The sequence below is a fragment of the Punica granatum genome, chromosome 8 (genome assembly GCF_007655135.1).
Source record: "Punica granatum isolate Tunisia-2019 chromosome 8, ASM765513v2, whole genome shotgun sequence".
In the NCBI taxonomy this organism is placed as follows: Eukaryota; Viridiplantae; Streptophyta; class Magnoliopsida; order Myrtales; family Lythraceae; genus Punica; species Punica granatum.
The window spans coordinates 8021402-8283144 of record NC_045134.1 but is presented as its reverse complement, the minus strand read 5'-3'; the positions used below and the strand labels follow the sequence as shown (position 1 = coordinate 8283144).

Here is a 261743-nt window from a genome sequence, read left to right as displayed (position 1 = left end):
AAGTTATCAGATGAAGGCCGGTAAAATCAGTGATAATATGATGAAAGATAAAGATCGATAATATATATATATATATCTTTCATCATATAGAACAATAGGAGGTGTGTTGAAAGGAGTTTGGTATCGTTTGCATCGAGTTACAGTAATTTCACATTTTTGAGGAAGTCCTGGAAGGTGAATTGGTACCGACTTGGTGGCTCTTTTCCTCCCTTTGATTAGTCCAATATATTGCCGTAAGTAGAAGCTGCTGAAAACTTCACAAGTAAATTGAAGTTTCAAGCCTCGAGCTTGGACTAATTATTTCTGGCCATATATTCTTTTTCTTAAATAAAATGAGACTTTTCAATGATTTCATCTTTTGGTGGAATTGCTGAGACAGTATTTAAGCTTTTGGCAAATACGGCCCCCAACATTCACTTCGAACTTCCTTAATCTCCGGCAAGTTTGACCTTACCTGTTTTTTTGTCCCATTATAAGTCTTCTTTTTTTTTTTGGGTTGACCCCAGTATAAGTTTACCCTTTGTTATTGTTGAACACATTTCGATGAAAAAATAGACGCGATGCTAACGTTGATTGAGTCAGATAATTCGACATTTATTTCCTTTGAAGAAAGTCTCGGATTAGAATCTTACTATTGAGAAAATTCACACAATTAGAAAAGTTTCAATGCTTAGTAAACCGACCACGAGGATAATTAAACTTTTGTATATCACATGGTGCACTAAAAATAAAATAAGACATGCTCTTTTTGAAAGTTTTGGAAAATAATTCTTGTGAAGGTGCTAGGCCTGGTATAGAAATGGGTTTTACCAGATTCCTAAATTTCCCCCGTCATAATATAACCAAATGGTACCAACCGATTCGACGCTTGTTCCGTTTAAAAAATGTCTTAGCTTTGAGTCCTTATTAATGCATAAAATCTATACTGTGAAAACTTTACCTCTTAGTTGGCCAACCCGACTCGACCGGATTAGTCGGAATCCAATTAAGATTTTGGATATCAAGATTTATGCAAAAATAAAAAATAAAATAACCAAATGGTGTAATGTTAGGTGTGAAGTTGACAATTTCTTTAAAAAAAAAACGAAATTTACATCCAACCAAACAAAACAGCCTCTATGCTCAAGATGAATATTCCTCAAGTATACATAAAATCCCAATGACCAATTAAGGGCAAGGTTTGCAAGCTAAATCGCTCGGGAATTATCGTAACCAGCTACATGTTGAAATCCTGACATGCCAGTCTTTATGAGCAAATTCTCAATCCCAGCAGAAAGCATTATTCAACAGTGTCAAGTCATAAACTGTCGCGAGTACGATACATGACCCAATTAAGTGCAGAAATCTCTGACAATTTCGCGAGTACCAAATTATTTATGGTAAACCGATTTTCTAGTATTGGAAAGGGAATTTGCGTGTCTCGACCACAATTTGGAGCCGGCAATGTCACGATACGATGTGAGAATCAATTTCGTGGACGTGAGGGTGTACAAGTCAGCAAGCATCGTGTATTTAGATTGAGTGCATTCACTGCTTGTCCACTCTGTTCCCCACGTTCATCAGCCAAATTGAATTAACCCTCTCGCTTTGGACCCCCAATGGAAGAGAAATATTTTTGGTGTTGTATTCCGTTATTCAAAATTTCAACCGGTCTTGATTTATTCAGTTTGAATCGGATCAGCTTACTACGGGATAAATCTCTCTCATCGTGAATTTTTTTTCATTCATAAGATTCGAACGTCCCGAGACCTTATTCAAATGAAAGAAGTGACGAATCGCTTATAGTGTATTTGGTTTTAGAATTGAGTTGAGTTGAGTTTTGATTTTAATTGGATTGTAATGATTGTATTGTTGAATTATGAAAAAAAAAGTGTAAAAAAATAATGAATAATTGAGAGAATTTAGTGTTAAAAATTGAATTGAGTATAATAAAGTTGTATGTGAGTTTATGTATTGGCTCACCTATTTTTTTTTTTCACCTTTTCCATGTACTACACTGAAAATTTGGTCAACCACGTACGAGATACGATATATGTGGGCAATTATATCCTGTGTGGGTAAGTTAAACATGTATTGTACAAATTTGGAACTTATTGAAATTATTATTGTTGTGAAAGGCCGAGGGCTAATTTGACGTTCAAGTGAGAATTAGTCCGATCAATAGATAGATTAGGGACATTTTTTCACCTCACTGAAAAAGTAAAAGAAAAACCCCAGCATGCATCATGCTCTTTGCTTCCAGCTCTAATCTTGAATTTATCATCGTTAAATTACTGATAACAAAATATTTCATAGGGGCAGAACCAAAGATTGCCAGATTTTGACAAAGTATAACCATTGCTGAAATTCATGTTTTTTCGATGATCCTGCGACTCACATACACCTATTCCGCTAAAATATATGCAATAATTGAGAGTCAAGCCCGTAAAAGCAAGTGCCAAATCAAAGCAAAAAAGGATGGGACATTGAAAAAAAACAAATCAAGAGAGGCCGAGAAATATATTTGGGTACAATACCAAAAATCCTCGAGGGACACAATTGGTACCACTTATATTCAATCGATTAATGGATTGGAACTCACAAACATTATCTTCTAGCTTGTAAATTTCAACTGATTAGTGGCTTAGGAAATGTCACTTTCTTTGTTCCATCTATGTTTGTCTCTGGGGACATTGGTCTCTTTTTCAGTTCAAAACATGACATGTGTTTATTAATATGATCTTCCCTAAAACAGCTGGCAAAAGAAAAAGAAAAAAAAAATGTGTCTAATAATTAATAGCCAATCCTGACCTGCAAATTGCTCCTTCATGCGTATCTAATTCTTTTTATTTTTCCTCCCCTTACAACCTAATATCCGAAAGTTAAGTGAATCCGAAGTAATTCAGTACGGGTCAAATCGGTCTATGAAAGGGCGACATTCTCTCACTCATTGATTTTTTTCATTCACAAGGCTAAAACCCAAATTCCTAATTAAGGGAACCAAGTATCGACAGCTTGAATCAATAGTTGTTTTTTAGAGTAAATTGAATATTTATTTATTTATTTTACAAAAGAGGCACATGATTAGTATACGATAAAATAAAAATTATAATAACTAATAAAAAAGCACGAGTAATATCGATATGAGAATTAAGTCTGAAACATCTTAGTTGACATACAAAAACGTACGCGGTTGCGCTATATGAATTGTTATTTTTTTGTCCCATTAAAATCCGAACCCACCGTCATTTTAAGAAACAAATCAGAAAACCATCAAAATCGATTTGACAACTATTTTGCAGAAACTCTATATATGAGGAGTTAGATGAGATTGAGGCTGTGAGAAGTAATTGATAGACATGTCATGGCCCGGCCGGTTCCTTAAAGATCTCATAACAATTGATCGTTTTAAGCAACGATAGCCATGTCTTTAGCATTATCAATCCACCTCATAAATCAATTCCTTTGTTTCAGACACGATTTAATTCTTTGTGTTGTGAGTCCGCTCTATTTAATTTGCCAACTGGCTTTTACAATCGTGTACGTGTGAGGTACAAGTCTCTTGTACTTGTATTGCACCGCCCCCATCGAAATATAGATATGGTTCTAAATCAACACACATATATATATAGAGAGAGAGAAACACTTCTCTGTTTGGAATCCAATCAGTAGAGAGTCGATGCGCGATCGATGTGAAGTTGAGCTATGAATTATGTTACCCTCCATTTTGATCGAGGAAATGAATGCAAAGAAAAGAAAGAAAAAGTTGTACGAATTTTTTTTTTCTCTCTCATAGAACTTCCTCCCCAATCCTCCCTTTTCCCTCCAATCTATATAAACAGGAACCAAAACGAACTTTTCGAAATACAGGAGTTCAGAAAAGAAATTTAAACAAAAAACTTTTGATGTAATATTGAGTACAAAAAATATTGGCCTAGTGGTGGTGCGAGATTCTCATTCTGTTAGTAAGCTAATCCGATTCGAATTAAATTAGTCGATACCCGTTAAGCTTCTAGCTAGATACTAGGGTACACACGGAAAAAATATGCCATATGCTTGTCATGTGAATATCGTGTGAATTAGTCGGAAAAAGTCGAGATATTCCTCGTAACATATATATATATATATAATTATTGAGAAAAAACTGTAGTGTATTTGTTTTTTTAAAAAAATTTAACTTAACTCCACTTATTTTCAATTCAACAACGTAATTATTACTTTTTAAATTTTAAATTTTTTTTAATCATTCAATTCAATTTTTAATATTAAATTCTCTCGACTATTTATTACTTTTTCACAATTCAACAACACAATCATTATTTTTTCTTAATTATTCATTACTTTTTCATACTTTTTCTTATAATTCAACAATACAATCATTACAAACTAATTAAAAGTAAAACTCAAGTCAACTCAACTCTAAATCCAAACGCACTCGTAATATGTGTCCCGAACTACGACTTGTATTTATTCTGTCTTTTGCCCCAGATCATTAATTGATGAAGTCAATCGTGTTAACCAGTATGTGCGGAAGTCCTCTTGGACCAAGTTGATTATAATTTCTACTTTTGAAGAAACCAAAAAATTTAAAGATAAAAAGATTTCGCAGATTAAGCTTTTTCATATATATATATAATTACGAGGGAGGCTCTTGATCTAATACAAAATTACAGAACACTTAATAAATGAGTATGGATAATCTCATCATGAGAATCAAATATGAAACTTTTACATTACGAAATAAGGACGAGAGTCCAATTTTGTGATTCATACATATCACTACGAATAAGGTCATTAGTTAATTGATTAAGTACTTATTAGATGGATCAGCAAGAATTTAAGTCATAATTGACTCGATTTATTTCTTAATTAATGTCATAATCAAGCCTTTCTCATAACCAAAAAAGTCGTTTACCCATAACAATACTTCAGCTACAAATATATGTACCGTGTCAAAGTCAGTACATCTTATAATATGAATCAATTAACGTAATCAAATTCCCAACCCAGTCAAAAGATTTTATCCTTAGATAAAGGTTATATGTTGCAGCAACATAGGAAGCAGCAGATAATTTACTAATCAAGATCTTGAGTCATCAGTGGACCCAGTCAGATTAAACAGTTATATGCTCATAGGAGATGGCATAAGAACAAAAATAATAATAAATAAATAAATAAATGCATGTACAGCCCCTCCAAATTTCATTGAAAATGGGGTCATAATGGATGTAATTTTCTGCCTCATAAATCAGATAGCATTCTTACAAATCATACCAAAAAAAAAGTCAAAATACAAGGCTGCTAATTGAAAGTCATCCATTAATTACAAGCGAGGTTAGACCCTATAAGATATATAATATGGGAAGTAAATGAATGCGAAATCTCCTCTAATAAGTATCGAATTTTAGAACTATCTTCTTTTTTCTTTTTAATTCTAAGTCGAGAGCAAGTGTTTTTGCAGTGATCTTTTTATCGACTGAATCAATATGTATAACTTACTCGAGTAACTATATCAGAAAATTAAGCGGGCTGGTTAATTAATTCCTATTATAAGCTTGATCCACATATAGTAGAAAGTACGATCGTCATGAGAAGTAGTACGAAGGAGAAATATTAAACATTGCAATCATCGTTATGTCATCAATGCCTATAAGACCAAGTGGCCCCAGTACTTATTTTCTTTGTCGAATGATGCCTCGTTTTGCCTTCCCAAGAACCGGCCACAATATTAATGTTAATTGAAAATGAAAACTATTTAATGGTCCCCGTACTGTACGCAATACGGTATATCTAACCAATTGTAAGAACAGAATTGAGGACACGAGTCTTTTCAGTGATCAAATAAAAGTCTAACATGTTTTAATGTATCGTAGTACTTCGTGATATCCGTCGACTTTAAGACACTTTCTTTTTTATGGATTGATCAGTTTACCAGTATGCGTCTAGAAACACCTCGAGACGTGATTAGGAGAGCTGAGAGGCCATAAAAGGCCTAAGGATATGATCGGAGCACGTACAAGTAGCGATGAAATCAATCGGTCACTTATCTCGATGTGGAAACAACCCGAATTTATCCGCCATTGTTGTATATTTCTGTCTCCCACAAGAGGCAAACTGACATTCTCACCCTTAATCCCGCCCTAAATCAGTTCAATTGTGAGAATGGAGTCTTTAGGGCAGTGGCATAGAATGCCGACTCAGAATCAAGAAGCTCGTGAGTTTAAATATAGTCAATAAAATTTATATGTATTTTTATTTTGCTCTATTTTCTATTCATAATCATGTACCAATGACTTCATAGAATTTTCTTATAACAAAAAAAAACAATTACAGGGAAAGTGCGACCCACAATTACAAGAACGAATGATAGAAAGAACATAGAAAGCCTTACTAAGAATTTCAACATCCCAAATTGAAAAAAGGAACAAAATGAAAAGAAAAAAGAGACCAAAGTCTTGATGGAAATTATGAATCGAAGTGGTTGCATGGATTATTTGTTTATTAGTATGATTCCAAGGGGAAGCTCATAAGGAATAAGAAGAGAGAGGCCCACCCATGTGCCATGATTCTTAAAGACTTCCATCGATCCTACCCCCTTAACTAATCCTTCCCCTTTACACTTCATATCCAATTCGTGAGGGCCTACCAAACAAAATCACTTTGGATTATCTTCCTACCAAAAATCATATATTAATTAGCTTGAGAGGTTAATATCATCATCATCATCAATATTATTTCTCATGCATATCTCCCTTTCAACAATCATTTTCTCTTCTTTCTTTCCCTGCAACACTAAAAAGGGGGTGCATAATTCCATATTAAAGTTCGTTCGTAGTGCGATATATACTCTCCATCTGCAGGAGAGTAATTGCGTGCTAATTAGGAAGTCGTTATCGTTCCACATGTTCGAACAGACTCTTCTAACCCGCTTGCCGCCACCAGTGGCATTGCCCTTTTCGATCCCCAATGTGAGATTCCGAATATCGTCGGCCAGTTCATGGCACCGGTACCATTGTTAGCCACCTTAAAGTGGAAGTAACAGCCACCATCCGATGTTTGGGTGCGTCCAAACTAATCGCCATAACATCCCACGTGAATGCCCTACAAGTTTAGAAGGCAAATGAATCTGTTTAAAAATTGTTATCGATCAAGTCATTTAACAAAGAGTATTTTCTTATATGACTTTACATTGATTCGAATTTGAGTGTGTACTAACCGTCATTTCAGCTACCAAACCAACCATATTGTATTTCAAAGAGGACCATTTCAACGAGCTAAATATTAAGAATAATTAAATATTATAAAAATATTAGTAGATAATGTAATTCCATTGTAGCTAGCTTAGATAAGGGAGTGAACTTGCTGGCTTTGGCATATTATTTAGGACACTTGTCGCATTCATCCGTATGATAAGGCAGATCCTAAACCCTTGCAATAGACGATAAATATATACAACCTAATTCATCGGGGCAACTCTGATCCTCCGCTATTTGGTGATGATTTGTCTTCTCGTGTCTAGCTGGTCAATATTTTTCAATATTAAAAAGAAAAGAAGAAAATCAATCACCAACAACAAAAATTAGGAAAAAAATTTAAGTTAAAACCTGCGTGATTGATGATCCCTCAAGTCTCCCGATTATCTGAGGTTTATTATGTCGATTAGACTTTGGAAAACGCGTGTTGGTGAACGTAAAATTAGGACAAAGATACTTGGAATGATTGATCATATCATCGTACAGCTATACAGCAGTTATAGCTAGCAAAGTAGACCAGCCTGACCCTTTGAAAAAATGGCAAGGCATTCGATCTGGAGCCTTCCTATTTTTCGATAATTTTTTTTTTATAATTGGTGCTGCTTTTCTCCCGGTCCAACTCAAACGAGAAGAATCCGAGGAAATTCATCGTATTGGATAACTTATTCGTATGACGAAACTGGAACATTAATGGAAAGAAACTGTCGTCTAAAACGGTCCAAATTCATCCTGCAGTTCTATTACATTTCGGTCCTTTTTTTTTTTTTTATAATGGAAGTAGTCATAATACAAGTGCCTCAATAGGACCAATATGAGCCGTTTATTAATTATGAATTTGTTGAGTTATGGAGCCTGAAGTACTGTAAATCCGGATCGAGATTGTTGAGTTACGGCCCGGAATTTTCAAAAAAAAAAATTAGAGAAAAGAGAGAAGAGATCTGTGATGGCCCTACGCTAGCCGCAACTGCCCCAATCGACTTCGCTGGGGCAGTGGTGGTCTCCGTCGGGCCACCACCGCCACCCTATGGGTTAGCCATGGCTGCTACTATGTAAATGGCATGATTTCAAAATTTGAAGACAACCCAAGGGGATTTTGTCCTTTCGTTTGAATTATAATCTCAATCCATCTTTATCCCATCCCTTAATGGAATAACTCCCTTAATCTTTATCCCACCTTATACCAAACTCAATCCCAACCTTAGTATGTCCAAATATAAGATAAAGATTTTTAAAATCTTATCCCACCTCATATCCCGACCGTCAATCATGGCCTTTTGGTTTTAGGATATCAAGTGGCGCATGTCAAAAATTGGACCTAAAATTATACGCTAACCAGATTGGTCCCATTTGGGATAAATGTTGAAGGACCAGAACCAGATGGGACACTTTCGGGATCGGACAAACAGACAGAATCAACAAAATAATTAAATGTAACATGTACATCTATATCTATATCCATTATACGAAACTATGGAAGTATTTCCTAAAAGAATAAAATAAATAAAAAGAATGAGCTTTTTGAGGGGGGGGGGGGGGGGGGGGGGGGGGGGGGGGGGGGGGGCGTGGGCAGTAGCTAGCAATCTGCCCTCCAGCTTGCTTTGCTAAATTTGTGCCGTGATAACAGCCTCCCAGCAATGCCACAAACATCTGTCTTTCCATCTCAAAAAGCATAGGGGAATGACTTAAAGAAAGGTTCGTGTATGTACACTTGAATTGAATAAGGAGTTCCCCGACAGTACTAGCCGGTGACCGTGTCTCTTTCACTGACCGGCTGTTTAATCGGAACTTCTGAATGAAGCACCCAATTTGTTTCAATAATGGCGGCATTCCGACGAGCCTTACTACCATTTGTTATGTAATCAAAAAGAAGAGGAAGAATCTACATTGGTCTTTCTTGACTGACCATTTCTGTGAGAGTCTTCAAAAGGAATGAAGGCTGCTCTATCATTTCAAGTCAACTGTCAAAGTAAACCCCCTATGGACTTACCACATTGGGCATAAAACCATACGCATTGAATAAATCCAGTTGAGATTTGAGGATCCCGGATCGAAAAATTAATGAAAAGAAAAATACTTCTGTATATAAGATAATTGGATTTGTTATCTACCAGTTTAGACTTTTGAGTCATACATAGGCAATGGAATCCATTAGAGTCGGCCTAAGAAATGAGAATTTATGCAGCGTCCCTCTGCTCTATGATATGCTTCATATCCATAACTTATCTCTAATGAATTATTCCATTTCTTATTAGATTCATGAACCTCAGTTATACAGAGAATCGTCAGAGTTAATCTAATTAGTAACGTATACACGGCTCGACATTTTGAAATTCCTTTGTGTTCCACTCGGAAGATTCTTTTCTTTCTCTTGTTCTTGCTTTTGAGCCTTTTGACATTTTTATGTTTTCATTAATCGACGTCTCTTACCAACAAAAGCATAGGTTCTTCATCAGAGAAACTTCAAGCAGGAAAAGACTTTGAATTGTCATGGCGCCATTGTCCTTTACTACACGTTAGATTTGGCCCGTTAATTTCAAAATTGCCACATCACGTGAATCTTTTTGGTCCGTGTTGAATCCGCAAAATCTCTTTAACTGGGACTCATCCCCCGATTAAAAACAGGGTAATTATTAATTACGGCTCAAATCTTGTCAAAATGTACACACTTCGTGGCTACAAAACTCCTAATTATACTTCGTATGTTCACACCCCCTTTTGTTTGCTTAATGTAAGCACGTTCATGGATAGATTGTTTTTAGTGGTTCGACGCTTATTCTACTGCAAAGTTACGAGTTCGAGTCTTGTGAATAAAAAAAATCTACGTTGAAAAAAGTTTACCCCTTAGTGAACCGACCCGACTCGAACTGAATTAGTCGAAATCCAATGAGCTTTTGGACACATCGAAATATATGTATAATGTTAATCAATTATTAACTAGTTCCAAACCCATGTTTGAGCGGGCCTTAGTTTCTTTTTATAGTTATTTTCTTGTAAATATGTTTAAGAAATACTTGATAATCATGGTTGATTATATAGTTCATATACTATAGTGTAGATTAGTTAATTTATTATTAGTAAAGGTCATGCAATTAGCATTTTTTATTTATTTATGTTTATATGTTGTATACATTATTTAATATAGGAAACGAAAAAGACAAACAACCAAAACCGCATAAAATTGGCATTAAATTTAATTACATGATAGTTTTTTCACACAAATGAAGGTCTCTCATCGCAAAAACCGATGGAGTCTATTTTAATTACTTATAATTGATCGATATAGTTATAGATTTAAGTATATAAATAAATCAATTCAATTTGCAGCTTTAACCTATCATGTAGGTTATATTTATACTAGAGAAAGACTCTTGCGACGCACAGTATTAAACACAATTTCATCTTATGTTTGAATTACTGGCATATGCTCGCTCTATGTCTCACATATAGTATTTATCGTTTTCTTTATAAGGATTAAAAAGCTCTTCATTTGGAGTAATTAGACTTTAAATAATTTCAATCATAAAGAGGAAAAGAATTAAAGAAAATATCTATATTTTGTTCAAATCCACGGGAGAGTAAAGGGAAGAAACGAGAGAGGGGGGAAGATAGGAATAAGAGGGAGAGAAGAAATGGAAAGGGAAGAGATAATAGGAGAAGTGGTGGGGAAAGTAGTTAGAAATCATATAAGTTTACCTTTTACCCTTTACTACCTTCTAATCTAATGATTTACAAATTTGCTATTTTATTTTTTAAAGGGTAATTTTAGAATTATGAAAATTATATAAATTGCTTCCTTCTACTATATAGAGTAGTCTAGGTAGATAGATAAAATATTAGAATCTTTAAATACAATGAAGACCACGAAAAATGAGAAAAATCCATAATTGGTTCATTATTTCAATTATCTTTATATGTAACCCTCATTTCCTACTTATTATCCAAGTGAAAAATCCTCTAGAATCCTCAAATTATAAATGATATCTCTTTAGATAATTTTCTTCCGATAAAATTTTACGGAATTAGAGGTAATTGTAAATGTAAACCTATTTAATTATCACCTCACAAAAAAGTTCCACATAAAGTAAACAAATAAAATTCAATAACCTACAAACAAAAATTGACTCAAGCACAAAAAAAATATACAAGACGGATCTCTCTCTGCACATGATCACATAAATAGTCTTATAAATGGATCGGGTAAAAGAGTTTCTTAAATTTCCCCATTTTGTAGGCTTTTCTATTTAAATTCCCTAAGACTAATCATATTTAACAAGAAAGGACAATTAAAAGAGATGAAAAAGGATTTTTAAATTCTTTTAATGTTTCATAATCTGGGACTAATTAATTTAGAGGACATAAAAGGGACAATGAACCATGAGTTGATATTTTAATTAAATATCCTATGAAAACTTCTTCTCGCACCAACGAAAGGCTCTCATTATTAATATATATATATATATATACACACACTGGATTTTGGCGCAATGTGTACTTTTTTCTCAAAATGAATTTCAAACTACAATAGGATTTTGTTTTTGTCAGCCTAAAGCTTTGTTTTTTTTAAAAATAAAAAGTTCATTTAATTCTGTTTTGTCATATTCCATGCACAATTCACGCCAGCAAAATTCCAAAAGTTTTTAAATACCAAGACACTAATCATTGTGGTAAGTAGCTCATAAAAGTAATAACAATAGAATCTAAAAGGTTTTTTTTTTATCGTTTTCTTGGTCAGCTTTCTCGGTGTTCAAACCAATATATTCTATCATTTTCCATCTTCATGTCAAAAAATTTGGGAACTAGTAATTTCTTTTTGTCAAAGTTAGGTTCTTAATACACGCTAACTAATCTAGTAGGGCCTCCTATAAAGCAAGCCGAAAAGCATTAAGCTACAATATGCTAAATGGCTCTTCCAAAGGCTATATATTTAAACCACTATACATATATATATGTATACATATTATATAAACCTTAGCTATGATTAAATCTTGGATGTCATGCGGCCTCTAATATCATACAATAACATTGGGGGAACAAACATTAATTTTTACGTTGAAACTATTCACAGTTGACTACATTAGAGTTGGAATATTAGACCCCTCCCCAACCATAAATTTAGGGAATTCACGGTATATCTCGACTTCTCCACATCGTCCATAGGATTTAGTAGTATGTTGTCGAGGGAGCATTTTCCCGATTAACTCGATCTTCTAGCAAGGACACAGATCATAGTTCCACCGAGTAAACACCAATTCGGTCCAGTGGATGTCTATGGGCTGGCTGCAAGGCTTACCATAAAGGAAGCCCATGAGAGCTAGTGATGATGAGAAGCAAAGCCCAGTGGGCTGCCCCCATCGCCCCTAATTTTCCTCTTTGGGCCAGTCAGTTTTCATTTATTTAATTTGTTACATTGTATTGTAAACATTGATCTGCTTAATTAATTACAATGATGATCTGATTGCTTTCTAGGAACTTTTGGGCCTCTATCTTGGTTTTGTTTTGTATAACGTCAACTAGGCCTAGACTGAACCTATTAGATTGAAGGGTCTTTTTCTTTTAATAGGCAAAAGGCACTTTTTCGTTTTTTATATCAGTCTATCTACATATACCATCAAGAGAAAAAATAGAAAACACTAAATTAGTTCCTAAATCGACTTTAAATGTATCCTCTCTTTCGTTTTGGAGATGTCTCGACGAATGTGGACCACATTATCATATTATTTATATGATATTTATATCAGACATGTCAAATAAAATCAAATTTCACATTTGTCTTGGTTATGTCAGATCACATAAAAATTTCATATATGCTAGAGAATTCAAACTACTAACATCGAGTTGTACACGCATATGCCTAGCCGTTGTTCTTTAGGAGATTTCTTTTAGTTAAAAAGTTCCTGCTTCACTTATGCTTGTAGATTGGGAGTTGAACAAAAAGCCTTTTGATGCCTATACTCTTTCTTACCAACCGATACTCATATGTAGACATTGCAAATCAATCCGAACTGATAACGACTCAAATTGCGTACTTTGATCTCCTTTATCTCCATTAATGTGACAGAACCATTTGCTTTGGTTATAAGTGAAGTACTTGGCCTAGTAGGTTAGAAGAATGAAAATAGAGCTGGGAACATTGGGCGAAGTTTCACATATGAGAATCGTACTAAATAAACCTCTTATAATCTAGACGGGACACTAAATAATGTCCCATAGTGAAATACTAATCCAATCCATTCGATACTCCAACGTGAAATTTTAGTCATTCATAATTTACATATTTTGACCCTCAAATTATAGTCCCTCAACTATTCATGTAGCGATTTTTACCCACACTAATTTGTACTCGTCCCTCACTCATCCGACATATGACCCAATCACATCGTCACACATGTCCACATTTGGGACAATATGCAATCGGGTAATGGGTGTAACCCGACCCTAATTAATCGAACTAATACCGAACCGATAGATTTTTTGCAAATTCCGTTTGGTCTTATTTATTCAACCAACTGTTTGCTTTTTCATTGGTTCATTATACCACTTTTTAACCAGTTTCTTCGATTCGTTCATTCTATCAATTTTCAATTCTGATCACCATGTTCGATCATCATCTAGCAATTTATACAGAGATTTCTGCATTTTCGATCATCAAATTGTTTCCACAAACAACCAATTTTCGCATTACTTTGTACTTAGTTGAAAATTTTGTTAACCGAAATTGAAACTTCAACTCCCTCATTAATTTCGCGATGCATTCAATATGAAAAGAGCCCGACACTAGACGTCCCAATGTTGCAACGAGAAATTGGTTTTAATTACGAAGAATTCCTGTCGACATGTTTTGCTTCATTTCGTCAAAGCTTGTCATGGCCCAAAGCTTCACTTAGTATTCTAGGAGAGTTCGCCGAAGGCCGGCCATGTTCATCTTTCTATTTTTTTTGGGGCTCCGATTAGTATTTTTGGCTATGATGATTTTCTTATTTTATTCTCGGATATTAAGGGATATTTTGCGATATTTTTCCAGTGACTTAATATTTTCCAAGGATATTTCGTTCGTTTATTGAGTTAATTTTTCTTTCTAAAATTGTTTGTATTATTCGGTCAAGTTAAATATGCATATTACGTTCGGGCTAACACTGGGTAACTTGTAGAATAATCGTATATATCATTATCACATTATTATTTACCTTGGTGGTTTAAATGATTGGTTTAAGCCAATATTGTATATCTATAACATGCTATGGCCCTCCGTGAATTTTCTTTTTCCACTTTCCCATGATATAACTTCTCGGTTATATTCCCTAAAATCAAGAGATATCTTCACGAAATACATTGCACGACATCTTTGTTTCCTCTCATGATTTTATTCCTAAAATCAAGGGTTGATTTATGATTCTCTCTGATATTAAGGGATACTGTGAGTTGATATTTTCAAAGGATATTTCGTTCGTTTATTGAGTTAAGTTTTCTTTCTAAAACTATTTTGCTTTATTCGCTCAAACTAATATGCATAATACGTTCGGGCTAACACTGGGTGACTTGGATAATAACCGAATGTATTATTATCACAGTATCATTTGCATTGGTGGTTTAAATGACTGGCTCGAGCTAATATTATATATCTATGACACGTGATAGCCATCAATGAATTTTTTTTCAATTTCCCAACATGTAACTTCCCGATTATATTCAGCTGGAGGTGGATTCCCTGAAGAACCTCATCGAAGAGTCTAAACAATTCATCCGAAATCTAAAGAAAAAGGAGGCTATCTCCCTTGGTTTTCTCAGTTCAATGACAAGGGAGGGGATATGATAGTTCAAGAGTTTAATTATGTCTTAGGTGCGATAGTTTCTTCTTATTTTGTACTGCATGTTGTTCACAAAAGTAGCAATGAAGAAGACCCTGATAAAAACTAAAAATATTGGAATGAATATGAATTATTTATATTTATATTGGTGTCAATTTATCAATACACCCAAGCCAATATTAATTATTGTCAGACCGGTTTCAGTATGCACCAGTTATGGATCTAAATTGCTTTAGTTGGAGAGAGTAAAATTTAATCTTAAAGATTTCAAGCAATACTGATTTTGATTGAGAATGACTTGTCAAAGCTGGTCTTCATATTTTGATCGTGTTTATAGTCTTAGTTGTTTATGAATACAACAATGATGACCACCATCTGATAGAAACAAATATTTGGAATAAAACTATATTTTATTTTGTTTATTTATATTGGCTCAAGCGAATTGTAATGTCTACTGGAGCTCATTTGGGTTATAAATAGTCTTAGGAATATAAATTTCTTTAGGAGGGAAAACAAAAGCATCATTGAATAAGACCCTGATGAAAAATTGACGAGTTCGTACATTTATATATAGGCTCTAGCCAATTTTTTAATCCGCTTAAGATATTATAAGGACCTTGATGAAAAACTGATAAGTTCATGTATTTATACATTGGCTCTGGCCAATTGTATTCTCTACTTATGCAATTTTTAGGACCCTGATGAAAAACTGATAGGTTCATATATTTATATATTGGCATTGACCTATTCTATAATCCGCTTAAGCAATTCTAGTTAAAGGGATAACATCGAGTAATTGTAAAATGGCAGTTAGAGGTAAATCTCGGTTTACAAGAACCGTATTTTTCATTATTATTATTTTTGCATTTTTTCCTAAACTTAATTTGCTTTTTTTAATTCCATAATTTTAGGGATAGTGATTCCCATAAAAAAATAACAGTCAATATTTTCAGGAAGTTAAATTGGGGAAGTTATTTTATCCTCGAAACTCTTTTTCGCGAACAACTGCAAAAAAAAAAAAACACAGCCGTCCGTTCACCGAAAGCTACCATCAACAACGACATTCGTCATCTTTAAAATATGTTAAACCTTATTGCAACAATCTCATTTCCCTTCCACAATCTTATTTCCGTTTAATAAATTTGCGTCATGTCGTGCTGTGTTCGTCCAATTCCGATCTCCGTCCACTTGCACGACAAGACAACCGCCAATGGTTGTCGTTAGCAAGTAGGAGCATGACCAGACATAAACCATTCATGAAACTTAATCATAATATGACTAAATTCATTCATTTGATCCACTCGATTATGTATTGTTTCATTCAGTTGTAATTCTCCAAGGAAAACCTCAGTCTGTCTTTCTATTCTCTGGAGATGGTAGAAGTCATGGCTGACGATGGTGTTTCATAATAATAACTAAATGTTCAAACCAAGTCTACGAATTGGACCAATAAATCCAAGCCGATTTAATTATGAACGGCCTTATATTACACCGATTTTCTTGAAAGCCGTTTAGTCCCCCCCCCCCAAAAAAAAAGTTGGGTCTGGTCAGGTTTGTCTTAGTACGGGTAGGAACAGTTAAAGAGTTGGGTAGTAATTGTGACGCGTGTTGGCGTTTACATGCGACACATCATCATTCTCAACATATTTGATTGTTTTGGAATGTGACCCGATGATATTATAAAGACGTTGAAAAAACTATGGGTTAAAGTATAAGTTTTAATACTTAAAGGATGAAAAAAAATATATATGTCCCACCATAGGACATTATTTAGTATCCCATGCTAAAAATTTTCTAATTATTTTCACGTTGAGGGTAAGCGTTATCGCATGAAACGCCCTTTCTCAAATTTCAAATATATACTGTTTGTGCGTATATATCTGCATATTAACTATGAGTAGTATAAGCCATAATTAGGAGTTTATATGGGTACTGTGTCCCGATAATTTTTTATTAACATTAGGGGAAATGCATTTGACCAATTAATAATAGCCCACGCCTTTTTTTCTACTCCTTATGATTTACACTTTATGTAAAGGCACTCTGTTGATGATTATCCGATCTATGCAAAATTGAGACATTGCTATGATTGCAACACAGCACATAAAAGTTCAGGCTGATTGATAAAGCGGGTACCGGGCAACTTTCAATTAATTCCCAAGGGTGAATCTATGAAATTTATTTAGTATGGTAAGACAGCAAAAAGAATGGGGGACCGCGGCACTTTCTTGAAAATGGATCTCCCAATTCTCAAAGGTTTGTAATTCCCGCAAACACAATTCCTCGGTTTAAAATTTTTCATCCAATTTATATGAATATGTTCATGTAGTTGCGCCGTTTCTAACGTAGAAAGCTGGTTTTAAACTTATTAAATTTTCACTTGACTTATAAATAACTAGACATTTCTCTAAATAGAAAATTATAAGTTAATAGGTGCAGTGAAATTCGAATCTTATCATGAGATCAACCTCTTAACAAGTCTCTTTGCGCTCTGTGATCACCATTCACAAGGAATATGTGTGGCTTCCATGCTAAATTAATTTCCTAAGCAAGTTTCATGTGCTCATTTTACTTGAATCTCGACCACATATAGTGTAGGAACCACGTATCTTACCTAATCAATTTATCCCTGGCATCTGTTTCTCGCATGCTTCAGACTTATCCCGATGCCTTATCAATCCTTAACTACGTCGCACAAATGGAAAATGTGTAAGGGGTTGATCATCCCTTAAGCCCTAACCTCATTTGTCTACATCAAATGAATATGAACATCAGCTGATGTTCGTATATGCATTCGATGGACTTAGTAACTATCCGAAGGTATATGGTATAACTTTAAATCAAGATATGAAGATTTTTCTAGAGGGAGGGACAAGGACTCCCTAACAAATTTGTCTCCATATATTACAAGGATTGAGGAGTGGTTAGACCCATGTGTGGACGATAGCATGCACATGCTCATTCCATGTGAAGGGATGGTCCGAATAGAACCTGAAGGAGAAAAAACATAAATAGAGAAGTGCCATGAACCCAAACAACTCTATGTAGCTTCCACATAAATATATATAAATATATGATAAAAAGACAGGACTAGTTAAGTCTTTCTCTATAGAAAAATATCTACTGCTCAACTAAAGAAACAACACAAAAGTTTAAGTTCTTCATTTTTAAGAAGATGAATGTAATATAATGACAGATACTTTCATAAAAAAATCAAGAGATTTCATATATAGTTTTTATTAGTTAAACTTCTAATGCTCTTATATATTCCATTCTTTTTTATTACTATTATTATTATTAGGTTCATGAAATTTACCATTAACGAATTTCGTTTTTTTTTTTTGTTGATGCTATTATGTTTACGATCTTATTTGTATTGGTGGGGCTACCTGAAAGGGGTTGAAAGTTTTTTGGCTTTTTCCAGGGGATTAGGCCACCAACCTTTTCTTTGTCCTTTTGGATTCTTGCATGCCTCTCCATCTCTTGATCCAAGGCATCTAAAAACCAAATGATGAGTCCCATTAAAAGGACACAAACTACTATTTAGTTTCATGTTCTGTGAAAGAAATTAAAGAAAGTAAAAAAAATACACCCGTTTCATTTTATAATTAAGTTTTTAAAATTTTAACTATACTTACTACACAACAAAAATCAACAACACAATTATTACTTTTCCTTTATTCTTTAATTTTTTTAACCATTTAATTAAATTTTTAATACTAAATTAGCTCAACTATCCATTATTTTTTTCGCAATTCAACAACACAATCATTATTTCTCTCAACTATTTACTATTTTTTCATACTTTTTTCTCATAATTCAACAACACAATCATTACAACCCAATTAAAATCAAAACTCAACTCTACTTAATTCTAAAATCAAACACACCAAACATCGATTAGCTTGCTTTTGGTTTTCGAGTTGGATAAATTATCCAACTCAACTTGATTTTATGCAATAATTGCAAGTGTTGATCAATATATTGATATATGATAATATATATATATGTATGTATGTATGTATAGATGTGAAAGTTGATGAAAAAATTATTATTAAAGAATTAATTTTAAAAATGGTTAGAAAAAAGTACGATTGAGAACTTATTATTAAATAGAAAAAAAGATAAAATAATTATTATTATAATATTAAATTTGAGGAAGAATAGAGTTGAGTTGAATAAAGTTAGATTATAATTCAAAGGGTCCTTCTAGCATGACATCGAGTCACCATAACATTTTTGGTGCTTTAAATTCAAGCGTCTAGTACTTTAGTTTAAGTGTTTACTACTTTAATCGTGATTAGTACATGTATTTTTTACTTTTGCTTTCAATTTAAATGTTTAGTATTATGGTTGAAGTGTTTAGTATTTTGTATATCCATCACAAACAGTAAAAGTACTAAATACTTGAACTGAAATATTAAATATTTGAATTAAAGTACTAAGTGTGTCACCGTAACTCAATATCATATTAGAATTTCCCTAATCGAAAAACCAAACGAACCCTTACTTGTCTTGTCCCTCCTTCCCAACATTTCCACATGAAATTCTATACACCATGATTGGGTTTGACTGCTTTTTTTTTTTCCCCCTCTGAGGAGGATCATGGAGATCCCTCCTTTGACTCCCATCCCGTGCTAGCTTTTGCTTTCTTCTTAAACTCAGTAAAGTGTATTCCGTTGTTAAGGGGAATAGATTTACTATGCATTTTTGTGCCAAAATGGTGAAAACTCCCCATTTATAACTAGTGTACAAGATAATCAGAAAATTCCATGATACAATTATTTCAAATGAGAGTATGATAAATACCTTTTTCCAAGCGATCTTCTAAATTTTCATGTAAAGTTTTATTGGCTGAGGTTTAATATAAGAATTTTAACAGAGGCGATTTACTGGTAAGGCACATTTACTTTCCAAATGGTTGTGTTGTCAACCGTTCTGAGACTGCTCTCTAATGACAAACCAAATATCTTTAGTGTTCAATAAGGAACTCCGGGTGAATACGATTGCTTATAGTCAACTATTTAATTTCATGCATTTTAGATCTCAATAGCTAGAGAGAGAGAGAATACTTGTGATAATAAGTATTTCAGGGAACCCTGTAGGAATGTCGAGTTTTATGAACTCTTGATTGGTTGCCAAATGCGGGCTAGTTAATTTCGTTGAGTGTAAATCTGTCGAGAAAAGTTGAGAATAAGTTAATTGAACATATAACAATGGAGGAGTTAGAGAATCCTAATCATAAACAGTTGTGATTCCCTAATTCCTAAATCTCCAAGCAATTGAGAGGAAGGGGCAAAGATACTCCTTGGGATGAGGGAAGTGGTTGGTCAGGTGAATTTTGGCAGTCCCCTCTGTATTCAAATTCCTAATGATAGTAAACTCACTAAGATGCCATATGATTTTTAACCCTCCCCTTTGCTGAATAAAAAGGTAACACAAAATGATGAGGTTTAAAGCAACTTTAACCCTTTGATGGTTGTGGGGAACAAAATCAATTCCCAAACAGGCGAGCAATTAATCATGCGTACTCCATTGAAAGAGATGGGCCACCAATGCCCAAAGAGCAAAGAAACATATATATTATGTTTAATATTTGTATAGGGAAGAGGGGCCAAATTCGATTAACATACTGATTGACTCTTATTAAGGTCAAAAACATAAACCTTATAAAAAAACCTTGGAACTCGATTCCCCGGGCATGTTGTTTAATTGAAGATATACCCCTCCACAATTCAAGAAGTTAATTTGTCTCGACAATTGGTATCGAATATCGGCTGATATGAATCATATGATACAGTTAAGATCGAATAATATGATAAGAACAATGCTCAAGTAAATGCCCGACCTTTTTATTGAGGTTTAAAAATCCATAATTAGAAGATTAAAAAAAAAGTTTCTGCCCAAAATTGGAACGATAAAACTCCTAATGGTAAGACAAGAGTGTTGATTTTTAGGTGTAAATCCTGGTATTCGAAAGCCCAATTAAACCCCGACTAATTCAATCGAGCCGAGTCGCCCCACTAAGAGTAAAACTCTCCCAATATAGATTTTCTGCATTCACAAGGAAGAGTGTTGATTTTTCAATAATGCTCTTCAAAAATGAATTATAATGAGCATCACATATATATTTATATGTGTGCACATGTCACTCTCAAGCAAAAGTATTTATTGTTCAATTTGAAGATAGGATTACCGAAGAAGCTTTCGAAAGATAGGCATCAATTCACTAATTACTGATAAACATATAAATGGAAGGGACAAGCAAAACATTTTTAACCAACTTTACCAGTCAATCCCCAAGATTATCCACATCTTGGTGAAAAAAGAACATAGTAATATATGTAGCTTCCTACTGGACCAATCATATGCATCATAGTACCAACGGAAGTAATATCGGGCTAATACAATCATGATAATGATTGTTCTGAAAACTCACTTGATGCATGTAAAGATGGTGAAATCGTCAGTATAATGAGCAATTGAGTAAAAGCGACCGCAGATTGTATGATTATCAGAGCTGTAGAGATTCTACATTATGTGAAAATCAAATTGACGGTCTCTATCTAAGGTATCGAAAGGAGAGGCAAAGAAAATTCCTAAAACTACACCCAAAAGCCACTGCATGACATATAGGGGACCAAATTTCGAATCTTGCAGGGAAAATAATATGAAAGGAAACTGCTTGAAGCCTTGGATGTCAACTTCTGAAACAGTAATCTTGTGACTAAATCTCTTTTTTTTTTTTTCCTGTTTTTATCTTTTTGGGATCACAACTTGGACCTTAGTATCCATTGATAGGGCCATAATTTATTCCCCTTCTGTCATGGAGGAAAAATATGTCAGTACGCGCTACAAAAGCGTATAGTCTATTTTAATCGATATCAGTATCATGTCATGTTAATTTTTCAGATATGTAACTTGTGTGCGGCTCAAAGAAACATCGTTTGTCTGTATCCAACTGGAATTCATATTGTCCATGTCATTTTTGGCCAGTCTTCTCATGTGCACCCTTCTCAATTTTCAACCTTGTTTGAAAATTTATGCAGCCAACATTACTTATGTAGCCAATAAAGCTCATGATGATAAATATTATAAATAATTTTCATAATAATAGTACAACTATACATATATATTATAAATTATACAGCATCTTCCAAAATATTCAACCTAGGAGAATTTGTGACTCTACCCTTCTAGGAAATGGCCTTCTTGTGGGAAAAAGCAGGACACTTGCTCTGGAAATGGTCAGGTGAAGAAATTGGTGGTGACTGGTGGGGGTTAAATGGGTAATTAGGGGGTAATTTTACCAAGAAAAATGCAGAGACAGAACTCATCTTGAATCCTAATTAGGAAGCTACACTAGAGCACAGCTCAATCGACCCGTAATCGAGAAGCTCCTCGATCATTTGCTCGATGTGGTCGTCCTCGAGTGGCTTGAAGCTGAACTGCTGCTGGTGATACTGATAGCCTGTGACCTCCTCCTCTGCTTTTATCTCTTGAACAAATGGCACCATTTGCCTCCTCTGGTCGGGCAAGAACTTGACCTTTTCGTCCTCGAACTTTACTGGAGTTGCGAGATTGCTGCTCACTGATGATACGTGGGAGGCCGCGGGCTTCTGGGGCTCTACTTGGGGAGATGAGGACTTCGTCAGTTGCAGGGAGGCCATGTAGCATCTGTGGAGCTTAGCAGTTAGGGTTGCTGAGAGTAGCTTTGAGGTGGATGAATGTGTCGCATTGGGGTTGTACGGGAAGTTGGTCCGAGCCCGGGGCCCGCACATTAGCCGCGCCGCCTCGTCATAGGCTCGAGCTGCATCCTCTGCTGTCTCAAATGTCCCGAGCCAAATCCTAGTCTTCCTGAAGAACACGAAGCATTTCATTAGTAAGAAAATATTGCTTAAGATGGACTGGCAATCATGTGAGGTTCGACTTTCTTTCGGTTAATTTGGAAAGAGTGTTACTGTAACGCGAGTACCGATAACTGCTAGTTGCCGTTCGAGTCGCATTGTTAAACTGAATGAAATGTATAGTTTGGACAAATAAGAATAACGCACAATAGAGGGTGGCGGATCTCGGAGACCCAAGATCCCCAATGCCTCTGCCGAACGCCGCGATATCGCTGTTGTGGTCGGGCCATGCGGGCGCCTTTAGAGGATCTAAAGACAAAAGAAGAAAAACAAGAAAGGGGAGCAGTTGTGTTTGAGAAAGATTGTGTGTGGAAATGCTTGTGAAAGAGATGGAAGGAAATGGAGAGGCAAAGATATTGTTGCGATGAATGAAGAAAAGAGGGGTTTTGGGAGATGGATTTCAATTGGGATTTATAGGGGAAATTTTGGGACTCATTTGTCTTTGTCCTTTCTGTCAACCAATTTGGCAAATTTAAGGGAGTGGGTCCCATCCCTATGGAATTTTCAGTTCTTTCTTCCCCTTTAAATTACCCATTAAACCGGGATGAGATTATAATATAATAATACACGTAAGATTTTAAGTTTGATTCTTATTCGGAAATTACTTATATATCTTTATTTAACTTTCATGTCTATTTTTTGTACTAAACTCATTGAGAGAAATAGTCGATTTACTACTAGTTGGCCCATTGCAGCGCAAGTGATGATTAAATGAATATCGGATTAAGTTATTTATTATTGAGTTAACGAAGATGTAGGAATTATTCCAAGATTGTCTAAGTTCAGTTCATTCCTCATGATAAAATCATATCTTTCGTAATTTTCTGTATTTAAATAATTCTAGAGACGATTTTTCCTTGTTTTCTATTCTTGCTTCGAGCGTCTTATGGATCGATCCTTCATGTGAATGAAAACGACATCATCTCTTGCGTCTTTAAATAAAATTGATTTGAAGTCCTTGAAACATTTTAATAACAAAAGATATAGACCTAATAATTTTTTTTTTAAGACCATCCTCGTTATAATCTCAAGCTAGTGTTAAGAGAACGAGTCACATGCATAGAGCAGCTACGATATCGTCCGCTACCCGTGTGTTATATGGACTGGCATAATATACCTCAAGCTAGACACACTTAATATAAATTTTTTTATTTATTTGTGCGATATTAATATAGAATTTAAGTTATTAACAGAGGCTGCATTATTGAATTTGAGAAATCGCATCCTCATATTGAGATTCGGATACAACTTTCTCAATTCCTAAGAACCAGAGTCCAATAATGCCGTGTGTTGTTGGAAGGCAACAGTTCACGTTCATACCTTTAATCAGTAAAAGATAAACGCAAGTGTATCTGATTTACACAGGTTGATGTCTATTGTTAGGGGCATCAACTGGGTCTGAAAATGATTGACGGCAGTCCACAATAGGGGCTCTCGATTCAATATCCTAGGACCAATATAATAATTATCGCAATCATATCTTCTTCGCTATTAAGGTATCTCTCCGAACTCAAGAGCAATCACCCACTTGCAGTTCGTATCGCATCGATTACAGACGACAGAGAAATTACGTTGGCTTGCATTTTTGGGCCGTCAATGAAATGATATCGTCGTCGTGTTAATTCCCTCTGCAGACTACAGTTTCGTAACTCAAATATGCAGTAACCTATGAAAGAACTAAAGAGCGCATGTACTGAGATTTTCATATAATTTCCATGATAATAAGGGGTTCGAGGGTAGATCTTTCTACAAAATATGGTGGGCTAGCCTACTTTTTTAAGTGGTCGTGCTTACCCCTTTCATTATCATGAGGATCATACATGAGATTGGGTTTGAAATTTGATCTCACAACCTCATGTCATGTTGTGCTGTAGTGTGTGTTGGTGTTGGGGTCTTTTAATAATTTTTGTATGCATCCTTGATCTTGTGGGGGATATTGTGTTCACAGCCCCCACCCCCATATGGCTGCTCCCAACAGGAACACAACCATATGCCATAACATACAACAAGACACAAAAAGATGTCCTTTATCCTTTTTTTTTTTTTTTTAAAAATATTTTCCTTAACGCATTTTTTTTATTATTTGAAAAACAAAAAACAAAAAGAGACAATTTTCTGAAGTTTATGTCCCTTGCCCACGTTCACTGTTCTCCCACATGCCCATGAAGTAGACCTTGCCCTTCCACGCCATCCTTGGCACCCATGAAAGACCAAATGATCAATTCTAGCTCAAGACATACTCTTATTATGCTGGACAGAGTCCGCCACAGTGTAAAATTGCTTCGGTCTCACGGTTGCTCGCTCATCTGTTGTGCATGAAACGATAGATAAGTTCAGTCGACAGCTGGTATCATAATGAATTAAGATAGTGTTCTCTCGAGGAGTCTAATTAGATATGAATTGGATCGCATCAGTGGACACGTGGCGAGATATGGCGTCGAGTATGTGTGTGTGGGGATGAGGAATTCTTGTTTTTATGTCAAATTTTTGTTGGTTCTCGGCTGCTATTTCTGACTGACTGCTTCCTTAATTTGGGACGAATCCACATGGTATTATCTCCTCCCCCAAACATTTTGATCCTCTTCGATGCAAGTTCATTGAATAGATTATACTATTTCATTCCTCCCCGTCCCACATGCACGCACAAATATATGTCAGGTCTCTCTAGCTTATGTCCTTTTTAATGTGGGTCTGAAAGGTCAAGCGGGCTCTGCGTACACCAGATTTTTCAAAGGACATTGTTGAGGGAGCAGTAAATCAGACAGTTCACAAAACGTGCTGATTAAAATTGGTTGAGGATGACTATAGATTGATTGATACTACGTATGCCTAAAACGGGGAGAAACACGTAACATATATGCCATTGAACACATTGCGTTCCACGGGGACACAAAAGAGATTTATTGAATTTTACGAATTGACCAAGTCTTTGCTTAAGTTTCCCCCAATTTGTGGGTAATTTCCTCTGAAGCCAACTGGCTCTGCGAATAAAGAAAAAAAAGAGGATTAATTTATTCCGACGCTATAAAGAACGGTTAACTTCCAACTGCAAGGACTTTCGCACTGTAAAATTTGATTGTGTTGTTATTCAGAAAATAAAAATAAAAATAAAAAATAATTGTGTTACGACATTTTGGACCCTCAAAAATTTTAAAAAAATTCTGTCCTGGTGAGATCGAGGTATCCCGGTCTATTGAATGATATACTGCTCAACTGTCAGCTTACCCTGTTCATGAACTACTTCTAACAGGGTTTTGAACCTCTACGCTTTATGTATTGAACTTCTAGACTGCATCTAGAATCAGTTAATTGACAATTTAGTTTGTCCGCCAATAATAATTGTCAATTGCATCACATCTCATTTTTTTTTGCCTGTTAATTAACTTTTTCTTTCAAAAATGACAAAGTACTTTTAGCTTGTTGACTGAAACTGAGACAACCTCGATTGAACTATATTGCTCGTCTCAGTCAGGAAATGCTTCTTATTTGTTTCTAACCTCCCTCTAGGCTGCAGTTATAAGTCTGTGCACTAACTATATTGCATCTCGTGAATTTTGAACCGTAAAAGCGATTTATTCAGAAATAGCCCATCAAACCCAACAAAAAGGGCAATTTTTTTCCACAGCACTCGACACTGCATGGAAAGAAAACATGGAATTTGAAAAAAAAAAGTTCAGAATAATAATAATAATAGTAATAATAACGTCTTTGGACAGGAAATCAGTTATTAGGAGGGGTGAAAGTCTTTGCCTCTTCCCGTTGTAAATCGTTTCACTAATCAAAAAGCCATCAAGAAAGGAAGAAAAAAACAAAACAAAGAGGATGTTGTCGTGAGGAAACAGTTTGACACACAGAATTAGAATTTGATAGATTTTGTTTCACTAACGTTTGTCTGCAAACCTCTTCTTCTTGGATTACAGCTATAAGCAGCGTTAGGGCTGAGCTGATCTCATAAAATTTTTTTTTTTCTCAAAAAAGATAGGGAATGAGAGAGAGGTCAAAAGACGAGATATGAAGCTAACCAATTGATTAAGGGAAGAGTGTGTGGGCCCTAGTTCCCAATTTAAACGCGTGACAGTGGGCCCATCTACAACATGGGTGATGATACCTATGATCTAAGTACTTATGCAGTAGCTTCAAGATGTATTTATCTTGCCGCTCTCGAACCTGCCATTAAATTGACATGTCCGTTTCGATCTTACAATTATTTTAAAATTGATTAAAGAGTGCATTGGCAACGGTGTAAAATTTTCGCTTTGATTGAAGATATTTCCAATCCAATCCAAAATCTTGAGCCGATATTATAGACTCAATTCTCTTCCTTTATTATTCCAATGTGGGACTTGAGGAACCTGTTTCTAAAGCAAATCCTTCATTGCCATATAATCGCCATATTATTCAGAGGCATATTCAATTAAAAAAAAAAAAAGACCTACAACTTCAGTTATAATTTCTATTTTTTAGTCTCTGATTGGGTCCCACAATTTGAATTTAAGAAAAAAGTAAAAGGGATTGCAACTGCCGCGTTGGGACCCATAGCTACCACGCGGCAGCCACTAATTGGATCTCTCGCAAAGAGAGACGTCTTTGTGCGAAGAGACCAGTCTCTCTACAGAGAGACCCATCTTTCCCTGAGGGACGCACCTTAGCGGGGGTCTCTCTGACAGAAATGTCACATCAGCGTCTCACAAATGAGAGAGACCCCCGGTTGGACACAATTTAACACTCGCCCTTATGCGTAGCATGGATACAAGCCGGTCCATCTAGTGAATCAACATACTGGCACAGGCTGAATCTACATTTGATGTCATCTTGAAATTCTTCTTAGGGTCCATGCTTAACCCAAAAACTTAAGCTATCAGGTTATGGTACTTGATCGACTAAATATTTTTCCTTTATTTTTTCGATCTGAGATTTGAGGGTACTTAAATGAAAATGTTTATAGTACGATGACTTTAACATTATATACTAAGCTTACAAAATAAAGTAAATTAATAATTCTATCGAAAAGAAAAGTAAATTAATAACATAAAGTGCTTCAATTTGATGCGCATACTTAAAGAAACAACACTTATTTTATCTAAATTACTTAGATAGCTAGCAGTTTACTAATTAAGAAAAGAAATAAAATTATACGGATGTCAAAAATATTTAGTTAGTTTATCAGTAAATGAGACATTTAATTTGAGAGTTTTGTTTAGATTTTATTGGACTACTTAGTGGTACCATATATATAATCTCTTTTGTTATTAGCCCACATAAAATTTCTTATCAATTGCTAACACACATATCATTTTTAAGAACATTCACATTAATTCGACTAATCTTAATTAGTTCGGACTCAAATTATAATAAGAATTATGTACGCGTCTCTTAGCGATGTGGTATACGTCGTTCATAGTGGTCATTTTGATCTATTGAATCGAAAGTAGTTAACATATAATCTGCACAGTCCGATCGTGTCTGTTTTCCCTTGATTTCATGACGAAATATTGAAGCAGCGGTTATGAAAATGCAATCAATTAAGAAGATCATGTCAAAAATATCAATCGTTCTATAGAACGTGAAGTCTGGTGGGCCACATCCCACTTAAAACCTCGAGGAAATTTCTCGTCATTTTCTGGTCTTTCCTCGATGGGCACAATTGGGAAGTCACGTGCTCTTGAAGAATCCCCCTTGGATTTGTCGAAATCCTCAGTACAAATTGGTTAATTGTTACGAACATGCTTGCATTTGCAAGGAGGAAAAGAAATCACTGTCAAGACATCTCAATCATCAAAAATATTTCAGAGGACGTCACTCGCCACAATTTGTGCTTCACAGCTAATTGAACGAATACAGCGATATACACATATACCAATTCATAAGATACTTCCAAAGAGTCATCTAAAATGTTCCAAGTGGGACATACAATAAAACAAAAATAAAATGTTCTACTTGTTATTTGGCTCTACTTCGTACGTATCCGATTTAAGAACAATATAACTTTTAATTCTGCTTCTCAGATAAAGAATGGACATAGAAGTCGTGGATGATCGACACAGGAATACAGATAAAGCATTATTGTGAATTCAAAAAGGGGTAACAGATCGTATCAACTTCGTAATATCCTTTATGCAAAAGAAAAAGGGAGAATTGTCGATGCATATGCATGCGTCTTCAATTTTGCTTCGCGGTTCAATTTATGAAAATGACATGCAAACGTATGTTGTGCCTTCAAAAATTTCCATCCATAGTCTCATTAATTATTATTATTATATATGTTGGACTTTACTAATACGTCATATGATTAAAAAGTACATTTATATCTCTAATTGTTACTTTGCTGGAAATGAAAGAAATAAGAAGGTGACTCCACTGTTGTTTATCCAGGTAAATTCTTTATATATATATATATATATATATATTAGTTTCTACTTTCTAGGAAACTCTACGACGGATTATAATTGAAAAGCTGAAAATTATAACCACAGCAAAATTAAATTTAGTAAGAAATTAATTAATTGATTGGTTAACCATTTTTATTTATATATAAAGTCTAGAACGCGGTTTCGTTGCTAGCTAGGCAAGGAAAATCGAGGGTAGGGGTGAATTGATTTACATACATATATACATATACGTGTGTATATATAGGATATGATGATGGAAATGTCTTGTCTCTTTGAGAAGTCTGCCCCCGCAGTCCATGGGATTTTGCACACTGGCTTTTCTCCCTTCCATCTCTCCGTTCTTTTATTATTATTATTATTATTATTATTATTTGTCATTTGGTTTCATGTGTGACCACTGAAAAGGATATTTGCATGGATGGTCTTATATATGTGACATTATAATTTCCCATGTGCAAGCCCCTTCTTTGGCTCATACTACCTCATGCGTATAATTAGTAGGTAATAATGCAAGACCAAATACTCCAATCTGGAACCAAGAAATCAAAAACTTTGAAAATAGATGATATTTCTAATTACAAAATTATTCAATTATAATATATCAAAATCGAATTAACCTCTTTATGGTGAATTATGTCGTACCAATTAATAAATTATAATGTATAAAAGTCGAAGAGGTGTTATGAACACGCTATTTAAGCTAGATTAGCAAATTCTTAACTATGTAATGAGTATCATTATAATTTCATTAAACGAAATTTGCAAAATTTTTCATTTGGATCAAATTCAATCAATCGTTTCTAATTAGTCCATTTTATTGGTACAAAAATTACTTATTAATGTATTTTTGTAAACAAAATTAAAATATTACTTAATAATTGTAAAGGGCATCAAGAGATAGAGTAATTTTCTTATATAATTCAGTCATTTACGTACTAAAAATCCTTTAAATATACCTATCATTCACAAATTAAAAATTAATTTGTCCGTCATCTTTTCCTCCTAGAAAGTTCACCGTCCTTCCCGGCTGTACATATGGGAATACATAAGTTAAATATTTAGTTATACGAATACTGTTATTTTTATATGTGCTGGAGTGTTGTTTTATTCTTTCGAAGTTAATATGTAGTTAATTACGATGATTTATCTTTTTAGTTTGTACATGGTAGATGCTATCTTTTATTACTTATATATTTATAATATTAGTTTAAGTATCATGTTTTTTTTGGGTGAATAAGTATCACGTATTTTAAATAGATATACTTGTAATTTGTAAAGAATGGACAATTCTAGCTATAAGGTCAAATAATATACTTTGTTTGCACTTTTGATCTTGTTAATATCCTATAATTTTTTTAATACAATTCAACTTTATATTTACACCAAATATTCCATGCAAAACACACGGCTTATCATCTAGTTTTGTGTGAATCAATGAAGGCTTCTCAAAGTTACTTGTTGAGGGTGGGTATTCAAGAGCGCGTGGGACGTATAAGTAAGTGATATGCTAAGCCAAAGCGGGTGTTGAGACGTAAAGAAAAATCCAATGTCCCACCTCGGACGAACAAGGAAAAAGACTTGGGTTTACATAGATTTAAGTTTCGCATCTAAAAACTCGAGTTTTTTGTGTTGAAGATGAACGCAAGTCGGTATGAGTTCACTGAAATTTAAGAGACCGAGTGAGGATTAGTCTCAACTAATTGGCTGATCATATATCATATATCATCATCTCATCGGGAAACAATGATCAGTTCCAACAGTACAAAGTCGTTGAGTTAAATAATCGATCTCCGCTAGAGGGGGTGATGAGCAAAGATAAATTAATATGCGTGCATGTGGCTCAGTGTAGCTGAAGCATGAAACTATCATTTCGAAAAACAATACCATGAATTTGGCCGCATTAATATATCTTTCATTTTTAATCCATCATTGTGTTATAATTGTTATGACTTAAATCAATATATATTAGCTTGTTCCTTCTATCGGATATAACTAATATATATATATATATATATATATGTATGTATGTATGTATATAGAGGGAGAGGGAGATTGCTTATCACATCACGGCTAACCTGAAAACGTCAAGTTTCACTTTCAGGCCATATTTTATCCTAAAATAAATAACTCAAAGCCATGTGCGCATGGAATTAAAAACAAATTTTAAAATTTAATAAAAAAACTCACTAATTTTCTTCCAATTCCGCGTTCTGAATCTTATAAACAAATCTGCTAATCACCGGCTTTTTGTAAATAATTTCACGGCATTCATTAATTCGATAATATGATAATCTCTCTCTTTTTCTTTTCTTTTTTCTTTTTTTTTTTGGTAAACGATAATACGATAACTGAGAGAAGCATCATTGCACAAAATTATTCCCAGAGTTCACGATTTTGACAAATAATTTGTTATTTTGGAAAATAAAAATTAATTAATTAGTTGGGCGAAGCTAGCTAGGAAGAGAATAGTATACTTTCGCAATAAAATCGACCTAAGCATCTAGAAGCAGAACACAGTAAAGCTGAAAGCCTGAAAATATTGTAGAACCGTGAAAACTTATCACATCCACGATCGATCAACAGCGTGAACTCCTCGATGTTAATCGATCCAATCTCAGAGACAGGATGAGGAAAGTCCTCCTAGCAGGAATGATATGTGGAAATGGAAGTATTTCCAAAGACAAAAGAGAGGAATCATCTATGGGCTTAAGTATGAGGCCCAGGCCCATTTTCTGGAGGGACTCAATGGCTGTTGCAGTTGCCAGGTTCGATTAAGATGGGATCAAAGCCAATATGGGCCGGCCCAAGCAGTGCAAGAGTTGGGCCCAGTGCTCTCATGGACAGCAGCTCACATTGCTAAGATTATTATGAGCTGCGAAACTCTTTTCAACGTATACCTTGATATCCAGAAATCCAACAGACCGTGACTAATTTAATTTGAGTTGGATTGGCTCATTAAGGCGCCGAACTGCTTGAATCCACCCTTGTTGATTGAGCTACGAAACTCTCGCCCAATTTAGTATTTACAGGGGAGATTTTGTAATAAGAAGATAAAGAACATTTTCAGTGTGTACCATGTTATTTTGAAACCTGATAGATGGACTAATCCAATTCAAGCCGGGTCAATCCAATCGATTGAAACTTACCCAATGTAAATTTTCTTTATTCTTAAGACTTGAACTCGGGACTATCTTTAAGGGAAATAGGTGTCAAACTGCTTAAATTAACTCAAGTTGGTAAAGATAAAGATTTTTTTATCTCCTTGGATCAACGCCCAAAGGATCGGACCCAATCCCACGAGCCGAGTATGGATAGTAGGTGGACTAGTCGAGATATTCTTAAATTATCTTGGACATTACCTGATTACCGAACCAAAGAAAAGTGAGATTAGATCTACATTCATCAAATAAAATCATTAGGAGGTCGAATTACAACTTATTTTATCAAGATATTGGGAAAAAAAAAAAGATGCTACAGTTTATTGACTAACATTCCTCTTGGGAATTTGAATGAGCTTTCTTTAATTTTTAATTTTTTGACCTTTTGGTAGCCAGAATCAGGTGAATATTAAATGTACATAAAACAGTTGGAAGAATACTGCCATCCAATATTTAAGTGCCCATCTCAGAACAATGAAGAACCTAATATCTTGAAGAGCAAGTACAAATCATTTCTAAATGTCACTTGCACTGTATTTGCTATTTCCTCTTACTGGATACAGACTACATCCGCATTATATGTGACATCACAGTTTATGTTATATTTTAACGCAAAATGACATGATATTATTCTTATTAACCGTTAAAGAAATATCCTTAATTTATATCGTACATGTGTTATTTATCAGTATAAGATGGTTTCATTGCCGTTGTTGGATTTAAACTGAACCGAGAGATGATTTTAGAGATTTCTCGAATGAATGATAATTTGATAGAATTACATAAAGTGTCAACGATGAGAGTGAAGAGAAAAGGAAAAGATCTAGGACCAAACTGGAGTTATCCGAAATGTGAGTACTCCGCCGGTCATTCATAACAGACGAGGTCTCATCTCTCTACCCAACTTGGCGACAATTTTTAATCCTAGAACGCATCCTCGGACCGTCTCAAAAGTCAAATGGAACAAAAGGAGCGTGCGTTTTGCTGATGTATTAGTTTTTTCGACGTGCATCACCCAATATTCGAAAACTCAATAATCCCCGTTTATTCAAATCTTAGGCTGAGTTGATCCACAAATAGGACATAGCTCTTCCAACTGCAGTTATTCTCTATTCACAAGAATTAAATATAAAATTTTACTTAAAAAGATCAGACGTTGATTCGTCAACATTACTTACGGTTCAAATGCTTACGTTGCTTCCATTTGCAGAGAACCTTCCATTGCCTTACGTAGGGCAGGTACTTTCTTCGAATTTCATTTTTCCTATTCAATCTAGCTAGCTTAAGAATTCTTGGTGTCCCTCGTTTACGAAATTACTATGGGTACAAATCGATGGTTAGGATCTTTTTGGTAATATCAGCTGGTGAGTCTAGGACATCTGCGCCCGACAGTCGACACGAGCATCTAATTCAATTAAATTGAGTAGGTTCGCTTCGATTCAGTTGGGAACTCGTATTGACAATATCATCATCATTATATTATTGAGTCAAGATAAAACTATATGATAGTTGTATGGGACGGGCATTTCAACAGAAAGACAAGTGACGGGATAGTTAGTTGAGACCAGAAAGGGTTCATATATTGAAGGACTTACAGTTAGTTTCCCAGCCCTTTTTTTTTTTTTTCTTTTTTCACTTGCTTTACTATTGTCTCCTGTGAATTTACGGGCGGCGAGTCGATCTTTCTAACTGAAACTCCGATAATGACATGCCTCCCATAATCCGAAACACGGTAGATCCAACCATTGAAGAGAAGTTAGCTAATATGTTTTGATATACATGGCTGAAAATACTTGACAAGAAGAATTCAATGGCTCACTTACATTATTTCAATGTTTGGGACTATTGACGTGAGGCATTTCAATTATTTACATGGATTGGTTATTTACAAACACGTGAATAAATTACCCCGTCAGAACCTCGGATCGCCCTAAGGATGCAAGGGTTGCGGACCGACCACAGAATATGTTCAATACCATCAACTAAAAGTCTCAAATTGAAATTTCTTTCTCGTGTATTGATATTTTTTTAGGGTGAATATGTATTAATATTTTGGTTAAAATAGAAATACAACATAAATGAAACTCATATATATAACGAGAGATCTCGGATTTCACCGAAATAATTCTCATGGTTTACCTAAATATCTTGCAAGTTCTCGGATGAGGCTAGTCTAATACACATATCATACATATGACCGAATAGAAAGTATTATCTTATATAATTTATAAAGTGACTTAGCTTTAGGTTTTTTAGAAAAATTTATTCTATTTAACAACCATACCAATTTTATTGGTCAAAAGTCACATATATTATTTTTCTTCTTCTCTTTTTTTATTTTGTAAGTTTATGTGGTCTCGCCATATACGGTCCGGGAAAAGGCCCAAATGAACACTGTGAATTGAAGTCAAAATATAATCGACTGTATTCTTTTAGACTTCGGATAAACCCGCCTTTTTCACACTTGTTAAAAGGCCATGCGGGCAGATGGATGGATGGATGGGTCAGGGAGAGACTGACCAACAGGTGCCTGTAAAATTACTGATACTGACAGACGAGAAAGTAATCTTATCTTATAAACATAAAACAAGTAAAACTCTTGTTTATAAAGGGATATAGGTGGCGAGTAGGGTGGGTTTTTCCAACCCCAGCCATCCCTCCCTCTTTTACTTTTTCTTTAAATTTTGAATAAAATTTTTAAAACTTTTATTTAATTTAAACTACTTGATATTTGGAAATTAAGATTAGACTTATCTAGGTTAAGATCTAACTGATCTAGTTTCGAGCAAAATCAACTCATTGAGAGATAAATTCTTCATGATCGTGAATTTTTTTCAATCATAAGACTCGCTCTTGATGTTGTACTTGAAAATAACAAGTTGTCACCCACGTTAACAAAATGTTTATTTCAATTCGTGATGAATTTTAATAGTCACTTTTTATTTCAATTTTTTTTTGTGTACCACTTGATATTCAGAAATCTCACCCTCGACTACTCATATTCTTTTTTTTTCTTTTTAAGAAATTTTAATATTTTTAAATTTTCTTTGAATTTCAATATGAGAATTTCTTTTTTAGCTTTGAATTTCTTTTTTCGGTGCGCACTACTTGATATTCGGAGTCCAACGGGTCCAATTGATCTACACTCGACCGAGATCGATGCTTAGGGATAAAACTCTCCCAAACAAGAATTTTTTTCAATCACAAGACACTTGAGGTTGATCCCCTAAGGAATAAACCTCTCACGATCATGAATTTTCTTCAATTACGTAACTTACACCTAAGGCTTTACCTAAGAATAACAAGCGCCGACTCATTCAAAATCAACTCACATTGATTAAAAAAACCTATTTTAATTTATCACCAAATTAAATAGCCTCTTTTAGTTTGTGAAGTTAAAAAATTTGTTATTTTTACAATGAAGTGTAACATTAAACTAACATATTGACTAGACTAATTCTCACTTGTTATTAATAAAAATTAAAACGAATCCATGAATAACACGATGTTATCAAAATCAATTTTGTACCGCCTTGAAACAATAAATACTTCATTTTCATATATAAAAAATATTATATATCCATATTAATTGGACAATTAGTTTAATACTTCTGCATATATTTTTCATAACGATAAATAAAAAGTACATAAATTAATTTGTTATTTTCTTCCAAATTTATTTATTAAAATTTATGTTTCAAAAATAATAAAGATAAGGGACCAAAACAAAGGGCGGGCCCTTTCGCTAGTTAAATGCATGAATGATAAATATCCACGTGGCATCAATTTAGCATGGGATTTCAACGTATATTTTCCATTTCCAACTGATAAATGTATGTACATCCTAGAGGCCATCGATCCTAACAAAACTAAGGGAAATAAAAAATATTATGGTAGTAAAACCCTAAAAGCCTGAGGTGAATTTCATTAGAATATATAATCATATATAATGTTTTATGTATGGAAATTGTTTATACATTACTAAAATACATTATTTGTATAAGGTAAGCTATAATGACGAATATTTCTAGAATACAAGATATGCTAATCTTCTCTATTATGTGGGTTTGGTGCAGCGATAGCCTGTTCTTCAACCTTTATCGAGATCCAAAGGGTTTGTGTTTTCCGACATGTTAAAGTCGATTACTAAGCTCGCATGAGCATTAACAAAGACTGTTGATCTTATTGGAAATCAAAATTATTCTTTCTATTTTCGGGGCAATCTGCTAAATTTTTCGGATAGTTAGATCAACATTGAAACTAATATCAACCCTCTCAATTGCATGGAATTAAATTATATAATTATCTCTATGTACATATACTTGTACAATTATTTTTAAAAAAAACCATGTTTTTTTTAAGCATAGAAATATATTTAGCAAAGAAAAAAAATTAAGCATAGAAATTTAAAAAGAGAAAAATCCAACTACTACTTAACGATCAAACATTAACGATCTCCCATTTCTCGCCCGTATTGCTTCGATTACATCGTCATTTCACTCTCTCTCTCTCTCTCTCTCTCTCTCTCTCTCTCCCGTTTGATTGATTTCTTCTTCAAGCTCAAAGATCTCTCGCTGGGACACTGATCGCCATTGATATCCATCACTATCGCTGTCTAAAGCTCGAAGCTTTGTTGATTTCGCAGCCCAATCTTCGTTTAATTGGATCAGATGGCTTCGTCGATGCTCTCTCTGGCCTCCGCTTCCGCCTCCGCGTCGCCTTCACTCTCACTCCATGATAATCTTAAGGTGATTCCGCTCTCACTTTATTTCTCGCCGTATTCGATTGGTGCTGTTATCGTTTGAGCTCGTACATCTTCGCGTTGCTGCTGTGACGTGATATGTCTTTGGGTTGCATTAGTAGTTCCGGTGCTATTCGTTTTCAGAAATTTGTTTTGATTGGAGTCTTCCGAATCAGAAGATAGATTTGAGTCTCTTTTGCGGCTGTGACTTGACGAGAATGATATGAAAGTTTGGAACTGTATGATATAGAAAAATCGAGAGTAGTGTGATATGATTTGAAACTGTATGATATTGATATGAAAATGGAAAAATTAGAGAAGGGAAACAATTTTCCGCGTCTAGGAAGTACTGAGCAACCAAATGTTTCAATTTTTCGGTGTTCGTTGAAGGATTTCCTGTCTTTTTCCTTGAAGATCAAGCGGAGTGTAATTTTTGTTTTGTACAGGGGAGGGTGAAGCTCGGCAGTGTAAACTTCATTAGTTGTTTACCGGATAAAACAAGTTCCTCTGCCAAAGCAAAGGTGAGTTTTTCTGAAGGTCGACTTTCTGCAATCAGGGCTTCAGCTTTCCTGTTATTTATCTGTTTGGCTATGCATTTGATAGTTTCACGATGTCAACTATGACTTGGGTCATGTTTCGTTTGCTCAATTCTGTTCCTGGGTTGAAACTAGAATTTTTTTATTTGATTTCCTGATTTCAGTTCTTGAGTACTTTCCATTCTTTTCTGCAGCCTTCTGGTCGGATCTCTATGACTGTCGGGGTTAATGTTTCTCGTTTTGAGGGTATAGCAATGGCTCCTCCCGACCCAATTCTTGGAGTCTCTGAAGCTTTTAGAGCAGACACTAATGAGAAGAAGCTCAACCTTGGAGTTGGGGCCTACCGAACTGAGGAGCTACAACCATATGTTTTGAAAGTTGTCAAGAAGGTGCTTTTTTCCTTAACCTTCTCCATGAGATTGCCCTTCCATCTTATGGTGATGATCGAATTTGAAATTATTGATATTCTATCATTGGCTTAAGCTTTGATTTTCTTCAAGTGTTGTGAAATTAAAATAATACTCAGTGGAAATGAAAAATACTTACATTAATAGCTAATCCTTTATCATGCTGTAGGCTGAAAACCTGATGCTGGAAAGGGGTGAAAACAAAGAGGTATCACGCTGTGGTCCATTCTGTCGATCATCTGGATATCTTAGCTAATAACTTATGTATTACTCATTGCACTGTTACTTTGATCTGCAGTACCTGCCCATCGAAGGTTTGGCTGCTTTTAATAAAGCAACTGCGGAATTACTACTGGGAGCAGATAATCCAGTGATGAAGGAGGGCCGGGTATGTGGTCCTCATGGCGCTTGAATTATACGTGCTTTATTTTACGTCTTCCAAGAGCAAGAGGAAATTGAAGTTTGTTGCCTTTATACCCTTTCAGATTGCAACCGTTCAGGGTCTTTCAGGAACTGGCTCCCTTCGACTTGCTTCTGCTCTCATCGAGAGGTACTTTCCTGGCGCGAAGGTGTTGATATCATCTCCTACTTGGGGTGTGTGCTACTAACTGACAAATCCCTAATAAGAATGTGCTTTAGGGTGCTCAGATATTACATTAATAGTTGACTTCCATTGTGCAGGAAACCACAAGAATATTTTCAATGATGCAAGAGTCCCATGGTCCGAGTATCGATACTATGACCCAAAAACCGTTGGCTTGGATTTTGAGGGGATGGTTGCCGACGTTAAGGTTAAGTATCATCTATGAAAACAACTCTGATGACAGCAAAGACCATTTGTAGTTTAAATGCTTGCTGTATTATTCCTAGGAGGTATTGAGTGAAGCCTTAGTAACATCTCATAGTGGCTTTGTTTTTTCAGGCTGCCCCTGAAGGATCTTTCATATTGCTCCACGGCTGTGCTCACAACCCAACTGGTATTGATCCAACCCCTGAGCAGTGGGAAAAGATTGCTGATGTTATTCAAGAGAAGAATCATATTCCTTTCTTTGATGTTGCATACCAGGTATCATGCTGCAAACTTATGAAGTCCCCTTGCATTTCACGTCTTAATCCTCTCAATTTACAGATTTCAATATTCTTGAAGATTTTCAAACTTGTGGGAATATTTAGAAGCAGAGTGACCAATGCGTTGATTTGGCTATTCAGAATATCAATTATCCTCTGTTCAAAATGTCCCATTGTGAAGAACTTCTCCCTGATGTGCTTTCTGTAGGGATTCGCAAGTGGCAGCCTCGACCAAGATGCAGCATCTGTGAGGTTGTTTGCTGCACGAGGGATGGAGATTCTGGTGGCTCAATCTTATAGTAAGAATTTGGGTCTCTATGCAGAAAGAATCGGAGCAATTAACGTGGTCTGTTCGTCGGCAGATGCAGCAGCCAGGTCGGGCTTTGATCTATTTCAGATCATAAATAATAAGAGAACCTGCTTTCCTAGTTTTTGCCTTATAAGTTGGCCATATATATATATGTATGTATGTATGTATGTATGTATAGTTTGTGGATAAGTAAACGGTCCATATATATGCGAGAAACAAAATCAAGGTTATCTATAATTTTTCATAGATTTTAACCAGAATCTATCTGAAGAAAAGCTAATGTTTGACTCTGCTAATTCTCAGGGTTAAGAGCCAGCTGAAGAGGCTAGCCCGACCTATGTATTCGAATCCTCCAGTCCATGGTGCTAGGATCGTGGCAAACGTGGTTGGTGACCCAGCTCTATTTGGTGAGTGGAAAGCAGAGATGGAACTGATGGCTGGAAGGATTAAGAACGTTAGGCAAAAGTTGTACGATAGCCTGATGGCCAAGGACAAGAGCGGGAAAGATTGGTCCTTCATACTTAAGCAGATCGGAATGTTCTCTTTCACAGGCTTGAACAAAGCTCAGGTCTTTCCCTTTAACTTCCTCTCATTATAGCACTCAAAACCGAAACCTGGTCTTTGATTGTTCATGATAGTACTCGCATCACAATGTCTTTTCTTTTTTTCTGCTTGTCTGGACAGAGTGAGAATATGACCAACAAGTGGCATGTCTACATGACGAAGGATGGAAGAATATCATTGGCCGGACTGTCTTTGGCCAAATGCGAGTATCTCGCCGATGCCATTATTGATTCGTACCACAATGTGAGTTAAGTTTGCACGGCTGAGCTGAGAAGAACGAAATAGGAGTTCTGGTGAGCCAGTATCACCTTTACAATCGAAAATAAATATTCGGGGAATTTTTGGAAATAAATGTATTTTTAGCCTAAATCTATCGATCCCTTGAGCTCGATCCGAACACATTTTGTGCCTCGAATTATGACAGAATGGATGTTTGTACTTTGTAGTTCTCAGGGTGCAACGAAATTGCACAAATGAGTGGGTTTTTCTTTGTAGTGACTTTATGCTTAGCTTGTTTCCTACTTCAAATGTGTCACTGGCACAACTCTAGTTGTTGATCAGTTATTGTATTTCCATTTGACAGTCTCCAGAATGTTGGGGAATTCGAGAAGAGGTCTCAAGGCACCAATTTTACTCATTCAGATAAGTGTTACATAATCTGTACCCACTCAACGAGCAAATCGAATGTGAATCGAAAACTGAAACTGCAAATATTTTCCTATATTCTGCAAGATAATTGGTGTAAAGAAGGCAAGGTGCTAATTAATTATTTCCATTTCACAACTAAATATATATACATATAAATATCATCAATCGGGAACATATCTCATCCCGATCAAACCACTTTACAGAAAATGACCGACATGACACACTTCTCTTCCACCAAGAGTGGGTAAATTCGTGTGAGTGAAAAATTGGTCAAGAAGGCGGTCTTCAAGGATCTGATGCAGGATTGGTTGCCGGTGATTAGGCACTAAAAAGAGCCCCGGGTCATTTAGGTGTCCAGCTCTGAGTTTTATACATGATCAGAAGGTACAGTTTCCGAAAGGTCCAGGGTTCCGCCGAGCTCAATGGACACGAGAGGAACGAGCGAGTGCAGAACATCGGCTATGAGCGGTCGATAGCTCGGTTCTGGTTGCAGGCACAATAAAGCTACAGCAGCAACCTGTTGATACGATGCATCTCTAAGTTCTGTCAGCAACAGAGCATTCCATATAGTCGAAAGGAAAATTGATAATAATTTCACCAGTGAGACAATAGAATTTCTCTTTCAAATTAATAAGAGCTTAAAACAGCCCTCGAGCGGGAAATAATGAATATTTAGCCAACGTACCTGATACAAGTGCTTGATATCAATTTTATCCTTTATTGAAGGATCCAAGATATTTGGAAGTTTGGATCTGTCAGTAAGCTGAGGCAAGGCCTGCAAAATACAAATGGATAGAATATCAAATGTGGATCTAAAATCTCTCTTCGAGTGGAAAGAAATTCTTTACAGCACTAAGGTGGAAATACAATTGAAATTGGCCGTACCCAGGAGACGATAGATTGGCACTGACTTGGTGCCAGTTTCTCCATGGGCCTCCTCCCCAGTAGAAGTTCCAAAAGCACAACTCCGAAAGCATAAACGTCACTCTTATCAGTCAATTTACCTGTATAAGGTATATGATTTCAATTAGAACGCGAGCAAGATGATAAGCCAAATTTCATGTCAGTCCGCGGGCGAGGGGGTGGGGGGGGGGAATAGTAATGATCTTATCCTCATACATAGAAACTGCCCTTTGAGAAAATTTGATCTTAATCAGTCTCGATCCACTCAATCACAACATTATGGCAGTTTTTGAAGTTGCCAATGGGGAAAACCCAATGATAGCTAGAATATTTTTTTTAAGACAAAATGGCTATGTATTTCAGCTAAGAGTTGCCATACCGTCTAGCAAATATTCGGGTGCAACGTATCCCAAAGTGCCCGAGAGATCAGTTTTATCTATTTTCCTTCTCCCCTCAGTCACAGCAAGACCAAAATCTGAGAGCTGAAGCCCAACAAAATATGAGAGACAATTATTGCTTGTTTGGTACATTATTGGTTTTATCTTTTGTTTTTCCTTTAAAAGAAAGGGAAAACAAAGGAATTTATACTTGTCCAGAAAAAAAAAAATGAAAGCAATTAATGAATTTTCCGTGAAAGTAGATGTATTACTAGAGTTATTCTCCAAGATCGAGCAGATCCTTTTATCTTTACCTTGGCATTGAAGTTAGAGTCAAGAAGGATATTAGCGGATTTGAGATCTCTGTGAATGACTGGCGGTTTGCATTGTTCATGCAGATATTCAAGTCCTCTGTTGAACAATTCCAGTATTGCTTAATGCAGATTATGCGAACAAATTTAAAAAAAAAGGAAAGGGAAGGAAGAAAGCCCAGCCATGGGCAGTTAAAGCTCACCTTGCCGTATCTAGAGCTATCTTCATCCGCATATGCCATGTTAATGCGGATCCCAGAGAAGGTCCTGAAATGCAACATAAGGCAAACTCGTTTCTCTTTCATTCCATAACCATTCTTCCATTCTATTAAAGGAAAAGACACAAGAGCAAGATTCTGGGCTTCACCATGCAATTGAGTCTCCAAAGAGCCGTTTTGCATCAATTCATAGACAATAAAACTCGCCTGACCATTCGTACTATATCCCAAGAGGGAAATTATGTTTGGGTGCTGCATTCTCCTTAAGAATTTCACCTCAATCTGCAGTTTTGAATGGCCAAAAAGAACAGTTAGATGGCATCCGCAACAAAAGTACCTAAAAGAAATGGCAAAAGAGAGTGAGGAAAGAGCAGATAAAAGCATGGATCTTTCTGATTGATAGCACCTCGAATTCTCTGGACACATCTTTGGTTCCACGATTTAACTTCTTCACAGCGACTTGGGTATTATCTTCTAAACTACCCTCATAGACACATCCAAATCCGCCCTCCCCGAGCTTCTTGGCGGGGTCGAAATTGTTAGTTGCCTTCTCTAGGAGATTGTAATCGATGAATGGAACAGATTTCTTCTTGGTAACCGCCTTCAAGGACCCAAATTTGCTAGAAATTGAAGTCAGATAAAGCCCCTTCTGAGCTTCTTCAGGTAGTAAACCCACCAAACAACAGCAAAGATAGAGAGAGTATCTTAGAAACATTATCGAACCACATGAAAATAACAGAAAAGAGGATATATTAACCAGCAAACTTAAAAAGCAATACGAAAAATATCGGCATTTAAATTCTCATGCACATTCAGGCCTTTTAGTATCTGATTCTAACTCAGGATATCCAATTCTCAGCACTTCTCTTCTCCGAACAGCGGATAGTGCTCAAGACACTCAATTCTGATGCCTATTCATTTCCACTCATCCCCAATTAATTCCTTCATCCGTCCGTTCTATTCAGCATTAACCCAGACAAGTGGAAGTAGCATTTACGTATGGAGGAAAAATCGGGCACTTACCTAAGCTCTCAGTGCTGAAGCTGCTCGTATCAGTGCGAGCCCTACGTCTGCACCGGAAATGGTAAATCCAGAAGCACACGGAGAAGAACATGATTGCTCCCAGTGAAGAGCAAGCAACAATCAGTGCAATAACCAACTTTCCCCCAGAACTCATCCCCTTGCTCTCTTCAGCTAAATCCCCTGAATTCACCCGCATACAATCACCAATCAAAAACCCAAGGACAGAAAATTATATTCGTGCACAAGAATCCCACTTGCAGGGGTTGAAGTGCAACATAAGAATGACAACGACCCTCCTTTATTTTTTTTTTTTCTTTTGCCAGTTTTAGGGGTAAGAAACTACGACGAAATTGAAGAAAATGTAAACAAATAAATAAACAATAAACAAAATAAAATGTATGCGGCCATGACAGTGAATCTGGGCCAATTTGACAAATTGAGAATTGCAGAGGGAGCGAGTGTGTGCTGGTGGAGGCTAACCTGCGGAGAAAGGCGAGAACTTTGAGGAAGCCGCCGGCAATGGCGTCAGACCCAGCAAAGGGGTAGAAAAAGGGCGGAGGATTAGGAATGCTCTGCCTTCTTCTGCAGAGTTCTGACTGCAGCAATGAAACTGAAAAGGGGATTCTTTTTTCACAGCGAAGAGGAAAGAGAGAAGCTTTATGCTTCCTTTTGGGCCGTGGAAGGAAATCGAAAGCAAAAGGGGGATTAAGAGAGAAGAGGGAGGGAAGGCATTTAATGGAGGAAGTTGAGATGAGGGGCCTGGCCTAATTGCATAACTCAGCACTCTGTCTTTGTCGTGTGTTATAGACAGAGAAAGCAGAGAGAGAGAGAGAGAGAGAATCGGAGCAGAGCAGCTCCGGTCCGGTGGATAATTTAGAGCCCGAGAAGTTTGGTCGCATTCCTTGCCTACCCTTCACTGATCTAATTTGACTGTACAGGAGCAGCGATTTTAAATTTTAAAAACCGAACGGTCCATCGAACCGTGAAAGTAGTTGATCGCAATTGCAAACCGTGAAGTCGCCGTCATTCGACTTTGTACAACTGATTATACGAGTTATAATGTCATCGAAACGTAGAGCGATCCAGGAGCTTGCATCTACGGGAGTTCCACTCAGAGGTGTGTTTTCCAGAGTCGCCGGATCGCTCCAATGCAGCCAAGCCGGTCCTTTCTACCGGTGCCGGAGTAACTGAACTGTTTGTAGGAGTTTTGGCCCGGACCTCGCCCTAATTTGAGATCGGAGTGGTTCCGGTAGGTCCGACGACAACAAAATGCAGAAAGCGTGAGAATTATTTTTGAGGGTCGTTCGCACATTTACCATTTCAAACATCGAAAGATAATAATCGAGAGCGAATAGATAGAAGAAGTAAAGTTACATTAAGAGTGGAGTCCCATGGGCAATCTTTTGATGATTAGCTAAACCTAAAGAGATCAAAAGGAATTTTACCAAAAACAAAAGTCAATTCACTCCTTCCTTTTTATTTATTTATTCTTTGACTTTTTGGATTACTTTTGAATGGGATTAAATTATGTGTCCCATAAAGCCATTATTTGAGATTTTAGAAAAGTCATGCATTCATAGCTGACAAATTATTGCAATCTCATATGGCCAAATAGCAATAATATGAACTCGTGTTTTAATTTAACAAAGGATTGTGGAAATAATTATAAAAAATAATTTATGCATACCAATCTGTTTCATCTAACTCCCAGTGTGTCATCTTTTACCAACTTTTGAAGCCAAGAGTCACCTAATATCCAATTAGTGTCCCTTCACAAGAAAATTATGGGCCAATTTGATTCACATCAAAAGGGTATGCATTAATCATTTTATTTTTAAACCCCGAATAGCTCATTTTTTACATTTTCAATTTGTTGGTAGAAATTTATATTAACGATATTATAACTTACCCTTCACTACATAACTACTACATGAGACAGTAGTCACCCTGAATGTTTACATCAAATTATTGATATTGTTTTTTTTTATATAGGTAATTATTGATATTATTTGTTTGCCTTTCATGCCAAGGAAAGGGTTCATCAGATAGGTTGTGTTCTAAGAACTTATCAACCAATAATTTCTTATTTAATTTTAATTAATAAGGAAGCAATTAAAGTATGGTATCGTTAGGTGAGAAGGGGTTCGAGCAAACAAAATTGGGTGATTATCATATTCCATTTATTTCCATCAATTATGTATTCTCCAGATGCTTTGAACATAAGGCATTAAATTAATTTGCATTGTTTTTTTCGTGGGATGTATACAGCGTCAAAGATCTAATGGTCAGTATCGTGTCTCGTCAAGGCACAGGATAATCCGTTCTTTGAAAAAATATAATTAAAAGCACTGTGACGGCTTATCGGTATTTTATTAGGTGACCAAATACATGCTTCTACATACTCATTGGCAAGGTTTATTGTGATTTTGGTCATCTTACTCCACTGTATGTTTATTTATTGATATTATTATCATTATCTTTCCTATAAGGATAAGTTGTTTGGGATTCTCAAATTTGTACTTTTCTCGTTTTATTTTATGTACTATTGACGTGCTCGAGAATATTTTACAAAAATAGTCAATTTGGTCCTCCAAAAAATTTTAACGACAAATTGATCCTCAAAAGATCATTCTGTCAAACAAATTAGTCCCATCGTTAATGAGTCGCCCATGTTGTCATGGAAATTCGACGTGTAAAGCTGACATGGCACATACTTGAACAACAGACATTTAGAAATTCCTTTTTTTTTTTATTCCCAACCCGAAAATTATGTCGTTTCGACGTCTCCCCAATCAGTTTTGGGACATAGAAGGAGAGAGAGAAGGGGGGAAGAGATGGCGACGACCCAACAGGTGAGGAGGGCGATGGTGGCCAGGGCAGAGCGACGAGCTGACAAGCAAGGAGGGCAGTAGTGGCCTCTAAACTCGGTCCCACCACTCAAATCGAGGTTGAGGGATAGTTTATTTGATAATACAAAAGCAAATTGACTTGACTTAATGATTCAATCAAAAATGTGCTTAACGATTAAGTTGGTAGGGAGCTACCTTTTTTTTTTTAACTGACTCGCTCAGCTAGGGGCTTTTTATACCATATTTGCAACGAAACCCCTAAACTTTTACATGACTTTCAAATCAATCCACTGGGCTTTGGGACATAGAAGAAGAGAGAGAAGGGGGCAGGGGATGGCGACAACCTGATAGGTGAAGAGGGCGGTGGTGGCCCCAATCCCCACCCCACCACCCAAATCAAGGTCGTTGGAGACACTGAGGTGGTGATGGTCGAGATCCTAGCCACCATCGGCTTGGGATCGAACTAGCTTTCTCTCTTCGATCAAAGACAGGAAGCTCGATCCCGAGTGGCAGTGACCTGAGCAATCTCATTGAGCCCTTGGCCCTAGAAAGGACTCACAAGGCCCCTCCCTTCGATTATGGGTTTTGAGCCCTTAGCACGAGGGAGGGGCTTGTCAAGCCCTTGGCTCAGGAGAGGGGGGCTCGACGAGCCCCTTTCATTGTGGCCAGCGAGGGCCCTTGCTAAGTGGACTTGGGTTTTTGTGCCGTTACTGGGCCCAATTCCGCCAACCAATTGATTGGAGGCCTTCCCGAACTTCTCCAGTTTGGTTGAGGCGTGGGTTTGATCCAACCCGATATCAAGCTATCTTATCAATATTATACATATAATAAATCTACGATACCTTTTGTCTTTAACATTGATTAGATTCCTCTTGTTGGAAAGTGAAATAAAGGATACGTAAGTGATTGCCTGCGTAGGAACACGGCTCCTAAGGGCACTGTACAAGCTAGTTGTCGCAACCTCGCTCCTCTTGAGGTCGCTTTCCATGAAATATAAACAAAAAAAAAAACAAATAAATAGAAATAATAATAATACATATTATTAACCGAGCAAAACAAATAATAAATATTATTAAAATGTCCGACATAAATAAATAATAAAAGGCGAGGGCGGTTCACTTGAACCGGCATCAAGTTGACGGGCTAGCCTGTCCGGTCCAGCCACGCGTCCCCAGTTTGACGTCTACGCCACCGAACACGTCCTATGAGCTTGTCCCAGCTGTTTCCCCCCGCTTTATCATCTCCACCTTCGCACAATTTCACCCCCAGCTTCTACCCCTAATTACAAACCCACCCCTACATTATCAATATTACATGACCTAAGCTATAACAAATAAAATTACTCCACATTACCTCGGATTCCGAGGACCAGCCGTGACCTCTTTCGATCATCAGATCAATTTCTCTTGAGAAATGAATGGTCTAAAAACATGATCCGATCCTTACAGGAAGTCGGGAACCGATTCCGAGCTTGCGATAAGCAATTATTTGTTTTATTGCATTCAATTTTCCTATGACTTACCATTACTTGCCATAAGAGACTTTCATGTCTTTTTTCCCGAGGAAGAAAACGGGAAGGAAAATGGAAAGACATTCTGAGGTGGGGCCCTCCTTCCCTAGTCCTTGTCCTTATCGTCTTCTGGCCGCCTTCCGTGACCGACCAAAGAGAGTCTCCGTCTCCATCTTCGTTCTTCCTCCTTCCCCTATAAAACGCCGCTCCCATTCCCGACGCTCCTCTCCCATTTCAGATTCAAAAGCTATACATATACACACATATATTCTTTCGATTGGTTTCTTCAAGTTCAGAGCTTTTCGTGCTCTTTAGGTTCAACCCCTTCCTGATTCCTCCCCTCCTCTCTACAGAAATGGACGTTGCGGTTCTCCATCCTCGGGATTGCTTGAGCACCTTCCCTAACTCGAATCTGGGTCGAGCCAACCCGACCCGGGTCCGGCAGGGCCGCCGGAGACGGAGCCCCAGCAAGTCCCAGAGCACCTCCCCGCCTCCCCGTCCGTCGAAGACCCTCGTTATGGGCGAGGTCAAGCTCCTCAGACGCGGAGAGGAGCTGAAAGGTACAGCCCCGAAGTCTTCCCCAGCTGATGAGCCCGCCAAGCCTGACCGGATCCAGGCTGAGCCCAACCGCCGTGTCGTGGCCCCAGCTCGGAACCGGCTCGCCGGGCCAGCTCAGGAGCGGGTCGCTCGACTGCACAGAGCACCCGCCGAGCTTGCCCGAGCTGATGCCCCGGCTCAAAAGGCGGTCGCGATCCAGTCGAGCGAGTCTGCCGTGGGGCTCGCCAGCTTCTACGCGGGTTTTGCGTTCATAACGTCGCCGCCGCCCAGCTCACTTCCGGTGCCGGCGTTCTGCTCCAAGAAGACAGCACCACTGGACGCCGTGGACGCGACCAGTGACCTGAGGAAGCTCCTAAGGTTGGATTGAATCGATTGATAGCTAGCTAGGAAAAGTTGTCGGAGTTGTATCTACTACAGGGCTGACCTTGACAGCTGACAGAAATTAGTTTTCGTAAGATTGATCGAATTGACATCTTGGGGTTGCGAAAGTTTGGATCTTTTAGGGTTTCTCAGTCATTTCACGGTCGATTTCCGTTCCCCTATTTTTTCAACGGGAAGAATCGGTCGAGTCACTGACTCAGTCAGATCAGGTTTAAGCTATCTTGCGATCGAGTCTCTATGTATTTCCTTCGATATCGTAGTGGTGATTGTACTTGTGCTTTGTGTGTTGTAATCGGAAGCTTTAATTAGTCGAATAAAGATATGTCTGTTTTTCTCTTGTTTCTTCTTCTTCCATGTCTGGCCTTTTAGCAGAAGGTTGAGAAGGAAAGATCGGAGCTTTACTCTTCCGGGAGGAGGTTCCCCGGAAAATGATGGGGGCATCTCCGGGAATGATGATTGATTTCCGGGAAAATGGGGACTGAAATTCAGAAGAAAAGGAGAAATCTGGGAAAACGACAGCATCGAGTGGCGGAAGCATTCGGCAGGACAGAGAGAGAGAGAATCTACTTTCTGTTGAGGAGCAGATCTCTTGCCCCATTCGGGGAACATCTTTACACGGAAGATGAGCCATCGCAAAGAGCAATTTCCCAGTCCAAAAAAGAAAAGAAAAAAAAAAAGAAAAGAAAAGAGCAGAAGCTTTGGTTGTTGGATTTCATTAACTTCCGATATTCATTTCATTTCTCAGTTATTTATTTATAATAAAAGAAAAATTAAATTCATTTCTCAATTCAAACCCTCTTCCATAAATCTCTCCTTGGCTGCAGCAGATAAGTTTCAAAACTGGTGGAATCAACCTTAGCGCGTTTTGTAGCTGCTGTAGGCTCGACTACCTCTGGTTCGATGCAATCTCATTGATACTTCTTCACATAATTAGCAGAACACTAACGAGGCATTAGATAAGTGTTTTTTATTATATTTAAGCATATTAATCTTTTTTAGGTGCATATAAAGGTATTCGGATGGTTCCAACTAAGAATATCGATCTCTGGACTAACGATTATTTGATTAGGTCTTAACTTCAACTGTGGCAGTTACAAATACGACACTTTTCTGTGAATAAAGTGGTAACTAAATAATAACGTGCTACTATGCCGAATTTCAATACAGAGGTTCAAGAATTCTTTTGCTGGGGAATGAAAAAGTCATGTTAGTACCTCCAGGGCATTCTTGATAACATGAAACATGTTTTAGTGACATTGCCCGCAATGTGGTGCCACATGTTTGTACGTATAATTAGGATGTGTGGAGGCAAATATTAAATAGTGCATGGAATAAGCAACCTCTCCTCTCTAGAAAAGATAGATTTTGCACGTATTATTAAATGCACAATTTGAGGGACTAACTATTGTGTTTTTGGCATTATCATCCATTACTATTAGATCGCCCAATGGTGGCATTAGTAAAAGAGCTATTTATACTTGTTAAGCTGTTATCATAAGAATGCCTCCTGGGCCAAAAATTTGCTAATTAAGGAGAAATTTACATCCATGTTTAGTTGCTTGCTTGCACGGATAGTTCAATAGAGAATGTGGAGGGTATCGATATTTTCAGAGTTTTTAAATCCGTCGCGTATCCTAGACGGGTTATTGGATTAACCTGTTGAGCAATGAAATATGGAATTTAGATTTTAATAGAGAACAACTTAACGTTTAATTTCACATCTCTTCGTGATATTGAATTGTTCCCTTTATATTCGATTGGCTTTCAGCTTTTTATCTTTTTTTTTTAGGTCATGTTTGGTAGGGAGAAATGAAATATAATATAATGAAATAAAATGAAAGAGAAATGAAATGGATGGATTAAATTGAAATCAAGATTTTTAAATTTGAAATAGCATTTGAAAAGATGAGGTATTTGAAAATATGAGGGATTATAATTAAAAATTGGACAATTATATGTCGCTCCGAGAGAAAATTTTTCAAGACAGAGAGGTCAAAGTGTTATACATAGTATTTAAAGATCCAGTTTCTACATGAAAATGATTGTGGTTAGTCGATCATTGGTTAATAACCGGTCTCTGGTGACCACCAAATCCAAGGTTGAACGAGCTCGATACGACGTTCGCCGTATCTTATTTTGAGATCACACGGCCTCAAAGATGGCTACACCTCCAGAGCTAGTGACAATGATCGTAAGCTTAGATAATCTCAATTTCGGTCGTCCAAACTCCAGGCATTTGTGGTCTATGCGACCAGGATATGAGGCCCCCGAGCCTCTTGTTGAGGTTGTCAACTTTTGAGTTTGTGCAAGCTTAACTAGAGGTTGTCGGACCTAAGACGGAGATCATATCAAGTGGTGTCTTGTCGAGGTCATAATCGGACCATTTGATGCGTAGGATACTGTCAACAGTCTATGCCCAAAAGGGTGGTTATATCTTGTTTCAATTTATTCTTTCAATTTAACACACTTGATTAAATTTCATTTTTAAGAAAGATTTTTCTTTATCAATATATATATCATAAATATTGGAAAGATACCATTTTACCAATTTGAAATAAAAAGCATTTTCATTCCAGCTATAAAAATGTCATACCAAACTAGAGACACGAAAACAAGGCAGAAACGTACCATTCCGACTTACCAAACGTAGATGAAGTTAACTTAATTGGATATATGTAATAGAATGGATATGGAAGCCGGGGAAATGGAGAATATTGTCGTTGTTGTTGCGTCTTTTTTGCCCTCTTTGAATGATAGGAGAATTTTCGTCCTCTTTTCTTTGAATAAAGACATTCCTTGTGCATCTAAAAATGCATACAATGTATCAATGCACATACTGTCTAGACCACTCATACATATATATATAAATATATATAGTATAGCCTCATTACTTTATATAAATAATAAGCATTGAATTATAAAAAAAATATTTTTTTTCAAATAATAATTATACTCAACTTAACTTAATTTTATTCTTTCTCTAATTTAAAGATATAATCATTCATATTTTGTCATTTTCTATCATTTAATAATAATTTCTCGCTTATTTTTTTCTTAACTTTTTATAATTCATTTTTTAATCATTTACCTTTTTAATTAATTTTTTAATAATAAAATTTTCATTTACTTTTATATTTATATATTTGTACATATATATACTCTTATACATTAATATATTTATCAACAATTACAATTATTACATAAAATTAAGTTGAATTGGATCACTTATCCAACTCGAAAACCAAAGGCAAGCTAAGCAACTATTGTAGACATGCTTGATTCATAGGCTGAGAATCCAGCGGTTGAGCTTGTGGAGATATTGTTCCTAACGAGTTAGTCAGTATATTATATTATATCTTGGAGTTATATATATATATCATGTAATAGGTGATATGTGCAATGTTTTTAAACCCATCAGGTCTCGAACCATCTATAAATGACCAATTAGCTAATGGACTGGTTCAATTAAAATTAATAGTCATTTCATCCAAGCAACAAGGAATATAAATGATTCATGATAGTATGTTTGGTTTTAGAATTGAGTTGAGTTGAATTTTGATTTTAATTGGTTTGTAATGATTGTGATGTTGAATTATGAGAAAAAGTATGAAAAAGTAATCAATAGTTGAGAGAATTTATTATTAAAAATTGAATTGAATGGTTAAAAAAATTAAAGAAAAATGAAAAAGTAATGATTGTGTCGTTGACTTTTATTGTGTAATGAGTAGAGTTAAAATCTTAAAATCATATTGTGAAATCAAACGGACCAATCTCACAACATTGTAGTGAATAAGAACGAATAAAATTACTACAGATAACGACAATTAAGATAATTACTCAATTTATCGATGTCTATTTTTTTATTTGATGTTAGTTGATTGGTATTTTTTCACGTTATAATAATGAGAAGTAGTAAAATTTAATTTTTTTGGAATATGTTTTTTTTTGTCCTTTTCAGTTTTATCCATGGCATTAAGGAATTTCCATTATTGGGGGCGTTGCCCTTCAAGTTTCTACTTCCAAGGTAATAATTTTCAATACTACAATCTTTTAGTTTCTAGGGTGAAAAAAGCGATTGAAAGGGGCAACAGCTTTTTCCTTTTTCACTCATAGGCTATAACCTTTATTTTTATTACCACAGTTCAAAGCAGAAATTCACCTTTCCTAATCTCACTATTATAAGATGGAATCATTTAAGACTCTTCCATATTAAGAGAATCAATCAGGCTACTGTCCAATCGGCGAAACCCTTAGGTTATGTTTGGTGGCTGGTCAGGGATGAAATGAGATGAGATTTTATGTCTAGAATATAAAATATCGTAATTATATATTGGGTAAATTTAAAAAAAAATTCAAATTTTGTAAAATGTCACAATTTTGTCTTAAATTTTGTTTTGTAACAGAAAAAACTATAAGTTTTCTAAAATGTCTCAAAAATGACCTCCGTTATAACTTCCGTCAATTTTTGCCTACGTATGACCTATGTGGACTGTTAAAGGGACCCACCATTAGCAACAAAAATTGACGGAAGTTATAACGGATGTCATTTTTGAGACATTTTAGAAAACTTATGGTTTTTTTTGTTACAAAACAAAATTTATGACAAAACTGAGACTTTTTACAAAATTTGGATTTTTTTTAATATGCCCTTATATATTTGAGATATACCAAGGTTTAGGATTGAAATATAAAAAAGGAATTAAATAATCTATACACCCATAAATAATTATTTCAAATTTTTCTTAATTTTTTTAAAACTTGAAATTAAAAAAAAGAAGTCGAAGAGGAAGGAAATCTTCCTCCTGTGGCTGTTCATGGAGGGGGCGGTGGGGTCTCAACACAAGAAACCGCCGCCGCTGGTGAGATCATTGGTGGACCTAGGGCTCGCAGGTGATCTTTTTCCGGGGATGGTGGCCGGGTCCCAACTATCTTGATTGGGGCTGTGGTGGCCTGGTCCAAAAAAAAAAAAGTAATTCGAAAATTTGACGCAAAGCAAAAGGCGTCTCTGTCTTTTCATAAATAATTATATCTCAATTCACCTCTAACTCACCCCTTCCTAAGGATTAGTTGCTTAATACTTTTATCCAGGTATATTCCAATCCCAATCCAGTCGGTACCAAATGTAGGCTTAAGATTTTAAAAATTTCAATTCGACCTCTTATCCGGCCTACCAAACGTAGCCATAATTTTTTGGTTATCACAAAATTTTGTAGGTCCATCCAGCGCAATTATCTAGTTCAATCATATTCTTAAATATTGGATTCATGATATAATTGAAGGCACTGGGTAACATTGAGATAGTAATCATATTATTACGAAATTCATATATACGACTTCTAATATGATATCGAAATGTTTGGCAGATTCAGTCATTAATGATAATATGATTCTGATAAAATCCAATAGGGTTACCCTCGTGTTAAGGAGTGTGACTTCCCAAGAAAGTCACAAGTTCAAGTCATTTCATGAACCATGCAGAAGAATACCCCTATTGAGCCACATGCATGGCTTGTGTAGCTGGACTGGTTTGTTCCGTGGATTTGCAATGTGTTCATGTAAACCGTATGAATTATGGACAAAGTCTAGAACCCTCGTTATATAAAAAATAAAAGATTTTGATAGTTTAAATACTTAAAAAAAAATTTAGGACACACTTTCCATAATCTACGTTTACCCCTCATCGCCACCTCAAAAACCCCCTCCAACATCTTGCCACCACAACTTCGATGACGACTTTCCTCTATGCCTACCTCCGACATCTTCATCTTCCTCCTCTACTCATTGGGTCCTAATTGAGGGTTTTGATTGAAGCATCTGAGGTTCGAAAATCAAAGCTCGGAGGCTTCAATCAATGCCCCTAACTGGATCCTGAGATTACTCTTCTTATGGAGGCAAGAAATAAGAATAAGAAGATTAGGGCGTGACCATGGTGGCAATGTCTATGAAGGTGGAGGCGGTAGATGAAATGGTTGTGGCGATGCTGGCTAGGATGGCACTGGTGGTGGTTGGGACAGTACGTGCCTGATACTATGGTTAAGCTGGAGCGGTGTCATAAAGATAAGTGCAAATTCAGGATTTAATATTACTATGGTATGATAATCCACACACCCAGGCCTTAGAGGTTAATTCATATTACCACTTTGGCGGTAATGGATATTATTGAAGTAATCATAATTACCGATAATGCGTTTGAACTAAATAGTACAAAGTGTGAATCTTGAGAATTTAACAGCCACATTATTATTGATAATCCAAATAGATTGCAGCATACAAAAACCCGCTAAGAGGCTCTCATGAAGGAGTTCTAAACCCGTTCAAATAACGACATAATATTCTCTGGCTACATACTTATCCTCATCTCCTTGTTGGTTGATAAGGTAAGCAAGTCTAGCGAAAAATACTGAGTCGTGAGCCTAATCGAAGAGAAGGTCATTGCCTCCACAAAGATGGATCGGAGTTTCGATACAACAGCGGACTAGCTTAAACTCGATCCAACTTTAAAAGCCGATAATATTTTTACATTATCATACAACTTTTTCTAGATAGACACGTTTCGACTGATGGACTGAAGTTTCAAGACAATATAGCATACGCCATTACTTATAATTTCTAGAGATGGCCAAGTCAATCCGAGCTATGGCGATTTTCGGTCCCAATCTAACCCCAGCACTCCTGATCGCCTCCCATGCGAGCAAAGTGGGGTCCTCATGCCAACCTACATTAGAAATCGAGGGATCCCTCGAATTTTTTCTTTTATAAATAAATGTCGACAACGAGACCTTTACTATTCATTGTTTGGGCATACAATGGGGGGAAAAACAAAGAAAGAAAAGCTAAAGTGAAAAAAGGTCCAAGAAACACGTCGCATTTCTGCTTCTTAATTTTTTGACTAACCAGTTCCTCTTGATATTATATTAATTCTGACCTCAAAATTTTTTTATATCAATTTTGATCCTAATCTATTAAATGTACATCATATTATTTATTCCGTCTGGCCACCGTTAAAAACTCGACGGAACCTTTGACAGCGATATGATGTACATTTAACAGATGAACAATATAATGTATATTTAATAAGTTAATATCAAAATTAATGTAGAAAAAGTAAAAAATAATGCCATAGCAAATATTTTCGTCAACTATTCAACGACAGGTAGACGGAAGGAGTCATCTAATATATATTTAATTTGTCAGATTTAATTTGATGTAAAAAATTTCTTAAGGTCTGATTTGATATAATATCAATTTTTCAATAGGAAAATATTTTTTTTGGCTAATCCGGGATTTTTGGACTTCGCCCGATTAATTCTCGAGATTTTGTGAACTCCAGACGGTGCACGGAACGGGTAATCACGCCGAAAATATTCTGACGACTTCAAAATACTTAAACTCATCCTTATCACTTGATCAAATTTCTTGGAGTTAAATTGACAAATAGTTGGTTTACTCTAATTCCCCCTCCCCATTTATTTATTTTCCATCAATTAATAAATTTTATTTTGGTTATTTATAAATTGAGAAATCTTCAGCAAGCACTATTCAGCAAAAGCTCTTTCCTTTTCTTCCTTTTCATTTTTTTTTTTGAGACGGGCACTATTAATTGTCTTCCATCGTCACCATTAACTCCGTGCCATCTCTCTCATCCCTCTCCCGTATATAAACTCGTCCCCCCCTTATCTCCACACTCTCTCTCTCTCATTCTAACAATCAACCCTCCCACCCTCTTCGCCCCCCTCTCTCTCTCTCTCCTCCTTTCTCCCTCTACATTCCGCAGACAGCTCCGAATCAATTCATCCCTAAACCCATCTGATTCAGCTCATCTCTTCAGCTGCAACCCCCCGTTTCTCTCCGCGAGACGCTTTTGGGGGAGGAACCGTGGCGGCGATGGTGGTGAAGGACGACTGGGTGAGGGCGGCGATAACGGACGACACCGTCGTGGTGGAGCTCCTCGTGCGGTTGAAGCAGGCCCGCGCCTCCGCTCCGATCAAGACCGTGGCGGCGCCGGTGAGGGCGGCGGTGGCGGAGCTGCCACCTCCGAGGTGGGGGATCCGGCAGCCGAGGACTCGGCTTGCCTTCAGATGCGACACAGCTTCTCCCGTGAAAGGTGGAGATTCGAGGAGGAACAGCCCGACGACTCCGCTCTCCTGGAGCGCCGGCACGGCCTCATCCTCCGGCACCGCTGACGGCTACGAGGAGTCAGACTTGCCTGCGTGCGGCTCTTCCAGATCCAAGGTCTGTCTCTCTGTCTCTGTCTCTATCTCTATCTCTTCCTCCTCCCTCGTTCATCTCCCTCTGTTATTTCTTGACGGTGTAGCTCTGTGACTGCGTTCATCTAATTTTCGTGCTCCGTCCTTCTCTTTTCCTCTCTGTCCATATCTCTTTGCTGTGGTTGTGTCCATTTTCGGTCACCGGATGTTCTGCTCGTCGGTTTCGATTCTCAGTCCGACAAACACCGCTCACCGTACATCTTCCCATCTTATTCTCTCTCTCTTTTCATCTGTCTACGTCTTCCGGAGGTCCAGTCAGATTTCCGGTCACCGGAGCTCCCCGGTGTCAGATTCGGCGAACACCACTGCCGGTCTGACTCTTCGACTGGCGGCCGGTTCTTCCAGCCGCCGCTCTGATTTTGACTTAAATCTCGATTTTCAGCCTGCCTCCAGCTCCTTCCTCACCTCCCGTATTCCGTAACTGTCAGAGGTGTAACAGATGTTAAAACCACCTCCACTCCCGCTAGATTCTTCCTTTCATCGGTTTCGTCTCCCTCTCCCGCCCAAATGCTACTGCGATGAAGTTGACGATGACAAATCGGCCGTCCAGCCCCTCCGGTATTCTTCCACCCCCGCAGATCGGCCGCCCGATCTGGTGTCGGCGGCGGTTTTGTGTACTTTCCATATCAATCTCCGCCTTGCTATTGAGAAAACCCGCTTCACGTGATCTAAAGCCCATCCGATCGGCAAGAGGTTCACGCTTTCTGCTCGCCTCGCTCTCCGTCTATTTTTCTTTTTCTTTTTCTTTTCAATATTTACTTTCTTATTTTTTCTTTTTTGGATATAATAAATTTACAAAAAGTCAGAATCATTCATTCCTTTGTGTAGTTTTCATCTCCACTCTCGTTTTCCATATTTCTCCTACCTTTTTTGCGTTTTTTTTTGGTTATTATTAATTTTATAAGAGTATTTTTTAATTATTTGTGTATTTACCAGAATGGCCATCGGCCTTCTTGTTGTGTTCAATTAGATAGTAGTGAAATATGGGTCGGACGGTCTTTCCCTTCTTTCGTTCTATCCTTCGACGGTAAAGTACCATTTGGTTTTGGGGAGTCAGAACTTTCGCCATTTCCTTTTCTGGAGGTGCCCCTGGGGGTATTTAGGTCATTTCAGTGGATCCACCCCGCCCGGGGAGGCGGGGCATTACGGTCATTTAACAGGATCCGGTTATATCGGGCGGGTCCCGGACTTCGAGGCAGAGGGTCCAGAAGGAGAAGAAATTGGCAGCGTTTGGTTTGGTGGAGCGTTGTTAATGGATTCGGGTTTTTCTGCTTTTTTTTTTCCTTAAATTAATATTTTATAATTATTTTTCTCGCGGTGGGAGAGGTTTCTCTGTGTGCCGGTGCACGCTAGGGTTGGGGTGGACCCCGCCGCAGACACAGTTCCCTTTGGGTTGCTTTACCGATCACCAATGGACGCTTCAGATTTGTATTCTTTTCCTTGTCTTTCTTTGTGTATATTCTCCCCGAGGGGGAAAGTGGGGAGAAATGTGTTGGTTTTGGGCTTCAGCTCGATGGATGGCGGGACTGGGCCCCACCCATCCTCCGGAACGAGGCGTTGAATGGGAACAAAATCGGACGGTGGCGGTAGCTTGGGTGATCGACTCTCGTCATGGCCGCGTTAAGGAATCTTCCTCCTCCTTCTCCCCTCTCTCTCTCTATCTGTTTTGAATGGAGGTGGGGAAGCTGCAGGGCACGGGGGGACGGCAGCTGGTGGAGCCTTCCCTCATCTGCCTGGCCTTTGCTCTCATGTCAATCAATGTTGGGGAAGTCACGTGAGATTTTGAAAGGAGCCACTTTGTCATGTGATTCCACATGGTCTCCATGACGTGGCGATGTCCCATTGGCTCTGAGAACGACAAAGAAGTCATAGGTTCCTGCTTTGCTGCATGAAATTCGAACTTGAGATCAGTTCCATCCCATTATCCCAGATCTCTTCTTATTCAAAGATGAGCTTTTTTCTGACTATGTTTGACCTTTCCTGATTAGCTTTTCCTAACATTGTCTTTGTCTTCTTCCCTTCCCTCCCTGCCTCGAGCTCTGTCCTGGCGTTACCCGGGAAATGGATGATCGTGGAACCTTGCCGTCTGTGGGGGTTAGGGTTTCGATCTGGAATGTTGGATGCCTCATTTATTGGACGACGTGGGGGGTGAATTGGTTTAATTGCTCCCGCGATTCCCTTTGAGCCCAGTTGTCCCATTCCATTAATGCAATGACAATGAGGATTTGGACTTAATTTCAGCTTAAAAAAATAGTAGCTTGTGGATCAGAGGTTGGTCAGTTTTATTGCGATTTAGTGATCTGTCCGTAGCTTCGTCGAGTTTTATCGGTTATTGATTCAATTAAATATATATATATATATATATATATATATTCTATCCCATCTCGGTTGTTGTTGGGTCCCGGCACCACCATTAGTTGGACTTTGGGTCTTTCTTCCTTGTAACTATGGAATCAGCGGGCTCTCCTATGTTCTGATTATGGTGATTTTCCTTTTCAATTAAATATATTTGCAGCACAGATTTGATATCCATCTGTCCGTACTTTGAAATTCTGAGCTGATTTAAACTTGGTTTTTGATTTTTCTCAATGGTGATCATTGGTTTCTGTGGTTTATTGAGATCATTGATGGTTTCTAATGGGGAATCTTGACTCTCTCAGGGGATTGCGTCAAATGATTCTACAAGCTCGCTCAACAAGAAGTTGAAGAGAAAGAAGGTATTCGACATTTTCTTCTGACTGCTGATTTTGATCTCGAGGCACTTAAAAGGGAGAAAGTCTTGTATGTAACCTCTCATCTTGAACGCCAAATTTGATTTTTTTTTTTTTTTGTTATTTGTAGACATTTGCGGAGCTTAAAGAGGAGGAGAATCTGCTCTTGAAGGAAAGGATTCACTTGAATAAGGTCAGTATCAACTTAGCTCTCATTCAGCCCTTCTCCAAGTCTTTGCTTTCCTCTCCTCATATGATCTTTCCTCAATCTCCTGATCAGGAGTTGGCAACTTTGAATGCCACCTTCGAGGATGAGAAGGCAAGGAACGATAGCTTGAAGAGAATGAAGGTGATTGGAGCTCTCTATTTCTTAATTGACCAGCTCTAAGTGATTCCACGTAGTGATTATTTTTCTCTGACACTGGGTTTTGCTGTTTTGCAGCTCGATTTCAATACACATACATTAAAGAATGTGGCGGGTGCCACCAGTGAACAGCTCCACAAGGCTACCCATGGTCCACATGGTCACTTCGATAGGTATTCTCTTAAAAATGAGTCTACGAAGTTGCCAACTCAAGTGGGGCCCCATAATTATGCACCATCGGGTGTTTCCCAGGAGCCCGAGCCTGTTGAGAAACGAGACGCATCTTTCGTGCTGCCTGATCTTAACCTGATGCCATCTGAAGATGACTTCTGCTCGTAGAGACTGCGCCAGATTAGCTGGGAAGGAACAACAAAGTCTGCGTCTGCTCCGAGTTTGAAGCAAGGCATAGCAACTATTAAATGCTTGTATATGCTTTTTAAAGGGCCAGCTCTGATGTCGTCCGGGGTCACAATCAGGCGGAAATCTCCTGAAGCTTCTAGACTCAAGAGGCAAGCTCAGTAGTTCTCCGATTCCCGGAAGCAGATATCAGAGACTGTGCCTCGTAAATCCTCCAGAGATAGAAAGCCAAGTTCAGGAAGGGAAAATTCCGCAGGGGCCTGGTCTATGATCTCCTCCTGGGATTATATTAGGGTAACCCCTTGTTAATTCTCATGATGTTGACATGGAGGGTGACGAAGGATGGATCATTCTTTTTTTTTTTTCTTTTTCTTTTTTTTCTTTTAATTGTTCTTTTGTAGGCGGAGTTGTTGGAATTTTCCACAGCTATATTTTCAATCTAATCAATTTTTTGTTTCCTTTTCAATTTGTATATGTATAAATCTTTCAGTCCTCTACTTTGCCTAACTCTCCGACATGTCGATGTTGATGAAGTCAAATGTAGTTATCTTCGGTCAGATGGGCTTTGACAAAAACTTCACCTTAGGCGTCGGAAGAAATGTCAGTCGGTCAACAAATTTCTTATGCTCTATGCAAGGAAACTATATGGAGTGAAGTTATAATTTCGTTTGATTATAAAATTTTAAAAATTCCAAAATTCAAAATTTTAAGATCTTTCAAAATGTACCTACTCTGTCTCTCTTCCTTCTCCACTTTTTACCTCTTCTGCAAGTTCTCTCTTTTCATCTCACCGATTGATAATTCAAAGATCGAGGATGGTCACCCTTTAATAGCGATAGTGGAGTGAATTGAGGGTTTTAGGGTTAGTAACAGAGTGAGAGAAGAGATTCGAAGATCGAGGGTGGGGTCTTTGTCTTCTTCGCTGGTGGTGACGGCGACCTCCTCGAGCTTGACAATGGGGGTGACCTGAGCACTGATATCCTCCTCATCGTCGATGGCGGCGGTGACATCCTCTTCTTCCCTATGCTCATGTTCCGGTTATGTGCTAGCCATATTGAAGAATGATGGAGTGGACTCTATAGTGAGAAATGGGGTGTGAGAGAGCCAATCAAGGACTCGATTTGATCGAGAAAGATACAGAGAGAGGAGGGGGTAGGTTTGGGGAGGATCTTGCCGAGTTGAAGGAGGGGGTGTACTCAGGAACGATGAACAAGGGAGAAGAGAAGACATGAATAGCGAACATGAAGGAAGAGAGAGGAGCGGGGCAAATTGAAAACTTATAAAAATTTGGATCGTTTTGAAATTTTAAAAAGTTTATATTAAAGTTAAACGAACCGTAACTTCATTACCAAACAGGTCAGGATCGATTAAAATGCATGCCCTTTTTGGAGTAGTATAGTGATGATCTATTCGTAGTTTGCCACGCAAAATTGGCATTGCATTTCATGCAAGATCCCTACTCAATCTTAAACCGATAAAAAGTGGAGAAATACTCGAATATTGCACGGCATGGACTCTCGGACGCGGAGAGTCATTTTTATGTATCTTGCCTTATCAAGTGCCTATCATGGACTATACATTGCTTTGCGGTTGGGCTCCAGCTTATTTCCCATAAAGATTATTGAAAAACCAAAATAAATTTTTCTATTTTTCTATGGGACCGGTTCGGTTCTGTTCTGATCTTGAAGCATAACCGGATCAGGGAATGCTCACACCTGACTAAGACACAGTCCCTCCTGCAGCCAAACACCACCCTTCCTCTCCGCAGCTCGATCTCGGTTCAACACAGCTCAACTGAACTGACCGCAGAGAGACTCCCATCTTCTCTCTCTCTCTCTCTCTCTCTCTGCTCCAGAGCAAAGCTTCGCTCTTCCCCTTCATTTTCCCGGTCTCACTCCTAACCGCCCATCCGACATGGAGCCCGACGTCAGCATCGAGACGGGCGCCATGATCCGCGTCGCCGTCCTCCCGATCGGCCACATCCCCGCCCAGCTCCTCCGTGACTACACCGGCATGCTGCTCCGCCACCACACCATCGCCCTCTCCGCCGTCAGCTCCTTCTACACCGAGCACCAGAAGTCCCCCTTCGCCCACCAGCCCTGGGACTCCGGCTCCCTGCGCTTCCGCTTCGTAATCGGGGGGTGCCCTCCCAGCCCCTGGGAGGACTTCCAGTCCAACCGCAAGATCCTTGCCGTCATTGGGATCTGCCACTGCCCCTCATCCCCCGATCTCGACTCCGTGACCGACCAGTTCAGCTCCGCTTGCAAGGGATACTCCTCCGCGCTCGTCCAGCGGTGCTTCGCGTTCTGCCCCAGCGATTCTCAGGTCAGTGATTCTCGATGCGTTCTCTTTCCTATTCATCCTCAAAATTGGAGCTAAGCTGCTTGTACAGTAGCTTTAATTGCATTCCTTTTGCCGATCGGTGAAACTGATCTGCTCCTATATGTTGTCATTTCGGGTACATGTTCTAACTTTGTACTCAATGAGGAACATCTAATGATGTTGGATTGGAATTATTAGGTGTAAATCTGTATTTTTTGAATCAGGAATTGCACTGCTCCGTTACTTGGGGAGATTGATTTTTGCTTGGATCTTGTTCTTGTTTGTTTTGAATTTTCCCCGAGTTTCTCTCCAAGTTTTGTGAAATTAGGGTTGAATAATGTGCTGCATCTTGGCATTACTTGGAGCAACTTGATATTAAGTGCAATCCAAGGTACTGCCATTTAAATGAATTCCGGTTACAATTAATTGAAGATAAAAATTCATTCTTTATTTGATCAGAACTATTTGGAGATATAATCACTAATTCTAACAGTCTCATTATGATCAATACATGACACAACCGATGAAATATTTGGTGTAACTGAGTTTTCTTTGTTGCCACAGCTAGAGGATGGCAATAAAAAGGAGGGAAACCTTATATTGTTCCCTCCTGCTGACCACCAGACGCAGGAGTTCCATTTAAACACGATGATGCAAGATATCGCGGCGTCGCTGCTGATGGAATTTGAGAAATGGGTTCTTAAGGCCGAATCTGCTGGAACTATTCTTAAGACGCCTCTCGATTCTCAAGCCAGTCTCAGCTCAGAGGAGGTTTATTTTTAGGTGTCCTAAGAATTTCAAATTTGTGGGCTCTATAGTTGTTAATTAAGTTCTTCTGTGAAGTATTTGGCCATAATAATTGTTGGATTTCGTTGAAGGTGATTAAGGCAAAAAAGCGACGACTTGGCAGAGCACAGAAGACAATTGGTGATTATTGTTTGTTAGCTGGATCTCCTGTTGATGCCAATGCACATTATACTACCGCGTTAGAACTTGCTAGACTGACTGGAGATTACTTCTGGTATGCTGGAGCATTAGAAGGCAGTGTTTGTGCCTTGCTGGTACGTGTACATCCCATGTACATTTCAGGAAGTTACCTAAATTATTTATAAATCTACTTATGCTTTGATATGATGTAGTTTTGTCATCTTAATTTATTTTATTATTGTGCTTTGACCATTATGGAAAACGTAACTAGATAGCTTTGGTAGTTAGAGGGAACTTTTGGCCATTGTAGGCATTGTTAATAAGCACTAATTCCTTAGGTTGTTAGTTCTTTAATATCTCCATTGTGAAGTTAAATTTTTTTTACTCATGAGCTGTTAACAGCGAAAGAGTTTTTAGAAAGCAATTTTTCGAAGTGGTGGACGGTATATGGGGCTATATTGATTAGCTCAAATGTGTAAGCACTTCCAAAGAACATATCTTAAGATAGCTTCTTTGATATGATACTGATACTCAATTCTGGTTCCCTGTGTAAAAGATCGCAAAAGGTCATAAAAGGGATTGATCGTATTTGCATTGGGATATCTGGTGCTTGTTTTCTGGGGATAGTGGAATGAATTATCTTGGACATGAATTATCGTGGAAAGGTTTTGCAGCCAACTAATTTTTCTGTCTGTCTTCTCTTTTATCTATTAGTTGGACCGGATGGGCCACATAGATCCAGTGCTAATTGATGAGGTTAAGTATCGCTACAACAGTGTCATATTGCACTACAGAAAGTCCTCCATACAAGACAATACACAAAGGTAACTCCCTGCTTTTAGCTTAGCCGCACAATTTCTTTATGCACTTTTACAACAGTATAGAACATTTCTTTCATTTTTTACCTTCTTTCTTCTTTTATCGTTTTTTGAGTTGTGACAAATTACATAATAGAGTTGCTCATTAATGAGCGGCAACTAGCATTCCTCTGTGATCAAGCCTTGCAATTTCTCAACCTTGTTATGCATTAGATTATCATGACAGACAACTGTGGAGGCATTAAATTGCTGTTAATATCTGGGACTGGTCTGATTGCTGTCATATGAAGATGTTGGGTTACTGTGAATTGTATTGTTCAAAATCGAACCATTGGTTGACAGCATTATCATGAAAAGGAGACTGCTACAGGAAACTTAGTAGTTACTACTTGCCATCACGGAAATTTTGTAATTTCTTTAGAATTTAGAGAGCATATTCTGATAGTTTGATGGGAACTTAGGAGTAGAAGATCTAATTTTCGTACAATATCAGGGATTACTTAATTAACAGCATTTCTTTCGTATCTATAATGCCTAGACTTTTTATTATTCAATAGACTTCTCATTGTGGAATAACACTTTATGCAGAGTTTCCCCATTGAGCTTTGAACTTGAGGCCACCTTGAAACTGGCAAGATTCCTTTGCAGGTAACATTTTGTGGAACACTTTTTAGAGGTTCTCTGTTAAATTTGATTAGGTAGTCACTCTCTTTTCTTCATATCCTTCTTGAATTTGACAGGCATATTCAGTTTTAAGTTACAGAATTATTACCGTTTTACTCATGCTTTGTTGTGTTCTAAGTGCTGTTTCTTTTAAAGTTATTTTATGTTCATGATATTGCAGAAGGGAGCTACCGAAGGATGTTGTGGAGTTGTTGACTAATGCTGCAGATGGTGCAAGGTCTTTGATTGATGCAAGTGACAGGCTTGTTTTATATGTGGAGATAGCTCGTTTGTATGGGGCTATCGGTTACCATAGGAAGGCTGCCTTTTTTTCAAGGCAGGTAGCTCAGATGTATTTGCAGCAAGAAAATAGATTGAATGCAATTAGTGCCATGCAAGTTTTGGCCATGACAACCAAAGCATATCGCGTTCATACCAGGGCATCTGACTCCGAGCATTCCCAGAATGATGTGAGTACACCAAATGAAGCCAATTCAAATTTTAATACGTGATTCTACTTATTTTGCATCTGTTGCCCTTCAAGTTGATTGCAAATCAGCAAGGACGCTAGTGGTTTCCTTACAGTGTGCTCTCTAAAATTAATTTTTACTAGAAATTTTCTTCTTCTCAGGTACTGTGATTTTCAGGCTTGATTGTTTTAGATTGATTATTTGCTTCAAGATTCTGACACCTTCCATCAAGTCATATAAAATCCTAATGTGCCCTAACTCCATTTACAACCACCAAAAGCATGATTTTTTTTAGACTAGACATCATATGTAATTATGTAAATGCATTATTTGACGTACAACAAGATGACTACCAAACGAGTTTGTCTTCAACCTTTTTTTGTTTCTATATCATGTGACATGTATGCGTTATGTGGTTTCATGAATAATTGTCACTCTAATAGGAAGCTGGACCAAGCCCGGGAAATAGCGGGAAGGTGCATCACCATTCAGTGGTCTCACTCTTTGAGTGCCAATGGAGCACTTTGCAGATGGTTGTGCTTCGAGAGATACTTCTTTCTGCTGTTCGTGCAGGAGATCCTCTTGCTGCCTGGAGTGCAGCGGCTCGTCTGCTTAGATCATACTACCCTCTGATTACACCGGCTGGGCAAAATGGTCTTGCCAATGCACTCGCTAATTCTGCTGGGAGGCTGCCTTCTGGAACGCGTTGTGCAGATCCTGCCTTGCCTTTTATTAGGTATTACAACATCACATTGAGTGTATATATTACTTCAGCTTTATCTATTTCTTTTTGTAATCTAAGTCAAAGTCTTGTCTGCTCTAACTTAAAATCTGTTACCTTTTAAATAACTGGTCCATCTTCCATCTGCTCCATTTTGCCTTTCTAAAGAGGTTTAACTTAGATGATTTGGTAGGAGAAGATTACCAGCATGTGCCACTAGGGGATAGGAGATTTTGGGAAAACACTTTTGTAACTACAAACACGATCCATTGAGAACTAAATCTTTCTCGAACCAGCAGAGCCAGATGCAGCTGTTATTCACTTACCTGTTTTGCCAAAATTCCATCCATGTTTTCTCAGAGAAATTGATTTATATTCTTTTGTTCCTTATTTCAGGTTGTATTCTTTTCCTCTACTATCTTCACAAGCAGACATTGTAAAACGCAACCCAGCTAGAGAGGATTGGTGGATGGGATCAGCTCCCTCTGGACCATTCATCTATACACCATTTAGCAAGGGAGAGTCCAATGATAGCTCTAAGCAGGAGCTCATATGGGTTGTTGGTGAACCAGTTCAGGTCTTGGTTGAGCTGGCAAATCCTTGTGGCTTTGATTTGAGGGTCGATAGTATATACCTCTCTGTTCATTCTGAAAATTTTGATGCCTTCCCAGTCAGCGTTAATCTCCCTCCCAATTCATCAAAGGTGATAACCTTGTCAGGAATACCGACCTCAGTTGGGCAAGTAACAATCCCTGGGTGTACTGTTCATTGTTTTGGTGTTATCACCGAGCACCTCTTTAAGGATGTTGAAAATCTTCTTCTTGGGGCAGCACAGGGTCTTGTTCTCTCTGACCCGTTCCGAAGTTGCGGGTCCACTAAGTTGAGAAATATATCTGCTCCAAAAATATCTGTAGTACCCCAGCTTCCACTATTAGTGCCGCACATTGTGGGTGGTGACGGCTCCATCATTCTATATGAAGGTGAAATTCACGACGTGTGGATTAGTCTATCTAATGCCGGTACAGTCCCCGTCGAACAGGCACATATTTCCTTATCAGGAAAGAACCAAGATTCAGTTATTTCAATTGCATATGAGACGTTAAAATCCTCTCTTCCTCTTAAACCTGGGGCTCAAGTGACCGTACCTGTAACCTTGAAAGCTTGGCAACTTAGCATGTCAGATCCTGATACTGTTTCCGGTAGGAGCGGCTTGGGAAGCACAGGGAGGCATTTTAAGGATGGCAATAGTCCTACATTGGTGATACATTATGCAGGTCTCTGCCCCGCCCCGCCCCCCCCCCCCCCCCCCCCCCCCCCCTCTCTTGGCTGACCTTGAATTGCTTAAGGAAAACTTAAAGTTGATCAAATTTCATTTTTGGTATAATGCTCGTTATCTTTAATTGTTATAGTGGCATTTCTCCTCTCCACATCGATAAGGCAACTATTTTAGAAGTAGCTATTATAGCTATTGGCACTGGCTTAGTTAAGACATTTTCCTAATGTGTTAACTATAACTATGATAATAGCCTCTTTGAAGGAGATCTTGCAAGAATATTGTTTGGTTTGACTATTTATTTTGGTCTGTTGCTTCTCAGGGCCCGTTGCAGAGCCTGAAGATCCCACATCTGCTGGAACTATACCACCAGGAAGACGCCTTGTGGTTCCTTTACCAGTTTGTGTTTTCCAGGGCTTGTCCTTTGTGAAGGCTCGTTTGCTTTCTATGGAGATTCCTGCTTATGTTACCAAAAACAATCCCATACCAACTTTTGTGGAAAGCAACTCCCCTGAAGAAGTTGCTGGCTCGGAAATTACGATGGATAAGCTTGTTAAGATTGACCCTTTCCGAGGAAGTTGGGGGCTCCGATTCCTCGAGCTTGAGCTCTCTAATCCGACTGATGTGGTGTTTGAAATTAGCGTCTCTGTTCAGATTGAAAATTCTATGAGTGGAGATAACCAGGTGGCCAATCAAGATGCTGCTGAATTTTTTTATCCTAAGACAAGAATTGATCGGGATTACTCAGCACGGGTTCTAATACCACTTGAGCACTTCAAATTACCCGTCCTAGATGAGTCTTTCTTGCTAGGACATCCACAGGCTGATGGGGTTGGTAGCAATAGGAATGGGAGCTTCTCGGAGAAAAACGCCAAAGCTGAGCTGAATGCTTCCATTGAAAAGTTGATATCCAGAATAAAAGTAAGGTGGCGATCAGGACGGAACAGCTCTGGGGAACTGAACATAAAGGATGCTATACAGAAAGCCCTTCAAACTTCCGTGATGGATGTGTTGCTACCGGATCCATTGACATTCGGGTTCCGGCTTGTGAAGGCTGGCTTGGCAAATGCGGACGCCAAGGTAGAAACACCCACATCGAAGAGTTGTGTGGCGGCCAATGAGATTACTCCAATGGAGGTTATGGTACGCAATAACACGAAGGAGTTGATCAAGATGAGTCTTAATGTGACGTGCAGGGATGTTGCTGGAGAGAATTGTGTTGAAGGTTCTAATGCCACTGTCCTGTGGTCAGGTAATATTGATGACTCTTTCTTTTTGGTGGTTTTATTTTTATGTGTTCTCTGTGTGTGTGCGTGTGTTTTATTCATCCTGAAAAATGAAGAGAACAGAGTAATATATTTGGCTGTAGTCCATTTACGCAATCTGTTGCTTTGTTCGGAGGTTGACAAAATGCATTTTCAGATCGTTTTTCATTTTTCTTTCCTTTCAAGAAGATATAACTATCTGAAAAATCCAACTATAACTGAATTTGCTCGGAAACAAATATAAGGTCCTTGTAGAGATGCTTGTTTTGAACATTAAAGTGTTGATTGATTACGGTCATTTTTGTTCCAACATTTGCTCACAGGTGTACTGAGTGGAATCTCGTTGGAAGTTCCCCCGCTTCAAGAGACCAGGCATTCGTTCTCCTTGTATTTCCTTGTCCCTGGAGAATACACATTGGTAGCTGCTGCAGTGATTGAAGATGCCAATGACATTCTGAGGGCTCGGGCCAAGAGCGATTCTCCCGACGAGCCCATATTCTGCCGTGGGCCCCCATTCCACGTCCGCGTTGTTGGCACTGCTTAACTTATTTCTTCGTCATCTTTTATAATCAGTATAGGTCTCCCTCATCACTACTGTCCTCAATCTGCAAGAGGCTCAGAAGACGGCTATACCTCTGGAATTTGGTCATATTTGATAAAAGGTCGCGAACCTCATCCAAAGGCGTTACTCTCCACATATATATCTGGTGAAAGTAGGATTTCTTTTTTTCCATTTGATTGTAAATTCTGTACGGGAGTTCTGGGAGCGGCTATTTGTAACTTTCTCAATTGGGAAACACCGAGGAATATTAGTTATTCTAATGTAGTTGGGCCAACTTAGTGAAAGTCCGTGGAGCGAATCAATTTGGCAATTCTTTTGGTGATTTGTAATTAATACAAGTTGAGAAAGGCAGAGGCGAAGCAATTGTTATTCCATTTTGTTTCCTTCAATTTTCGTATTTCTACTGTTATAAAGGTCGAAAATCTCCTTCCATCTCACTTTTACCTGCCCATGACGCTCACATTATGCATAATTCAATTTATAAGAGCCATTAAATTGAAGAGGGGGATTTAAGAAGAGAAGTCCGAGTGCAAGAATAGTCAAGCTGATAAGTTCCCAGAATCCCAAGATGAGGAAGGGGAAGGAGGGTAATGGCACCATCAGCATGGCAGAAACCTGTAAGAGCCATGAAGATAAAATGCGACCGGGCCTGCGATAAGGAGAGATGTAAAGCTGGCATAGGAGTTAAAGCAAGGGACTTAGAAGGAGAGATTGTAAGAGGAGCTGCTTCGAGGATATGCGCGAGTGCCCTGCTGCAACTGAAGCCTTATCTCGGAGAGACAGGATCGAGCCAGCAAGGAGAAATGACTGGAGTAAGATCACATTAGATACTGAATCAGAAGTGATCTTTGACCTTCTGCAAAAGAAAGCAGAAGAAGTTCCATGGAGATTGAGGCCCTCCCCCCCCCCCCCCCCCCCCCCCCCCCCCGGTAATTCTGACGGGCTAGACCCGATTACATTAAAAAAAAAAGACTAGGAAACACAAAGGCGGGATATGGAAGTTCCAACAATATCGCCGAACAGCAGTGATCCAAGTTGGCCTTTACTGAGTGAGATTAGGGAGAGGAGATATTTCAGGCAGTTGAAGCTTGAGTAAAATAAGGAGACAAGCCAACCAATGTGCTGATTGGATCGAACAGAAAGCTCAAGAGGAGATGTGTCCAACTGATTGGGTGGTTCTCTGTCCGCCATCTCCTTTATTGTTTCTGTTAGATCATGATTGGTATATGGCTGATGTTAATAATAAGGTAAATAGAAATGGCTATAATGTAATTGATTCTTGCAATATATTTCAAAAGATGAAATGTTTTAGAAGATGTTTTGGTTTACAGGTAGAGCATAAGTTTTCTATCAATTTAATAAAACCGTTGCATAACGCTGGCATACATCCAATGTTTCCATATGCAATTGGCATTGAGAATTTGTATTCATTGCAGGATCTCAGTTTTACTAAATAGTAATAGATTATCTTTGAACTTTAATGTCTTTAAAATTTTAAATTTTCTGTCGGATACAAAAATTTGTAAATAAAAGAAAAATGAATGTTTAACGATTATACTCTAAAGTTAAACCTTTTAAATGAAGCTCAGAGACTCAGAAGAAATTGTGAATGGGCCTCCTTGAGATGGCCTAATGTAGTTATCAAGCCCATGGGCCCAAACTTACATGCTTTCCTTCAAGCCCATAATCCAACACATTGAATTTACAACTCGGCCCAGTTAATTGTCGAGAAAGATCTAAAGATCACCTAAAAATGATCGAAATCACTAGTAAACTTCATCGACAATGTTTCATGCTCTTCGTGAAGCGGAGGAGTCCGAATGAGATTGAAATTTATCTCTTGCAGGAACCCGAAACACGGCGGATCGATATCCCTTTTCTGCTTGGGTAGAAAATCTATTTTTTGGTTGAATGAATTATGGATCTAATTAGATCAGAGATACAAATTGGATTTCATGACACCTTTTCTATAATTTTACTTTGTTCAATTTTTTTTTTAAGAAATTATGCGACATATCAGATGTCACGAGATGTCAGGATCACTTTTCAAGATTAATGGTTATTCAATAAATTAGGTGGAGGGTAAGTTGTCGGTTGCTATAGAATGCGTATTTGGTTTTTGGCGTTCTGTTTCATATAATTATATCAATCGGAAAGTCGATTTTCGAACACACTTGGCTCTCGTATATACGACACAATCAATTTGCACATTGCATTTATCGTACTGAAATTTGTTATTCACTTTCATGATCGTATAATAGAAAGAACATGAAATGCATTGATCGATATTTCACACACGAGGGCACAGAGTTGACATCGATCGATTTTGGGTTCGGATTGAAAACAACAGACTAACATGCAATCATAACAATTGGCGACATCACATCCAACTATTTGCAATTCTTTGCATTTATTTTATTTACTATTGTATAAAAAATCATGTGTTTCTTATTTTATTGTTTGGTCCTATTCAATAATTTATGTTGATTTGAATGGATGGATTCGTGGCTTCGCCATTCTTGTTGATGAATCTGAATTACGAAAGTTTTCTTTTAGGTGAATTTTCGAAAATGAATTTCTTTTTTTTTTCTTTTAAATAAATTGCTAAGAAGCTTTGTAAATCTAGTCGAGACACCTGAAAATGAAAAAAGAAAAATGTAAGAGAATATGAGATATCCACCAAATGATGATTGAAACAAGATAAATCGAGGATGAGTGTCCTACAGCACTCAACCCCTTTTTTATTCTTCATCATATTAGTATTGCCAATATTTTAATATGATATATTTTCTTACATATGTATGAGTTCATTTTTCATTTCCTTGTAAATGTACCAGTCCGTTTTACATGCCAAGGGGGGGGGGGGGGGGGGGGGGGGGGGGGGGGGGGGGGGGGGGGGGGGGGGGAGGGAATAAAGACTAAAAAAAATAAAATAAACGGCTTACTTACATAATAATAAGACCTGATTTTTGTTTTTCTTTTGGGCTTTTTGCTTATAAGATAATTATGTCATTTCTTACTTCATTCAAAAAAAATAAATCAATGCGATGAATTTGCAAAGGTTTAACCTCTTGTGGGGAGGATGAAAGACATTATCTTCCCTAAGTGGGCCCAATGATGAAAGGGAGAGGGAACATCATCAGACCTTATAATTTGAAATGAAATGAACATTATAGAAGCTAAATAATAATATTAAATTAAATTTAACTAAATTTGCCAAAAAGAATTGGAAAAAGGGTGACAAGTGATTGTCCATAATATTTATTCAAGGTACGTAAATGGTATCATTTCAAAACCTTAAAAAACAGTGATAGTGATAAAAAGATAACCAGAAACTTTATTTTACTTCAATGATAATGTTTTAAGTCAAAGTTCACAAGGGTATAATTGATCTAATAATAACACATATATAATTTTCACACAGAGCGTGTCATATTATTGTTGTGAGATCATTTGAACGACATAGAGTAGCATGCATGCATTGAGATAAGAAGGGCGATATGACTCATTATAAAGCAGATAAAACCATACATGTAACTAACAGTAGAAGCTTGGCATGTTATATATATATATATATATATATATATATATATATATATTGATTCCCATGCCGATTGATGAATCAGCCCCGATTCCAATATTGTTACCGATTATGGTGTGTGTGTGTGTGTATATATATATTGATTCACATGCCGATCGATGAATCGGCCCTGGTTCCAATTCTGGCGTATCAAATTGATTGGCAATTTTGACAATTAGCACTTTTTGGCATATATCGTTTCATTTTACGACTTGACAAATGATCTTCTCATTTCAACGCATGCATGCTTTCCATCATTTCAGCCTTTCAATTTCAGCCTTTCGGAGCTATAAAGTTTCTCTACGATAAAACTCCTTACAAAACTCCAAAAAAACAATAGAAAACAATAAAATTGCTTATATAATCATAGATGAATAATCATAGACACACATACTGGATTCATGCATTGGTGATAATTCTAATCTCTGTACTTATAATGATTGGTGGAGATGAAACACACAAGACTGTTATATGTACCAGAGGCGTGTAAGAGAGTTTCAGATTCTGTGCTATTTACCAGTCAAAAGAAATACTGTAATTTTACTCAAAATTGTTCCCAAAAAAAAAACAATTAAAGAGGAAAAATTCAAAAAATTAATTAATAATAATAATAAAAAGTTTGAAAGAAAAGCATAAGCACAAGTCCTTATCTTTCACAGGAGTAGGGAAAGCTTTTATGTTGGGTGTGGGAATGGGGTGTGATGTACAATCAGTTTCATCCAACAGGAAATATGCTCCCATTTTTAGCTCTCTGTCCCCCCAAATTCTCAGTTTCCTTATCCATGTAACCAAAACATTATATATGTATGGGACGGGACATCCATCGATGCATGACTTCACCTATGAAATTATTAACTGATACCAATAAAAAAAACACAATTTACATTGTGTAAGTTACCTAAGTCTAACCATTGTGCATGCCAATTTGGTTAATTGCCAAAACTCGCACACACACACACACACACACACACACATATATATATCCTACATAGAAAGTCGATAGATCGATAATGCGAGCATATATAACAGTTAAATTGATCAGATGTATGAACGAGAAGATGGCATTTGTTATGTATATACACTTAGAGGCAAATGCAGACGGGTTCGTATGTATTGAGAAATATGATGCAGGATGATGATTCACCCCGCAATTTTATTTTAATTTTCCCCCGAGGGCGGGAGACCCATGCATGCACCCCTGGAAAGGGCATGAACATCTCAATCGACAATAGTTTTTGCAGCCTAATATTTTTCCTAGAAAAGAAGAGTCCTATTTTGGACCCACATGTTTGTGTTGTAGCATTTCCAAATTCACATTTTCCCGTTCTAACTCTTGGAAATCTATTCTAGGAATCGAGGGTTTACATAGCCATGAAAGTGAAAGGATGGAACATGCCCAAAATTACTATCTTCCTTCTTTCCATGCATCTGTATTTATTAAATCAAATTTCCCACAATCATAAATTATTTCATATAATTTCATCACCATCCAAACACATCTTCCCATGTATATCTTTAGTATGAATTTTCTCGTAGCAAGTTTTTAGGGTTTCTCGAGGCACAACCATATTTCTATTCTCCTAGATCCTCAATTCCGATTCTGAATACAAAACCAGCTTCACCTTGAGGTAAACACGTATGCACGCATTTCTTTTTGGTGCTTACTGCACATAGTTCGAATTCGGTTCGATTCGATTCATTAGGGTTTTCTAAATGTTTTTCTTTGGGCACAACACAACCCTATATGGCTTCAATGATGTAATGAATACTGTTGGAAAGGCTATGGAAAGCTGAATAGAGGGTTTGGGCACTGAGAGTTTTTAGGGCAATAATGGTGATTAAGTGGCAAGAAATAGTTTGTATATACACATAAATTAGAAAAAAAAAAAAAAAAAGGAAAAAGAGAGAGAGAGAGAAAATGAGAGGATGGTTCAGTTGCTGTTTGGAAACACAGCACCTTCCCCCAATAATTCCTTCTGACTTTTCTGATCAAAGCTAAGGGGATGAGGAGGAGAGAGGAGAGGAGTGTACTGCTAACATAACACCATAAGTGCGAAGGTGGTCCTTGAGAGAGAGGAGATTCTTTCTCCCGATATGTGTCTGTGGTCCATGAATCAAACAAAGCCTAATTTGAAGGTAAAGTGGAGATAGCAATTCATCAGAACATGAGATGTGTGTATTTATGTGTGTGTATGTATGTTAGTGTGCGCGCGCGCGCGTTTGGGGGTTGGGGGGAAGGAACAAACTAAGGGTGGAAGGATCTATGGCTCTTGTCGGAGTAATTATCGATCGGATATTCTCGGTTCTCGCTATTGCGTCCACCCTGTAATCCTCTATGATTTTGCCATAATAATTGAGGGGGCCGGTCTATGTTGAAGCTGTCTCGCGCTAGCTAGGGTTTGGTACATATGTTCCATGTTTGGAACATAATCTGGATCTTTATATCGACCGATGGGTCTTATATGCAGCTCATATATATCTATATGTAAATTCTTCATGAGCTAACCTGTCATCCAAATATAGATATTGCTAATACTATTCATGAAACCGATGGCAGAAGATCGTCAAATTTATATGGTCTGTGGAGATTCTAAAAAATTGTGAGTATCTCAGAGAGAAAACCTTAAAAATTCATACACATATTTTTAGAAGACTCTCAAAAGATTATGTTGGACTTAGAATTAATTAGGGACAAACTAATGGCATGGGGCATACATTAATAGTTCTTATCAACCACAAAAAGGGGCTCCAAAGTCCACCAACAACCCTTATCCAATAGTAAAGATTCCAAATTCCAAAAGGGAACATGAAATGAATTGAGATTGACATGGGGACTTTGAAGTCTATGAACAATATTAATTACTCATCTCTCCAGCAATTTCGGGGTTTGATTTGAGATTAACTTCGGAGCATCCCGTGATATGATAATAGCATACATCTTCAAACAAAGAAATGGAACGCCTCCATTGCACCTATATTAGAACATTTTTATCTAATGAAAATACTCACTTTTCCCCCTTAATTCCCTCCATAATTGTAGCCAGATCAGATACCTTCTTTCCTTCTATTTGCACAAGTCATTCTCACCCGTTCGCATCCGAAGAAGAAGCATAATACGAATCGCATTATCCCGTCGAATTGATCAACGCTCATCGAATCTCTCGAGGAGGGTATAATAAGGTGCTGATAGGCGGAAAGCGCAACATAAGGCTATACTCAGTGGTCGGGACTGATCACTTCGTCACAGCGAACCGATCATCTATATATATAATAGAATTCGATCCGCCTCTACAGATTCAAGAAAACGATAGGCTAAGTGTTCGGTTTACCGTGGATGAGGGGAAGGCCAATCCCATCATACGCTAGCCGACTGTGGAAGCTAGGGACAATGAATTACTCTTCATGTCACGCGTAATAGGACTCGGGCGATATATGCTGTGTGTCCTAACAAATATCACGTCCAAGATTTTGGGTGGTACAAACAAACAATCTAAGCTAAGTGGATTGGATTGGATTGGATTGGACTTGGATGGGAGTAATAAAAGCTTGAGAGGATTGCCCCCTATTTTGTCCAATTCCCCCCTCTCTTTTCGACTACTGTTGCATTATTATTAGAGTGAACCGTAAGCCAAAGACTTTGCCTTTGGTTCCCCCCTTTCCCCTTAGAGGGGTCCCCCCCCCCTTGACATGAAATCACGTCTGGTCAAGCCCTAGACAAAGCCAAAAATCACATTAGCTCGATCACTATCAAATTTCCCTTTTCTCAAAGGGAAAAAAAATAAAGAGAAGGGTAAAATCTCATATCGAATTGCCAGAGATAACAAATAGCTATTTATCTTTGTGCACGCGTGTGTATATCTGCCCACGACATACAAAAGATCGAGAGTACTTTTTACCAATATGCAAAGACGACTACGCAAGAATCAATTCATGACTCATGTATTTGATTATCTTTTGGAAGGACTCGAATCCTTATATACATTGTTGGGATAAAGAAGGAAAAAGAATTAATTGTGCAGTAACCACATGATATAATGCAACAAGCATTATAAATTTTTACTTTTTTAATAATTTATTATTAATTAGGTTAAACAATTAAAATACTATTTATAGAATGTTGACTCCTATGCCCCTTAAAACAATATATCAATTTGTAACTTGACCAAGTTTCTAATGAGAAATAGTTGCATCACTTATTTTTAAAGAATGATTTTTTTTTTCCAAATTAATACCAACCACCTAAATTTCTCGTTAAAAAACAAAGGAAGAAAAACAAACATATTATCAAGAAGAATTTACTCCTTTGAAAAATTCAAAATGGTCCCAAAGAAATGATTTGGGTCAATGCAATCAACTATAACTAAGCATTCACAGAGATGTCAAATATAATTCCTTCACACACACACACACACGTATATATTTATGAAAGTGACTGAAAATTGGGTTCTTATTTAGGGCTTTAATTCCCCCCCCCCCCCCCCCCCCCCCCCCCCCCCCCCCCCCCCCCATTCCTCAGTTTGCTACCTCGGGGACACCTTAATTGAACAAAACTCTTTGCCAAGACAATTGGTGCCCCACATTTTGCCCTTTCATAATTATGGCCCTTTCTGTCCTGCGACAGAGCGCCAGAGGAAATAGAACAGAACGGGTTAATTCATGAACCGTTAACACTATATGACAACATTATTTCATATCAATTTTCAATAGAAAAAACAGAGCCATCGGATCGTAATAATTAAACAAACATGATAAAATTCGCATATGCTGTTAAGTGTTAACTAAATGATATTTGAAAATTTATTATTTACCAAAGTTGATTTTTTTTGAGTAAATTGACAAATTGGTCCTCCATAGATGCATGTTATATCAAATCCGACCTCAAGAAATTTTTTACATCAAATTAAACCTTGAAAAATTAAGTGTACATCAAATCCGACTTCAAGAAATTTTAAAAATTTTGGGTTGTTTTGAAATTTTAAAAAGTTTAGAGTTGAGTTAAATGGAGTTTTACTCCATTGCCAAACAGGAGCTAAGTGTACATCAAATCCGACTTCAAGAAATTTTTTATATCAAATTGAACCCGAAGAAATTAAGTATACATCAAATTGGACCTTGAGAGGTTAAGTGTATATCAAATCTGACTTCAAGAAATTTTTTATATCAAATTGAACCTTGAGAGATTAAGTGTACATCAAATCCGACATTCCGTCAGAATGCCGTCCAAAATGAAAGAAAAAATCTGATTTGACATTCAACAGCTGACGTGTCATTGTTTGATTGTTTTCTTCTATTTTTTTTATTATTTCCCATTTGCGTCTTGTTTAAAAAAGTATTTCCTACCGTTCCCTCACTTTTCAATCGGAGGCGGGATTTGATGTACACTTAATCTCTCAAGATTCAATTTGATGTACACTTAATCTCTCAAGGTCCAATTTGATGTAAAAAATTTCTTGAGGTCAGATTTAATGTACACTTAATCTCTCAAGGTTCAATTTGATATAAAAAATTTCTTGAATTCAGATTTGATGTAACATAGCATATTTAATTTGTCAATTTACTCTTCTTCTTCTTTTTTTAAATATATGTTACCCATGATTGTTTAATTTTGGGTGCTACAAGCACACTACATCAGCATGAAATCATCCTTACAGACTAAACCCCTCATTAATGTTTCTCCTCTGACTTTTTCAGCAGCGATCCCTACTTATTGATTGATTTCCTAATTTAAATTTGCGATTATTTGTTTAATTAATAATAAATTCAATGATCCAAGAGATCAATGGGCATATCACCACAGTCATTCATTATTATGAGAGAGGACAAATCTCATATTGGACTCTTTGGGCATTTACATATTATTAAATTGGATTATCATATTTTTCTTCTTTTTTTAATTAATTCTAAAATGTAAAGTGGACCCTCTTTCTATTTGATATATATATATATATAATAAGAAAAATAATTAAATAAAAAAGGTAGACCCCACCATACCACACCCCAATTAAATCCTTACTATATGATAAATTACATTAATTAATTGACACAATTTTAGGCTAATCAAACTACTAAACAAATATTAAATTCGTAATTAGGTCACTAAAAGAGGGGACACGACGGGGCTTTCTATTGTTGGCTCGTGTAAAACTGGTGGGCCCCACGGAGCCCCCTCCCCTCCCATCCCAAAGGGAATATGTGTTAGGCGGGGGGGGCCATGATTGGGTGAGGGCGACGGCTCCGCTAATTGATCGAGGATCCAACCAGTAGTGGCGGATCTACCACGTAATCCGAACCGCGTCGTAGGTGATTAGGTCCCTGGCGTTCCCATGATACTTAAAAAACAGGACAAGTGTTGAAAACTTGAAATAGTTAACCACCACCAACTGCTGAGATATTTTCTTATTCTTAAAAAATTTGGTTTGGCAAAGGCAAAGTCATTCCCCATTCTCTATCAAAACCGCGTGAAACGCAATTCTCCTAGAGGTATTATTATTTTTATTTTATTTTTTTTTAAATAACGAGAGGTGTTTGTGCATTGCCCGACCAATCTTCACGATCGACATCTGTAAGATCACAGATTAAGCCGATCCGATCGCACATGTCGTACAAGTGGCACGATAGAAAGTATTCTCCTACGTACTTTCAAGAATGCCTCAATTTTGAGTTTTCAACAATAAAGTTGCATCTCTTCACCATAAAACGAACCCTATTATTGACTAAATTTATGATCATGACGTTATCTTTCCTTTTTAATGAGATTATGAGGCATTATCAGCCACAAAGTAATTCTCATTCTCAAGCTGCTTAGAACTTATCACGAGGTGCTTCTAATGGAATTCGATCCCCTACATTACATTTCAAATTCTACTGACATACGGTTCGGTTTAATTTCATCATAATAAATTTATTTTATGACCATTTTGTTTAGGAAAATTTGATCCTACAGTAGTTTTAAAAGTAACCTGGCTTTAAAATCCACTAGCTGACAGTGATATTTATATTTATATACATATTTTTAGTAAATCATAAGAGACTGGACATTTCTCGAATAACTCTTGTTGCTACAATTTGTCTTTTTTTTCAGATTTTATTTTAAATTGGATGCATTCTTAATGTATTTTGTTAAGGACTTGAAAAGGTTATCACGTAAATAAGTGTGAATTATTTTTTAACAACCTAACTATGAAAAATTAATGATAATAGGATGTGCATATTGGTAATTTGAATATGTTTAGGTGGGACTGGTGTATTATACTTAAAACTAGATATATAATACATGAACTATATATTTAGTTAGGGAATTTTAGATTAAATATACAATTATTCAAAAGTTCTAATCGAGATTATCCTCTTAAAATGGTATATGATCCCTCTGGTTAGGTTATTAGTGTCTATTATGCTATAAAAATAAGTATCATTTAAAAGATGCTTGTAAGCTAATCATGTTATTACGCTAAAATAAATTTCAGTAGTACGATAAAAATGAAAATCGACAGGGAACTGAAATTCGATGCAATTGGCACTTGTCCTCAATTTCAAACTAAGGGTTCCACAATTGGATTTTACCGGTGTGGTTTTTCTTCTTTTCTTATACTTCTCGTATTGTTACTGTCGATCAACCGTTTGTGAAAAAAAAAAAAGGGTGACTGCTTAGTTGGAGTGAAAGATTCCAAATATAAAAAAAAATGAATATCTTCCATGATATGAGCTTTCGTCTTAAAATTAAAAGGTTGCTGGTTCGATTCTTATTAATTGAACTATTTGGGCCTCTTTATTTGACATTTTGTTTTCTTATGTTAGATTAGTGGGGTTTCTTTACAACCAAAAAAATTCCAAATTAAAAAAACACTTGGTGAAGGAATTTGAGAGAGATAAGTTTCTTGTAGACACATGGTTAGATAAAAACAACAATAAATACACAAAAATGGAAAACTTTCCTGAAAAGGAAGAAGCTTCGAAAACTCCCAATTTTTTTTGGGATCCTCCAATTTAAGGCCTCAGTGAAAATATAAAAAATTTTAAAAGAAACCAAATATTAAAAGTTTTTTGGGGATCCTCGTTGCTGACATAAGGACAGGGGATCCAAAGCCTTCCAGTTTATTTACTACAATTTTGTAATAATATAAAAAATAAAAAGAAGCCAAAACAAACCTGTTTCTTTTATTTTATTATTAAAAGTATTTTTTACTATATTTTTTTGGCACGCGAGTCACGTGATTGACGGCGGTTCACTTTGAATGTTCAATAAAGACCGAAAAAGAAGACGACATTCACACGGGTAAGGAGACTGTTTAAACGGCGGCAACCAACGTTTAATTACCAGAAATATCATATTTTTCAATTAATATATTATGACAAGGGGTTATGAAAAAATATTTGGTATTTTCAATTCAAGAATTCAATACTTTAGTTTAAATATTCAGCATTTTGTGTCATCTATTACGTATACTACGAATACTAAATATTTGAACTGAAATATATAATACTTGAACTGAAAATACCAAATAGATGACCATGATTCGTTGTCTCTGGTAGAATATATTTTCCCCTTTTTTAGCTATAGACCAATATTTCCTTCGAGAGAGCCAATGAAAAATTCAAGAGACTCAATGACCGATTTTTCCAATAGAAAATGTAACTAGCATAGTCAAATCGGGTCTAATTATGAGCATGCAAATTGTAGAAAGAAAAACGATAGGTCAATATGAACCCGAAAATTGCTGAATTTTATGAATCATTAACTGGAATTTAAGTTTGAACTAGCTTTTCATCGCGATTCATGATGTTTATGTAACTCTCCATATTTGTGGAAGTAGTCCATGGAAATTGCATGAGGTCACAGCCAAAAATTTCAACAAAAATTTAATGTTGTGGTGGAGAAAAGATCTACTGTTTAGATTTAGGTAGTCTTGACTCTATCGTATTAATTAATATATAAGTAAATAAAAATTTTAAGTGAGACCACTGTAATTGGTGCATGATTAATTATGAGATAATGCCAAAGGATATATCGTAGTTTCCAATGCCTCCTAGTCATCATCTTTACAGAAACCTAAATGATGGACTAGAATATGCTTGAATTGGGTCAGCAATTTGTTTATGTCCGGACATATAATATTATTTTAAGAGAAATGAGAGTAATATAATGACGCGCGTCCTCTCCTATCAACCAAGATAATATAGATTCAGTTCTCGTTGTGAGACTATTCCTATATTTTTATTAGTTATTTAATATTTTTGATTTATATCTTGTTGTATTAATTTCATGTGCTTCCCTAGTAATTGAAAAAATATTTTTCTTAATCTATTCAATCTTCCCTTTCTTGTCTCCATTGCTTTGCCTTTTTGTCTTGTTTCGATTTGATATTTGCCGGCCCCACAAGGAGATGGTGCCAAATTAGTGGCATTTACATGAATAACTAATTACGATTTCTTTGTGTTTATGACAACTAAGATTAATTTCTGGACTTAAAAACTTAGATTAATTCCTTCCTAAATCAGTTCATGCTGATCATCTACACTGAGTCTAACAAACTCAATCACTCACGAAAATTAGCTTTGCCAGCCTTCTAATAAGATTAAGGCTTGGTTTGGGGAGTATTTTTGCTAATAAAAAAGTGCTAAAATAAAATTGCCGAAAATTAAATTTTGATTTCAAAAATTTAAGAATGCTTTGTGCCTAGGGCCACAATATTTCTTTGGCCACTTGCCCTCCTAATTCACCCAAAAGAGACTGTTGAAAGTAAAATAGGAGATTGTTTTCTACCAAAAGATAGATAACAAATTAATGCTGAAAATACAGAATAAAAAAAATAATTTCCATAAGCGCATGCAGGTTTGTTTATTTATAAAAACAAACTTTACTTAACTTAGTTTAACTTAATTTTTTTCTTAATTCATCATTACTTTTTTATTTTTTCTTTAAATTATCTCACATACTTTTTCTTATCTATTACTACAATTAAATTTTTAATACTAAATTCTCTCAATTGTTCAACACTTTTTCTCAATTTTAACACTTTTTTCTCATTTCAACAATACAATCATTACTTTTTTATCTTCTTTTTCAAATTTACTCATATACTTTTCCCAACTACTTTATCTTCATCTTCTCAAATCAAATTAAATCAAACTTAATTTCGTTACCAAACGTTATATTAGTAATATGCTGAAAAAGACCAAGCCTGCAATCGCCAAAACATAACCTAAACCATGATTTGCGAAATTCATACCAAATATTGCTTTTGCTTAAAAAACAATGAAAAAATGAATATTGGATCTCCAACCCTACTTCCAAACCAACACTAAATCAATACTTCATGTAAAGAAGCAAACTCCTTTTCCTTAACTCTTAGTTTGAATCAAGGAAAACGATGGAAAGGGAAGTGGAAGGAAGGGGATTTGGTATGAAAATCTTCTAAAATCAGATACAACTTTTCCTCCCCTCCCTTCTATTTCTCCCCTATACAAACAAATTCTAAGAGAAGCAAACATGCTCACCATCTAACCAGGATTTATTCTAATATGAGAAATTTAATTCCTTGGGAAATTATTTTATCTTATACATTTCTCTAGGTTGTTTTTTCTTGGCTGAAGATTGGTTCATCACTAGTAATTAAGATTCCTCTATAATTTTTTGAAATGTATATTTGAAAAACATTAATAAGGCCTTGTTTGAGAAATGTGTTGCTAATTTTTAAAGATTTTGAAATATAATTGATAAAAAATAAGCAATGAGTTTAGAATAAATTTAAATATTTGAAAGATAATAATTTGGTGCTGATGAAATAAAAATTATTGCTTGAATAAAGATTTTTTTTTAAAAAGGCACTAATTCTCATAAGCACCATTTTTTTCAATCAAATCTTGTTCTATTTTGGAATGGTTAAAATTATCCAAAGTCATGATTTAAAATATTTTATCAAATTCTTGTTATGTTTTAAAAAACTAATGAAAAAAAAAGCACTCGTTCAATTTCTTAAGTGCCATTTGATATCACAATAAAAATCTTACTCCACTCCATCTCTTCTTCCTTCAATTCAATAACATAATTACTATTCTTTTATCTTTTTCTTTCATTTAATAATAAATTTTCATATTTACTTTTTTCTAACAATTATTACAATCAATTTTTTAATAATAAACTCCCCATCTACTTATATATATATATATATGTATATGTATGTTTTTGTCTTTATTTCTCCTATTTAATAATAAATTCTCATATATACTTTTCCTAACTATTATTATAACTACTTTTTTAATAACAAATTCCTCATATATTATATACATATAATATCTACTTTTATTCCCATTATATCAGCCTAGAGTGGAGTATAATCCCAACTCTAATACCAAACGGACCTGCCCTCTCTCAAACAAAGCCAGGAAAAACACAAGCACTAGATTGCATATGGTCAAAACAGTATGTCATTGACTCATCCTATTAACTGTCGTATGACATTAAATGTAGTACATATTTTCTACGTACCTATGTGAAAAAGTGAGACGGTACATATTTTCTACGTACCTTTTACTAGGTTGTCTTAGATTTTCCAGTGTTTACATATATATATATATATACACACATTCATAAATATATATATATATATAGATAAATGAAAATTTGAAAAAGAAAATATAGTTCTCCAAATTAATTTGTCAAGAATTGAAAGCCTGCCCTCTCCCATTTGCTGCTTCACTGTTAACCTGCAACATTAGAGAGAGAAAGAGAGAGCAAGTAGGGTGGGGGACCAATTGGCTATATGGCCTTCTCATGAGCAGAAGACACTTTGCCATAAACACCAGACAATGCATGGCCCCTCCACACATACAATGGGTTACATGACTTAATGGGGTTGGCGTACGATATTAATTAAGTTACCAATTCATTGTTTCCGGCCATGAAAGAAACTAGTGATGAAGAGACCGGCCCTCGTAACTCTTCGAGGTGTTGAAAAAAGAAAGAAAAAAAAAAAGGCCGTAGAATTTTGTCGAGCATTGGAAAAATTAGGTACTACTTCTGTCATGTTTTCGTTGGATCCATTGAATCGGGAAAATACCTAGAAAAGACCTCATGAAGTATATACCTGCATTGGACTATCGTTGATTATTCTCAAATCATATAGCTTACTCTACCAGGACACTATATTATTGTCTCGCTCTTTTTTTCTGAATTTTTTAATGGTAGTCAGCAGTGATTGTAATATTGCCGTCCCCGCTACGCAATGTTCGAGCTCTCGTGTTCAACTGTGAACTTATTAGACGAACTGCAAACACTGACCCCGTCAACGTAGCACCAACAGAGACCTAGTACAGTTTACATAAGTCGTAGATAACCCCAAGTCCAAGCCAAAGAGCCCACCATTAGGGACCTCCAAATCACATGGGAGTAGTCTTAAAGCTACTAGATCATCACTTTTGATGGTTATTGTCTCGCTCTTCAGTACATAGTACCGCTCAACCAACCCCAAGAGATTTGACATTAGGGGTTGCATGAGTAGTCCCGCCAAAGTTCGAATCCTCTTGGAGCCATTCGCATAACCTTCCGTTGATTTATTCGTCCCAATTCGTATGAGTTCATAGTGTACTCACCAGATTAAAAATATTAGTTAGGGCAAAATCCAGATATCCCTTGTTAGGGAAAACAAAAAGTAACGCCCCACAAAAAATGAAAAACCGCTAGGTAAAATCAAAAGACAAAATGTTTAAGAGCACCATTTTTTCACCGATTTATACTGAAATAAGTTAAATTACATATCAACAATCAGTGAAAAATATTCGAAAATTTTGGTGACCTATAATCTATATATAATAAATTTGACTTGGAATGCAATATATAATATTTACCCTAGAAATAACTATTATAATTAATCTACAGATATAGATAAATACAAAATTGTAAAGTAATAATGGAATATAATTAATGGACCATACGTAGGGTTTTCAAAAACTATAAAATACAAGCGGTTGGTTCTGAGAAAACATGGTAATAAGAAAGCAAAAAGTAACTATTTCAAAGTAAGGATGTTGCAAAATATAACTTTCACAAGAATATGTGAAATCATATTTGCGTGAGAAATTTTCAAAGTGAAAATTTGTATGTAGCACTGATAATCAATGCACTGCATGTTAAATATAAGACAATTAATCGTAAAAGTTATTATTCGGTCGCTTAAAATTAGTCTAATTAAAAAATGAAAATTGATGGGGCATAGAGAGATAACCTTGGTCATGCTAGGGATAAAGACCCTATAAGGTCATGTTTGACTATCGGGGATATGGATTGAGATTAGGATTTTGAAATCCATATCCCGCATTTGGTGTTGATAGGATAGGGATAAGAATTGTGAGAAGGTGGGATATAATTACTAAGAGACTAATCCCATGTAAGGAGTGGGATAAGGGTGGATTGAGATTAGTATTTATATCGAAAGACAAAACTAACCTAGTCGTAACAACAAATTTTCCAAAATTACCACAACAATTTTTTTTAAGGGTTTGAAGCCAAAGATCAAGAGGGACGATAGTGGCCAACCACCGCCCCTGGCGAGGTTGCCGCCATACCTAGGGTTGGCAGCGTCCTCGCTTGGGGCAGTGTTGGCCAGCGTTGGGCCGCCACTATCCCAAATCCTCTCTTTCTCTCTCTTCACTCGAAAAAACAGAAAGAGAAGGTAAATCGCTCGATTTCGACCACTACAGCCTTGATCGAGAGTGCTGGTGCATCTGAAGAGATGGCGACCCAACAACGGCCACAACTGCCCCAAGTGAAGTCACCGATGAGAATGTCGACCACTATTGTCCCTCTTCTTTCTTCTAGATCTTTTTTAAAATTTTTAATTCTTTTGTTATAGTATTTGTATTTTATATTTTAATATTTCAAATACTTATTTTAAGGGATATGTTAGTCTTTTCGTGATAGATAAGGGATATGTTAATCATTTACCTAGAATAATCTAATCCTAAATCTAAACACATTCCAAACATTTGATTCGGATATTGTAATCCCATGGGATTTTAAATCCTAGCTCATCCTATCCCTAACCCGCTGGTCAAACGTAGCCTAAGATTACGAGTGGTTATTGGTTGATTAGATTTTAGCATAATACAAGTTTTGTCTCCTCTACATCTATTGAATTGTATGGAGTAAAATTGGGACTTCAGTTAGCCTAGTCTCTCGATCGAGATTTGACGACTAGTGTTTGAAGTGGACTTCGAGGTTGTTAGCGATTGGTGATTAGAAAGGGGTGTTGCCTTCGACTATTCACAAGTTGACCTTACGATATTAGAGAAATTCTTGCTCGAGATTGGAAGTGCTAGTGCGGCACAGTTATTGTGCAGGTAATGTTTGTACGGATTGGCTAACTCGAAGGCCAACTTGGGTCCTCTAGAGTTTCAAGTCTAGGCTCCGTTTTTTTTTTAATAATAATATAATTTTACTAAACTCAATTCTATTATTTTTCAAATTTAATAATATAATCATTACTGTTTTGTCTTTTTCTGTCATTTAATAATAATTTATCACTCATATTTTTTTCTAATTATTTTTATGATAAATTGTTTAATAATAAATTCACCATCTATTTCACACACACACAGACACATATATATATATATATATATTATGACACATCAATATATTTATCAACATTTGCAATTATTGCATAAAATTAAGTTGAGTTGGATCACGATCCAACTCGAAAACCAAATACAAGATAACTCTAATCTAATGACTTAGGCCATCTCTTGGTAAAAAAATATTATATGGTTTTTTATATTGAATTTGTATGGTTTCCGTCCATTTGTTTAAAAAAATCTCATTTTACTAAAGAAATAGATTATTAATATTTATATATAAGAAATAACTATAATAAGAGATACGTAAAGGAGAACGTGTGATGTAATGTTCGCACAAGAAATTTTAAAGGGAAAATAATTACGAGCTTTCGTTCTGTCGACATTCTTTAAGTCAAAATATATGATTTTTATGTGAACTATGGTATTAGGAAGTTGAACATGTTTCTAACTAATTCAATCGAGCATAATCGACTCACTAAAGAATAAAATTTTCTTAGTATGAATTTTCTTAATTTATAAGACTCAGATATGAAAATTTATTAAGGAATAAACGATAAATTATTTCAAACAATTCATATTGATATTTTATTTTATTTTATTTTTTATTAATAACTTTTTTGTTTTATAAGGTTCCTGTTTGCAGGAGGACATGGGACCCACCCTCTCTGCCTTTGTCTTTTTCACTATACGAACTCTAATATTAATAAATTCAATGAGTCTCGACCAATCAGATCGAATTAAGATGATTTATAGAAGATATAACTCTTTTAGTACGTTTCTTATCTATTCATAGTACTCGAATTCACGATACAAACGCTAAATAATTTGAACCAAATCGACTCAATTACCAATACTAGAGTTTACACCAAAATTAGATCACGTCGGTTCCTCCTCGTCTTTTTCAGCTCTCTCTGGCTCTATCCCCTTGGTGTGTGGGGCCCACCTATCTCTTGGGCGGGGACCACTCTACAACCTCGCAGTGATTAAGCCGGCGGCTGTCAGAAAGGAAAATTCCGGTGGTCCCCAGCGGCCTTTGCCTAAAACACTCCGGCCCACACCTCCCCACATGTACGGCCCTGATTCGATCGGACGTGGCGCGTGCTTCGATCTGGTCCCCTCCCTGCTGTGGTCCAACCCCCCTGTCCTGCTGACGCGTGTCCGTCTCATCGTCGTCCCGTGAGTGGCGGAGAGAGAAGCGACGTAATTTATGGTCCCCGTCCCCCCCCCCTCTCTCTCTCTCCTCCCATGTCCCTTTTTTCTTCTCTTCCCTTTCTCTCTGTCCTCACCGGCCGGTCACCGGAAGATAGCACGGGGCACGTGTCTAAACCAATAAACGTTAATCGTCGTCTAAATCATTTCTTCCCACTGTGATTTAGTGGAGATATTTTCAGTGAAATCACAACTTATTTTTGACTTATTGATTAAGATTAATTCCTATTAAGATGTCGATTTGTCTTCGGTCAGTGGACGCGTAAAATGCTTGTGATATTATTTGATATATTATTATGATATTATATCAAGTTGAAGCATAAGGTGATTCGGTATACAGTTAAAAAATCTGCACGCAACAGAATCACATTTTTGTCACGAAAAATAAGACTTCATCGGTACAATAAATTGACTTTCAAGGATGGTAATTGATTTTCTCCATTATAATATTTATGTGACGGCGGCGTGAGATTACAGCGAAAATGAACATAACCGTTAAAAGTTTTCTGCAAGTGAAAGTAGGAAGTTACTTCACGAAACTCGACAGTAGATGAATATATTCCTTGAAATTATCAATATAGAACTAAGGAAACAAAAAAACGAGACATTCTAAGGAAGAGATCGTAATGCAGTAGCATAAGGCGCTGACTCAGAACCAAGAGGTTTTGGGTTCGATCATCGTCAGTGGGATTTACGTGCCCCTTTATTCGCTTTATTTTCTATCTTACTAAACTTATAAGCCTCCCTAACAACCAAAAGGAAATGGACATTCTTCCGAAATCTTCATCCACAACCCCTAAAAACACCTATTATATATGTTTTAAGTGTGTTCCCTCAGTAAATTTGTCATAGCATAGTCGAGTATATAGAACAACGATCCAACGAGTACTCGAATTGAATGTTTTCGTTGCCTGTGGAGTTACGAGCAAAGTAATTACTGGTCAAGGCTAGCATCCAACCCGAACTAATAGGGCGCAATGGATCACCGCCCGTCCTGCCCTGGCCAACCCAATGAGGAAATTGCTAGAGCTGACATACGACATATTCGTGAAAAAATCGACATACATGTAAGATATTCAATCAATCTCATATTGTTTACAGAAGAATGAAAATTAGAAAGAAATCAATGTCGGATGGATATACATTTGATTAAGGGGAAGACAATGATAATTAAGGTTACGTGGGAGACATGGTCCAACGTTAGAGGAATGCAGTCCCTAATCGCACTCCCACCATTATCCAATTCCTGTGGAGTATAGTGCGTAGTGTTGTCGTAATAGTACTTTTTTCTCTTGCCAGTGTACTCTCCCTCTCGGTCGAAGATTTACGAGGATCTTGATAGACGTGAGCAGAGAGGGGCTGAACGACTGACACGTGTAGCTGTCACCCAATCCCATTGGCTTGAAGAACTTTCTGATGTGGTCCCCACCCAAAATTAATTAATTAATCAGTTCTTTTCTTTTCCTTTTTCTTTTCTTTTTTTAAATTTCTTACTCTAATGTCAACTTTGGTTCTAATGTATGTTTTGATGATCCATGACACTAGCGCGGAAGTTTTCAAAGCATGTAGTAATATTAATAATCTGTTCAGAAAAAATAGCAATATTAATTACGATAATTGCTTTGCTAAAAAAAAAAGAAGATTATTAAGGCTGCTCTCGTACGACTGTATCACTGACGGTATTTTGCATGAACAGTGCATCATGCATCGGCATGCAATTATTCCTTAACGATAGACCACAAGGTTATATCTAATATTAGCATAGTTGAGCTACAATAAAAGAACATCAATCGGACCAATGCAGATTAATTCATGTGATTTACGCATGTTCCTCTTAAATAAGGTATCACATTCGAGTTTTGTGAATAAAGAAATTAACAATTGGGAGAGATCTACATTTTTCCCTTAATATATGGATTGGCTAGAACTTTGACTAGTCGAGATTCGTTGACTTTTTGATATTAGATGGTGCACAAAAAAAAATCATTACTCTAGCAATCTTTGAAGGATAATAGAACAGTGCGTTTGAGTAGGGACGGAGTTAGTAATTTTGTTCACTGGGCAATATATAAAATCATGTCAAAAAATAAGATTTGTTTTTTTTTTGGGGGGGTGTTTAGTAAAAATTTCAATTGTCATAATTTTATGTATACATTCTCACTGCATTAGAGGTATCAATATGATCATATTGTTCAAAAAAATAAATTATATATATATATATATATATATATTTATATATATAGTTTCTAAAACTCCATACAATATGTCATGAATAGAACTTACATAGCATCTTCGGTTGAAGGAAGGAGAGGTGGTGCAGTCCGCACTAAGTGATAGTTCTTATCTAATTTTAATTGTCAATATTTTTTATAGATCTTTTTTCAATCATTAGAAAGATTCATGAGTCTAACACAAAGATAAGAAATAATACGAAATAAAAGGACATATAAATTATATTAATGAGAACCGAACCTAAAACTTCTTGATTCCGAGTCGGCACTTTGTGCTACTGCACCAAGCTTCGTTCATCCTATATATCGTATTACATAAACTAATTCAAGAAAAATAAATTCTTCATAAAGAGGATATTTTTCTTCTGGTTGAATAATTTTTTTTAGTGAAAAAGAGGATAATTCTTCTTCAGGGATTTCCTATGTTGCATTTGATTTTAAAGTAGAATTTTAGAATCAGATTTCCTTGTTTAAATAAAAGTTTTTCTTTTGGATAAGTAATAAAATTATCTTTTTCTTGTCAAGAGTAATGCAACATACCATTGATTAGTTTCTTAACTAATCTAGAGAGTACTCTGCACGCGCCTTGGGAGCGCGTCGATGGACGTCCTGGGAACTGCGTCTCCGGCAGTACGGCAACGTTGCGGCCCTACCCAACGCCCACGGTTGGTCGGAGCGTCAAAGAACTGTTCCCCACGCGCTCAAATATTTCTCCAACTAAAGACTATAGCCCCACGGGGCTCACCCGCCAGCAGTTGCCACGTGTGCGTCTCTTCTGCCGTCGGATTACCGGCAACGACCAATCAGACGTCCATTTTGGCTGAATAAAACAAATGAACTTCCGAAATGACCAATTGGCAATTACACGTTCCCCTGAAGTAAACCATGCTTTATTTCAACACCTTCCTCCCTTTTCTATTTTCCCTGCTTTACTTTTAATAAATAATAATAAAACTTTTATAAATAATGAAAATGACAAAATATATGAATAAGAATTTGTTCAAGCGATTTGGTATTTTTTTTTTCTTCAATAAAGTAGCTGGTTTCAGTCTTATGAATAGCAAAAATTTATACTGAAATCGAACTGCATTAATCCGGTCCGGTTGGGTTTTCAAAAATTAAGATACATGCAAAAAAAATTTAAAAGCTAAGAAAATAAAAATATGAGAAAAATATACTAATTTTTTCTTCTCTTATATAGATAATCGCTCTGGCCAAAAGAATGTATAGATGATCACAAGGAAAAAGTCGCGAAAAGAAAGTAAAGAAAAATACACCGCAAAAATAAGAAATTTCAATATATTTTTTTTATGTAAAAATTAATAACTTATTATAAGTGATATCAACTTAAATATACGTACATATATGTCATATTCATTGTACATATATGATCAGAAGTTACCCATTAGATTGTACCACGAATATAAAGCGACGACTAACGTTGATATAACTTGCTTGTGCATCTATTATGTATGTGACCGAAAGTTAACCGCCAGTTTATACTACGATAACATGACTATATAATGACATCACAAAAGCAAGGATTGCTTAAGTATTCGTATATATGTCATATTTACGATACTTTCTCAAGTTCATCGAATCAAAAGCAAGGATTGCGATATATATATATATATATATATATATATATTTGTAAAAGAGCATTCGTAAGTATTTCTACTCATAAACATTAGTAGGATCCTTAGGATAATTGGGATAAAAATATCTTCATTCTTTTTCGGTGTCGATAATCATGGGACGTGGAACATAATGTATATATCAATTGGAGGGCATGGTATTTTTCGATCGAACAAAAGAACAATCTCGATAACAGTCTTTTTTTTACCTTTATTTTATAGTTGTTGCCGTGGTTGATGTTATTATATGTGTGTTGTGGTAAGCATAGTGTGATTAGGCATTGCTAATTCCGGACAAATGATTAATTAATCAGACCAAAAAGAAAAATAGAAAATCAAAAAATAGAAAAAACCCCCAACGGCGCCCCACACCATCCCCCCAACCCACAACATAAAAAGCTGTTTCCCGATGGTCGTCTTCTTCCCCTGAAAACCACTTTCTCTTCCTTTCTCTCTGCTCTGCAACTCTTTCTCTCTCTAAAAACCTCCATTAGACCTTGTTATATATAAAGCTTGCGTAGAAGCCAATCCAATCTCCTCCCCCTTCTACCTCCCTCACCTAACCATGAATTCACCTTCTTAGTTCTTAATCATCTTCTTCTTCTTCTTCTTATTTTTCTTCCTTATCATCATTTCTTCTTCTTCTTCTGCAAGTGGTCTGTACTGCTCTCTGTTTCTCTCCGTGTTCTGTGTTTTTCGTACACATACATGGCCTTCCACAATCACCAGCTCACTGCCCAGGACCTCTCCTCCCTCCACCACTTCTCCGACCACCCCGAAACCCCAACCTCCGCCTCCGCAGCTGACCCGCACCACCCCGCCCCCAACTGGCTCAACTCTGCCCTCCTCCGCGCCCAGCAGACTCCCCACTCTGCCGCCCAGTTCTCCCCCTCCGCCCCTGCCCCTGCCCCCGCCGACGGCTCCTCTAACTTCCTCAACCTCCACACCGCCGCCGCCACCGGCGACTCTACCCCCACCCACCCCCATCCCCACCACCAATGGCTCTCCCGCCATCAGTCCCTCCAAGGCGTCCCGGCTCCCGCGGACTCGATCGTCTCCGGCGGCGGGGCCGAGCACCCCTCTAGCGACAACACCAAGAGCGAGGGGGCCGCCGCCGGGGTGGAGAGCGGAGGCGGCGGGGGGGCCGGCGCGGCCGCGGAAGGCCCGGTGAACTGGCAGAACGCGAGGTACAAGGCGGAGATTCTGGGGCACCCGCTGTACGGGCAGCTGCTGTCGGCGCACGTGGCGTGCCTGAGGATAGCTACGCCGGTGGACCAGCTCCCCAGGATAGACGCCCAGCTAGCTCAGTCGCAGCAGGTGGTGGCTAAGTACTCTGGCCTCGGTGGTGCTGGTCAGGGCATGGTCAGCGATGACGAGGAGCTCGATCAATTCATGGTAATAATAACATACAACGATAACAACAACGAACATAACGTTGAAATGGAAAAACAATAAACAAAGTTTGATTCTTTTGTCTCTTCGGAGACACCCGATGATATATCCGAAAGGATACAGAGAAAAACCGCTCAAATTTCGTTCCTCAATGTTTGGTTTGTCGGTTTTCCGCTCGCAGCAGCTAGTTGATGTTTCGTATGTTAATTTAATCGCGACTCCAATTGAAGGGTGGTCTTACTGAGAATTTAAATTGCTTAGATTTCGTGTCGGTTCTCGACAAACTCGGGCTGAAATGTAGAGTTTTCGATTCTGGGAAAGATTGGTAGCATCTCTTGCGCACGAAATCGAATAAAAGCGAAGATTATTTCATGCAAGAAGGACGATGTTGGAGTGCATGGGGGCAATTCTCTGATTCGGAGAAGAAAGTTTCTGTCTTTTACTGAGTTTCAGTTTCGGGAGGATATTAAATTGATCAAATTCAGATGTGTTCGTCTTTCGTTCCAAGTAAAAATCGCTCCTTTATACTCATGATGGATGAATCTATCATAAAAATCTATTTTCCTAATCAAATCTCAGCTCAAGAGGAAATCTGTTAACACGGTTATCAAGCATCTATATATGCTTGTAAAAGAATGAACTTCGCAGTTAATAGAGATCTGTTTTCGAGTTCTGCTTGGGTGCTACCAGATTTCGAACATTGGCCCTGCTAATAGTTGCCATCTATCTTCTTCTTCGATTGTTGAAATTACTTTTTTTTCGGTCCTGCTATGAATTTCCTTCGGTGATATAACTTGAAGGGGTAATTTTGTGGAAATCGAGTTATGCTATGTCCCTTATATGTTCTTGTTCATTGGCATGCAGACACATTACGTCCTGTTGCTCTGTTCTTTCAAAGAACAACTCCAGCAGCATGTTCGTGTCCACGCCATGGAAGCAGTCATGGCTTGCTGGGAGATCGAGCAATCTCTACAGAGCTTGACCGGTGATGTTTCGCTCTCTCTCTTCATCAATTTGCTTTAGTTGGTTCATAGATTGTAGCTATGAGCCTGTGATGAAAAGCAAGTTTTTCCCCAGTTTTTTAAAATCCTCTTATCGGCTAAGACATTAATCCTCTCAAGAGTTTTGGCGGAAGTTTTACATACATAAATTAATCTGTCGATTCAAGGATTGCCTTATCTTCGATTAGTCTTCTTTGAATGTTATTCAATGAATGCGCAATCATAACTTGATCAGTTGGGCGTAAGCAGGTGTTTCTCCTGGAGAAGGAACGGGGGCGACAATGTCCGATGACGAGGATGATCCAGTCGACAGTGATACAAATTTGTTCGATGGAAGTTTGGACGGAACGGACAGCTTGGGATTCGGTCCTCTTATCCCAACAGAGAGCGAGCGGTCACTAATGGAGCGTGTTAGACAAGAGCTAAAGCACGAACTGAAGCAGGTACTGAGAGAACTGGAAAATTGATGCAGTAAGAGCTAGCGCGAGCATCCAAGCAAAATTTGTAATATTTCCAAGTTTGATTGATCTGCAGGGCTACAAGGAGAAGATAGTTGATATAAGAGAGGAAATCCTGCGCAAAAGAAGAGCAGGAAAACTTCCTGGTGACACCACCTCTGTCTTAAAATCCTGGTGGCAAACTCATTCTAAGTGGCCTTATCCTACGGTAAGCTTTTCACGGGACAACTCCTCGAAAATTTCGACTTTCGAGTACTAGTAGCATAGTTTGAGACATCTTGGAATACTATCTACATTGTTTTGGAGATAGTGGAAACTGGCTGAGCAAAACTGCGCAAAAACATCATATGATGCCTCTGAAACATTGATAATAGTGTTCTCTTCTTCCGGGCATTTTGCAGGAGGAAGATAAAGCAAGATTAGTGCAGGAAACCGGTTTGCAGCTGAAGCAGATAAACAACTGGTTTATCAACCAGAGGAAGAGGAACTGGCACAGTAATCCTTCTTCTTCGACAGTCATGAAGAGCAAACGGAAGAGGTAAAATCTCAAACTTAAACAAGCATCTCATAATACCAGAATATCGTCTCTTCGAATCTTTTCACCAACCCCAGTCCAAATTAAAGTAATGCAGGTGAAAATAGCGGAGATCGGTTCATGTGAAGGAGATCAACGAGACACAGTCGCATCTTCAGCATAGTACGAGCTCCAACTACAGCAATATGAATGAACGCTCAGAGACAGTCCACTGAGTCGGTCAGTCAGATAGATGTAGAGAAACGAGAGACATGTACAAGCTTCTCGTTTTATGGGAGGAAGAGCAAAATGTGAAGGCAAGAAGTTGTCAATGTAAATCTCGAGCTGATATGGTTAGGAAATACGGCGGGAAGTTCGGGAGACGAATAACAATATGTGGGTTAGTAGGACTCTTAATATATTGGATGTATTTTTCCAACTCCATTTGGTGGATTGGTAAGTTTTGTTTACACTTATTCATATATGTGAAGAAGAATATATATATATATATATATATATATATAGTGAAGGAATTGTGGGTCTGTACAATACAATAATTTTTGTTAGGGTTTATTTATATACATATATAATGGTGTAGTAGATGTCCATGGCATGGTGATTTATTAGGTGTACATTTTGATGGGAATATATAGTTTTTATTAGAATTCTTACATCGTTAATTTAATTTGTTTGATATCCCTTATGACATGTTTAAATTTAAGCAGAGAATGAATACCTTTCCATCCTTAAGTCGTCGAATAGATTATTATCGGGTCGAGACTATAATCGCAGAATTAGAAATTAACAATCAAATTGAGTTGCATAAGCCTACGTACTTGTAATATTTTTGTTATCGACAAGATCCAAATTTTATCTTAAAATCAATAAATTTTGAAAATCACTAGATTTATATGAATCATATCTTGCAAAGTGCAAACCCACCCGTCCCACTCGTCTTGGGACTGATTAAACCTCAAGCTTGGCCTTGCTTCATGTACTTGTACGATTTTTATTATTGACATGACCCAAATTTTACCAAGAACCGATAAGTTCTGAAAATCACTAGATTCATATAATTCATGGATGATTCATGTCTTCTTGCAAGCGCCACCCAACTCATCTTTGGACTGGTTAAACCTCATGTTTGGCCTTGCTTCATGTACTCGTATGATTTTTATTATCGACAAGACCCAAATTTTACCAAGAATCGATAAATTTTGAAAATTGCTAGATTCATATGATTCATATCTTACAATTGCCACCAAACTCATCTTGGGACTGGTTAAACCTCAAGTTTGGCCGTGCTTCATGTATTTGTACGGTTTTTGTTATCGACAAGATCCAAATTTTAGCAAGAATCGATAAATTTTGAAGATCGCAAGATTCACATGGTTCATATCTTGCCAGTGCCACCCAACTCGTCCTAGGACTGATTAGACCTCAAGCTTGGCCTGGCTTCATGTACTTGTACGATTTTTGTTATTGACAAGGCCTAAATTTGACTAAAAACTGATAAATTTTGAAAATCTCTAGATTCATATGATTCATGGATGATTCACATCTTGCAAGCGCCACCTAACTCATCTTGGGATTGGTTAAACCTCAAGCTTGGTTGTGGTTCATGTGCTCGTACGATTTTTGTTATTGACAAGACCCAAATTTTTTAGCAAGAATCGATAAATTTTGAAAATCGCTAGATTCACACGATTCATATCTTGTAAGCGCCACCCAACTTGTCTTGGGACTCATTAGACCTCAAGCTTGGCCTTACTTCATGTACTCGTACGATTTTTGTTGTTGCCAAGATCAAAATTTTATCAAGAACCGAGAAATTTTGAAAATCGCTAGATTCATATGATTCATGGATAATTCATGTCTTGCAAGCACCATCCAACTCATATTGGGACTGGTTAAACCTTAAGCTTGGCCTCGCTTGAACCGCTATCGACCAGCCCGACCAATTCATCATCTGTGTATGATGATTTGGTTTCTTTTCCTATCGGTTTTTTGCGTAACAAACATGCCCATCGATGCCAGGCACAGCTAGAGCGGATCCGATTTCAATCACCAGGGCTGGTATTATATGGTACAAGGAAACATCAACTCGATCCTATCGTTTGGCCTAGCTCAGATCGAACACAATACAAGCATTAACATTAGTAATTTGATCAAAGCTTGGACTGATATTGTCTCATGCCTTCGATCAAAGCGATGTATCAAAATTACAACTTGCATACAAGACATTTTTCCGGTATAGAAAAACTGTGATCCTATTCCCTACCAAGATTGTACATCATAAAAGAATATTCAACAGAATGCCAAGCTTTGCGAAAGGAACGGTGAGGAGAGAATGCAGCTCGAGGCCCGATCAGCTATGATCCGAAACGTCTAACCAGCACTCATCCTGGGAGGAGCTGCATATCGACTCGAGAAGCTGAAATAGTATCCATCTTCTCTCTCGACCCCGTCATCGAAATTAAGCGCATAAGTCTTCGCATCGTAGTGAAACTTTGCTGTCCTCTTCTTTCTGCTCCCAAACCGGAACCTCCGGATGAACATCTTCCACTTAGGACTGCTCAGTCCGCCAGACCCTGGCCTCGCAACCTTCCCAACATCCTCTTCGATGAACCGACCTTCTGGAGCTTCTCCCGGGCGATGAGATAGCAGGTCGCCCAACAGCGCACTCCTCTTCCGCCGGGGCCATATCCTGATACATAATCCCCCGACGCATCTGCAACCTGAGAATGTGCCAGCCTCTTCAAAGTCCTCTTCACAGTCGAAACTTCTGTTTAATGGAAGAGACTCGCTAACGAAGCCCATGTTGTCGTTCTTCGCAGCCATGAGAGAGCGATACGAACAAAATTAAGTTTCGGGATGTTTTCGGAGATCGATGATGGGGGTTCAAGTAAGGATCTGCGGTAGATGGAAAACGTGATGGCCTTAATAGAATCCTATGATAGAGCTAGAGATAGGCTGTGATATGATTATCCTTTTTTTCTTTTTCTTGCCATGATATGATTAGAGATAAGGAGCCAAAATTCGAATAATATTTAATTCCAATTAGGATTGTATTATACAGGTGTCAATATTATAATGGCGGATTATCAGTAATTTGTGACATTTGGGCAGGAGGATTTTGAAGAGGACTAGAATATTGCTAAATATGCCGGCTAATTTCATATCAGATATGGCCAATGAGATAATATTGGTTTTTTATATTTTTGAATTTAAATTCTGAACCACGAAACTTCCCACAAAATTGAAAATCAAATACGAGAAAGACAAATAATATGTGATCAAAAAACCAGCAAACAGATCTAATTAGATCCTCGTCTCCAAAATGGTAGCCATACTCGTATAAATTAAAATTTGAAGAAGACCTTACAAGGACATCTTCAAAGAATATTAAACTTATCTAACACCGAACTCTTGATTGTGCCAAAGCTAACTCTTCGATATCGAGTAAGAGGATCGCAAAACTTGCCAGAAATCTACTCCTCAAATTGACAAATTAAGAGGATACTGTCATACAAAATCTTGATGCCGGACGGTGTTATGTCATTAGAAATACAATAGAGGGAAGCATCTGAACTGAAAATTGTTCAATCTAAGACATTACTCGAGATATAAGACCAAAAGAGGGGGAGGGGAAAAAAAAAGTGCGACACATTGAGCTCAGATTCCTGTGAATGCCTTCTTACCGCCTCCGCCTGACGACCCAGCTGGAATCACCTTCAGCACATTGAACCTCACGGTCTTCGACAATGGCCTAATTCATGACAAAGCATGTGCAGACCGCTTAGTTGGTGTCATGCGGCGAGTTTATAGGAGAGTAAAGACTCACTTGGGAATATGAATATTACCTGCACTGGCCGATAATAACATGATCCCCCTCCTTGACACGGAAGCACGGGGAGACGTGGGCTGCAATGTTCGAGTGCCGCTTCTCATACCTAGAGAGGCCAAAAAAGGAAAAGGAAAATAAAAATATATATATATATATATATCAATAGATTCTCCTATAAGGTCCATAACAACTTATTTAACGGTCTATGATATTATTATAACTAACCTCTGGTACTTCTTCACAAAGTGGAGGTAGTTTCGACGGACAATGATGGTCCTCATCATCTTAGCACTGTGGCAAGTACCGGCAAGGATACGACCCCTGATGGAAACATTGCCAGTGAATGGACACTTCTTGTCAATGTAAGTACCTGTAATTATACCCGCACAGATAAGAATAGATCTACTACAATTACATTTCATAAGGCATCCTTCCTACAATATGAACAGCATATATTCTACTCACAGAGCATGTATCCATTTCACTCAAATCGGTATGCGGAAATGTGCTATTATAGATCTAATGACCAAAGCAATTACTCATAGCTGGGAAAACACTGAAAGAAAGGATATGAATCTTAATAGGAATGAAATATACAAACGTGATGTGGGAAATAGGTAACATCTTGATCCAAAAAAATCATTGTCGATTGCAGATTGAGAAAACTTTCACCCACGATCGCATAAACATTAAGAAACAGATAGATAATAAAAAACAGAGGAAAGGCATATCGTAGGTAACCTTCAATAGCATCTCTGGGGGTCTTGAATCCCAAACCGACGCTCTTCCAGTATCGGTTTCCACCCTTTCCGGGTCTCTTACCCTTGCCCGACTTCTGCGAGCTACAAAATTTCGAAGAAGATATAGCATCATACTTCTAACAATTACTCGGAAAATAATACAAAAGGCTTTCATGAAGATAATCTAATCCAATAGCTCTGCATACAATTCCTATAATCCATGTGAAACAAACCTTCTACGACACGAGAAATTATACATAATCATATACAATGCCAAACAATCTGATCTAAATTAGCTCGAAGATGGCTCTTTGGCCGCGGCATTTTGCATAAGGTACCGCCCGCACAAAGAAACACTCCAAACCTCGACTTTATCTCCAATTCAAGGAAATAGATGCTTTACAATTTAAAGCCTAAAACTGTGAAGCAGGCAGGAGCACTCAGCCATGAAGTGCAATTATCGGTAGATCATTTGTACTTTCTCCGACATTTTTCTGGGTGACCAAACAGATCAAGGAATCAAATTGGATAGAGATGGTTGCCTGAGCTCACCAGATGAACACCTTCGGCTGCTTCAAAAATGCCTTCTCCGTCTGCACCAGAAACAAGATATCGTGAACGGATAGCTCAAGGAACAGAAAAGAGCGCGAATGAGAGAGAGAGCGAAAGGGCGAATTGAACCTGAGCGTCCATGGTGGCAAGTGCTGCAACCTCGCAGGCAGAGCTTCAGGCAGGTAGAGGGGGCTAACAGCAGCACCGGCGGGTGGAAGAGGAGCAAGACGGAGATTAGGGTATTAGAAGTGGAGTGGATTAGGGTTCGCGAGGGGTGATGATGAGTTGGGCCTGCTGCAATGGACTCTGCGTCGCTTTTGTGCTTTGGGCCCAGTACCACACCTACTCATGCTCACAATGACAATTTATTGGAAAGGAAGCGTAATTCTGGTACACGCTCTCGTCTAATAATTACGAAATTTTATGTTCGAATTTCACCGGTGAATGAAACAATCCGTGCCGCTTGATTTAAATTTTTATATCCTCAACCAACTTGTCTATGATTGCAATGAACTTAAAATCAACTAAATTGAAATAATTTCTTGCAATGAGGATTCGAGATGGGACAGTAATAAGATAAACCCTAAACTAATAATAAGATAACCCGAATGATCTAATTGAATGATGTTTGAAAAGATGTCCATGGGCCAAATTGTGAACCCAAACATCATCGATTAGAACATCCACAACGCGAGCTGCCTGCCCTGCTCAGGTCAGGCAGAGGAGCAAGGTGCTCTACTACGTCAATATCTCGGAAATGTCTCAGGGATTCGAGTCCTTCCTGATTATTCAGTCCTTCATCATCAAAAAACGACATATCTCGGAAATGTCTCGGGGATTCTAGTCGTTCCTGACTATTCAGTCCCTCATCATCAAAACATGACATTCAAACTCGAGATACTCCCCATTCCCAGCGACAATGATCAGATAGAAGATCGACCTGACGTGAATGAAGATATTGGTTTTCATGTCACAAGTTGATCCGGTTGGCTATGCCTTTATAAGGCACTTAGCTGATCAGAGAAATTTAAAGAGACTCCTAATAAGTATGATAAGAACAAACCATTTCTTGTTGAAAGCCCAGCTTGAAATCTTAGAAGCAAGTTGAAATTATCTATCCTGAATACAGTAATCAGTCGAGTTGAGAACATGCCACTTTGCCAGAGCTACACCGCGGGGTCAGTAGTACTCCTTGCAGATGTCATAGGAATTTGCAAGGAATTCGCAAGCAATTTGCTTTTCAAACTTTAATGAGATCAGAAATTGTACAAAATCTCAATTACAGAAATGTCATTCCAAGAGAGGGATAACAGAGGAATTAGCCAAATCCAAATTGTTAAACTAGGCATTACTATAAGAAGCAGCACCAAAAGTCGACAAACTACAGCATACAAAGCTTATATTCCCGTGAACGCCTTCTTCCCACCTCCACCTGATGACCCAGCTGGGATCACTTTAAGTACATTGAACCTAACAGTCTTCGACAATGGCCTGAGCAAGATTAAGCACATAGAATGCCTCAATTAAGAGCTGCACTGTGGCAAAATAGAAATTAAGTGAGACTAGGGAAAACAAAAATTACCTGCATTGGCCGATAATTACATGGTCCCCTTCTTTAACACGGAAGCATGGGGAGACGTGGGCAGCAATATTGGAGTGCCTCTTCTCATATCTAGAAGGGGAAAAAGATGAGCTTCTCAGATAAAGCTCATGAAAAGAAAGACTTAACAATAGTGAATGGTCATCTAACTAACCTCTGGTACTTCTTCACAAAGTGAAGGTAGTTTCGTCGGACGATGATGGTCCGCATCATTTTAGCACTGTGGCAAGTACCAGCAAGGATACGACCCCTAATGGAAACATTGCCAGTGAACGGGCACTTCATGTCAATATAAGTACCTGAAATCATGTTCAAGCAGATAACTATGAATCAAACGCCCTCCAAATGAGAAAACATACATTTTCTAAAGTGAATAGCTTTAATTCTACTAGAAGCATGCATTGAGTTCACCCAAGTAAATATCCAAAGCTCCCTTTCACGAATCAAATTATCAGAATGACAACTCATGGCCAAGAAGAAAATGCAGACAGACACGGGACCTTAATAGACACAATTTACAGAATCCAGTGTACTAAACGTACAGAAACAGAAACTTCATTTGCAAGTAATAACCATCAATCAACACCATATAATGGCATGCAGCTTCAGAAGCTGTTTATACCTTAAGGCAGACAGGTTGAGAAAATTAATGAAGCTCGTTTCCTCATAGCTAAAATAAACTATCTATCTCATGTACCTTCAATAGCATCTCTGGGGGTCTTGAATCCCAACCCAATGCTCTTCGAATATCTGTTTCCTCCCTTTCCGGGTCTCTTACCCTTGCCCGACTTCTTCGAGCTACAAAATTTCCCAGCAGATGCATAGAGTCAAACTACTAGCACTTATTCAAACATCAAAGCAAGGACTTTCACCAATACATAAGGGTTCATCCTTCATAAGCACCCATAAAAATCAAGTCTTTAGTAATAAATCATGAATGCAATCAGTCTGACAGCAAGAAGCTCAAACATGGTTCTTTCACCATGGCAATTGGCACAATGTAACCACAGACATATAGCAAATTAGCCTGCTCAGTGATGGAATGCAATTAATCAATCAAAGCTGAATCCTAAATGACTCTAATTCTCTCTATTTACTACATTTCCCCAGAGATGGAAAGAGATGAAGGAATCGAGACAGCTAGAGATTGAGTGCCAGAACACTCACCAGAGGAACACTTTCGGCTGCTTCAAGAAGGCCTTTTCCGTCTGCGACAAGAATCAGATCAACATGATCAGTGAGCTGAAGGAGAAAACCACAGAGACATAGAGAGGCAGAGATAGATCTCAACCTGAGCGTCCATGGTGATGAACGTCGCCCGCAGAGCTTCACAGAGGCAGCTATGCTCAAACGACGGAGGAAGAGAACGAAGATGGAGACTAGGGTTTATTACCGGCCCTCGAGCTGGGCCAGATATGGGCCTTGGGCCCAAGAACTCACAGCCCAATCAGATGGGCCGTCAGCATAATATGGGCCTGTTCCTGGAGTTTTCATTATGTTTGGTGGTTGTGTATATATATATATATATATATGTATAGAACCATGAATTTTTCTTTTTCTTCTCCTTAGGAGTTTCAAAGTTTAATAAGTTCGTAAAATCTTTTTTGGGCAATCAAATAAGTCAGTCGGGATGGATGGACATGGACGACTCAGGAGACTTCCAAGGCGTGCTTACTCGGCGAAGAAAATAGCCAGATTTCTTAATGGAATTTGCTGAAAGTGAAGTAATTATTAGGTATTTCCGTTATATCACATAAATAAATTTATCATTTTTTTATAAGATAACATCATTTAAATTAAGCTGTAAATCTACATGTACAATACAAATGCTACGCCAAAAGTAGTGACTCAGACGAGTTGAATGTCGAAATATACCCGATGATAATGTCCCTCTCTTACAAATATGTTTATCGAAGCATTGGGGATGAGTGTTTTCTCTATTGTTCTTTGTCCGGCCCATGTTTGGGCCCATTAACAAATTAAGGAGGTACTAAATAATAAATCAAATAGTAATAATAAAGAAATTGGCAAATTACAAAAAAAATCCTAATTTTGTAAAAAGTTTCAGTTTTATTTTAAATTTTGTTTTGTAACAAAAAAATCATAAATTTTTTAAAATGTCTCAAAAATGACCTCCGTTATAACTTCCGTCAATTTTTGCTGTTGATGGTGGGTCCCTTTAACAGTCCACGTAGGTCACACGTAAGAAAAAATTGACGGAAGTTATAACGGATGTCATTTTTTAGACATTTTAGAAAACTTATGATTTTTTTTATTACAAAACAAAATTTATGACAAAACTGAGATATTTTATAAAATTTGAATTTTTTTTTAAATTTTTCCTAAAGAAATTATATTATTAAAAAAGGCGGGAAATGGGAAGGCCATGACAAGAGCCGGAGATCGGGGCCGTTCACGGAGGGTGGGCCCATGCCTGTCATATGGTCCAGTGATCTAAAGTCAAAAAAAGGTTCAATTTTCCTTGGGCTTAGAACCATGAAAAGTAGAAATTACACGTTTTATGGGACCCATAATGCAGCACATTTTTTCACATTTTTATCCATCAAAAATTGATTATCACTAATCATTCTTATGCTTTTATACTTAAGATTTAGGTTAGAAAACTAAAAATTGCCGAGCAAATTCATTTTATTTTATTGAAACAACAACATTATGAAGAAGAAATTTGTATTACGATTATCGTGCTTCTTAGTCTATGTGATCGATTTGTCGCAATTGACGAACAATATGAATACTCGCGTCAGCTAATTCAACCGATTATCATATTTTACCTATTGTGTGTGGTTTAGGGGCTCTAAACATAGCACTTCGTAGACAAGATTAGTTGATATAAGGATATATTCAGTTAGTATCATAATCACGTGACTGTATAAAATTCAATCAGCAACTGACGCATGTGAAGATGAGAGAGAAATTTTATAAACTATAACTGTATCTTTTATGCGTGTACTGTCAGTTGTTAGCCGATTTTTTTTTATGCAGTAACTGTAATACTCACCGAATAATTTTTCTTGGGCCAATGCTCGAGCGACTAATATCAGTCGATAAAGAAATTTCATCGTTTTTGTGGCAATGGGAAATAAGAATTAAAATTATTGTCTAGAAAAACAATTTTTGTGAATTTTCATAGCTGCTGTTTGTCTGCTGCTGGGAGTGTGTTCCAGCTCTCGCCTCCTCCTTCACAGTATCCAAGCTCCAACCTCTAGCTTGGCTCTTCTCTCTCCATCTTCTCCAGCTAAAACAGTAGCAGTAACAGGGCAAAAGCAGAGCTCTCATTCTCTCTCTCTCTGTGTTTGTTAAGTTATAGCGCAATGCAACTCCCTGCCGTGGCTATCCTCTTGTTCCTGTTCTCTTCACCAACATTAACATCCTCGGAAGCATCATCTTCTTCTTCATTTCAGGCACCTTCAGCTCAAGGTAGCTTCATTCTCCCATGAATCTTCTGCTCCAGCCTCCATTCACATGGCTATGATAATAACAAAAGGAAAAATCAAAAGCTTTTCTTTTTTCTCCTTCTTTTTTTCTTTTTTCTGGCTTTTCGCGTGAGGGTTCATAAAGTTTTCTTTTTTCTGCGTTTTTAAGCTAAAGAAAATCTGTATAACAATGGTGTTTTTTTTTTTTCTCCCCTGGAACTATCAGGTTTGCAGAATAAGGTGAAGTTTGGTCTACACTTACATAGAGCTGAAGGGTTGTTTGGGGAAGCACCCATCAGTGAGCCGGTCGACAACGCTCTGCTCATCTTAGCTGCCCAACGAACTCGCCGAAAGGACCCTCTGAACGGGTTTGACAGATACACTGGAGGATGGAACATCGAGGACCGCCATTACTGGGCTGTAAGTAGATCGAAAACTCTTCTTCGTGTTTTACAATGATCTCGACAGTTTTTGCGCCTTTTACCTTGAAAGAATGGCAACTGATACTAATTGTATAAAACTGTTTCTCTATGGCCTGCAGTCTGTGGGATTCACTGGAGCTCCGTTGTTCGCCGCTGCAGCAATATGGTTCCTCGGCTTTGGAGTATTCTTGCTGGTCAATTTTATTTGCTATTTCTGCAGCGAAAGGGAGCCTAAAGAGTACTCTCGAGCCACCTATTCGCTATCCCTCACTTTGCTCGTGATCTTCGCCATTACCGCAGTGTAAATGCCGCTACATTGCTCTTTAGGAGAACAGTCTTTTTGCTGCTTAGAACAGAAAAGGTTGAAAACCGGAAACCTGTTGTTCGAGAAGTGATGCTTGAATCTGAAATATATTATTAAGATGGTACAAGACACAATTGGATGCTCTAAATACGTAACATGATCAGACATTAGTATAGTGGTAAGATGCCAATAGGTCATCAGTTAAGAGCACTGGATAATTTCGTGAGCGATCAGTTGCTCTTTTGAACCACTGATAAATTAAAACACGTGACTCGCGATTGCTCTCAAAACAATTCTAAGGACTTCCGAGAGAGAAGAGATTGTTGCAAAAATGCTTATGATGTGTTAACTAATGTCTTCACGGCCCTTAACAGAATTGGGTGCTTGATTCTTTACGCGGGTCAGGGGAGGTTCCGCAGGAGCACGGATAGAGCCCTAGAATACCTCGTGACTCAGGCAGATGCCACCGTAGGAAAGCTCCAACAAGTGTCGGACTATATTGGAGCAGCTAAGCAGACTGGAGTTGATCAAGTCTTTGTGCCTCCGAATGTACAGACTGATATTGATCAGATTGGGACGAAACTGAACTCTTCAGCTGGTGAAGTTGCTGCCCGAACGCAAGAGAGTTCCAATGACATCCGACATCTACTGGACTCAGTGTAATGATACATTTCCTCTTATATTATAAGCTTGTTTTCCTATCCTAGACTGTGGAATCTCACTCCCCCTGTATATTAACAAGAGACCTGAGTTTCTACTATTTTCGTGCAGGCGGTTGGCACTTATTGCAACCTCGGTGGTCATGCTTCTTTTGACATTTCTCGGACTTGGTAAGGCTCTATCCTTATGTGATATCATTTTTATAATCAACTTAACCGAGTGGCTTTCTGCTTATGAGATTACTATTTATTTCCTTGATCCAGCTTTTTCGCTGTTCGGGATGCAAGTTCTTGTGTACATGTGAGTAGTGGCACGCATTTTGCTTGTTTTTGCGCTTGCTGGTTCGATTTCTTGCGGCAGTCATCTTCTGATGTTGATGTTTTTATTTGTCCAATATATGGGTCCTGACAATTGCTTCTCGGGTCTTCTTCGGATCAAAATGTTTGCAGCTTGGTCGTAATCGGATGGATGCTTGTTGCTGGAACTTTCATTTTGTCAGGAACATTCCTCCTCCTCCACAAGTAAGTCTCTCAAATAATCAGATTCCAACCTAGTTTTATTTGTGAAGATCTTCGTCGAACTTTCAAGTTTGTGATCCTAACCGCAAGAGGATCTCATTTCCTATGATGATTGAACCGAACTCTCCTTAAATCAGCAAATTAATAGCAGCCTTAGAGATCACAATGTGGCACTTACGATAAGATCATCGAGCAAAACAGGACATGACAAATACTTTGAGTGCAGAATGCTGAATATTCATCATCTCATTGCCATTACTTGTTATCTGTGGCAGTGCTGCCGGGGACACTTGTGTGGCGATGGAAGAATGGGTCCAGAATCCGAGTGCTCACACGGCAATAGACGAGATACTCCCATGTGTGGACAGTGCGACAATCCAAGAGACCTTGACTCGCAGCAAGGAAGTGACCTACCAGCTCGTAGAGGTTGTCAACCAGGTGATCACCAATGTCTCAAACATCAACTTCTCACCCAACTTCCCAACGATGTACTTCAACCAGTCAGGCCCGCTCGTTCCGATCCTCTGCAACCCATTCCATGCTGACTTGACTGACCGAACCTGCTCCAACAGCGAGGTGGACTTGAACAATGCGACCCAGGTAAGCTACTCAAACTGTGTTTTTGTGCAACAGAAGGGCATTTGAATCACAGTTTCTCCCATAACCTGCGAATCTAATCGGTGCAGGTGTGGAGAAACTTCGTTTGTCAGGTCTCGCCAACGGGAATATGCACCAACACGGGACGTCTGACCCCAGCCTTCTACGGCCAGATGTCAGCGGTGGTGAACGTCAGCTACGGCCTCTACAACTACAGCCCTTACCTGATCGAGCTGCAAGACTGCACGGTCGCCCGACAGACCTTCACCGACATATACAAGAACCACTGCCCCAGCCTCACGAAATACAGCAGGTGGATCTATGTGGGGCTCGCAATCGTCTCTGCGGCCGTTATGATGTCCATAATCTTATGGATCATCTTTGGGAGAGAGCGGATGCAACGCTCTTACACGAAGCAATCGGAGGATGAAACAATGGATCAAGTCAATGAAGGTCGGCACAAGAATCCCGAAATTGAACAATGAAGAATAGTCAGTTGTTGTGTTAGTGTTAGTTGGATAATCTACGATGAGCTCAAGAGCGGCTGTCTGCGTGCAGTTAGGTACTTCATGATTGGGAGCTAGTCCACGTGAAGCCCTCAATCATTTTTAGGTAGCGCTCATGTTCAATCTTCTCCTAGAAAAGAATATTCCAATTAAATTATTTGACTAATTACAACTTAATTATGTGCTATGGCTATATATAATATGGTTCAAGACTACTAATTAACAATCAAATGGGGTTGTGCAGTGGCACACACTTTTACAGGTAATCAAGAAGTTTCATGTTCAATACTGAGATTATTCATATTCATTTATTTACTAATTGATTGAGATTTCCCTGGCCAAATACAGAAGGGTCTAGTTAGAAGACACCGATATCATGTACGTTTGACCTGTTATAAGAACTCCATGCCCTTCGAGCTTCCAAAGTCCATGCATCGTGTGTTTTTTGAAGCTTGAAAGATTACCAGTTCTCTCAGTTTCTCCACACGTCAATTTTGGTCGCATATGTATCGGCACGACGCAGTCCAAAATCGTAAGTAAATGTGTTTCGTGGTATGGTGGTTGGCTACTTGGCACCCACCCAACATGGCAATTTTGTATCAATATATTGCACTTTCAATGGAGCCTCCATATGGTGGCCGATTAGCTCAGATGTCTATTATGTCTGAAGATTTCTTTGGTCGGACTCGGCGCTTCTCTCTCTCTCTCGAAGAGTTGATTTCTCCCAAATAGTTTAAGAATGTCAATAGGAGCTTCTTTGACTGGGTGACCGGACTTAGTTGAAAAACGGGGGCTTCCACATAGCTCCAAGAGGAGAGTGACAGGTGCCAGAACTACGTCAAAATTCGCAGCAATCGGGTCCTTCAACTATATTAAAATGTAATAACCCATTGGAAACACGAAAAAAACTCTGGAGGCTCGAGTACATAATATAATAACCGGATAAAATGATACAAAAAAGAAAATCCATGTACTACCGTTCATCCTCGTACTAGCTTAAAAAAATGAGGTTTTTAGCGGACAATCACTTCTTCTGAAGCCTCGAAGTTTTATCTGACATAACCACTCTCATAGGGTGCAGCATCAGCCGAGACACTTAGTAGACGGCAAGAATAATTTACATGAGCTATCTTAATTTGTGTACGCTCCTCTATAAACATTCATTGTACATACAGAACTATTGCTTTAGAAGGACTGCAGAACTGTCCCAAATTATGTTTTGTACTAGCTTGATTCCATATCTTTGGTTTTTACCGGTAGGTGGCACCAAATCAATTTCATAAAGAAATTCTAGAAATTGTTGGTCCCAATATAAATTTCTTTCTTTTTTTTCTTTGTTTATATCAAAATAAAAAGTAAGATGTGCCAAATCACGAATCACCAGGTGTGCTAGTGTAGATGATGTCCATGGGAGAGGATAAGAGCTCTGCCGCCTGCGAGACATGGCATCGGCTTCATTATGGTTGAAATGTTGGGAGACAAGACAAGATCAAGAGATTTCTACATGAAACTTCGGGTGGATGATGTAAATGTGGGTCACTTTCGACTGTCACAGCTGTCGTTCGCCCGCACGCATTGATTCATAATTATATCGGCCTTCCTTCCTCGCCTAGTATGTTCCGACCGCCTGCTCGTCAAATCTAAAAAATCTCCGACATGAAATTTTAATTCAAAATTAATTAATGTTCGTGTTACGTATAGGTGAATTTTTTTATTAAAGTGATATGATTAAGGTAATTCGTATCGATAGAAAAGTAGGTAATACTTGCACTTCAGACAAAATAAATAATGTCAAGTTTGCATTAGTCATAATCTTATATAAATCATATATTTGAGATAATCAATAGATTTTGGATCATATATAATCAATTCCAGAAAGCGGTGGTTAAGAGAAGAAGAGATAGAAGAAAGAAAAAGGGGTTGAATGGTGAATGCATGGTTATTTTCTCCTTATTCAGTTCATCTAAATCCTTAAATCAAATGAATAATATTAGTGAAGAGTGTATCGAAAGGTTTCAGAAGTACTTCTTTCAGTATTTATTTATAGGCAAAATCATCAATGTTTGGTGATGAATTCTGGGACTACTTTCGTCTTAAGTGGTTGCAAATATAATTCTATCTACCAAATTGATATGTAATTGTAAAAGGTACTTTTGTTTATACAAAATCAATATATTATATATATAAAAATCGGACGCGCTAATGAGAAAGTATCATGAGACTCTTTTTTTAAAGCTCTCAGCTTGTAGTTATATGTCTTTTGAAATGCACGGCCTGATAAATATTTTCATGTATTTGTCATCGTAATGCATGCATGCATCCATTTGTTTATTTTCTTATTGTTTTTACTTTTTAGTAAGTACAACTCTTTGTAGAATTCATCTTCAATTAAGAAAATATCAACTATCTAAATTCTCTCAATTTATATATTATTTTATTTTTATTGCATAATTACACTAAATTATTACATCGGCAATCGTCAATAAACATTAAAAGATTTCTAAAAAAAATAAGAAACTCATCCAATTAATGAAATATATTAAATATATTCCTGAAAGACAAAAAGTCTTTTGGATAAATTACGTGATTTCTCCATTTGTAAACTATGTGATGCCATGGCCATCTAATTATGATATTTAATTATTATATAAAAATTAGAAACAGAAATAAAAGTCAATCAAATAAATTTTAAATTAAAAGGAAATCATGACTTAGAAAATATTTCGATAAATTAATATTTGAGATATGGGGTCAAAGCCCAATAAATTTGTAATATAGCCAACTGAAAATGCGAAAAACATATTTATAGAGAGTCGATACACCTGTAATATTGTGAACCCAATAGGTTTTGCATGTGTGGCCGAGTTACTTGTCCCATCAACTCGGAGGAATTTATGTGGGTCGTTAGAGATTAGTCGAATAAAACCTAAAAGCTCCGCGTTATTTAAAAATGAAAATTACAATATGCATTAGTGCAATGAAAAGTGGGAAATATCATTAAATGAGTTAGAGTATTGAAACATTTATAGCAGATAAAATGATCAAGAAAAAAAATAAGAATTTTCATTTAGTATTTACAGACCATTTGGCATATTAAACTTAAGAGTTCTTTTAATTTCTCAAGAAAATTTTTAAATTTTTCAAAAAAAATCTTATATTATATTATGTAAAATAATGTGAACAAATAACCAAAAAACATTTAATATGCTCAAAGAAAAATATAACAAACTTTATTGATTTGGGAATGAAAAATCAATTTTATATGGACTTAAAAGTTTCGCAATTTGACTACTCTTGGAGCTTCCTCCTCCCGTTCTCCGACTTTACATATATATTATATTATATAATTGATGAATAATGATCATTTATATTTGATTTCAAGGAAAGTCATTATGTTCCAAATAATTTACTTCTTATGATTTAAGTAACTTATTAATTTTCGGCAATTTTATTTCGGTATATTTTGCTCTGGCAATAACTTTCCCTAACTAAGCATTAATATGATATTTGAAATGGATAACATTTTAAATTTCACCGTATATATTGTTGGCTAGTACAGATACCGTATATCTGTCCCCTATTATTGATTTGTAACGAGAAAAGGGACATCCCCAATTCAATCTTTCACTGTCTACGAGAGCCAACATAATTCAAATACACAAATCATATTAGCCACCAAGTCGATGTCAAGGGAGAAAACAGGAAAACTAGATTTGAGTTGATTTGGGATTTAAATAATTTACTTTAGGAGGTTGATCTTCCAATTGAAGATTCAAGATATGTAAAATATTAAATTGAGAAAAGCTGCCAATGGATACCAATCAGGAGAATTGGGAAAATTCATCTACAAAAATGGGCCAATTAAGTTAATTGTCATGACGCGAGGGGGGTATACATTTTGCTGACACAAAATTAGCGTGAGCTGAGACATTATCATGATAAAAGATGACCACCACGCTGTGCATCACCTGTGCTCCGACTTAAATATTTCACCGGTATAAGTTTGTGCGGGATTAATGAGCATGAATGTCGCATCGCTAACGTCAAATTACCATAAAAGTAAGATACACCTAAAACGAGAAAGAGCACATAACCTTCAGAATCCACACCTTCAGACATAATCTTTCGGATCACTGAATCAATTTCCATTTCATCAGGACTGCGCTGTTCGTTGAAAACGACTATTGGCCTACTACTAGTATTTCGGGGATGGACCAAGGGCCACTAACTCTCGACAAATTACCCTCCTTTTTATCCCTCCCAAAGACTTGCCCTTCCCCCTTCGACTAAAATCCTGGATCAATTCCTGAGATCTACCAATTTAATGCGATTCTGCGTGAGCTAGATACAGTTATCGTATCAGCGGTGAGTATCGAGAGAAGGAGAGCGTGAGATTCTGACAACGGGGGCACACAGGATATTCCATCCTACTACCTCCTCGGATTCAGATGGTCGGGGGGACATTTTTTGCGCGTAAAATCGCAAAAATTATCAACCGCCACCTCTTACGTGGCAACCTCCGCCACATGCCAACACGAAACGGCAAGATCTCTTGTCGTCTCGGCCAGGTCCGCGACGAAACGTCCGTTGGACAACCCCCCACCCCAACCTGACCGTGGTTGAGTTAGTTTAACCCCCGGGTACTCCGGGCCGAAATGGCGATTCTGCCCTCGTCCCGTTCTATAAATTGGGGCTTTGATATACGCTAGGTTTGCCGAATCAACCAGCCGATCTGCCCCTTACGGGAGACGTGAAGCAGCTGAAGCAACCCCCCCCTACCCCCTCCTCTCTCTAGAATCTTCTTCTTCTCTCTCTCCTCCACTGAGGCCCATCAATGTCGACCTCGTCGAGAGCCAGATCCAGCGGGCCGGTCCTGCGGTCGGCCTCGCCGTCGAGGAGGCTAACCTCGCCGGCGTCCGACTCGTCGATCGCCGCGGCGGCGTCGGCCTTCGGATCGACCAGCTCCGGCTTCTCATCTCCGTCCTCCGCTTATTTCAACCACAGATCGACCTCCCCGACCCGCGTCAACATGTACACCTCGAAGCCCCTGTCTCCTTCCGTGCGTTTCTCCATTGACAGGCCGGTCTCCCCTAAGCGGTCAATTGCGGTGTCCTCCAGATATCCCGTCATCAACAACCGCGGCGGCTCCGTCAAGCGGACGTGCATGTGTTCCCCGACCTCCCACCCCGGCTCCTTCCGGTGCAGCCTGCACAAGAATTCCGGTGGAGGTAAGCACCAGGCGGTGTCGTCCCTTTCGAATCGGCTGAACATGCTTAGATCCGCGATGAAGAACTCCATCGTGAGGATCGGCGGCGTCGAGGGAGAGCTGATGAAGAGATCCCTGGCGGCCCTGATAAGGCCGTCCTCCCACCAGCAGAGGAGGCGGGCGGCCTTCCAGCCAAGGCCGAGCCGGCTCTCGGTGATGTCCAAGGCCGAGGATCTGTAAGCGGTAGGGTTGGCTGCACAGGTTGGTTCATGCTCTCCTTGTCAGTGTCGGTGCGTTGCGGTTGTCGGAAACGACGGCGGTGGTGGTTGTGGCTCTGATGCTGCGGGGGTGAGTCAACCCGTCCGATGCCGGGACAATTTTTTGGTTCGCGGTAACGGTGAGGCGAGTCAACTCAGCAAATCCCGGTGGACTCGAAGAGTACCCTTTTCGTTTCCGAATCGAACATGGAACAGGAGCTTTGAGAAGACATAGCATTTCTTGTACATACCACTATGCTATTGCTGGAAAATTTTTGGGCATTTGATCGAATTCGATACATCTTTGGACCAAAAAGTTAAAAACGGATTAACATTGAATCTATGGATTCTCGACGGAACCCTAATCGTAATCTGCATAGAGACACCCTCACCTACTCGAATTCGATTTCTGGATCATCCGTGTTTATGATTTGCGGCGTTCGGGTTTTCCGGTAGGGTTTGGTTTGACGGCTACGTCAGCCGTACGTTTGTGTCTGCCGCTGACGTTGCCGTTCTCCGTTTACAGCGTATCCGTTCCTTCCATCCAAAGCAAAGGTACATATTTATTCTCCGTTGTTTATTATTTACGTTATTATTATTTATTTATATTTATTTATATTTATTCAATTTTAATGGTTTACGTTGGTCTGGTTGCAGGTGAGGATTTATATCTGCCGGGAATAATTTAAAACTTGGAAGTTCCAAATTAATAAAAAACAGAAACAGAATTCATTTTCCGAGCTGGAAGGAGACGTGGCGGGGAGCCTTTGGACTTTTTACACAATATTGTGGAGAAATCAATAATTTTGTGGGGAGAATTAATAAATTGGGGAAATTGATATAATTAAATGGATATATTGATTATTAATGGTGGGAGAGGAGTGGAGCCAGCTAAGCTGAGGACTTTTCGAAATCTCAATGAAATGAAATGAATGGGGCAGAAGAATCTGGTTTCATGGGACCCACACATTTACGTTTGACTTGAACAAATGCATAGGCCTTCGGCTTTGCGTCCCCTGGACCCCGTTGAACGTGCATATGATAAATCAATTAATTTTAAGCAAAACAAATACAAATGATGAATCAATGATTATTTTATGAATGTGAAGGGCCATTAAAAGAGGTCAAATGTACTAATGAATTAATAAGAGCCGGCGGAATAGAGGAGGCAACGGGAAAGGCTTGGCTTGGAAGTTAAAGAAGTGTTTTTCGGAAACGGAAAAAGGCGGCCTGGCACGAGGTTGAATTGTTTGGGATGGACTGATTCGGACCGTATGATTACAATTGTGATCAAATCAAATGCCAAAAAAAAAAAACCTCTTATATATAAATAACTATTTCCTTTGGAAAATAGTGTAATTAGAGAATTTGCTACTGTGCTGTTAAGCGCACTCTTAATATATCTCGGAATTATTTTACGTTTAGTTTTAGAGTTGAATTTTGATTTTAATTGATTTATAATGATTGTGTTGTTGAATTATGAGAAAAAATGTGAGTAATTAATAATTGAGGGAAAGCAACGATTGTGTTGTTGAATTGTGGAAAAGTAATGAATAGTTGATAGAGTTTAGTATTAAAAATTGAATTGAATGGTTAAGAAAATTGAAGAAAAAGAGAAAAGTAATAATTATATTGTTGAATTGAAGATATGCGAAGTTAAGTAGAGTAAAGTTAAAATTAATTCGTAAAAACAAACGGGCGGGATATGTAGCTCGTGATGAATATGTGGAATTCGCATCTCGAAGGAAGCTCGTGATGAATATGCAGGGGCCTTTTGGTGATCAATAGGGGTGAATATGCAAGCGCCTTTAGGTGATCATCCTCCCAATTCAAATTTTGGTGTTATCATTGGATATCTTATTCGAATTGAATCGAAAGGGCTCGTCATGGGAAATTATACATGAATGTATATTTCTTTTTGATGAATTTATATATATATATATATATATATATATTGTGTAATGCTCGAGAGCTTTTCTATTTCTTTTTGAGTTTTAGGGAGGGACATGGAGATGTAGGCGCTAGAGCTGGCTAGTTGAGAAGGAATCAAGACTTCATATATACATATACATATATATATATATATTTAATGAATACAAGACTTTGTATTGTATTGGGAGTTTGGATCAGTTGAGGTCAACTGCGCAATCTCATGTTCAGCACAAGCACTACCTTTTGAAATTTGCATAGAGAACTTAGTCGGATCTTACAGCTGCTTAATGACGTAAAAATTAGCCAAATGCCGAATAATGCGTGGTGATCAGCTAGCTTCAAGTGACAATACATGCACAATAAGTTGATAGATAATTATTGATCAATTATTTACCGTTACGTGATTATGCATGACTGTAATTTGAAATTTGATTTTCAGAACTCTATTTTTCTGTTTTTCTTTTTTAATGAATTTGAAGTGCTCTACTTTGATATGCAGATTTTTCTTTTCTTTTTTTTTTCCCCTGAAGTACTTTGATATGCAGATGTTACATACATGATAATTGTAATTGAAAATGAAAATTATACATGATTTCGTACGTTGATATTCTACCCGTACATGTAGGCCGATGAATTCTAACGACGCCGTTTCGGATTGTCAGATGCCCCGACCAGAAAAGTCGTTTTAACTTCCTATCCGCCATCGACACAGTATCCTCTTTCCAAATCTGCGAAGTAAAGCCATGCGCGTTCTCAGCTCCCTCGATCGATCCCAACCGTCGTCTCTCGTCCTACGGTTCCCGTTTCGCCACGTGTCCACCCAGGCCCCGCCGGCGCTCTCCTCGTCCTTCCCCCTGCCTCCGCTCAACGCCGTCGCCGTGGCCTGCGACCGGCGCCAAGACCGAGGTACTTCTTCGCCTCTGCTGCGGTGGATCTCCGGCATTGTCCTCGGGTCCGGCCTCGGTCTGCTCTACTGGCGTTCCGAATTCGACTCCGCTGCGCCGTTTCTATCCTTCGCTGACTGGTCGACGACGCCGGCGGCTGACCCCGCGGTGGAGGATCGCCGCCGGTCGGGCTCCCAGTTCCGCAAGTTTGCTCTCCCTGGGTACAGCCCCAAGTTCATCGTCGGAGGTATCTGGGTACTGATTCACATCGTCCTTGTTTTGATCGTTTTCTTGATCGATCGTAACTGAACTTCTCGATGCTGCAGAAACCTTTAGGAGGAAGGTCTTCTTCAAGTATGAGAAACGGATCAGGTTGCGTAGTCCGCCCGAGAAGGTGACTTTCTGTGGCTTGGCTTTGCTAATACACTCCATTCTCGAAGAAGATTGAAGCTCATCACTTTGTTTTATCAAGTCCTTGAGCATTTGATTTTCATCTTTCTCATAGCATTGTGAATTGTGATGTTACCTGCTTTATCTCGGAATCGGAGTATTATCAGAAGTTTTGGATGTTAATTAGCTTGGTGCTCGATAAGCCTGGTCTGTTGGAGCGTTGGCTCTTTACACATCTGGTGTATAGAATGGTTAATTTCCATGGGGGCAGGGAATGAATTAGATATTCAAATTAGGTGGCAATTTCTCGAGCGTCAGAACCGAGCGGAATCAGTGAAGTGCAGGAGGGAGAGATATTGAGAAAATTCACCAAATCTCGGGCTCTTTTTGTGATTTTGGTTGTTAAACTAGTGGGAACAAGCCCATTTCAAAAACCACATCTTTATGTGAATTCATAAAAACTGTTGGGCAACGAGGAGATGTGGAGAAGCAGATACACTGTCATACTCTTCAGCTTTGTGGTCTTGACTACTCTTCTTGCTCTTAGGGATGGCTGATTCTATATTTATGGCTTCATTCGGTACATGTATTCTCCACAAGTCTATGGTTATCATGATGCTTGCGGTTACTCGACGGCTATATATGCACATCATCCAGTTTTTCAGAAAAGAGAGTGTCTTATATTGGACAATAATTCACCCTGCTACTTGCAGGTGTTCGAGTACTTTGCCTCCTTTCGAACCCCGGAAGGAGAGTTACTCATGCAGCCCGCAGATTTGATGCGTGCGGTTGTCCCTGTGTTCCCGCCTTCTGAATCGAACCTTGTACGAGAGGGCTATTTGATTGGGGAGAGGAATCCTGGTGACTTGAGATGTGAACCTTCGAAGTTGTTTATGCTTTTCGATGTCAACAATGATGGGCGTATATCATTTAAAGAGTGAGTTGCTAAAGCAACACTTCTCTGTGATTTCTAAATCGTACTTGGATGGCAATTTTTTTTGTTTAATATGTATCTGTGTTTCTATTAATGTCTTTCTTCAGTGTTTTTGCTTCTTCAAGTGATAATGTTACGAATTGATATTTCACCAGGTATATATTCTTTGTAACGCTGCTCAGCATCCCGGAATCAAGCTTTTCGGTGGCATTCAAAATGTTTGACCTCAACAATAATGGGTTTGTACATTCACATACTTTGCCTTATAGATTGTCGACATGATTTACGATTTTGATTTCTTGAACTAGATTTAGGGGTTGATCTGTGACCTGCAGAAGTTTAAGATAATTGAAATGAATAATATAGCGGCTACTTTTTCGGGGAAAAAAGGATCAAATTCTATTCTGTCCTCATTTGTTAGTGGAACACATAATTTAGACAATACACTTAAGTCAGACTCTATCTTAGATATTGAAAATTCATTTTCCAAAAAGCTGTTAATTGCAAATTACAGTTTTCAATGTTGTAATCAAAACTGACAGGATGTGTGTGTGTGTGTATGTGTGAGAGAGAGAGAGAGAGAGACAGAGATTCAACAGGATTCATTCTGCAGCTTTTTATTGTTTATTTTTTTTGCGACAATTCTTTCTGCAATTGGATGATTCTGTTTCTTAAACTGGGTTTGTCATAACTACAGGGAGATTGACAAGGAAGAATTTAAGAAAGTGATGGCTTTGATGCGAGCTCATACTCAACAGGGGTCCATCAACAGGGATGGAATTCGTCCAGGTTTGAAGTTCTGTGGCTCTGTTGAAGAAGGTGGTCTGGTGGAGTACTTCTTCGGCGAAGGTGGGAAGTCAGGCCTTCAGCATGATAAGTTCGTGCAGTTCATGAGAGATTTGCATGACGAGGTATATGACTAACATAGTGTTGTTTCATATAAATTCGGATCCTTCTTCACATAGTTTAAGCAAAAAGATTTTTGAAATGTTTGGAGTCCCTGCCTGTGAATAATCTGTGCATTTATATTGCTTTCATTTGTTCATGAGATGAAGCAAAGCCTTCACAATTTTGTCCCGAGGATTTCACTACAAGCTCTAAGTTATTTTCGCAAGAAAGGATTGAATAAATTAACCAAAGAACCTCGTTGTAATTAGGTTGAACCGATGTTAATTACGGGTTATTTAAGCAATTTGTATTAAATTGTTAAAAAGGGGACTTCCTAAAATTCTTTTCATCTGAAATGCTTTGGCTGCTGGCTGTCCGCTAACATAATGCGTATTGAAACAATTCTCTTTGTTATTTGGATAAAGCTGCAATGTTGGTGCCAGAAGCATATAGGTATACAATGCGTGCAATCATCGTTTACATTATCAGTTCATAATCTTTTCTCTAATGATAATAATAGTTATCAGAGTAGTGGAGGAATATTACCTATGTGTTCTTTTCTACTCATGATGCTTGTTATTTTCCCACTATTTTGAAATCTTGCTCTGCATTGTAGATGCTGAATCTGGAATTTGCTCATTATGACTTCAAAGCACGGGGAACCATATCTGCCAAAGATTTTGCCTTGTCCATGGTTGCTTCTGCTGACATAAGCCATATAAGCCGCTTGCTCGATCGAGTCGATGATCTAGACAATGAGGAGCATCTTAGAGATGTGCGCATTTCTCTGGAGGAATTTAAAAAATTTGCTGAGCTGAGGAAAAAGCTGCAGCCATTTTCTTTGGCCCTTTTCAGTTATGGGAAAGTAAATGGCTTGTTGACAAGAAAAGACTTCCAGCGAGCTGCATACAATGTAAGTTACCTTGTTTCCCAGCTATTCGTTCTTGTTGAAATATGTGTTTCTATTGTATGATGCACGATGGTTATGAAGCTTGACATACAACAGAGCGTACGTGCATGCCACATAATTTAAATTTAGGCATGTAATTGCCTTCATAATTTTGAGAAAAAATTGAGATTAGTATTAGTATGCCTTAGGTGCCTGCCTTTAGACTCCTGCTGCTCATGTTTCCATTGTATGCGATAATGTGCTTAATAGTTTCATCGACCGATGGCATCTCAGGTTTGTGGCGTGTTGCTTACTGACAATGTCACTGAGGTCATTTTCCACGTGTTCGACAATAATCGTGATGGGAGCTTAAGTGCAGACGAGTTTGTGAGGGTTCTCCACAGACGGGAGAGGGACATTGCTCAGCCTGTGGGCAAAGGCCTGATGGGGTACTTGTCATGTTGCCATTGCTGCGGGAATAAGTGGTCTCTTGAGAGTATACTTCGGCGAGTCTGATCAGATGACCTGCATTTGGATCGGGGAGGAATTTACTACTCCCCTTTCTTTTAGGACAAAGTCTATCATATTTGTACCATGCTGAACGTAGTAAAGTAGACAACAGAATTATAGATCAAAGTGTTGTGAGGTGGGTGATGAGAGGGGTCTATGTTCGTAGACTGTGCACGGAGTCCGGCTGCAGCAAATTCTAACTGCACCATCAGAAGAGTTAACTTCTGGAATCTCAGCTAGTTGTCCCTAACAACCGGAGTTCGTGAGTTGAAGGTGACGGTCATGAAGGCATGAACTAAGGAGAACAGGTTCTTGGAGTTGTGGCCTTATCTCAGAAAGAATACAGCAAGCAAGACAATATTAAGCCTTTGGGATCATGCCTCTGTATATAATCATGGTTTATTTTGTTCTTAAGAAACATCAACTCTCTATGAAAATACGACTTTTTCTTGACGGTCCAAGAGAAACTACGACTTATTTGGTGGATGTTTCATCTTAAATAAAAGTGAATAAAATAGAGCCACTGCAGTTTTTAACACACAATCTGATGAATCTGGTTGTAGCTATTTTCACAATGAACTTGAAAAGAATGATTGAACTAGTCATAAAGATTACAGATAGTGAATGAATCCTTATAGGAGACGTGCGTGGCATGTGAAAACCCGAAGCTGGAGTGCTTATGTTCATATAACTTAGTGGAAACTCAACTTTCTGTCTTGCTTCCTTAGGGTTTATTCTAAGGAATTCTTATGGAATCGTATTCCGGTAGCTGCAGTTTTCTGATATATTGATTTTGTGGATGGATGGATTAGGACTGTTGTAATTGAAAACTTGGTATCAGTTTCCAGACAACTTGCTGATTGAGGCGAGCAAGAAAGCATTTGTTTAAAGTTTGGTTGGAGGAAACTTTTTTTGTCCGTCATGGTCCTCCGAAGAATAATGTATTCTGGAACAGGAGGCTCCATGTTCCTATTCAAGCTTCCATGGTCATGGAGGTCTGTTGGTTATAAAATTGACCGTATTGTGGCTTTATACGCCGTTTCAACGAACTACACATCATTATCTCCAGTCAATCTGCTGTGCAGAAAACGTTCGCAAATGTCTCGCTTGAGTCATACCCATGATCCTGTCCCTTGACCCAGATGAGGCCAGTTAGTCGGACCAATGTTATTCAAGGCTAAGCAGAACGTCATCTGCCACCAAGTTAGAGCACGCTGAACAAGTTATGTTCGAGGTCCTCCGAGCAAGAACGATCTCCGTCCTTGAACCCAATGGAACTAACTCATAGTTCTCTCGGATGACAATAACTCTCCCGTAGGCTCTTGACGTGGACTTCTTGTATGTATGAGGCCCTACAGACGAGCTGAATGAAAATGAAACGCTTAAAGTTCGTTGGAGTCATTTCACAGTGGCTTGCTGCTAAGAATTGAAGCAAGGGAGGAAACTGGCAGTGCTTGGAATTAATATTATACGGTACAGCGAAGAGTCGTGTATGGCGTGTCATTTCTGCATGACCACTCCCAGTTCGTTGTTGCCGTTGTATGATACACGATATAAATGAGAAGATGATGAGAATGGTGTCAACACGCCTCTCAACCGGCTTCTGCTATTTAGTTCCAATGCGTTACTTTCACTCAGTTCTCGATTGACTACCTCTAATCTGCAGGATTCGTGTTGTTTCTCGTAAACAAATACGAACGGTTCCAAGTTAGTTTGTGTTTGTACAGCATCACAAGCTTTCTTCGGACTGATGGGATCTCAAGTTTGTGGCGTCTCGAGGGACATTGCCCAATCTACGTCCGAAGGCCTTCGAGGATTCTTGTCTTTGTGGCTGCAAGTGCAGGACTAAGTGGTCCCTCGGAAGTACTCTTCTTGATGCAATGATCCACATTGGATGTTGAGACGGATTCGTCGATCCCATCTCATCTAAGGACTTCAGCACATGGAGCTATGGACCAAACTTTCTGCGAAAGCAGTCTATGCCTTCGTGTAAGATTACTATATGAAGTCCCATTGTTTTATACGGGGCAAGAACTTTCGACTTTTGACACGAACTACACTTCAACCGGCCGAGGAAAGGAATGAAAATGACATGGAATATGCTTTTATTTTTATTGATGGACATGGTCCTATTCTCGAGTGATCGGATTTTGGCAAGATCCCATACTTTTTTCATCGAAGGATGACTGGAAAATCGAATATGAATGAGGATTTAACTGGGTCAAGTCTATTTTCTTCTCCTACTTAAGTTGATTTGACCGTACGCAAGGCAAGGCAGGAAATTCATAATTTTCCGGGATCTTGATGTGATAACACAAGGTGTTAGCTTTGAATAAACCGATTCGACCCTCATTATCAAAACTTATGTATTGCTTTATTTCATTTTATTTTTTATTCTTGTATTAACTTTATGGACCTCCATTATGACTAAAAGAATTTCTTTTTTTTTTCATTTTTTTTGTGGCTGTCTTTTTGAATTCAAATGGCCATAGACAGATCATTGCTAATACTGAGATCGGTCATTGATCGGGGTAGAAGAGATTGTCATGTGAAGATAAACGTTGTCGTTGAAGGGTTGCTTTCAGCCATATTGTGGGAAATATTAATAAGAGTAAATATTACTGAATTAAATTAGTTATGATAGAAAATAAAGGTGGTATTAAAGAGAGGAAGATTGGCTGTTTGCGGAAACATAATCCCCCACTTACAGCTAATCCAGTGGTCCACCTAAGAGAAACCAATCATAAGTGCACGCATTTGATAAGGTGAATCATAACTTGGTTAGCTGGGTCTCATTGCTTGGACCTTTATGCATATGGTCCTTAACCGGGCTACGGTTCGAGCTCCGGTCAACCGGATCGAGATATCGGAAATCATAGCAAGGCCAAGGTCAAATAACCTAATAATATCAAGCAGACTCTCCGTATATCTGCTTTATAGAAAGGACTTTTCTCGCGATTTTTCACTTCCATATCACTGCCAAGATTTAATTATATTCACAAATCTTAAATACTAGGACATCAAATGTATGATGTACATTTTTCATAACAACCATATGCTGAACAGTTTTATGTACAAAACTATTCGAGGCCAGGTGAGTATTGAAATGAATATTAACACATACAGTTGTAAAAATTATTATTTCTATGGTAAAATTGTGGCGTAAGAAGGTGCGATTATTATCGATACAACTATTTTTAAACGTGCGATAATCAATTATTCGATAAAAAGTCGAAAAAGGATAGGTTGTTCATCATTTTTCACCTTCTAAAGGACAAAAGGACCAAAGAATCCGGACAGCAAAGTTGGAACATTCTATTGCAGGAATATGACATACATGTACTTGGAAGTTTTTGATCGGATTACTCTAATTTCCCACTGCCAATAATAGCCCGTAATTTAATATTTTTTATATTTTGGTAAAATACTTAATTTGATATTTCCTAATCATACATGCACCATATCACTGACCACATAAAACAAAATAATATAAATTGCAATAAATAAAATATAAAATACAGCAAGTTCAGCCAGAAGTCGGTTTGGTACCCTCCTCCACCTTTCCAGCGATCTTGAGCACCGGCAATCGGCTCCTCCAGACGCGTCCCTCCACGCGCTATGGAGCAAAAAAAAACTGTAATTTTTCTAATGATTTGTTATGACTTATTTCATTAAATTAATTTTTTCATTCATTCATGAAGTGATTTTTAATTTAATGATTAAATAAATTACATCATCGTCTCTTAATTTTTGCTCTTCCTTCTATTCATCTGTTCATATTACTCATTAAAGGGTACACTCTTCACTAAGAGAAAAAAAATGTGGCAATGATGATGATAAGTTTTCAAGTGGCAAGTTAAATAGTGAGAGTGTGGTGAAAAGAAATACTAAGAGAGGCATATTTTGAATAATACACGAGACATGGAATTAGTGAAATTATGAGATGTAATGTAATTGGTAAATCATGCTCCAAATGTAACTTGTAGCATACGATTTCAATTCAAAATTTGGGAAATCCTAACATGTTTAGTATTTCAATTTAAATCTTTAGTACTTTTACTATTTGTGATAGAATGTACAGAATATTGAACATCTAAATTGAAATATTAAATATTTGAATTGAAGTATTTAATACTTTTACTAATTACGAGCAATAGAAATACTAATATTTCAATTGAAATACTAAATATTTCAATTGAAAGTACTAAATATATTAGCGTGAAAACATATCCATTAGACAAACCCAAAAACTTGCTAGAAGGTTTTGGAATATAGGATATCAGGTGGTAGTGAAGGGATTATTAGGGAGGTGGGGACACGCGCCAAAGCTGAAAGTGGGGGGAGATGGTGGCCTTTGCGCCCCCGCCAAAGTTGACCTGAGCTTTTTCCACTGCGTTGCATTTTCTTTCCGTCGAGAAAAGGAAAGAAGGAAAGCAATTATTTTTCCAATTAGCAAAAGGGAAAGGGGAAAGGTGGAAATGTCTGTTCTGGTGATTCGAGAACTGTTGTCTGTACGCATAAACGCTGTCAATGCTCTTCTTTAATTTGACATTAGCCCCTGAGATTCTGCATTAAAGCCCGTTTATAGTGGAAGGGAGGTGCAATTAACCAACAAATTTAGGATTTCCATTGTCCTGTTCGTCTGTCTTTAAGCCGGGGTTTGATGTGATTCCTGATTTTGACGAATTTTTACAAAATTCAGGGGTTCCCACGGTCCTGTTCGTCCGTCTTTAAGCTGGGTTTTGTTCGGATTTCAATCTTGGTTTCTCCGAACTGATTCTTTTATCGTATCTGTGTTAAAGTTCGGATTTTTTTTTCTTTCTTTTTTTTGGGGGGATGCTGAAGACAATTTGGTGAATTGGGTTCCTGATAGCAGCAAGATACAGCTCAAAAGCTTCAATTGAATCGTCAAGTTACGAAGTGGGGTTCGTGTTTTAGCCCCGCGGGAGGTTCGATTCTTCTCGCTTTCTGGGTTCTCTGTCCAGGAATCAATGGGGAAGCCCTCTGGGAAGAAGAAGCAGCAGGTGGTAGCTCAGAAGCCCGGCGACCCCACCGGTAAGGCTAGCAAGCCCTCGAAGGCCGCCTTCGATGAGGACACAGCCGTCTTCATCTCCATGTCCCAGGAGCTCAAGGAAGAAGGTAATAAGCTCTTCCAAAAGCATGACCATGAGGGCGCCATGTTGAAGTACGAAAAGGCCCTTAAGCTTTTGCCCAGGAATCACATCGATGTTGCTTACTTGAGAAGCAACATGGCCGCTTGCTATATGCAGCTGGGTCTCGGGGAGTACCCCCGGGCGATCAACCAGTGCAATTTAGCCCTCGAGGTTTCACCGAAATATAGCAAGGCTTTGCTGAAGAGAGCCAAGTGTTACGAGGCTCTGAATAGGTTGGATTTGGCCTTGAGGGATGTTAACAATGTGCTCAGCATGGAGCCCAACAATCTGACCGCTTTAGAGATTGCGGGCTCGGTGAAGAGGACTATGAGCGAAAGGGGTATCGTCATCGAGGACAAAGAGGTCGTCTTGGAGAGTGTGGAAACTCCGCCTGTGCGGAAATTGGCGAAGGAGAAGTCGAAAAAGAAGAGGAGCGGCGGAAAGGGTGAGGAGAAGAAAGCCGAGGACAAGGCGGTCCTGGAGGAGGAGATGAATGCAGTAAAAGTTAAGGAAGTCATCTTAAAGACTGTTGAGGAAGAGGAGGAGATAACCAAGTCGGTTAAGGAGGAGCATGTGGTTGTTACAAGGACGGCGAAGCTGGTCTTGGGAGAGGACATAAGATGGGCCCAGCTGCCTGTAAATTGCAGCATAAGGTTGGTGCGAGAAATTGTGGTGGACAGGTTTCCAAACTTGAAGGGTGTGCTTGTTAAGTACAAGGATCAGGAGGGCGATTTGATAACTATTACCACTACCAATGAGCTTAGAATGGCTGAAGCCATGAGTGATCATAATGGGTCCCTTAGGTTGTATATTGCAGAGGTTATGCCCGAGCAGGAACCTTCTTATGAGGGATTGGAGGGCGAGGAAGAACTTTACAGAAAATATGGGGCTGATGCTGTCGAGAATGGAGATGTGGAGGAGGAGAAAGATGGAAAGAATGACGAAAAGGGCAAGGCCGAGGGCTCTACTTGTATAGAGGACTGGATTCTGCAGTTTGCGCGTTTGTTCAAGAACCATGTTGGGTTCGATTCCGACTCATACTTGGATCTTCACGAGATAGGGATGAAACTTTACTCCGAGGCAATGGAGGATACTGTTACTACTGAGGATGCTCAGCAACTCTTTGATATTGCTTCCGAGAAGTTCCAGGAGATGGCCGCTCTGGCTCTATTCAACTGGGGAAATGTCCACTTGTCCCGAGCCAGGAAGCTGGTCTTTTTCTCAGAAGATATTTCCAGGGAAGCTGTCCTGGCAAAGATTCATGCGGCATATGAGTGGGCCCTGAAAGAATATGTGAAGGCAGGCTCAAGGTATGAGGAGGCTTTGAGAATTAAGCCTGACTTCTATGAAGGCCTGCTAGCTCTCGGACAGCAGCAGTTCGAGCAGGCAAAGTTGTGCTGGTACTACGCGATCGGGACCAAGGTTGAGCTCAATGATGGCCCTGCTTTGGAGGATGGTCCTGCCTCAGAGGTCCTGATGCTGTATAACAAGGCCGAGGATAGCATGGAGAAAGGGATGCAGATGTGGGAGGAGATGGAGGAGAGGCGCTTGAATGGGCTCTCAAAATCAGAGAAGTATAAGGCCCAGCTGGAGAAGATGGGATTGGATGGGCTTTTGAAGGAGATCTCTGCAGACGAAGCCTCAGAGCAGGCCTCAAACATGAGCTCTCAGATATACCTTTTGTGGGGCACTTTGCTTTATGAGAGATCAGTTGTAGAGTATAGATTGGAGCTCCCAACTTGGGAGGAGTGCTTAGAGGTTGCAGTTGAGAAGTTCGAACTTGCCGGAGCATCTCAGACTGATATTGCTGTCATGATCAAGAATCATTGCTCCAATGAAACTGCTATAGGAGGTAAACTTGCATATTACTGTCTGTTATTTTAATATGTGTAGGCTGCTAGCCATGGCTTTGCTCAGCTTAGGTCAGAATTGTGTTGTCTCATGAAGGAACCCACTTGCTTAGGCTTACATGGATGAAGTGGTTAAGGGGGTGATTGTTCTCTAGCATCAGAATTTAGATGGGACCAATTTACAGTCGATTCTTTTGGATATCATATAAGCCAATACGGGATCCATCACGAGTATTATCTGAATTGACTTTGTGTGAGAGAGTTATATTTAACTAGGAAAGGGCAATAGCATGGATCTTGGGTAGAACTCTCCTAGTTTGCATCTCCTGGCCCAAGTCTCATTTCCAGTCATGTTAGTCCAATGTCAGTGTGTTGAGACTGACCTGGTAGAGCTTGGACAAGAGACCTGTTAGATTACCATGCCTGTGTTTTCCAAGAGAATGCCTTTATGGATTATATGTTGTATTTGCATGTAGAGTCTTTTATAGGTGATCAACAATGGTTGAGAAAATCGTTGGGTATTTCTGGTGCACAGGATTCAAAATCGATGAGATTGTTCATGCTTGGAACGAGATGTATGATGCCAGGAGATGGCAAATCGGTGTTCCATCTTTTAGGCTCGAACCATTGTTCCGCAGGCAGGTGCCGAAGCTTCATTCAGTGCTGGAGCACATATGAAGGTGTTTGATGGTCATCTCATTAGAAGCATGCAGGTCTTTCCTCTATGTACGAGGGTTCGTTTTCCAGAATTCGCGTTGGGAAGCAGTCTTAAGATAGGTAATTAAATGTACATTTAAGAATTAACTTTTGTCTGCAAAATCACGTTATCTACATGTTTTATATGTTGATAAGATGTTGAAATGGTCATATGCAATATGCTTGAGGCCTCGATGAATTTATCTTGAATTAATTTTCTGCTTTTCCTTGTTTTGTTTGATGATTTGCAGGTGATTGATTTTCTGCATTTTGGTTTTGCTCGCTTGTTGTTTGCTTGGGGAGCAAAGAATGGGCAGTTCTTCCAGTGTCAGTTGTGGAGTGGCGCCGAATTTTTTGACGTGGCTGCAAAGATGGCCGGGTAAATTAATTTTTTGTTTTCATATTTTTGGAATTAGTTCATACATACATGAAGCAAAATTCATTGGGTGAATTGGAGTTTCACAGTTTGTGATGGTCATAGGGTATATGATTGGATTTGATTTGTTTGTTGAAGAACAATAATGCCTAAGCATTTTGTATGTCACAAATTTTTCAATACAGGCATTGTGATTTTCTCCATATCATTTGGTTGGCCAACTCTGTTTAGATTTCCAATTTGCGGAGTTCTATTTTTCGATGCGATGCTTGGTCGTGAATGCTTATACGACTTACTTTTTCTGCTATAATTCTTACTGTATTCGAGGAGAATTTGGTAACTCGTCTTTGGCTTCTGAAATGTGGAAACTGAGGTGCAAAAGCTTTAGAACCAGTAATGCACGTAATAGGAGTTAGATCTTGGAGGAATGAGTACTTGGAAGTGCTTCACGTAATGAGCAATGTTGCTCAATCCTTTTCCCGGAAAGTCGGACTCATGTACTTGTTTCTAGGATCGGAAGACGCGGACAAGTACGACCCGGTGGTTGCAAGTGATCCAGTATGAATGCGATGCTAGCAATCTAGTCGACAATTGGTTTGTGACAAGCAGCCTCATATAGACATAACACCAAAAAGATAAATGAGGCTGATAAGACTGATTTTTTTCGATCCGCATTTCCCAATATCCAAAAGTCCAATGGGCTTTGGCTAATTCAAGTTTGTGAATCGAGGGATAGACGGCTTCGATCGAAGCCGATCACAGGCTTGAGGGCTGTGATTCGAAGCACACGGCCTTCAACCGAAAGCCCTCTATGCCTTCAATTGCAGGAGCAAGGCTTCAATCGAAGCTTTGTTGCTTCGATTCGAGACACATTGAATCCCCTGTTCCTAGCCTCCGAGAGAGAAAGAGGAAGGGACGGGCCGATAGTGGAGGAGGAGCAGACTTATGGCTGAGGAGTTGGAGGAGACGGAGGGGATGTCGGGCTCACCGATCTCGATTCCATCGCTTCCGTCCTTTCCCTCTCGTTCCCAAGGTTCTGTCATCGTGGCTGTATTCGATTTTTGGCTTTTGCATCAGCGACTGGTGCGAGGGATCAGAGTTGGAGTCGGGGGGAGAGGGAGATTGGGAGAGGAGGGAGGCTAGTGGAAAGTGGGGAGAGAGCTATAAATAGTTAAAAATAGTAATTTACAATCAATAACAGTATATTATTAGACATAAGATTATTGATAATCTAATTTTACAAATAAGATAAGGAAAAAAATTACATAAAAGAAGAACTCAATATAAGTTCTGAAAAATTAAAAGGAAAAATTCGAACAGTAGTGAGATTAATTTTTATTGTCAACATTATCAAGATTCATATGGTGTTATATTGTATTTTATGTTAACACTTAATCACATACATAAAATTGGAGAATCCAAAAATTCTACAAAAGTTCATATGTAAAATAATAATAATAATAATAATAATAATAATAAAAGGTTGAAGAACTCACCTTCAAAACTCTAAACTCACGGGCATGAGAAAAATTGAAAAATTATAGGGTAGCAATATTTTATGGAGTTAGACCAGTCATGGTTTGTGTATGGTATCTCTACTTATAGTATATCAAAAGAATATAATACCGATAATTTATCATATCTCTATCTATAAAAAAAAAATATAACACATCTTTTCTAAAGAAATATGATCCAACTTGTTTTGCAAAGCAAATAAGATTTTACATGAGTTATTTTATCTAGGTTTTTCATAAAATCCTATATCTTATACCTTATCTTATACTATTATTTGAGTGAAAGTTCAATTTTTTAAATATCACTTTATTTGTAAAATGTGTTTGAAAAGACCAAAGTATCCTTTTTTCTAGTATTTATAATTTATAAAAATTTTTAAAAAATGAGAAAAATATAAATCTATATCTATGTGTTTTAAGAAATTAAAAATCATTTTGTAAACAAACTCAAAATCTGAAAAAAATAATGACTGGCCGGTCTTGGAAATCTATATTTATATGTTATAAAAAAATTACAAAATAAAAATAAAATTCTTTTTCTATAAAAAGCTCAATTAAATAGAGAAAATATGAAACGGTCCCACAAATCTATATTTATATATTTCAAAATTTTAAATTAAAAAATCAAAATATTGAAAATATAATGAGCACAAATCTATATCTATACATTTTTCAAAATTCAAAATTTTATCACTTTTTAAGGGAAAAAAAACTCGAAATCCTAAAAAATTTCATTCAAAATTGAGCATTCTAAAATTATTTGGTCGGACTCACCGTATTCTTGCTTTCATATATATATATATATATATATATATATACACCTAGAGCCCTACGTTACACGAGATCATACGTGCTCAATTTGTATTTTTTTTAATTTTATTATATATTATATGCGTGTTTTGAAATTTTGTAAATCGTGATTTACCATCATTGAAATTACATATTAAATATATATGCTTGACACAATAAAGAACATTTTTCTATTTTTATATATACGATAACAAATCATATATACAAAATATATTATAATACATCTTTAGAAATACAAATTTGATCTATTTTTATATATAAGATCCTACCTAATTTTAATATACATAATTGTTTTTGTGACTCACGGGTTAATATAACTATGCAAAATATATAACACATAATATATCTATAACTGTTATACAAAATATCTGTATCTATAATATTTTGTGTAGATTATACAAATCTATATCCATGTTTTTAGAAAAGTGAAAAATCAAAAATTCATTTTCTAAAAAAATGATAAAAAATTTTCACAAAAAAGGTTGAAACAATTGAGAAAATAAAAACCGATCCTACAAATTATACTATTATAAAATATTAAATTTTAAAATTTAGAAAGATATTCTTTTAAAGAAGGTTAAGAAGTGAGGAATATAGTGACTAGTCTTGCAAATCTATATCTATATATTTTAGAATTTTAAAAAATTGAAAATTCGTTTCCTAAAAAATATTAGAGAAAATGATAAAATGACTACGGTCTTACAAATTATACAAACTTAAAAATATTGAGAAATAAAAATAAAAAATTTCTTTTTTAGAGAAAGTTAAAATAATAAAGAAAATAATTACGAGTCCTACAAATCTACATCTGTATATATTCAAAATTAAAAAAACAAAAATTGGTATAACAAATGCTAAAGAATCGAGAAAGTAAGAATCGGTCCCACAAATTATATTGTTTAAAAAAATACAAAATATAAAAATTAAGAAAAATCTTTTCAAAAGAAAGTTAGGAAATCAAGAAAATAATAATTGGTCCCATAAATCTATATTCATATTATTTTAAAATTTAAATAAATTAATTTTTGAAAAAAATCAAAATATCGAGAAAATATCACTCAGAAACCGAGCGTTCTGAGGCCATTTGGCCGAGTCCACCATAGCTCCACTTTATATTATACTAGATGAAAACTTGTGTGTTGCTCGAGAAATTTTTATAAATAATAATGCTACAATTATACAAAAAAGTAATTATTTTGTACATAATATGGTTATTATTATCCTAATTAAACCCCTAACGAAAATTTAAAGTGTCTGAAAATTTCCAACGAAATATATAAGAAAAAGAATTAGATCTCAAAATTTTAAGTTTTCACATTTTGTGGCTACGGAATCGATCGAATGTTCCGTTACTTGAATTGGAGTAGAATTTGGGGAGCTCCGAACAAATAGTGCAGAAATAGAAGAAATTGTCGTAATTTGAGGATCAACAAAAGGAAATATAATATCTAAAATTCTATAATAATATATACATAATTGGAATAGAAATATATGCATACACTATTATATATTTTTACTGCAATTCTTTTACCATTTATATGTGATTTAAAATAATTAAAAAGATACATTAGGTATAAAAAATTCCTATAATTAAGTACAAATAAGAAATTTGATATATTTTATTGAATATATTATTCATAATTAAACTGACGATGTGCTTATATATAATACAAACGGAATATATTTGTTACATATGGATATTTTTTATAAGTTACATACATAAATATATAGATAAAGAAGGTTTAAATAACGAAATCAATATATATGCATATATCTAATACAAATGGAATATATTGTGATATATGCAAAAGGAATCAATATATACATATAATCTATGTATTAATGTGGACCTACTCAATTCAAAGCTTTGGTGGAACAAGAGCATATCTTGTAACTACAACGTAAAAAAAAAAATGTTTTGGTGGAGAATTATGATGGTACTTTCGTTTTGTAATATGGTGATAAATCCCATTAATGGATACCATAAAAGTTTGAAAATTGATTTTTTAAAAAATACTTTAGATTTTACGAAGTCATATGCAAAGACTTAAAAGTTTAAGAAACCAAAAAGAAGAAAAGTTTAAGAAACCTTGATACAAATTTGTTACATAATTTTGGCATTTTGAAATTCGAAGAAAGAATATCAGATATATCAAAAACAATTATTGGAAAAATAATCACTAAAAATATTTTAAGTGTAAGAAAGATAACTAAAGTTTGTCGAAATATACTTTTATAAACCTTACAAATTTAAAACTTGTGATTTCTCAATGATTTTTATTTTTTGGCCAACAATCAATATTATTTAAAGACTAAAAAGTTTTTAAAATTATTTATTCAGAATTTGCAAATTTTAAATTTTTGTGAATTCACAATCAACTTTGTTAAAAAAAACTAAAAAGTTTGTGATCACTTAAATAATATCATAACAAATTAAAATTCTGAAAAAAAAGGATTATTGAATAACCCAAGTATCATGAATCGAGGAGAAGCATTGGAAAGATGCTTCAAAGTGAGAATACAATGCAAAGTACTGAAGTGAAACACACTTTCTTCACAGAACAACAAATTCATGACTTACTATTACGAGGAGTTCAATACTGTGAATTTCCAACAAACATCGAAACCGAAAACTACAAACATACAAGCAAACCGGAACCTTAAACTTATTGTAATATATGCCAATTTTCTATCCTATCCCAGCAAACTTCTTCAGAATGATTTCAGGAGCTTCCTGTGGCAAGTCCATCTGCTCCTCGAGCAAGCACTAATAATTAGGAGAGCACAAGACTGGGTTTGTCTCTGCGTTTGCCTCAGCAAGGGCCGCCTTGATGGCTTCAACTTCTTTGTCGTCCAATGGCAGCGGGCCCCACTTAGCTTTATCCCCCGGAGGCTCGACAATGTAGACTCTTCCATCACTCAGTCCCACCGCGAATTGGGTTGGAATTTGTGGATGGGCAGCAATTGCTGTCAGGGACGCATCGGATCTGCAAAGAAAGCATCAAAAGTATATTAGCACATGATGAATTATGGATTAGTCTTGGTAGCTTCCTTCTGGTGCATGAAGAATCATGCCTCGGTTAATGGTCAAAGAGTTCTTATGATATCGTCCTTTCAGAGAACAGAGCGACACTGAAAGATACTTTGTGAGGGTACCTTGCAATTTGGGGAATGTAAGCATTTTGACTGATCCGGTAATACATGTCGAGTGTCAGAATATCGAACACTCCAACAGATCCATCACCAAATCCAGCATAGACCATCTGTCCATCACATGAGAAAGTAGCATGTATGATCGGTGTGGCATATCCTCCGGCCCAGCCAAACCCTAGCTCTTGTAAACTTTTTCCAGCAGACCACTGCAGTAAAGGAAGAAGAGTCTATGAGAGGAAGCCATTTTCACTGTCTATACCAAGATATATATAAATAATCCTCTGTTTGCACGCACAGTTAGATTCAAAGTTTTTCATATCCTTTTGTGATTGGGCTCCCACCTGTACCAGGCAGCTCAAACACATAATCTGACAAGGTGTGATAGATCGAGGGCAATTGGGAAACGAGTTTGCAAAGTTTGATGAATCAAAGTTGAGGAAAACCTCTTCCAAATAAAAAGAGCAAAAATGCTAATGACTTCGGGGTTGGGTTTGCCAAGGGCAAAGTAATTAAAAGAGAATAATAAGAAGAAGAATACCATCACTTCACGTTGGAGATCTTTTGCGTCGTATATGGCGAGACTGGTACTGTTTGCGGACAGAAAACGCCTTTGATCTCTGTGGAACTGGACACTGGTGTCAAGCAAACTCAGTGGCATAATTGTGTCAGGATGCTGCCAGAATTGAGCTCTCTGCTTTTGCCACTCCTCGGCTTCCCACAGAATAATCTGCACAGGTAAGAAAACAGAGTTCATGATGTGCCTTTTTCATGTTCATGATAATGACTGTTTTTCATATAATGTGTAGATGCTGACCTGAGCATCTCCTCCAGAAGAGACAAGCACATTGAGGCTGTCAGAGAATGCAAGACCAGTGACTCGTTCCTTGTGACCCTTGAGCTTGGTAATGATCTGGTGCAGAAGGACAGGATATAAACCTAGAATATTTGGGGGTTCCAAAAGAAAGTATATCGAGAAAGGGGATCACTGTCTACCTTGTTAGAGCGAGCATTATGAATGACAATCGAGAAGTCATCCATTCCAATTGCGATTACATTATTGTCTCTAGGATAGAAAGCAAGACAGGTTGCTGCCGGTGGGGTCGGCATGAAATTTATCATCACCTGCAAACAAAAATGAGTTTACATGATAAAAATATCACAGATGTAAATACATTGCAGATGACATGAATTTACAATCTTGCCCTCAACTTCTTCTTGATCTCGTCGTTGCTAATTTCTATAGGCAATTTAGATTGACCGAACTTTTCAATTCGAATTTGGAGTAAATGAGGGGGTTCCTTCCAAACTTACTCGTATTTTTATATATGCATAAATCCTTCAGAAGATAAGTATATGATTACAACAATCCAAGCCAACTAATGTAACACATGACCAAACATTGGAACTAACCTTGAAATAAGGTATGTTGAAGAGGGATACAGTCCCCCCCGAAGCAGACAGGAGATATGAATCATTCCTTGAAATAGCCATACATGGGAGCACTTTGTTCGGAGGGGTTTCAGTCAGCTGATTCGTCATCAAGTTTGAGCTATTCTTGGGATGCCATAAATGAGGGGTAGACTTCACGGTGGCCTAGATTCATCATCACAGTGATAATGACATTATATAACAATAATCAAAGTTTATTATTCAGGAAAAGGATCAATGTCTCTTCATCCAATTATAAGTTAATACAGATACATTACCGTCCCGCTCGGATTGAGGCTGTCCTGAGGCCATTTCCACATCAGGTGGACAGCGTCTGATGCTAATGCCAAGATGGCATTACCTGCATTGGTGTAGATGAGCTTCGATATCTGCACAAAAGACAGGATAAATTTTTGCGATTTATGTATGGATTGGATAATAACTTGGCTTTGATCCTACATCGTTAAGTATCTTTACAAGAGCTCTCTCCAACAACATTGCACCGATACCATTATAGAAAGGGAAAGGATAGACAGAGCCATAGGTTGTTCCATAAAGATGAAAATTTTAGTTAAGTTTTCACCCATTCAGTAGGTCCAATTGCGTATCCAAATATCATACCTTCCCTGTCTTCAAAGAAGAAGAAAGTCCCAAGGATAGACAATGAGACGGTTCATATGCATTGTGAAACTTCAAATCCTCAAGTCCACTGTAGACAGTACATTCAGGTTTCGGCTCCTCTTTTATTGAATCCTCTTCCTGAAATGAACATGCTCATCAGCAACAAACATAGACATTCCGATATCTCTACGGGGAACCATCAAATCTCGATGTTACCCTTTTATGACTCTGCTTCACGGCCTCAGTACTTTCAAGGTTGCAGATAGCCGAGCTTCCATTTATTGCAAGCTAATCAAAAGAAAATGGTTTTAGCTTAAAGAGAACCTCTTATTTAGAAGAAGCGACAAGAGTACCTCAGCAAGTACACTTAATACCAAGGCACCTACATTCTTCAGAGCTTCTGATAAGACTTCACAACCACTGTTGGCATGATGTTCCTGCCTTTGTTGAAGGCTGTCATGCTCACCACTAGTACCAAATATCCTAATTTTCTTGTTAACAGCAATCGCTGCCAATAATGTCCCATCCTTGTTGAAACGAATTTGCGGCCTCACCTTAAATTCAGTAGCAGGAAGTTAAAAAAGCACGAATCCTCCATGCCATGGTAGGAAGAAAAATTTTGAAAGAGGACAGCTACTTAACATGTTAGAAACTATCAATTAGGAATACTTACTGGCAAGTCTCCATCTGCGTCAGCGGTTGTCAGAAGCTCGTCATGGTCCATGTCCCAGAATTTAATCCGGAAGTCATCACCTGCAGCTAAATACTTGTTTTTGCTTGCTGCAAAGTGCACATTATTCACAAATTTTTCTGCGAGTCCTTTATACCTTCTCCTTATATACCCTTCATTCTCATCCCATTCGACCAGGAATGACTCTCCCTCTAGATTCGTTCCACAAGAGAAAAGCCTGAAAGTTTTTCCATGTGGGACGAATACATCTAGATAAGATATACATAAGACCTATAGACGCAAGTTAAAATAAATTCAAAAAAAGACGGGATGGGCATCGGTACCTGCTATTGGTGCCGCCATAAGCCATAAAAGTGACCCCAAGTCCAGGGGCATCATAGTCCACTCTGGCACCAAGATGATCATATAGCCATGCTTTTATCTTTCCATCCTCCGATGTTGAGAAGATGAACTAAGGCATAGTTACATTTTTTTTAGCAGCAAGGAGTAAAGTATATGTCAGATGAATCCGATGTTGTATGTATAAGATCTTACATTCAAAATCTATCCTAAATCTGGTCTAAAAGAATCCTTTTCTTAATCGTTGATTGTTAGGGTTTGACGGAATATTTTAAGACCAGATTAGATCTAGGCTACAATGTCTAGAAAGGAAAAAGTTGCGCTTACATTGACTCCATCCTTCGAATGTGGGCAGATGGAGCAAATGGTAGCATTATGACCTTCAAAAGAGAACTTCTTGGCCCCGGTCATTGCATCCCAAACCTACACGAGCAAATATTAAAACTTCTTGCATTAGGCCTAAACAGTGATTTATGTACTGATATATCTAAATTTTGATCTGCATACCTTGACTATCTTGTCAACACCACCGGTTATTACTAGTAGTTGCTGTTCCGGTTCCGAGAATGCTAGATCGGTCACAGCACCATCATGAGCATCGATCTAGATGATAAAAGAATGTTTCGTGAAAATTCAGGAAAAAAGTTTCCTTATCAGGTACAGAACAAAAGAGAAAAACAAGAAGTATAATCAGTAATTCTCTACCTCCAAGTGTTGTTTAACATCACCGTCCGAAAGATAAGAATACAACTGGACCAGGTTTTTCGAATAGGCAGCCCCTTATAAAGACATTAAATTGTCGTTAGGAGTGGGTGTCCATAAGAAATGCAAAGACTGAAACTAAACTTGATATTTACCAAATAAATCACCATCAGGGCTCCAAGTTACTCGAATAATGGAGACTTTCGGATCCTTGAACATGGCTCTCTGAAGAAACACAAGAAAACTCAGTATCCATGTCAGTAACAGAATACTGTTTCTGAGATAAACTCGATTCAACTTGTACGAACCTTGAATGCCATTGAACACGTAGAGACGTCCCAAACCTTGAAGCTTCCTGACCATATTTTATCGCCTGAAAAAACTTCCCAAAGGCTGATGTCTCCAACCTCCGTTCCAACTGACAATGAACATTATGCAATTCATAAGTCTATGTAGAATACTTAAGGCTCTGTTTCTTCTGGTGAACTTGCAAAAATCGTCCAGTTTGCCATTTGTCTCCCTTCTCCCAGAACAAAGGAAAAAAAGTACTGGATTGCTGAGACTCAACAAGTCTTAATTTCCAATCCCGAAGTTTTTTTCATCGTGAAAGAATTTCCTTATATTCTTGGCTCTCCAAGAAGAGAATAACTAGAAAGCTTTCCCAATTAATTAGCGAAATATAGCCAATTCTACATAAATATACGTAGATGGAACTTATGCATAAATAATATTGCCAGTTATGTAATATTGACCTAAAAGAAGAGACTGCATGGTTGGATGAAAATCAACGCTTGTTGGAAAAGAGTCCACGTAAACTGTGCTTATAACAGTTTCAGGCAGGTCGTTAGGCTCATTAAGAGGTGATTCCTGTCCTGGAACCTGCAGACAATTTTTTTATAGGAAAAAGTAAGAGATGGTTCATATATCATGAGATACTTCACATTAATAAAAAGCGATTCACCTTGTCTACTTTCACAGTAGGCCCAGTATCATTGTCAACAACAGTGCCATTTTGTGCACATCCTGCTGAGAGAAGTATTGGTGGGTCAATATGATCATTCTACAGCGGAGCTCAAATAAAGCCCAAATAGATACAAAGGTAATATTGTTCAAAGATGGAAATTGTTGATTACCTCCTTCAGAAGAGAGAACACTGATGGCCACATTGGGGGCCACCGAATGGGTTACAGTAGATGCACTAGTCGGCCACCCAAAGGAATGAGCTTCCACAGTTTTGTCTTTCAAAGGCTGACATGGAAATCATGGACTCGTGAAAATGTTTCACTTTAAATGAGAGACTACTTTTTCAAAGGAAACTTACATCATAAACTGGTTGAGAAGTTGAAATTTCGGGAAGGGAGCAGATATGATCCTCAAAGAGAGTCTTTATATCAGGGATTGGCCGAGGATTTAAACACTGACTATGCTGCCAATTCAAGCTGTAAAAACAAATAACTAAAATCATTACTTCACCTGCAAGTTGAAAGGTAAAATTTGTAGCATTAATGGCCACGTTCAGATTGCATATCAATAATTACCCTTGGTTTATAAGGCGCTTCAACCTCTGCTGTTTCATTGCAGGAAACTTGAGTTTTCCGTAGAAAATGGGATTTGCTTCAATAATCTTCCGTAACTCGGTCATCATAATCGCCCTTGCTGACACTGCATTTTTATAAGCCGAAAGCGACTTGTATTCCCTGTCAAGTACATGCATCAAGATCTCGTCTGTCCCCAGGATAAGAATGAAAACCCAATTTGCACATAATAGTTTAGTACCTGATGTTGCAGATACTTAGAAGTTGGGTCATTTCTTTGAACAAGCCATCATCATACGCTGCAAAAACTTTCAGGTCCCTCATGAGGATATCCAATGCCTTGTGACGATTGTTCCTGTATAATAAAATGTCGAAAGATGTCATATTAGATTGCTACCACCTATTACCAGTACAAATAGAGATTTCAGGATTATAAGCTTCTTACTCATCCAGTGCCTCAAGGAAATTCTGCTTCCTCATCTCGAAATAAATCTTTGTTGAGTACCTATTGTCGTCATACTTTGTGAAGGCGCTGAGATACATCTCAGCCACCTCCCATTTCCCGGCGAGCACCAGCTCCTCAAAATAGTCCATGTAAAAGTAAGATGCAGATTCTTGCTCAAGCCTTGAAAACAAAACGGTCAAATTAGTGAGAAAAGAGAGAGACACAGGCCTTCCGAGGTTAATTAGACAGGAGATCTATATTAAGCAGGAAAATACATACAATCGAGCTGTCGCATTGTAGCCTTCTTCATTAAGAAACTGTAGGATCAAGTACAAGAGCTCCTTTTTGAGCAGCGTCATTTCGGAAGGAGGCATATTGCCAATCTGGGCACCTATCAGATAATCTAGTTAACGAGATAAAAATGGAAAATGAAGTACACAAACATATTATTATCGACCAAATTCCAGTCTGCAGATCATACTCAGATCACGTGGGGAAATTGCATAAATTAAACAGAGGATTGAGATTTTTTTGTCCATATTTTCCATTATGGATACTGTCAAATCAGATTAAAACCAATAATAATTAGTAGAAATGGCCCGAGGATTGCCCAGGAAACTGATGATCAGAAAATGGGAAAGCTAAAAAAGCACCGGAAAGTCCAAAACCAGGTTAAAAACCAAAATTTTAAAATCAACGACATTTCTTCCAGATCAAGCGCAAAAAAAAAAAAAGCCCCGGTTAAAAATCGAACGAGAATATTTGTTTCGACGATCATCACCGGGAAGTCAAAACCCGGTAAATGGCGTACCACACGGCCTTGACGAACGGAAAGGTAGCATTTTTTTATCAGAAAAATTGAGTGAATAAACTGAGAATTTCACGATCGTTTTAGCAGAACAGCAAAACGCCGCCATTAAAGCATCAGAAACAGCCAAGAGAACAGTCCGATTGCTCGAAACAGAGCGGATTTTGACTGGAATCGAAACGAATTAGGGGGCAGAGGCGGATCAATCAAGCAGGGAGAGAATCATCAGAGGCTAACCTGAGACCGAATTCTGATTACGCGAACCCGATTTCTCACTGCTAATCCTCAATTCCTCCCCCTCCCCTCTGAGAAGCTCTCAGTCTCTTCTTCCCACAGCAAACAATATCAGAAAATTGAGATAAGCTCAGTAGTGAGGCACGCAATGGTGGGGGGCGCAGCGCAGCTTTTATAAGGCCGGGGGAAAGGTGGCGATAAGTACAAGGTAAAAAGCACATGTGCTTATGATGATAAGCTACCTAGCGTATCACCGCGCTTATGTGATACACGAACGGCGTATTGCTTTGTAGGGGTAGTTGCCGTTGTTTTGTCGACGTGTCTTCTTGACCGGGTTGACCGTGGGGTGGGGCGTCACTCTCCTCGTCGTTTCATGAAGAAATCCCATAGAAATGTTGTGCCGTTTCACCAATTCCGGAAGAGACGTACGCGACATGCATGCAAATGTTTCCACAATTACACCATCGCCGCGCCGGAGCCGATTGATCTCATGGTGATCAGAGCTCTAATTGCAAAGCTGTGGTCCCACCTCACTTTTAAGTTACTTAAGCTCTCTAAACAGACGCTAGCCGATCGACGATAGAAAAGAAAGAAAGGAAAATCATGCGGAGGTTTGGCCTTTTTCTGCGACCGCAAACCTGAAAAAAGGTAATGCATTCTTTGTAGCCTATCGACTGGTTCTATTTGTTTTTTGAATAATGTCATTCTGAGAGTTGAGCTTGCAAAAGCTCCGGTGTGAGGAGAACGTGAAATTTCTATGGGCAAATGGTACGGTATGATGCGACGACTTTATCGGCTTATTTTTTTTAAAAAAATAAATTATAAATTACAAAAAAAAAAAAAAAGAAGAGGAAAAAATGGGTTGGTGAAGGACTTTGAAGTCCTTGCCATTTTTGGCGATATTCAGTCCTTTAACATGTACTTAATGCGGCCAATATCTGTATCTCCCTAAATTTTATGTTTAGGTCAAAGCCAGCTTGTGGTTTCTCTATTTTGTCCATTAAAAGTGCAACATTTGTAAAATACATGGTAATGATATTACATAGTATTTCTTACTTTGGCAATTGGCACCTATAAAAAAAAATATTTTGGCAACTGGAATTCAAAAACTATTTCTCCTTCCAAATATATTGTTATTTCATTGTAATGTTTCTGTTTTTGGAAATTGGAATCCAAAAAGTATTTCTCCTTCTTTTTATATGGTATGTTTATATGTCTCACTTTATCGTGACATATAGTGAGCATTTCGATTTTTAATTCACCTGCCAATTTTTGAAATGTATGTAATTATTTTGAAAATTACCATTATTTTATTCAAGATTTTCTGATTCAAGCACCAGACTATATAAGCTCGTATTGTCTGTTGGTGAGCATTCTAATTATGTTTTTTTTCCCCACAGCATTTTAATTATGTTGACATGCAACTCTTCATAGATTAGTACATGAACGAAGTCCACTATATCAGCAATGGACTGATTCGATAATTGGTTGACATACGAGTAAGATAGTATCTCATGGTCGAACGATGAGACACAATTACATGTGTGTCAATCAACGATCGAATTAATCCATTGCAAATGTGATGAACAAGGGTCATGCAACATGTTTGGTTCGATCAATCTTAACAATTAGGTGCGATATCCTTGTCATTTCAAATCTTCATCTTCTTGTCGGAACTTTACAAACTAATTAAAACCGTCAACCTCTCTGTCTCTGATGTCGGACATCCACCTCCTACAATGCAACTTACCTCTATCGGTTGTTATCAGACAAATGAAGCCAAATTTGTCCCGGCGATGGCCAGATCTAGCCTTGCTAGCTAGCCCTCTGCGAGCGTCGAGCAAGGAGACCTCACTGGAGCTTGCCTTCAGCTCCAGCAGGAGTTGCTGAAGCCTTTTTTTAAAAAAAAAAATTGAAAAATTAATATTATAATTTAATTCTTAATATTAGGTGAATGTTGGCCTTTTTGTTTTTACTAGTCTTCTATACCTTCTATTGCACAAATTCGTTATCGCATACCTATTATTATCTTTATGGGAGTTACTCACATTTTTTAACAAAAAAGTAGTTCTTATTAATAAAAATAATGATTAATTTGAATTCAAAACAATAATTTTTAATAGGGATAAACTTCTCTTAGGAGGCTCCTTAAAAAGAGCTGAGTTGCCACGTCACAGTTTGTTGGATGACTGTTGATAACGAAATAATGAAAATTTTATTAAATAGCAAGAAACGTATTATTCAATAAGAAACTTATTGTTTTTTTAAATAAGAAAATACTTGTTAAATAGTAAGAAACTTATTATTTTGTAAGAAATTTATTATTTTGAATACAGTAAGATTTTTATTAAATAGCAAATTTTCTTGCTAAACAACAAGAAACTTATCTTTTTTGAAACCACATTAAAAGTGCACTTTTAAGGAGGTTCCTTGTACTGGCAAGATTCTTTTCAATAACATTAGAGGAAGTATAAATAATCCAATAATAATGTTTCAAATAATTGTCTTATTCAATATGATTTATCTATCTATTAAATCATTAATATATTAATATTACAAAGATTTATCAAGGATAATCCGTTCATGCATTTAATAATTTGTAATTTTATTTTTGCTCAAAAAATATTGTTTTGTGGGATTTTAATTTCCAAAATGGTAGTTAAATATATTTGTATTTTTTTGAATCATAATCTCATGAAATTAGTAATTTTTTTTTCAAATGACCTTAGTATCATTAAATTAGTTTGCTTGCAATAATATTTTTCCTTTTAAAATTACGTTAATAATAAATTGATTGTTTCTTTTAGCGTGCTATCTATTGCAATGCACCCTATCGTTATCACAAAGTTATATAATTTATTTAGATTTTTGAAAAGCAAACTTGCTTTTAAGTCATTTAGTTAATTACTAATTTTGTTGATAATTTGAACAATATTAATTAAAATTTGTTATATTTATGAAATTATGGATTGTCATTTATATTAACCAATTCTTAGCTATTATATATATATATATATATATATATATATCTACATATAATATTCTACCTAGAATCAATTTCTACATTTATTATCACTTATTAATAATTTTCTACATTATATTAGTTCGAAAGAGCTTGTTCTTGTATATGTTAAACGGTGCATTTTATCATATACAGAGTGTGGATATATGGATGCTATAATTAATATAATCATATAAGTAATTTTAAATTATATATCATAATTTTTCTACTGAAAAGAAATTTATATATTGTTGTTCACGCTAATTACGCTCTACACCTAATTGGCAATGCGAAGGAAAGATCCAGGTGTGTTGGGAAGCAATTCCAAGTATATCCACGTGTCACTAGCCGACCCCACCAAAACAAAGTGTGTACCACGGTCTTAGAAGTCCGTGGGATTGTTTGGAGGCTAGATTTGGGTTTTCAAGATTAGAGTGCTCCTTAGACGATTCACGGTTCAGGATTTGACCATTTAGGTTTCTCCATCAATTTTCTACGCACGAACACGAGTCTGAAATCGATCAAGTGGCTATGAAGCCCACTCAATTGATATTCAGCCACTATTCAGCCTAAGAAGCTGAGTTTGAAACTTGATGCAAGTGAACCAGACCTTTCAATAATCTTTGGCAAGCAGTGCCAAAGGAAGATAATGTCTCCGCCTTAAAAACCCTGGATAGATGAACGAGAATTAAAAGGTGCAGAAAAGTAAGGTGCGATAAACGAAAGTGTGGGGAATTGAAAGTGTGATGAAGATAAAGTGCGATAAACGAAAGATAAAAAAGTACGGGTTTGATTGATATGTGTGCGGAGAGCCGAAAACGAACTAGAAGACACGCATATATAGGCGTGTACATAAAACCCTAGAAATACATCGTAATCGGATACGCCCATAAAATACGACATCGGAATAAAATGCGAATATGAAATTGACTATCTAGTCTACCTAAATTACCTAAAAGATAGAATATTAAACTATATCGGAGAAATATCCGACTTATTTGACTTCCTAAAATCAAAGATAACACGAGAATATTGCTCTGTTGATAGACAAACGCATGTGCTTATATCTTCATTATGGGAATGGGCTCTTCATTGGGCTTCCATATTTGGACCTCATTCATGGGCTTGGAAAATTTCAACCCAAATCTATTGAAAAATCAATGAAAATCAATGAAAATCTATTAAAATTTCAACAATAATTTGGACTCCAATGAAAAATCAATTCAGGTCACCATCTCCTCCCGGGTTAGGTCTAAATCTATCCAAATTCGGAACCAACGACCATGTAACCCGATCCAAGGATTTTCAAACGGAGTGCAGAAATTAGGTGTAAACAATTCAATCTTGGGCATTTATTATACTGAATATAGTTGCTATAACAATAGAAAAATATACTTTTTTTGAATTCCTCTCAAATTTTATAATAACATAAGAAAGTTTTACAAAAATTATTTATTGATAAGGCAAATTGACTATTCTAACCCTATTAATAATTTCTAGGAATCAATTTTTACTTATATAATATAGATATGGATATGGATATGGATATAGATATAGATACTTTTTTTTTCCCAAAATCTTACCAAACCAAATAATTTAACCACAATCTCAATTCTAATCCCGCACAAATCCTAAGGCATTCAACTCTAATCACTTCAATTCATGTCATGCGAACGGCACTCCCAATACGGTGTGTTAATTCCTTTGTAATCATCAGTTGTCCTTTCGCCGAGTACCGTGGGCTGGTTAAATGGGCTGCCTTCTCTTCGTTCAGTAATTAGAGGGAGATTGAGAGTCCCAAATGGGTTTTTTTAGTTTGGATTTTGCAGTCTTTTTCAACTACAGGTTCAGCTAATAATTCGTCCTGTGTCATGTCTAACTGCTAAATGAGTTTAGATCATGAAACCCAACATCGGCGATCAAAAATAATTCTACACAAAAAAAAAAAACAAAAAAAAAAGAAGCAAAATCAAAGGGGACAAAAGGAGGGCGGTGGCCGGTGGTGGGGGCCTCGCCGGCGACCACCATCCCCTGATTGGGGTTGTCGGTGACCACAGAAGACATCGGCGATTCCAATCGGGAGATGGTGGCCGCTAGCAAGGGCTCCACTGTCGGCCACCGCCTCTCCTCTTGTCCCCTTTGATTTTGCTTTTTTATTATTTTTTAGAAAGAAATTTTTATAGATCCCACTTGACAAATTATCATGAGTCACGTGGCATCGGTATTACATGTCATCAACTTTAGTTAAAATTGATGTCGTGCTAATATTGATATCAAATCGATAATTTATGTCATTTTTTATAAAGAAAAATATTCGTGATAGAATTAATAAAATGAAAAAAATTCTTACTTTTTAATTAATTAACCCATAAATTAATTATGTTACATCGGAAAGTACGTCTATTCAATAAATTATTTGTTCAGGCATATATGGCGCGAATATATTTTCCTCTCTCATTGTTTTGGTTGAAATGAAAAGAAATGAATTATTCGATCAGAATTTTCCAGGGATTTCCATCTATTTAGACACGGAAAAAAGCAACAATGATCAAAGATTCGCATGTTGAGTGGTAAATAATAGGGGTGTGCGTGGAAACCGGATATATTCGGAGTTGGTCGAAATTTACTCGTTAGGATATGGTCTGGGTAACTCATATTGAAAATAGGGTAGGGTCTGGGTATTAAAATAAAAAATAGTGAAAAATTAATTTCGGTTCCTATTTACAGGGTATTCAGAATCGAAACCGAAATCGATATCCGGAACTAATTTATACTTACTAATTAAAAAAAACAAAACAAAAGGAGTAAAGTTATATAGCAGATACTAGACAGTAGAATGGACGAACTCAGTATCAATTTTAAGCTCTGAACTCAGTCTCTCTCTCTCTCTCTCCATTTCACACACTCCTCTCCTCTCATAGTCTCACCCGCCCACCTTGATCTAAATCCCACACCATAGATTAGATAGCAGAGAGAGACGACGACAACGATGGATTCGTTTTGGATTTGATTCGCCTGCCGCCTTCTTCATTCAATCCCAAGAATATCCTCAGGTACCCTCTCTCTCACTTGTACCTCTGATCCCCCATCCCCCCAAATCGACCCGATTGACTCCTCAATATGTCAATTTGACCACCGCTTCCGTTATATCCGCGTGTTTTCCTCTGAGCTCCTGTTTGAAGTGATTGTTTCATGGTGCTTTCATTGATTTCCTTTAGCCTCTAACCGCACCTGATTTAAGCTCAAGTTTCGTTTTTCTTTTTTCTTTTTTCTTTCCTTATCTTTTTGTTCCTTCTCTGAAATTACAGGTTCCACCGGTTGACTCCTTAATATTATCTTTTTGTTCCTTCTCTGAAACAGAGCCGATTCTAGGTACTCTAGATACTTGAAAAAAAAAATTATAGGTTCCACCAAGTACCTGGAACTTGGGGTATAATATAGGTTTTTGGTTCGAGATTCAACATGATAGAGTTTGAGTTTCGTAAAAGAAAAGGTACTCGGAACCGATCACCCATAATAAAAATAGCCTTATACTCATATGTTGTATTGAAAAAATTAATACAAAGAAAAAAAAAGGAGTAGAAAAGAAAAACAAGCTGAATGATTGGATGGATTTTTCGTCTCACTCATGCTACAGTTGGTTCGCATGAATAAAATTGATGGGAAATATGATAAATATGTAATTAGAATTGAATTAAAACATGGAAAAAGAATTATAATTGGATGGAATAGGAAGGTGGAGATTTGAGACTTTTTTATTTGACCGATCAATCGGTTAAACATAATAGAATATTAAAAGACGAAAATGCCCTGACCTAAGGAAAATTAAAATAATATTTAAAAATTATTTTAAATTATTTCAAAGCCCGGTAGACCATGAGTCATGATTGGGCTAACCAGGAGCTTGAGAGCCCTATCTCTCTCTCTAGAGGACCCAGGCTCCCGAGCCCTGCTTCGACAAACTAGGGCTTGCACATTGACTTGCTAGCCCTAGGAGGCTTTCGGAGCCTGAGCTCCTCAGAGGACTCAAGTTGTTTAGAGGGCTCGAGCTGCTCTAACGAGCCCTTGAATTATGTCAAGCTCGGCGAGCCGGATCTGGTTTTGTCGGCTTGAGGACAGGTAGGAAAGTATCTTGGTTTGGCCGCAGGTGGAAGTCCAAAGGAGGCCACGGTGGAAGTTGGTGACGGCAATGGAGAACAGGGACGGGTAGTGAAGAGGAGTGACATGGTTTGTAAATTTGATAAATAATTTGGGGTACTTTAGTAAGTTAAGCTCCTATTACTTACGCATAATACCGATCACGTACAGCGGGTTGGAGCATTGTTATTCAGTCCCTATTGCGGATATAAATCCGGATTCCAGTTTGTAATAGTGATTATGATTAGGGGTCAAAACAAACAATGTAATAACTATTACGTAAATAATAGTTCGTAATTCCATTCCTATTACGGCCAATCGAACATAGCATGAATGTTTTCAAACTTGATCCCGCCTCGGCTGGTTTGACCAATTAAACTAAGAAACATTGTTATGATAGATCGGGGTTGCAGTGGCCTATTTAATTAAAAGTTTAGCCAAAATTGACAAATTACGTTGGTCAATTGAACCATTCATTTGCGGTGGGATTGATTTCTCAAAATCTTTTTTTTTTCAAAAATCTTTTATTAAAAAATTGAAATAAAATAAGTTTAAGAAAGAGTAAGTATGATTTAGGATATATTGAAATACAAATTATAATATATGATATCTTTTAAAGAATATTATTTGATTTATCTATACTGTGTCCCATGATAGTTATTTTAACTGTGATTTTATTAGGGGTGCAACGGGTGTATGGGTGGATTTTTCTAAAATTTTTTAGTCCTTATTTAATTTGGACCGTTTATATAAAAAATCAATCATTCATAGTCATAACTTTGCTTTTTTTCTGGTGGTTTTTTTATGGAACTGAAAAATAAAGAGTATTCAATTACTCTTTTTAAGAAAACGAGAATGGAGAAAAAATCTCATATATGTCATTTTGTCTCATTACAAGCAACGTTACACATATATACACGAGAAGACTCCAGCATTGGAAAACAAAGAAAATTATGGAAGGCTCTAGAAAAGGAAAGACCATGGAGTTTCGATGATTAAGGAGTTAGGGGTTGAGGTTCGTTTCATGGTGGAATCGTGGTGTGGAAGAGCAGTCAAGAGCTGAGGGAAAGAAAAAATGGGCATGACTGTATGAGAGAAGAACGATCAAGCATTACGGTTTAAAATAGAATTTTAAAAATGAAAAATTATAAAATGTAAGTTGAAATATATATTTAAAATATATATATACCTGTTCGAATATCGCTGGATTTTTTGGTCGATCCTAGATTTTTCTGGATAGGCTTTTTCTGGCCGTAAAACTCGCCCATATGGTATATTTTGTTTTTTGAGTTCGGGTATTTTGATCCCAATAGGTTCGGATATTTCAATTTTTCAGACTTTTACTCGCACTCCTAGATTTTATGAAATTATCCTCCACAAATGAATTATATTAAAAAGAAGAAAAATAATATTTTAAATATACGAAGAAAAGTAGAAAACTGAAAAAATAACTTTCTTTCCACAACTTTTTCCTATCTTTCCGTCATGTGTCTCACATCACCTTTCCCTCTCCTCTCCATTGTCTTTTCTTCTACCCGCCTTCCATTGCCTTTTAGTTTTGCTCTTTATCTCATTTAAAATGACTTTCTTTCATTACTTGAAAATTCTAAATATGATTTTGCTTCATTTATCCGCTTCGCATAGTGCGTGCGGAAGATCCAGTGATTATAGTATTTTTAAAAATTTATGAAAGTCAATAAAAACATAATTATGTTAGATTGGTAAATTTTTCATGTCTTTAAAATAAAAATACAAGTGGTCAGTCCAACGATTAAAATAGTCGAATTATTTGAACCATGATCGATCGATGATTGTGCGGTATTGAAAACATTGATTCCAAATATGAGATTATTCATAATAGCCCGAGGCACTGTTATAAGGATAACCTTCATACACGACAAAGAAATCAAAATTTGACGCAAAGCACTAATGGGCTAGGTTGTGAGCATGAAGGTTAGAGTTCCTCGAAATCCAAGGACAACTCCGATCTACTACATATGGCTAAGGAGTGAAATAATGTCCAAGATAAGATGCAAATGGTATATAACGGAGATTAGTAATAGCTTCAACTAAAAGAAGAGCATCGATCAAGAGAAAGTATAGCGAAGTGACGCACATCTCGCCTGATGACCAAGATATCCATGATTCGATATCGGATGAGACTATTTAGACACTCTTATTAGATATTTAGGAATTATATTTTAATATATTATGTTTATGGACTTTTTTGTAATTAAAAAAGAAAAAGAGGGACATGGATTTGCACTTACTGCCTAGAATATTGAAAAAAATTATTACGATCGATATGTTTTTTTTTATCTTTTTTTTTAATCTTGGGGAAAATAACATCTGAAATGTATATTTCGGAGATTTTCACGTAAGCTTCCGTGGAGTCACGTGTGGGGTCCGTCCGTGTCTAGGGATTGGAAATAAAGTCAAAGTGAACACTCCCCCACCTCCAGCTAATCAGCGGCCAATGGATGCCGTGAATCTCCGTTACATCATCAAACATCTGACGAGAGTCGTCCGATTCTGCAAAATCTACGGTTCAGGATTTTCCTGTTCCTTTGCTCAGGACACAGGCAGTGACAACGTAAGATCCCTATCTAGATTATTAGAACAGCAATTAATTACTGCAATTCCTCTACTGCCCCTGTCTATTACGTTAATGCCCGCGATGTCCTAACATAAACCCCTCTGCTCCAAAACCCTAATTCTATCGATTTCCCTCGCTTCTGGTCTAGGTTTTCTCTCTCTCTCCAGAGAATTCGAGTGTGCTTCTAGCTAGGGTTTGCTCGTTATGGAGGGTCTGTGCTCCTGTCCGGTCGTATTCGACACCTTCCTCAGCTCAGCCGTGGAGGCTCTCCTCTCCGAGGCCGTGTTTATGGCCGTGAAGAATCTTGCTTGCTCGCTTCTGGTGGTATATATCTTGACCCGCTTCTGCTCCGTAATTTTCCTTAAAATCAGCAATTTTTGTGTTTTTTTCACTGTTCTCGAAGTTAATGCTGTGAATGCTCTGCTATTCGGTTGAATTTCCCGATTTTGTGTCTCAAAGATGTGAAATTGTCGGCGTTTTCTGGTTGAATTGTAACTGGGTATGTCATGCTGTGTTTGTTGGTGTAGAAGAAGGCTGTATTGGACTGAGACTTGGTTGATTTGGTGATTATGGTTGAGAAAGTTCAAATTTTTTTGCCCATGAGTTGCCTTTTGGCTTTCCCTTTTCTTGTAGTTTTTGTGCTATTTTGAGTTACCGTTGTGGAAATAGCCTTCTTAATCGTAGAGATGTGATTGTAGCTTTATTTAGCTTTATTTAGCTTTGGCTTCTTGCCTTTTGCTTACTAGCTTCTGTTCTGAGATTGGTATTATCCAGTAGATCCGACTGTTCCATGGTTTTGCTCTTTTGGGAACTGACAGTAAGAGAAATTTTCCCATTTGAGTCCCTTTACCCAGACTGGCACTGTCCCTCATATACGTAGAACACATTTAGTTGAAAGGAAGGGTACCCACTGCCTTGGAACAGTTGTCAGTTATCCCAGATCAGAAACTTTTGGTAGGTCAAAGTTTACCATTATAATAGACCAAACATGGGTAGGGCTTCTAGACTGACCATGTTGCTGTGCGAGGCCTACCGGCCGTGGAAGAAAGTGGAACTAGTGCTGGTTTCAGGAAAATTTAGGGTCTTATCTCAGCTCGGTGCAGATTATTGTTTTCTGCCGTCAAATATAGAATGTCTTGTTCCAAATCTATCCCCTTTGAAATGAAGAACATTCACTGGAAAATAACAACAGGATAGTAAGAATCTGAAGAGTGCAGATACATTTATTTAATATAAAAAAATCTCTTTTATTGGCTTCGAGCTTCATATCTATCACTTTGTTTATTTCCATAATTTTGTGGTATAAATCTAATCCTAGCTGTAAGGCTAATTAGGTGGCCTTGCCTTTTTGTTTCATTTGAGAGTCCTGGCTGATAACGAAATGTGTTTTTCATGGCCAATTAGTGAAGTGTCTCATACAAGGTCTGCATTCGATTACTATGACTTAGCCAATGTCTTTTTATGAATCTCCTTTGGTGTGAGATTTAAATGCTGAGTCTTCTCATATTCCTTGTCAAGCCACTTCCTTCCCCTTTCGGTGGTATTGTCAAGGCACTTTATTATCGGCTTTGGAGTGTGCCCTCAATCTGTAGAGCTATAGCCTGTAATCCCATATACAACTGGCCGATATTTGGGCGTCCTCAGAGTCTCTGTTGTCTGTTAGTTATTTGAACTTTGTTCATCCTTTGCATTGCCTCATTTGTTTGTATAACCATCTGAAAACTTGATCTGATAGGCTTCAATGTGTGTTTCTATCTGTTTCTCCCATTGTCACCATCTGCTTGATCCTCCGTTGCTAGTAGTTTTAGGTCCTATTGCTGGGAAAGCATGATGATTTTTTCATTAAATTTCTCGGTAGTTCTTTTGCAAATGCAATGACTGTGGAAAGAAATTTTCTGCTTTAATCTTCATATTTGTCCAAAAATAAAAAATAAAAAAAATTGCCCGGCTTTCTTTTCCCCTTCACTGCACTTATCTGTAATAGGCAATTAACATAAATGTTACTTTAGTTGGTTCTCATTCTTCCTTTTCCTCCTCAGATGAAATATCTGCCCAGCGGAGTTGTCTCCCCAAAAGAGGAGGATGTGTATGGAAGGTAACTGAATGGTTCAGCTACTTCAGCAAAAGAGTAAATAGTTATAACGGGATTGATTTTTTGCCTTACCTATCGGCTTGCAGTTTTCCGATTGCACAGCTTCACGCTGTGAAGAAACCTGGTCCACAGAATGAGGATGGGAGCGAGACTGAGGATGATGAGGATGAGGAGGAAGAAGCTGATGATGGGGATGATGATGCTGGTGAAGAAGAGGATGGGTCGGGCGAAGATGGAGAGGACGAAGGAGACCCCGAGGATGAGCCCGAGGCCAACGGTGAGGGAGGCAGTGGGGACGAGGATGAGGAGGAGGATGACGATGACGACGACGACGATGATGATGGGGAGGAAGAGGAGGAGGAAGAGGATGACGAGGAAGATGAGGAGGAAGAAGAGTTGCCTCAGCCCCCTGCCAAGAAGAGGAAGTGAGCGATTTAGAGAGGGATCTAGCGACTCGTATTTAATGTATCCTGAGGTTTCTTGTGTTTTCGATGTGGGCTTTAGTTTCTTTTGGGGGTTGATAGGGAGGGTGTTTGGGTAAGTAGGAGCCTAGTAGAAGAGTTGGGAGTAGTCTGAGAGTTGTGGGGGGATTGTATGTCTGTCTCTGTTCGCATTAGAAAAACTTCGCCCAGTATTTTGTCAATGGAACATGTTTGATAACTTTTGATTCCTCCGCCCTAATATTGATCATCATTTTATCATGGTTCTCCTCTGTGTCTTCCATGTCATGATGCTAATTGTCGTTTTATATATCTCTTTGCTCGGAGCTCTGTGTTGGAAGGTGAATGTCCTGCTTTTCTCGTTTGGCCTGTTGAGATTGTGATACTACGTGGTAAAGTGGTTCCTTGGATGTTAAATTGAGTTAGACCAACCCGGTCATCGGTGTCAACTTGATTATTACTATTATATAGAAAGTATGAGCTGCACTTATTTGTAAGTCTGGATGTGAATCCATTATCTAAATCTGTCGATACGACAAGTAAATGCATGATTCGGTATCGAGTATAAAGTAGTGCGTCTACAGTGACTCGGGGTTACAGTAACATGTGGCTCTCCGTGTTGGATGCATGTGGGGTCCGTGTAGATGCGTGCATCCAATTAACCCCCGAGTCATGTTAGAAATTGCCTTGGAAATAAGGTGAAGGGGATCGATCAAAGACATCATGTGTGCAAATTTATTCAGTAGAAAAGGGAAATTGGACTCAAAAGGGGCAAATCCCAAGCCCTAACCCTAGATTGTTATCATTTTGTTATTATTATTATTATTGCAAAGAAAGAAAATGTAATTTTGAGATGATTTTCAACAGCCCGGGCCGACGATGGCAGAGGCTGGCAACAGGATGAAGGGCGGGTCCCACACGTAGGAGAAAGAGATGGTGGAGCCCGGGCCCACGGGGTGGCCACCGTTGATGAGACACGTGCCGCCCAGAGGGAGGATCTTGGACGGGTTGGTGGGCACGACCGACTTGAATCCAGTGCACCGTACTTTTATGGAGGACTGTGCACACGCGCACTCGTTCGTCACCGTCACCGTCCACTCCGGCTTCCCTTGGATCGTCCTCCCCGTGCGGACGGTTCCGATCGTCAGATCGTTCAGCGTGCACTTACTTTGACCTGCAACATCCGTTACCATAACCAAATTTACATGTTTTCCGTACAAAGACTTTGAAATAACCAAAAGTTAATTAATTATCTTTTCTTAGGCTGTCCTAAAATTAAATTCACCGGAAAAAAAATAAAAATAAAGCAGCCATCCCTCTTTTTGTATTGCTTAATTTTTATTAATGAAATTTAGGATTCTCGTCCCGTAATTCATCAAATGAATAAATAAATAAAGAATCACGTCGAGGTCGGTACATGCGAATACCGATGTCTGCCTTCATATATTCCATTACATAACACTAATACGATATAATGTCTGTTTTTCACTGTCTAATAATATTCTCAATACTTAAAAAAAAAATACAACGTTCCCAGTAATTTCATAATGCTTGTTTAAGCTTTCCTAGGATGAAGTCGTGACTGAGAAAGCTCCGTGAGTTAGGATTTATATATGCGCCTTTGTTATGAGAATGCAAAAGACCATGGTCTCGGGGATATTTAGCTTGAGATTTACATGTCCACTCGAAACGAGTGATAACGTACATAGATATTTCGAGATACCAGAGATATTCAAGTTTTAAATAAAGAGTAGGCAAGCAATTAACCTTTACCTTTGGCAACGAGACATAGGAGGACAATTGCAATGAGACAACTCTCGAGGTTTGACATGTTTACTAATTCCTTTTCCCTGTCTATATCTCAGTTTCGATGTCACGAGGAAAGCGAGAGCTCCTAGTCTTCTATACTATTAATACTCGACGCTTGAAGCTTAAATGCTATGCAATTCGATTGGACATGGCAGGTTCATAAGGACGAGAATGAATGAACCTATTATATATAGTGTCAGAATTAAATGCATCTGCATTAGATATGGTTAATAAATGCAAATTAATTATTCTAAATATTATTGTTTTATGTGATATAATAATGGAGACAATAAATATATATGAATGATTAATTAATGCACCAATTTTTTTCTAAGATTTATTATTGAAACTAATACATGCGAATGAGAAAATTGATATAAAAATCATTTACATTCCAAAGAAATTAATTGAGCATATATAAACAAATTAAAAGAAGTCATAAATTGTATGAATTATGATCATATATAGGAAATGAAAATTTAACATGAATATATGAATTTTGAATAACATTACTCTAAAAGATGCGTAATGAAATTAATTATGTCTGTACTGAATACATGTAAAATAATTAGTTGCAGAATGGTCAATAAGCAACATAACTCTTATAGAAAATAAGTGAGCGAGCCTAACAAAAATTTTTCCAAAGAAATCTATATACAATATACAGAAGTTAAAAGACGAAACTCAGGAACATGCCATGTAAGATAAGAAAAGCTTTTCATATAGCATGATTTTTCAACTTCATACGAATAAAGATGCGACGAGTGTCTCATTATTAGGTTGGCACTTGGCATCTTGCATATGCAAGTTAGAAAGACATAAACTAATTGAAGGATATGTAATGGACTAATAGATGAATTTAAAGTAACGACCTTGGAAGTTCTAAAAAAGTAATTTCGCTTAAAAAACCATCCACTTTTAGTTATAATCCCAATACCTTTTACAAAATTATAGAAGTCAATAAAAATAAAAAGAATTTATAGACAATATATAAAAGCCAAGAGAAAACTTAGGAGCATGCCATGTAAGACAGGCACAAGGCAAATTTTTTCCTACTTGATCTTTCGAGTCCTTAAGAATAAAGATGTGACGACTGTGTCATCAATGTGTTGGCATCTCGCTTATTGAAGTTGGAAAGACATATAGTAATTAAAGAATATAAGCTAGCTACATGTAATGCTTACTAATGGATGAACTTTAACGACCTTTGTACTTTTACGGAAGTAATTTCGTTTTTAAACGACTTACTTTCAGTAGTTATCCCAAAACCTTCCAAAGAACGATAAAAATTGACAAAAATAAAAAATAATTGCCAACTTTAAAAGAAAGAAGTGTTGGAATTTGTGAAGAGATAAATAATTCCTTTAAATAGAGTTCAACCTAATAAGTTTAGTCCATGCATCCATGTGCAGTCTATAAAGATTAAGAAGACCAAGCTTGAAAGAGCCACTTAGGATAAAACAAGTTTCTTATTGAGTGACCTACCGATCCCCATAAATACAGACATAACAAGTGTCTCATCATTATATTAACATCTCGATTATAGAAGTTGGAAAGATAATTTAAGAATATAAATTAGATATATCTTATAAGTAATGATTACTAATGGATGAACTTTAAGCAACGACCTTTGAGCTTTTAAAGAAGCAATTTCACTTGAAAAACGACTTAGTTTCATGAGCTATCTCAAAACTTTTCAAAGAACGATAGAAATAATCAAAATAAAAACGAAATGCCTACCGAGAAAGATGCAATGAAAATTGTGAAATGAGAAATGACTTCGTTAAATAAAATTCAAGCCAGTACGTCCATGTCCAACATACATGCTGGCATTTCATCTGATTATTTAGAAAGACTAATTCTACGAAATTATGGTAACTAAGAAAACAAGAACAGTTTAACTTTGAAAGTCACAAAATCTAATCATTTAAATCCAGTCTTACATATTTATTAGAATTTTTTTTTCAAAGAGTAAATTAGTAATTCGGCCATCCAGAAATGCGTGATACATCAAATTTAACTTCAATAAATTTTTTACATCAAATTGAGCATTGAAAAATTAAGTGTACATCAAATTGAACCTCGAGCGATTAAGTACACATCAAATTCGACCTTAATAAATTTTTTACATCAAATTAAACCTTGAAAGATTAAGTGTATATCAAATTGAACTTTGAGAGATTAAATGTACATCAAATCCTACATCAAGAAACTTTTTACATCAAATTGAATCTTGAGAGATTAAGTATACATCAAATCCGACCTTTCGTCAAAATGCCGTCAAAAAATGGATGGAAAAATCTGATCTGGCATTCAACAGTTGATGTGACATTGTTTGATTGTTTTCTTTCATTTTTTTTGTTCTCCATTTCTGTCTGGCTTAAAAAAAAATATTTCCTACAGTTCCCTTACTTTTTAATCAGAGGCGGAAAAAACTTCATTCTCCCGATGCGTCCTCTTCAATCACTGGTGCTCTTGGCGTAGTCTCGCTAATCGCTGTCGTCGTAATCTCTCTGTCACCCTCTCTCTCCTTGCCTCTAGCTCTCAATGCTTTGTCTTGCCTGACTGTATCTTGTGTCCCTGCGTGCTTTTCTGTCGCACCTCTATGTTCGAGGCCCATCTTGTCCGCTCCATTTTCGTGTTGATTGCCACTGTTTCGTTGCCGATTAGCTTTCTCTGCCCAAAATGTGGATTTATGGGAGGATTTCGTCTTTCTTCTTGACGATTGCATGTATGTCGATTGTGTTTTGGCATAATGTTGTGATTTGATCGGCCATAAGATCTGTTCATCGTCTTTTTTGTGTTTCTGATGTGGCTCCACAGGTATCTTCATTTGCATCTTCATGGTGCTCTACTTGAAGTCAACATGACGATCAAGACATACTTCTCTTATGTATAAAAATATGCATGTGCTCTGCCAACTCCTTTTTTCTTTTTTCCTTTCTCATTCTCTCTTGATGTCTGGGTAATCTTTTTCTGGTGGATATGTATCAATATTTTGGACTTTGTCTCAATTTGGAACAATGATGTCAGTTTATCTAGTAGTCTTTTCAATTGTTCCAGTGATGATGAATCCCATGTTAATTCATTAACAGTACTATTGTTTTCATAGGAGATGTAAGCAAGAGACGAGTTTTCTATTCCTTTAAATGCAAATGTTTTAATCGAGTCTTGCCTCAATTGCTGCTGTGATTTTTTTTTCTTTGGTGTCCAACTTTGATTTTAATGAGAAAATAGCATGTATTTTCCCATTTAGTTTTGCTTTTGCAAATCTTTATGCTTACTGGTTTGTTTGTAAATACATTTTATGACTGGATTTAGAAAGCAATGGGAAGGGGCAATATGATGGAAGAAAACAATCAAATAATATCACATTAGCTGTTGAATGTCAGACCAGATTTTTCCATCTATTTTTTGATATTATTCTAATGGAAGGTTGGATTTGATGCATACTTAATCTCTCAAGGTTCAGTTTGATATAAAAAATTTCTTGATATCGGATTTGATGTATACTTAATATTTTAGGTTCAATTTGATATATACTTAATCTCTCAAAGTTTAATTTGATATAAAAAATTTATTGAGGTCAGATTTAATGTAACATGCATTTTTTGAGAATCAAATTATTAATTTATTCTCAAAGGATCCTTTTTCCCAATGGGTGAGTGGCATTAGGACGTAATAAGTTCAAAGTTCAGTGGCAATGCTCTAACAACCTCTCACATTCGGCAGAAGTCGGCTAATTCAACTCGGCACGGATATCATTTTCCAATATCCATGTACGTATATATATATATATATATTGACGGTGGAAGTGGAATAGAAGGAGAAGGGTCGAGAAGTTTCTGCTCTTTGTTGCTCATCCATCCCCTTTCCCGTCCTTCGGGCTCTCAGTGACCGCCTCTCAAGCACCATTCGACCAGCTCTGGTTGCTACTCTGGCCAGGCCTCCGTCCGCACTTCGACGAGCTGCTGCTTCTCCAGTCCAGAGAAAATCGACAAACTGCCCCCAATTTCCCTCGATTTAGCGGGAAACTCTTGACCGGGGATTGGATTTCGCTCAGTTTCCGTAATTCTCTTACTCACTCCTCTCGGGTCTCTCCTTTGCTTGCCCTTCCCGGTTTCCTATGCCAATTTTTTTACTGGAATTTGGGGATCTTTGGGGTTTTTTTTTGTGGAGCTGGGTCGGTTAGTTCTTTCTTTGTGGGACAGGGGTCATCTGAATCAATGCGTGAGCTGAAGAGGAAAGATTTTGATTTTTCCACTGTCTGTTGTGGCTAACAATGAACCAGAGGTATATTGACAGGAACAGAAAAGAAAAAAACAATTTTCTTTTTTGTTGAATGTCTGGTCAGGCAGTGCTGCTGAGCATCTTGTTCGGTCCTTCTGTTACCATCTGTGTGTTCATTTGTTGCTTACTCTATGATCAGTTGCACCCAATGCGTGTCGTGCAAAATTGGAATAGTTCTTCATGTTGCCATATTTGCTGGGAATCGAAGTCGACTCCATCTATTTGTACAGGTTACTTAGATATAAATGCGATTCATCTGATGGGATTATCATTAGTTTCTGAGGAAATTCAGGAGACTTTTATGACCTGAGAAAAAGTGCAAATGGTGGTTAGGGTAGCATGAAAAATACAGGATACCTGGTTCTGTGGAGACTCAATGATACATTTGAGTTGAATGTTGAAGCATGGTGCAATTAATTGCCTGAGATGGTGGCTGTTGCTCGGAGCCTGTATTCTCTTTGCCGTTATCGTCTTCCAGACTACCTTATGAGTCCAGTTGTGCATAGATGATCTTTGCAATTTCTTGACCGAGTCCATATAGGCTTCTCTAGGTCTTTACCCAACCCATAGTTGTGGGGAATCAGTTAACTTCACATTTCCTGGGATGGGAGGTGTAATCGGCTTTTGAGTACTGGGAGTTGGTCTATAGTTTGCATTCGGTTTTATTATGTTGTGGATTTGCTCTAATCTTCTGGTAATTTGCAACAATTGAGAATGGTACAGATTGGAATTTCATGCCCTGTTTGTGAAATGAATATGGCTTTGTTTTACAAGATTTTTCTGATTATCTGCTTTAGTGCATTTTTCGTGCCCTTCTGGTCATTACTGGAACTCTGCTTAGTGCTCTCTTGGTCCTTTCATGTGCAGCTTCAAGATCTGACTCTAAACCGAGGGCTCCTCAATCATGGCCAAGCACCATCCTGATTTGATCATGTGCAGGAAGCAACCAGGGATCGCCATTGGACGGCTTTGTGAGAAGTGCGACGGGAAGTGTGTGATCTGTGATTCATATGTCCGTCCCTGCACGCTTGTTCGGGTCTGCGATGAATGCAACTATGGGTCATTTCAGGGCCGTTGCGTTATCTGCGGAGGAGTGGGGATCTCTGATGCCTACTACTGTAAGGAGTGCACGCAGCAGGAGAAGGATCGAGATGGGTGCCCGAAGATTGTTAACCTAGGTAGTGCAAAGACGGATCTGTTCTATGAACGTAAGAAATACGGGTTTAAGAAGCGATGATTGGCATAGCATGAGTTATATCCTTATGCCCACTCTCTAACTCTTAGTTTTGTTAGCATTGATGCGTCGAACCTGGATTATGTTTTGAGAATGTGCTTTGTATTATCGAGTTGTAGTCTCAAATCTGTATGTGAACAGATGTACACCTGAGTTCTACTCTAAAATGTAGACTAGAAGTCTATATGTTCCATTGCTTTCGGTGTAAATCTTTTCCAGAAAAATGGCTGGTCTCCCATCGGAGTAGGAGTTGGACAAAGTTACGGACGACATTGGATAGTTGGAGGAAATCAGAAAATAACATCCTCCCCGGAAGGCTGCATTTTTTACTTCAAATTTCTCATTCCAAAGAAGCCATTAAGACCTCAGCATTATGTTTATTTCATTTATAGAAACTTTGATTCCAATGATCTTCTCTCTTCAAATTCCATCAACTATATATTTTTATCACATTATAATTTATATATGTATTAAGAGGAAAAGAAAAAAAGCCAGGCAGCTTGCTTTCGTTGGAGCTATACCAGCTCCGGAAGCTCGCCGACTTTATACGAGGGACAAGCAGATCGATGCTTGTCCTTGCAAGCCTGAGATAAGATCAGCATGCACTTGCCTGGGGGAAAAGGATATTCACTTGTATATCCTTGGAGCTTACAATGTGGATTTGGTAGTGCCTTCCGTGGTTGAGGAATGTCATTGTCTTCCTAGTCCAAGAAGGTCGGGGATAGTCCTTATGGATCTATCATCAAGGGCTACCGTCGGCACCTTGTTGTCAGGATCAAGCAGAGAAAAAAAGAGGGAAAAAACCCCTTGTTGTCAGGATCAAGCGGAGGAAAGAAGAGGGGGAAGGACGAGGAGAACGCAATGAAACACATGTTCATAAGAACGGAGATTCAAGAGCACAATGTAACACATTTCTTTCCAGTGTTGAATGTAAGAATATACCCTGTTCAATGGGAGACAGCCTTAAAACTGAACTTCAGCATCCACAGTCTTTCTTTTCCTAGGCAACTCGTTCCTTTGTTTTCCTAGAATTCATGCCATAACTCCCAAATCCATGGAATCTCAGGATTTCTGATTTGTAGGAGAACAATTTCTTTGGTTAGGAAGGATCCTTCATTCTATACCCTTGTACTTCATGTAGAAACAATCATAGTCATTGTCATGAAACTTCGTTGAGATGGGTATGCCATTTATTAAATCATATTTTCACGTTGAGATGCACCTAAGAAGATAATATGTTAAAGATCTACTATTGACTTGAACAAGCGACAAAAGATAAAATCATTTTTTGGGTCGTGCCAATTTTTGCCCAGAATTTTATCGGCCAGGGCACGGCCCTGAAGGTAGAAGAAGTTGCAATTGCTGGGATGATCAGATCAGGGTTCGGTAGGCTCGGTGGAGGGTGGGGATGAGGATGAGGACGGACAGAGGGGAACTTGATGAAAGGACACGAAAGCTGGCAAAGAAATAAGGATGGGATGGGATCAGGCCATCAGGGATGGGGGCGAGAGAGAATTTGATAGGGGCGTGCAGGTCCAAGTACCCTGTATTTTGGGAAAGAGTAATCTCACATTCACCGAAGATAAACCCTGAACGAACGGGTTCTCTTCCCCAGCTAGATATAGCTGCAGTGAGAGACGTCAGCAGGTGAAAAAATTCATTTTAGGATTTTGTATTGTGTGTTGGTATGTATATATGTGTGTAAAGATTTGCAATCGAATTAGTATTCCCCTCCTGATGATGACGACGACGACGACGACGATGTTGATGGTGATGGTGATGTAAATAGCAGCCAGGGGAGCGAAAATTTCAAATTTTTTGGTCCCCCTGCCTTTTTTTTTTTGGGTTATTATATTCATATTTTTGTTGTGGAGGGGAGTGGAGTAGACTGATCTCAGTTGCCTTGCACTTACTTGGTCTCAGTTCTTGCTCTTGCCTGCCTACGACATAACCCTAAAATCCTAAAGTTTTTTGATTGACTGATAATGCAATTGGGATGGTCGGGTTCTATTTTAATTGATTGATTTGATGATGATAGCGTAACCGACCAACTGGTGTGTGGCTTTCCCGATTGATATATGAATGAATGCAGGAGACATTTTCGTTCCATCAGAAGGAATGCAGCAGCAGCAGGAGGGAGTTATCATACGCTAGTGTGTGCTTTTAATGCGTCCTCCTTCTCCTGTCGAATTCTCCGATGATAAAATAATAGAAAAGGAGGATTACCTTTGGCATTTCGCAAGCTTCGATGAGATTTGGATGATGACGGTGATCATGATCTGACTACACTTCATGCTGCTGCTTCTCTTGGGGGAGGAAAGCTTGAGTAACTCCCCTTCCGTTCAGGTCATGCCAAGTTGGCCACTCCTCGTTTCTCTTTGGAGGAATGCAGTTCGAGGAGACCATTTATCCTTGCACCAACAAGAAGGACCGCTCCCTCCGGTGCTCGGCTTGGCTGTGGTCTGTGTCATTACCGACTACACCTATCAGTAACGATTTTCCTTGGACTTGGAGCATGGAGCATGGGTCCTAACATGAAGGGACCACGACTTGAGCCCCTAGGAGTCCCATATGATGATGGCAGGTTATAAATCTTCTGAGGCACTGGGAAGCATCGTTCTTGGATCGTGATCTATGATACGAAATCGAGACAGTTCGAGCAGTCCAGGACACATCTTTGGATGTAATTTTAGAAGCGTAGTTGCTTACTTTCGCTGGGACAGCACCAACACTACCGAGGCCCTGACTGCAGGTGGCATGAAGCTTATTATGCAGAATAGTCCTCTTCCTGAAAGCCTCCTCCTTTCATATGACGTGGAACAGAACTACGGGGATATGTTCGACTGCCGATTCCCCATATGTCCGTGTCCAACCTACCGGAGGAACCTAATTCCTTTGGGTGGCAACACTCTTTTGATTATTGACGTGGCTGCTTATTGGTTAATCTATGGCTTGTCTCTCAGGAGAGTGACTGCAAACTTGGAGGTGCATGGCTTGAAGTGGGATAGGGCGGTAACCCATGCTTTCTGTCGGCCCTCCTCAAAGGGCGGAGGTATGACCATCAGCATCTTCATGCGAGCTAATCATCCCTATCATGATATTCCTTATGCAAAGGTCTGGCTCAGACCAAGGAGGGGAGTTGTGTTGTAACTGTCATATCGGAAGGTGTCGTACGAGTCGGTCCTCATGCTAGCCAGTATATAATTGAGTGCCTCCTCCCCTCTCACCCTCAATGTTGTCACTGTGATGTCTGTAAAACTAGTTGCTATTGCACTTACTTGACTCCAGTATCGGATGAATACAGATGCACACAATCTAACATGCCTTTGATGAGGGAATTAGGTAGAGTAAGATTGAAATCATGTAGAAAAACCTTCTTGCACGCGAATGATTCGGAAGGTTCAGCAGGGTTAATCGACCACTGAGAGCAAGTTAGTTCCTGAGCTCGTATAGGTTTTTCTCACGCTAAATTAATTAATTCAGCCTAAAGCTTATCCTCAGTAGCGCTTGGGCCAAGATCATCGGGAAGAGAAATTGCGTATTGATTCTGTTGGGGGCTTGTTTTTGGCTTGGATGTTTTGTTGCCGCAAACCTGTTCCCAAGGGTAGACTATAATGTCGAGCAAGGGGCGGGTGATTACTCGGTGACACCGGTTTGGTTGGAGGAGGTTAAGAATATCTGGCAACGCATGGTCAGAAGAAAAGCAACACAACCGAGCAGAGCACAGGAAGTCACCAAGTGATCATATTGCTGAGCGATCAGGTTAGAGGAGGAGGAAAGATGATGCTTCATCTCGCCTTATTTAATTACACCCGACATCCATTCCTCAAAATCGGGTTGCTTTCGTCTTTCGCGGGTTATTCAGCAGGCCAAATTTCCTAATTATGATGTTCAAATAAATAGACGACGGAATTTGAATTTTGGCCATCGAGTGAACTTTTCATGGGTGAAAGAGAAATGAGTAGAGTTTCCTGTTTCTTTCTGCCGTCCACTTCGGCGCCCTCTGTCACTTCATTAGGGTTTGCTATATGTTATCAATAATGATCGATCGTATTCGAATTGAAGGAACGGGCATCAACTTTAGTAAACTGTGCCATGATGGAATCTCTCGGTCGCCTCTAATGCTTCATAGGTGAAATGGCATGATGATTTAAATTGGAATGAACAAAATTATCAACATAGGGAGATTCAAGTAAGGCATGTAATGTATGTTTTCGTGTTGCACGTAAGAATGCCTCCTTGGTGGGACACAAAATTAATCCTATGTTCGAATGGAGGGAAAGGGATTGTAAATGCAATAGTTTGATAGGTAAAAGGTTATCTTTCGTTGAGAGGTCGCAGCTTATTCAAGCTGTGCTGCACTCCGTACTCAATCTCTAGTGCATGGCCTTCGTCTTGCCAAGAAAATTATAAGAACTGTTGTTGGGAAGGGATGTACTCAACCAAACAATAACACAGCGATTAATCTTCCTCCCCTACTAGTGTAATCGAGATAGGAACTAATCAAATCAACCAACAAGCAGTAAACGAAAAGAACACCAAGAATTTTACGTGGAAAACCCCGATATAGGGAAAAACCACGGGACCAACTCCGAATCAACGATCCACTATGAATGAAGGTTATATACAATGTCTTTCATCAAGGGTAAACCCTTGGATCACCAAACTCAAGAGAAACACTCTCTTGGATCCCCCAAACACTAAATTCGTCACCCACACCGGGTGGTTCACAAAGTCAGCTGAAACAGCACCTACAGAGCTCAAATAGAAATTCTGACCGTTCAGAACTTAGCCCCACGTGTTGTGAAGCAGCTGTCAAAATTTCGTCCCAATCGGAGTTCGTTTGACGTCCCGATCGAGGTTTGATCTCTAGCTGCGCGCTGCCCCTGTTGATCCGAATTCTGCTCTGTTCTTCTCTGTTATTCTGTGCTGATCTGCTGCCATATTCCTCAACTGGTTTTCTGAAAAATAAACCCTAACAATAGTGGGTTCTTGGGCCTATTAAAGCCCGATAAAAAGCCCAATACAATTTGAGCCCAACTTCCTCCAAATTGGAGGGATACCCAACAAACTCCCCCTCCCGACTATTTGGAGGCTTCGAGCATACCGGCTATACTTCGGCAAACATGAAGTTTCTCCCTAGCGAGAGGTTTTTTCATCATATCAGCTCCATTCTCATCAGTGTGCACTTTGTCTAGCTTCACCAGCTTGGACTCCAACACATCTCTAATCCAATGAAACTTGATATCGATATGTTTCGACCTCGAATGGAAAGTGGGATTCTTGCAAAGATGAATAGCGCTTTGACTATCACAGTGTAGAACATACCTTTCTTGCTTCAAGCTCAACTCCTGCAAAAACTTTTGCAACCACAACATCTCATTGCAACCTTCGGTCACCGCAATGTATTCGGCTTCCGTTGTAGACAAAGCGACGCACTTTTGAAGCCTTGATTGCCATGAGATAGCTCCCCCTGCAAAAGTCATCAAGTGTCCCGAAGTGGATTTTCGGGAATCGATATCTCCTGCCATATCCGCATCCGTGTAGCCCACTAACTCCGACTTACCAGTGCCAAAGTGTAAACACACCTTGGATGTTCCTCTGAGATACCTCAGGATCCACTTAACTGCATTCCAATACTCTTTCCCCGGATTGGAGAGAAAACGACTAACCACACCAATAGAATGAGCAATATCTGGCCTTGTACAGACCATGGCATACATTAAACTTCCTACAGCTGAAGAGTAAGGAACTTTCTTCATCTCTTCTTTCTCCTTCTCACTTGTAGGACATTGTTTCGAGCTAAGTTTGAAATGAGAAGCAAGTGGTGATGAAACTGGTTTAGCATTACCCATGTTGAACAGATCCAAAATCTTCTCGATATACTTCTCTTGAGAAAGCCAAATTTTTCCACTTGATCTGTCACAAGAAATATGCATCCCAAGGATCTGCTTTGCCGGTCCCAAATCCTTCATGGCAAAGGACTTGCTGAGCTCTTTCTTGATCTCTGCAATCTTGCTCATATCATGACCAACAAGTAGCATATCATCCACATATAACAGTAAAATGATAAAATCACCATCCGAGAATTGTTTCACGAACACACAATGATCTGAAGTTGTCCGTGTGTAGCCATGGCTCAACATGAAAGAGTCAAACTTTTTGTACCACTGCCGAGGTGCTTACTTAAGCCCATACAAGCTCTTCCTCAACCTGCACACCAAATGCTCCTTACCTTTAACTCGGAATCCTTCAGGCTGCTCCATATATATTTCTTCCTCCAAGTCACCATGCAAGAAAGCTGTTTTTACATCGAGCTGCTTGATCTCCAAATTCAGACTTGCTGCCAGTGTGAGAACAACTCGGATCGATGACATCTTGACAACAGGCGAGAAGATCTCCTCGAAGTCAACTCCTTTCTTCTGGTTGAAACCTTTCACTACCAGTCGAGCTTTGTATCGAGGTCGCGAGTTCTCTGTCTTCAACCTGTAGACCCATTTGTTCTTCAATGCTCTCTTACCTTGCGGTAGCTTCACTAGGTCATACGTGTGATTTTCAGACAAGGAGTTCATCTCTTCATTCATCGCCTTCAACCAGTGCTCCTTGTGCTCATGTGCCACAGCTTCACCATAGCACTCAGGTTCTCCCTCGTCAGTCAGTAGCACATACTCATGAGGCGGATATCTTGTAGATGGTCGTCTTATTCTATCAGATCGTCTAGGTAGATCTGCAGGCTCTAACTGTAACTACGAGCCTATATCATCCGTAGTCACATCATCATCTACCTGAGGAATCTCACCCCCAGTCGTGGTTTCTTCATACTCACCAGGTACCTCTTCCACTGGATGCTCTACATCAACCGGTACAGGAATAGAGATCTCGTGAGGATTGCCTACTCTGGCCTTCTCTAACTTTTGCAAATCCTCGATTGTCTGGTCCTCAAAAAAGACACCATCCCTGCTCCTGATGATCTTCTTGCTATCAGGGTCCCAAAACCTGTACCCGAACTCTTCATGTGCATAACCCAAAAAAATGCACTGTTTTGCCTTGGCATCAAGTTTTGATCTTTCATCTCGAGGAATGTGAACAGATGCCCTGCACCCGAAGACTCTGAGATGCTTGTATGATACTTTCTTGCCGGTCCACACCTGCTGGGGTACATCTCCATCAAATGCAACTGACGGTGTAAGATTAATAAGATCAACCGCTGACCTCATTGCCTCGCCCCAGAAAGACTTAGACAGTTTCGCCTGAGAAAGCATACAACGAACTCTCTCAACAAGTGTGCGGTTCATCCTCTCTGCAAGCCCGTTCTGCTGTGGTGTCTTCGGTACCGTCTTCTTAAGTTTGATACCGTGAGTTCTGCAGTAGTTCTCGAAAGGACCCCTATACTCACCACCATTATCAGCTCTGACACATTTCAGCTTCATGCCCGTTTCTCTTTCCACTGCTACATGGAAATCTTGAAAATCTCAGTCACCTGATCTTTAGTTCTCATAGGGTAAGCCCAAACCTTCCTAGTGTGATCATCTATAAAGGTCACAAAATAGAGAGCACCACCAAGAGATCTGTCCGACATGAAACAAACATCAGTATGCACAAGATCAAGTATATGATCGCATTTAGAGGGACGACTTCTAACAAAAGAAACTCTCCTCTGCTTACCAGCTAAACAGTGATCATAAGTGCTCAAGTGCATACCTTTAACAGGCAAAAACTGCTTTCTAGCAAGAATTTGAATACTTTTCTCGCTGATATGCCCAAGTCTCCTGTGCCATAGCTCGATAGGATAATTCTCAGTAACATTAACCTGACCGGAATTGTGCCTGGCACGCAGCCTGTAGAGAGTGTCGGTTTTCTGACCCCGTGCCACAATCAACGAACCCTTGGAGAGCTTCCATCTCCCATTGCTAAATTCGTTATTGTAGCCTTCATCATCAAGCTGACCCGTCGAGATTAGGTTAAGGCAAATTTCTGGAACATACCTCACCTTCTTCAGAAGCAACTTGCAGCCAAGCTCGGTTTCTAGACAGATATCACCAATACCGACAATCTTGCATGACTGTCCATTCCCCATTCTCACATAACCATAGTCCCCGGTAGTATAAGATAAGAAGAAATCTCGATGAGGAGTGACATGAAACGAGGCACCTGTATCTGCAACCCAGGTAGAGTCCTGACACGTGAAATTCACATAGGCTTCATCACAAACGATGTAGGTCTCTCCATCAGATGCCACTGCTGTAGTGCCTTCTTCCTTCTTGCTCTCACCGTTGCCATTCTGATTTTTCTTCGGAGCTCTACACTCCCTTTTGTAGTGTCCCTCTTTTCCACAATGATAGCAAGTGACCCTTTTTCTCATCTTCGACTTTGATCTACCCCTCGATTTGCCACGTGAATTACTATGCTTGGAAGAGAAATTTCTGCTTTGACTTCTCCCTCGTTGTTCAGTAACCAAAGCTTCAGACTGAATGGAAATTCCCGTGCCTTTCCTTCTAGTCTCCTCATTAAATAAACTGTCTGTCACCGTGGCCAACGATAGCTTCCCGTTTGGCGCAGAATTGCTTAATGCAACCACACGTGTGTCCCAATTATCTGGTAGAGTCCCTAAAAGTAGACAAGCCTGCAACTCATCGGGTAATATTATCTCCAGGTTCGTCAACTGGTTAATAATATCCTGGAAATTACTCATGTGCACAGCCATATCACCTCCATCCTGGTAACGAAGATGAACCAGCTTCTTCACGAGAAAGGCCTTATTTTGCGGAGTCTTCCTCGCGTAGAGATTTGTCAATTTATCCCACAAAGCTTTCGCATTTGTCTCCTGAGCAACATGATGATAAATACTATTGTCTATCCACTGCCGAATCAAACCAATAGTCTTCCGATTTGTGCGTTCCCAAGCCTTGTCATCCTTATCTTTGAGTTTCGCGGAATCCCCTTCAATGGGATCGTACAAATCCCTGCAAAATAGAAGATCCTCCATCCGAGACTTCCATATAGAGTAGTTGGTTGCATTCAACTTGAACATAGATCCTGTAGACTCCTTCATCTCGAAAAACACCGAAAAAACTCAAACTTCTCTAACCCGAGTCTCTGATACCACTTGTTGGGAAGGGATGTACTCAACCAAACAATAACACAGCGATTAATCTTCCTCCCCTACTAGTGTAATCGAGATAGGAGCTAATCAAATCAACCAACAAGCAGTAAACTAAAAGAACACCAAGAATTTTACGTGGAAAACCCCGATGTGGGGAAAAACCACGGGACCAACTCCGAATCAACGATCCACTATGAATGAAGGTTATACAATGTCTTTCATCAAGGGTAAACCCTTGGATCACCAAACTCAAGAGAAACACTCTCTTGGATCACCCAAACACTAAATTCGTCACCCACACCGGGTGGTTCACAAAGTCAGCTGAAACAGCACTTACAGAGCTCGAATAGAAATTCTGACCGTTCAGAACTTAGCCCCACGTGTTGTGAAGCTGCTATCAAAATTTCGTCCCAATCGGAGTTCGTTTGACGTCCCGATCGAGGTTTGATCTCCAGCTGCGCGCTGCTCCTGTTGATCCGAATTCTGCTCTGTTCTTCTCTGTTATTCTGTGCTGATCTGTTGCCATATTCCTCAACTGGTTTTCTGAAAAATAAACCCTAACAATAGTGGGTTCTTGGGCCTATTAAAGCCCGATAAAAAGCTCAATACAATTTGAGCCCAACTTCCTCCAAATTGGAGGGATACCCAACAACTGTGGAGAGTAAATGTAAAGGCTTTCCTTCGGAGTTACCGCAAGAACAGTTGTTTCGTGTAGATTGCGCACGGCTTTCCTTTATTATTGATTTATTTTTGCTCTGAAGACTGGGACTGACTTTCTTCGAAGTTTCATCTATGCAATACCTTCGTCTGCAAGCTTTATTATTAGGGCTCAGCAATGATACATGAATTGAACATCTCCATTGACAAGTATTATCATGTTGTTGGACTTTAGTAATCTCTTACATAAATCCAAACTTCAGACTTTAGATAGGGCGTGGGCGTCGGTCCGAGCAAATTCAATTAAATTTGGATAAAAATTTTGGAACATTCGTCCCTCCCGTCGTGGTCATGTGTGAGTGACCCCACAAATTTGAAATGCGACACTTTACTTCCGATTGTTATTAATTGATACACTCTCAACTCCACAACAGGTGACACTTTTTGGCTTGCTCAATTTCATAGATGAGTTATGGTCGAGCTGCGAGGATGAGAGGATAATCGTATTCACGACGAACTACAAGGAGAAGTTCGACACTGCCCTGCTACGGCCCGGAAGGATGGACGTCCATGTCCACATGTCATCCTGCACCCCGTGCAGGTTCAAGCTCCTCACCGCCAATTATCTAGGAGTGAAGGACCACATCTTGTCCAGGGAGACCGAGGATCTCGTCCGTGCCGCAGAGATCACGCCAGTAGAAGTGGCAGAGCAGCTTCTAAAGGGCAGGGACGAGCCCAACCACGCATTTAGGGACATGATCGAGTTCCTCAAGGCGAAGAATAAAGAAAATGAGGAACTCAAGGCCAAGAAGATTCAAGAAGAGTTGGAAGAAAAGAAGAGGAGGAAGATAAGAAAAGGAAAGAAGAGGAAGAAATGAAGGGGAAGGATGTAAAAACAGATAATGACGACAAAAGCAAATTACACTAAATTCTCTATATATACGTTAAAATACTTCATGACATGTGTATTGACTAGTCTCAACCAATAAGATGAAACACTTCATAAAAAGAAGGGAAAAAATAGAAAAGATACTATTTTGTTATTCAATTTTCAGCTTTTCTTTTAGTTGGTCCTCAATCTCTTCAACAGTCTCCAATTTCCCATCCGTTGGCGTTTCCCTTTTCTTCTGCTTGAGCAGCTTCACAAGCCCATCGAGGGCAACATGAGGGTCCTCACTCTTCATGAGCTCCTCCGCAACCTCTGCTGGGGTCACCTGGGTCTTTGCCAATAGGCTCTTGATCTCTGTGAAGACACGCCGATGGCAATGGTTCTCGTCATCGGTATCGGGGATCCCGAGGTAGTTTGCTGCCAAGAGCTTGAAGCTGTGGTACATGCAGTAGGACATGTGGATGTGCATGTCCATGCGGCCCGGTCGAAGCAGGGCTGGGTCGAGCTTCTCTACGTGGTTTGTTGTGAATACTATTATCCTCTCGTCTCCGCAGCTTGACCACAACCCATCGATGAAATTCAAAAGCCCTGATAATGTCAGCTGCAAGGAGACAAACGCAGGCAAAATGAAGGAAAATCATCACATGCTAAATGCTGTTGAATATCAAATAATGGAATTAAGTATTCAAAGTTCATTGATTTCCGCTGAAACTGTGCCGTTTCGAAGTTTCTTTTGATTAGTTATAAATATGAGCAAGACCTAATTAGAATTAATGAGAAAAGTTTTATAATTATCAATCCAATATGACTAGAATCTGTGGCAAAAAAAATAAAATCGATTAGAATCTATTTTGATATTAAAAAACAATTCACTTATTTAGTTTTATTTATTTGATTATCATTTTTCCATCCAATTTGAATATTTTTTTTCCCGGTCTATGTTACTTGATATTCGAAAGTGCAATGACCAATTCATATTCGAGATGGATTGGTCTGCTAAGGTCTCCCGATCATAAGAGAATCTAATTTTAATCATTAAATCTAGAATAAGAAATTCTAAATATCAAAACAATAAATTCTTCCCCTGCCTCAAACTAAGTGTTTGAACTTTTGGATAATCTGAAAAAAAATTCTCTTATTTTCGGCAAGACCATGTCAATCATTAATTTGCGAATGGTTCTCAACTAACACTACATAATTGGATTTTCCACTGACCTCAGACCTGGGATCCTTCTGAGTGGGCGCTGATCGCTCCGGAAGGTCGATGCTGCAGTCGATGTCCTCGATCACAAGGATCGAACTGTTCCCGGTTTCAAGCAGCAGTTCCCTTAACTGCGAGTCGCTCCTTATGTTTGATAGCTGGAGATCATACACGTTGAACTTGAGGTAGTTCGCCATAGCAGCCACTAGACTCGACTTGCCCGTTCCAGGTGGGCCGTACAACAAGTACCCTCGCTTCCAGGCCCGCCCGACACGCTTGTAGAACTCTCTCCGACCCAAGAACCTGTGCGGGATCAAAAGGAAAAAAATAAATAAATAAGAAAAAGATGTGTATTAATCGAGATCGCCAAATCGGTATCCAGTAGGGTGAATTGGAATTAACATATGCCAGGATTGACCTGTCTAGATCGTTCATGACAGCCTTCTTCTGCTCCGGCTCCATGGCCAGAGTGTCAAAGGTTGAAGGGTGTTGGAGATCAACCGAACTCCAAGAGCGGCCGTAACCCCCACATGTGAACATCTTCAAGATCTTCTCTTTGCCTTTTATTTCGCTCGACTTCTCGATCACAAAAGGCACATACGACCCGATAATCTTGTCCTTGTGCTTCTTATCGAAGCTCAGCTCGAAGTACTGTTCCTGAGATTCCTCCCCTTCGTCATAGGACCCGCGGCGCTGGTGGGGGGTGGTGACAGTGACGAACTTCCACTCGAGCTCGACCCCGTCGAAGGTGTCAAGTATGGTCTCGTCCTTTGCGAAGCTGACCAGGACGCCCTCATCGGAGCTCTTGGAGATCTTGAGGCGGTCGGTGTTGGCATCAATCTTGGACCTGAGGTAGATCTCAGCAGCATCGAATATCTCATTCTGGCCATGGAAGTATTCCTCCACCACGAGTGTCAGGTGCTCCTGGACAGGGGGATTGGCCTTGAAGAGACGGCGGATGGCCTGCCAGAGGTAGGCCTGGACCGGACGGGGAATGATATCGTTGACCATGGTGCGAACGAGCATCATGGACCCGCTGAAGGAGGCGTAGGCCGAGAAGAGGGACGACGGGGAGGCCATGATCTCCATGACATTACCAGGCAACATGTCTCCTGTGGCGGCAAGTAAAAGTATTTTCCGAAGTTGAGAGTCTGTTCATGTTACTGCTTTATTTATAATGGAAGTGATAGACCAACTCCAATCCTACAAAATAACAGATATGACATATCTAGCATATCTTCTAATTTCAATACAAAAAGTATTCTAAAAATATCTTCTAGATTAAATTTATCAGAAAATACTCATTCAAAATTTAAATTTTAAATGTTCGTGCTTAATAAATATTATTATAATTAAAAACTGAAAAAAAAATCTAGATAGAAGGATCAATAAAAATTTAAAAAATATTTAGCAAGCAGATGTATCTTATTAGATAATACATATTTGTTTGGATAATCAAAATTTCTGGACATATTTTATAGATTACCATATCTTATCAATATATATATGTGCGAAATCAAAATGTCAAATAAAATTTTTATTTTATAGATAAACCAAATCTTATCCGATTATATTTGTTTGAAGAATTGAAATTTCAAAAATATATCCAGAAAATTATCATATCTTATGATAATATTTATTTGTAAAATTAAAATTAAAAAGAAAAAAGAAAAAAGGAGAAACTGCCAAATAGACATCCAGGAAATACATTTCTTGTGGCATACTTATTCAAAATTAAAATTTGAAACTTCGTGCTTATTATAAATAATATTACAAAAGTTAAAACATAAAAACTCTAGATTTATTCATGAAAAATTAGAAGACTCGAAAAAATTATAGATCTCAACTTTAAAATCTTTGCTGATTCAGGGGCTTGGGGGAAAAACGCCAAAGATTGAGGACCAAAACTGCTTTTTCCCTAATTATTTCTAGTTGAAGTAAAGAAAATAATATATGAAGGAATGTGTTAACTAGATGAACTTATTTTTTTAAGATTTAGTAATTATATACATTATATTTTAGATATGTAGAATTAAAAGAAAATATATGCACATACACTTTAATGGAAACGATGGAATTTATTATGAAATATTAGATACTATAAATTATTATATTGATTTACAGTTTATCAATATATACAAAGATTGTTTATACTATATAAATGTTAATACAATAAGTTTCATACTCATGCAAGAGAAAATTAATTTAAGAGCTCATAAGCAAATCATTCATGAAAAATATTTCATATGCATTATCTCAATTATCAATTCAACTTATAAAAAGTAATAGTAAAATCCAAAAAAATACAAAATTTCCTAACTTTTGAAAGAAAAATTAATAATCATAGTCTATAAAAATTATATATTAGGTATTCGCAATTGTCTTTTTCTTACTCACATTTCATATACCAATTTTTGTAAATTTGAATAATTTTAGATAAAATGACTAATCATTTCGGTGAGAGATTAACTTAAGTTAAATTTTAAGAGGTTGATAATGATTATTAAAATTAATTAAGAAAAGCTAAATAATTCTTTATTTCTATAATAATATTTATATTTGTTTACTAATAATTCTTAGTATTTAGACATTTACATTTATGACCTTTTACTATTTTGAAAATTACCTTTATACCCCCATTTATTGTTGAGATACATATATATATATATATATTGTATCACTATTTATTTGCATTTAATTCATGCACACATATTTTATATATATTAATAATTGCATCACTATTTATTTGCATTTAATACATGCACATATATCATCAAGATAATAGTTTTTTTTCTTCAAGATTGGAGATTTTACCACGATTGGCTAGCAAAAACAACCATCACGGTCGTTTTATTCTTGACCGTTAGATCCCTTTATGTAATATACTGGCTGTACACGTGTCCAATATTATTTTACCTTAAGATTTACCCCTTATATTTTGACTACTGATATTTTTTACCACGTATCTTCCCGTCGACACTCGGTCTCACCTGTGGACTAGTCGGATCCGCACCGATATTAAGCCGAATCGAAATGTACTAGTTAAATAAAATAAAAATGATTTAAGTAATTAACAAATAATATGCAAAAACTAAATGTTATCTTGTGTTCGTACACTCCCAATTGAACAAGAATCAAATCTCTTTAAGTTGAAATAAAAATTCACTCTCGCTATATTGTAAGAAAAATTTTCCAAAAGCGATAAATGGACTGTTAATAAAATATCAAAATATCATAGCAAGAATAGAAAAAATTCTTAGAAATTTCTAGCAAGACTAGTAATTAAGATATATATAACAGGATTGTTTATCTTATAAAATATTTTCTTTTGTTAATATAATATGTATATATTATGTGAGGATGTCTATCTATAGAGAATTTCACGGATGAGTTCTGGCTTTTCTCAAAATTTTCTCAATTTAACGAGATTGAATTTTTCTTTATATAAAGGATGTAGTTCTTGTTTAATTGGGAGTGTACAACTAGAAGATAACATTTGATGTTTGTTTATTATTTTTTAAAGTAAATAAATTGTTTTTTATTTGATTGAACTAGTACACTTCGGTTCAGTCTAATATCAAATCGAATCTAGCTCATTAACGGAAGATATGTATTTAGGCTCGGTCCTGTATAGATATGTAATTTTAGGAAATTGTATTTTTTTCCTAAATGAAGTTTGAAATTACAAATGAATTTAAAAGGTAAATTTATTAGAGAGATTCTTAGACCTCTTTAATCATTGACATTATTTATCCACTATGAAATTCTTCTTGCCAGGTTCCTCTTCCACTAATTCTTATTAAATCCCAATAGTCCTTATTCACATTTCTGTCCCATTTCTTCTCCTGTCATTAATTTATATGATTTTTTTAGTTTTTTAGTTGGATTGGCTTTGGGCCTTTCCTGCGCAGCTTAGGTGGAAGGCGAAGAAGGCCTCCTTCCGGGGGGACCCGAGCCATCAGTGAGATACCACTCTGGAAGAGCTAGAATTCTAACCTTGTGTCAAGACCTACGGGCCAAGGGACAGTCTCAGGTAGACAGTTTCTATGGGGCGTAGGCCTCCCAAAGGGTAACGGAGGCGTGCAAAGGTTTCCTCGGGTTTTTATTACTCAAAGAATTAATTTTTAGAAAATGTAACTATATAATTTATTCTGTATAGGATACAAAGTTCATCGATACATTCTTATCAAAATTATAAAGAAACGAAGATAATTCATCGATAGATTCTTACACAAAGTGGTTACAATAGCCGGTTGGTACATATTAGAGTGATTTGCTCAAGTTGGTCAAAGGCAAGAGGTAGTGTAAAAAAAATTGAAAACACTTTGTGGTCAGATAGATTGATGTTCGAGCTAGAATTATATATTAACTCGACAAGAACCCGTGCTTTGCATGAAAAAGATTTTTAATTTTTTAGCAGCACCAATTCAAAGCAATTGAAGGTGATTGTCATAGTATAATAAAATAACAACCAAGTCCTAATGTAATGGAACAATCCTGTATATAAATTTGATATAAGTACAGGGAAAACCGATTGATGAATCCTTTTGAAATGGCTAAATTGATGTAAATAGATATTCTGTAGTATGAAAAGAAGTGTGAAAAAAAAAGGAAAATAAAAAAGTGATAGTTCAGTTGAATTTAGCCCATTGGGTCATGGTGGGCCCGAGTGGCTCCGGCCCATTTTCGCAGGCACCCCTCCACTTAGGGGCCGCACGACCCAGGCTTTCGTCCGGTTCACGCGGCCCGCTCTCGGCTTAGCACGGGCAGGCCAGTGGATAGCCCCGACGGACCCGGCCCAATAAACCCAAACCACGTCCCACCACTTTAATGCTCCCGCTCAGGTCACAACTCACAAGCTCGCGCAACGGAGCTCAGCAATCTAAACGCACCGAGCAGATAATTAATTATAAATTAATCTTAGGAACACTGTAACAACGGTGGCGGGATTTGTTTAGCTAAAATTTGTAATTAAATCTTAACATCCATTTATATGCATTTGAGAATACAACCCGTTAGAATGAGGCAAGCTTCTACTTTTCTTAGGGCCGATATTACTCAAACCGCCCCGGCCATAGTCCTTCCTAAATACTTTTGTTGTGGACATAAAACAAAGAAACCGCGAGATTGCTAACCTTGACATAGCAAGAATGACCGATCATACTTTCGGGTATGATCTGATATATTTTACGAAAATGCTTCGTCCAGCTGAGCTATGCCAATATAAATATACAATCAGCATACTTCAAATCATGCTATATATGCTAGCTGAGGAGATGAATACATAGATTTGATACTAAAATGCTGACATATATATATATATTTGAATAGATTTTATGGTCTTAACAAATTGAGAAACTGCAATTATACCTTTGGATCGGAAATCATATAAACTAGTAAGTTCAATTCTTGATGCATGTTTAGAAATTTACATTATAACACCCAGGATTGAAAATTTTAGCTAGAGACATATGCAAGTACGTAATGTTTGGCTCTGAAATTCCTTTAATAAAGTAAACATGAATTGCCAATAATTATAATATTATATATAATCTCCCAAATAATTAAGTATACATTAGATCTATGTATAATGTATGTATATGTACATCTTGTAGGACAGGATGAACATGGACCAAACAGCATTTCCCTAATGTTCCAATTGTATGACACATACTTTTAGAATAATTCCACCTAGCTAGTGGTGGGATTTATCCATAATTATTTCTTCAATACAGCTTCCAAATAAAAAAAAAATGAAAATATATATATATATATCCCGCCAAAATAATGAATAAATAAAATATATTAATTATCGAGTAGCATTGATCAAATATTGATAATTACATAGTATTTGGTAATGAAGTTAAGTTTGATTTGAGGAGATGAAGACAAAAGTAGTTGAGAAAAGTATATGAAAAATTTTGAAGAAAAAAATAAAAAAAATAATGATTGTGTTAGAAAAAAGTAACGAAATTGAAAAAAAAATTATGAAATAATTAAGAGAATTTGGTAGTAAAAAATTAATTTAAATAATAGATAAGATAAAGGATGGAGAAAATTCGAAGAAAAAGATATAAAAAAAGTACTTATTGTGTTGTTGAATTGAGGGAAAATTAAATTAAAGTAAAGTTTAATTTAATTTAATTTTGTAAACAAACGATTTTTTCATGATTACATATTTTTGAAAGTAATTATTTTTTTCGTATAATATATATATATATATATATATAGTACTTAATTCTCCTTTAGAAACTGCAACTTGACGTAGACGGGAAGAGATATGGTTCCAGGGTTCAAGAAGTTCCACAAGTTGCGTATAGACCGCAACTTCATTACGTACGTTGGAATGGTGCAACCAGTCGATCTCAATCAACGGACAGTCAGACTAAGGGACGGGATAGCCTCTTCGAGATACATATAACTAGGAGGACCCGGTCGTCTTAGCGCCTTCTCTATTCTTTGCATTTAAGCAATACATTGTACATATCTTCTTTGCATTTAACATGTTCAATGTACTCATTTGTCCATGGGAGATGGATAATTAAAACAATCTTAATTATTATCCTCATCATGGGCGGCTCAACGGGTCAAAAAGGTCATCGGCTTTGCTTTAATGTTCTAGCGCCCTCCCTACCGTTAATATGTGCCAATTATTATTTTTACACTGTTGGTTAAAGTACATTCTCAATTGCAAGTATGTCTCTCAAATTAAATTTCACACGATATGATATTGGCATCATGATTCGAGTCTCCAGTGCCCGTGCCAAGACATGAGGTGTAAACTCGTGCACATAAGCAGGAACAAGCGGTCTAGAAACCCTTGACATCTATGAAAAACTGCTTATCCATCACAAGGTACTAGCAATTTGTGGTCATCTAAGGATCACATAATTACGAACGTTCTAAACAGCACTGTAACTCGACTGAGAAGGATGAAAATGGGAAAAAAAAAGTAATGGAAGGTAAAAGGGCTAAATCCTAAAACTATGCTTTTTTTCCAATTAAAAAAATTCAGGCACTTCTTTTTTCCATCAGAAGGCAACTCAACGTCAGGCACCAACCCAAAACGGTCAATAATCCGTCAAGAAATGTAATTGAAAAAGAAAAAAGAAAAAGAAAACGTGAGAGAGAGAGACACAGAGAAAGTCCATCTTCTTTGACTTAGTCCCAAGTCAAGCATTATTTTTTATTTTTTTTTGCTGAATCCGAGCTCATGAAGTAATTCTCACGTTTAAATCGGTAAAAGATACATCTTCTCAAATATCAATTCTATGCCGTGCTTTTAACATAATCAGAGTCCAGCTTGATGTATCCGACTTGCCCACTACCATCGTTAGATCATCAGAATATTCTTTAATCTCTAAGCTTTCTGGATAGCGATTATTAAACATGCAAATCCCTAAACTAGGCGCTAGAAATCCCTTTAAATGACAATCGTTGATTTTTTTACAGTTCCTCTCATCCCGTTGATATATGTACCGACCAATTTTAGTTAATCTGTGTAAGAATCGTTTGGTTTCAAATTGAGCACGTGTCATTGCATTCGAACAACTTTCAACCTCTTAATGTCGGCTCCCTTTGAACAATTCTTTCATTGGGAAAGCAAAATAAAAAGCATATCATACATTTTTTCAATTATCAGACAAAATGAACTCCCCCATTGAACACTTCATTCATTTTCCAAAGCACCATTAATAATATTTCATGAGAACGACTTCCCAGTAGTTTCCTTGTGGAGACTTTTCTAGAGATTTAAGACCATTCGGGCCATGACACGGGGACTGACTCAAGTTGGACTTCATGACATTGAGATGAGACTTGGAACAAGTAAACAAGTCATCTATTCAGAACTTACTTTAAAGACAGAAAAATCTCATTATTATCACGAAAATTGCTACCATATTGACCTCTATATGAAAATTCTATGGTGCAATTAATAAAATTGGTTGCACCATACCATTAAGTAAATGACTAAATATGTGAGTAAAAGTTAAGCATTTTACTAAAATATTAAGTAAAATTCTTCAAGATCTATGTATTTTAATTCAAAATTTGTGCAATTTATTTTGAAATGTGTAATTTACTTTGAAATATGTATAATTTATTTCTTTGTTAGTAATTTATTTTCTTCATCAGCAATTTTCTAGAAATTCAAGTCAGTTATTACAAATTGGAGTTAGTTTGACTTTATGGTGCAAGTAATTGCACCTAGAAACTCTTGTGCACATTGTGATTCCCTGATCTCAATACCTTTTGAATAGAGTGTTTGGTCCACGGGACGTAACCGGTATATAGCCCTTGATTTTACGGTAAATAGGTTGAATTAGAGGAGCATATGCCACTTTGAATTCAACTTTATGGGATTCTCTCATTAAAGTCTATGGTGCGATCGATTGCACCGTACAATCAGAGTAAATTACTAGTAAATTATTAAAATTTCTAGTAAGTTACTTGAATTTTTAGTAAATTACTAATAGAGAAATTAAACAACATAAATTCCAAACCATGTTAAACTTAGTTCCAAGTAAAATATTCAAATTTGGAAATAAAAATACCACAAATGTCAAAGAATTTTATTTAAACTTTCACTAAAATACTTAAATTTTACTAATATTTTTAGTAATAAATTTGATGGTATGGTGCAACCAATTTTATTGATTGCACCACAGAATCCTCCAATTCTCTTGCATTTTTTCGTCAAAGTAAAATCATTAATTTGCTACATCTATATCTATAGCTATATATTTATATAAATAATAAAAGTTGAAGCGACGCCTCGTAATGTGCTACGTAGGACGAAGCGTGCTTTTGATTGCGAGGCTTTTCGAGTTACCACTAATAAGGACGTGACACTTGATGCAATGTCGCATTAACGCCTTGATTTTAAAAGTCAAAAAGACTTTAACTCATTTACTGAATCAAAAAAAACAAAAAAAGAAAACTCTTAAATAATATCTTGTAATTACATTTATTTATAATATATTGAATTTTATTATTTAGGTAATATGTATAGAGTTGTGCAGTAATACATTAAATTTGGTACATTATTCATTGTTACTTTTTTGTTGTATGAATAAAATAAGGGAAAATGACACTGTGCATCACAGTTTGAAAACAAGTATCATAGTGTATTATATTTCGAAAAATTAACATGGTGCATCACGAAAATTTTAAAAATTTTCATCATGTATCATTTCCATCAACTGATGGACGGAAAGCTGACGTGGCACGTTATATGGACAAATGATGCCAATGTGGCTGTGCTTATTCAGCATCTGAGTCCCACCTGGCCATGAAAATATGATGCACTTTGAAAATTACTTTCAAATTGTGATGCACTGTGTCATTTTCTCATTTCAATATTTGTTTGTTAACTTATTTCCTAAAACGGAAAGGCACTAACGACCATATACAAATTGTCATATCCTGAACGATCTTATTCCTATCTCTCTTCCATTTTTTATAATGTTTGGCACGAGTTTGCCGATCGATCAGGAGACATGGCCTCCATCGTCGGCTGAGTCATAAAACCTCATGCGATGTGTTTCACTTACTCGAGTCAGGACCACATTAACGCAACCCTCAAACTCGCAGAGCTCTTGCAAGGGCTTCCACATCGCTTTCGTCAACACAGAGTTCAACCACAGATGAATGGTCAACTCTAGAGAAGGGCTTGATTTCCTCGACAACAAGTTTGAGAGTTGCGTTAATGTGGCCCTGAACACACCGCATGAGGTTTTGTGGCTCTTCCGACGATGGATGCCATGTCTCCTGATCGATAAGCAAACCGGTGCCAAATATTACAAAAAATGGAAGAGAGATATGAGCAAGATTGTTCAGGACATGACAGTTTGTATATGGTTGTTAGTGCCTTTCCGTTTTAGGAAATAAGTTAACAAACAAATATTAAAATGGGAAAATGACACTGGGCATCATAGTCTGAAAATAATTTTCATAGTGCATCATATTTTAATGGCCAGGTGGGACCCAGATGCTGAGTAAGCTTGGTCGCATTGGCATTGTTTGTCCAAATAAAGTGTCACGTCAGCTTTCCATTTATCAGTTGATGGAAATGATGCACGGTAAAAAATTTCAAATTTTTCGTGATGCATTATGTTAATTTTTCGAAATATGATGCACTATGATACTTGTTTTGAAACTGTGATATGTCCAGGAATTTTTTCATAAAATAAAATATATTCATTGAGATATTTTTCGAATAATAGAGAAATGATATATATATATATAGATTTTTTGGAATAGAGAAATGATATATTTTGACAGTGGGTTTAATCCTGAAATTGCTCAATATATCAATATAATAGATAGCATGCATAAAATGCTATATATATATATATATGTATGTATAAGAATAAAGAAAATCTCATTTTATGGAGATTCTAATGAAAGAATTTATAATAATAATTTTGTAAATTATTAGTCCATCGAAAAATTATTGTAGCTTATCAAACAATTCTAACCCGCATATGTCGGGCCCATTCGAGTAGGTTGCTAATAATTAAGGTTCGGTAAGCTTAGAACGCACCTTCCTCGGTCCAGAGACTTGGCTTCGCTAATTAATGTTTATATATGGAGCGATTAGATTGGGAAGATGAGGTCCTTGCAGTAGCTTCGATGTTGACATCACTGTTCGAAAGTTCCCTAGCTAGGTCCCAAAGAAGTGTAGCAAATGCAAGGTGTTCGCAATCGATGTAATCAATTAAAGACCGAAATTACATCGGAAGTGCCCGCGAGGAGCCTCCCGCAACAGAGATGCAATGATGAATGTTCTAAATGATACTTCCCCGACAACGAAAGAGTCTGACAACGAAGTGCAAACCTTGGCTGATGTATCGTGAGAATCGGTCTAGATCATCGATCGAAAATGGAGATGCATGCTGACAGTCGTCGTCGTCTAACAGGGAAATGCATATTACATCCTGGTCCTACTATTTAAGTTCCTCGGAAAGTAGATTTGCGCAAGTCGGTCAAAGGCAAGTGGAAGTGTTAAAAGAATAGATAGGAAAAAAAGGGGGTCGGGATGATATGGTATACAATTTATCAGAAAATAAATAACTGTCACTCCGCTGTTAGTTGATTAATTTTTTTTTTTATAGACCATCGATTCAAAATTCAATAAAAACACGTCGTGATCAGAGCAAAGGGCAATTAATCTTCTGAAAATTTCCCAGGATCTTGCCGGATATGAAGGAAATTGCCAGTCAAATCAAGACTACAAAAAATGGGAAAAACGTGTATGTACAATTGCTCTTGTTCTAATTCAGAACTAAACAATTTATTTTGATAAATCAATCTCTCGTAAAAATGGGAGGTTGGGTCGTCGGCCATTATTAAGGTCTTTTTGCTTTCTTTTTTTTTTGAGAGGTCTTTTGCTCTTTTTTTGTTGTCATAGAAATTATGATATTGCTGTATTAAGAAATATTCATTTCATTTAATGAATGATACATAACAGTCGCATGAAAACTCTACTAACAAGAACTGGCAGCTGGAAATCACACAAGAAACAAGAAAAACCAAACATATAGAGCCGCTCGATATTATGATACAATTACTTACGGCAGTGATATACAACATGAGATACATAAGGATGGGGGATGCAGTCACAAGAGTTTGAAGTGCCTCCAGTAAGGGTATGCACACCATCTTACAACCGATGCTATCGAGGAGGGCACATCTTAGTTAGCTGTTACCTTTTCTAAAGAACCAAACTAGCCATAAGAAGAAGAGTTTCGACGAGAACCCTCTAGCAAACTCCGCCCGTCAGGTGAAAATTTAATTGGTTGCTGATCCATTATATTGATCATCGCCCAAAAGTCATCTAGAAAATCATGATCAACGCAATTACGAGGATTTGTATAATGAGAGGGAGATGATAGACACCCACCCAAGAAGTGTGCTTGTTATTAGTCGTTTCTCTCATGTCTCTTGGAAACGTGTGATTGGCCCTTCATGGCCCCATGTAGGCAATGCAGTATAATTCACACCAATAAGGAGGGGAGGGGCGAAGAAAAAGGGTTCTAGACCGCTGACTATTAAACTTTATTATATTTGTCAGCTCATAGTGACTTAATTAAGGGCGAAACTTCACAAAAAAAGAAAAAAAGGTACTTGTCTACTGAAAAATACATCACGATATTTAACAATCATTGTCAACTGAAGTGGAGAATATCCAATTGCCATCTGCTCTCCTCATATCCTCCAAAAGAGAAAATGAAAGGGGTTTAATTCCTAATAACTATGGGCAACCCCGCACAAATAAAAATATTTATTTATTGGACTTTGGTCTCATATCTCACGGAAAATATAATTAAGTTATCAAAGAATTAAATACTTCGAGAAGTTAAGAAGACAATCAAATAATGACTTCTCATAAGTACTTACCGGCTTTTATATGTTATTATAAATTCGAATATATGGCTAATCACGAGCAGAGGGGTATGAACGAAAGAATTTCATGAGTCCAATATGCTTATGTGAAAAAGTCATGGAAGGAATTATTGGACATAATAAACAACAGATAGATTAAAACTCATTTTAAAGAGCAAGAAATTGAATTCCCGCACCGAAGCAGTCAACGAACCATTGGAAAATGCATTGCTCCACACAAATTTTTCTTTTTTGTTATCCTTTTTGTTCCTTTTATGGTGATAAATCGTGAATATATAAATATACGCATATATCGAAAAGGGTGTATTTTAATATGGAAAAATTTCAGTTAAGTAACTAAACATTGGGAAGGCTTGTTATCTTTTTTTATGAAATTATTCTATAAATAGCATAATTATTTTTCCAAATGAGATCATGATTTGCATATACATTCAGGAAAAATATTCAAGGATAATAAAATGATATTTATTTATTTTCTCCAAGTTCAAACTACAACACAATGAACTATGATTGAATCAGCACATCCAAGAGCAGGGCTCCTCTGGTGACGGCATGGATTGCGATCTTCCCATTGATCATTCCATCGGAAATATAGTTAGGAGAACTAATTCTGCAGATCGTTAATAGACAATTATTGAACATAATAAACAATAGATAGATAAAAACTCGATTTTTAAGAGCGAGGAAATCGAGAATCTTCCGGCGAGAAGAGGATAACAAATCAAGAATACTTATTGTGAGGAACAAAATCAAGAAATATCCACAATCCTAGATCCAATAATGAAACAAATTAGCATTTCTTAAGAGCTTACTTGACAACGAAGAAAAGCCAAAAAATACCCAGAATCAAAGGAAATCTCGTCAACGAAAAATAGCCAAAGATATATCAATGGAAGGTAAAGAGGAAATGCAGGAAATGCATTTACTATCTTGACGTCGGAAGCAACGGTGGCATGGCAATTCCCCTTTAATGATGAGGCTAGCCTTGACGAACCTGCTGGAGAACTGGACTAAGACAGAAATTAAGCAAAACGTGAAATGTAGAGGCGGAGGTGGCAACGGGGCCTAGCTAGTGGCCAATGCCCACAAAACGAGATTGAAATGGGAAAGGAAGCTCCAAATCTCAATCACCCATTTTAGTTAAAAGGGGGAAAAAAGTTCTTTCATTTCCTCTAATAGCATTATTTTTCCTATGGGGGAAAGGGATTAATCATAGACGCATCAGGAAAAAAAAAGTGATCTTTTTTTAATCCTAAATAATAAGCCTCGTTGAGAAAAAATAGTATAACATAATTGCGCACGCTCTCTTCTATCAATTATGAGGTTACAAGTTTGATTATCGTGATGGAATTATCCTTAGTCTTTTATTAGATATTAGGATTTCTATTTTAGTGTAGTAACCCCATTGACCTCCCTTATAACCGAGAAAATAAATAATGAGTCATGTTACTAAGTAAAGATAGAAATTATTTTCTTGAAGCTTTTCCGTTAAAAATGAAGTCTAATTTTTCTTGGCATACGTTTATCTTAAATATAATGCCTTAATAGATAATTTCTTGGGGAAATTCCCATCATGACATACTTCTTAGTATTTAATGGGCTGGAAGTCCCCGCCAGAAAATAAGCATGATCATATTCCAAGGGGCAACTTCTTTGTAACTTGTATTCCTAAGAAAATGGATTATCGTGCATGCAGTAGGTCTACACTCTCGCCTAAAATTAAGATTTTGATCAGTTTGAATTTAATTTTTAGTGGTCCTTTATTTTCCATTTCCTAGTCATTTATTAGGTTTAGGGGATCTCTTCGTAATTGGAGAAAAAGAAATTATATTCCCAAAAAAAAATTCCGATTCAAATGCAGCCAAAACTGAGCCAAGTGGTATGTTGTATTGAATTATAGACCTGGAGGCATAGAAATCCGCTTCTTCGAGCCATTGGTCTCCCGCTAATCCGAGAATAGAAATATAAGTTCCTGCAATGCCACCAAAAAATATTCTGTATGACGTTTTGGCCTCCAAATTCTCTTTTATGCTGGCTATACATAGGCAAACGAGAAATAGAAACCAACTATATACCCATGTTGCATTTTCTTTTTATTTTTAATTTGGGTCAATCCAAGTATCAATTTTGGTCTTTATAAACATGTGAAGTCAATGGGGAAGGACAGTTCCTCACAACAGCCAAATTTGAAAAGGCCAAAAGTATTTAAACGGACCAGAACAGCCCATAGCAGCAGAGCATCCCCTTGTCTTGCCTTTCTGTTCTCTCGCATGAAGTGTTCTTTCCTTTCCTCTGCAATACTTTCCTAAGACCAAAAAAAAAAAAAGAGGAAAAACATTGAAAACTATAAGTCAAATTCCAAATGTTTACAATGATTGGTTCTCTGGTTTTCATCCTGGGCTTGTGTGTTTTGTTCTACGTGCTTCTGCATGACTCTGCTTCCAAGGTCTCCGAAGTCGTCGAGGGGAACGTGTTCATCAATGGAACAGCTTCCATTGCTGAAACTGATCATAATTTCATCTGTGCCACCCTCGATTACGGCCCTTCTGATCATTGCGATCACGGGTTTTGCTGGGGAAAAGCCACTCTTCTAGATCTGGTAAGTAGAGTAGACTCTCTTCGGATACATTAATTTATTTCCCCCGACTGTACAAACAGTCCATCATTCATATCTATTGCAGCTTCCTGGAGGCCCATTTTGGTTCCGGGAAAATTATCGGTCCACTCTCATTCTTTGGGAGAGTAGAAAGGTTGGAAAAGGATAAATAGTTTTCAGAAGTATTTTCTTTGAAAATGAAAACACAAGCTCTGTAGAAATACCAGGAATTTCACGTCAAGTTTCAGCCCCTCAAAAAGTCTCCCATATTCCCCTTTTTGATATCTGCAGAGCCAGATGATTGGGGAAAGGAAAAGAGTTCCAGAAGACTCGGGGAGGGAAAAAATGAGAAAACTTCTCGAATACCACTTATTCAAATACCGGCTTTCTTTACTTGTCGAACTTTTTTCTTTCGTGTTCTGTGATTCAGTAATATGGCGAATTTCACACTGCAGGATCTGAACAATAAGATTCTGCAGAATGCCGTTAAAGGTAAGAGCCGCATAATTTTCATGCTTCAAGAACAGAACATATCTGTGAAAAGTTTTGGACTGTCTTTGAATTTAATCATGGACTAATGTGATGCAGCATTCTCGCCGCTGAAGATTAGAATGGGAGGCACGTTACAGGACAGGATGATATATGAAACACCTGGAGACTTGAAGCCCTGCAATCCTATGGCGGTGAATAGTTCCGGGCTATTCGGTTTTTCTGAAGGCTGCTTGCCAATGTCTCGGTGGGATGAGTTGCACTCATTCTTCAAACAAACAGGGTAAGATTAAGTACCCTAGATTAAGTACCCTGTCTCGAATATCACAATCCAACCATCAAGAATATATATAAATTGGTCTCCATGGATTCCTTTCATATGCAAAATGTTATATCAAAGAAATGGCAATCACATCAAATAGTGAATTAACTCATTAAAATAATGAGTAACTGCTCATATTACTTGTAATCTTATCAATAAGATGCGTATGCATCGGCAATGTATTGACTACAGACATGAAGGTGAACTTACCTATTAAATTGTTTGTTCCTCAATAAAATACAGGGCTATAGTCACTTTCGGGTTAAATGTGTTGTACGGGAGGAGTGTGGAATCGAGCTTCTCAGTCGTGGGAGATTGGAACTCGAGCAATGCGGAGGCTCTCCTGAGATATACAGCCAACAAAGGCTATCGCATCCTAGGTTGGGAGCTCGGTAAGTTCATGAACCTTTTAACTCTCCTCTTTGAGAAAAGGACCCATTTAGACAACAGTTACAAGATTGAGAAGTTGATTGCACAGAATGAATCTTAAGGACTAAGCAACAAAAAGTAAAACCCCTTCTGGTGACGACTAAGTCAAAGTACATTTACATTTTCGGAAATTCTAATATGATTCTATCTTATCGTGACACACTTAGTATTTTAGTTCAAACATTCAGTATTTTGGTTAAAATATTTAGTACTTTTGCTATTTGTGATGGATTATACAAAATAATAAACACTTCAATCGTAATACTAAACACTTAAATTGAAAGTAGAAGTAAGAAAAACTTGTACTAATCATGAAAATATTAAACACTTGAATTGAAGTATTAAGCGCTTGAACTGAAAATACTAAACGCGTCATGGTGACACGAAGTCATATTAGCAAAACCCCTTATATTTTTTTTCCTGGTAATAAAAGTCCATTTACGAGAAATAACAAATAACTCGTATAATTCTCAAGTTCGATCCTCAACACTGAAATTTTCATATGCTCATTGACCAAATTCATATAGGAGTATCTCTTTCTGACCCCTGTTTTTCCATGCATATTAGGAAACGAGCTGAGCGGGAAGGGGATTGGAACAAGGCTCACACCGGAGCAATACGCGTCCGACTTAAAAGCCCTCCAGAACCTGGTGAATGATGTCTACAGCGGTTTTGTGGTGAAGCCATTGATAATGGCACCAGGAGGATTCTTTGATCGGAACTGGTTCAAAGACTTCGTGGATCTAGCTAACGATACCGTCCAAGTAGTCACCCACCACATTTACAACCTTGGAGTAGGTAAACAATGCTCAAAACTGGACTTTTCGGTCGTTCCATCGGATTATTTGGTCCTGTTGGATTGCAGAAAGATTTCGGGATGCTTTCACACTGGAAAAAGGGCATGAATAAATAGAAACTAGCTTTTATGGAAACCTGGGAAACTTCAAACCGTGTTTCTAATCTCATTTTCCAATTTCATATTGGAAGACAAAAATGAAACATTAGTCAATAATTCGACAAGCTTCTCTGTTTTCTGACCAAGAAGATAATTGCTTTTTGCTGTTGCAATCGAAAGAAAACGGTTTGCACAGAAGCAGAACCCAGGAACATCTCCACGGCCCAACACGTAACATAAATGTCGGGGCTGAAGCAAATTTAGCTGCAATAACTGATACGCTTGTTAATTTTAGTCTTAATTCGGCAATGGGAAAAGCGTTCTTAATATTCTGCCATATTTACGTAGGAGCTGATCACCACCTCATTGGTAAGATCCTAGACCCGTCTTACCTCAATGGTGTGGTGAGCCCGGTCAGTGGCCTCCAGGATAATCTTCAAACTTCCAGAACTTCAGCGGTTGCATGGGTCGGAGAGGCAGGTGGGGCCGCCAACAGCGGCTGCCACCTTGTAACTGATGCGTTCCTCTCTAGCTTTTGGTAAGGCAAAACTCCAGACTGTTATCAATTGTTGCGTTTCAATATGTTTCCACGCATTCAGAAGAATATCGTGGATATATGAGCCTCTGAATTTTCCTGATGACTGTTATGTGAGAGATACGGGAAATGACGAATTCTCTGATGATACTGTGCAGGTACTTGGATCAGCTCGGAATTGCAGCAACTCGTGATACCAAAACACATTGCAGACAGACATTGATTGGTGGGGGCTATGGCTTACTCAACAGTTCCACATTTCTCCCCAATCCAGATTTCTATAGGTAGGCAATTAAATTTTCTTCGGCCTCCATTTGTCTTATGCAAATTTCACTAATTCTTCTAGTAAATGTTTTTGAGTTTCATTTAATTATACTGATGCATATCGAATATGTTTCGATCTTTTTTTTTATTTTTTTGGTTTGGTTTCGACATATCTTTATGGAAGTTTCTGGTTTCGAGATACCCTTTACTTTTCTAGTTTTCTGGAGAACAAGGCTCTTACTGGTGATGGTTTATCTCGTGCAGTGCTCTTCTTTGGCATCGCCTAATGGGGAGCAGAGTGCTGAGCACAAACTTCTTGGTCATGAAGAATATCCGCGCATATTCTCACTGCTCCAAGAATTCGGTAGGTGCAAATAAACTTCAGCTAATTCTCCAGAAAACCTTGGAATTGGCTAAATACGTTCTGTTTCTACTCTGACTGACATAACACATTGCAGACAGGAATTACATTACTGTTGATAAACCTCGATGGGAAAATGACAGCCAAAGTTCGTGTCTCGGTCAAGGACGACTCTGAAAACGGGACATTGATTCTGCCGCAAGAAGGTGGCCCTTCGCACAAGGACAGGTTATCGAGCACCTCCAGAGGATCAGTAACTAATCAAAGCTTTAGGGAAGAGTACCAATTGACAGCAAAAGCTGGGGATTTACAGACTCAAGTTACCGTTCTTAATGGTAGGATTCTAAACGTAGATTCATCGGGCAACTTTCCTGAGTTAAAACCCATGATACTAAATCAGTCAGATGTGGTGACCATTGCCCCATACTCGATCGTATTTGTACGGTTCCCGGGCATAAACATCACAGCCTGTTTGTAGGTCGTGTTAGATTCATAACAGTGAGGTGTAGCAGTCGGATACCGAATTGCACATAGCACATTTTGTTTTACAGATACAAATATACAGATGCCATAGGATTAATGTCCCGTGCACTTCTCACTTCTAGCTCGAACAATGCAATGTCATCATTTTTCAGTTTCTTTTCTTTTTTTTTCGTTCATTTGCAATAGGTTGCAATGAACTTGTATTCGAGAATTTTTCATGAAATTTGTGAAATGGGAGTGTGCGGTGGCTGGCCGATCGGGTAATAACCCCAATTGTTACGTTCGGCCTCACTAATAACAAGATTCGCATGCGTAGTAAGACTAGTAAGATTTTGACTGCAAGGCAATTATATATGTAGAAAAATATTGAGTAAACATTCGATTTGGTCCTCGAAAGATCAGTTTGCCAACAACTTGGTCCGTCAAAAAATTTTGCCAAAAATTTGGTCCATCAAAGATGAGTTGGCCAACAATTTGATCCTCGAAAGATTAATTTTGCCAACAATTTGGTCCCCCAATAAATTTGCCAATAATTTGGTCCTCGAAATATTAGTTGGTCAATAATTTGGTTCTCGAAAAATTAATTTTGCCAACAATTTAGTCTCTCAATGAATTTTGTCAACAATTTGGTCTTCGAAAGATCAATTGGTCAACAATTTGGTAATCAAAAGACCGTTCTGCCAGACAATTTATTCCCGATGTTAACCGACCATTGACATGATGACGATAATCTGAGTTGGAAGCTGATATGGCACATCCTTAACTAATGGCAATTGAAAGATTTTTTTTATTGCAAACCTGATATGACATCGTTTTGGTCATTCGTCCCCCCTTCAACCCCACAATCCTACTGAAATTGAACGATGTTGTTCCATCCCCCACCATACCAAAAGACGTTATTCACATTTTCACTCCCTTAACTCTGTAAATCCCTCCATTCCCCCTCCCCATTTCAACCCTAATTTCGAAAATTTCTCCACAAAGTGTGAAGACACCGTGACTAAGTGGCGAAATCAATAACTCCATCACGTGTTTCGTGCAGGTTGGACCACCTCGGTTGATTCCAAGTTAGTTGAGATTCTCGTTTTCGTTGTAGAAGATAGGGGATGGGACTACCAAAACGATGTCATATCAGGTTTGGTTATTAAAAAATCAAATTTTCAATTGCCATTAGTTAAGGATGAGCCATATCAGCTTCCATATCAGATTATCGTCACAGAGTCGACGTTCGGTTAACGTCGGGACTAAATTGTCTGGCGACAGTCTTTCGAGGACCAAATTGTTGGCCAACTGATCTTTCGAAGACCAAATTGTTGGCCATCTAATCTTTCGAGGACCAAATAGTTGGCAAAAGTTACTAGGGGACCAAATTGTTGGCAAAATTAATCTTTTGAGGACCAAATTGTTGGCCAACTAATCTTTCAAGGACCAAATTGTTGGCGAAATTCATTAAGGGACCAAAATCTTGGCAAATTGATCATTCGAGTACCAAATTGAATGTTTTCTTAAAAATATTGACATGACGAGTCTGCCATTGCATCGAATCCTCTTACTTGATGGGATATTTCTTTAAAAAATTCATTTGTCATAAATATATATCGACATGGCAAATTTTGACGACTACCTAATCGTATAATGTGTATCTGAAGCAAAACTTGTCCGGGATAGAACCTTCCCTACAACCGAAGTTGGTACCGTCCCTAGTTGCTCTTCTTGGCTCTGACATCATAATGCCTACTCTCACTTACAAAATCAACTTAGTAACGACGTTTCTATGTGTTCTCCAATTTTTTTTTCTTTTTATATTGCTTTTTCAGTAATACCTGTTTGAATTTAGCCTTCCTAGACTTCAATCACTTAAAATAATATTTACTGAAAGAATGCTTTCAAACCCTTTCTTGAGAGAAAGTGATGCCTTTTCTTCTGTAGTATATTTGTGATATGAAAACCCACTTGTGAGAGAACTGCATCCAGGATCATTATTTTTAACTAGGTAAAAAATTATACGAAAACCCACTTGAAAGGGGGGAAAAAAAAAGAAGTAGCAAGAGGAACTGCATCCGCGTTTCCACTATTGAAATTGGTTGTAGATCGAAGAAATGGATTTTAGTGCACTAGCACTCATGATCGACTGAAACCAAGAAATTCTAGATTGGTTTCTGTGAGTGGAACTTTCCGTGTCGCAAGAATCTTAGTTGTATTATATGTTAGTGATATTAATACTTGAAAATGTCCATGCAGAAAAAAAGAAAAACACCCCCATCAGGATGGGACTAGACCACAACAGGACAACTACTGACACGTTTGTTCATGTATGTATATGAATGTTATGTTGCAGTTGTTTTATTCTCCTTCTAGATCCATTTGTGATGATTCCACTAGTGGAAGATGCATCTGGGGACTAATCACAAACTGATAAGAAAAACAAAATTTTCATGAGAAGATTGACTTCCATAAGAGCCTATGATCATCGGTCCTTTGAACTTAGTGATGATATATTGTATTGAGGTAAACATAAGAGTTGGATTTGGACTTTTGCTGCATCATGAAAACGAGGTGATGGTTTCCAATTAGGGTTGGTTCAAGTGGTTTAGTACTTATTCCTTTTAAGCAAGGTATCGAATTCGAGTATTGTGAATGGAGAAAATCATTAATTGATTAGTCAGTACCCGCTGGACTTTTGAATATCAGGGTACAAACCAAAAAGCGAGGTGATGGTTCCTTCAATGGGGTGGTCATCATCAACCCGCAATCAAGAATGTCTTCCACTTGGGGTGGGCTTTATCCGAGTCTCCAGATAAAAGAAATGCAAATCATGAGGTGTCCGCTCAATTGATAATCTATGTTATCCGGACCCTTGTTTACAATACAAGAGTTCAGAATTCACTGAAAATACTTTATAATTAGGGCAAGCCGGCACCAAATTGAAGGTTTATTACAACCTATAGGTTGATGACACAAACCCCATTCTCCAAAATAATACATATTTACATTACATCTCAACCTTAATGAGATCATGAAACAGAATTGGGAGCTTCAACTGTCTTCTACCCATTATAAACAACATGTCTTTATTGTTCAAATCCCACTAATCTTCTAGAGGGCACCCATTCAAACAGCAGTTCATATGCTATAAGGAATTGTCACAGACCAGACTACATTATAATCAGACAATCTTGAAACTACAATAAACTTCTGATTTGTAGACTATAGACTAGCACTCCCCCCCCCCCCCCCCCCCCCCCCCCGAGACTTCCCCTGGAACTGTTCACTGTGTTAAGGATCCCACATTGGGACAGGTTCTCATGTTTTCATGGAAGTAAAATTTCTTCTGGACTCTCTAGCTTTTGGTAAGGCAAAACTCCTGGCTATTGACAACTGTTGCATTTCTTCAAAATGTTTACCCTTGTTCAGAAGAATATCGTTGAATATCTGAGCTCCCGATTTTTCCTGATGACTTTTTATGTAAGAAATATGGGAAATGAAGAATTCACTGGCAATACTGTACAGGTGCCTGGATCAGATCGGAATCGCAGCAACTCATGATACCAAAACACATTGCAGACAGACATTGATTGGTGGGGGCTACGGCTTGCTCAACAGTTCTACATTCCTCCCGGATCCAGATTTCTATAGGTAGGCAATTAAATTCTCTTCAGCCTCCACTTGTCTTCGGCAAATTTCACTAATTCTTTATATTTTTCAGTTTCATATTAGTACTACTAATGCATAACGAATATATTTCGATCTTATGTTTATTCTTGGTCCCGTTCTGGTATAACTTTATGGAGTTACTTTTCTAGTTTTCTAGAAAACAAGACTTACTGGTGATTTATCTGTGCTCTTCTTCGGCATTGCATAATGCGAAGCAGGGTGCTAAGCACAAAGTTCTGGGGGAATTTGGTAAGTGCAAATAGAACTTTAGCTAATTCTCTGGTACACCTTAGAATTGGCTAGACGCGTTCTGTGTGACATAGCATATCGCAGACAGGAACCACGTTACTGTTGATCAACCTTGACGGGCAAAGGACAGCCTAAGTTCGTGTGTCGGTCGAAAACATAATCTGGGAACAGCACATTGATTCTGCCGCAAGAAGGTGGCCCCTCGCACAAGGACAGGTTATCGAGTACCTCCAGATGATTGGTAACTGATGTAAGCGTTAGGGAAGACTGCCACTTGATTGCGAACGGTGGGGAAGAGTTCTCAATGGTAGGATTTAAATGTTGATTCGTCAGGCAATTTCCCGAGTTAAAACCCATGATACTAAGTCAGTCAGATCCAGTGACCATTTGCTCATACTCAATCGCATTTATTCGGCTCCTGGTCATAAACATCACAGCCTGTATGTATTGGTCATGTTAGATTCATAATGGTGAGGTGTAGCAGTCGGACACCGAATTGCACATAGCACATTCTGTTTTGCAGATAACAATGGTGTGTTTGGTTTTAGAGTTCAGTAGAGTTGAGTTTTGATTTTAATTTGGTTGTAATGATTGTGTTGTTGAATTATGAGAAAAAGTGTGAAAAATAATGAATAGTTGAGAAAAAATAATGATTGTGCCGTTGAATTGTGAAAAAAAGTAATTGATAGTTGAAAGAATTTAATATAAAAATTAAATTAAATGGTTAAAAATTGAAGAAAAAAGGAAAAATAATAATTATGTTGTTGATTTTATTGTGTAGTGAATAGAGTTAAAGTTATAGTTAAAATTTTAAAAACATGATTGTAAAACCAAACGGAGCAAATATACAGATGCCAATAGGATTGATGTTCTTTGCAATTCTCACTTCTAGCTCGAATAATGCCGAGTTCCAGTTTCCATTTTTTTTATGCATTCATATGTGATAGTTGCAATGAACTTGTATACAAAAAATTTTCATGAAATTTATGACCCGTGAGGGTGCGATGACTGGCCGATCGGGTAATAATCCCAGCTGTTACATCCTGTGGCCCCACTAACATCAAGATCCGCCTGTGTAGTAAGACTAGTAAGATTTTGACAGTAAGGCAATTATATATGTAGAAAAATATGGACAAGACGAGTGCAACATATGTACTGAATCCTCTTCATAGACGGCATATTTCTTTAAAGAATTCATGTGCGATAAACATATGGACATGTCAATTTTGACGACTACCTAATCATAGAATGTGCATCGATTGGAAGCCTACTTGTCTGGGATAGAACCTTCCCTAGTCTTTTAACTACAACAAAGGAATATGGAACCATCCCTAGTTGCTCTTTCTTGGCTCTGACACCATTGGTACCTACTCTCACTTACAATCTCAATCTAGGAAGGATGTTTCTAAAGTGTCCCTCCATCTTTTTCCTTTTCTTTAAAAATATATATGTGTATTATGCTTTGTTTTAATTATACATTTTTATTAATTTATCCTTCCTAGACTTCAATCACTTAAAATCATAATGTTTCCTGAAATAATGCTTGCAAGCCCTTTCTCAAGAGAAAATGGTCCCTTTCCTTCTACTAATATATTATCTTGGGAATCATTGATTTTCAACTGGGTCAAATCATCCGAAAACCCACTTGGAAGATTAGGGAAAAGGAGTAGCCATAGGTAGGAACTGCATCCGCATTTTGAGTTTCGACTATTCAGTTGTATATCAAACAAATGGATTTATACGCACACCGGCACCCCGTCATTCACCTGAAATCAAGAAATTCCGCTTTTGAGCCCTGTTAAGTGGCACACACCCCATGCTGCCCTAAGAATCTTCAAGTTCATGCAGAAAAAGACACCCCATCATGGGTGACGGGACTTCGGACCATAGCAGGACAACTAGTGACACGTTTGTTGATGTATATGTATATGAATATTCTGTTGCAGTAGTGGTTTTACTCTGTTTATGGATCCATTAGTATTCATGATGATCCCACTAATGGAGGATGCATCTGGGGATAGGGATTCGCAAACTGATAAGAAAAACATTATTTCAAATTTATGTGAAGGTTGACTTCCATACCTTATCTATCACCTCCCCTTGACCTCAGAGACAGAGCATTTCTATTGGTACTGACATAAGCATTAGAGTTGGAATTTATTGGACTTTTGCTGCATGACCAATACGAGGCGATGGTTCCTGTAGGGGTGCGGGTTGGTCATCAAGGATCCACCGGACAGGCTGAAGAGGACAGTCGTCCCCTTAAAATTTTAAAGTTATAAGACAATTTAAATATTATTATCTAATTTTTTATAAAAATTCTTATGTTCGCCCCCTAAATGGAAAATGTTGTCATTCTATGCCTCCTCAAAGAGTTCGGTCCCCTCAATCGAAATCCTAGATTCGTTCTTGGTGGTCATCATCAGCTCGTAATCATGAGCGTCTCCCAATTGGAGTGGGCTTTATCCGAGTCCACACATCAAAGAAATACAAAAAATCACTAGGTGTCCGCACAATTGACAATCATTGTCGTCAGGACTTTGTTTTCGCTGTAAGAGTTTGCAAATTCACTAGAAATACTTCATGATTGGGGCAATACAACATTCGAGCGGATGTTAATTTCATCAAGGAGGTTGATGACACCAACCCCGTTGTCTAGAGAAAATACACGTTTACAGCTCCACCCCAATGACATCATGAAACAGAATCAGGAACTTCACCTTCTTATACCCATCAAACTCATGTCTTTATCGTTCTAGTCCCACTAATCTTCTAGAGGGCACTCAATTCAAACAACAATTCATATACCGTGAGGAACTATTACAGACCGGACATCATTAAAATCAGACAATCGTAAAACTGCAGAGAAATTCTAACATGATATCAGAGTAATGGTGGCACGCTGGGTCTTTTAGTTCAATTATTAGTACTGCAATTCAAGTATTTAGTACCTTTGTTATCTATGATGGACTATACAAAACACTAAAATATTTGAACCGCAACCTGTTTGGTTTCTCAATTGTATTTTAGAATCACAATTCTAACTTAATTCTACCCACTACAAAACAAAATAACTCATACAAAGTCAAAGAGTGGATCTCATTTTTATCACTTTTTCCCACAACAAAACAACATAACTCATACAAAGTCAAAGGGTGGGGCCCATTTATACCACTCAAAATCAAAATTAAAATCTAATTTTAAAATCCTACTATGAAACCAAACACCACCTAAACAATTCTCAACTGATTTGAAAGTCTGATTTGTAGACTGCAGAGACCAGCTTTGTTTTTTTTTTTTTGGTTCCCCGTTTCTGACTTCTTCCGGACCGTTCTTTTCGTTAAGGATTCGACATCGGGACAGGTTCTCGTGTTTTCATGGAAGTAAAAGTTTTTCTGGGCTCTTTCCCACTTCCTCTGTTATTGTCTGGAAAGAAAATGAGTACCGGGGATACTTTCCACATCGAACTGGAACCGGGGACCCGGTAGTTTCAGGATTCCATAATGTTATTCGGGATGGGCTCGATGCTTGTGCTTGCGGGGCTGTGTTTTTCAATCTACTGGATACAGCACCATTCTGTACTGGTTCACTCACAGAGCATGGAAGCCCCAGCAAAGGTCGTTGAAGGCACTGCGCTCATCAATGGAACAGCTCCCATTGCACAGACTGATGATGACTTCATCTGTGCAACTTTGGACTGGTGGCCCCCCGATAAATGCGACTATGGCACTTGCAGCTGGGGAAGATCCACTCTTCTAACTTTGGTAACTCTCAGTCTCCCCGCTTCATCTCTCCTTGAATTCGTTATTCGGGGTAGGGGTGCTGTAGTCGCGTCTTAACTTGCCCCTTGTTGACTAAGACTGATGTTCGAGTGTTTCTGGTGCTCTTGTTATTGGTTCATGTTGGACGTTATTGGTTCTGCTCCGTCCCGTTGAAGTTGAAATTCATCTGCCTAGGATTCTGCAAACACGACACATTGTCAGAAAGTCCGAATGAAGCAGAGCTCCTACCTGTTATGTTAATATAACTTTATGTTCCTTTTGACACTTCTGTTTCTTACAAGTCATCGATGTTCTTTCCTTAGGACCTAACCAACAAAATCTTGTTAAGCGCAATCAAAGGTGTGTATTATGTATTCATTTTTCATAAATTCGGAATTCCTTTGTGTATACATGTCATAATGCCTTATGTTCTGGAGTTTAACTGAGATTATGCATGCTCTAGCCTTCTCACCGCTGAGAGTCAGGATGGGAGGCACTTTACAGGATAAAGTAACATATGAGACACAAGCAGATGATCAGACATCTTGCACCCCTTTCACCAAGAATAGCTCGGAATTTCTTGGTTTCTCCGAGGGGTGCTTACCAATGTCTCGCTGGGACCAGCTAAATGCATTCTTCAAACAAACCGGGTGAGAACCTAGCCCTGCAGCTTTTTCTGTGTTGTACCACCAGCTCAATTAACATTTGTTAACTTGGCTTATAATAGGGCAGTTGTTACTTTCGGGTTAAATGCATTATATGGAAGAACTATCAGTTCAGATGGTTCGGTAATCGGTGTTTGGAATTCGAGCAATGCTGAATCTCTCATGCAATATACAGTCAACAAGGGCTACTCCATTCATGGTTGGGAGCTCGGTAAGTCCTGGAGATAAAGACAGGTTCTGCTATGTTCCTCGCTGATGTCTCTTTCGGGAGTGTGAGGTTTACGAGATAAAGACGTAAAATTGGAAAATCATGCACATACAGAACATAATCTTTTAATGTTTTGTTTATAGGGAATGAACTGAGTGGAAACGGAGTTGGAGCGAGAATCTCAGCAAAACAGTATGCATTAGATGTAAATAACCTGCAGAACATAGCGGAGAACATCTATCAGGGTTACGAAGTTAAACCACTAATCTTAGCACCGGGAGGATTCTTCGATGACAGTTGGTTCAATGACTTCATAGAACGAACAACAAAAACTCTGCAAGTGGTCACTCACCACATTTACAACCTCGGGCCAGGTACAGTAGGACGAGTGCTATCATAAGGTGAAAATGGGTTCGATAGACATTTTAGCAGACCATTTTCTTCAATAAGGATATCCAAAAAAAACATGCGGATAACATAAGATTGATGATTTAACCAAATAGACGATCCTCATCAGTTGTTCTTCTCTTTCAATACAGGAGTTGATGATCACCTTATAGAAAAGATCCTAGACCCGTCCTATCTAGACGGTGAAGCTCAGACCTTTAGTGGCCTCAAGGGAATCCTGAAGAGCTCGGGAACCTCAGCAGTCGCATGGGTTGGTGAAGCGGGCGGGGCCTATAATAGCGGCCGCAACCTTGTAACCAACACATTCGTGTTTAGCTTCTGGTAACAAAAGTTAATCCAAATCTTAACTGTACTCTATCATCCTTCTTGAAAATAACGGCAGGCAAAACATTCTTTTCCGGGGCAATGTCCTGACAGGTACTTGGACCAGCTAGGAATGTCGTCAACTTATGATACAAAAACATACTGCAGACAGACGCTAATAGGTGGGAACTATGGGCTTCTCGACGCAAGCACTTTCCTTCCAAACCCGGACTACTACAGGTAAACCGTCCATTCCTATGTCTGGTTATGGAACTGTTTCTGGAAATACTGGAAGGACAAAAGAAGGGAATTCAATAAATTTACACAAATAAAACAGAGATCTAAACACGATCTTCCAAAATTAAATGAATGCGGTATTTTTTCTTAGCACGAGTGTTGTTTATGCAGTGCTATTCTTTGGCACCGTTTGATGGGAAGCACAGTTCTGTCAACTAAATTCTCCGGGACCAATAACATCCGAGCTTACTCTCACTGCTCGAAGAAATCTGTAAGTAAAAGTTGATATTAAGGCAGACATACTGAAAAGATATCTATATATCTTAATACGAGGCATTCAATATTGCAGGGAGGTGTCACATTGCTACTGATCAACCTTGATGGCAACACGACAGTCCAAGTTCAGGTTTCGACCGAAGATGTTTCCAGCAATGGGGCATTGGGTCTGCAACAAGAAGGAGTCCAAGGACGAAATTCACGAAGGTGACGAGCGGGAAAACAACTACAGAAGGCCATGCGAGAGAAGAGTACCACTTGACGGCAAAAGACGGGAATTTACAAAGCCGAACGATGCTCCTAAACGGGAAAATACTGAGCCCAAACTTGGACTCGTCACGCAAATTCATCCCTTCCCTAGAGCCCATAAGTGTGAGCCTGTCGGATCCGATTAGTGTCAAACCCTTCTCGATCATGTTTGCTCAGATTCCTAGCATGAATGTAACAGCTTTCAAATAAAGTGAGAATCTACAGGTGTGAGTTTATTATGTACAATGTACATGTTCCAACGTACTATTTAGGTAGGAAAATACGGTTATGCTTCTGAAAACGCTTTTGAGCCTTACTGGGCCGAGCCTAGACGACAGGTGAGAAGCCCATGCTCTCTGATCTTTGGGCCTTGTAAGACCGACCGGCCTCTTAATGAATGAATTCCGTAATCGAGTTTAGTTTCCTGTCTAGTCTTTCCTCCTTGTATCACAGCGAATAGGTTCCTAAACAGGATGTAAAAAGATTCTTTCCTAACGAGCATATATCTCAGTACCTCATGGAAGCTGATTCGTCGCGATCAACATGGGACCTTCAACGATGAATGCAGGCGTTGTTCGGAACTCGGCGCGACGGAATCTTCTTATGTCCGATTTGGACAAGAATATTCCTGGCTGCCCTTCTGATTCTTAGCACCAACGCCACTGGTCAAGGCCAATCCAACTTCTTGTCGGCTAAGAATGCATGGGATACACATGGCCGATTTCGATTGGCCGATCAGACTTGATGACTCAACAATCTAGGCTGTCTAATTTATTGCCACAAAAGATGGAAGTGGGCTCTGGTGCTCAACAACCCACTCAATCATTAGGATAGAATCCCAGCTAATCCCGTAATCCGCCTTGGTTTGGATCTATAAAAAAAAAAAAAACACTCACTCAAAAATGGATCTACAAAGTTCAATTCTTCTTGAATGTCATGCCAAATTATGTTGCTTATGTATGTAAATATGTATGTAAAAAGCCAGCTTTGTTGCAGCAGTGGTGGAGGCTCTGTACCTAAGACTGGTTGGGCCACCAACAAGAATCAGACAAGGAACAGTTTACAAGAATCTTGTTTTGGCTTTTTGCATGTGAGAAGAGGACATGGAAATTGGAAAGTTTGGTGACATTTTCATGAAGCTTCAGGAAAATTAAGGAATGGTTGTTGAGGCAGAGACGCACCAATTTCCCTTCCTCACTTTCCCAGGAAGCAAACCGAGCAAAAAACATGATCTTCTTCGTCACTTTGTGAAACAGCAGCAGCAGCCATGGTTTAGGGTTTTTGATTCTTGTTCACTCCATGTCCATGTCCATGTCCATGTCCATTTCCATGGACGACGACAGCAATCACAAACCCCAGAAGAAGGAACAAGACAAGGAACATGTCCTGACCGTCCTTGAATCCCTCAAGAGGGCATCCAAAGATCTCCAGCACCTTCCCTCCTTCATCGCCAGGAGCCCCGAGCCTGCCATTACCGCAATCCTAGAGCTCGGAAGTGAGATAGACGCCGCTCTCGACTCTGTCCCGGGTCTTTCCGAGCTCTCCAAGCTGCTCTCCGATCTCAAGTCCGTACTTGACGAGCTCGAGAAGTCCCAGGGTTTAGGTCTTGTTCCACTGATCCGCCGCCAGGCTAGTTATTACCGGGTTTGGCGGATAGCGTGGGAGATCGAAGCCCAGGCTCAGGGTTACTTGGATAAGGAGATTGTTCTCAACCTGATGAGGACTTTGAGCCGGTCGGACTGCAGGGAGGACGCGAAATTGAAGGCATTGGCGGCGTTCGAGGACCGGGTGGAGCAGGGCTTCCACATGGGACTCCAGGATTTAATCCTCAAGTCGAAGGTGTTTTCGGTCCTTGAATCGAAGCTCTGCGACCCAGATTGCCCGCAGGCCGTCAGGGAGTGTTCGGCATCCGCGATAGTGGCCTTGGTTAAGTTCAACCGGAATGTGTTCGTGGGCCTGGTGCTGATGGGCCCGACGGTCGGGGCGCTAGTCTCGATTGGATCGTGCAGGTCGATCAGGGCACTCTCGTCCCTTGTGAGACTGATCCGGAGCCCACTGATAGATGAAATGTATGCGCATGGCGAAATAACCCGGATCGCGAAACTGTTGGAATCCCAGGATTACGATACTCAGGTCTCGTCCCTAGAATGTGTTTGTGAAATCGCCTACTACGGCAGGAAGGAGGTGGTCGAGGCGATCCTCGATAATGGGATCGTCGAAAGGCTGATGGAGCTGCAACGGTCGGAAGATGACGAGAGACATTCCCCGTTCGGGAGTTGTGTGGTGAGGTTCGCGGTGCAGGTCGAGGTAGGAGAAGGGCTGACACAGCAGGAGAAGAGGGAGATGAAGACGGAGATACTGAGAAGGGTCAAGGAGGCCTCAGTTTCAGAGGCAGAGGCTGCCTCCATTAGTGCAGAGGTCCTCTGGGGCTCTTCGCCTCTGAGTTTTTGAAAGGCTAGTCCGCTGGACTCGAACGGGATTAGTCCCGGTTAATAGGTTGAGTATAGCCATGGTCTTACCGAAGAAAACATTACGGTCGGCCTAAGTTTTTTGGCCTTTTGTTGTTGTTGTACATGTGAGCCGATTTTGGGGTTGTCATTGTTTCGGTATGATAATTAGTTAGGTTGAGATTTTGACATCGCGGCGTTAGGTAGTCAATGCCTCATCCGTGGCAGAAGTAGATATTTATTTACTTATGTCGCATGTGAGCTTGATAGTTTACGAGTGATCATTGACAGTCTAATTGGACCATGTCGATGATTCCAAATACTGGATCTATAAGAAGTAACTCGAACTCACCAGGATGGCCTTCGCTCAATCTCGGAGCGGACATAGTTTTCCATCAAAATAGCATTTGCTTACCGGTCTAATTGTTTCGGTATGATAAAGGAGAAAATTTCTCTTTTCTTATTGATCAAGTCAAAGCAAGGCTGGCGGGATGGAAGGCTCAACTTTTGTCCATTGCATGACGAGTTGTCCTGATAAATTCAATTACGGCTACAATCCCATTGTATGCGATGCAATGCACACACCTCCCAAAAGAAGTTAATCGGAAGCTTGATAAGATAACCAAGACTTTTTTATGGGGCTCTACTTCGGAGAAGAAGAAACTCCACCTTCTTAACTGGTCGATGGTCACACAGCAGAAGGATCGGGTGGGCTTGGGATTAGACATATGGAAGAAAGTGTTTGGAAAAATCCACAGGTCTACTTTCGACTCGGGCCCATCCGCAACCCAAAAGCTTAAGCCAATGGGTTGCTAGACCATTATCTCTTATAAACCTATGGATTTCCTCTCAACTTTTCCATGTGAGATTACTTCCAACACCCGCACTCACCATTCTCCATATAGGAGAGAAACCGGCCCAACAATTCCCCCCCTTCTCGACTATATGGAGGACTTCGAACCGGGCTTCCACTTCCGGACTCGGATATCAATTGTTAGGCCCTTCACTAGCCACGAGTTGCACACTCGGACCTTGGTGCGGTGTGGGTTTCCACGCATAGCGTGTGTACTTCCCTAGGATCGTTACCTTGGGCTCTCATACCACTTGTTAGGAAAAATCCACATGTCTACTTTGGACTCGGGCCCATCCGCAACCCAAAAGCTTAAGCCAATGGGTTGCTAGACCATTATCTCTTATAAACCTATGGATTTCCCCTCAACTTTTCCATGTGAGATTACTTCCAACATCTGCACTCACCATTCTCCATACAGCAAAAGGAATAAGGCCCTCCTGGGTGCACTTGTGGAGTGAGCTACAAAGGAAGACACCCCCAGGACCAGACTAATTCGACACAGGTTCACTCACCAAGTCTCTGCGAGGGCTTGGAAGGGCTCACATACCTGGAAAGCTCGAAGAGAAGGAATGGAGGCTTGGGAAATGGGAGCTAAGTGGAGAATTAGAGATTGAACTAAATTTAACTATTGGAAGGATTGGTGGGTCGGTCATGCACGCATCAGATCAATGATACAAGGGCCTTTACCAGCATGTGAGGATTCAAGGTATGTACAATCGTTGATTTCGCCCTCCAAAAATTGGGATTTCTCTCGATTCCCAATGATTCTGCTTGCAGAACTCTTCCCATTAGTCTCGACCTTGGGTTTCTTGATTCTGTCGTCTAGGGTCTCTCAAAGGATGGTAAATATGATACCACTTCATCTTATTTTGCATTGATTGATGGAGTGGAACAAACTGTTAATTCGGATTGGACTTGGATTTGGAAAACCAAAACGATTCCTCGAGTCCAAATATTCATCTGGTTATGCTGTCGAAATAGGCTTGCCTCGGCTACTCTACTTCATGGTTGGGGAATGCAAGTTCAACCTATGTGTACGATAGGCCAGGGGCCATCCATGACTGTGGAACATATCCTTCGTGATTGCCTAAATGCCAAGTCCTTCTGGGGCAGCCTCACGTGCCGCATAAACTTCTAGGATCATTTATGCTTCCTATCAGTTCTTGATTGCGTATGAACTGCACATCTACAATCTCGGCCAACCATAATATTCCATGAGGGACAATCTTTGCTTATGCAGTCTGGATTTTATGGAAGGACCGCAACTCTCGCATTTTCAGTCGTAAACCTTTACATACTAATCCTTAGCAATTTACTCTGCAACTTGCAGCAGAGTTCCATGCTGTTGGACATATACCTCCATTCCAGCTACTTTGTCTCACATCGAGGTGAGTCAGTCCCCTCCGCCACCGAGCCACTACAAGCTTAACACCGATGGCTCGAGCTGTGGTAATCCAGGAAAGGCGGGTGTCGGGGGACTCATCCGAGATGAGGCGGGAAATTGGACAGCTGGTTTCTCCTCGAATCTTGGAATAACAATTAGTGTTGTCGCGAAACTTGTTGCTCTTCATCAGGGTATCCTATTAGCAAAATCCCAGGACATTCGGAAATTGTTTTATGGAGATCGATGCTACTTTAATTTACGAATGGATCTGGGGTTATGGTTCCTCTGATACTCGGCTTGAACTCATCATCCATGACTGCAGGATGCTATGTGAATCTTTCGAGGAAATACGGCCAACGACCTTCTTTCGTCAAGCTAAACTTTTGTGCAGATCATTTGGCTCGAGCAGGAGGAGGCCAAATATAGGATTTATCCATCTTTAGTGCTGCTCCAATGCTTTTTTAGGTCTTGATTTGCTTAAAAGACAGAATGGAGATTCCTATGTCCCGTATTTGTAAAGGACCGTGTTTCTTAGTTATTAATAGTACTTACCCCGTTCGCCAAAAAAAATTGGAGATAGAGAATTCGAAAGAAGAACATCATTTTTAAGAACCGCATTATTTAAATTGTGAACCTTTTTGTTTGAAATGATAAGAAAAAAGGGAAAAAAAAACTTTTGGCTTTAAAATTAATTTTCGATTTTATGAATTAATGTATAGGAAAAGCACGCTTTCCTCTAAATGCTGTCTCACGAATTTCCTCCATCCAAACATAGTGCAACGATCGATTGCGTCAACTACTAAGACTTGCCACGTACTCGCATAAATAAGGTCAAATTCGCATGCCTCGATATGCAATTTCTGCACGATACTTATTGTTATTATTTTATTATAATAACCCTCTGAAGAATATCCCCTATATAATATTGTACGTAATTGACACATTATTCATCCATGATTATTTCCTTATGTACTTTAATTATTTCCGACCCTCCTATAATCAAGGTTAGTTAAGACGATATATTCTATATTATTATAAAGTTGTTGGGAGTTCTAAATCATGGATAATCTTGCTCATCTAGAGATGCTTTATTCCCCGTTGGAACTCAACCTAACCATATCCTTCAAGACATACATTAGCAAAAATTATTTCAAACCCTATTACCATAAAAAAAAAAAAAAAGTTGACTACGATAGACTCACCGTTTTTTTAAAAAAAAGAAATATTATTTTCCTATGCTAACACTAAATTTCGCTTGTAAATTAGCTTGGTTTTGATTAAGAGATACTTTCAATGCAATTTGTCGTGTTTATTTACTTCGTCACGACTCATTGGTCAATCAATCTTTTTTATTGCTAAAAGAAAAGGGCTAATTGTAAAAAAAAAAAGAAAAATAGTCAACCGTGAATTTATCCATTGCGTCCCAAAACTTGAAATGAGAGGGAAAATCTTGGGGGGCACAGTCCGCTAATTTTCAAGACAAAGGCAACGCCTCACCCAAAAAGACAGGACATTTAGAGAGAGAGAGAGAGAGAGAGAGGAGGAGGATGGGCATTGAAGGACTCATTTCCAGGAAAGGAGGAGGGCCCCCTACCATTATTCTTTGCACTGGAGGAGGAGGAGGAGCATAACGGGAAAGCAATTAAAGATAAACGAAAACAGCCATAGATGGAAATAAACTAAACAAACATCGAAGCCAACCCCAAAATCCTTTTTTTTTTTTTTTCTTTTTTGGCTCCATATTAAATTTTCCACCTTGCTCCCTCTCCGTCTTCTGGGCCTTCCCTTTCCTCCATTGCAAGAATCCCTTCTTCTTCTTCTTCTTCTCGTCTTTACGGGTTGTTGAAATCTCAGCGGGGTCTTGGATCCAAGGTTTGAATCTTGGGACAGGGGAAGAAAAACCCGTTGAAGAGTTCGAAGATCTGAGGTGTTTCAGCCCCCGATTTCAGCTCCCTTTTGAAGGTTTGATTTTGTGGGCATTCTTCTCGTATATTCTGCCATGAGCTGGAGGTATAGGGCGGGGTTGTTCCTGATAGCTGCTGTTGTTATCATCTGGGTCACCTCAGCTGAAGTCACCCAGGTCAGATTTTATGTCAGATTTTAGCTCTATGTGTGTGGGGGAGAATCAGTTTTTGCATATGACTGAGATTTGATGTCGCCGAGCTCTTATTGTAACTATAAGTTCGACAAAACTCAGACTTTGACTCGTGGGAGAGAGTTTCTGAAATTTTTTGTGCTCAAGAATTGGCTCTTTCAGAATTTGTGTCAGTCGTAGGTAGCTGATAATTTCTTGGACAAATGATTTGTCCCGTCTCGTATGCCATCCAGCCCAACGATATGATTCACTTTTTTTGTATGGGGTCTGATACTGGTGTAAATCTACAAAAAAGCAAAGATGGGATATAACATCTTTTCCTAAATAACATATTTGTGCAGTCAAGATTCAAGAAATATGTTTAAGGATATCTGCAGAATATCTGTCTGAGAGCATTGAGTAAATAGAAAAGAAGTTGAATGATGAGGCCTTGTTTTGGTTCCATGGGCATATTGGCATGTTATTATTTTGCATTTCTCGAATATGGAAGTTGATATTTGTATAGTTTGAATTGGATTGGTTTCAATGTACGATAATCAACAAAATGAGAATCCTTATGTCATAAGCAATATTGCATTGTATCTTTGATTTGCCTCTTGTGTGGGTGTTAAACTAACTTAAAAATTTCTAAATTCAGGGTATTTTTACAGACTATCAACAGCCATTTGCAGTGACATATCTTGGAGCTTCTCTCATGGTAGTTTACCTTCCAATAGCGTTCCTTAAGGACTGGTTATGTAGATTACTAAGACGGCACTATTCTAAAAGTGGCAGAAGTTCAGAGAGCTTGAACTCTCCTCTAAAATACATTGGGGCTCAGCAAATATTTGAAATCGAGGCGTCCTTGCCCAGAAAAGATAGTGAAGGAGATTTCTCACCTGATGAAGAAGAAAGGCCCTTAGTTAGTAAATCCAAGGATGACTCGAATCCATTGAAACATGAAAAAGAGCTTACCGCAAGGCAGATTGCTGTTTATGGCTTTTATATTGCCCCTATCTGGTTCGTGACAGAGGTAAACTCCAACTCTATCCAGCTCCACAGCGAAAGAAGTTTAATTTTTTTAATCGTCATGCATGGTTCAATTTCATGGTTACATAGCAAAAGGATAGAATTTTATGTATTTGCTCAAATTTGTGTAGATACCTGAAGGGCAATAAATTGGATATGTAATAGAGATTTAGTTCAATTTAATTTTCTGACTGACAGCCTCACACAAACGACATTTTTGCTAAAGAATAAATTCAAAACACGCTGTTTAATATCCATAATGAATGATATTTGCCTTTCAATTGGCACCAATTGCTTAAACATATATATATCATTGTAATTCCACGAATTTGGTGGAGAACTTGCATAATTTTTCTAAGTTTCTGCTACAGTTTGCTGTTTTGTGGTGCAATTGTTTCTTGTTCATAGATGACCAGGGAAATCTCTAATGATCTGAAAACAACCCATATGATTATCTAATAATGCTTTTGAAAATAGAATTTCTAGAATGATTTTATTTCTTTCCTACAATTATAGACCTACAATCCGAGCTATATAATGTAGTGGATAATTGGTTTGCATATGAAATTCTTCAAATACTGACGAAATTATTATCAATTTTTTGGTTGCTCCATCAGGATACTCTCTGCCGACTTTTCTTATTTCACCATGAGAAACTATAGGATGATTGCTTGTTCAAGGTTCTGATTTTCACATTCGATTTTCTACAGTATTTGTCAAATGCTGCTCTTGCTCGTACAAGTGTTGCTAGTACGACTGTGTTATCATCAACTTCAGGTCTTTTCACACTTTTCATTGGGGTGATGTTGGGCCAAGATTCATTGAATGTATCAAAAGTAGTCGCTGTGTTTATTAGTATGGCTGGTGTTGCCATGACAACTCTCGGAAAGACTTGGGCAGCAGATGAGGAACAACTAAGCTCTGCTGCGTAAGTCTGTTAATATCTCCTCTTTCTCTTTTCCTGTCATTTTTTGCATTAGCATGTGCAGAAAATTCTAGGCAATAGTTACTCCCTGATATCAGGGGAAAAGCAAGGTATTGTGGTAACAATATTGGCGGAGTTGGCTTCCATCTTTTATGCTGTTAAGTAGCAGTTGGCATGGCTCCTGAGATGCTGTAATGGTGTGTTGTTGGACCTCTAAACATTTAAGATAAACGTGAAATTTTGACATCAAAACACAGGGTGGGAGATGGAACTTTTACGAAGATATAACAATTTGTGCTTGATCATGAAATTAAATGTTAAAAAGTTTTCATAGTCGTTTTAGACTGATGATAGTTATGCATGTATTTTGTTCAGAAATGGGAAACGCTCTCTTGTTGGAGATCTGTTTGGTTTGCTCTCAGCTGTGTCGTATGGACTATTTACTGGTAACATTGCGTCTCTTGATCAGCATTTTCCATTTTGTTCCGATAAGATCCATGGAAGTCTTGATCTTCATTGTCCAATTTCTACAAATGTCTCAGTGCTCCTCAAGAAGTTCGCAGGTGAGGAAGGGGAGAGAGTTGACGTGCAAAAGTTGTTTGGTTACGTTGGACTGTTTACCCTCGTGGCCCTATGGTGGCTTGGTAAGTTGCTTTTGAGTCGGCCTCACCTGATTCTGGTTCATGCTGTAGTTAAGTAGAAGACTTTATTATGGATCATCTACTTTCAATCATAACTACGACTTACAGATATGCTCATTTAGAACTTATTTCCATGATGCTCATTGAGTCACAAACTTCTGTTTTTGCAACACGAGTCCTTCAGCAATTTTATCATTACTTCTCACGAATTCTTTGTGTATGGCAAATAGAATTTTCCTGGAAAAGTAGATTTTGGGGTTGGTCTCCTGATTTTGATCCATCTCTCTTCCATGCAGTTTGGCCCCTGACAGCTCTTGGCATAGAACCCAAGTTCACGATTCCTCACTCGGCAAAAATGGATGAAGTGGTTCTTGCAAACGGTTTTGTAGGGAGTGTCCTCTCCGACTACTTTTGGTGAGCAAAACACCTACATCTTCACCTCCGAGACATCTCTCATAACGCACTTTTTGCTTACAAACATCATTCTCTGGTCAGGGCATTATGTGTGGTTTGGACTACGCCGCTCGTAGCTACATTAGGAATGTCCCTCACGATTCCACTTGCTATGGTAGCTGACATGGTTATTCACGGGCGCCACTACTCAGCTATTTACATCCTCGGCTCATGTCAGGTAATAATTTACACCTGCAACTGTCTCAAAGAGGAGCCATTCTGCGTCCAATATGATCTCTAAGGACTGGTATAGTGCTGTCAGTCGAAATATCGACAACTTATGTTATCTTGTGCAAGACATAGCTTTGTTCTTGTATTTACAATTTATGAAACTTTAGATCCATTCTTCCAATAAGCCATGTATTTGCCCAAGCCACAGTTCTTACCTGCTACAATCTGCTGCATTGCAGGTGTTCGCGGGATTTGTAATTGCAAATATATCTGATTGGTTCTCGAAGAAGTTGGGGTTGTAGCGATTGGACACGTAGAAGGCGCAATTTGGGGTCGCGGTTTTTTTATCCCCAGTAGGATCATATCTTGCAATTTTTTTTCGTTTTATCCCCCGAAAAATGTTTGTTGGTGAAATATAAAAACATGTGTATACTCATAGGAAGGAAGGTCATCATGATGGTGATGGTGGTGCTCATAGAATACAATTTAATGGTGTTATGCCTTGATTTGTTCCACGGGGAAAGTGTGTAAGTTTTGGTTCCCATCCCCACATTGTTTTTGGATATTGAGCTTTAATTAAATGCAAATAAGCTTTCAAGCGTCTCTCTATCTGCATCTAATTTTTCCTACAAATGTAAAGGATATTGTTTTGAATTACAAGCACTTAAGAGTTAACATGAGCCGGATTTGCAATCTTCCGGACATGACTTTATGCAACCGTGTGCACTCTTTGCATCTAACTAGAAGAAATATCTTACATGGTGTAACAGGAGTTTCTCAAATTTTATCTGTAGCCAGGCCGTGGATGACATTGAGAGGAAGTAAAGGCCAATACACGAGAAAAAACTTAAACAAAGAAATGCCTTCATTAAGCTCTTGACAGTCAATAGATCAAAGATATATAAATCCGACATAGATTCTAGTACGTATGTATGACTCTTTCAGATCATTCTACTCTTCATCTAGACTTCATCTCTATAGATTTAGAAAGCTGAAAATATCAGTATCTTTTCTACAGTATCACCTGATCTTTTGCTCTCTGATGTACAATGAATACAGCCATGACGCCTCAACTTTCGAATATACTGGCAAGAGTCTTAACAATCTCAAGGATCGCGGTATACTGGCTGCCCGGTCCACTTGAGATGCAAGTTCAGCTTACCCGATTTTGCATTGTCTAGGGGGAAGGTGTCCTGTATATCTCCTTCTAATATGACCCTCGTTAGTGTCATGATAACTCTCCCAATCTTTTCCTGAAAAATTGGAACACAATCGATTAACAGGATATGGCTTAACCCATCCAAGTCTCTATGGTTCTGAAACGAAGCCGCTAATGTACAATCAAAATCGAGTTGGACATTCATCAATTGAATTAAGAATGGTTTGCCTACTGAGTCCTAAATAGAATGAAGAAAAGAAAACAAGATTTAATGTCGAAGATTGATGATCAATCTTCGTATTACTAGAAATTTAGTCAGATTGGCATTTAAGACGGTCTGAACTGTTCAGAGGTTGCAACATCTGAAAGAAATTATCACAGAAAAGAGAAGATAAGGAAGAAGTGTACCTTTCCGAAAGTGTCATGATCATATACTTCTAGAATGAGCATGTCATGAAGCGCATCCTCCACAACTATATCAAAGGTCTGATTCCAGACAGGATTCAGAACATCATTTAAGACCTGCTCGAGACAGAAGATCTTAAGATAATTCTGCTGAAAACATCCCATATCTCACTAAAAGTTCTTCACAGGATGTTTCAAAATGAACAATAGAAGCAGCGATCGAAATCTCACCCGAGTCTTGTACTTTGCGTCTGATTTCTTCATCTTCAGCACGACATAAGGGTCTGATTTTCCCATTATGTCGGTAGCGGGCAAGTCTTCTGCTGATATTACAGTGACAGAGAGAACTCCCCTGATGATAACATCCTTCTTTTTAACATCTGCTCCATCGCCTTCACTTTGAAGGACCTTCTCGAGGGAGGTCAGAGATAAGTCGTTCCTGAAAAGATTCTTGATGTTGCTCTCCATTCCATTAGGACAATACAAGAGCTCCAGTTGCACCTAAACCCAACAAATCTCATATTCATACTAATTTAGCAATAGAGAACAACTTCTCGATTGATACAATCAATAAGAAAAGAACTTTAAAACTCGAAAGTGCAGTCTAATTACCTCGCCCCTGTTCTTGTTGTCTCTCTGAACCTCCAAATCCTTGACCAGCTTCAACCAGACATCCTTCACTTTACCAGGCTCAAGGGAAATCAAAGGAAACTGCGCACACCCGATGAGTTCAGAGGCCTGAACCCCTTCATCATCAAAGACTCGTATAGTCAAGTGCTGCGAGGACACATCTTCAACCACGAACTCGAAATTTTCATTCCATATTGGGTTCAGCTGATTGTTCTGAAAAAACCACAAGAAAACATCTCATGCTGAAATCATAAATAGTACACCAGGGTTCCATTTCCCATCTGAGGATGGATCTATCAACCTAAATAAGCAAATTATATATCAGTACAAAGTAACGGGTGGGCAGAGAAGGATTTGATTAGTTTCCTCACCATTGTTCTGCTCCTTTTCATTCTGCTGCGCAGTGGACGTATAAATAATTCGACGAAAGGGTCAGACTTTCCAATGACATCTTTGTTTGCCAAGTCTTTGGCTTGCACAAGCTTCACCTCTAATACTCCGACTGGCTTCAGCTCCAAATCACTGTAGTAAAAATATATTTATATATACACACATCATGCCAATGGCCCAAATCCTTCCAATGTTCACTAGGAGGAGATTAACTTGGGTTGACGCTTTAAAATGCACTTCAATTTTGTAAGCTCTTGTGAAGCCAAAGACGATCTCACAATATTAAGTCCAAAAAAAGAAAAAGTGCAATGATGATATTCTCGAAATTTCACCTGTAATCTCCAGGCAATATGGGTACAATCTTCCGGACGGGCCACGTCACTGTATCTTCAATAGCATCTCTTATTGTTTCCTGAAATTTTTAGGTTTGCACTAAATTGCGATGAGCAACAAGAGACTTTACCTGGTGCAGTTTCTAATGGAGCAATTTGATCAATGGCTCTTGAAGGTTTGTTTGATATGAACAGTTGAGTTTGTAATCAATGCTACAAACCCATCAAATAAAAACTTTTCGGGCGTAAACAATATCAGAAATCTAGTGTTCGTACCTCAATAGCATCGGAAACCCCAGGGATTGCTGATATGTCACCACCTACGACCCTAAGCGTAAAATCCAGATTTTTCTGTAAGCAGCACCATGAGAGCACGTCGTATCAGGACATTAGGACCAAAATATATTTCAATGCTACAAATACGAAATTCGCAAGACTTAGGTGGTGTTTGATAAATAAAGTGCTTAAAAATTAAGCACTTAATTAGTTAAGTGATGAAATGTATCGGAGGTGGGGAAGAACGATAAGGATTAGAAAAGTTTAGTAAGGAGCAAAAAGCACCAATAAAAGTCAAAATTTTATACTTATTTCATTAAGTGGTTTTGTAGTTAATGATTAAGTAATTTAGACCCTCATCTCTCATCTTTCTCTATTTCTTCCATTCACTTTCCCTTATAACTAACTTGTAACTGACTTTTAAGCACTTATATAATTAAGTTAAAACAAACACACCCTTAATGTTTTTTTGAAACAAACAAAATTATTACATCAAGAGAAAGGAGGAGCAGTAACGAGAATGCTTGGTCGCACCTTTTCTTTCAAGGAATAGCATACAGCTCCAAAGCAAGGAAATTCATCTACAAGTGGTCTGAACATCAACCTGAAAACCCCGGTGAACCCGATGTTTTTCACCTACAGAGAGCAGATCACTGCTTTGAAACAACCGGGACGACTTATACGTCCGATTTCAATATTTGGACATACTTCAGTTTGATTCCTTAGAGCATAAAAATGAAGCAAGTTGGAAATTACCTGAACAGGCAATCCAACTCCAACTCGTGTTCGAATGTCGAGCTCGATTTTCGGGTTCCCGTCCCACTGCAATTCCAAATCCATGGTGACGCCCGCACCTTTTTCACTATCTACAATGGAAACTCCTAAAAAAGAGGGGAAAAAATATCAGTATCATTGCCCCAGTAGGTATCAAACCTTGATGCAAAGCTATTCCCAATACCATTTACCAAAAAAAGAAAGGGTATCAAACCAATCTGTAATCTAACTTGCGAGTACAGTCACTGACAACCCTTGATGCAACGCTATTCCCCAGCCTCATTCAAAGTCCCAGTTCTATATCTCATGATTGATTAGTCAGAATGTGAAAGAATTAGTTCAGATAACCTGTGAACTGGGGAGCAACAGTGCCAAGAGTGAGCTTCGAGAAGGTGAGAGATTGCAAGATGGCCGGCCTGTATTGTTCAAGAATTGGCTCCACAGTAGTCCTTATCAGCTCTGATGCTGCCTGGGCCATTGAATCGATTCAGAAGTTTGTATTCGTATTTACCAACGCAAAAGGGAAAACGAGACTAATATTTCCATAATCATTGATCGATGCTAACGGAGGTGGGAGAGGAAGGGAGAGAATTACTTCATCAACGTAAGGCCATATCTTCTTCAAGTGGGTATTCAGCCAAGTTAACTGCAATTCACGAAAAAACAATGATTCACAAAAAGGAAAAGCTCATCCAAAAATCAATCTTATCAGCATGAACTCATATCATCTAACAAGGCAGAGAAACTTCTGTGAAGACTCAACTTCTGTCTCTGAGTGAAGACAACCCAAGAAGGGTAAAACTCGCCTGGAAGTATCTTTCTCGAATCTTCCACAGTCATCCTCGCAAATGCTGCCACCGTCTTCGCCTAAGATCAACCGGGAAGAATATAAGGCAGCTGCAATGCATGAATTACCAAACAGTTTTCTCTAACATATAAACTCGATTCCAAGCTGACATTTCAAAAGGGTAGCTCCAAGATTGCCCATTTCTATCCATCGACCTTAAATCTCAATCTCCTCTCAGATTTCGCTAAACTTCCTCACAGTTTCACTCTCTTAATTCATACAGAATACGTTTTCCCACAATAAACAAAGCCTTCCTCAATGAATGCTTTAGGAATTCCCCGCAGAGAGCTCGGCATGCATTACAAGATAACGAAGGGATCAAACATAAATCCATGCACCTATAGTCACCGAGAACATGAATGGTCGCAGAAGGGAAGAAGAAACTCGTTTTGCATCAGAGGATTCTTACCAGTTCGGAGCGTCGCTTGGATCGGATTTTCGAGTAGTAAGCGAAGCCGAAGATCAACCCGATCCCAACTGTTACTCCAACCACGACGCCCGAGATAAATCCCATTGTTGTTCCTTCTTCTTCTTCTTCTTCTTCTTCTTCTTCTTCTTCTTCTTCTTCTTCTTCTTCGTCTTCTGTTTCCTGCTCCTTCTAGTCGATTCAGAGAGAAACCCAGAAGCCTTAACTATCAGATAAACCAAAGGTTTCAGCTCAGGAGCGCCATGGCATGCAGTGAGATGAGAGGTCTGTGTCTGTATGTCGTGAAGACGGAAGATGATGGTGATGAAGATGCTGCCGGTAAGAAGAAGAAGATGGAGTGAGACAGTAATATATCGAGAAAAAGGCAGATTAACTTTAATTTATTATGATTATGAATTTAATCAGTGCAAGGCATTCTTTTCTTCTTTCTTGTTCCGTCTATGACGTAATTTACGGTTTAATCAGTTGCTTTTGTCGCTCTTTCTCGCGTGCTCTGTGTCTTGGGCCGGACCAGACCACAATACCCTGTTCCTCTGATCTGTTAAGCCATGATAATTTTCTCATTTTCTTCTTTTTTCAGTGATGTTATCAACTTATCGTATCGATTAAACCCATCCAACATGTTCCCGTAACAAATCGTGTCTATAGATTCAGTCGCACGATTCGGCATAATAGTGAAGTATTATGTCACAAATTCAAGATTGAGCTCAGAATCTGTTATTCTATCTCAATGATATCATTTTACTGAAGCTGGAGGGGGTCTCGAATTGAGATCAACCATTGAATAGGACTAGGAGTGGCTATACATATAGAGTTAAGGACAGGAACCGCGGCAAGCAAATTTTTTTCACACCGGAAAAACAGTTCTCGATACAAGCCAATTCATCAAACAATACACTGTCAACAAAATGTTTGACCCCAACTGATCATTGTCACCCCCGCGAAAAAAACACATACAGAGAGTGCCACAAAGGTAGCATTGCAATTTCCGACCCGGAACGAGACATAGACTTCCGGACGTCTCAAACAAGTCACCATCTGATTCAGACCAAGAAAAGAATGAATAAGACAGAAACAATGTGCCAACAGAGAATGGAAATCGCAAATCTCACGCACTTCCTCTCAACTCTCACTTTATGCAGGTAGGTAGAGTGATCCCATGGCAGACAACAGCCAGTATTATATAGACGATGACTAATAGGATAACGATCAACGCAACCCTGCAGTGCAAGACAAGGAACAGTAATCAGCGGGCAGGAAAAGAGAGCAGCTTATTTCTACTACTAGGCAATTGTCAAAGTACATAAGAATGCAGTGCAATCAGGGTAATCCTATTGGCAAAGTGGCACTTACGTTAGTTTGACATTTCTCCACCACACAGTGCTTCTGAAACGGCGAGCCTGCTTTCGGAATCGAAAAGTGTTTCCTTGCATATTAGCAGTTTTGTCAACAAGCAACTCCAAGCGGTCACCTCTCTCTAGAACTTTGTCGATATTCTCTATCATGACATTTCGCACCTGTGGGACACATTACCAGCTTCATAACTCCCATATCTTGGGCCAACAAGATATGCAGTATTGGGTATGACATCAACAATCGCTATTATGTTAAATACTGATGCTGTGATGCATAATCAACTACTTCATTGGTCAAATTGATCAAAGGGAATATACTCATTCCGAATTGGGATGCTTAGGCAATAGATTAATGCCTCTTTTGGCAGCAATTCAATGAAGCAACATGACTCATTTCACAGAAATCATGATGAAGCAACATATGACCACGTAATCAGACTTCTTTTCCAGATATTGTATAGAACTAAAAATAATTGAAAACAAAAAGGGTTCCATAATTACCTGACTCATTTCACCTTTTAGCCGATTTATTCTATCCGCATTTGGGTCGTTCGAGTAGTATTCCATCTGTTGGCTGAGAACCCTCGAAAATTCATCATTCATGGCATATGCCTGAGCTGAGAGTACTGCCCGGCCGTAAGTCCTGACAAATCTCTGGTGAATATCTTCGAGAAAGGCAAATGGAATTCTCCCTGTCAGGAATAAATCCAAACTCATTAGGTATCCAAGTCAAATCAGGACATACCAGAAGATCTCCGAGATAATATTGCCCAAAACTTCCTTCAATGATGGAACGTCATTTATAACATCACGCAATTTTTTGCCCAAAACACCATTGTTCTTAGCAAATATCACAAAACCCCATCAATAATACGTCGACACTGTGCCACCTAATGGATGGCTACATTTACAGTAACATGTCCATGCTCCTAGAGATGCACTGATCAATCAAATATCCTCTCCCACATTAACCATCAAAAAACCAATAAAAGCAACCACTGCTCTACTATCAAACAATTATCCGCATCGTCAGCAGTATACGAGGCAGCACAAGAACAAACACGAACAGGACAATTACTGAGAAACTGCTAAACGCCATGGATTCGACGGGAATTAGGTAAATGAGAGAAATTTCTTATCCAAACAGGGAAAATGGTATGCCGGAAGCAACTAAAATACTACAGAAACACGAAGGAAACTCGCAGAGCAATCATGGCTCCGAATCCAAGCAAATCTAGAATTAGGTGAACTGGAAGCTACAGCTATTTATCAGACCCAATCACAGAACCAGAAGCTGAACAGAATTCATACATCCACGAGCAATCAGGGAAGAGGATTGAAAGCTGGAGAACTTACTGCCGGCGGTATCGTCGGCCATACAGAGGACGGTAAGGCCATCGGTGCGCTTGACGTGAAAGATGTAGCGGTCCTGAGAGTACGAGACATGGCTGTCGTGGTTGCCAGGCAGCTTCTCCAGTATCTGCCGGGCGATAACACTGGCGTTGGTCGCCGTCGCGCTGAACTCCGCCAGCACCACCGATCCCCTCGCCACCAGCGCATAAAGAATCGCCATCTCACCTTCTCCACACTACAAACCAATCGAGGCTACCCGCTACCAGTCAAGAATCAGAGACAGGTCGTGCTGCCCATCAATCGAGGAACAGTTCCACACCGATCCGTCGATTGAGCAAATGGGGAAGGAGCGAGTTGGGTCAAATCAGGGGTAGCTCCACACGGAAGCATCCATGTACGCAATCAATCAGAGACCTTTCTCCCTCCCTCCTTCCCCACTCTCTCTCACTCTCGTTCTATGGCGAGATTGAGAACCGAACTTTCCTCTATTTGTCGGGGGGTGGAAGGACTGCTGATTCGAGGTGGGGTGGGGCTCAGATGGAGCTGGAAAAGGTAAGCGAGCTAGAGAGAGATTGACTGTGAATTGAAGAGGCAAAGGAAAAGGTTAATAATGGCGGATTTCTTTCATTAATTAGAGGGGGGAGAGAGAGAGGGAACGTGGGGGCAGCCTTTTTTTTTTCGCCAAATAAAAAATTAGATCGAATTATTAGTCCGCTGTGACTGTCTTAATTAATAAAATTTAACCGTCATGAAATATTTTTTTCACTATAACTCGCTGAGATTTTAGTCCAATTTGGTCACCGCAGCCCACCAATGCACTAGTGAATTAAGTCAAGGCTCACTGGATCAAGCATTATAATCGGTCACCTTCATCCCATAATACACCCATATAGTGGCGAGCTCTACGTCTTCAGTGAAGTTCGAACTCGTAATGTTCAAATTGAGCGCTTGATACTTAACCACTGAATCACCGTGCTGGTGGGGTGGGGGCAACCATTGACGGCATCAATCGAAAGCTTTGGATTTTCTTCATTTTTCAGTTTTTTATTTATTTGCTTATTTAAATCGTAATTAATATTTATTTAATTAGCGTAGCTATACATAATACATATGTTATGAGGTGGGTGGATAGGATTATCCGATTACGTAAGCCATCGGTCCGGCCGACAGTTTGAAAAGCATTTACATTTGCATTACATGGACGAAAATCATTAGTCGCCGACGACAATCATCGTCGTCAGACTGTTAGTTAGGTTAGGACGCGCGATCCGCGTCGGGGCCGTGGCATCCGTTGCATTGCCTTTGGTTCCAAAGCTAATCCGCAACTTCAGACTAATATCGATTTTTTAGATTTTTCCAACTTAATTCCATAGAAGGTCAGATAAGATGTAATACTTACCATGACTATATCAAGTAGAAATAAATTAGATTTTACCTTAATTAGTGAGAAATTTGACAGATGCAGTTACAATTTTAGAAAATTTACCGTATTTGTTAGATTTCTATAATGTGCCCTTTTAGAGTGAAACAAATAGAAATAGATTCCCCATAGCCATACTTATCTAGAAAGATTATAACTCTAGGTCTCCAGTATGATTACACTTTTTATTAGATAGATAGATAAAAATACTAAAATCCTCCGAAAAAGTGCACCTTATTACATTCTTAACACTTAAACTTAATAAAATGTTATTGGATGTTGATTAAATTGATGTGTAAGGGGATATTTAGAAGGATTTTTTCAAAGAATTTAACAAAAAATTTAGATGAAAGATTGAACAGGGTAAAAAGATGACCAAAATGCTGGCAAGTATATATATACACTTGAAAACCAGTTCAGTAAATAGTGACGCAATTGTAAATATACCTAATTAATTCACATTAATAAAATAATTATCAAATAAATAATAAAATAAATATATATGTTTTGAGCATATATACACATGTATATATATATATATATATGAATATCTAAACTGGTAATTGTTTTAAATAATTCTCGGTAGATAAATGATTGTATATTTGTTTAGATATATAAAAAGTTATATGTTTGTTAGTTTATTTGAATTGTTTATTATGAAATATAATGTAATTTTTTCACTTATATAATTTTACAATTAACTGTAATTATAATTATAAATAGATCTAAAAGAATTCATCTTTAGAATTAATTATTTTTTTCTTATTACAATAGAATTCATATAATTATAATAGGATTTAAAAGAATTCATCTGATATATCTTTAAGAACAAAAATATCTTCATATATGTACAAAGTAAATATAGTCTTTTAATATTATGTAAATGTGAAAATAGTGAAGAATTTTAAACAAATTAAGTACTTTCATACTATATTAAAATTTATATAGTATAAAATAAATTTTGCATTTTATATACATTTGTGATTATAAAATCCGCGTCAACAAATATTATTAGATTCAATTTCTTATATTATATATAAATGAAAATTTTCATCGTAAATTTTTATTTATAGAGTCCGTACAACGGAATATTATTTATCTTCTTACCCTTTATTATTTTGCTTCTATCTTTTCCTCGCTTTATAAGTAATGAAAGCAAAAACTTTCAGCGTCAAACGTAATTCAGACAATAAACTTTCACTTATTACGAATAATGAAATAATTATCAATTTTGCAATGATAAATGATTATTCATATTTCATTCTGTCGAACGTAACACATGCCTCTTTTTTCTTTTTCTTTTTGCTCAAGCAGATAAGTGGACTCTTTATTAATTCACAGCAAAAATGGATATAGGGTAAAATGTCCGATCAGAAATTACAAAAGTGGAAACAAACGGTTTAACCGTCGAACAAATTACAAAAGAACCAGGCCTCTTTTTGCTAACTTGCTACTTCACGAGGGGAAATGTTATTTGGGAGATTCAACTTCAAGTGTTTATGTGGGCCCTTAGCTGAGCCCAATAAGGTGGGCCCTCATGATGGGCCGGGTAACCGCTCCATCACCATAAGCCAGGAGAATACAATCATAAGTCGATCAGAGACTCCATGCTTTTAAACCCAGCCCGGTTCACCTTGAACATGATCGGGCCAGCCCAATTTGATGAAGAAAGTTTCAATCTTCTGCTAAACTCACGCATGGTTCAATTATCTTTCACGAAATACTATCGACATACGTTCGCCCTAACTTCCGGCTATTACCTCGATGCACTACCGAGGGACCCCTAGCCATCCCGATCCAAATCTTAGAACCGTTCCTGAACCTAACCTAACATTTCCATCCGATTCCATGTGATTTTACAGTTCAATCAGTTTTTATTCCGTTTCTAGTTATATCTTAGATGTTTTACATCGAACCGATCCTTCCTAAATTGATTGACAACATTACTACAACGGACTTAGATCGCTAAGGAGAACTGCTACGCATATCCTCTTATTGAAAATTGGAAGGAACTCATTCCCTTGCAAATCGAATCAATCTCGTGTTGGTGCTCTTCTTGTGTTTCGATATTGCTCCATTTTGGTGATCCTTGGTTGCAATTATCAAACCAAAAGTTTCTTTATTATAAGAGGATCACAAAGCTAGTGGCCTCCCTTCCAATCAACATCGACCGACTCGTGATAGGAAATTTCTCACATGACATCAAAGTTGATGGAAAGCTGCAACCCCACCTTTAGAATCGATGATCGCAACGAAAGGGATATAATCCCAGGGCCAGTTAGAATCGCCATCCCCATGATCGATAATAATATAAACTATTGCTTAAACATCGCATGCCATGTGTTGAAAAGTAAAATGGGATAAATCCCATATCAAAAGAATAAAATGAAAATTCATTGGTTAATATATAATTTGGATACCACCACTTATCAGCTTGAGCTTTTAAGTGAAAATGAACCCAAATTCATATAAGCCCAATGAAAATTTAATATAGTATCAGAGTCCAGGTTATGCATTCCCACGCGCATATGCGTACTCACATCACTCCGATTCAATGTTGAGTGCAGCCAAAGTGCGCCTCGTGTTAGTCCCCTCTCGTCCAAGCACACTTTGGCTTCATGTTAGTCCCCTCTCATCCAAGCACAGAAGATTATCAGAGTTTGATGAATCAGTCCGGGTCGACTTACTAACGGGATACCCTAATACGTTACAAAATTTCGCTTTAGACAAGGATCCAATCAAAGGAATAATTGGAACTATTGTTTCGAGCTTCTTCGTAGCAGTCCGACTCGATCTCAGTTATTGAGAGAGGGTGTTTAAGGGCACGTGACAACGTGTCGGCAGAAATAGACCACACGTTGGCAGGTATTGAAGAGTAAAATGGGATAAATCCCATATCGGAAAATAAAATGAAAATTCATGGGTTAATATATGAGTTGGGTACTATCACTATCAGTTTGAGCTTTTAAATAAAAATGGACAAAAATTCGTATAAACCCAATGAAAATATGATACTATGAAATAACAGCATCTTCCTTTTCCGGCCCGACTCTAGAATAATTCATTTCTTTGGATTTTTCCGGATTAACAAGTTAGCTGTTACTGGTATATCACATATACTTGAATCTATGGCCACTATCAATTGGAAGAGTTATTTGTTTAGGCTCAGAGTGCCAAATCGAGCTCCCATGTCTTCACAACATTAGCGGTTGCCATAGGAGACGAATGCATGACATCCCGAGCGATCTATCTCCATTTGATTTGACTAACTTAGACGATCTTCAAAATCTTTTCAAATGGATGGGTGGTCTGATTCATTAACTTTTCTAGCCTTACTCCAATATACTCACATTATACGAAGCAAATGTATATAGAAGATATATTCATATATTATGTAGAAAATACATACAAATGCAGCCAAAAAAAAAAAACAGCTATGTTAAGTCAAGCTAATTGATGTGTCCATCTATTTGCTGGTTTGTACTAATTTTCTCCTTTCCAATTAAATCCACATCAGTACTGATTTTAAGGGAACCTTCTTCATTTTCATTCTCTTCTTCTCACTCCAATGTCTTTTCTCTGGTCCACCCCCACTCATCGAAAAATATGAAAAGAAAAAAAAATAGAAGAAGAAGAAAGGGAGATGGCTCTTTGTTTCTTACTCAATGGACTTATCCAAAACATCATGTTCCAAAACCACATTAATTTGTGATACAGCCTGGGTATTTTCAATTTTATAAAACTCGTAAAAACAAGCGACATGGATCGGATTGTAAACGCATATATACTGTCTCGATTTTCCATTAATGATTTTCTCGAACAAAACCGTTTCGCTTCCGCTCCCTCGTCTTATATAAATTAAATAAATTATATTTGTTCCTTATTTTTATGTCTCTTCTAACCGGAGGAAAAAAAAATTAAAAAGAAGATAATGACCTAAAAATCATTTCCCCAGTTGTCATAAGCAAAGCAACGACAGGAAACATTCAGATAAATAGCCAAACACAAACCCGTATCTGAAAACACCTTATTGGAAGATGATGATATTAAGATGCTTCCTGCATGTGGCATTTCTTATTTGTTAATTTTTCACGTTTATGAGTAAATGATAGACCACTTCGCTAATTAATCTCACGTGATGATTCTTCGAAATTATTCCAGCGATGCAAGAGAGGCTAATTAACGAATAAAAAGACATATCACGCGGTCATCCAATATAGGTAAATCTTTTAGAGTAGACAGATCGTGACACGCGCTCAATATAATTGATATCTCAAGCTCCTTAAGCAACTAATATCCAACAGGACAGTGCCTCATCGGTCTTCTCACGTTTGTTTAGTGAAATGAAACTCTGATCGTTAATGTATTTATCAATTGTATCGAGTGGTCCAAAGAGATGGAACTATTTTCGCGCAAACAGACATACGGTTATCACGAAACACATTTTGATGCCCACTATGAGATACCTCTAAGTCGATATTCCTAGGATAAATTTCTCCTGCAGAGTAGCTACCTAGAGGAAAAAAGAAATCAAGAGAGGACAAGAATGTTACTCCTCCTCATCTCGTCGGGAGCTTATATGGTTCCAGGGAATCTTGTCGTCGACTTAGCACCGTTGGATTGGATCCCGTATTTAGCAGGGGCCCTGCTTCCCCAATCCGAAAGTAGGGCGTAATGGCACCATAGAATTTTCGTATATCTTCGAGCATATGTTTATGAAAGTAATAAGAAGAAGAAAGTAGAGGAGACGATCGATCAATCACCGTCCGCGGACAATGACCGAAGTAATGGCTCTGAATACCCGACAAGTGAAAATATTCTGCCCCGTGTGAATGCTAACGCGTATTGGGCCTCAAATTGCTTCCAATAATTGCCAAAAAAATATTAATGGGGAAAAATAAAATTATATCTTGTTTGCAAGGTCGACCATATGTGAACATATCCGTATACCCAAGTTGTAATCAATCACTTCTTTGTGTGTTGTTTTGCCAGAGCATTTGAGTTGTGTTATGCTCACGGATTAAATCGAGTGCACAAAATAATTTTTTTTGTTGGCGAAAGTGATGGAGATTTCATCATTAATTGAGGTAGGCTAACAAAAAAATCTTGGAAGATTGATCAGTAAATATACATGGCGATCTTATTCCTATCCCACCATAAAAAAGAGTACAGTGACCGGAAAAAAAGAATGAATCGGGACGAACCCGACTAAATATATAGACTTGTTAAAGATAGTTGTATCAAATCGGATTTGAAGTGTAAAGTTTTAGATAACTACAAACTTTATTCGAATATCTATATATATATATATATATATATATATATTTGCATTGACAAACATAGATATAGACGGGATAATTAATAGATGGTTGATAACGTCTCTGCTCAAGATGTCTATTGGGATGTATGTGCAGTCTTTCGGTAATTTAACATGGTGTTGGAGTAAACCTGACTCATTCATCTTGCAGATATTAACTCACACATACACATGATCTGGACACAATATGCCCGAACCGTGCAAACTGTACAAAAGATAAGCTGGTGCAATTGTAGCCAAAGCTGTACAAGGTGACTTGACATGCTGCAGCAGACACCAAAGCGAACCTCGGTTCACCGAGGACTAGGAAGCCACCAAGTATGAGGTCACGTAGTGTGTCGAAAGACACTAGCAAGACCAACAGCTTCATTTTGAAATTACCAGAACATGATTGATTAATGAAAGACATACAAGAAGATAAGAGAGTGGCCGTGGCATGGGGTCATCAAATTATCTCGATTAGCTGGAGAGCCATGTTCTAGCTTGCCATAGATGCTTCACGAGTCCCAATGCAACTTGCCCCGATCTACCTTACACTTGCCTCTGAGTTACTGAGACTTCATCTTAATATTTTTAAGGTGTGCATCACATGTTATTAGGAAATCTATTGAACTAGTTCAAGCACAATTAGCCAGTTAAGGAGTAAAACATTTTCAATTATAGATTTTTTTTATTCACAAAACTCGAATCCGAAACTTTACTTATAAGTGAAATAGGCAAAATCATCCAAAGAGAGTGTAGTGCAGTAGCGTTTGCCATCGCCTGTTGACCTAGAAATCACATGTTCGATACTTAGTGAGACTACATGTGCCCCTTTATTAGTTATTTATCTCTTGTGCTTATGCATTTCATTGGAATTCTAACACGATTTCGAGTCATGATGACACACTTGGTTCATCAGTTCAAGTGTTTAATATTTTAATTCAAGTATTTTGCACTTTTATTACTTGTGATGAATTATACTAAATGCTAGATATTTGACCTAAAATATTAAACACTTAAACTGAAAGTAAAAATAATAAACACTTGTACCAATCACGATAAAAGTATTGGACACTTGAACTAAAGTACTAAACACTTAAACTGAAAGTACTAATACGTGTTACTTTGACTCCAAGTCATGCTAGAAAGACTATAAATTTTAATTACCAACCCTTCAAATACCTCTCTCTTTTTGCTAATGAATGTCCATTGATGATAAAAGCGGGTGCAGGAGAAATGTCCAAGAGAGTACATTACAGAGACAGAGAAAATACAACCAAAATCTACCGAAATCACTGCAAAGGAAATTAACATGTGACTAAAGCACATCAAATAAATTTAGATACAATTGCGGAAATTCTTGAGGTTGCTTCGAATACTTCTCCCATAGTACCTTTCCTGCAATGCATGATAGTTGAACAGTACCTAGTACCAACTCGAAGGGCCAGTCCTCCTGTTCTCTTAAATCCGCTCTTATCGATTTACCAATCGCAAGGTGACACGTTAAAAATGACAACGTTTCATGTACCACACGACACAAGCTGAAGTGTGAATATACAACCGATTATTTTCCTATGAGCAATGTGGGTTTTGATGTATGATCATAGCTAGGATAGTACATCTTCCCAACACCAAACATTAGAGATTTTCTCAAGATATGAGTTTAAACCAGGGATAGACCAGTATAAAACATATGTTTTAATTTGTATAGTGGTATAATCGAATTACTTTAGTTTACGCATTCCTTTATCTAAAGCATGGCCAAATAACGAATGCCTCTTTTAACAGAACCTCCCACTGTTGTCTCAACAACAGAGAACCAATATAAAATGTTAAAATGGTAAGGGACTCGAACACGAGACCATTACGTACTTACTACTACCAGGGAGTAAGAGTACTACATTCCGCGCCATTTGCAAAGATCAAAACAACATAGTGGTCCATATACCCTCCTCAGGAGGAGAAGACCGGTGACCAAACCAAATCTAAATCAGACTGCAAAGTGCAAATGGGCCGGCTGATGATCAGAACTGTCATTTGGAGATAGATAAAACCCTAGCTAACCAGCATTTCTTTGAAGATAGATAAAACCCTAGCAAACCACCATTTCCTTCTTCTTTTTCCCGATAAGATTGCGAGGTTTTCAACTTATTGGTTGATGCTAGTACATGTTCATTCATCGACTTGCCATGTTTACCAAGTGCTTTCAACAGGTTCTGGATATATGCGATCTATCCATTGACACGATAGTATGCTAACTATACTGCATCTCGTGATTGTCTGGCCAATGCAATTACAGCGTAGACACAGTTGGGAAATAATATCCTCAGCTAGCAACCAAAAAACATTAAACCCTTTTCCACAAGCTTTCAAAAACTTCCAACTGGGCACACTGATTTTGCCACTGCAAATCTCAACCCCTCCTCTACTCTCTCTCTCTCTCTCTCTCTCTCTCTCTCTCTCTCTCTCTCTCTCTCTCTCTCTCTTCCACTCAATTATCAATCTCCCAACACCCACCTCACACGCCATGAGATCTTGCCCATGAGCCTTTGTCCTAACCATGGTAATTCCACCGTGGTGTAAGAACTGCAATGAGAATCACAAATTCAGCAGTGGCTATCAGTTGTACTATCGTATCTTCTTTTGTTCCTCCCATGGTCTCTTCGGTTTCAAGCCATTCGCGGGTCGAGACAATCTATAGAATAAATGAAAATTCGGTTCGTGTAATGTGGCATGCCACGTTTACATGGGCCAAATTTTTTTTTTTACTTTTTGGTGTTTTATATACTCCCTTTTCTTTTAAGTGTATACTCACTAGTACTCGAAAGTCTAATAACCGCTAACTAATTCACAGTCAGAGTCGGATTTGCCTACTAATTGATAAAGTTCTTGTAATCTTGAATTTTCTCAATTGATAAAACTCAAACCTAAAGCCTTATTTAAAATAACATGAGTCCAATCATCTCAACTTATACTTTTCCTTAATTTTTGATATACTTGTATATGTATTGTCATATCCCACTTGTGCCGAATGGTCATTTTCTCGTTCTCGATTACTGGAACGTTCATTTGTTTTTGTTATCTTCCACGACACGGTTTTCAAATTGGATCTATACATTTGTATATAGAGCATTCCATAAATCAATATATATGCGCTCGGTCTAATACTAATTGAATGATTAACCCCTAGCACCACGCGGGAGTTTTCTAGCTAATTTTATAAAAACTGAAAACCACATTGTTCGATTAGGTAACGGCCTGGAAAGGTTATTATTAAGACTAGACGAATGCGTGAGCTAGAGCTATTGTAATAACGAAACCAATTATCACCAATAGGAACATGAGATATATAATATAATATAATTAGAATAATTGATGTGAGAACTCTACCCAATATACAGTCTAACATATAAAATTTATATGTTTATTTAGTAACTAATTGAACATTATATATAAATTTTAAATTGCGGCACGCTTGTACATAATAATACAATAGTAAATCAATAGTATCATGAGGCAATCTAACAGTAATAGGTCTCCAATTATGAAAATTCAAAGAGAAAATAATTTTCATCAGCAGTAAAAAAGATACACGTTCACTATATAAGATTTTGAGATGTCTTTGAGTTGGAAACTTTTGGACTTCTGAGAGTAGTAAATTTTTGGACTTTCATATAAATTAGAACTTTTTAAAATTTCGTCAAATAATAATTTTTTGACTTTTGCAAGTGAAGAGACTTTTAGGATTTCATCAATGACGTAACTCCATAATATTGTGTCATTTGTTAAAATTTGATAGGTTAAGACTCGAAGAGCCACTCAATTAGAGCGTAGGCTTATCCTACGTGGCATCATCTGATGCTTTGCTCTAGCTTTTATATATGTATATATATATTTGTTATGGTCGCCGGTCGGCTCATAGTGTCTGAAATCAAACAATGCCATAACCATCTATGACTCTATACGCATGCACCCTTGTTGGTGGCCACACTGTTGAAGATAGCAAATCAGTATTAACATAGAGTTACGCACATAATATATTGTATATATATTACCCTTCATGCCTAGCTTATTTATATTAGATAAAATTTAAAGAAATGTGGTTATATAGGACAGTAACATCAATCCTCCACCGTGAACTGTAAGAGATTTTTGGTTCGATTCTCATTGATAGAATTCTGATTGTGCCCTCTTCATGACTTTCACCTTCTCACATCACCCTCCAGGTCTGTAGGTCTCTCCTTACAGCCGAAATTTCAATGAATTTAGAATGTAATGAGATCTCATGTCCACAACGTGCTATTTTTTACATCACATTTCTCTGTGTAATCACTATTCGTTAATAGGACATTATTCGTATAGTACAGCAGGAATTATCTAGGTATGAGATTAATTTGTAGTTTACAAGAAAAATGTCTTCTTATTCGAAATTCAGTGAACTAAAAATCTCAAAAAACACAAGAGTTCCCGAGGACTAATTACACAGCCGACAGATCCGATATTATTTAACGATCGTGTCCGTGCACCCGGTGCAATGCGCCCCAAATACGCCCTTTAAAACCACCTCTAGGCCCTCACTTCCTTGCACTACATATAAACATACTATCATCAAATTCCCTCCTCCCTACAGTACATAGCTTGCTTTGATATTCCATTCCCATGGCTTCCTCCTCTTCCCGGGCCCTCCTCCTCCTCGCCCTCCTCCTCCTCGCAACAGTATCCACCAATGCCTGCTCCACCTGCAAGCCCCCAAAGCCGAAGCCCTGCCCCTCCCCCCAGCCCTCCTGCCCTAGGGACACCCTCAAGCTCGGGGTCTGCGCCGACATCCTTGGCCTGGTCAACATCGTTGTCGGGACACCACCCACCACCCCTTGCTGCACCCTCCTCAAAGGTCTGGCCGACCTCGAGGCCGCCCTCTGCCTATGCACAGCCATCAAGGCCAATGTGCTAGGGATCAACCTCAACGTGCCGGTCGCCCTCTCCTTGTTGCTCAGCGCTTGCCAGAAGACTGTTCCTCCCGGCTTCCAGTGTGCATGATATGTCGACCAAACATATATCAAACCAAATCATTGAATTCCTCAAAGGTATAATCTGAAAGTTTGTTCTTATTGATATATGTCATCGGTTACTCATTTTAGGGCTTAATAAATGTGCGAGATTTTTAGGCTGGCGTTGTGTTCGTTCGTTACTCCTTATTCTAGCATGCCGAGGTCGTGTTGCAAGTTAAAACTCAGTTGCAGGTGCAAGTATATTTGGTTATTATTATTTTTTTTACCTTCAATATTGTGTGATGGGCCAAAATGTGTAATTGTTGCTGTGTTACTTATTGACTACTATTGTTTTGGGCAATAATGCCTTTGGTACAACCTTCTGATGAGGCTGTATTTTTATTTTTATTTTTTTCCCCCTTACTAGACATATATATTATTGTTGTCAATTAATTACTATTCGGATCTCCTAATAATTCATCCACAGTTAAGTAAATTCTGTAGTCCCTTACTCGGACCGTCCGTCAATCCTCAGAACCGATCAACATAAAATCCAATTAATAGTCCAACTAAGAGACCAGATGATTTCCTATTTACCCAAATTTAACCTGTTGATGTATGAAATATATCTACAGGCACGTCACTCTTGGCGAAACACAAAATAAAAAAGATAGATGCATGTGGATGTGTATATATATGTGGATAAAGGACACATGGATGCTCCATATACATACAAGCTCTGTCTTGAGCATTTTGTCGAAATCGAGCCACCTTTTTTGTTCTATGGAAAAGGACTACGTACGGATGGATACCCGCTAGGGTCACGGGTCGCCTTAAGACTTGAGAATACACAAAATAAATAAATAAATAAAATAAAACTCCAAGCACATTATGAGCCCATGTGGAAAGACTGTCTAATTTAAATACAAAATAACATCGGTCAATATGCTGAGCACATATTAATATATCGTGGTCATATAGGAAAAAAAGAAAGGGTTACTAGGCAACGAGATCTCTCTCTCCCGGCTCTCCCTCTTTGTTGATGGCCCTGCAGCCATCCGACCCAACGAGCACTGGGGGTTCCGCGACCTTCCTGGTGGCTGGTGGTAGCAATGAACTCGTCGATCTGGATTGCTTGGTCAGTCAGCCACCATTGGGGTTGTTCAGTCCACCCCGCCTAGCACCATGGAGGCCAGCCTCCAACAATGTCATAGGCGGGCTTGTGGGCGACGAAGGCTGCACACGTTCTACGGTTCACAATGTGATTGACTGATTGCATCAATGATATCATTCGTTCATATCTCAAATCATACCACTTGGAGGTGTGCGTAGGCCTGTTTCAATGTACTATCCAAATCATTGGGCAGCCAAGCCCGATACAAGGCCAGCCAAGATGAGTGTTCCATGAAGTGCTAGAAAAGCTCCTAATCAAATATGGCCGTTCCTTCTTCAATTCATCCAGATTTTGAGTCCAGAAACAACCGCATACACCGATTGGCGCTTCGAGATTCTTCTAACTTGATGAATTCAGAGACCCATACTTATGAGGGTTAAAAATCTCGAGATCAAATCTTTTTCTAGTTAAAATCCGTTATCTTATGCATCAATGTTTCCAAGAGGCACAAAGCCCGAAATGCGGGGAGAAACCGGCCCAAATTGATAGACTCAAGTGCTGCAACTTCCTTCTCATGATGCCCATCATCGCATTATACGGCCACGGCCACAACACGCAACTCATGTAGAGTCTAAACCGAGGGCGAACTAAGATACTCATCAGTTTCAATTCAATCTACCGATTGCTCCAGGGAATAGATTTTATCAAATTAAGATTTCTGATGAATCGTCGCGAAATGAAAGAGCAATTTCTTATCTAGAGAAGAATCGACTAAAATTCCTAACGGCATCTCTTGCTGCGATGTCTTTGCTTGAGACTACAATTAATGTTACACCGAACAAACATCATCCTACATGAAAGGAAAAAGGTAATCAGATGACACAACATTACAAAGATCTTTACCCCGAGACCCTGCAGAACTTTCCACCACGCTCTGCCCGAGCATCATGTCTTTCTCCGAAGTCTGCCCGAGCATTTCCGACCTCCTCACATGCTCTGCGAGAAGCAGTAGATCTATATGTAAAGACTCGGGATGAATTTCGAAGACATGGTCATGCAGATAAATAATGGACCACCATCAACTGAAAATCCATTTCGAATTGTACAGCATTCAATGCTACAGCTGAGGAGATACTCAATTACCTCAACAACAGTCATCGATGTCCCGGGGTTCCACAAGAATGTAAAGTGGCTTTCCATCAAGCCTGCGCTGACCCTGATGCATTTGCGGCCACATCAAATATAAGGCACATTGACACCAAAAACTCAATCAAGATCTGTTTGATCACAACTAGCAAGTGTTCGACCACAATCAACTAGCTTAGTTCGGATCCACATTTAATAGCGGTTTGTAGAATCGAGCATTACCTTGACCTCAGGCAACCCGATGACACAACCGCATTCAACCACCTCTGCACCAGCACGTTCTGCGAAGTTCACAGTTTCTGATCAGAAAATGGAAAAGTAAAGAAACAGGGCAGAGCGAGGGGGTACCTAATAAAGGAACTTACCCAGAAGTTTAATTGCTGCAGACAAAGTGCCACCAGTAGCTACCAAATCATCGATCACAATCGCACGTTCCCCAGCCTGAACAGCACCCACATGCATTTGTAGACAATCCGTTCCATATTCCAACACGTACTCTTCAGAGAACACTTCACCTGAAAAATTAACAAACACGACTCTGTCGTAAGTGTCCGACACTCAAGACAACAGCTAGATAATAGGACATGAAGATGCACATAGGCGCTTATATGGACACTCCCTGACTCTCCAAAAGCTACAAAGCTTTCGTTGAAAATTTTGACTTTATCATCACGACAATTATACATTGCAAATCACAAAATATGAGATTGAAGACACATTTCTTGATGATGCAATCTGGACTGGGCTCCTCGTGTCTCAAGTACAGTTCACAGCCAGAATAAGTTCTCTCACAAGTGACAGTCCTTACAATGCTACCCATGTACAGAGGTATGGACAACAGTTGATTGTTCTCTCCAACACCCCACAGATTTCTCTGACAAGAATATAACTTAATATTTTGATTCAAAATTGCAAAGTTTCCGGGGTTTACTGGTTGTTGTCCAACTTACTCTTAGAAAAAACAGTGGCAGAATGACCATTCATTTGACGGATTTCACTCCTCTGCAGTTTGAGAGTTGGTACAGTTGACGTTGTCTCACAAATTTATTGACAGAAATTAGTAGTAGAATGTAACACACCAATGCACTACTTATGCCAGAATGGCTGTTCATTTTGCGGGATTTAGCTCCTTTGCAGTCCGGTATCGGTGCTAATGGTGTAATCCTATCAGGAATCTGCTATCATAAATAAAGACAGAAATATAACAAGACAGAACCAGCTGTACCAAACAATCCAGCGCAGAGGAACTCTTCCCCAGTTAAGAGACTTGATGACATCTTTCAAATTCATGGAATACTGTATTCACTTCAGCGGGTACATTATTACTCAAAGAAACATCCACAAAAGAACACTGAATCAACCTACTCCTTAGCCATCAATAAGGAAGCAGGAAGATTTTGTCCTGTGACTGTGAAACCTATAACTAAAGATGTTCAGGCAGACATTTCCCAACATTAAGACAGCAGCAGCGGTGGCATTAACTAATAGCAGGGAGGCATCTTTGCAAAGCTTCGGGCAGCATTTACTGCATTTACTTGTGAAAGTAAGCAGTTGAAGATGCATGCAGATCATCTCTAATGCAATTATGATTCCGAGAAATTACCAACCACCGACATTCAATTCTTTCTCCATTAAAAATAAATAAAATTGAAGATGCAATTAAGCAAGACTGAATCTTTCACCTGGCAGTTTCCTGGGCTTGCGCAAAGGAACGAACTTTGCACCAATGGCTAAGGCAATCGATGGCCCAAACATGAACCCTCTTGCTTCAACCCCTGGAAAAAAAAAAAAAGGAATACCAATTGAACCCATCTCTTGTCACACTTCATTCCAGTGATTGAACTGGAAATTTTATGTCTGGCCATGGAAAGTACGGAGCTTTAAGGATCAAAGAGTCGGTATCTTATCTGTGGGCTTTGAATTATTAAAATGGGTTTATAAGGTAATTAGTCTGACAGGATTAACTATCGGGGGTCGTATAAAATAAGGAACAGATGGAGACAATTGCTTTGACTCGTGTCAGAAGGGGGAGTTGACCATGGTTTTCCGGAAGAGCCCCATTTTTCCACCCAAAAATAGAAAGGAGAAAAAAAATCAAGAAGTGCCCGTTAAGCCCAACAAATCAGCACAAACATAGGAATTAAGCTGCAGAAAGAAACACTAGTCAATAAAGAAAATCATGCAGACCGGCGACAACAGAGATGTCCATGTCCCGGTACCGATCCACGAAGATCTCCACCGTGTCCTTGAACGCCTTGTGGTCCAGCAACAGCGTCGTGATGTCTTGGAACATTATGCCTTCAACCCCACAAAAAAAAAAAACAAACAAACAAACAAACAAAAAAGCTTTGAGGTTGAACAGCAGAGGAGCTCGAAGAAATGCCTGGCACAAGAGCAGAGCACAGAACAAGAACCTGGTTTGGGGAAGTGAGGGACGACCCGGATGGCCCGAGAGATGGCTTCGAGCCTCGGGTCCCCTTTTAGCCCATTCTCCGCTGCAAACATTCTACACCTCTCTCTCTTTCTCTCTCTAGAGGAAGAAGAAGAAGAAGAAGAAGAAGCTCTGGCTATGTGATGAGTTGAGTTGGGGGTCGTGTCTGAGAGTGAGGAAGAAAGGGAGAGCTGCTTTAATGGAGGTTTTTATTGATTTTTTTTTATATTTTTTGGATTTCTCCCTCATAAAAATTCCCTTACTATATATACATGGCTAAATACTACTGCTACAGCCTACTAATCCCTACTAAGGGTGGAGAGGGAGAGGGCGAGAGGGGGAGGGCTCAATCAAATCTTTTGCTGGGTTCATTGTCAGAGGAAGATATTGTTTGTTTATTTATGTTGGCCAAAACAAAGCACTATGGAGGAAGACAGGACGGCCACTTCAAACCCCCCCACCCCACGCCCTACCCCCGGCGCGTGCATGCCCACCGCGGCCGGCGTTCAACCCTCACTGACCTTCTCCTCCATTGTCCTCTCTTCCCTCACCACTTTCCAAAATCCTATAATATACAATGATTAATGATTTACTCACTGATTCAGCCAAAACGATTATGATTTAGGGGCCGAGGGAGCCTCTTCTGCCGTGTTGAGGAATTGCTCCGACTTTCTATAGTTGTTGGATCAACCTTTTGTTCGAAAAATCACGTCAGAAAAATGATTTGACGACGTCATGATAGTCGATTGTTCATATCGTTCGAATATGTTTCTTGCATGAAGTCATAAGCACGCACGCGCATAGGCGGACATCTAGATGTCAAGTCATAGGCATGCCCGCGCATAGCCTCTTTGTAAGGATATGGTAGAGTTCATCTATGACGAGTACTTAATAATCATCCACATTGAGGGTTGACGATTTATTTTTTATGTACATGAAACTTTTTATTTTTTTAATGCACGGTGTGTCGACGTATATGTGTGGACAATGATAAAAAGTTTGGAAATTCACTTTTTTATAGAGAAATTATAATCGAGAAATTAAAGGAGCAAGTGCAGGGACACTTTAAAAATCAAGATGTGTAATTATATGTACCCTTTTATTTAAAATTTTATTTTTGTATATTAAATGCATGAGTTCTTTCATACTAAAAAAAAATATCGTCAGTATTATATAAATAGAAAATTCTCTTTATCTTTTGTTATTTTGGACGGACTGATATGGATAGATTTGCTCCTACAACTTGCACAAAATTTATAATTTGATTCTATTGACACAAGGCTTTAAATCTGGGAATCATCTAAGGATATTGGGAAAATTATAAATTTGATCCTCTAGATTTCAATGCCTTTCTATTTTAGTGTTTTTTTCTAAATTTTTTATCGTTTAAATACTATACATTTGAATAATTTTCTGTTTTCGTCATTTTTATGTTTTTTATTTCATCATTACTTTTCTATTTTGGTCATTTTATCAGATTTTTTATTAGAAAAATTTTAAATTTAATCCTTAACCTTTTAAAATTATTCTTTTATCCTAATTATTTTTTTAATTCAATTTTTTCTTAATATTAAATATTTTTTTCTTATACTTTTACTCCTCAAATTCTCATAAAAATGCCCACACAATATTTTGAAATTTATAAAAAAAAAATTATTATTTGAAATCCAAAAATAAAACAAAATCTATCAAAATATATTTTGCGATTGAGGATGGTAAATTGAGAGGGAGAGAGGTGGTGGTAGCCGGTAAGGGACGAAGTCGCACTACCACCCTAGGGGAGGTCACCTTATGTCTATACTCCCATCCATGATTACACTTGCAACATCATTTCCTGCATTAAGGTTTACCATGTACTTGCATAGTGTGTCACTACCAAGCTCATACGTGTGGTTCGAGACTATTGAACCACAATCGTCTTTATTTTTCCTATATTTTTCTATTTTTTTAACTCAAAAATTTGAGTACCAATTCTCTTAACACAAACCGCCATTATCCCTACCAAGATTACCTACTATTTAAACGCTTATTCCTGCTCATTCTCTCGAGTAGGTTCACTGTTTTTATTTTATTATTTTGATATATTTTGTTTTATCTTTGAACTTAAAGTAATAATTTTTAAAAAATTTAAAAATGTCGTGTAGGCATTTTATGATAATTCTAGGGGTAGAAGTATCAGAAATAAAACTTTTACTATTAACAAAAATTGAACAAAATTGCGAAAAGTATAGTTTTGATTCTGTAGGTTTAGTAACTTTTCTGTTTTCATCCTTTTCTCATTTTCTTTTGTATTTTTGTCCTTCACCTTTCACGGAATTTCTATATTTAGCCTTCCGTTATGTTTACTGTTAACTTGGTTGAAATTGAGTAAGATTTGATGCCACGAAAATGAGATATAAAACCACATCCTCATCTGAACAAGGAAAAATCAGCAAATTAATAAATATTAAAATTTAAAAAGAAATATGGAATATAAAATTTTTCTTTTTCCTCAACTGATTTACTCATTCTCGTAATTAATGGATCAACAAGACACAAAGAGGTATGAAGAAGAATAACGACCATTCCAGTGCTCCCTGCGCTTCATCCTCTAGTATCAGCCGCATTGGCCCCTTTGCATTTTTCGCCTCAGCTCCATGCCGGTCCGTTCCTCATCTATAACTGCCTCATCCTTTGCAACTTTCCTCAAAGAGTGACTGCAAATTACTCTTTCCCTGCAACTTTCTCTCTCTCTCTTTCTTTCTTCTTAAATACTAAAATTGGGGCCTTGTTCCATAAAACCTTGATTTAATGTCAATTTGGAATGTGTCTGTTGGTTCTAAATCTATATGTTGGACTGAAAATCTCTATTATATGCTGTTGTTCCAGTAAAATCCCCAACTTTTTTGTTGGTCACTCCTTTCACCATTCACAAGGACATACGAATTTGAAATTAGACTTGAATCTTCTTTGATTTTTTTATGGCATAAATAATTCATGTAAGAACATCCTATATTTTGTTGAAGTACAAAGATGCATACTAATTTTTGAATGTATGATCTCCATAAGGTGAATCATTCTTCTCCTCCACTGTAGTGTAGGGATTGATCAACATTGAAGGTCCTACTCTTAAACAAACGTAAACAATCGAGGAGACTAGAACTTATATGAGTTCATTGTTGGAGATCTACTTCTCCGAAACTTCTTTCTTCTCTCTCCTCTTTCTAACTCTGTCTTTTATACTCTATCTCTTCCCAATTCCCAACTTACTTCCGCTCTCCTCCTACTAGGTTATGGTAATTTCCAGAAGCGAGATCATCATGGGTCTCCTAATAGATATCTTTGAAAGGTCAACAAAATAAAAGATTTAGGATAAAAAAAATAACTTTAAAAGGTTAAGGATCAAAATTAAAATCTTTTCTAATAAAAAATCGGATAAAATGTTGAAAATAGAAAAGTAATTAAAGATATTTGAGAAAAATGAATTAAGAAAAAAGAAAAGGACAGAAACAGAAAAATAATTAAAAGTATAAAATCTAAACAATAAAAATATTTTAAAAAATGAAAATAGAAAAGTCAAACGTAAAAGAGCAAATGTATAATTTTTCGAAGGATATTCCACCTCGTTCTAGTTTATGGAATTGTCTTATGGCTCTTGGACTTTACCAGTTTCTTGAACGTAATCCTTTTTTTTAATTATTATTAATTATTTTTATTTATATTATTTGTATTTATTTCATTTGCGACTCTGAATTGTCTAATTAATTGGGGTGGTAGGACCGACAGCTGTCCTTTTACGGATGGAGCTCTAAAGTCTACATGGCACTCAATGGAATTTTTAAATGTCCATGTGGCCAATTCGTGGTCCCATTTTAATTTTGAAATATCTTTGGGCACGTTAGCGTATCTTGGTAGTAAAGAGCCTTGATCGAGAAATTTATTGGGGGGAGGATGACTTTGAAAAGACAAAAAACAATAACATCAGATAGGTCGATATATAGTTTTAAATATGCAACAATTTTTTAGAAGAAAAATAATCGGATAATCATTCATTCACAGTCATATTTAATAAGCACAACAGGAACGACAAAATTTTAAATATAAAAATATGCCTAACATTTCTAATTCAGAGTTTCCAATACTATTATTAAAAAATTTCGAACTCATCCAATAATTTTTCCTACTATATATGATGAATGCAATAGTATGGACTGAACTATAAAAAGTACTTGGCAGCCTAATGAGCTACTCGAAAATATTACTACCATAATTTTGCCAAATGATGAGCTTTATAAGATGCATTTATTTTAGAAAACCCAACAAAAAAAATGAAATAGAGCAAAAAATTACATGAAATACTACCAGGTAGAAACCACGAGATATTATTAGCATCTGACTATTTAAAAAAATAAAAAAATTTATAAATTAAAAAAAAACTTTGAGGGATACAATAATAAATAAGTTAATATCAGTTCTTCCATACTTATTAGAGATTATTGGGTGGTTCGCCTGTAAGGTTCCCCAATCGGATCCGACAAGCGCATGGGACCATTCCATTCAAAAATTTAATATCCTTATTCAATATTGAAGTGATGTCACATGTTGGTTCCAATTTTTGTGCCTTTTAAAGGCTGAATTGACACATGAGACGCCACATGTAATGTTATTGCATAGCAAATTTGAAGGACGCATGTCCTTCAAACCTCCACTTGAACTCGAGTATTGCTTGGACGCTTCAAAATATGGGGAAAAAATTAAATGTGAATCAGAGTAACAAATGCGTGTCATGCATCCAATTGACGCGGGCACATTAAAATAAATTGTCCCTTACGAAGATATATTCCCAGTGCTGGCTTGAGAGTAGTAACGTGGAGGCAGTGCTGCCCGACAAACCTATTGAAATTTAGGGTGAATTTATTCCAACTTAATCAATAAAAGTGTTTAAAAGTTAGCTAGGAAAAATGAATAAGCGAAAGAGGGAAAGATGAAAAATGGAGCTTTATATTATTTAATTATTAATCAAAAACTATTTAATGAGGTAAGTAAAAATATTTAGCTTAATAAAATTAGTCTTACCGATGTCCATTTTCTAAGTAAAAATATTTGGCTTAATAAAATTAGTCTTATCAATGTCCATTCTCTTTCTAAAACATATCACCATTGTTATCATTTATCTATTTTTTTATAAATTTATTTTCTTAACTAATTAAGTACTCAATTTTAAAATATTTAATTTATCAAACACCACCTTAGTGTTGAACAGTATGTTTAGAAAAATCACGAAGAACCAATCGATCCTAGGCGTATATATATATATATATATCCTTGAAACACATGCTATGAGCATTAATAATGGATAAATTTCTCATATGTAATTAATCAACGCAAATTTTGTGATTCAGCATTTCAAGAATTTTATTAAGAAAGTATAACTATACTTAGATTGTCACTTCTTACATTAAACTAGTGCTGAAGTCCCCGCATTGCACGATTGCTTACGATTATAAAAATTTTAACAATTCATTGAAACATAGGTTTAAAAAGAATATATTTACATACTTTATATTTTATTTAAGAAAAAGCATATAATTATAGTTTTATAATTATAATTTGGTTTGTTTCTTTGTTCTTTTGAACAATTTTTGTTTGTACGTTCAGATCCTTTCTATTTGTGTCCATCTGATACTAACATCGTTAACTACAACTGAATTGGAGCCACAAGCTCGTCACATATAATACCCTTGCACATGAAAATTTACTTTAAATATTAAATATGATAAAAAGAAAAGCAAATTGACGAAAACGCAATAAGAACAATAATGATGATTAAAGACCAACGTGAGTTAGTTCAAGTGATTCGACACTTATTTCACTTAAGAAAGTCTCGGGTTTGAATGTAGAAAATTAAAACCGAGAGAACTTTACTCCTTAGTGGGCCGATCATATTATACCAGATTAGTCGGGTTCCAATTGAACTTTCGAATATCATTGTTCACATCGAAAAATATGATGATGATTAAAACCAATAGCTCTGCAAGTACTAGAGGTTAGAGCCCCACACATCATCCCAACGTATTCATCTACTTCTTCTCTTTTAATTCCTACAACGTCTACTTCGAGAATCCTGGCTTCTCTTATTCGGAATGATGTCAGTGCATGTTAGTATGGGATATGAGGGAGGAGGAAGGTTGGCTCCTGCGCTCCGAATCTATGTTCTTTCTCCACGATTTCCTCGACTTCTGGTACTATGTTCAGTTTGATCACTCATATCTTGATTCGACTTAATTTGGTCAGAAACAATTAGTGTGAATTCCATAGAGTTTAACGGTCAATCATACTAAGCACTTGGTTTTCATTAGCATGACTTTCTATTAGAAAATTTGCTCGAAAACAAACCAATTCTTAATGAATTTAACTATGCAAATGTAAAGTTGCTGGGCTGACCATCAATTTTTTTTCAAAGGTTTTTTTTTGTGGCCAATTTGTCTAAGGTTGTGTAAATTGAAGAGCAATAACACATATTCTTCAGTAAGAATGTGGACTTCAAACCATGGGATGAATTCCACAGAGCTAAAGAGTTTGAGAGAGAGTCAAAAAGTGGGGAGAGAGAGAGAGAGATAAAGAGAGCTTACAAAGACTGGCCTTCAAAAAGATGCTGCTCCTTCGACTCCGACTCCTGCATTGTTTTTTCAAAGCATTCGTGACCAAGAGATAAATAGCATGAATTGATCAAAAGAACCAAACTCCACTCCCTCTCTCTGTTAACCAATCGGATAGAAAACACTACTGAAAATCTAAGCAAATATCATAAAAACCAAAAACAGAGAAACAGAAACACGTAGAGAGAGACGTACTTCGTTGAAGCATAATGTGTGGAGGCAGAGTGAATTTAAACTTGGAGGGAAGAGGCCACGCATTGGAAGAGGCAGAAATGGAATTCATTGATTTGTGTGTCAAGAAAATACATTTTTATCTTTTTTTATTTTAATCGAAAAGTCATTATTTGTAAACTTAGTCGTGAAGGTAATATTTATTAGTCCTTGTGTTATCTTCTTTTTCCATCTTAAATTGTGATATGTCAATATCCTTGACTCATTGAAATCATCATGAATGCAATTAATTATTTTAAATTAATTGTTTGAGTACCAAAAATATCATAGATGTACAGGGAGCGTGAAAAAACATTACACCAGGAGTTGTGAATTTTCAAGATTTGATAATAAGTTGGGATTTTAAATACGACTTTAGGGACTCTATATATTTTTGCTTATATATATATATGTATAGAATAGACTAGTCGATGGCGTCCTCACTGTTTGAGCTTCTCATTTACATAGTACATAATACACATTTCAGTTATTATTAATTTACTATTTTATTAGCAAATGTAATATATCATCGCTTTTTTTTGGCCAATTAATTATATATATGCCAGTTTTGACCTGGCTGTGACTATTTTTTCCCCTTCCTCTGCTCTTCTTAAAAAAAAAAAGAAAAAAGAAGGGATTTGACAAGTTATTTATTTATCAGGACAATTATTTTTGAATAATGTGTTTAATTGTTTAATAGAATAATTATCTAAAAAATTGTTGTAGTGATTCTGCTTACACTCTTAAGGCCTTGTTTGGTTTCATAATGTTATTTTAGAATCACAATTCTAACTTAACTCTACTCACTACAAAACAAAATAACTCATACAAAGTCAAAGAGTGAACCTCATTTATACCACTTTTTTCCACAACAAAATAACATAACTCATACAAAGTCAAATGATGAGCTCCATTTATACCACACTTTTTCAAAATCAAAATCTGATTTTAAAATTTTACTATGAAACCAAACGCAACATTAAGTTTTTGTATATTTATATTGATTGACTGATTCCGCTTATCTTGAAAACTCCGGATATGCAATCTGAATAAACAATTCACCTCGTAAAGCTATGCACGAACGAATGTTCAGAAATATATTATTTCGTGGATTTTTACTCTCTCTCTTTTTTTTTTTTAAATAAAGGAGAAGTTTTTTTTTAAAAAAAAAGCCATGCGTGTTTTTCGTTTACCACGCGCGGGTGAAGAATCGACAGCAATTCCTTCTCAAAGGAAGAAGAAGATCTCTGACTTCTTCTGCATAACATAAAACACACTTATCTAAAAGGGAAGATTCCGATGTTTCATCAGTCTCCTTAATTTTGTTAAGACCAGCTAGCACTTGTCCCATATTAACCAGCATGCACCCTCCCTTGATCCCCTCTAATCCGACGGCCCTTACCCCACATCCCAGAAATCCTACGGTCTGGCTTACGCTGGTGATGCTCCTGCTGGCATATATGGCCGCTGATTTGGGTGTAACTTCAATTATATTCGATTCGATCGCTGAACTTTTCCTCCTGTCTCAGTTTAGCCCCTGAATTTGCTCTGTTAAGGCATGTATGTGTCTCAAACCCAATGCACATTGGAAAACAAAAAGACGGATTTGAGGTGTTTCTTTTCTTGTTCGGCAATTTGCAAGGCATGATTTGATAAATTCGAGGTCGAAAGTATGGACCAATAGGATCAGGCTTAACAAACATTTTACAAGAGGAAAAGATTTTGTTGATTCTCTCTATCCATATGAAGGCAAATGGTGAGAATGTGATATTAGACCTTCCTTTCATTAACTTATATGTGTATTCCAAGCATTATACGTGTAATGAATAAAAAAGTAGAGTCAAAGTTATATCTAGATTATGCTTTTCCGCCGATAACAAGGAAGATAGGCTTAGTAGATAAAGAAAAAAGAGTAAAGAGCAATCGTAAACTTGATGATTAGATAAAAAATTGTAAGATTTGAAATTATAAAATATTATAGAATATGGTCATGACATCTTAGCTACTTATACATTGGAAAACGAGGGATTTGAGGTGATCCTTTTGTTATTGGACGATTTGCAAGGCGAGATTTGAGAAATTTGAAGTCCAAAGTGTACACCAGCAGGATTAAGCTTTCCTTTTTAAACAAACATCAAAAGATAAAAAAAGATTTTGTTGATTCTCTCCTTAAAATATGAGAGCAAATGGTGAGAATACAATATTATACCTATTCATAAAATATATCTATTCGATAAAAAAGTAAAAGTCAAAGTTAGATCTAAATTTTACTCTCTTTTTTTTTCTCTCTTGATACTAATAAAGGTGAAGTTTAGTAATAGAGTGAAGTCTAACTCTACTATATTCCAAATATTAATGTATATATTTAAATGAGATTGTAATGCTAATTGAGAAAAAGTACGTGTGAGTATTTATTATTAAATAAAAAAATATGATTATGTTGTTGAATTGAGAGAAAAATAAAGTGAAGTTAAGTAGAATATAATTGAACTCCATAAACAAAGAAGGCTTACTCAAAAAAGTATACTGAATGCTCAACAAAAATTACAAAATCAAGAAATATTTAAGAGATTCTCCACTACATAAGAAAGAAAAAAAGCAACAAACACCTAGGCTAAATGCACGTAGCAGTGAACTCCGATGTCTCGATCTCGACCTCCTGCCAATTACAAAGAAGATAAGCTTAGTAGATAAAGAAAAGAGTCAAGAGCAAGTGTTACTGCACTATACTTATCCCGAATTATGCTCTTTCCAGACTTGTTGATTAAATGAAAACTTATAGTATGTGATACTAATAGAATATTATATAATATGAAAAAAAATCTCAATTTATGTTCCCGAAAATTCTTGCTCCCATTGAATCATCTGTATCTATAAGCATTAGGATCCCGATTCACGGATCTCTTGGTTTGAGAAATAAAAATAAGAGGATCAAACCATTTCTTTCACGTTGTTAACATACTCAACAAATCAATATTATGATAAAGATTAAATGATAAAATTTGAATTTTTATCCAATTTTTTTTGAAAGAATATCCTCTAACTCTCTGGATATTATCCAATCACATATAATTACCACTTTGGACTCATCGGTCAAGGTGATCAGCTGCTGTAGCAACTCTCAAATAGCAAGTTGGATGGCTTTCGCATAAGAGAAATACATTCGTGCAGCACGAAAAAACTAGCATATCCAGAAGCAACTTGACGCCAATCCAAAGTCCAAGGAGATGGGGTCGGTTGTTGAGGTGAGAACTTCGGGGACGAAATAGTAAAAAGGAGAGAATTCAAATGGAAAGATGAGATTTTCTTCTTTTTTTCCCTCGCTTATTTCCATCAATCCGAGGAGGATTTCACTGTAGATTTCCTCTCATAGGTTGTCGAGACAAACGAGGGCTAGGGGTATTTTTTGTCCTATAAGGGTAAATCAGACGGCCGCTGATTGCCCAGAAAGAGAATCAATGTTGCAGGAGATTTCAAAATATATCCGGATGTGGTCCCCACCTTTGAGGTTTTTGAGTTTTTTATGTGTGGGCCCATGATCAGTTGAAACTTAAAACGATGGCGATCTTCGGCCGGTGGAAACAAAACACGATATGTATAGCGAAAACGATATTAAAAGGGGTACTTTTATCTGTTTCTGAGCTAATCAAACCACATAGATAGATTGCATGCATAAATAAAATCTTTAAAAAAAAAAATTGATCTATTTCGACGATTGTTATCAGTGAATAGAGTGTCAGGTTCAAAATTTGTCATTGTAAAAAATTAATACTGGGAGAGTTTCATCTCGTAATTAATTGATCCAGCTCGAATTAGATTAGTCGGTACCCATTAAGTTTTCGAAATGCGAGATGCATAAAAAAAAAATCTAAGAAACACTGAGGTGTATTGATTGGCAAAATATATGTTATTACTCGGAGCAAATCAATGGATTGAATGGGGATTAATGTCAATCTATAGAATCAAGCCTCAATCTATAGAATCAGGACAACTCATAATATCACGAAAAAATTTTAAACTCCGATTTTTTTTTAAGGTTTACAAAGGAAGTTCAAGATATAATATAATAAAAGAGAAATTCTAAATAATTAATAAAAGAATACGTGTAGTTTCACAAGGTATCGAGTCCGTGATTTCTAGATCAACAAGCATAGAGGAGCCACTACGCTACACTCTCTTTTGATTTTTTTTCATTTCTTTTTATTTTCTTATGAGCTATGCCACTCAAAATGGTATTGATTGTAGTCCCACTAGGCTATGACCTCTAGATCAACAAACGTGGACGCGAGCCACTACGTTACACTCTCTTTTGATATTTTACATTTGTTTTTAATTTCCTATGAGCTATGCCACTCAAAATGATATTGATTGTAATGACATATGGTGTCCTTTTTAAGCATAGTTTCGTCAATTTATTTCAAGACCAAATTGAATTTTCTCGATGCAGAATTAGCTCTGAGTATCAATATATTTCATATAATAATATATTGAGTTCTAAGAAGTTTTGTTCTCGACATAACTACTTGCAAAAAAAAAGAAAAAGAAAAAAATACCTACTAGTAGTAAATAAGGAATGTAAGGGATGCCTATAAGAAAAAAAAGGATGAGCTTTTCAATGGTAATAGAGTCCGATCATCAACAAAATCTGATATGCCATTGTTATGTCTCTTTCTTACAATTATCGCTGACCCATTTATAGTAGTATAATTACAACTCTTTAGATGAAGAGCATTTTCGGAAATTGAACGTTATATTAATAAAATTTCCCCCAATTTGTAGTAATGTAAGTAAAGCTCCAATCAAAATTATATACTGATATTATTGTGTCTCTATATCCCGTATTTGTTTTTATTAATTTCATTTTCCTTTTTGGGGCTCTTGCCCCATTTTTTGTCCGGCGAAAGTTATATACCGATTTGGTCATTTAATATGGTGCCTGTAAAATATTATTAGACCTATAAGTGATTAGGCCCATCTTCAACCTAAAAACTCGAGCGGATTGGTTATATAATCCGATCTTATATAAACTCATTTAATTCCTATTAACATTTTTATGTGGAATTCTAAATCTCAATAATTCCCAATTAATAAAATGTGAAGAAGAAAAATTCCAATAATTATAAGATGGGAGAAGTTACTTCCCAAAATAGTTGTTGCCAAAAGTATATGTGTGAGACCAACAAAGGCATATGAAATGGATACATCGCGTGACATATGTCGCGGGACTCAATGAAGATCTTTTTTTTAAACTCATATATTAGTAACTTTGGTGCTTGGGCGAAAATGGGTGGGTGGTCAATTTATTGTTGCTGTTTTTGGGCATCAATTTTTTTGGATTATATTTTCTAGCGTAAAAACCACCCGAAAATCATTTGGAGAGAGGAAAAACCAATCACTAACGGTGTCGGTTTTTTGAATGATTTGTTTCCTCCTAATTGAAAAAGAGAAACTATGAATTCAAAATAAAAAATAAACAAAAAATAAAATTCATCACATTCCCAACTATAAAATGCGAAGTATATATTAGTACGAGTTCATAAATCAACTGAAATTCAAGTCCAAAAAATAAGAGAAAACAATGTTCAATGAGCCTTCGACTTGGAGACAAACACCAAGGAGATGGAGGCTCCGTTCCACATTGCCAATGAGAGGGATGATGGAAGCATGGGAGGTTTTGGGGTCGGACTGGGAGTTGATAGTAGAATGAAACAAGTTCTATTTTACCCTTTACAAATATTGCTATAAATTATCATATAAAAATGTTACATATATTATACATTAATAATAAATTAAAATATATAATTATTAATTTTCGATTGGATCGGGCCCTATCGGGTTCTTTTGGGTCGTTGAAGCTCGAGAATAAAGGTTTTTTTTTTCTTTTTTAAAGATACAAAACGACCCAAATTTCAAATACGGGTCCAAACATTAGGCTTTTGCGGGTCAAGTAGGGTCATTTTTTCGGTTTGCAGGTAGGTTCTCTACTTACACCCCCAATTTATTGATATATATTGACTAATTATTGACTTGTTATATATGTCATGCAATATCTAGTGCTTAAAAAACCTTGTCGTCGGAGACATGACGCTAGTGTAGTTTATTATTCATAAATATGAAGATAATAATCCACTTTTGAACGAGTAAATTTTAATCAATTAACATGTGTCCTAATGATACTGATCAAAGGCAACAATAACAAAAAAAAGGGGAATAGCGTAGTAGAACACGCCGTTGTCTATCAATTTAGAAATCACATGATCGATATCTAATGGGATACCCATTTCTCTTTATTAATTATTTAGTATTTTTGTATAATACATGAAAAGTGGTGAAATTTTTATATTTTTTATGAAAATATTTTTCATATAATATTATTATACTGAATTATAAAAAAATATTGTTATTTACTATATTTATAATGAGGATATCAATCAAGAACATTTTCTGGATTAGTAATCTGAATAAATACTTTGCTGCTGCAAAAGTCAACATAAATCACCATATTTTTTCAGGATTTTGTTTTCATTAGCCAGTGTGTGTGTATATATATATATATATATATATATAGTATCTCAGACAAAAAAAGAAGAAAAACAAGTACACTGAGCATGTCGTTCGTGAAATTTCGAAAAACAAATTCATATTAAAGAAGGAAAAAATATATTTATTTGGCCAAAAGTAAGAAAATATATTTACCCACAGGTGGTCCCCACTTTGTGCGCTTTAATGACGTGGCAATTATTTCCACCTGAGTCAGAAGGACGGCCACACACGTGGCAGATTGATGGCGATCTAACAGCAGACTGTGCTGTCTTATGCGTCGGACACGTGCACTCGGTTGGCCAACCCACACATACGATATTGCTGTCCATTTTGATGTTGCTGACAGATAATATTTAATAACTTTATTGTCCGGGGCCCACATTAGATCACGAATTGCGTCATCCCTTTGCGAATTTTCCGCAAAGAAAAACAAAGAGAGAAAGCAATGTCCCGTTTAGTATTATAAATTTTTTTTAATTCTAGTCGACTCTATTTTTATTTATTTTTAATTTAATAATACAATTATTATTTTTAAATTTTTTAAATTTTTATAACTATTCAATTTAATTTTAAATATTAAATTTTCTCAACTATTCATTACTTTATCAACAATTTAACAATACAATCATTACTTATTCTCGACAATTCATTACTTTTTCCACAATTCAACGATAGAACCGTTACTTTCTCTCGACTATTCATTACTTTTTCACACGTTTTCTCGTAATTTAACAACACAATCATTATAAATTAATTAAAATCAAAACTCAACTCAACTCAATATTAAAACTAAATACAACCTAAATTATACCACCCCTTGCCAAAATAACAGAAACAAATCTCTCATGCTTTGATCATGCGCGCGTCCATATATAGGAGGGGTGCTTATGTAATTTCGAAAATAACTCGATTGCCCAAAATCACGAGTAAATTATTAAGTATTTTTCGGAATAACATATAGTATTGTAAAGTTATTGTAAGTTGTGGTAATTTATTTGCCGGAGCGAGTAAAAACTCAAATGTTCAAGTGGCCTTCGAGGCCACTGATGTCATTGTTTGCAGAGATAGCAAAGACATCGAGTCACTATGGCCAAATCAATATGCCCTTTGTTTGAATTTGAAGAAAAATAAAGTGCAATTGAGAGAAATCGAGGATAGCAGATTCGATGTCTAGAAGAATTCCAAAAAAAAAAAAAAGAGTCCTTTCCCTCTTATATCTCTCTCGAGTCATCCATTTTTCTCAATCTAAAAGGGGAATAACGAGAGGAATAGAGCATATTGCAATGACACACTTAATTGATTATGAACTAAGAGATTTTAAGTTTAATATTTATCAGTAAGACTGCTTGCTCTTTTAATCTTTTTTTTTAAATTAAAGCGTTGAAACACTAATGCTCTTTTATTTATCTAATGTTTTATTTAAATTTTTATTTTCTTGTAGGAAATTAATAAAAAAAGATTAGAGAGGGAAATCAAATTAGGAAGAGAATGGTAATGGTGGTTAAGGAGAAAATTTTAAATAGTCATTCCACATAATGATGTGGTGAAAAAGAACTAATAAAATTATTTCAATTAAGAATACTTATCACAATTAATTAATTGATTAGCACTAATTATTTTATTTATTGCAATTTAATCGATATTTTCTCATGTCATGTAGTGAGATAGAATCATAGAAGAATCTCTTGGTGATTAAGGCATTCACCGGCTTAATCTGAAGTAGTGATGGACTGAAAAAAAAATCAAGAATTTTGTTGATAAATTGAACTAGAAATCTCTTGATTTTGAGTAGTATACAATATCACTATATATAATCCCGCTTTTCTTAGACGGCCCGTTTATGAGGACCCATGGGACAGGCAAAATATTTACTGTTCCCGTGCACGCGAGGGGAAGTACTATACAAAAAACATGATAACTATATTATTAAGACCCCCATTCATATCTTAAAATAAAAAATAAAAATCTGTTTATGTATTATCCACGCCTGTCCTTTTTTAATTTTGGATTTTGATCCTTGTCTAGACGATGTTGCTGTTGTGTGGGTCCACAACGGACCTATCAGGAGATCTCAGCCGTCAAAACCAACATTGTGTTAGATCATCCAAAGATCTTCCGTACCTTATTATTATTATTATTATTATTATTATTATTATACGAGAAGAACCACCCACCCGCAAGGTCAACCTCAAACGCCCAATCATAGAAGGAAGTAGAGGCGATGTAAATCTAATATGTACACCACGAAATATCCATTCCATCATATTGTCAAGTGCCTTAAATGAAAGATGAATCTTGATCGTTCACGCATGAGTATTTCAAATTTAAAATGATAATTTTTTTTATACAAATTCTTTTCCCTTTCCTTCATTACCTTCCAATTCAAGTAAATGCCTTATTTAGCAAGTGAGTAATTTTTTTAATTTTACTTCACTTTAACTCTATTTATATTTAATTTAACAATACAATTATTACTTTTTTCATTTTTATTCAATTTTTTTTATCTTAACTACTATTCAATTCAATTTTAATGTTAAATTATCTCAATCATTCATTACATTTCAATCAATAACATAATCATGACTTTCCCTCAACTATTCATTACTTTTTCTCATTTTTTTCCATAATTTAACAATAGAATCATTACAACTCTAAATAAATATAATTATTTACTAGGGGCGAAGCCAAAAAAAATATTCAGGTGGGGCAAATTAAAAGTTTCTAAATATTAGTATGATTTATAAGAAAATTTTGGGACAAAAGTCAAATAATAAAATAATTTAGGGGGGCATTGGTGTTTTATTTGGGGGTAAAAGCTAAAGGCCTGTTTGGATTGTGGATGCAATTTTAAAATCACAATTCTAACTTAACTCTATCCATTACAAAACAAAATAACTCATACAAAATCAAAGAGTGGGCCCCATTTATACCACTTTTTTCCACAACAAAACAACATAACTCATACAAAGTCAAAGAGTGGGGCTCATTTATTCCACTCAAAATCAAAATCAAAATCTGATTTTAAAATCCTATTATGAAACCAAACGCAACCTAAGATTTTTACAAATTTGTAGGTAAAATCATTAAAATTGGAAAAGTCAAGGGGGCAATTGCCCCTGGAACCTTAGTGGCTCCACCTCTGTTATTTATAGTTGGAGTGAAATAAAGTTAAACTCCACTTCATTCCCATTCAAAACTCGAATTGCAATTATTATTCTATTTGTATTTCGTTGTTGAAGAAACTCTAAAGTCCCAAATGAAAAAAAAAGCCTTTTTGTATTTTTCATTAGGTTAATATAGATATTCAACTTTCACAGTTTTTCTAGTTCTTCTCGATGTGCTTGAAAACAAAGTGCATACACACGCGTTACTTACTTTATTCACTTTCTGAAATATATACACACAGTGGATATTTATAGAACTGATCATTCTAAGTTTAGATCCATGTGATGGCCAGAAAATTTAATTCAAGGCTTCAAAAGAATTAACTGCAATATTTCGCGCCAATCTTTTTGGTTTTTTTTTCCTCTCGTATTTTATTTCCTTGTAATTTGCTTGCACATGTTTCCATCTTACAATTCTGAGTAATAAATGAAATTTTAATTATTATTAAAGAAAAGTCTAACCATAAGAATTATATAAAATAAACTAAAATAAAAAATAAATTTTTGTAATAAAATAAATAATATTATTAACTGCGATTCCCACAAACTTCCTTCCCAATTACAACGTTCCAAAGTCTTGGATGTTTGATGTACAATATTTTTTCATTAAAAAAAAATGTACAATCTTCAATTAGATATTGTTAGTCTTTTTTTTTTGTGGTTAAAATGGTTTCTTTTTGTTTTCGATGCCCATTAATACATGTGCCAGATAAAGTCGTTTCATATCATGTAGAGCAAAAATAATGCAAATGAGGAAAAAAAAATGAAAGAAGAAAATACATTTTGTAATACTTAATCTTTAGTGTAATTATTTTCGTTTTGATATTTAAATTTTTTTATTCTCATCCTCAAATTTTGACTTTTTTTTCCACTTTAATCACGTCATTCATTTTTCCATTGAAAACAATTTTTTTTAAAATATTATAATTTTAAAAATGTTCAAAATATACAAAAAAAATCTAAATTTTAAAAAATATAAAAAGATGGCAAATTGTTGGTGGAGCCTTTCCGCCAAGAATTGCCTCCCTGAAGGAGGTTTCCAAAGGTGTAGGAGGCCTTCGGTGACCTCCCTTAGGAGTCACCGGAAGGAAAGGCCCCCAACATTGGAATTACCGGCTCTCTTTCTTTGAAAACTCCTATCTCTCTTTTTAGTCTTTAAATTCTTTTGTATTTTAAAATTTTCAAAAATTATAATTATTGTAGAAATTATTTTTGAACAGAAAAATATGTTTTTATTAAGAAAATGGATTGCGGCCTTAAACTGATAGAAGATCAAAAGATTGAGGATGCTAACGACCAAAAATAAAGATTTGGGATAAAAACGGCAAAAAATCAAAGATTGAGAACGATTTTTTTTCCTTAAAAGAAAATCACTCTCTATAACAAAATAGGATAATTTTTTATTGGTCCACCAATACAATCAGTATGATTAGACTTATAAATTCTTATGGGCTAGCAAATTGTTCATAAGGACTGCTCTAATTAATGAGGTGAAATCCAAAAACCCCATAATAAAAATTTATAAAGAAAAAGGAAAAAATCATCCTTTATTATGGACCAGTGGCAGAGATTTTTGAAACTTGTGGGTGAAGAAGGGAACTGGAAACCTTTATACGCAGAGCATTTAATTAAAAAAGGAAAATAAAATCATTCTTGGGTTTAGGCCCACTAAGCAAAAGTTCAGAGCATCCTATGGAAAGATTTGGACCACTTCTTATGAAAAATTATTATTATGGGCTTACCTTTATAGAGTCCCATCTCAGTTTCACCTAACCTCAACTAAAATAAAATCTCTTACCCCGCAACTTTTTATTATTGGGTATATATATAAATCTGTGTGTATATATATATACACATACGTACTATATACATATATATGTGTGTGTAGACAGCTCAACTGTAAAATATTTATTATTATTATTTATTTTTTGGGGTGAAAGCTTTATTATATATATTTGGATATGTTTCGGCTTTCAATGTAAATGTTGGTTTATCCACTAGATTGTGTTGGATTAAGACCCTCACTTATTGTCATTTTCACTTATCATCATCGTCATCACCATCATCACCGAGTTCAATCTTCTTCGTGCATCATTAAACGAGACGAACTGTTTGCACGAATCTCGATATGAGTTTTAAGGATCTAATACAGGCAAAGTGATATCTTTTTTTTTGCCTTCGATATCTGATAATCAAAGATGAGGTCCGGTAGTTTCAAGACAAAGTACTGATGAAATGGACTTTTCTTTCACTTTTAGAGCTCAATCATTATAGATCGGGAAGTAATTCATTCGATCATAGTCTTCTTACTTAAAGAGACAAAAGATGCAAAATTTTACATGTCTAGAACCCTGGAACCTCCAGATTTGGACATATCCACTCAGATCTCCATATGATATAATGACATAGTTATAACGATTAGATATGGGCCCACATAAGTTCAATTATATTTCTATGGATTAATCATGCGCTAATAAAAGCTAATCTATTTAGTAATCCTATAAAGATTAAGAAAGGTCTAAGTCGACCTAATAACGTTGATTATTGTCGTCAATGCATCATTTGGCGAAGATGCATTGAATATGTTATATTAGATCAACTTATCATATCTACTAACCTGACTCAGCAATATCAAGCACTAAATCTATGATCAGATTTTTGGCATGATTAAGGTTTTGACGTGTTTATCCAATCGTCAAGCTCATGATAAGTCATACTCTAGGATGATATCGAACTTATTAAATTTCGAGAGGGTCGTCATCATCATCTCTTTCCATGACTTTCATTTGTCGATAATTTCCTTTTCTATGTTTATTAAAAAATAAAGGCAAGACATGAGTCCGAGGTTTGGATTTTGTTGGATTAGATTGGAATTTTTTTTTTTGATATTTTTTTGTCCCTTTCTGACCCTTAAAATAGAAACCCTCGAGTTGGCCACTTATTCTCATCTAACCTTATGAAAACTCAAATAAAAAGAAAAAAAAACAATAAAGGGTCTTTCGAATATCCTCATATCTTTAAATGTGTTGTCTAATCAGATAAGGCAAGTAAAAGAGAAAAAAAAATAAGCTGAAGTTTGATCGATCAAATAAAATATATTCTATCTTACAAAAAGTTCTCCAATCCATGGCCTTGGGAATCCGTCAACACCTTCGGGCATCGGATGATAGGTCTCTCATTGATCCTACGGTCCCAAAAGATCTTAAGTCATAGAATTTTGCAATAACTCTTATTTTGTTTCTAATTAAAAATCCCCAACTTTAGTAAAGGTAGTCCCGTTCCCATTTTTTTTATCCAAGGTCACAGCCTGTGGGTGGGCTTTTTCCTTTTTCTTTTGAATATCCTCTTCGGAACCAAAATAAATAAATTGTTTCAAAAGCATTGATTGACGATTCTAGGAATATTGAAAAGAAATCTCTGAATATATATATATATATATATATATATATATGGTGGGAGTCGTCATTTTATCAGCTTAAATTTTTGAAATGATTTGAGCTCAAACACTTATAGCTCAATTAAAAATTTTGAGTAGTCTATGATTTCAAAATATTATTTTGCTCCATTCTATTCTTCCATCAATTCAACAATATAATAATTTTTTATTATTTTCTTCTGTTTAATAATAATTCTCACATCTATATTTTTGTAACATTATTCATTATTACAATTAATTTTTTATAATAAATTATCTACATATATTTACATCCATATATATATACACACACATGCATGATGAATACTTTTTTACTTTTTTCTCTCATTTAATAATAAATTTTCACATCTAATTTTTCATAACTATTATCACACTAATTTTTTAATAATAAATTCTTCTATCTAATATTACTTATTTTGTCTCTAGCGGCTAGAGCGAAGTTGAATTGATCCCAACTCCAAAACCAAATTATCCCGATCTAATAAGTGGTGTTGGGGTAGGTTATGCGTCCTGTATGCTCGTATCACGCCATGCCTAATTTCGAGATCAATCAAAGTGCATCATGTCAATCCAATCCAAGTGCATATCAAACTGTCATGTAAAGATGAATATTGAGAGTTAGGATTCCCTTATGAAAATATTAAGTAGGCAACCACGAGTTTATAAAGGTCATATTTTATCAGTTTGAACTTTTGGGCAGCGGATGAAAATATTCAAACGATATATTTTAATTCTTTTCAAGGATCTAGAAAAGCAACAAGCCGAGTTTATTTGAGTAGATTACGCGTCCTGTAATTGCAATCCAAAGGGAGGTTGGGCTTTTCATATCAGATTGGTCTCGAGGCCCATATTCGTCAGAAGTCCTCCCTACTAAATAACAAGCCGAGGCCTCGATAGTTATAATAGGGCAGTGCAAACTTCAAAGGGAGAAAATGAAGGGGAAATTAAGGAAAAAGAAAATACCGAAACCGCGTCGGTCCCGGTAACATTCCCGTTAAAATCGACAATGAAGGCACGTGCAGTAGAAACTCAGTCTAACGGATTGTTGGTTAAATCTGGACCAAGGTGGATTTCGAGCAGATTGCATCCGATAGAGGTGCTTACCCCGCCATCCCAACAACTGCCGTTACTGCCCACAGCTTGTCTCCAGACCGGAAGAACCCTCATCAGTGCCAAGCTCGGCCAAGTAAGACCGGGGCGAGGGTTGTAAAAAACGTGAAGGCCTTTCTCAACCTCCTCCTCGACCTCATTCAGGCTGAATTTCTCGCTATTTGGAAGGAGAAAGTACTTTGTAATCATAAAGTTCAAATATTTACAATATTTACCCGGACAACAATATATTATCTGCTTGCAACGAAAGTGAACAATCAATCACAACCTGTGCAGAATCAATTCATTCAACATCGGCCAATGTTCTGCTAATCTATTAATAACATTCGACTTAAACCTGATGTGCAGCAGCTCTGATCCTTGTCAGAACATCAGAATCGCAATTGTCGGGGAAGCCAACCAGGCCCATTGGCAGCTTCTACAACCGCTTCAATGACGGGTCTCTGTTGGCTCTGAGCCTCTGTCTGAGATTCTTTTCCATGTGGTGGCCTCCTCTTTGACCGGCCCAGAACGAATGACCCGAATTTTATAGTCGCAAAGAGGCTGAGAGCGATCATAGCGGGCCTCACAACCCAGTGGAAGTCCTCAAGGTGTCTGTACTTTTTGACAATCCCCGGAGAGTTATGAAACGACACAAGCTCGACCTCAGAAGGGTCGGCCACAAAAGTGTCCTCCTCGGCCCCAAACATCAGTAGCCCAGGAAATTTCACGAGTAGAGACCCATTGGGGTAGACACGCAAGATCCGGCCTGTGGCCCATTCCCCGTCACGCCTTCGGGCCCACTGGAAGCGCAGGCTCAGAATACCGGGTTTTGGCCTCACGAATTGGCCCACGCTGTAAGCCTCTGCCATCTGAAGATGAGATGAATTTCCCTTCCATAGGGTCTCCATCCCAATGAATCCGACAGTCACAGATCCATCTCGATCAATCGAGTGGAGGATCCCAACGGGGGAGTGCTTGGTTTTTTCCTTGTCCATGACCTCCTCCTTCAGGCGGACGCAGTCTCCAGAGGCAAGCCCATGGCTAACCCGCTCAAGCCTCAGCATGTGGACCCGCACCGGGTCATGGATTCCATGGACCCGGACAAGTGCGGATCCATTCTGGTCTTGTCCCACAATCACCCCTTCAGGTATTTCCATGTTACCAGCTCTGCAGGAGTTCAGGGCCTTTCTAGAACGGACTGTGTCGCCCACAATGAGATGATCCTTCGAGAGGAACCACTCAGTGTATCCAAGATCACCAGCTGCATCTTCAATAGCTCTTCGTCTAGCAACGCTGTAGTCCCCATTCAAAACACTGGACAATTTGTTGCAAATACATTAGTAAGTGGCAGTAGAATGAGAAGTAGAATGATAATCAACTAAATCATACTTTTGCAGATCACTTGATCAGATTTGAGATACTTCACAAATTTATTTGTAAATGTCGATTCTCGAGAGTATAGTTCTTAGGCAAGCTCTTTTAGAGTCACTGCAATAATATAGTATCAAGGTCTCTATGTTCATCCCCACAGATCATTATTACTGAACAGCAGAAATTCGGAGTCGACCATTTTTCAGGAAGAACATGAAGGCTCTCTCAGTATGCTCATTCATTTCTCCAATAAGGTCTCATCAAGAAATCTGACCTCAAACAAGTTTTTCTGAAATTAGCCACATTCAAATCTGATTCTGATCCAATTCTCATCTTACTTATCAAATACTTGAACCGGTGATTTTGTTCAAACCCCGTATTAAGCACCGACTTAAAGAAAAGCATTCTAGTGATGAATTTCTCCTGGGAAAGTTACCTTTTGAATGCCTGTATGATGTCCTTCATGAGAGGCCTGCTCCTGAAATCATACTCAAAACATCCAAGGAGAACATTCTCAACAGGGGGAGGAAGGCCACTAGGGATTCCCGGCTTTTCTTGCTTTCTCACAACAGAGTTATTTATCTCATCAACAGACATCCCGAGCCAAGGAGGACGGCCCATCAACATCTCCACAATACTACACCCAAATCCCCATGAGTCAGTCTCTAAAGAAACAGGGCCCATTATCTCAGGTTGCCACTGTTCAGGGGCCATGTAGCTCGGTGTTCCAAGGGTGTGAGTCATAGTATCGGAACTCGGTGACAGAACTCCAAGCAAAAGGAATGGGATTCCAATATCTCCTAAAAAGGCTTGGTCGTTCTCGTCCAATAAGAAGTTGCAGGGCTTGAGATTAAGGATTAGGACACCTTTCGAGTGGAGCTCCGATATTCCCTCAGCCAAAGAGAGGCCATACCTGCATAAACACGAATAGATTTAAGTTGCTGTGAGAAGAAATTGAGTAGATTTGACAAAAGCTCCAGAGTGTTGCTCCCACTCTCCAGCTAAGGGTACTAATGGAATATTAGCACAAGGTCATCGGGAGAGAAGGAATTATGAAAAGCTCCTGTAAAGTGTATGCTAGATTACTAGCTGTGTGTTTACCAGTACCTCACCTCAAAACATCAGTAAGTGAAAGCTTGCCTCCTTTAAGGCGGGCCATCTTGTCACCGATTGATCCCTCATAGAACTTCATAACAAAGCAAATCTGCGAACAAGCAGGAACAAAAATTTCTTACCAAGCCAACGATAGCCTATAGCAATAGTGTTTTTCGAGCAGTGTTAAATAAAACCAAAAAGAGGAGGTCTCAAAAACTCACTCTTCCGCGTATAATTGATACTCCATGCAATAAACAAATGCCTCCCACACCTTGACACTTCGCGAAAACATTATCAAACCTGTCCAACACAGTCCTGAAACAATCCTCCTTAACAGGGCGTAGCATCTTGACAATAACTTCATGGAACTGTTCATAATCTTTATCAGACTGGTGGCGAGTTGCTAAATAAACATCTCCAAATAGGCCCCGTCCAATCCTGTGCCTAAGCTTGAGCGTTGCAGGGTCAATCCACGAAGTTGAATGATTCGAAGCAGCCACCACGGTTCGTAGATTGTCCGCGTCACCCTCAAATAGCTCATACTCAAAAGCACCAGACGATTCCGGAGCAACAACTTTTCCAGCCATGACTCGTCCTGAATTAAGAGTCAGAATTTAACAAACAAATATAAGACATCTCAATCGCAACGTGGTGGAAACAATTCATATATATATCTTATGCTGCAAGATCTATACAATTTGAAAAACTGAACAATTCATCAAAAGGAAATCATAGGATCGTCTACCGGAGCAATTTCCTCCTTCCGCGTCACACAGGCATTCCATTTTCAAAAATACCTTTGTAACCAAAAGATTCATAACCAAAATGATTGCAAAACAAAGAAACCGAAAAATTTCATTGACGAATCATAGTCACTGTCTTCCAACCAAAAAATAAAAACAAAGAATCCTACAAACCTGCCGTGAATTTCATGGATTATTTTGTGAAGACAAAAGTTTCTAAGAAAATCAAAAATATAAGCTTTCACCACATAACAGCTTAACATGCCAGCAAGAGAAACTTGATCTAACATTTCGGGTGAAAAATATTTCCGCTCCAAAAACTTGATTGGATGATTCAATGGCAAAATCACCAGCAAAAACCATATCATGCGCATCGAGTCATACTTTTTATCCGGTCATCTGATTTTTCCTAAACTGAAACATGAGATTGCAAAAAAACCAGTTTTCCACTCCCCAGTATGGCAAACTTCAGCGGACTATGCATCAAAAACTATCCCAGGGAAGTGAAAGGTCGTTTTCGTAAGTCCCCGAGAAAACTATAAAGCCCCAAAGATCTGAACTAACAGTACGGAGCGAATATACACATAAATCAAACACGGGAATCATATCAGCAAACTAAAGTGAAGTTGAACGGTCAGTGTTCTCCGCCCCCACTAACCTCTCCGCAGGTCTCTCGGCATCCCAACAGACTTTGAGGAGAAATAGCAGATCAAATTGAGAAGTGAACGCAGATTATGAAACGAAAATCCCCAAGGGAAAAAAGAAAAAAAGAAATCACATAGTCAAGTGGAAAAGGTGCCAACTTTGATCGCCCCAGAAGTCGAGAAACGAGAATTGATTGAAGGGTTTCAAAGGGGCGAGGAGAGAGATCAGTGGGTACCTTGGGGATGGTGGGAAGAGAGCGCCTTTGTTCGCGGAGCTGGGAAATTCGCAGAGAACCAGAGATTCCTTCTGTCTGGGAGCTGCTGATGATGGAGGAGGAGAAGATACTCTCTCCAGCGTCTGCGTCTGGCCTCTACCGAAGAAATGAAGCAAAAGATACTTAAATTACTATTTTTTTTTGTTTTTTTCTTTTCTTTTTTCTTGTGTTAATTAAAGGGATTTTTATTTTTTACAATTATTTACGCACGAAAACAAAATATATCATATTTGTTGCTTGTACTCAAAATTGTTATCAACCTAAGGCGTTTTGATAATTTATCTATATATATATATATATAAAAGCCAATTTAGAAATTATAGTTCCATTCATCA

The 261743-nt window shown here is 37.7% G+C and overlaps 27 protein-coding genes, 1 long non-coding RNA gene and 1 pseudogene across 34 annotated transcripts; 17 read left to right on the top strand and 12 right to left on the bottom strand.

Annotated features, from left to right (window-relative positions):
• Nucleotides 1–22114: 22114 nt before the first annotated feature.
• LOC116187069 (ethylene-responsive transcription factor ERF003-like) lies at nucleotides 22115–23333 on the bottom strand. The gene is made up of 2 exons (XM_031515656.1): nucleotides 23092–23333; nucleotides 22115–22894 (listed from the first exon to the last, which is right to left on the bottom strand). The coding sequence occupies exons 1-2, from the start codon at nucleotides 23172–23174 to the stop codon at nucleotides 22387–22389; spliced, it is 591 nt and encodes a 196-aa protein (XP_031371516.1). The 5' UTR covers nucleotides 23175–23333; the 3' UTR covers nucleotides 22115–22386.
• Nucleotides 23334–36951: 13618 nt separating this feature from the next.
• Nucleotides 36952–40727, top strand: LOC116187568 (aspartate aminotransferase, chloroplastic). The gene is made up of 11 exons (XM_031516350.1): nucleotides 36952–37239; nucleotides 37679–37753; nucleotides 37963–38157; nucleotides 38345–38383; nucleotides 38474–38563; nucleotides 38661–38769; nucleotides 38857–38966; nucleotides 39098–39241; nucleotides 39452–39618; nucleotides 39857–40121; nucleotides 40238–40727. Exons 1-11 carry the CDS (start codon nucleotides 37162–37164, stop codon nucleotides 40367–40369), a joined length of 1404 nt encoding a protein of 467 aa, XP_031372210.1. The 5' UTR covers nucleotides 36952–37161; the 3' UTR covers nucleotides 40370–40727.
• A 146-nt stretch (nucleotides 40728–40873) lies between these two features.
• Nucleotides 40874–44508, bottom strand: LOC116187569 (probable receptor-like protein kinase At1g80640). Of its 2 annotated transcripts, none has more exons than XM_031516352.1 (10): nucleotides 44078–44508; nucleotides 43598–43777; nucleotides 42981–43231; nucleotides 42724–42856; nucleotides 42560–42623; nucleotides 42360–42456; nucleotides 42048–42150; nucleotides 41651–41769; nucleotides 41451–41540; nucleotides 40874–41282 (listed from the first exon to the last, which is right to left on the bottom strand). In XM_031516352.1, the coding sequence occupies exons 2-10, from the start codon at nucleotides 43749–43751 to the stop codon at nucleotides 41133–41135; spliced, it is 1161 nt and encodes a 386-aa protein (XP_031372212.1). In that variant the 5' UTR covers nucleotides 43752–43777; nucleotides 44078–44508; the 3' UTR covers nucleotides 40874–41132. The 2 variants fall into 2 exon arrangements, with proteins under 2 accessions (XP_031372212.1, XP_031372211.1); XM_031516351.1 differs by having other exon boundaries at nucleotides 41121–41308; nucleotides 44078–44478.
• Nucleotides 44509–48124: 3616 nt separating this feature from the next.
• On the top strand, nucleotides 48125–49238 carry LOC116187570. Its single transcript, XM_031516353.1, has one exon. The coding sequence runs from the start codon at nucleotides 48312–48314 to the stop codon at nucleotides 48879–48881; it is 570 nt and encodes a 189-aa protein (XP_031372213.1). The 5' UTR covers nucleotides 48125–48311; the 3' UTR covers nucleotides 48882–49238.
• A 7333-nt stretch (nucleotides 49239–56571) lies between these two features.
• On the top strand, nucleotides 56572–61091 carry LOC116188339. Of its 2 annotated transcripts, XM_031517623.1 has the most exons (6): nucleotides 56572–57127; nucleotides 59823–59879; nucleotides 60004–60066; nucleotides 60154–60222; nucleotides 60316–60410; nucleotides 60490–61091. In XM_031517623.1, the coding sequence occupies exons 1-6, from the start codon at nucleotides 56780–56782 to the stop codon at nucleotides 60545–60547; spliced, it is 690 nt and encodes a 229-aa protein (XP_031373483.1). In that variant the 5' UTR covers nucleotides 56572–56779; the 3' UTR covers nucleotides 60548–61091. The 2 variants fall into 2 exon arrangements, with proteins under 2 accessions (XP_031373483.1, XP_031373482.1); XM_031517622.1 differs by having other exon boundaries at nucleotides 56573–57127; nucleotides 60316–61091.
• Nucleotides 61092–62327: 1236 nt separating this feature from the next.
• LOC116187766 (trafficking protein particle complex II-specific subunit 120 homolog) lies at nucleotides 62328–70004 on the top strand. Of its 2 annotated transcripts, none has more exons than XM_031516695.1 (10): nucleotides 62328–62919; nucleotides 63481–63687; nucleotides 63804–63977; nucleotides 64558–64667; nucleotides 65250–65309; nucleotides 65506–65794; nucleotides 66238–66530; nucleotides 66912–67789; nucleotides 68111–69040; nucleotides 69377–70004. In XM_031516695.1, the coding sequence occupies exons 1-10, from the start codon at nucleotides 62509–62511 to the stop codon at nucleotides 69595–69597; spliced, it is 3573 nt and encodes a 1190-aa protein (XP_031372555.1). In that variant the 5' UTR covers nucleotides 62328–62508; the 3' UTR covers nucleotides 69598–70004. The 2 variants fall into 2 exon arrangements, with proteins under 2 accessions (XP_031372555.1, XP_031372554.1); XM_031516694.1 differs by having other exon boundaries at nucleotides 63795–63977.
• A 23257-nt stretch (nucleotides 70005–93261) lies between these two features.
• LOC116188114 (homeobox protein knotted-1-like 4) lies at nucleotides 93262–96879 on the top strand. 2 transcript variants are annotated; one of them, XM_031517268.1, is made up of 6 exons: nucleotides 93262–94238; nucleotides 95100–95220; nucleotides 95486–95679; nucleotides 95771–95902; nucleotides 96096–96232; nucleotides 96327–96879. In XM_031517268.1, the coding sequence occupies exons 1-6, from the start codon at nucleotides 93552–93554 to the stop codon at nucleotides 96328–96330; spliced, it is 1275 nt and encodes a 424-aa protein (XP_031373128.1). In that variant the 5' UTR covers nucleotides 93262–93551; the 3' UTR covers nucleotides 96331–96879. The 2 variants fall into 2 exon arrangements, with proteins under 2 accessions (XP_031373128.1, XP_031373127.1); XM_031517267.1 differs by having other exon boundaries at nucleotides 96319–96879.
• Nucleotides 96880–98596: 1717 nt separating this feature from the next.
• Nucleotides 98597–99049, bottom strand: LOC116188687. Its single transcript, XM_031518171.1, has one exon. It carries the CDS (start codon nucleotides 99047–99049, stop codon nucleotides 98597–98599), a length of 453 nt encoding a protein of 150 aa, XP_031374031.1.
• Nucleotides 99050–99688: 639 nt separating this feature from the next.
• On the bottom strand, nucleotides 99689–101634 carry LOC116188532 (40S ribosomal protein S11). Its single transcript, XM_031517956.1, has 6 exons — nucleotides 101477–101634; nucleotides 101348–101388; nucleotides 100797–100897; nucleotides 100281–100425; nucleotides 100072–100161; nucleotides 99689–99977 (listed from the first exon to the last, which is right to left on the bottom strand). Exons 1-6 carry the CDS (start codon nucleotides 101486–101488, stop codon nucleotides 99884–99886), a joined length of 483 nt encoding a protein of 160 aa, XP_031373816.1. The 5' UTR covers nucleotides 101489–101634; the 3' UTR covers nucleotides 99689–99883.
• A 927-nt stretch (nucleotides 101635–102561) lies between these two features.
• Nucleotides 102562–104374, bottom strand: LOC116188531 (40S ribosomal protein S11-like). The gene is made up of 6 exons (XM_031517955.1): nucleotides 104239–104374; nucleotides 104115–104155; nucleotides 103645–103745; nucleotides 103102–103246; nucleotides 102930–103019; nucleotides 102562–102838 (listed from the first exon to the last, which is right to left on the bottom strand). The coding sequence occupies exons 1-6, from the start codon at nucleotides 104248–104250 to the stop codon at nucleotides 102745–102747; spliced, it is 483 nt and encodes a 160-aa protein (XP_031373815.1). The 5' UTR covers nucleotides 104251–104374; the 3' UTR covers nucleotides 102562–102744.
• Nucleotides 104375–106091: 1717 nt separating this feature from the next.
• On the top strand, nucleotides 106092–109654 carry LOC116186973. The gene is made up of 9 exons (XM_031515536.1): nucleotides 106092–106385; nucleotides 106608–106801; nucleotides 106923–107104; nucleotides 107482–107766; nucleotides 107879–107937; nucleotides 108031–108067; nucleotides 108217–108288; nucleotides 108561–108885; nucleotides 108972–109654. Exons 1-9 carry the CDS (start codon nucleotides 106280–106282, stop codon nucleotides 109365–109367), a joined length of 1656 nt encoding a protein of 551 aa, XP_031371396.1. The 5' UTR covers nucleotides 106092–106279; the 3' UTR covers nucleotides 109368–109654.
• A 4438-nt stretch (nucleotides 109655–114092) lies between these two features.
• LOC116189602 lies at nucleotides 114093–115816 on the top strand. The gene is made up of 2 exons (XM_031519322.1): nucleotides 114093–115406; nucleotides 115509–115816. Exon 1 carries the CDS (start codon nucleotides 114223–114225, stop codon nucleotides 114832–114834), a length of 612 nt encoding a protein of 203 aa, XP_031375182.1. The 5' UTR covers nucleotides 114093–114222; the 3' UTR covers nucleotides 114835–115406; nucleotides 115509–115816.
• A 1665-nt stretch (nucleotides 115817–117481) lies between these two features.
• LOC116188938 (calcium uptake protein, mitochondrial) lies at nucleotides 117482–121745 on the top strand. The gene is made up of 7 exons (XM_031518391.1): nucleotides 117482–117914; nucleotides 117994–118061; nucleotides 118771–118994; nucleotides 119147–119230; nucleotides 119689–119902; nucleotides 120496–120792; nucleotides 121063–121745. Exons 1-7 carry the CDS (start codon nucleotides 117527–117529, stop codon nucleotides 121282–121284), a joined length of 1497 nt encoding a protein of 498 aa, XP_031374251.1. The 5' UTR covers nucleotides 117482–117526; the 3' UTR covers nucleotides 121285–121745.
• A 3944-nt stretch (nucleotides 121746–125689) lies between these two features.
• LOC116188313 (protein PHOX1-like) lies at nucleotides 125690–129558 on the top strand. Its single transcript, XM_031517582.1, has 3 exons — nucleotides 125690–128283; nucleotides 128817–129058; nucleotides 129229–129558. Exons 1-2 carry the CDS (start codon nucleotides 126270–126272, stop codon nucleotides 128957–128959), a joined length of 2157 nt encoding a protein of 718 aa, XP_031373442.1. The 5' UTR covers nucleotides 125690–126269; the 3' UTR covers nucleotides 128960–129058; nucleotides 129229–129558.
• Nucleotides 129559–134211: 4653 nt separating this feature from the next.
• On the bottom strand, nucleotides 134212–141792 carry LOC116188514 (topless-related protein 1-like). 2 transcript variants are annotated; one of them, XM_031517927.1, is made up of 26 exons: nucleotides 141637–141792; nucleotides 140871–140982; nucleotides 140592–140771; nucleotides 140388–140501; nucleotides 140150–140308; nucleotides 139933–140050; nucleotides 139745–139859; nucleotides 139573–139637; nucleotides 139364–139490; nucleotides 138920–139029; nucleotides 138767–138836; nucleotides 138615–138688; nucleotides 138417–138512; nucleotides 138237–138332; nucleotides 137894–138021; nucleotides 137553–137787; nucleotides 137266–137433; nucleotides 137096–137167; nucleotides 136880–137017; nucleotides 136537–136647; nucleotides 136241–136423; nucleotides 135824–135952; nucleotides 135645–135740; nucleotides 135369–135557; nucleotides 134834–135036; nucleotides 134212–134664 (listed from the first exon to the last, which is right to left on the bottom strand). In XM_031517927.1, the coding sequence occupies exons 2-26, from the start codon at nucleotides 140963–140965 to the stop codon at nucleotides 134445–134447; spliced, it is 3291 nt and encodes a 1096-aa protein (XP_031373787.1). In that variant the 5' UTR covers nucleotides 140966–140982; nucleotides 141637–141792; the 3' UTR covers nucleotides 134212–134444. The 2 variants fall into 2 exon arrangements, with proteins under 2 accessions (XP_031373787.1, XP_031373789.1); XM_031517929.1 differs by having other exon boundaries at nucleotides 139573–139634.
• A 5666-nt stretch (nucleotides 141793–147458) lies between these two features.
• On the top strand, nucleotides 147459–149115 carry LOC116188447. The gene is made up of 2 exons (XR_004152257.1): nucleotides 147459–147687; nucleotides 147943–149115. It is a non-coding gene; the product is annotated as an uncharacterized LOC116188447 (long non-coding RNA).
• A 2347-nt stretch (nucleotides 149116–151462) lies between these two features.
• Nucleotides 151463–154160, top strand: LOC116188446 (nucleolar transcription factor 1-like). Its single transcript, XM_031517818.1, has 3 exons — nucleotides 151463–151691; nucleotides 153407–153462; nucleotides 153546–154160. Exons 1-3 carry the CDS (start codon nucleotides 151572–151574, stop codon nucleotides 153886–153888), a joined length of 519 nt encoding a protein of 172 aa, XP_031373678.1. The 5' UTR covers nucleotides 151463–151571; the 3' UTR covers nucleotides 153889–154160.
• A 438-nt stretch (nucleotides 154161–154598) lies between these two features.
• LOC116189119 (TPD1 protein homolog 1-like) lies at nucleotides 154599–155850 on the bottom strand. Its single transcript, XM_031518652.1, has 2 exons — nucleotides 155673–155850; nucleotides 154599–155073 (listed from the first exon to the last, which is right to left on the bottom strand). The coding sequence occupies exons 1-2, from the start codon at nucleotides 155728–155730 to the stop codon at nucleotides 154760–154762; spliced, it is 372 nt and encodes a 123-aa protein (XP_031374512.1). The 5' UTR covers nucleotides 155731–155850; the 3' UTR covers nucleotides 154599–154759.
• Nucleotides 155851–160865: 5015 nt separating this feature from the next.
• On the top strand, nucleotides 160866–161561 carry LOC116215904 (PHD finger-like domain-containing protein 5B). Its single transcript, XM_031551713.1, has one exon. The coding sequence runs from the start codon at nucleotides 160903–160905 to the stop codon at nucleotides 161233–161235; it is 333 nt and encodes a 110-aa protein (XP_031407573.1). The 5' UTR covers nucleotides 160866–160902; the 3' UTR covers nucleotides 161236–161561.
• Nucleotides 161562–171416: 9855 nt separating this feature from the next.
• Nucleotides 171417–171905, top strand: LOC116187244 (protein HYPER-SENSITIVITY-RELATED 4-like). Its single transcript, XM_031515899.1, has one exon. The coding sequence runs from the start codon at nucleotides 171553–171555 to the stop codon at nucleotides 171868–171870; it is 318 nt and encodes a 105-aa protein (XP_031371759.1). The 5' UTR covers nucleotides 171417–171552; the 3' UTR covers nucleotides 171871–171905.
• A 6-nt stretch (nucleotides 171906–171911) lies between these two features.
• LOC116187243 (AAA-ATPase At5g17750-like) lies at nucleotides 171912–174266 on the bottom strand. The gene is made up of 3 exons (XM_031515898.1): nucleotides 173501–174266; nucleotides 173097–173385; nucleotides 171912–172482 (listed from the first exon to the last, which is right to left on the bottom strand). Exons 1-3 carry the CDS (start codon nucleotides 174187–174189, stop codon nucleotides 172033–172035), a joined length of 1428 nt encoding a protein of 475 aa, XP_031371758.1. The 5' UTR covers nucleotides 174190–174266; the 3' UTR covers nucleotides 171912–172032.
• A 13452-nt stretch (nucleotides 174267–187718) lies between these two features.
• LOC116187247 (heparanase-like protein 3) lies at nucleotides 187719–192024 on the top strand. Its single transcript, XM_031515901.1, has 9 exons — nucleotides 187719–188089; nucleotides 188542–188578; nucleotides 188675–188858; nucleotides 189141–189289; nucleotides 189894–190124; nucleotides 190570–190759; nucleotides 190915–191040; nucleotides 191285–191384; nucleotides 191479–192024. The coding sequence occupies exons 1-9, from the start codon at nucleotides 187853–187855 to the stop codon at nucleotides 191857–191859; spliced, it is 1635 nt and encodes a 544-aa protein (XP_031371761.1). The 5' UTR covers nucleotides 187719–187852; the 3' UTR covers nucleotides 191860–192024.
• Nucleotides 192025–199064: 7040 nt separating this feature from the next.
• LOC116188356 lies at nucleotides 199065–202299 on the top strand (annotated as a pseudogene).
• A 5780-nt stretch (nucleotides 202300–208079) lies between these two features.
• Nucleotides 208080–212460, top strand: LOC116187164 (uncharacterized vacuolar membrane protein YML018C). The gene is made up of 8 exons (XM_031515771.1): nucleotides 208080–208638; nucleotides 209291–209665; nucleotides 210372–210589; nucleotides 210962–211032; nucleotides 211129–211230; nucleotides 211524–211641; nucleotides 211723–211858; nucleotides 212091–212460. Exons 1-8 carry the CDS (start codon nucleotides 208558–208560, stop codon nucleotides 212151–212153), a joined length of 1164 nt encoding a protein of 387 aa, XP_031371631.1. The 5' UTR covers nucleotides 208080–208557; the 3' UTR covers nucleotides 212154–212460.
• A 234-nt stretch (nucleotides 212461–212694) lies between these two features.
• Nucleotides 212695–217447, bottom strand: LOC116187163 (synaptotagmin-5-like). The gene is made up of 13 exons (XM_031515770.1): nucleotides 217074–217447; nucleotides 216580–216684; nucleotides 216413–216463; nucleotides 216166–216286; nucleotides 215800–215924; nucleotides 215578–215679; nucleotides 215044–215118; nucleotides 214768–214847; nucleotides 214417–214567; nucleotides 214028–214258; nucleotides 213647–213916; nucleotides 213419–213532; nucleotides 212695–213104 (listed from the first exon to the last, which is right to left on the bottom strand). Exons 1-13 carry the CDS (start codon nucleotides 217176–217178, stop codon nucleotides 212958–212960), a joined length of 1677 nt encoding a protein of 558 aa, XP_031371630.1. The 5' UTR covers nucleotides 217179–217447; the 3' UTR covers nucleotides 212695–212957.
• A 453-nt stretch (nucleotides 217448–217900) lies between these two features.
• Nucleotides 217901–220395, bottom strand: LOC116187165 (vesicle-associated membrane protein 711). The gene is made up of 4 exons (XM_031515772.1): nucleotides 219803–220395; nucleotides 218948–219138; nucleotides 218445–218608; nucleotides 217901–218311 (listed from the first exon to the last, which is right to left on the bottom strand). Exons 1-4 carry the CDS (start codon nucleotides 220017–220019, stop codon nucleotides 218221–218223), a joined length of 663 nt encoding a protein of 220 aa, XP_031371632.1. The 5' UTR covers nucleotides 220020–220395; the 3' UTR covers nucleotides 217901–218220.
• A 10697-nt stretch (nucleotides 220396–231092) lies between these two features.
• On the top strand, nucleotides 231093–231963 carry LOC116188394 (14 kDa proline-rich protein DC2.15-like). Its single transcript, XM_031517719.1, has one exon. It carries the CDS (start codon nucleotides 231178–231180, stop codon nucleotides 231553–231555), a length of 378 nt encoding a protein of 125 aa, XP_031373579.1. The 5' UTR covers nucleotides 231093–231177; the 3' UTR covers nucleotides 231556–231963.
• A 1316-nt stretch (nucleotides 231964–233279) lies between these two features.
• Nucleotides 233280–236572, bottom strand: LOC116188392 (adenine phosphoribosyltransferase 5-like). Its single transcript, XM_031517718.1, has 7 exons — nucleotides 236181–236572; nucleotides 235954–236064; nucleotides 235449–235541; nucleotides 234132–234281; nucleotides 233989–234047; nucleotides 233764–233836; nucleotides 233280–233616 (listed from the first exon to the last, which is right to left on the bottom strand). Exons 1-6 carry the CDS (start codon nucleotides 236269–236271, stop codon nucleotides 233765–233767), a joined length of 576 nt encoding a protein of 191 aa, XP_031373578.1. The 5' UTR covers nucleotides 236272–236572; the 3' UTR covers nucleotides 233280–233616; nucleotide 233764.
• Nucleotides 236573–257458: 20886 nt separating this feature from the next.
• LOC116188422 (E3 ubiquitin-protein ligase KEG) lies at nucleotides 257459–261525 on the bottom strand. 2 transcript variants are annotated; one of them, XM_031517772.1, is made up of 5 exons: nucleotides 261370–261525; nucleotides 259968–260341; nucleotides 259764–259855; nucleotides 259088–259564; nucleotides 257459–258594 (listed from the first exon to the last, which is right to left on the bottom strand). In XM_031517772.1, exons 2-5 carry the CDS (start codon nucleotides 260331–260333, stop codon nucleotides 257670–257672), a joined length of 1860 nt encoding a protein of 619 aa, XP_031373632.1. In that variant the 5' UTR covers nucleotides 260334–260341; nucleotides 261370–261525; the 3' UTR covers nucleotides 257459–257669. The 2 variants fall into 2 exon arrangements, with proteins under 2 accessions (XP_031373632.1, XP_031373631.1); XM_031517771.1 differs by lacking the exon at nucleotides 261370–261525 and adding an exon at nucleotides 261148–261184.
• Nucleotides 261526–261743: the final 218 nt, after the last annotated feature.

Coding starts and splice junctions, on each gene's coding strand:
- LOC116187069 (XM_031515656.1), bottom strand. CDS start 23,174: ATGGCCCGACCACAACAGCGATATCGCGGCGTTCGGCAGAGGCATTGG. Junction 22,895..23,091: donor GAGATCCGCCACCCTCTATT/GTGCGTTATTCT, acceptor CGTGTTCTTCAG/GAAGACTAGGATTTGGCTCG.
- LOC116187568 (XM_031516350.1), top strand. CDS start 37,162: ATGGCTTCGTCGATGCTCTCTCTGGCCTCCGCTTCCGCCTCCGCGTCG. Junction 37,240..37,678: donor CACTCCATGATAATCTTAAG/GTGATTCCGCTC, acceptor TGTTTTGTACAG/GGGAGGGTGAAGCTCGGCAG. Junction 39,242..39,451: donor TCTTTGATGTTGCATACCAG/GTATCATGCTGC, acceptor TGCTTTCTGTAG/GGATTCGCAAGTGGCAGCCT.
- LOC116187569 (XM_031516352.1), bottom strand. CDS start 43,751: ATGAGTTCTGGGGGAAAGTTGGTTATTGCACTGATTGTTGCTTGCTCT. Junction 42,857..42,980: donor ATGTGTCCAGAGAATTCGAG/GTGCTATCAATC, acceptor TCAAAACTGCAG/ATTGAGGTGAAATTCTTAAG. Junction 41,283..41,450: donor ATATCAAGCACTTGTATCAG/GTACGTTGGCTA, acceptor TCGTATCAACAG/GTTGCTGCTGTAGCTTTATT.
- LOC116187570 (XM_031516353.1), top strand. CDS start 48,312: ATGGACGTTGCGGTTCTCCATCCTCGGGATTGCTTGAGCACCTTCCCT.
- LOC116188339 (XM_031517622.1), top strand. CDS start 56,780: ATGGTGGTGAAGGACGACTGGGTGAGGGCGGCGATAACGGACGACACC. Junction 57,128..59,822: donor GCGGCTCTTCCAGATCCAAG/GTCTGTCTCTCT, acceptor TGACTCTCTCAG/GGGATTGCGTCAAATGATTC. Junction 59,880..60,003: donor AGAAGTTGAAGAGAAAGAAG/GTATTCGACATT, acceptor TGTTATTTGTAG/ACATTTGCGGAGCTTAAAGA.
- LOC116187766 (XM_031516694.1), top strand. CDS start 62,509: ATGGAGCCCGACGTCAGCATCGAGACGGGCGCCATGATCCGCGTCGCC. Junction 62,920..63,480: donor TCTGCCCCAGCGATTCTCAG/GTCAGTGATTCT, acceptor TTGTTGCCACAG/CTAGAGGATGGCAATAAAAA. Junction 63,978..64,557: donor GCAGTGTTTGTGCCTTGCTG/GTACGTGTACAT, acceptor TTTATCTATTAG/TTGGACCGGATGGGCCACAT.
- LOC116188114 (XM_031517267.1), top strand. CDS start 93,552: ATGGCCTTCCACAATCACCAGCTCACTGCCCAGGACCTCTCCTCCCTC. Junction 94,239..95,099: donor AGGAGCTCGATCAATTCATG/GTAATAATAACA, acceptor ATTGGCATGCAG/ACACATTACGTCCTGTTGCT. Junction 96,233..96,318: donor ATGAAGAGCAAACGGAAGAG/GTAAAATCTCAA, acceptor TCCAAATTAAAG/TAATGCAGGTGAAAATAGCG.
- LOC116188687 (XM_031518171.1), bottom strand. CDS start 99,049: ATGGCTGCGAAGAACGACAACATGGGCTTCGTTAGCGAGTCTCTTCCA.
- LOC116188532 (XM_031517956.1), bottom strand. Junction 100,426..100,796: donor CCCCAGAGATGCTATTGAAG/GTTACCTACGAT, acceptor GTATAATTACAG/GTACTTACATTGACAAGAAG. Junction 99,978..100,071: donor GTTATTATCGGCCAGTGCAG/GTAATATTCATA, acceptor GTCATGAATTAG/GCCATTGTCGAAGACCGTGA.
- LOC116188531 (XM_031517955.1), bottom strand. Junction 103,746..104,114: donor CAGCCGAAAGTGTTCCTCTG/GTGAGTGTTCTG, acceptor GAAATTTTGTAG/CTCGAAGAAGTCGGGCAAGG. Junction 103,247..103,644: donor CCCCAGAGATGCTATTGAAG/GTACATGAGATA, acceptor ACATGATTTCAG/GTACTTATATTGACATGAAG.
- LOC116186973 (XM_031515536.1), top strand. CDS start 106,280: ATGCAACTCCCTGCCGTGGCTATCCTCTTGTTCCTGTTCTCTTCACCA. Junction 107,767..107,878: donor CGACATCTACTGGACTCAGT/GTAATGATACAT, acceptor ATTTTCGTGCAG/GCGGTTGGCACTTATTGCAA. Junction 108,068..108,216: donor ATGCAAGTTCTTGTGTACAT/GTGAGTAGTGGC, acceptor AAATGTTTGCAG/CTTGGTCGTAATCGGATGGA.
- LOC116189602 (XM_031519322.1), top strand. CDS start 114,223: ATGTCGACCTCGTCGAGAGCCAGATCCAGCGGGCCGGTCCTGCGGTCG.
- LOC116188938 (XM_031518391.1), top strand. CDS start 117,527: ATGCGCGTTCTCAGCTCCCTCGATCGATCCCAACCGTCGTCTCTCGTC. Junction 119,231..119,688: donor TTTGACCTCAACAATAATGG/GTTTGTACATTC, acceptor TCATAACTACAG/GGAGATTGACAAGGAAGAAT. Junction 119,903..120,495: donor TGAGAGATTTGCATGACGAG/GTATATGACTAA, acceptor TCTGCATTGTAG/ATGCTGAATCTGGAATTTGC.
- LOC116188313 (XM_031517582.1), top strand. CDS start 126,270: ATGGGGAAGCCCTCTGGGAAGAAGAAGCAGCAGGTGGTAGCTCAGAAG. Junction 128,284..128,816: donor CAATGAAACTGCTATAGGAG/GTAAACTTGCAT, acceptor TCTGGTGCACAG/GATTCAAAATCGATGAGATT.
- LOC116188514 (XM_031517927.1), bottom strand. CDS start 140,965: ATGCCTCCTTCCGAAATGACGCTGCTCAAAAAGGAGCTCTTGTACTTG. Junction 138,689..138,766: donor CCCTGATGGTGATTTATTTG/GTAAATATCAAG, acceptor TGTCTTTATAAG/GGGCTGCCTATTCGAAAAAC. Junction 135,037..135,368: donor ATCTCCAACGTGAAGTGATG/GTATTCTTCTTC, acceptor CCTTTACTGCAG/TGGTCTGCTGGAAAAAGTTT.
- LOC116188446 (XM_031517818.1), top strand. CDS start 151,572: ATGGAGGGTCTGTGCTCCTGTCCGGTCGTATTCGACACCTTCCTCAGC. Junction 151,692..153,406: donor TTGCTTGCTCGCTTCTGGTG/GTATATATCTTG, acceptor TTTCCTCCTCAG/ATGAAATATCTGCCCAGCGG. Junction 153,463..153,545: donor GAGGAGGATGTGTATGGAAG/GTAACTGAATGG, acceptor ATCGGCTTGCAG/TTTTCCGATTGCACAGCTTC.
- LOC116189119 (XM_031518652.1), bottom strand. CDS start 155,730: ATGTCAAACCTCGAGAGTTGTCTCATTGCAATTGTCCTCCTATGTCTC. Junction 155,074..155,672: donor CCTATGTCTCGTTGCCAAAG/GTAAAGGTTAAT, acceptor CGGATGTTGCAG/GTCAAAGTAAGTGCACGCTG.
- LOC116215904 (XM_031551713.1), top strand. CDS start 160,903: ATGGCCAAGCACCATCCTGATTTGATCATGTGCAGGAAGCAACCAGGG.
- LOC116187244 (XM_031515899.1), top strand. CDS start 171,553: ATGGACGTCCATGTCCACATGTCATCCTGCACCCCGTGCAGGTTCAAG.
- LOC116187243 (XM_031515898.1), bottom strand. CDS start 174,189: ATGTTGCCTGGTAATGTCATGGAGATCATGGCCTCCCCGTCGTCCCTC. Junction 173,386..173,500: donor GTCATGAACGATCTAGACAG/GTCAATCCTGGC, acceptor GATCCCGCACAG/GTTCTTGGGTCGGAGAGAGT. Junction 172,483..173,096: donor AGAAGGATCCCAGGTCTGAG/GTCAGTGGAAAA, acceptor GTCTCCTTGCAG/CTGACATTATCAGGGCTTTT.
- LOC116187247 (XM_031515901.1), top strand. CDS start 187,853: ATGTTTACAATGATTGGTTCTCTGGTTTTCATCCTGGGCTTGTGTGTT. Junction 188,579..188,674: donor TCTGCAGAATGCCGTTAAAG/GTAAGAGCCGCA, acceptor AATGTGATGCAG/CATTCTCGCCGCTGAAGATT. Junction 191,041..191,284: donor CCCAATCCAGATTTCTATAG/GTAGGCAATTAA, acceptor TATCTCGTGCAG/TGCTCTTCTTTGGCATCGCC.
- LOC116187164 (XM_031515771.1), top strand. CDS start 208,558: ATGAGCTGGAGGTATAGGGCGGGGTTGTTCCTGATAGCTGCTGTTGTT. Junction 209,666..210,371: donor CTATCTGGTTCGTGACAGAG/GTAAACTCCAAC, acceptor GATTTTCTACAG/TATTTGTCAAATGCTGCTCT. Junction 211,642..211,722: donor GTCCTCTCCGACTACTTTTG/GTGAGCAAAACA, acceptor TTCTCTGGTCAG/GGCATTATGTGTGGTTTGGA.
- LOC116187163 (XM_031515770.1), bottom strand. CDS start 217,178: ATGGGATTTATCTCGGGCGTCGTGGTTGGAGTAACAGTTGGGATCGGG. Junction 216,685..217,073: donor CCAAGCGACGCTCCGAACTG/GTAAGAATCCTC, acceptor GGTTGATCTTAG/GCGAAGACGGTGGCAGCATT. Junction 216,464..216,579: donor TCTTCACTCAGAGACAGAAG/TTGAGTCTTCAC, acceptor CGTGAATTGCAG/TTAACTTGGCTGAATACCCA.
- LOC116187165 (XM_031515772.1), bottom strand. CDS start 220,019: ATGGCGATTCTTTATGCGCTGGTGGCGAGGGGATCGGTGGTGCTGGCG. Junction 219,139..219,802: donor GGCCGACGATACCGCCGGCA/GTAAGTTCTCCA, acceptor TATTCCTGACAG/GGAGAATTCCATTTGCCTTT. Junction 218,312..218,444: donor TGGAGAAATGTCAAACTAAC/GTAAGTGCCACT, acceptor CTTGCACTGCAG/GGTTGCGTTGATCGTTATCC.
- LOC116188394 (XM_031517719.1), top strand. CDS start 231,178: ATGGCTTCCTCCTCTTCCCGGGCCCTCCTCCTCCTCGCCCTCCTCCTC.
- LOC116188392 (XM_031517718.1), bottom strand. CDS start 236,271: ATGTTTGCAGCGGAGAATGGGCTAAAAGGGGACCCGAGGCTCGAAGCC. Junction 234,048..234,131: donor TGCAGCAATTAAACTTCTGG/GTAAGTTCCTTT, acceptor TGAACTTCGCAG/AACGTGCTGGTGCAGAGGTG. Junction 233,837..233,988: donor TCGGGTTGCCTGAGGTCAAG/GTAATGCTCGAT, acceptor CAAATGCATCAG/GGTCAGCGCAGGCTTGATGG.
- LOC116188422 (XM_031517771.1), bottom strand. CDS start 261,169: ATGCCGAGAGACCTGCGGAGAG. Junction 259,565..259,763: donor TCACTTACTGATGTTTTGAG/GTGAGGTACTGG, acceptor GTGTTTATGCAG/GTATGGCCTCTCTTTGGCTG. Junction 258,595..259,087: donor ATCATACAGGCATTCAAAAG/GTAACTTTCCCA, acceptor CAAATTGTCCAG/TGTTTTGAATGGGGACTACA.